We start from the raw sequence: 288358 nt of genomic DNA on the forward strand, positions 1-288358 counted from the left end.
AGCTGTGAAAACAACCTTGTAATAGAACATCAGAAATTGACTATTAGCTGAAGATTTGAACACCCTAAAGTCAACTCAACGCAACAGTGAAAATGAGCATGGTTGTACACAACCTGCAATTCCAGTGCCTGCAAGGCTGATGCAGAAGGTTTGTGATTTCAAAGCTAGCCTGAGCTACATAGTTAGCTCTTGTCTCAGAAAACAACAACCAATAAATACAGTAGTAGTTTATTATCAGACATGTTTGTCATCTACGTTTAATTCACTTTAATATGACTCCTACTGACATTTGGTTATATGCATGGAAATGAGCTGTTATTCAACATAATGTTTCTTCATAAGAATTAGATTCATTTTCCACTTCTGTAGTGTTCTGAAACATAAAAAGAATTCTGTCACTAGCAAATCATCATTATTAATCCAGCTTCATTAAGATTAATACCCCAGAGAAATAGTTTTATAAAGCATTCAGGTGCTAGAGAGATGGCTTAGCAGTTAAAGAGCTTTCCTGCAAAACCTAAGGACCTATGTTCAACTCCCCAGATCCCACATAAGTCAGACACCCAAGGTGACACATATGTACAGTCGTGCATGTGCACAAAGTGGCACAGGCGTCTGAAGTTCAATTGCAGTGGCTGGAGGCCCTGGCATGCCAAGTCTGTTTCTCTCTCTCTCATAAAAAATATATTCATTAGAGAAGTAAAGAGAAGTATTTCATACATATGCAGATTTCCATCCTTTTACACATTTCTATCTTTAAAAAAAATGTAGTTCTAAGATTTTCTTTCTCCAAGTCACAATTACTGCTTAGAGCCTAAGAATGTATAGTGAGTAACCGCTACAACTTTTGAAAATCTATCATATCTCTATAACTTAAAGAGAAATAATTTAAAGTCATCTCACAAGTTATACTTTTAGTATGGATTCTGGTATCCCTCCCCCTCCAAGTAAAATAATTTTTTTTGTCACTTTGATATGAACTGTTGTCTCTGGCACACTATACTGTGTCTCAGTATATGATCATTTTCAGTATTTCTCCTTTCTCCCAATACAGTTCTTTTGGAATTCTTTCCTTGAACTCTTCTCTAATTGTAAAGGTCTATAGTAGTTCATTTTCTTTTATTTTGACAAAATTCTCACCCCCCCCCAAGAAATAAGCTTGTAGGGTCATTTTTTAAAATGACTATTTTCTGAAGATATCATTGTAACACACACAGCATTAACTGTACAATCACAGTGAGGAGGCAAAAGTAGGTTACAATCAGGAACTCGTGGCAGCTGAGGCTTCTTGCACAAATTAAACTTGTCAACATTCCAGCACAGATGGGGGAGGGATTCACAAGATGGTACTCCTCCCAGACTCCCAGAGTAGGTACGCAGATAAATGGTTGTTGGGGGAGGGGCAGCAAGTTCTTTAGTGGTCTAACAGCTGGTAGGTTGCTCATGCACCAGTAAATAACCTCCCACCTATAGTCGCAAACAACCCTAATTAAACAAAGTGACTCATAAAAAAAGACATGAAAGTAGGAAGGGAATGAGTTGGGAAGAAAAGCTTTATTGGGAGAGGGCTATGAAAAGGTAATCAGGGTGACTATGATCAAAATACATTGCATTCATGTATGAAATTGTCAAAAATAAAAGTATTTCCCCAAGCGTGGTGGCCCACACCTTTAATCCCAGCACTTTGGGAGGCAGAGGTAGGAGGATCGCCATGAGTTCAAGACCACCCTGAGTCTATATGTGAATTCCAGGTGAGCTTGGGCTAGAGTAAGACCATACCTCGATAACCAATTTTTTTAATTAAAAAAATAAAAGTAATCATAATGATAATGTAAACCATAAGTTCCTAATGTTGACATTTTGTATTTATACAAAAATAGACTAAATATAATAATATTAAATACTTTACCAATTTTGGTTCAGGTTTTCCCCCATCCAAAGCCATGCAAAGTATTGATAAGAGGAATACTATGAAAAGGCATCCTGGTACTATGAAAATGAACATCAAGTTGGGGGTGTGATAACCTAAGATTAAAAAAATCACAAAAGAGGGAAATGTTAGAAGTTTATAATGAGTTTTGAAACTAAATTATTTTCTAAATAAACTAGTAAATAGTAATAGTTTAGTATTAAGTTAAACTGAAATATTTGCTAATGTATAAATACCAGTTATGTTTTACTTGCTTTTTCTCTTCAAGAAAACTGTGAAGATGATATGTTTTAATTTTCAAAAATTTTATTGTGGGGCTGGAGAGATGGCTTAGCGGTTAAGCGCTTGCCTGTGAAGCCTAAGGACCCCGGTTCGAGGCTCGGTTCCCCAGGTCCCACGTTAGCCAGATGCACAAGGGGGCGCACACGTCTGGAGTTCGTTTGCAGAGGCTGGAAGCTTGAGCGCGCCCATTCTCTCTCTCTCCCTCTATCTGTCTTTCTCGCTGTGTCTGTTGCTCTCAAATAAAAATAAATAAATAAATAAATAAATAAATAAATAAATAAATTTTATTGTGTTATTTTCTATAACTTGAAATATTCAATAAGAAATCTTTTTCTAAAGAACTAAAATTATATGTGACTCAAGAAATTCTTTTTGTTTTCCAAAATTTCTAAATCTAAATCAAGACTGTACTAAGAGCTACCTCTCAGGGAGAAGAAATTTGTCATCAATATTACGATGAAATTTTATGTAACACACATTTAAAAGTTTCATATTGTGAAAATGTGGTTAAAATATACCAAATCACTCAATATAATTCAGAACATAAACTTTCTATGGATTCTACAGATTTCTAATAATCATAACAGAAAGGAAAAATATAGAAGCAATAAGTTTTGTTTGAATATATACTTACATATACTTACATATGTGTGTATATAATTTTGATTAACTGAGACCTACCCTGAACTGTCTATTATTATCCATAATGCTTAGTGATGATATAATACATTTGTCTCATTTATTGCCCAATTCTTCCCAACTTGGGAATAAATAGAGGCTCTTTGAGAGCAATGACTACTGATATGTCTCAAACTTCTGAAAAGAATCTTACACACAGTAGGTGTCTAACAAGTATGCAATGAATAAAAAGGAAAAATGACACCACTGTATTTATAGGGAGCTATTAGCCAGAATTTATTGTAGTAGAATATATGAAAGAGAGATATTTAATAGAAAGTTTAGTATCTGTCTGCAGTTACATCTGAACATTTATTACAACTACACACATATTTATATGCCTGAATTAGAAATGCTAAAGTGATTTTTTTAATATTGAATAATTATTAGTCATTTTCCATAAAGCTAATATATTCTGAATCTATCATACTTTTTACTTCATTCTATAGGTTTTTCAGTTTATGTTGCTATATAACTTTTAATACCTTTGTATGAAAAGTCAGTTTAAGTTAGTGTTGGAAATAAATAGAATATATTTTTCTTAATCATAGCAACTTAATTAGAAAATATTCATGCTGGGTGTGGTGGCACACGCCTTTAATCCCAGCACTCGGGAGGCAGAGGTAGGAGGATCGCTGTAAGTTCAAGGCCAGCCTGAGACTACACAGTGAATTCCAGGTCAGTCTGGACTAGAGTGAGACCCTACCTCAAAAAACAAAATATAGATATAGATATATAGATATTCTTAATACTAGGCACAAGTGTGTAATTATGTGTCCCTTACTTAAAATTTATATTTTCTTAGAAAGTGAAAGTATAAAAATTTGACTAACATGAACTCCTGCTTAACTGACAAAACAAACAAAATACTCCAATTAAAACATAATGGGGGGCTGGAGAGATGGCTTAGAGTTAGGCCCTGGTTCGAGGATTGATTCCCCAGGACCCACGTAAGCCAGATGCACAAGATGTTACAGTCATCTGGAGTTCGTTTGCATAGCTGGAGGCCCTGTGCACCCATTCCCTTTTTATCTATCTGCCTTGTTCTCTCTCTGTCTGTCTCTCACTCTCAAATAAATAAATAAAAATGCACCAAAAATTTTAAAAAAAAAAACAAAACATAATGGGCAGCTGGAGAGATGGTTTAGCAGTTAAGGCTTTTGCCTGCAAAACCAAAGAACCCATGATTGACTCCCCAGTACCCACATAACCCAGATATACAAGGGGCACATGCATCTGGAGTTCATTTGCAGTGGCCAAAGACCTGTCACACCCATTCTCTTTCTCTCTCAATTAAATAAAGAAAAATAAAATAAAATCATGTAAAAACATAATAGGACTTCTAACTCTAAATGAATATTAAATTCTTAATGTCTATCCTTTATGCAGTTATTTACAAACATTTTCTCCATTTAAGGGATATAGCAAGAAGTTTTGAATTCCATACTTACAAAACACACTGACAGAAAAAGAAACTTTGTAGAAAACACCTCATTTCTTAGTTCCTGTCCTTTACACACATACCTGCCCAGCATTCTTCTTCACTCCATTCACTCCAGTATCCATCATCTGCACAATATATATTCACTTTACTTCTTATAAAAAAACACACATCTTTACTTTCATTTAGTGTTTTCTTCTTGAGCAGGTTATTTTTATCTGTACCAAACTGAAAGCCAAGGAAAAACAATGTTTTCTTTCCAACAAAATATATGCACCAAAAGACTAGAGAGGTATACTACTTGTATTGATCATCTCTTTTTATCATTTGATTTAAAATTTTTTTTCTTTCCTTCTTTATCCATATTTAATTTTTTTCTACAGTAGTATATGGACACTTGTAATGAAAAACAGCATATGCGGTGAGGCCAAACACCTATACAGCTTTGGTGTCTATAATGCCGGTATTTGCATTTGTGTCAAATATTCCAGATTCTATAAGTGAGAAGATGTGATATATATTTTGAGTTAACAAAAGAAAGAGTCATCATAGGAATGTTCTTTCTGTAGAAACTATAGCATTCATATCTGTTGGTAGTTTGAATAGATGGTCCCCAATATATTCATTGTTTTATTACTTTGTAATCTGCATCTGCAGCCACATAGCTGTAGGCGGTTTCACTGGGTGGATCTTAAGGTGTGATGGTGGGTTTGATATTTCAATCTAAAGATATGCACAGTGTGCTAGCTGGAGTTCCTGAAGTGTGTCTGCTATGTGGCTTTTGGCTTTTAGGCTTGTGCTTCTCTGAGTGTGTGTTTGTTCCTGTGAAGGCAGGCCAGCTTCTTCTGCCATTATGGAACCTGCCCTGGATCTGTAAGCTTCAATAAATCCCTTCCTCCATAACTGTGCCTGGTCTAGAAGTTCATCTCAGTGAACCTGAAGCTGACTGCTACAATATCCAAAACTGTTTGTGCCCCTTGTTTCTCAATTTCGATTAATCTTTGTGCCCCTTGTTTCTCAACTTTAATTAATCTTCAAAGACCAGTGTCATAGTATTCAGGGATTGCCATGTAATGGCCACGTCAGATGTCAGCATACCACCGCAATAAATAAAATATTCACTAAAGTAATCACTTCAGGTTTGCATTTCAAATAGCTGCTGGGCTTTTCTCATCTACTATGAGAGTTTTTTCATTCATTGTAACTTTTCTTGAAAGCAGTCATAATGTACTATTGATTTAGTGGAGTAGGAGTTGGGTCTTTATTGTAGTTCTAGCTGCGGAATTTGTGCCTTGTAAATCAATTCATCAACTAGGTTTATTTTTGTCTGTATATGAATTGAATTAATTAGAACCAGTGGCTTACATGCTTGTCTCCACCACTGTCATAATGGAAGCTAATGAAACAAATGTGCAGTTTCATGCCTTTCATCACCACATTGTTGATGCCAGGGTGAAATCTGTCTAACAAACATTACCGACTTCTGATTGTAAACCCCTCTTCTCTATGTAAGCCATTCTCTTGTAGTCTTGCTATACACAATTTTTAAACTCATGATCAATCCTCAAGCAAAGATCTTGTGTTCATAGCTTTCATTTGGAATTCACTTGTGGCCACAATCCATTTTAGTCTCCTAACAACTTTAAATTTTAATAAAATTTTGGTAAACAGTAACCAGATCACCTCTAGGGGTGTTATGTAACTTTAAAATTGGGATGATTGGTTTTACTTTCAGACTGAAAATGTTTCTTTTTCCACTAGATTTGACAGAACTTAAACTAAAATATATGTTACATTCAACACCCCATGTGATTAGCAACTGATTTTTGTTCTCAAGTTTCCTATTTTATGTAAAAGGCTATGTATATAATTTGTGCAAATAAATTCAATATTCATACCACCCAGGAAGTATCATCTTCTCTGACCACAATTTCATAAGTAAAACACCTTGATGGAATGGGTCCTTCAGGCGTGTTCCATTTCATCTTAATGTCAACTGAATTCTCCACAGTAATATAAAGGTAGTCAGGTGATTCAGGTTTGACTGAAAAGCAGAAGAAAACGAGTTTAACATGAAAGTTATTTTTATTATTTTCAATGATGTAAATTAAAATCAAAGTTACTTGTCAACAAAAATAGTGTATTGAGAAACTTGGTTATTTTGGAAAGTTGGTGGGGTTTTACTGCTCTTGGTTTTTTTTTTTTGTTTTTTTTTTTTTTTTGTTTTTTTGAGGTAGGGTCTCACTCTAGCCCAGGCTGACCTGGAATTCACTATAGAGTCTCAGGGTGGCCTCGAACTCATGGTGTTCCTCCTACCTCTGCCTCCTGAGTGCTGGGATTAAAGGCATATTCCACCATGCCCGGCTGCTCTTGTTTTTTGGTGGGTTTGTTGGATGTGTTTTTATTTATGCATTGTCATATGTGTGTGGGTTCATGTGCATGTGTAATTACATGCATACGATGGAAGCCAGAGGTTGACATCTATTGCCTTCACCTGATTTATTGAAAGAGGGTCTTTCATTGAACCCAGAGTTCACTTGTTAGGCAAGTCTGACTAACCACGTTTCCTAGGGATCCACCTATCTCCACCCCCTAAACACTGAGATTACAAGCACATGACATCATGCACAGCATTTATGTGGGTGCTAGGGATCCAAACTCAGGTATTCACACTTATGCAGATCAAACCATCAGCCCACCACCCATTTTGTATTATTTTTGATAAGTCACACATTGAAAAATATTTACACCCAAGAAAAAAAGTAGTAAGATCCAAATGACTGCAATTATTTTCTAATTAATTTTGCAGCTTCAGAAACACAACAACTACAATTCTACTATTTTCACTGCCAGCTAACCCTTACATAGCACTTAGGATGCATTTGATAATGTGCTAAGGTGTTTCATCATGATCTCATTCATGTCTTATGATATCCCTATCAGATGGTGCTCTATTATCTTCATTTATAGAACAGGAAAATGAAAATAGAAGTTAAGCACTTAATCTAAATCACACAATTAGAAAGTGTCAGATTGAAGATTCAAACCTAGGTCTGGCTGACTCAAGAATCTGTTATTCTTGTAACTGTTAGAACAGATAACAGAAACTCAGAAAACATCCAACCATTTGTCTACTGAAGCCTGGGAATAAGGGATTCTATAATTAATCCTTCACCAACTCTAAACCAAATGAAGGTACTGTATGTCAGACAAACTCTTTGAAACTGAGAACTACTTTTGTAATTTCTAAAAACAATGGTAATTTATTCTTAATTTTTATCTTCTATACTTCCTCATATACTCTATTGCCTTTCCTTTTTACTTTTTACGTCCATAATTCAAAATCTCTCTTTCTCTCTCATTCCTTACTTCCCTCCCTCCCTACCTCTTCTATCTTTCTCTTGAGAACAGCCTAAAGGATAAGAAATGAATTTAAAATTGAAGTCATATGTTCATATTACCTATATTTTGAAGTTGGAAAATAAAATAGCTGGATCTGATAGTCTCATGTTTTGATGATCCATTAACACAAATAAAGAAGTCTTTATAGTCTGATGACTCCAAATCAGAAACTTTGCATCCAATATTTTTATCTTTATCCTGGAAGTAGTTGCTACACTGTAAAGTATGGTCCATGCCCTCATGCCTGTGAGAAAAAAGTAGTGCAAAAATTGTTTACTGGTATCTTTAGTATACTGGGATTCTGTTTCCAATCGTTGTAAGATATAACGTGGAGAAAAAAGCTGTTCAATAATATCCTATCTTTATCTTTACAAAGCAAAATGCCATGGATTTATTTTATATTGAGTCATCAAAAAGGTTTGTTAATCAAAGATTACTATTAAGACAAGCTTGGGTGATGCTTGCTGTTTTTGTTTCTTTACTGACAAAATTGTTTTGGAAGGAAACAAGTTTAAAAGCCGCCATACAATATTCACATCTTTTTTAAAGAAATGAAAGTCTTCAGAATGCAACACATACTACAGTCTCAGAAAAGCCAACTGGAAGAGAGGACAAAAAGTAAAGGGAAAGTAGTTTGGCAAATAAATGTGTAATTTCCTCATTCTCCTAAACATGTCACTTAATGTTAACATCATTCCTGCAATACAACTAATGGAGAATAGAGGGGTAGTAAATTACTGATTTCTAAAGCCATGATGTCTGATGTATTTTGTCAAAGAATAACTTACAATGCAAACTGTAACTTCAGCTATAAAACAACCAAAATCCCTTTTGAAAGGAGGCCAACACAGCAGCTGACAGGATGCTAGTGAAAGTATCTGGAATGTACGAATTTTATGTCAAATATTTGACTTCAAGGAGATTTATAATGTTGAATTCTCTTGGTTAATTGGGCTGCATACAGTTCAAGAGAATTAAGTTCTAGGCTTCATTTTGTTTGTGAAAGGATTTCCCTATGTAGACCAGGCTAGCCTGGAGCTTGCTATTATAACTCATTCTGGTGTTATTGTTATGCACTGCTGTGTTTTCCAGACAAGGTGGCACACAAGCTTGTTAGAGATTCACCTATCTCTTCCTCCCTTCTCATCCGCCACAGTTTCCAGCTTTTACATGGGTACTGGGCAGTTTTACCTCAGGTACTCATTTTGCCCAGTAAGCATTTTATCCACTAAGCCATATCTCCAACACCACTGGGGATTTTGGAACAACAGAATGACATATGAAAATGGCAAAGTCAGTTGCAGTGGACAAAAAGAATACAAAGGGGAAAGACTAGAAGCAGGGCAACTATCATTGGAGTGAGGGGGAGTGAAGGAAGGTTATGAGAAAAGAGAAGGGAAACAGAAAATATATGCAGCATTGAAAAGCAATGTCAGAACGTGGTGATCCTGATGCTAGGAAGCAATTAAGGAATGAAGAGTCAGCATGGATTCTGTTTAAAAACTTTGATGACAGTTTAAAAAAAGAAATGGAGCCGGGCGTGGTGGTGCACACCTTTAATCCCAGCACTTGGGAGGCAGAGGTAGGATGATCGCCATGAGTTCAAGGCCACACTGAGACTACAGAGTTAATTCCAGGTCAGCCTGGACCTGAGTGAGACCCTACCTTGAAAAACCAAAAAAAAAAAAAATGGAAAAAGGATGGAGTTCAATAGATAACTGACTTCTTTTAAGGCAAGGATCTAACATATATTCAAGCTTTTAATATTATAATTTATCTGGAGGATACAATATTTAATGTAGTACAGAACCACTCATAGGTTGTTTTATAAGTACCTTCAGCCTAAAACCATTTACTCCCATTGAAACCTTCTGCATAATTACAAATAATAATTATAGCAAGCATAACTAATAAAAATAATAGCTTTAGTTTAGTAGAAATGTAGTTACTCATACTATGGGCTAATTATGATATTTTCCTAATATGGAATGCTATGTGTAAAAATACTTATCAGGGCTGGAGAGATGGCTTAGCAGTTAAGTGCTTGCCTGTGAAGCCTAAGGACCCCAGTTGGAGGCTCAATTCCCCGGGACCCACATTAGCCAGATGCACAAGGGGGTGCACACATTTGGAGTTCATTTGCAGTGGCTGGAGGCCCTGGTGCACCCATTCTCTCTCTCGCTCTATCTGCCTTTCTCTCTGTGTCTGTCGCTCTCAAATAAATAAATAAAAATTTTTAGAAAAACACTTACCAGAAATACATAAAATAGTTGATATCAGAATGTATAGTTATGCCAGGCTTCCAATAGCAAACTAAATATTCCCAGTTGTAATATATACAATTCATATCCTCAATTTTAGTTTTTGGGCTTCCTAGGAAATGAATGAACTGTGAATACTTAAAAGAGATGGTGACAAGCCATTTGTGAAATCACTTCTCAATTTCATTTCCTTTGGCCTTACCACTCCATTTAGTAATCAATGTAATGGGAATCATTTCAAAAGGAAGGTTTCAGGAATTGCTTCACTGTAAGTATGACATAGAAAACTAAACCTTTAGAGGGCTCACTTATTTAACTAATACTACTATATGTCAAAATACTAAAGTGACTATTCTAGGATGCTCTGAGCAATTGAACAATCCTTGTGCATGTTTGCTAATACGCCCCCCACAAATGGGAACTATATTAATAAGATGAAGGCTTTACCAAATGTATCTATTGATTTAAAGTTTTCCAAAAGGCCAGTCACTCACTGCTAAGAAGGATTCAATTTTTCCCACATTGTTACAGGATCTATGAAATATGTAAGCACCTGATAAAAGTTAAGTAACTTATTCCTTATGTAGATTTTACTGGAAGTATCAAGTGTAAGAAGGGAATGCTGTTTTAACCTTTCTCTGATATTGCATAAGATGCCTCTGTCCACAAACTTCGAACTTCTGATCCATTTGTACACTGCTTGGACAAAAGTGTACGTAGCTTTCCTTCAACGTGTTTATTGAGGTCAAACCCATCTTTGTAAAGTAGATTCTTAGTAATAATTGTCTATTTAATAGAAAAGATGAAACATTAAAAATGATTAACATAGTCAAGTTTAGAAACAACCATGGTATTGTGAGCCAACTAACAAGAGTAAGAAGCTATTCATATCTAAGTTTTTCCTCATGATTGTATACTCTGGTGTCCCAGATATATTTCTGGAAGATATCATATCATTTAATGAGGTCATTCAATACAGAAACAAAACCAAAAGTGCCTAGAAGTGAAAGTGGTTCTTTAGTAGGAACATGAGCTATGATCAATTTTGAGTTAGTTTTGATAAGTCATATGTTCATTACATGACAAATGACTTATCACTTTTCACATGTAATATGAAACCTTCAAGAACCACACAAAATAAGAGAAAACTAGGCAAATTATAAGTCCCTACAAGTTGAAAATTATCTATTATTTAGTCTTATATTTCTGAAATCTAGCAGTGTCTGGTAGAGAGTTGCTCAATAAATACTCAATTTGAATTGTTCCTAAGAACTACCTAGCTAAATTATAGATGACTTTGGCAACAGTGCTTTAAGTGAATGCAATAGTTGAATATGCAAATAATTGATAATTCAATAAACTTTCACTGAGATATTTTTCCAAAGCACACAAAGGACCATGCTAGGTGCTAGGCAGTGAATGCAAAGAAAAATAAGTCTTGATTCTTACAGATAAAAAGCTCACAGTACAGTAGCACATATAAGAACCAGATCTATGCATGTAAGTGCTATTAAATGAGTCTGACTTGAATGTGCCCATGTGTTTAAACCTTGCTCTTCAGTGTGGTAATACTGAGAGGTGGTATGATTTTAAATGATAAAGCCTAGTGGAAGGTTATATGGTCATAACAGGCACTACCCACATAAATAATTAATAATGTAATCTGCACAAAATATAAATTTGATCTTGTAAGACTGTCTTATTATATAAGAGTAGGATGCTCCCCATTCTCTAAATTTTTGTCTTTCTATTGAATCCCTCTCACAGATGCTTTCGCTGTGATGCCAGCCACCAGGAAGCCATATCCAGAGGTTGAACAAATGTTGCTATTCTACTTTGGAATTTAAGACTCAAAAATAAATCTTTTATTTATGTGTGTGTTAGAAATGGAAGTCAAGGCTTTGCCTGTGCTAGCAGGTACTTTGCCAGTGAGCTATACCTCCAACTCCAAACTCGTCTCCTTATACATCACCTAGCCTCAAGTGTTTGGTTATAACAACAAAAAATATACTAATATAATAAGTGAGTACAAAATATGGCAAAATGCACGAGTGTTTTTCAAGTCTAGATTCCATGGAACCTAGTATTTTTTCCTATACTTCCAATGGTAGTCTAGTACTAGATGGAGCATAAACATATTTGTCAGGAATTAAGGGATGTTGAAGCATAAAGAACTATTAAGAACTATTAAGACATAGGAATTAGAGTGCACATTGACGGCAGGAGTGACAAAAAACACCTAATAATCACTCTACTATTGCAAGTACATATTTTTCTTACCTTCCAACTTTCATTGCCAACACTTCGGTATTTTAACTCATATTCTACTTTACATTTCTTATCCAGAGCTACAGGAGGTTGCCACTGCAAGTACAGATAGCCTAAATATCCAGGATCCACAATACTAAAATTCTGAGGAGGATTAACTGAAAAGAAAGCAATAAAATATATGTATAATTCCTTACTTTATGACAAAGATTGCTAAATGTGGATTATTTTGAAGTGCCGATCACCTGATTACTGGATTAAAAACAAGGATCTCTATATAATGGGATATTACTTAGCCATAAAAAGGAATGAAGTACTGATGACTGACTATAACGTGGAAGAACCTTACAACATGTTAAGTAAAAGAAAAAGTGGCAAAAGACCACATCTGGTGAGTTAATTAACATAAAGTATCTAGAATGGAAAAATCCATAGGCAAAAACAGAAAATCAGTGATGATTAGAGGCTGCAGCAAGGGGGAATATAGTGTGACTGCTTAATATGCACAGGGTTCCTCTGGAAGGTGTGGAAACCGTTCTAGCATTTGATAGCAATGGTGGCTTGACAACTTTGTTACTATACTAAAATGCTCCACATATCACTTTTGAAAGTGGATTTTATCTTAATAAAGCTGTTTAACAGCCTCAACTATTGCTATGTCATTGTCCTATCGTCAAGAAAGCACATATGCAAAATGTGATCTTTGCCTCTCTATGACCTACATTTGCACAGAAATAAATTCAACATGGAGTTTTCTCTTTGGACATATACACTAGAATTTGGCCTAAAATAATACTTTCTTACACAAATAGCAAGAAACAATCTGTGTTAATTCAAAATCTGCTATATTGCTATGTGCAGTTAACATTGTGGCCGATATAAGAAAAAACGTATAGAAAACATATTTATTATGCCTAAGTGCTTTAAAATTTTAAAGAATAGGCAGATCTTGTTGTTCTGTACTAGCTTATAGAATCCTCTCACTAAATGAAGGTCAGATGACTCCCCAAAGTTTGACACACTAAAGCATTCCATGGATGGACTTTAAAAAGAATGGTAGGCGAGACCATGAGTTGCTTGGACAGATATTGGTCATTTTCCCCCAGTCGCCCATGTAGCACCTTCTGGCACTAGACATGCTGACTGTCTGGGAACTGACTCTCTTCCAGCTTCCAGCCATGCCATTCCATTTCACGTGAGAAAAAGTTTCAGATACTTAAGCTATTTTTGAAAAATCCTACACAAGGACATGGTTCAGCAATTAAATGCACTTTCTGCACGAATATGAGTGCCTGAGACTACCCAATTTTTGATGTCTAGAACCCATGTAAACAACTGGGGATGGCCACAGATTTCTATAACGCCAGTCCTGTGGGAAGTGGAGATGAGAGTATTGCTGGGGCTCCTCAAACAGGGCCTCATGAATGGCAAGTTACAGAGTCAGCAAAAGACTCCATCCCAAGGGCAAAACCAGAGGATAAATACAGAGGAACACCCTACATTCTCTTTCATTTTCTAGCTCCCCACAGGTTGAGGACACAGGGTGATACATCAACATATACATATGAATACAGCACACACATACAACACCATATATACACTCAAAAAATCCTACTTAAAAGTTATGGAAATTATTTTTTGATTTGCCTTTTAATCCTGAGAATGTTTGTGATCATCACTTACTTCTACATGAGAATGACTATTAAGAACATATATTTTATGTATCTCTAAAGTAGTACTATTATTATCTGGTAGTTATACATTTCCATAAGGTAAGTTGAAAACAATATCCCTAATCTTAAAAGTGGACAATTCAAATCCATTTAAATTATTCACTTACCTTTGATCTTCCTGGGAGAATGGGCAGTGAAAGTATGGCCAATCAATGCAAAAATAAGCAGGATACACAGGCATCTTGCAACCTCAGACACCAAAGCCATTTCTTCAAGGTTTTATATGTAGAAATCACTCTAAACAGGAAAAATATAATTATAACATTATCTTACTTCAAATAATCAAATGACTAACTGTAATTAATAATATGTTGACAGCTCTTTGTGTACTTTCCACCAAAACAGGAGAACTGTGTCCCTTGAACCATGGAAAAGGACATAGCCAAGTCCTTTTCCACTGTAATGAATCCAATGTTATTGGAATGGGAGGGTTTTGGTCCCATAAGAGTCAAACCTAAGCAAAACAAATGAAGAAACCTGTAAATTCTAAGCCCTGTACATGTTTTTAGACTCTGACAAGAATATGGCCACTTTGAAAAGCCTTGTCCTGATATTTGACCCACCAACATATCCTTCCTGTGCAGAGGAGAAATTGTTACATCACAGATGCCACAGCAACTCTTGCCACTAGCAACAATCAATCTGAAAGTTACTTGACAACTAAAAACTTCAGACACCATACCAAGGCCTCAAAAAACTAAATTTGCTCTATCTCTTCATAAATTATGAATCATCAGATTGTATACTCACAACTACCCTACTTTTGACTGCTTCTTGTATCAGTAAATGCCATCACCACTATCTGTTCCTTAGTCTTATTCACTTTTTCTCTCTCCCATCCAATCTTTCCATGATCACTCTTACATCCTCAGTTGATCTTGTCATAATCTTATCCAGTCTTTCCTCCTCCAATACATTCTCCACATCACTTACAATAAGTGTAACCTATCTAAAGTGTAAATATGAATTTGTCCTCACTTTTTAAAACTATAAAAGTATTTAAATACCACAAGACATGAGGTAATCTATTTTTAAAGAATATGCTGGAGCTGGAGGGATGGCTTAGCAGCTAATGCAAATCCTGAAGATCAAAGTTTGTTTCCCGAGAACTCATGTAAGCCAGGTACACGTGGTGACACATGCATCTAGAGTTCATCTGCAGTGGTTAGAAGCCATGGATCACCCATTCCCTCTCTTTCTCTTTATTTCATAAATTTAAAAATTGAAAAATTAAAACGAATATGCTGGGAAGATGGTCCAGGAATTAAGGGCACTTGTTTTTAAAACCTACCATCCTGGGTTCAGAGCCCATGTAAAGCCACATGGAAAAATGCCACATGTGTCTGGTGTTCATTTGCAATGGCAATTGACCTTGGTGTACCCGTACACACACATTTTTAAAAACTAATATTGCTTTTAGGATCAAAGTTTACAAACACCTACTTAATAAAAAGTTCTCTATTTTATATTTTATCTATTTGGGAGGAGAGAGAGTACACTATGGCTTATTGCCACTGTAAATAAACTCCACATACATGTACCACTTGTAAATCTGACTTTATGTGGGTACTGTAGAATTAAGCCCAGGTCAAAAGGCTTTGCAAGTGCCCTTAACCATTGATCCATCTCTCCATCCCCAAAAGTTCTATATTTTTAATAACCACTTCTGCACCTGACATGATTCATAAGAAACATTCTAAGATTGGTAAGCCTCAATTCTTACATCATAGATTCTTGACATCAAAGAATTGAAGCTATTAGGTATATTTAAATCATTGATAGCCAAATTATCCTTCAGATAATGAGAAGTAAAATCAAAATTTATCCCAGATTACCCAGAAAGTTAGTAACAGAGTTGTACCTACAGCAGCAATCTCATGGTTTTTCATACTTTGCCTCATTGTATGAAGATACCAAATGTTTGTGGGGGCTTTTTTTTTCTGGAAGTCCCAAGACTTAAGTCTTCCTTCAGTTAGCTAACCAAGCTGAATCAACACCATGCTGTTTCTTTTATTATGTGCTTCATACACTTATAATAGGATTCCATTTTTCTTCCTGAGATCCAAAAAGTCTCTCTAAGTACCAAGAGGATTTGAATCCAAGAAGATGACAGATCTCCTATGGAGCTACTCTCAAAGCTTAAGTAACGTTGGTTTCTTTTTGCCCCAGCACATTAGGTCTGATAGAGAAATCCTTTCATTTTACCTACAGAGTAATGAAAACAAACTTCCTTAAGATGTCATCAGAGAAATTGTAACAAAGTTCTCCTCTGTTGATCTTTAAAATTTCCATATCCCTGTATAATGGATAGCATAATGCTAAGTAGAACGTTATAAAAATCACTTCTTTCATTCCTATCTCCAAGCTACTAAAGTTTTTTCTAGCTGATAAATAGCATTTCCTTAATCAATCCAACACATTTAAGTGAGATAGTTTGCCCCTGAATTCATTTGTGGAAACATTGCCATGAATTCCTGAGTTACACTTGGGAGCCAACCTAGATTTTCCCAAATGATCACAAAGACAATGTTATCATTGACTTCCAGGTTACAGGATTGTCACTAATGCAATGAAAGACTTTAGACACTATATTGTTCAAGGATTTTTTCACAAAGTGGGTAGAAAACTGAAGACAAAGAGAAAATCAGGACTGGAGAGATGGATTAGCAGGTAAGATGCTTGTTTGCAAAGCCTGAAATTAAATAAATAAAATATTTTAAAGGGGAAAGTTGAGTACTAAAATCCATACATGCACAGAAAAGCTTCTGACACACACCACAATCCACACTTGAAACAACTCATCTTTGACCTATGTCACTAATTTAAAAAACAAAAGAAGGACTTTGGATATTGCTCAGTGGTTAAAGGCTATTGTTTCAAAGCCTGCAGGCCCAGAATTCAATATCATAATAGCCATGTGAAGCCAGATACATACAGTGGTGCATACATCTACAGTTCACTTGCAGCAGCAAGAGGCCCTGGCATGCCTTTGCTTTTTCATTCTCATTCTCTCTCTCTCTCTCTCTCTCTCTCTCTCTCTCTCTCTCTCTCTCTCTCTCTCTCTCTCTTTCTCTCTCTCTCTCTAAAACAGATAAACAAATCTTCCTGAGTAGACCAGCTGACAGAAAGCTGGAAAAAGCTACACTGCATGCAGCTCCATGGGGCAGACAGAAGTTATCCATGGAGATAAACAAAAGTGGACACTGAAAGCCTTAAGTTTGGCCAGTCAGGCCAAATAAGCCAATAGGTGCAATAGTGGCATGTCTGTTATGGGTGAAACTAGCTACTCTCTCATTGAGCTGGAGGCCTGCTCCACAGAAGCAAATATATGTCTAATGCTTAAAACCTATGATGGGGGAAGTCATGAGCCCTAGTGGTGTAATGACTGCTGGTGTCTGGCTAAATGCATATATTATGCTCATCAAACTGCCTGGTAAGCACTTTCTTAATGTTCATACCCCTATATTAATGCTACTGTCACTTTTTTATTAGAAAACCTTCTCTTTTCAGAAGGCAGTGATCTCTGAGATGACTCTGAAGGCACCATAGTGCTAAGAAGAAGTTATAGAGGAAGGCTTAGCCCTGAAACATCTCTACCACACCTTCCAAGGCTCAGGGTCCATTGCAGAAGAGGTGGTGGGAAGAATGTAAGAGCCAAAGGACGGGTAGGACTCCTTATAATGCACTCTTCTAGACACAAAATATCCTGGATATCCATGGCCTCTCAGTGGCTGACACTAGCTACACAAGACCATCCTAATTGGAGGAAAAGATCATGATATCAAAATAAAAGAGATACTGAGAGGGGAAAGTGATATGATAGAAAGTGGAGTTTCAAAGGGGAAAGTGACAGGGGAAGGACTTATTATGGTTTATTGTCTATACTTGTGGAAGTTGTCAATAATAAAATATATTCAAAAGATAAGACAGGAGAAACAATAGCCAGATAGAAGACAAGTTACCGACATTAACATACTATATTGGTGGCAGAGCTAGGACTAAAAGTCTGGTCTCTTGAACCCTGGTTTCCATTAATTGGCAAAGAATTTCTCTGGTCCTAAGGAATCAGTCATGTACCTATTTTTTCCAAAGCTGCCTCCCACCCAGCCTTCCTCAAGCTACTGTCACCTCCCAAGCTATCAATGACACTATTCAGTTTTACTATAATATATTTGACAGAGGAAAAACAAATCAGCAAATATGCAGTAAGCCTAGAGGTTTATTGTTTGCTTGCTTTGTTTTATCTGATCATAGTCCAGATAATTATTGCATAAGATCCAAGATCAAATAACGATAGTCAGGCAGGCATGGTGGTGCATCCCTTTAATCCCAGTACCTGGGAGGCAGAGGTAGGAGGATCGCCATGAGTTCAAGGCCACCCTGAGACTACATAGTGAGTTCCAGGTCAGCCTGGGCTAGAATGAGACCCTACCTCGAAAAACCAACAAAAAAAAGCAACAGTCATAATATCTGTAATGATAATACTACCTCCTGCCATTTATTTGGCATTCAAAGCATCCAGAGCCCCATTCATTTTATTACACACATTGTTTCACACAATACTTACAAACAAGTTGGCCGGTATACTGTTTAATCACATTTTTAAAACCAAAGACTAAGACACAGAGAAATTATACAACTTCTTTCAAGTCACACAGACCATAAATGGTAAAGCATGCATTGAAATCTAGTATGGGAGCCCTGGATGACAATCACTACCAAGCATTTCCAGGCCCAAGAGTGATGTCAAGTGCAGCTTCTTGTTTCTACCCACAGTAGAAACAAGAGTGTCACGACTTGAACATAACACTATTGTTGATACAGTCTTCCACTGGCAATCTCATATGGAATGGCAAATCTTCAGAAAGTTCCTCTTCCTGGCCTTACTTACCCCTTCTTCAAAGTGTTTAATCCCCTCACCCTAAGATTCTCTGGGCACTGAAGGAGCTTGGAAGTAAAGAATTTCCCTAGCATGTAAGGCTCTAGGCTACATCCCCAGCATCACACACACACAAACACACACACACACACACACACAGAGAGAGAGAGAGAGAGAGAGAGAGAGAGAGAGAGAGAGAGAGAGAGGGAGAGAGAGAATGAGACAGAGAGAGAGAGACAGAGAGACAGAGAGAATGACAGAGAATTGGCTGGATAATCATTGCATTATTGGAGAAACTCCAGGTACTTACCAATAATACAGTTTCTCAAGAACTTTATTATCATAAGTGGTTATCACAGGCCCTCTTCTTTCCTCTCCACTTTAGACATGAACTTGAATCTCTACTGTTTTCCTTCCCTCCAGATAAGCAAGAACACTAAAACACTTAAGACATGTGTTCCTGAAATAGCCAGAGGGCCCAGACAGAGTTTCTACAAATCACAAGGAAGAGGAGGTTATGGGTGGGGCTTAAAAGCCATCTAAAAAAATTATAAGCACAGAAAAGTGTTTTACAAGTTGACAGTTATTCTTTGGATATGTCAACAGAGTTTGAAGAGCTTGTTGTAATAAAATGTGCAATGACATAAGTGTCAATCTGAGGGTGCGTGTGTGTGTATGTGTGTGTCTCTAAACCAGTTAGAGGCAAATGATCTCTCTCATCTCCAAAACAGAGCTTAATTATACAGGACTACATAGGTTGTAATGAAGATGAAATGAAAGGGAAGATCATTGAGAATACTAAATTGTTCTATATACTTAAGAGGCTGTTGCCATTACACAAAACCTGAAAATAATTTATCAATCTATATATTTTCCCTATGAATTCAGATTTGATATTCCACTGTTGATAACTAGGTACTTGTAATTAACTAATATCTAATTTCTACCACAATTTCTGGCCCATTATACATTAGAAAGATATGGACATGTTTATTCTGCTAACTTTGGGTTAAAAAATAAATGTAATATGATTTGATACTTTTTATTCATATTTTAGGGTAACTAAAACTATCAGCAAATCAGTTAGAATAGGGTTCATGGAGAAAGAAAATGGGAATATAAAGTATAGACCTAGGGAAAATTACTATGATTATAAGCTTGATTGTCTTCGGTGGGTGAAATGGACAATTGATTTTCTTTTACATAAGAAAGCATTGGCCAGATATGGACTCTAGCATCAGCTTTCCCAGATGACTTTAAAAGCTTATTTAGCCCTTGCTAGGCACCAATCTCTGCCAGATATTTGATATGTATTATCTCATTTAAGTCTGCCAGGCATTGATGGTCTCTATTGATATTATTTCAACATCACAAATGAGGCATTTGAATCTTTAGAAAAGTAAATTTATTAAGGTCATATAAGTTAAGCAAGAAAAGATAGCACTGATTTTAAGAGCCATGCTCCTTTTAGGGTAGAATACTGTCCTTTACCAATCTCACTCTGAGAAGGCCAATTTTCTCTCATGCAAGTTATCCCTTAAGACTATCTTAAGTCTATTTCATCAGTAAATCTGCCATGTTTCCATGCAAGGTTTCAGGGTGTGACTCAAGAGCACTGCCTTCCGGGATAATTAATCTTATTTCAAAGAGACCATCATATGTGTGTGTGTGTGTGTGTGTGTGTGTGTGTGTGTGTGTGTGCGCTATCCATAGCTTCTGGAGTATGTACATAACTCAGCATCAGAATTAGGATGTCTAGAACCTGCTAGGTCTTGAAATTTCATGCTGAGATTGATACACGTCTCACTAATAGTACAATCAGTCTATGACCTAGTAGTGAATCAAACCTAATTTATTTTTGACTAATAACATGCCCTGAAGTGGAGTAGCTTATAAAGAATACTGGGGCTGGAGGGATGGCTTAGCTGTTAAGGCATTTGCCTGAAAAGCCACAGGACCCAGGTTCGATTCCCCAGGGTCCAAGTTAGCCAGATGTACAAGGGGGCATGTGCGTCTGGAGTTCGTTTGCAGTGGCTAGAGGCCCTGATGGGTCCATTCTCTTTCTCTCTAGCTCTCTTTCTCTGTCAAATAAATAGAGAAAGAAAGAATGCTGTAGATGATTTTATGTACATTCAAATACAAAAAAGCTTAAAACAAAAAAAATTCATCATCGTTGCCACTAGCCAAGTAGTGTAATAATTCTGTAACAACACACACACACACACACACACACACACACACACACACACACACACACACACACGCCATAATGAATTTAGGCATATGCTGTCTGATTCAAGTAATTATATGTAATTGAATGTGGGTATGGTTTCCATTGAACACATCACTTAAACATTCAATTAAATATAAGCATGCCTATCATTGTATCTTTGCTAAGATTACATACAAACATTAATATTGATTTATAATTATAGAATATGTTCAATAAATTTTATAAAGTCATAAGTAGTCATTCAATTCAATGATAATTTAAAAAAACATGGTATCCTGAGTTCATCCAGTTAACAAATTTCCCAAGTACCATCAAAGCTGGAAAATTTGTTTCTGAGCTTCCATGGTAGCATCAAGATTTAAAGCAATTATTCTTGATTCAGTCTACATATTTCAGAGTTGACCCTCTGTTTACACATTCCAGAATTTGTCCCTAATCTGAGCAAATCAGAGTTTTATTATTTTACAAATATCACCCAATAAACCATGAGCAACTTTTTAAAATAAATTAAATAGTGTACTTTTCAGGCCTGGGGAGATTGCATAGTGGTTAAAAGTGCATGCCTAAAGGGCCTGATGGTTCTGGTTTGATTTCACAGTACTTACGTAAAGCCAGATGCTCATCGTGGCTGGTGAATCTGGAGTTGGTTTGCAGTGGGAAAATACATGCTCCCACCCAATGCCTTTCTCATAAGTAAATATAAATATTTAAAGAAATAAAAATACCACTTTTGAAAAGTTCATTAGGTATCATCAGGACATATTTCTTAAAATAAGTCTGTTGTTGTTATATACCTTACAACTTAAGAACAAATCACTGTCTGGCAAGGGGATCACTATGTTGAAAATTATAACAATAAATCTGTTTTCTCCCCTAACACTCCTCTCCACTCTCCAGATGCCCCCAAAGACCGGTTTGAAAATAAAATGTCCTGCTCTCAAAACATTCACATCATGTAACAACAAAGACAAAAACTAAGCTGTCCTCCACCCACCTACTACTCATTAAAAGCAGAATACATAATGTGTGACAGAAGGTTCTTTGAAAGTTGTTGCAGCAATATGTACTTTCATGTCCACAAGGTGCAGATTATAAGAACAAGGAAATAATGTACTTATATGATATTATATAATAAAATATTTTATGTACTACATGTAGGAACTTCAGTAATAGAAATAAATGCTAACAAGAGCAATTAAGTATTTTATCAGGTATTTATTATATAAAAATTACTTTTGGGAGTCTACTACATGACATGTACTGTGATAGGTACTGGAGCCACAGCAATAAATAAGACAAACTCCTTACTTTCCCTTCTGGTTTGAGGGACAGACAATAAGCACATCAGATAATCATGAATTGTGCCAAGGTAAACAAAGCAGGAAAACACGAATAAGAGTGATGAGGTTTCAGTTTTGATAAGATGGTAGGGAATCTCTATAAATGTGCCACTAAGGATCTCAAAAAAATGAAGCATGGAAAAATACAGGGAAAAAATGTTCCAGGGAGAGATAAACGAACACATTCTCAATCTTTACAGCAATAATAAGCTTAGAGCTGGGTGTGGTGGTGCACGCCTATGATCCCAGCACGGGGCAAGCAGCGGTAAGAGGATTGCTGTGAATTTGAGGCTATCCTGAGACTACCTAGTGAATTCCAGTTAGCCTGCACTAGAACGAGACCTTACCTCAAAAGCTAGCAAAAAATAACAATAAAAAGCTTATTAGTTCTAGAAATAAAAAGGCCAGTAAGATAAAGAATAGAAAAGATTGGGTGATAAGTTGTTGGTATTTTGTTGTTGTGAGGTAATAGTGATAGTGATGGTTTATTTTTTGAGACATCATCTCTTTTGAGACCCAGGTGGCCCTCAAAATTGCAATTCATCCAAGCCTGGCACTGAACCCCTTTCTGATCTTCCTGCACCTTCCTTTCAAGTGCTGGGATTACAGGTGTGTATCGCCACACCTGACATGGAATTAGGAAAAGTTGGAAGATAATCTCACTCTTACAGGAGGAAATGGGTCACAGTGATGAATGTGTTATTTATTTTTAGTGAAATGAGACTCACCTGGACAGCCACAAGCAGAGTGACTTGATATAAGTTACAATATAAAAAGTCTTGTATTGAAGGAAAAGAAAGAAACAATGTCTCAGGTTAGAGCAGTCAGCGACTTGAACAGATTGATAGCAATGGAGATGCTGACCGAATTTCCTGGTGGAGTGGGTATGAAGTATCATGAAAAAATGATTATTTTTGAATAGGCAACTTATGTTTATGGCAACAAGAATGATGAATCAGAGTTCAGTTAGTAATTGCTGAATTTAAACTGCCTAAAAAATACCCCAAGTGTGAAAAGGATACTTGACTTTAGAGATTAAGAGGAAGATTGGATCTCTGGGTATACTTTTGAGAGGCATCAGCACAATGACAGTATTAATCTCATTGTATCAACTGAAGTCACCTAAGGAATAATGTAGATGAGATAATGAAAAGAGAAGTCAGGTATAGTGGCATGTACTCACAATTACAGCACTGGGGAGGAAGGGTCAGGAGCATCCCTAGGGCTTTTTGGCCAGCCAGTCTAGCCTAATTGGAGGGCTCCAGACCAATGGGAGATCCTGTCTCAAAAAATATAAGCAGTCTTACTGAGGAGCAACACCTTTTGGCCTTCACACACATATGCACACAAATGCCTACATGCCCCCCAAACACAATGATAAAGAAAAGAGGAGCATCGATTAGGACCTTCAAATATATAGAAGATAAACAGATAAGGAGGACTCACGAAGGAGACTATAGACAAAAAATTCAAACTTTGTGGTGTCCTAATTCTTTCCATCTGGAAAAAAAAATGTTTCAAGGATAAATTGACAGGCAATATCAGAAGTTTCTGACAAATGGGGCCAATGAAGCTTGAGAGTCATCTACTGGACTAATTAAAAAGAAGATAAACCATGATTTCCATAAGGGTATCCATTCAGTGGTACGTAAGGCTGGAAACAAAAGAGTTCAAGATAGAATGCAGGGGAAAAATTTAACAACTATTGGTACATATACATACTAGGAACTGGGAAAATAAAAAGTGTTTTTTTCTCCATTGTCATACAATCAACACCATACATATTGACTCATCTCCAGTAACTACAAAAACATGAGGGGATTAATTCTGAGCAATAACTAACCAATTCTCTAACAGACTGAGGACTGAATCTTTAAGATGTTAATTGCAATCCTCTGATTACAACCTACTCATAACTTGGCCATAAACTAAATTAGGGTGTGAGGAACATCCTCATTGGTTTCAATCCATTTGTCAGGACAGCTCACAAAACTCAGGGAAATGTACCACTTGTGTTTCCTCATATACTATAAAGGATACTACAGAGGAAGTAGATTACAGTTGGAAGAGATGCAGTGAAAAAGGTTTGTGAAAGGGGAACAGGGCTTTCATGCCTTCTTTAGGTACCTTCACATGTTCAGCTATCCAGAAGCTTCCTAAACCCAGTCCTTTGGGGTTGTATGGAGGCTTCAGTGCACAGGCATGATTGACTGATTAGCACTGACTAATTAATTAAATCACTCCACATTAGTGATCAACTCAGCATTTAGATTCCCTCCCTTCCTGGGAAAGGAGGCAAAAGGATATGGAAAAAGAATATATACTTAAAAGATATGAGGAAATTTAGAGCTATTTGTTAAGAAATATGACAAAGACTATATACAGACATACACATGATGCAATGAAACTCATCATTATATGCAATTGACCTATGCTACTAAAATTTTGAAGAACAAAATGATACTGGCCCATTCATAGAACCTCATTCAGGTATTAGTAATGATTTCAACCTATCTTCCATATCATGACCCATGACACAGGCAAGGTCACTCAGATTTGAGGGCTTCTAAGTGACATATTATTTCTTTGGAGAGGTTTTCTATGTGTGAAATAAGGAGCTATAGCTAGAGGGAAATATCTTATTTCCTTCCTCTTTAAAATTATAAGATTCTTGGTTAGAAAGTCACCAAAAATCCAATACCCAATAATTTTTTTAAGTAAAAAATGCAGATAGAGGTGGATGGAGAGATGGCTTAGCAGTTAAGGCGATTTCTTGCAAAGCCAAAGGATTCTGGTTTGATTCTCCAGGACCCATGTAAGCCAGATGCACAAGGGGACACATGCATCTGGAGTTCGTTTACAGTGGCTGGAGGCCCTGGCACTCCCATTTTCTCTCCTTTCCTGCATCTTTCTCTCAAATTAATAAATCAAAAGATATTTAAAAAATAAAATAAAATGCAGATGGAGGGTTGGAGTGATGGCTTAGCGGTTAAGGCACTTACCTGCAAAGCCAAAGGACCCGTTTGATTTCCTAGGACCCATGTAAGCCCATGCTCTGGAGTTTGTTTGCCTCTTTCTTTCTTTCTCTCTCTCTCTCTAAATTAATAAATAAAAAAGTAAAATAAAATACTGAAAAAATTTCAAATTCTTAAAATGAAGAATGGGACATGTGACAGAAAGGCCTTCTCCCTTAGCTTGTTGTCAAGCATATTTGGGAGGAGTCTTATTTGACACATGCAGGGCAGAGTCCTTTATGGTTATTTATCTAACAGCATTTTTCTGAGGGAATTACAAACTACCCAAGTTTACCTTCTCCAGTGAATATTTTAACAAACATTTTCCCCCTGTTCAAATTTTCTTGCAATAAAATGTTATTTTTTAAAATTTACCATTTCTCCAAACTGTGTGCAATTTGAATTTTTCATTTGTTTTCTTCTAAGTTTGCTTTCTGCAGTAAGTTATCAGAAATAACTTTATTTTTACACAAAAAAATTAATTTTGGTTGCTAGTTGAACTATCACTGATGATTTGAATCAAGGGACTACTAGCAATTCTGGTTCTTGTTATATAACAATGTCACTGAACATACTTCCAAAGACTTGTGCTAAGTAAATGCTTACCTCTAGGCGAGATTATTTCTACTCTGGCTTAGGCTGGTGGCCTATTGGGAATGCAGTCTATAAGTATTCATCATTTCAATCTCTTGTTGTCTGCTTCTCCTACCTACCTCTATATCTTTGGGCCTACTCCTTTTCTTCTTTCTGCCTTTCTTTTTCTGCTGTCTATTTTACTCATTTTTACTGATTACATGAAGCAGGATTTATCTCTAGTAAACTCCTATTCACTCCATTTTCTGTGCCTTGCCCAGTTTGGGTACCAATGTCAATGTGGAATGACTTGGCACCTTGTTTTACAAGTTCAAAGTTGGGAATAGCCAGATATACATGAATTTATATAATAGATTGCTGAGGGTGCACAACAAGACATGATACAGTTGGAAAATAATCACCAGATATTGCACAACAAATGCATGGTATTTAACAGTGTGAACAAGTGACACACAGACATTTGCAAGGAGAGGCACATCAGACTGAATCTTAGAACACCAACTCATCACTTTGCCATGGACCACTTAAGTCTTGTAGTCTCTGCCTAGGAAATGGCCAGGAGATGAACTCTCCACTTTCCCTGTACTCAGTTCAGCATGTTCCTGTCTACTGATGCACCCCACTCCCACACTGTCTGGAGCCCTCACCTCCACATCTCTGTGATCTTTTGTTGACCCAATGCCTGGACTCCTGCATTGACTCCTCCGGTCTTTTGATCCCTTTTTCAGCTTTCTGCAATTTATGGATATATGTGAAATGTGATGTGAGTGTAAAATATGTTAGCAATTAAGATTGAGATACAGCAAAGAATTTGCAATTTCTGTGGTAAAAAATGCAAGTGAAAGCAAGACTATTCAGTAAAAGATCTGATAAAACAGTTGTAACTTGAACTTGTGAATCTATGGATATTCCATTAAATTCTGATACTGTGGGAGGACAAGGCACAAACCTCATAGTCTATACTATTAGCATAGTTGCTCATGACCCTGATGTTTCTCTTTTCCACTAAATGGAAATTGACATTTTTTTGGATTACTTCCTATTCTTAATTTTCAAATTCTGAAGCAGTTTCTCTTTTCTTTTTTAATTCTAATAATGTATTACTTCGTAAGCCAGGCTTCATGCCCTTATACTTGCTAGGTAGCCCACACTGACATTGGTATGTAGCCCATATTAGCCTCAAATTCACAACCCTCCTGCCTCTAGTTACAGGGTGCTAAGATTATAGGTGTTCAACTTCATGCCCAGCACAATTGTTATTTTCAGTACATTCTTCATCAGTTGTTTGGCTTCAGGGCAGCATTTTCCATATATCGCTTGAAGATTAGAGTTATCTTACAAGTCTAAGCTTTTTGAAAGTGCTTCTGACTTTCCCTGACAAAGTTACTTTTTATTCATTTATAGGTAAATCTTTATGGTTTTTCAGCACACTGATAATTCTTGATTGAAAGGAATTTTTGGCTTTAAGAGGACTTGTGCTTCCTCCTTATGGGCTCCAAATCATCATCTCAATCTTACATGATAGGTCAATTTACTTAGTGCACTTCTTTTTTTCTATTTGTGATACATAGCTGCTTTTGAGCTTAGATTTGTCGGTTTCCTAAGTGAATTTAGAGCCTTCTCAAAACAAACCTCAGAGTTTCTCTTTCTATAACCTCTGCCTGACTTCACCTTTGCTTACTGCCTTAGTGCTGCCATGGTCATGGGCATCCCTCCATATCATTGGGCATTTCCTAAGGGTCCATGTTGCATTGAATGTTACAGATATGAAAACAGACAAAACACAATATTCCCTGCTCTTCTATTCATAAAAAACATCATTATAAAGTGTGGAGTTCATTAAAGTTACTCATATAGATGGAAATTGGTGCATCACTTTTGGAGATGGTAGGGATATGGAGACAAATAGTCACCAAGTATCCATTTTCCTTCCCTTCAGTTATTGTGGAATCTCCAGGCTTTAACTGATTGCAAGGGCATACAAAATGATCATTGCATTTCAGAGTGTCCTTTCAGCTCCATAAAGCGTGTGATTAAGGTCTGGACTATGACATGCAAATGGAAGTGTTATGTTTAATCTGTGTCTGGCCTTTAAAAAGAATACACCCGTCCTGCCCTTCTCCTACTCTTCTTCATCCTACTAATTACAATGCAATCTTAGTACAGAGCCTCTTTTGATAAAGCAAATGCATGAAGTGCCCCAAGCATAGAACAAGAAGTTCAGAATCGTCCAAGGCCATTGCTGCTCATTTTGTAATAAATCTGTGAACTCTTCATGCTTCTCTGGATTCACTAGACCCAGATAGTCACATAAAACAAATTAAGCTTCTTTCTTGTTTAAGCAAAACCTGTAACTAAAATCTAATGGGGAGCAGTAGGCAATGTATCTCAAAATCTTTCAAGTTCATATCCACTTATTTCCAAATTGCCAAGGAGAATCCACCCCTCACTTTCTACAGACCTTATGAATGAAGCTGGTGTAGCTTTCCTGTTAAGGACCACATTAAATCTATGTAGCACTTCCCTTGGCTAAAGCTTTCTAAAAGTTCCTGAGAAATAAACTATGCCAATTCAAACTACTTTCAAATATTATACTTAAAAAATAAAACGAATAAAATGGCTGTGGTGGTTCTCACCTTTAATCCTAGCATGTAGGAGACAGGAGGCTAAAGTAGGAAGATTACCATGAGTTTAAGGCCAGCCTGGGATACAGAATGAGTCCCATATCTACCTGGCCTAGAGTGAGATTCTGCCTCAAAAAAACCACACACACACACACACACACACATATTCCATTCTTTTCCCTTTGAGGCTTTTATAGCCCATTACTGTTGTAAGTAAGAGACAGATAATACTGTGAAGGACTTTCTGTAACTCTCTTGTGGTTCTGCCATTGTGATGGCACTCACACAGTTTTAAACCCATGCTGCTGCCACAGTTTCCAGTGATTGATACCTCACCCCACATGTTTTTGGTATTAGGAGAACGTACTGGAATTTCTTCATTTCGTATCATGAATCATTGTTCATTCTGTCAAGATTATGTGCTATTTTTCCTTCAAAATGCTAGACAAAGAAATTCCTCATTCAATAACCATAGTTTAATCCTTGCTGGATGAGCAAACGGCAAGGACCATTCCTTGTACTGGAATCATACCTACAGAGAATGGCTTTATTTCCCTTTTTTGTAAGCATCCATGGGATGTTTAGAATGCCTTATCTCCAATCACCCTGCCCAGAAACATTTCACTCCTTAGAAGAAAGTGTGATGATCGTGGAAAATTGCTGATGAAAGAGGACGACCATAGATTACTTCCATGATCAGTAAATTAACATTCAATTTCAGATGAATCCACAGTACTACTCAAAAGCCCAATTAAATGCCTCCACACAAATTCATTTATTTTTTTTAATATTTTATTTATTTATTTGAGGGCGACAGAGACAGGGAGAAAGACAGATAGAGGGAGAGAGAGAGAATGGGCGCGCCAGGGCTTCCAGCCTCTGCAAACGAACTCCAGACGCGTGCGCCCCCTTGTGCATCTGGCTAACGTGGGACCTGGGGAACCGAGCCTCGAACCGGGGTCCTTAGGCTTCACAGGCGAGCGCTTAACGGCTAAACCATCTCTCCAGCCCAACAAATTCATTTATTTTTAATTGCATTTATTTAATTATTTGTGTGTGTGCACACACATGTGCTCACTCATGCCACAGTATACATGTGGAGGTCACATACAACTTCAAGGTGCCTATGTGTTTCTTGCAATGCAAATAAACTGCAAGAGTACAAGTAGGCATAAGTCAGACTAGCTGGCCTGTCAGTTCGGATTCTCCTTGTTCAATCTCCCATTGTCACAGGCACATTGGGATTATTGTCACATGCATCATGTTGCATCTAGCTTTATGTGAATGCAGGAGAAATGAACCCCGGTCAGGCAAGTTTAACAAGCAAGTATCTTTAACACTTGAGGCATTTCCTAGCCCCCATTCTATTTTAGATAAGGTCTATTTCCACACTATGCTGAATGTGCCCAATTTCATGTATTTTTGATAAGTATAAACCTTTTCCTACTTTAATTCTGCCATTCCTTTATGCCCCATTCCCTCTTAAAAAAATTGAAATTATTGGATGGAAATCCCTGCATCTTTCTGATTTGAAGAAAGAACTTTCCCATACCCCCTCTTCCCTTTTGTTGTTATAAAGAAGATAGATTTTCCATCATCTAAGGTAAAAGCCCTCGTGTGTGTCTTTGATTCCAACACTGCTCACGATAGGAATTTGACAATTATTTTTTTCTTCTTGTCTCTAATATATATATTCAAAACACACAGGGTGATAGATGGATATACACATCTCAGCAGAACACATTTCATTAGCACGTAAGCTTATTTATCCCTGCCCCTACCTTAAAAGTAAAAGCAAACTAACTTGTCTAAATATTTGTATTTCACTACTTCCCTAATACTCTCATCTTTGAAGCCAAATTTCTAAAAAGTTATCAATTCTTGCTATTTTTGCCAAACTCTTTCACTCATCATCTCTCCCATCCTTTCTGGTTTCCCCTCATGCCACCACCAATCTATGACTTTCCTGAAACAGGCCTCACCAAAAGAAGTAATAATCTCCATACTACTAAATCTGGTAAAATAAGTTCTGATCTTGCTTATCTCTCAGCAACGTTCACTTGTTCACCTTCATTGTTATTAATTGTTTTTTGTTTGAGGTAGAGTGTCATTCTATCCCAAGTTGATCTATAACTCACTCTGTAGACTTAATTTACCTTCTTTACTTTATTTATTTATTTATGAGAGAGATAGAAAGAGGTATGCAGTGACAGAATGGGTGCACCGGGGCCTCCAGCCACTGCAAATAAACTCTAGATGCATGTGCCACCTCGTACATCTGGCTTACATAGGTCCTGGGGAATTGAACGTAGGTCTTTTGGCTTTGCAGGCAAGTGGCTTAACCACTAAGCAATATCTCCAGCCTTATTTACCTTCTTGTAAAACTCCTACTTCATGACATCAGCTTCCCAGTTTTCTTTTCATCTCTTTCTTTCAGCCCTTTCATTTCATTTTCAGGCTTATCTTTTGCTTATCCTAATAGTAGATTTCAGAGTGCTCTGAAGTTCTGTTCAAGATCATCATGTCTCCTGATTCTATGTTCTCTCTGGATAATTTTATCCACCTTGATCCCTTTCATCTCCATGGGAATGCCAATGGCAATCAAATGTAAATCTCCCACCTGAACTACCATTCCAATTTGCAGATCTGTATATTCAATTACTTTCTTGCCATCTTCATCTGGACATCTCATACATACCTCAAAAATAAAATGCAAATCATAATCTTCCATCTGAAAACAATGAATATGTTTTTCAACCATAGAAACCAGAAACTAGAGTCACCCTAGAAGTCTATATCCCTCGTGTCCAACCCATAATCAAGGGCTATCCATTTCCCAAACAGACCTTGTAAATACTTATATCCAGCTCTCCAGTATGCTTGCCTAATCCTCCACCATAATTTTGTAAGCTGTCTGGACTATTACAATAGTTTCATTTCAGGGTGTTAGTGGGGATTTAACTCCAAACATATAATAATACATCCTCTTGAGTCTACACTGATTAAACTCTATTTACATTGAAAACAGAGTGTTTCTATTTGATTTTCAAAATGTAAATGTGTTTATGTTAATTCCAAGCTAAAAATTGTTCATGGTTCCCTTTTTATCTTAGTGTTAAGGATCAAAATCCTTGGCATGGCCCTCTAGGTTCTGAATATTATACTACCTAGTTCCTCAGCTGCTTCTTCAACTGGATTACTTGTGATCTGCAGTATGGTGACCCCAAGGCCCAGGCATAAGCTACCCTATTTGTTTCAATTATAATGATCTTTCCCTGTCTCCTTTGGACTAGTTGGGTTCTGTTTATATTATTATCCAAGACACAGAGTGTGGTGGTTTGAATAGATGGCCCCCAATATATTCAGTTCTTTATTGTTTGTAGTTTGCATCTGTAGCCACCTGTCTGGAGGCAATGTCACTGGGTGGATCTTAAGGTGTGGTGGTGAGTTTCAGATTTCAATATAAAGATATGCAAAGTGTGCCTAGCAGGAGTTTCTGAAGTATGCTGTGGCTTTTGGCTTTTGGCTTGTACTTCTCTCTCTCTGCTTTGTCCTATGAAGGCAGGCCAGCTTATTCTGCCATTATGGAACTTCCCCTGGGTCTGTAGGCTTCAATAAATATCCCTTCCTCCATAACTGTGCCTGGTCTGGAAGTTCATCTCAGTGAACCTGAAGCTGTCTGCTACACAGCAAAATTAAGTTACAGGCCCAAGAGGACACAGATAGTAAAAGGAAGTCAACAAACTTCAAGCACTTTAGGCCTGATTCTGCAGCCTGTGATTTTTAACTATCATACTGCTGCTGTGAGACTTTTCTTCACTATAAAGCTTTAAATTTTTTCTTTACTATTGAGATTATTTGACTCACATCCATCTCCTCTGACTAACCATAGGCTCCATAAGTGCAGGAACTACTTATAGTTTTGTATTATCTGAATACTTGTTGCATAGTAGGCAACAAGTGCTTGCAAAATGAATGAACATCTGATAGCTTGAAGACTGTGAACTAGTTTTTTTTTGCAAAAATCTTCCAGTTTTAGCAAGCCGGCAGACTTCTAATCTAAAATAAAGCTGCCCATGGTCCATTTTAGTACCTTGATATTTTCACAACATAAGTCACCAAAGGATTTTTCTCAGTAACATTTTGAAGCTATATAAATAACAAGCATGTGAAAGGAAGACATGGAGGGACCAAAAAAAAAAAAAACTACAAGTTCCCTGGAACTAAACAGTTCTTATAGACACTACTTAGAAATATGCACATAATCCTTTAACAATATTCCTAAAATACTTATGGATGACTTCATACTTTTTGCTTCAAAGAACATGACATACACAGGGATTATGAATGCTTGAAACATTATAGGAACTCAACTTCTTCCCCCTGCTTTGTCAAAGGTTGTAGTATAACTTCCAAAGCTGCAAAGCAAGGAACCAGCTTAGATCCCTTTCTCTTATTTATCCCAACCACTACTTCACAAATATATGCAACATGCTAAAAATTCAATGCTTTTTTTGGAGGGGTCACTGAGATAGGGTCTCTCTCTGTCTCTAGTCCAGGCTAACCTAGAATTCACTATTAGAGTCTCAGATTGGCCTTGGACTCACAGTAATCCTCCTACCTCTTCCTCCTGAGCTCTGGGATTAAAGCCATGTGCCACCACCCCTGCAAGCTTCTATTCTTTAAATACCTTCATGTTCCACTGGAATAATTTCATTTTCCTTGCCACTCCTTCAATCCTAGCCTTCAGCGATTCTTGACTGATCAACTACAATATCCTCATGATACAATTCCCAACTTAAAATAAATCAGGTTCTGGCCATTCTCCACACTGAAGTTGGTATGACCATTTCAATATTCAAATATGTCTAAAGCCTTCCTCCGAATTTCCACTGCTCTACAGAAAAATCTATAGTGAGAACTCACAATTGAATGCACTCATGACATTCCAGTGTTTCTCTAAGCATATGGCTATATTGATTCTCTTAATCCATGCCATAGCATTGTAGGACACATTCGGATGGTGTCACATTGGACTAATAATGTCAATCAAGGCATAGACATGTTGCCTTTAGTTAGAAAGGGATGAAGCCAAGTTAGAAAGCCAGGTGGAATCCTTTTGGACTGTGTGCCTTCAACCTCTATGCTATTATGGTGTCCTATGAAAGAATTTACAAAACCATTTGCACAACAATCAATATTTCAAACTCTCTGGAACTTAATAAGACTTTCAGTTTCTTCTCCAACATAGAGGTTTTGAAAAGCTGTATCTTGTTTATCTCTGAATCTTTGTCCACACAGTACCATTAAGACCCATCATGCTAAGCTTTCAATATTACTAGATTACCTCTAGTTACCAAGGTTTAGCTGAGGTAATACTTCTTTCCTTCCACATGATTTCTGTTATAACTTCTCCTAGATGGACTGTGTACATCTCTGATGTACTCTGTACTGAAATATCAGTATAAGAAATTATGCATTTTAATGGCACTCACTAGTATAGAGAACAATCTTTCAAAAGCTAAGTGTGTGAAGAATTTGTTGTACAATAAGTGTTTTTTTATTTTGCTCTAGGTTTCTTACATACTGTCCTATTTCAAGAAGACAACCAGGGTCATTTTATTATTCCTTGCCCTCTTCTACTATTGTGAGAGCCAAAAACAGAAATCCCAAAACAGAAGCTCATGGGGGAGACTATGCTTGGGAATGTCAGTGAGGGTCTCTAGAGAACAAATGAAACTATTTTTAAAACTTATGAAGAAAGGGAAAGTGACATATAGTTAAGACAAAAGGAATTCAGGGGTCTGGTAAGGGTTAGATGTAGCAGGGAAAATAAAGAACAGCTCACATCAGATGGATGAAAGCAGGCTAAGAAGAGAGAAAAACCTTAGTAACATGACCTTGAGTTTGTTAGACCCCAGACATGGAATTCAGTCTCAATAATGAACCAGTCACTCAAGCATAAAATAGGAGTAGCAGCAACAAATATGAAAGGAGAAATCCAGGTTGAGGCAAAATGGTAGATCAAAGTGTGCATCATGAAGTTAATGGAAGATTAATAATCAACCATCAAAAGAGACTTCTGAGCTAGGGAGATAGCTCAACAGGTAAGAACACATGCATGAGGGCCTGATTCACATTGCATTTAATTCTCCAGTACCAATGTAAACAACTGGGCATGGTCACACATGACTGTAACCCCAACCCTGTGAGGAGCAGAGACTAGAGAATCCCTGGGGCTGGCAAAAATAGTCACTCCAGGTTCAGAGAAGAGACTCCACCTCAAGTAAATACTGTGGAAGAGAAATAGAGGAAGACACTTGATATTTTCTTCTGGCCTCTGCATATGAACTCTTAGAGCAAGCATCTGCACATACATGCACATGCACCACACACACACACACACACACACACACACACACAAAGAGATGGATACTACCCTGAATTTGGGGTGTGTCTGAGGTCTCAAATATTTGTATAAACTAGCAGGCAGCTGAAGTATGAACTAAAATTACATATCTCCCTTTCCTGAAAGAATATTGAATATAAGATAATTTACTAGGTATTTTAAAGTAGAAAATTTCTTGCATACCCACATTTGTTTGTAACCTAGTGTAAAGGCTAATTTGGATTGTCAACTTGGCAGGATTGTGAATTACCATGAAAAGAAATCTGTGGTCATATCCATGAGGATTTTGCTTGATTAAGTGAACTGAGATGGGAAGACCCATCCAAACTGTGGGTGACACAATTCCTGAACTTAACAAAAAGGAAGAAACTAGCTGAGCTCCAGCATTTGTCTCTGCTTCACATTACTGATATGATGTGATCAGTTGTTTCATGCTCCTGCCACCAGGACATCCCCAATATGATGGGCTGTATCCCCTCAAGCTGTAAGATGAAATAAACCCTCCCTTCCTTAAGTTGCTTTTGTCTGGTATCTGTCACAGCAATGAGAAAAAAAATTAAAGGACATAGATCCATACACTTATAATTTATAATGACATATGGTGCATTCTAAGAAAGAAGCAAGTATTTAAAAGGACAGGGACAAGTTGGTGCTCAATCTGATCTTAGCAGTGGTGGTCCAATAAGAGTACTTGAAGGAAGTAGAACACAAGCTATTTCATAGATGAAGTATTTGCCAAAAAGATGATGTCAAGTTTAAGGAAGTAATTTGTCCTCAATGTGACCTCAGAGAATCTCTAGAGTAGATAAAGCTTAACACATTCAGAAATCTACGAGTAATTTGTTTTGGCTGTGGTAAAGATGTATATAAGCATGGTTTCTTAGTCATGATAAAAGTCTTTGGACATAATGCTGAGGGTTATATATGTAGTTTATACATGAGGGTTGGGTTTAATAAGACAGCTCTCTCTCTCTCTCTCTCTCTCTCTCTCTCTCTCTCTCTCTCTCTCTCAAAAAGAACTTAAAGCAAGACATAAAATATACAAAAGAGGAAGGGAGTAATTGTGAAAAAGGAATCCTTACAAAAATATGTAATGGATCTAAAGCAGAAATGGAAGAGTGAACTTGAACATATAAAGAGCTAATTTTTCCTTCAAGACAGGACAACAGCATGGGTGAAGATGCAAATCAATGTTTGCCTAAAACACAAGAAGTTTGGGAGATAGGTTTAGGCACATGTGGTGGTTTGATTCAGGTGTCCCCCATAAACTTAGGTGTTCTGAATGCTAGCTCCCCAGCTGATAGATATTTGGGAATTAATGCCTCCTGGAGGGAGTGTATTGTTGGGGGCGGGCTTATGGGCTTTATAGCCAGTTTCCCCATGCCAGTGTTTGGCACACCCTCCTGTTGCTGTAGTCCACCTTATGTTGGCCAGGGGGTGATGTCCACCCTCTGCTCATGCCATCATTTTTCCCTGCCATCGTGGAGCTTCCCCTCAAGCCTGTAAGCCAAAATAAATCTCTTTTTCCCAGAAGCAGCTCTTGGTTGGGTGATCTCTACCAGCAATGCGAACCGGACTGCAACAGCACATGAGATTACTTTTATTCTCTATGTGAAGTAGAAAGCAAGGCTACCTCCTGAAACAAAGTGTGTAGTAGCTGGGTAAGTGCCTTCAAATGAGAGTAAAATGGGCTGAGGATGTGACTCAGTAATACAGCATTTGTCTAGGATGTGCAAACCCTTCAGTTCCATCCCCAACAAAAGTGAGAAGGGAAGGAGGAAGGAAGGGAGGGAAGGAGGGAAAGGGAGGAATGGAAAAAGAGAGAGAGAGATGGAGAGAGAGAATGTTGGCCAGAGTCAACAAAGAGGGTGCAAAAGAGCTGAGGTGAAACGAGATGAATCTGAGGAAGGTCATGTAAAAGGATATCCTGACTTATCTCAATTCATTCTTCTAATCTCTGCTTCCATGTCACCTGATGAAGATGTAGTGAGGTCCTGGCTAATGCTTTCAAAGACTACCTTTCTGTTATAGTTAATTTCTAGTCATTAAATTGACAAGATTTAGAATAACCATGACAAATCTCCTGGCATGTCTCCTAGGGAGTTTTCTAGATTGGGACCCACCATAACTGTGGGTGGTACCATCCCAGGAGCGGGGATCCTAGACTGAATAAAAAGGAGAAAGCTAGCAAAGCAAGAGCATTCATTACCAACTGTTTCCTCACTGTATACTGAATGTGACCAGCTGCCTCAAGCTATGGCCACTATGGCTTTCCTGCAACAATGGACTTCAACCTCAAACTATAAACAAACTCTTGCCTTCATTAAGATGCTGCTGGTCGTGTATTTTGTCCTAGTGATGAGAAAGGAACTGATATACTTTCCTTTAGAGGCATTTCATGGTTTTAGTCTTATGTATTAATTTGTGATGTGATCTGATTAATATCTATGTCATTAGAATATAAACTCAGTGAAGTCTAGAATCATATTTGCTTTGCTCACCACTATGTAATTTGACCCTCATTTTACTATCTCTAAGATGTGAAGAACATGAATCTCTCCCTCATGTCCAGAATGTGGTTGGACCTACACATAACAGATGTCCCATGCATTATGTATGTTGTATTAAGTGCCTATGCATACACATTATTTTTTTATTTATTTATTTGAGAGCAACAGACACAGAGAGAAAGACAGATAGAGGGAGAGAGAGAGAATGGGCGCGCCAGGGCTTCCAGCCTCTGCAAACGAACTCCAGACGCGTGCGCCCCCTTGTGCATCTGGCTAACGTGGGACCTGGGGAACCGAGCCTCGAACCGGGGTCCTTAGGCTTCACAGGCAAGCACTTAACCGCTAAGCCATCTCTCCAGCCCCTGCATACACATTATTATATCTGCTTTACTGAAGAGGAAAGTGGAGCTCTGAGATATTAATCACCATGAGCAAGTTCAAGAACTAATAAATGGTACAAGTAATCAGAATTTAAACCCAGGTCAACTTTAATACAAAATCCAAGTTCCTTTTCCTCTTCTACACTGACAGACAATAAGAGATTTCACATGTGAGTCCACTTAGGGGCATATGCATCTCATTGTTTCCCCCACAGCTTCCACATTAGCAAAGAAACTCAAAATGCCTCACATCCAAACTAATTACTTTAACAAAGGTACTATTCTAGGATGACAAAGATAATATTTGTGAGCAGTCATTTATCACCTGCCTCCCAAATCATACCATGAAAGCCCCTTCCAGTCTACCTCAGGTGACTGTGTACATAATTCATTGCTCTAGTAGAAGTCTTGGTTTGAAAAACAAACTATAATGCTTAATTCTAAATAACTTATCTTTGCAGGATTGTCTAAGGGTGACCATAGCAGCATGGAATATTGGAAAGAGTCCTATAGATTTGGGCAAGACACAGATCCCTCTATATCTCAATTTTCTCATGTACAGATTGAAGACAATAACAGTTGCCACCATGCAGCTTGGGTAATAATTACTGAAACAGTGCATGTAAAATGTTTTTGGCACAATGGGCATAATAATTCAGTTTTCAACTATCTTTTGCTTCTCTTATATCTAGAAGTCACTTCCTATGAATTCATGAAGAGAATGAAAAATATGCTGGAACGAACAAGTAGCCCATGCCAACTCAACTCCTCCAAGTTGTAGCAAAATACAGGTAGCATGTTTCTGATTTTCAGAAGAATACCCTGAAAGCATTTTTGCTTTACTGGCAGGATATTAGCATTGACATAATAAAATAGTGTGACTGTGGACTATGGCTCAGTGGATAAAATGCTTGTTCCTCAAGTATGAGAACCAGACTTTGGATCCCCCAGCACCCATGTAAGTGCCAAGTAGGCATAGCAGTCCTCCTGTAATCCTAACTCTGAGAAGGAAGTACTTGGGGAATCTCCAGGATTTAAAAAAAAAAAAAAAAACTGGCGAGCTGGACTAACTAAATTGGAAAGCTTTGTGTTTAATTGAGAAGCACTGCCTCAGCAAATAAAGTGGAGTGCAATCAAGGACGATTCCTCATGTCAACTTCTGGCCTATAGACACAGATGCATACACATCCACAAACATGCAAACAACATATACACACACCACACACACACACACACACACACACACACACACACACACACAAATACACACACAGAGCAAGACAGAGAGACAGAATGAGAGAATAAAAATAAATCCAGTAGGTGTTCTGCTTGTGTTTTGTGTTATCCCATTGATTAAGTAATCATTTCTAATGATAACATTGCCTCTCATGACATTAGGAAGAGTGAGTCTTATTATCAGATGAAGATTCTAAGACGAGGGTGTCTTTACTTGGGTAGTGAGAAAGCTTTTGAAATGGAAACTTATTCTCTTGGTCCTTAGTTTAGCACTCTCTCCACTTAAAAAAAAATAATAGTAATCTGTACAATAATAGTAAATCCGTACAATTTACTTGAGTCCTAAACTCTTTATAACATTCTATAGTTTAATAAATTTGATCAAAATTAGTAAGACATTGATGTTAGTGTCCTAGCTTTCTGGACCCTTTCACATTTTAAAAAAGAAAGCTAATGTGGAAGAATGCCAAGCCACTGCAGGGTACAAAGTGATTGCTATATGGCAGTGTTAGCCCATGTGTTCATTCAGGGGAAAACAAGCATCAAAGGTATAAGACGGTGGTACATTTCAGAGAAAAGGTGATGAAATTAGAACATTTTTATACATGTAATCTGAATATATGCAGAAATAAAGCCACTAATAAGAGCATATACATGTTCTATGAATTAAATCAAAACAACTGATGATAAATGAAATCAGTTATTTTAGAGGGGCTCTATGGTTACCTCTGGACTTCAGAAAGAAAAGTTGCTGAAAAGCGGGACATTCTCTTTACCAAAAAAACATAGAAAATAATTTCAATGGGTTCTAAAATATAAGAATTTCTAAAAAGTTTGCTTTAAGGGGGTTTGGTTTTTATATGAACTAAGGGCTAATAAGAAAGGGTTAATTAAAATTAAGCAACATTATTAATGCTCTAGCACCTATTAATTCGCTTCATTCAAAACATACAGTATTTCCCAAACCATTTCTATTAAATCAAGCTGGTTACTACAGAAATGATTTGAGAGCCCATTAAACTACTGATGGAGAAAGTAAAACAATTAACCAGAGCAAGTTACCTCTTATCCCCAAATTTCTTCCCCCAAATTAAAGATTCAGACTCACTCTATGTGAATAATGTATCCAGTTGTAATCAAATTCTTCTGAAATGCCACTGAAGTTGGTTTCAACAAACAGCTTCTGAACTTAATGGGTTTTAAATGACCTTAGAACTCAAGCCTTTATTTTAAGTAGGAGGAGCTACAGTTTATCTTGAAAAAGTACCAAGCATTATGAGAAAATTTGCATTGAAAGCAGGTCAGCATTCAAGGTTACATTTGTTAAAAATGTTCAGAGGAAATTCTATCTGAGTGACTTTTCCTTTTAATTAATTCCTGATATGGGCCTCTTAGTACACCAATGTTATTTTGCTATGTGACTCACCACATTGGAAATCAAAAGATAATCCAAAGGTAGGTATATGATGAACAGGTTTATGTCTTCTCTGCATATATCATGGAAAGGCATCATTACTTTAACTACCTTTAAGTAGTAAGATTTTTGTAAGTGGGATCCCAAAGTAACAGTATTCAAAATAGTAGATTCTATTCTAGGCTCTTGCTCCAATGGTCAGCTTGTGACTCTGTGCAATTTTCTTAGTTTCTTTGCAAAGAAAAATATTGCAGGGGCTAGGGATATATCTATGTGATTAGTATTTGTGAAGCCCCGGGTTCAAACTTCAGCACCAAGTAAAAAAGAATAAAGAAAAAACTATTAAACGGAATCTCAGAAATCATTCATTTCAACCTTCTATTCCCACACAAAAATTGCTTCTGTACTTTTCCTAAGAAATGGTCAGTTATTGACTGGGGAATATAGCTCACACATCATATATGCTCAAGGCCTTGGTTTTGAATCCCAGCATTATAAAACAAACAAATAAACAAGCAAAAGGTTAATTTCTTAAATGACCAAAGTTCCTTAGGTTCCTAACATTTTTGCTAGTATAATTAAACATCAGTAAGTGCCATGTAGATATTTGTTTTCATCAAATATTTATCAAATCTTTCTTTTATTTGAGAGCAACAGACATAGTGAGAAAGACAGATGGAGGGAGAGAGAGAGAATGGGCGCGCCAGGGCTTCCAGCCACTGCAAACAAACTCCAGACACATGTGCCCCCTGTGCATCTGGCTAACGTGGGACCTGGGGAACCGAGCCTCAAACCGGGGTCCTTAGGCTTCACAGGCAAGCGCTTAACCACTAAGCCATCTCTCCAGCCCCCAAGATGCCTTTTTTACTCCAGAATGTCTTTTCATTTGTAACCATTCTTTTCATAGTTTACATTTCTTCTTTTAAAAAACAAACTTTTTTTGAGACAAAGTCTCTATATTTAGCCCAGGTTGGCCTCAAACTAACAAACTTCAACCCTTCCTCAGCCTCTGGAATGCTGGTATTACAGGCATATGTTACCATATCCAGCCTAATGTGTCTGCCTACTGTGAAGTTACGGAGGTGAGAAGAGACTGAGAATTATCCTTCTAGCATTGCCTCTGAGTGATTTTTCTGTTTCATATTATTTTTGGCAGAAATTATCAGACCTACATGAGGGACTTTCAGTATCAGAATTTGCTGACATAACAACAGGAAAAAGGAAACCTAGATCCAAACTCTTCTTTCTCTTTGCTGAGATGGCAGTTTTAATTAACTCCAGGAAGTTTTCTTTGTGCTTCTCATTTCCCCAAAATCTTTTGGAAGTTACAGCTATTTTCACTATTCTCTCATTTATCTTTCAATGCCTCATAGCCAGCTTTGTGATACTCTGTTGTTTAGTGCAATGTTAGGCAGGCAAAACTTAAAGAAATACAAGCATGATATCTAGGAACAGGGGGTAGGTGAGAAAGCTCATTCAGTAAAGTGTTTGCCTTGCATGTAGGAGGACCTGAGTTTGATACTCAGTACCCATGTGAAAATGTCAGCTGTGGTGGCATGAACCTGTAATACCAATGCTGCACACAGGCTAGCTGATCTAATTTAATGGTTGAGTTTTAGGCCACAGACCTTGTCTCAAAAAGGAGTGATTGGGGGCTGGAGAGTTGGCTTAGCGGTTAAGCGCTTGCCTGTGAAGCCTAAGGACTCCAGTTCAAGGCTCAATTCCCCAGGACCCACGTTAGCCAGATGCACAAGGGGTCACACGCGTCTAGAGTTCATTTGCAGTGGCTAGAAGCCCTGGCGTGCTCATTCTCTCTCTTGCTGTCTGCCCCTCTCTCTCTCTCTCTCTCTCTCTCTGTTGCTCTCAAATAAATAAATAAAAATAAACAAAAATAATTTTAAAAAGTGAGTGATTGGCTTAGTTAAGAAACAACACCTGAGTCTGACCTCTGGCCTTCTCATGCACCTGCACACATAGGCACACACACACATACATGCAGACATAACACACACACACACATACATGCAGACATAACACACACACACACACACACACACACACACACACACACACACACATGTGCACAAAACACCTTGGAATGATTCAGTGCCTTTAATAATTGATATGCAGGCAATACATTAAATTTAATTAATAAAATAATGCTGCAAACAGTCATGCCCCATGTTTCATCTGTTAAAATCTGCTAGGTGGTCTCTTCTGCCTTTGATTGAATAACTCAGTAAAATCATAGGCTAAGCTTTGCTTTTTAGTGTAAAAAAAAACTACACTAAAAGATAACTTATTTTTTAAAAGTTTATTTACTAAACTTATTTACTAAAAGTTTGTACTTGTTACTTTCTCATTCTGACCCCAAATAACTGACAAGAAGCAATTTATAGAAGCAAGGATTGTATCAAGTTACAGCCCATTGTGGCAGGGAAGCCTATGGCAGCTGGTCACATTCAGTTCACAGAGAAAAATGCTGATGCTCAGCCAGTGATCTCTCCCCCACATTAAGGTGGGTCTTCTAACCTCAATTAGACTAATCAAGATAGTCCTTCACAGGCAAACCCAGAGGCTAACCTAATCTCCATAATCCCTTACAGGTGATTACAGGTTCTGTCAAGTTGACAGTCAATACAAACCATCACAAAGTCCTACTTGAATGTTTTTTAGTGCCAAGGACACTTCTATACTATAATCTTAGTATTCAATACTCTTCTCCAACTGCAAGGGATTTTGCAACTTCTAAGAGAAAGAAGACTGAGGAATAGTTAAGAATGTGTCAGAGAAAGTCAAGTAGGGAAACTAGTTGGAGCAGCCCCTTCCTATCTAGAAGCTGGTAGACACCCAAATCGAGAGAAGGTATAAACAAAAAATTTCCCACAGACCCAAACCACTAGCACCCAAGGAATACAGATTAAAGAAGTCCATCAAAGCTGTGGTATGGGGAAACTGTTCAGGGTACTTGGGATCATGTCATTCTTTTGGGAGAACTGTACAAGATGGTACAAATAATTCTGCAACATTCAGAAACTCTTGGAAAGGGACCAGCAGAAACTAGGCCAAAAAATTGTAGGCTTAAGCCAGATAGAAGAATTGAGCTTCTGATTAGAGTCAACATAGGGGTTGGAGAGATGGCTTAGTGGTTAAGCACTTGTCTGTGAAGCCTAAGGACCCCGGTTGGAGGTTCGATTCCCCAGTACCCACATAATCCAGATGTACAAGGTGGTGCATGCATCCAGAGTTCGTTTGCAGTGGCTGGAGGACCTGGTGGGCCCATTCTCTCTCTCTCTCTCTCTCTCTCTCTCTCTCTCTCTCTCTCTCTCTCTTTCTCTCTCTCTCTCTCTTTCTGTCGGTCTGTCTTCTCAAATAAAAGAAATTTAAAAAATGAAAAAAAGGTATATTGGGCTGGAGAGATGGCTCAGCGGTTAAAGGGCTTGCCTGCAAAGCCTACCAACCTGTGTTGGATTCCCTAGTACCTACTTAAAGCCAGATGCACAAAGCAGTGCATGCACTTGGAGTTTGTTTGCAGTGGCCAGAGGTCCTGGCATTACCATTTTCTCTGTCTCCCTTCTCTTTACCTCTCTCTGCTTTCAAGTAAATAAATACATAAATCATTTCTTAAAAGGTACATGAAGAGGTAAGTGCTAGGTCTTGGTGCTTACAATGGTTCCTAAGGCCCAAATCAACTTTCAAGCATAGCACACACTAAACTACTCCAGATTTCCACCTGCTAATAGATCATGGTCCCCACTATGGGCTGTGTCAGAGCTTCCTGGTCAGATACCATTAAATGCAGCTGGTATACACTCTACGAATTCTGTAGTAGGAACATATGTACTACTTGATTTTATCCATTAACCCCTTAGATAGCCATAACTCAAATGCAATAGGTTAAATCACTGTCCAAAAGTCAAAATTTCAGAAGAAATAAAATGCACATATATTGGAAAAGATAATGAGTTTTCTGGCCTTTCTGTACTCACTTAACTGATAGTGAATTTTCTGACACCTCAGTAGCTAAAATGGTTGTCTGTCAGGAGTCATGCTGGGGTTTTTTTTGTTTGTTTGTTTTTGGTATTAGGTGAAACACTATAGTGCCAACTAATCTGTGTTTCACCAACACAGAAAGCAGCTACTTCGGAACTACTGTTCAAATGAGACGGTCAATTGATACAAACGATAGTAGTCCCTTTGTACCTGTGGTGGTTTGAATATAAAATGTCCCCCATAGCCTCAAGTGTTTGTGATTAAGCTTCTTAGTCCCAAGATGGTGAAGTCTTGGTGGCAGAGCCTTGCTTCAGGAGGTATGTAACTAAGGGCAGACCTTTATTAGCCCAGCTATAGTTAGTATTAAACTAGCTAGCTTACTTTTCCTGTTCTCTCCCTGCTGCTGCTGCTGCTGCTGTGAGCCAGTTCTTCCATGTGAAATTTCCTCTCAAGCTGCAATAAAACCTTTCCTCACACAAACTGCTTCTGGTCATCTGTTTTTCTTCCCAGTAATGAGAAGGTTCCTGCTATAGCATTCATGGAAGATTGGTTTTGAGACTCTTTATTTTTTTAAATAAAATTTCTTCTTAAATATATTAATTTGTTTGTTTGTAAGGAGAGAAAGAAAGGAAGCGGGGGGGGGGAATGAAATGAGTGTACCAGGGCATCCTGCCACTGCAAACGAACTATGGATGCATGCACCACACTGTGCATCTGGCTTTATGTGGGTACTAAGGAATTGAACCTGGGCACACAGGCTTTGCAAGCAGCACCCTTAACCACTCAGCTATCTTCTAGTCCAGGCTTTGATACTCTTCAGAATACCAAAATTCATGGATGCTCAAGCTTTTCATAAAATAATGTAGCATTTGTATATACTCTATCTTCCAAAATACTTCAAGTAATTTCTAGATTAATTCTATTACCTGATATAGTGGAAAATCAATGCCCATAGCTCTTATATCACGTGAGGGATATTGACAGGAAAAACAAGTGTGTACTTAATGAATACAGAATCAATTTCTTTTTAAATACTTTTGATCTGTATTTATTGGATCTACACATATAGAACCTGCAGATATCTAATGTATCTAATGTCTCAAAGTCTTATTTTTTCAAGGTTCCAAAGTACTAGAAAAAAGAATGAAGGAAGGGATTAAGGAAGGAGAGAAGGCAGAAAAGAAAGTTAGTCATTGTTTATGTGTACACATAGGATTTTAAACAAAATTCTAAACTGGTAACAGTGTTTAAGCATTCATGTAGGCATGAAACGTCTTTGATTCCAAAATCTTTAGGGAGTTTTGTTTAATCATAACACCCCCCAGAAAACTAGCCTGAAATGTTTTCATTAGAGTTTCATATTTTATAGAAAGGCATTATCAAGTGTTAGGCAAGGGATATCAAAGCTCTCTGCTTTTTCCAAAACTCCAATTTTTATTTTGTTGGAAACAATCTATGATTTTAAAAGTCTTCTCCCAGGCTGGGGAAATGGATTAGTATTAAGATATTTGCCTGTGAAACCTAAGGACCCCAGTTCAATTCCACAGGACCCACGTAAGCCAGATGCACAAGGGGCACATGCTTCTAGAGTTCGTTTGTAGTGGCTAGAGGCCCTGGTGTGCCCATTCTCTTTCTGTCTATCTGCCTCTTTCTTTCTTTCTGTTTGTCTGTCTCTCTCTCTCTAATAAAATTTTAAAAGGTCTTCTCTCAACTAATAGAATGTTTTAATTTTATTTATTTATTTATTTATTTATTTATTTATTTATTTATTTATGTGTGTGTGTGAGAGAGAAGATGACCATACCAGGGCCTCTAGCTACTTCAATGAATGAACTCCAGATGCATGTGCCACCTTGTGCATCTGGCTTATGTGGGTATTGGGGAATTGAAGCTGGATCCTTAGGCTTCACAGGCAAGCACCTTAACTGCTAAACCATTTCTCCAGGCCCCAACTAATAGAGTTCTGAGCTCAGATTCACAGGAATCTCACCTGATCTGGTAAACAAATTTGGCAATATAGTGTATTAGTCCATAGATGTTTATCAGTACTAAGAATTAGCTCCAAAAAGGCTTAAAGATACACTTCAGATATAATCAGAGCCAGACAATTTCTACTCACCCCATTTATTGCACAGTTATAACTCATTCATGTGCCATGCACAATGGTAGGTGCCAGGGTACAGATGGGTTAGATGTCATCATATGTGTATGAAAGACATAAGCTCAAAACAATTGAATACTAACACTTCAGTGTGAGAATGTTAGGTAGCAAGTTCCATGTTAGCAGGCTCAAAAGACACTGACACTGTATGCCTCCCTCCTAATAGCAGCTTGTAAACCCAAGACTAGAAGTATAGAACTCCAGTTATCAACCAGAGGAATAGGACCTGAGTTATATTTCTTACCCTCTCTCTTTCTGTCTCTTTCTCTCTGTCAATAAATAAATATTTTTTTTAAAAAACCTGTTAGTTGGGAGAAGACTTTTAAGATCATAGAGATGTGACATATTGAACTGCACAAAAGTTCATTAATAGATGACTATCTAAACCTTATAGTATTACTGTCTAGCAGGAGGCTTTCTGGTGAAGAACAAAATCCTACCATTGCTCCCTCCAGTAAGAGTCAGTCAAAGCAGGCCTGTCAATCAGCTAGTCAGGACAAAGTTTCTCAGGGACGCTACTTGATCTAGAGACTTTAGGAATAGTATAAAACCTACCTTAAATGGAGATCAGCATAGGTGCCCTTGGACCCATTGTTCACTCTACTTTATTCTGCACTAAACTGTGTCTATCTTCTACTCTTGGTGATGTGTGTTTCTTAATTCCTTTTGATGGAGGTCACAAGGAATAGGAGGCAGAGGAAGTCCAGACAGCAATCTCAGTGACAAGAATAATAAACTATAATAGAGCCACTAGCAACTAAAGGAGCTCAGAAGAAAGAACAACCAATTCTATCTGTGCTGTGAAAAGGGTTAGAATCTTCAGGTGGAAAGAGTTTGGGGGCCATCCAGCTTTTTTTAAAATCAAGTTGTGAATACTCAGAAATACATTTAGCTTTTGACCCCTGTTCTCTGTATTGGGTACCAAAATCCCCCGGAATTTCCTGAGAGAACACAATTCCTTTTGTTATCCATAATGAATCCTTCAAACATAACCCAGTATATACTAATAAGGTAACTCTGGGTCATGGACGCTGATAGCTAATGAACTAAGTAGTTGGAATTTTCAGCCATATCCCCACCCTGACCTCCAGGGAAGAAAAAGGAGATCAACCAACAATAACTAACCACCAACCATGTTTGCAGCTTGCCTAAATGAGGGAAACACTCCAAGATATTAGTGTTTTCTAGATGTGACTCTAACTGCCTAGGCAACAAAGGGGAAAAAATATCTAGACAAATGAGGCAAGAAATTTCTTCACAGCAAGGGAAAAACATGAAGAGAGTGAAGACCCAATCTGCAGAATGGGAGAAAATATTTGTAAAGTAACCATCCAACAAGTAATCACTATCTAAAACATTTAAGGAACTAAAATAGTTCAACAATAAAAGAACATGCAAGCCAGGCATGGTGGCACATGCACTCAGGAGGCAGAGGTAGGAAGATCACTGTGAGTTCAAGGTCACCCTGAGACTACAAAGTGAATTCAAGGTCAGCCTGGGCTAGAGTGAGACCCTGCCTCGAAAAGCAAACGAAAGGAAGAAAGAAAGAAAGAAAGAAAGAAAGAAAGAAAGAAAGAAAGAAAGAAAGAAAGAAAGAAGGAAAGAAATATGCAATTAGCCCAATCAAAGTGAGTGAATAATTAAAATAGAAATTTCCTTAAAAGAAAAAAGGCATAAGGGAAATGGATCAGCAGATTAAGAGTACTTGCTGCTCTAGCATGAGGGCCTGAGACCACCTGCATTCAATTCTGTAGCACCTACATAAAATATTCGGTGTGGCCACACACATATATAACCCTGGTCCTGTGGAGAGTGAAGACCAGAGAATAGCTGGGACTCGCTGACCAAAGATAGCAGCTCCAGGTTAAGTAGGAGAGTCCATTTTAAGAAATCACATGGCGAAGTGATAGAAAATACACCTGACATTCTCCTCTGGCCTCCACATACACATGACCAAGGCATGCACACTTGTATACAAGAACATATGCCAAATGCATATTACATTGCATACAATACCACACAAACTCTATATACACACACGCATGCATGCACCCCCCAAAAAAACATACAAATGTGCAATATATATATATTTTAAATGCTAGCTATCACTACTCATCAAGAAAATGAAAATCAAATGAATAATGATCCAGACAGGAAGTAGAAATTGCTTTTATGACTTCAAAGTGACTGTCATTCCTTGCATAAGACCAGTATAATATTAGACCCATCAACATATCATCATGAATGATGGAAGAGGGTAAAAAAGCAAATATAAACAGACATTAAAACAGATGAAGAATGAATTTCATGGAAAGGGGATGAGGAATACAGGGAGCCAGACAAAACAGAGTAATTGGAGTGATCACAATTAAAATATATTATGTATATGTATTAAATACATGTCAATTAATAAAAATAAATTTAAAGTACAATAAAATATAATCAGATCCTAGTTATAATAGCTATTTTAAGAAAGAGGAGTCAGTCCCCAGACAGTCTGTGTGTCTAGTGGTAGAAGGTGCTACATGGGCAACTGGGAGAAAATGACCAATATCTGTCCAAGCAACTCATAGTCTAACTTACTTAGCAACAAATAACCTGTTGTAATTCTCACACAAGTGCAATAGTGGCGCACAGCTACGGTGGGGAACCAACTGCTCTTGATTCCGCTAACTGATCCACTCAGTGGTATAGGACCCATAGCTGGAGCTGGGAAACAAGTCAGAACCATATCCAAACATGAGCCCGCTCTCCATTACCAATCTACCACCAATTGTGGGCTACAAGAGGGCCTACACCTATTAAATCCTCTATAAAAAAATAAGGGCTATCCCATTAGTCTGGTGCTAACTTTAATCTCCGTTGGAAAATCTGCTTCTCTTTTTCAGATAGACACAGATCCTAAGGACAGAGCCACCCCATCATACCTCAAAAGGGCCCCAACTCAAACTAAGAATAATTGGCGAAACAAGTAAGGGTGCTGTTTTCTTGGTGGACCTGGTATAAGCACAAGGGTGAAGGAGGTCAACACAGAGAACAATCACCTCCTACCAAATCAGAGATCCAGAGACACAGAGGCTCCCAATACCTCATCACTGAAGCAGAACAAAAATGAACCCAACATGGCTCAGGGAAATTTTACGGAAGAGGGGGTGGAAAGAATGTCAGAGCCACACATTGGGTCATGATATGCAGAGACATTTATCCTACCCATAACTGTGGGCTAACTCCACAATGCATGACCCATATACCTCAACAAGGAGGGGCCAATGGGGAGGGGCTAGGACATGGATGAGCCTACCAATGGTACCCACTTGATTGTATTCACTGAGTACAAAACTAATAATAATAAAAGAAACAAAAAAAAAAGAAAGAGGGATGATAAGTACTGGCAGGGATGTAGAGAAAAGAGTACCCTTGTACACTGTATATATTACTATAAATTTGTATAGCCATTATAGAAAAATAACAAGGAGGTTCTGTAATAAAAGTTAGAAGAAACTGCCATATGTTCCAACAGTTCTAATATTGAGCATATATCCAAAGAAAACTAAATTGATATGCTGAAAAGACATCTATATGCCCAATGTTTATTGAAACACTCTTCACAATCATAATAGTCAATACATGGAATCAGTCTAGGTGCCCAATGGACAAATAGGTGGATAACATGTGGTATACATACAGGAAGAAATATTATTCAGCCATAAAAGCAAAATATCTAGCATTTGTGGCAATGGGGAGTGGAGGTGGGGAAAAGTACTTAAATAAAAGAACCGCGGATTCTCATTCACTTGGGGAAGCTAAAAAGTTCATTTCTTAGAAAATGGTAGATGAGTGGTCACTTAACTAATAAGGGTAGAGGGAGGTAGGATAGAGAGAAGTTAGATAATGAATATCAACATACAATTACATAGAGGAATGAGTTCTATAGCACAGCAGGGTAACTACAATTAACAATTATTTTTGATAAGTATGGGTCCAATATTTCTAAACACATAGAAATGACAACTGTGTGAATGAACTGTATCTTATAAATATGTACAAATATATGTCTAATTATTTAAAAGAAGAAAGAAAAGCTAAATGGGTTTGTTCAGAGGGCTCGAGGTGGTGAGCACTTGGAGATTCAGGGGAACGTACGCATGGGGAAAGCAAAAAAGCTGCACATCAGCCCCCCATTCAGGACTTTCCATTTGGCTATCACTCACTTATTCTCTAGTGACCTATACAATAAGCTGGTAACAGTAAGTAGAATGTGTTCTTGAGTTGTAGGAGTCATTCTATAACCTGGTGGCAGGAACAGGCCAAAGCAGAGCATTGGAGAAGTCCAAAATGACAACCATTAAGCCAGAAGTACTGGGACTTACTACTGGTATCTAAATAGAGTGCAGTCCTGGAGAAATGAGCTCTTAATCTGCTGAGTCTCTAATGATAGGTAGGTAATTAGCAACAGAATGAATTATTGGATACTCAATTTGTATCAGAAAATGTGAAATCTGGGAAATTGTTATCAGAACAGCACAGACAAATTGGCCTTCTTTATTTCTTTGTCCATCATGCATGTGTTTTTTCAGTGGTACATTCAACTTTTGTCTAAAGACCTAGGTTGTCTCAGAGACTGCTACTTGCTTCCCAGTATCCATTCATTGATTTATTCTTTTAATCATAGAAACTCCAAAGTTATAGGTATTTACAGAGCCTCCCAGGTACAACTTGCATTTTACAACTACTTTGCTGGTTGGTATGAAGGCATGACTGAAATTTAGACAATGGCACAGAAGCAGTAATGTGTGCAATATTTGAAGCATATTTTGGCAAGAAAATTGATTATCTTTTTTCCTTATCTTTCCTCAGCCAAACTATAGCTTAGACATAATGGTGGGAATTATACATGACCATAGAGATAAGGTCAATATACTATTAGATGGCCAAGTAACAAAAGAATGTGGACTTCAGGAGACCTGCAACGGTGGTGCTACCTGTTCATCTTTTGGTCATATTTTGAAGTCCCTGAACTAGAGCATCTTATGCTGTACCCTAATATAGATACAGTAATTATAGAACCAACTAATACATTGTGATGTTATCTGAACATAGAATGTCCAAATCAAAGAATGCACAAAATCGAAAAGGGGAAAAATATGGTAATGGTGGTTCAAATCTAGTGATAGACTAAACAAACTTTTATTCTGCTTTTTTTTTTTATTTGACCTCCCTTTAAATCCTAATATAGAAAAAAATGCCTTAAGTTGAATCCTGGCCAAGCTCTCACAAGTCTCTTACTTTAACATTTAGTTTCCTTATGAGCAGAAATGATGTCTCACTTGCCTCTCTTAGTACAATTCCTAAAATAGAGCAAATATTCAACCATATATTCATCCTTTAAAAATTAACTATTATGCATATTGATTTATTCTGATAACACAAATAATTAAGCCAGATATGGTGGCACACTCCTTTAATCTCAGTTCTCAGGAGGCAGAGGTAGAAGGGTTGCCATGAGTTAGAGGCCAGCCTGAGACTCCATAGTGAATTCGAGATCAGCCTGGGCTAGAGTGAGTTCTCAGAATGAACCCATGGCGTAAATACTGTTATACTTCTTCTCTCTTATCAGCAGAATGTGCATCTCAAGAGCCTTAGTAGATGTCTGAAATCATGTATACAAGGTAGAACATGGGTATTATGCTTTTTATTGTGCATACATAACTATGATAAACTTAACTTAGAAATTAGGAACAGAAATAAATTAAAAACACTCATCATAAAATTGAATTATTTGTAATAACAAACTATAATAAAGTTAAAAGAATATGACATTTCTTCATAAAACATGTCTTATTATACTGTAATCCTCTTTCTTTTCACCCATTGTTGGTTGATTGCTGAATACGTGGAAAGCCAAATCTCCGAAAAGGGAACAGAAGGGGAACTGGGTCATTATGCACAGAGACATTGCCTCTTACCCATAACTGATGCCTAACCCCACAATGCACGACACATATTCCCCAACAAGGAGGGTCCCTGAGGAGGGGGGAGGACAGGAAGGAGGCTAACCACGGTATCAACATGGCTGTATACACATTGTGTACATAAGTAGTAAAAAAAATCAAAATAAATAAATAAAATAAATTTAATAATAAAAAATTTTCATTTTAAGAATTAGATATAGGAGAGATTGCTTAGTGGTTAAGGTGCTTGCATGTGAAGCCTAAGGACGCATGTTCTACTCTCTAGATCCCTCCTTAGCCAGATACACAAAGGTGAGAAAAGTGCAAGGTTGCATATGCCCACTAGGTAGCAAAAGCTTTTGGAGCTTAATAGCTGTGACTGAGGCCCTGGCATGCCAATTCTCTCTGCCATTCTCTCTCTAAAATAATAATAATAAGAAGAAAGAAATAGAATAGATATAGGTAATTAATCCAATCTAAATTACATGTTATGAGTTTCCATGTAAAGAAAAATTATTATTTTTCTAATTGGCTGCTTTTTTAAGAGAGAGGGATTAATGTATCCCAGGGATTAATGTATCCCTCAATGTATCTTAAAATGACCTAGAACTTTTGATCCTCTTGCCTCTACCTCTTGAATTCTGGGATTATAGGCCTGTGAAATTTATGCAATGCTCAAAATGAAACCCAGAGCTTCATGAATGCTAAGCCTACTAACAGAGCTACATCCCCAGCACAGTTTTTAGTACTTTCTTGATCAATGAATATATTTTTCACTGCAAGGGACACAGTGAGTAAAGCAAAGAGGAAACCTACAGAATGGGAAAAAATCTTCACCAGCTATACATCTGATAGAGGATTAATATCTAGGATCTACAAAGAACTCAAAAAGTTAAATAATAAGGAACCAAACAAGCCAATCAAAAAATGGGCTATGGAGCTAAATAGAGCATTCTCAAAGGAAGAAATACGAATGACATATAAGCATCTAAAAAATGTTCTACATCACTAGTCATCTGGGAAATGCAGATTAAAACTACATTGAGATTCCATCTCACTCCTGTCAGATTGGCTACCATCATGGAAACAAATGATCATAAATGTTGGTGGGGATGTGGAAAAAGAGGAACCCTTCTACACTGCTGGTGGGAATGCAATCTGGTCCAACCATTGTGGAAATCAGTGTGGAGGTTCCTAAAACAGCTGAAGATTGATCTATCATATGACCCAGCTATAGCACTCCTAGGCATATATCCTAAGGACTCATCTCATTCCCTTAGAAGTACGTGCTCAACCATGTTTATTGCTACTCAATTTATAATAGCTGGGAAATGGAACCAGCCTAGATGTCCATCAACTGATGAGTGGATAATGAAGATGTGGCACATTTATACAATGGAGTTCTACTCAAAGGTAAAGAAAAATGAAGTTATGAAATTTGCAGAAAAATGGATGGATCTGGAAAGGATTATACTAAGTGAGAAAGAAAAAAAAAGCCAAGAGCCACATGTTCTCTCTCATATGTGGATCCTAGCTACAGATGATTGGGCTTCTGCATGAGAAGGAAAATACTTAGTAGCAGAGGCCAGTAAGTTATAAAGGAGACATAAAGGGAAGAGAAATGAAGGGAGGAGGGTACTTAATAGGTTGGTACTGTATACATGTAAGTAGAATGACTGAGATGGGGAGGTAATATGATGGAGAATGGAATTTCAAAGGGGAAAGTGTTGGGGGAGGGTATTACCACAGGATATTTTTTATAATCATGGAAAATGTTAATAAAAATTGTGAAAAGATAAAAAATTAAATTAAATTTTAAAAATCTGAGCATAGGCACTGGGAACTGATTCTGAAAGCCTGTAAACAAACCATAGTTCAGTCCCAAAGAACCCACATAAAGCCAAACACAAATGTGGCAAATGTGCCTTTGATACCAAAATGCCCACACCAATGGGAGGCAGAGACAGGAGAATCCCAGAGCTCATGGGCCAGCTAGTCTGGACTTCCCAGCAGCAAAACAGTAACAAAAGAAACCCTGTCTCAAACAAGGTAGAAGATTAACAACCAGAGATTGTCCTCTAACCACACATGCATGGCATGTGTGTACCCATACACACACACACACACACACACACACACACACACACACACACACGAGATAATTTTTTTAAATTTTTTATTTATTTATTTGAGAGCGACAGACGCAGAGAGAAAGACAGACAGAGGGAGAGAGAGATAGAATGGGCGCACCAGGGCTTCCAGCCTCTGCAAACAAACTCCAGACGCGTGCGCCCCCTTGTGCATCTGGCTAACGTGGGACCTGGGGAACCGAGCCTCGAACAGGGGTCCTTAGGCTTCACAGGCAAGCGCTTAACCGCTAAGCCATCTCTCCAGCCCATGAGATAATTTTTTTAAAAAATGAGCATAGGGAGACTTTTAAAACAGGTCTAAATTTGGCAGTTATCTAAATACTAAAGAAAACTCTTCTAGAAGGATCACAAATAGAGATATTACATTACATACATGACAGTGAAAGAAAATATCATATAACCTTGTACTACACTTCACAAGATCAATTAGTTTAAAGCAAATTATGTATCAAGCAATTTATTATCCATATTTCTAAGTTTTATTGTGCTTATATTTAACCATACATGAAAATAAACTTCTAAAAGGAAATGACATATATAAATTACCCAGATCAAAACATGACGATAACAAAGCAGTATTATATCATAAAATAAGATCTGTTATTCCTACTTTCAAAAATTAAAACATAGCTTATACATAGAATCTTATACTGATCAGACTGAACAAAATCTCAACAGTATTTTAACTCTCACTTCAACAGACAAGGAAACTAAGGTTCAGAAAGCAGAGATCTCTATGTGCTAGTCACTGTTAACCCTTTAAATGAATAAGAATCCACTTCCACCATATAATACTGCCATCTATGAGTAAATATTCTTTAATTTACTTGAATCACATAACAATAATATATGGAACATTATAAACCCCTTTCTCCATAAATTTATTAAAATAGAGTAGGCTACTCTTCAGCATTACCAGAGATGAGTCTATTCTATCTATTTTTTTCCATCGAGTAAGAATTTCAAACAATTTTCCATTCTCCCTTTATGAAATAAAGTTTATTAATCAAAAGAACTTAGAGAAACAATCATATATAATTTTAACATAATATCGTGACCTTTTCTGCTTTCTACTTGATGGTGTGGAGACAGGAACAAACACATAATCAAATAATGAACGTCTTAATGAACCACTGACAGGAAACCACTGTGCACACATATGTGCTATTGATTGAGCCTTAACAAAATTGGAAAGTTAATTCCAAGTTGGAAACTGGACAAGCAACAGAAAGCTTCCAACATCCAGGGAACAGGATAATTTCAAAGAAAAAAAAGATAAAAAGCATATTAATATTCTTCAGTTGTCAGTTTATTACTGGTATGTGGGTTTTAAAAATGATTAAATGGGGGTGGGAAAGATTGCTTAGTGATTAAGGCTTTTTCCAGCAAAGCCAAAGTACCCAGGTTGTTTCCCCAAGACCCACATGAAGCCAGATGCACAGGTGGCACATACGTCTGGAGTTCATTTGCAGTAGCTGGAGGCCCTGGTGCACCCATTCTCTCTCTCTCTCACTCTCTCTCTCTCTCTCTCTCTCTCTCTCTCTCAATCAATTAACTAATTAATTTTAAAATATTCAAATGGGTTACTAAATGCAATTTTGAAACTATTTCTTCTATGAATCTTTTCTTTTCATTTAAATTGTAAAAAAATGCACATTGTAGGGATCATATCCCCTGTATTAACACTGAATTTGAAGTGGTGATATTGCCAGAAAATAGAAAAGCTATACCATATAGTCATTTCTAGTGTGACCTATCATAAAATTATATTTCCTTCACCTTCTTTTTTCATTCATTTTCAAAACATGGTTTTGCTGTGTAGTCCAGACTATCTTGGAGTCACAGTCCTCTTGCCCTGGCTTCCCAACTTTCTGGGATTGCAGGCATGCCCCACCACACCCAGACATATTTTGTCAGTTCATCTTTGAAAACATGTTTTAGTACGTTACTCTGACTAAGACAATCTCCCCAGGCTATTGCCACTTGGTGATTCATTCATTCATTCACTCATTCAGTCAATAAATAGTTCCCTAAATTCTGTACTAAGTAATGGAGATACAGGAAGGAACTAACAATTTCTCACACCCGTCAAGCTTACATTGCAATAAAAAGACTATAAGAAAAGAAGAAGCAAAAGTATATTATATAACAATAATGTCATTTTCAAAATCCAGGTATGGTCTGGGTGTGCAGCTCAATGGTAGAATATCTGCTCTGAGTTCTTCCATCCTCAGCACTGAGATGAGAGAGAGAGAAGAAGAAGGAAGAGGAGAAGGAGGAGGAGGAGAAGAACAAGAACAAGAAATAAAGAAGAAGAAATGAGGAGAATAGGAAGAGAAAGAGTGAGGAAGGAATGAAAGAAATTAGGAAAGAAGGAAGCAGAAAAAGAAAGGGGAAATAAGAAAAAGATAAAAAATGTTTAGAGAAAAACTATAGTTTCCTTGGTTCTAAACTTCTTTCTAGTACATTAGTGTGATGCAAATTCAGAAGACACTGAGTAGCTAATGGAAACACAGATATGCATGACAAATTAATCAACCCTGTTTCATACTGGAGGCTTAAGTACAAGAACTTTATAGCCAAAGTGCCTTGGCTTTGATCTCAGTTCCACCATTTACTAGCTTTGTGACCTTGGATAATGTACTAAACTGCTCTATGTCTTAGTTTCCCCATTTTTTTCCTTTGCTTACATCTTATACAAAAGTTATACAAAATGGGTCCTTACTGTAGTTTCCCCATTTTTAAAATAGGGATAATGTTGGTCCTTGTGTCTTATGCATGCAATCCTAGCTCTTACGAGGTAAAGGTAGGAGGATCAATGATTCAAGTCCAGGCTGGGTATATTGGGAACTTCAGGTCAGTTTGGCCTGCTGCAGAGAAAGGTTTTGCCTAATGAGAGCAAAAATGAAACAATAAGAAAGTCATCAGGCTTACTTAATAGAGGCTTAGTGAAAAATGAATAAACTACTATGTACAAAAAATCTACGATGTCCTTGGAATATAATAAGTCTAGGTATGAAGGGTCTATGTGGAAAATTTTGATTAGGAAATAGGTAGCAGGATGAATAAAATAAAATTTAACTGCCCATTATTTTGCCAAGACCTATCTTTTGACATCACTTCTTGTATATTGAGCTCTCAATGCAGGAATTGCTTGTTCTAAAAAGAATTAATGGACTGTGGAGGTATCTCAGTTGGTAGAGTGCTTACTTAACATGCATGAAGCCATAAGTTCAATTTCTAGCACCATATCAACAAAGGAATGATGGTGCACAGTATTAGTCCCAGCACTCAGGAGGTAGAGATGAAAGGATTTAAAGATGTAGGTCATCCTTGGCTACATACTGAGTTTAAAGGCAGCCCAGGCTACATGAGAAACTGTCCAAAATAAGTCAAAGACATTTATAGTCATACAAGTACTCAAGAAGATTATGTGAAGAAGAAGTAGATGTGTGTTGATCTTCCACATCTGCATAGCATGACAAGTGTTGTGTGTTTGGATGTGTGTATGTATATGTGGTGTTGATGCATATATAAATGTGTGTGCACATGTACGTGGGCTCACATATGTGTGTGGGTGTGCATGTACACAGGCTAGAGAAGAGGTTGACAATGTGTGTCTTCTTTAACCACTGCTCACCTTTATTTTTTGAGACAGCTGTCACTGACACTGGAATCCACTGGTTTGGCTAGACTAGCTAGCCAGCAAACCCCAGGAATCTTCCTGTCTCCATCTCAAGCATGGCAAGCACTTTGCCTGTGGCCCAACTTGATCTTATCCCAAGTATGGAAAAAGACTCAGAAAAAGAGACTGGTAAGTTTTACGGTTGTGTAAAGGGTGCATAAATGCATGAGTGCATGAATCAGTTAAAGAAAAATTCTTCACAAAGTGAAGAAACGAATGATGAAATACCAAATAAGAGTGAGAAGGGAGAGCAGGAATTGTTAAGCCACCACAAACCTTATTGGCACACTTAACAACCATGCTGAAGCCCTTGAATTGTTTTCCTAAGTAAATGAACCATTTTCTGTAAAGGCATAACAGAGGACATTCCTCCAGTTTTATCACTAAAGCACGAGGTTACTCCTTTTGAGAAAAATGAAGCAGGGAGTATCTCAAGGAAAAATAGCCATACTTGATTCAAAGTCCACAAACCTCAAATAACAATAGATGGCTCTCTCTCTGTAACAATTGTATATGCCAGAATGGATTACAGAACCATAGAAATCTGTAAAATAGAATAAAGCAATTTAAGGAAGCCAGGGTAGAAAAGCAACTGTAAAGAGAAAGAAAGAGAGGAGAAAAAAAAAGCAGCTCTCATTTTCACTTCCCAAAGAGCTGATAAACTCAACCAGGGCAACACGGTAATGGAGTAAACCCTATACATTTTTAAACTGCTAACAATTGCTAATCATATTCATACTACTTGTTAAGCTATCCTAAAGAATTAAATACCACTCCCAATCACAAATAAGTATTACGACGCTTTTTCTTTGCCAACCCAATACCATCTCCATTCAGCAACCGCAACATCAAAATGCAAATTACACCAATTGAACTGGGTCACTCTTCCACTAAGAACACATTCTACCATGCGTCAGCTACATATGCTCCTCATGATTTAGCCTCTGCTGAGCTACTTTAATTGGATCTTTTTTTTTTTTTTATTTGAGAGCGACAGACACAGAGAGAAAGACAGATAGAGGGAGAGAGAGAATGGCCGCGCCAGGGCTTCCAGCCTCTGCAAACGAACTCCAGACGCGTGCGCCCCCTTGTGCATCTGGCTAACGTGGGACCTGGGGAACCGAGCCTCGAACCGGGGTCCTTAGGCTTCATAGGCAAGCGCTTAACCGCTAAGCCATCTCTCCAGCCCTAATTGGATCTTTTTGTTCCTCCATACATTCATACTAAACATTTTGCCTTTCCCTATTTCATGACTTTCTTAAGCCTTATTACCTTGAACTAATACCCCTTTAAAATGTAGGAAAGCAAGCGTGTTGATAAGAAGTACAGTTAAAGAGGACTTTCAATTATCCATAGCTTAGTTTTCCATAGACCCATATGGAAAAATGTTACCTTCCATTTAGGAGAATGTATCATCACTGTCTATTTACTTCCTACCTCCTGACCTGGCTTTCAAGACTCATGTTTTTATTCATCTTAGAGACCACACTATGAGTATCTGCTGGAAACAGAAAGGATGGATCATGGGGAGGAGATGTATGAGGGGAGGAAGAAAGGAGAGAAGCCTGGAGTTGTCTAGAAGACAGAATTTGAATTATATCCAGCAAATCTGGTTTTTCTCCAAAACAAAGTAGTTGATGGTGTGGAAGTAGGGCTTATCTGTTTGTTTGTTCACTTGTTTGTTTCAGTTACATATCGGTGATGTTGGCCTTTGATATTACATGAGGCTTTCAGATAGCCGCACAGCTGGACAATTCTCATTTGCTATGCTATGCACATATCTGATGCCACAGACAGATTGTCCAACTTCAAGCTACATACATGCTGCTTAGCATGGTCATTTGAGAAAAGAAATCAATGGTTGGGAATGTTGTTTTAAGTAAGATAAAACAGGATTTTGTTGTGGCTAGTATGCCTATTTAATTTCTTAACAATCTTCTATAATATTTGAGGAAAATTCTTGTGATACCAACCAATTATTTATATTTCCATGAATCAGTATCATCCCCCTTAGCACAACTCCAAAAGGAAAAGGCTATCTTGAAAGTCATAAGAAGTTACTCTTGTATAAGTCTGCCTCTAAAATGGTAGCCTTTTCTATAGTCTTCTTTAAAGAAGTATTCTTCTTAGTCTTATCTCACTCCCACACAGATGTCATAATTCTCTGAACCAATACATTCTTAGGCTTAACAGACATGCACAACCTCATCCTACCTCCCCAGAGAAATAACAACCAAAAGAGAGCAAAACATAGTGAAATGTGTGGTGCATTAGGAGACCTGTGTTTTGGCCCAAATGCCACCATTACTGCAACACTGGATACATCTTTTCACAGGACATTAATTTCCTCAATAGTAAACTAAAACAGATGATCTTGAATGTCAATTTAATTACTATCCAGAAAAAAATTCCTTCAAATAATTTTTTATTTGTAGTTACCTTATACAGTTGTATTCTAAATTTTAAGAAAATTTAACCTACCTTTCCAAATGGGCCTGGGTTCCAGTCACCTCCTGTGAGTTATCTTTACAAACCCTATGTAGTAAAAATAGTAGTATGGGTTAAAAGCAAATCAACTAATAGGAACATAATTTTAATCTGTTAACTTCCTAATTATAGCTGTGGAAATAAAAATAAATACTGAATTTCTTTAACAAAATATTTAAGGTAACAACTTGCATGAACTGGCATGTCTCATATTGTATTCCTTTCTTCACAAACAATGGGGAATGGTAAAACTAAACATTCCTGATGAGATACAAAATATACAAATGGCAAAGGAACACAAAGAAGCATTTTATTTACATAGTCCTGATAGGTTTAAAATTGAGAGAATAAAACTAATGATTGCCATTTTAACAGAAAATATATTTTTAAAGTATATATATATGCATATATATATATGTATATATATATATATATAACTTAACCAATAGATGAATGGCCAATCATGCTACTGCGATACAGCACTATGTAAGGGCAGCATTATTCCAAAGGAGCTAATGCACCCAATATAGCCCAAAGAAGAAACGTAAAGGTCACTATGTCTTGCTGCTGTACTCAAACCTTCAGACAGATAAAACTCTCTCCTTTTATAATCCTCTCTCAAGAAAAGATGCCACAATTTTCCTCAAGAACTATTTCCAATGTTTCACAATAATGATCCCTGTTCAAGCCTAATCCAAATCTCTCAAAGCCTTTCTTAAGTCTATTTCATCATCTGAAGAGTAAAGAGGATATTTATTGACTACTGTCTGCATCTGAGTCATTGGTACGTTTTGAGGCAACTATAAAATTATCCATTAGACTTGTCTTTTTTTCTGGGCTAATGAATAAAGTTCTTCAACAGTCCCCTCAGAAGACCTTTCTTCTCTTATGTGATTGCTTTATGTCTACAATTAAAGTTACTTCAGGATGCTGGTAAGATCTGCCTGGGTTTGAGTTTGCCTTCAGTTGCTATTCATTTACAATGTGGCACTTAGAAATTTGTTGGAATCTACAAAACTACTGCTTCCCTAATAATTCATTTTCAAATACTATTAAGCAATATTTCTCAGCCTATCCAAAAATATAGGTGTATTGTCACATTGCAAAAGATATATATTAAACTATTTAGTTGTGACTCCAGTTTACAGACAAATGTAAAAGCAATGCAATTTTAGTTTTGTGGTATCCTGTCTAGAAGCCAAGACATTATTCAAGTGGTATTTCTCAGGAAACAAATGTTTAGACTCCTGGGAGGAAGCCAGAAAGCTGGAGTGGTGATGTGGTTCTTGGCTCTCCAACTCATATGTCACCATAAAAATATTTTGGCTGCGTGTGAGATCCTAATCCTCATTTCCAGTCCACTTCAGCTTGTAAAATTTGATTCTTTGGAGAATTTCATAGTGCACACCAAGGTGCATTTTCATGGCTTGTCACGATATATATTTGAAATTTGACCTTTTGAAATTTATGGAAGTATTGCCAGCACAAAAGCTGTCTTCTTCCATACTGCTCAATAACATGACAACTGATGTATCTCTAAGGCTTCTGATTCAGCAGCAACAGAAAGGAATGGTGTTTGTTGTATGTGATTCTGACATGGTTTGTAACCTTAAACGCAGGCAAAATAGATATAATCATTGTAATGGAATTCAAAGATGAGTCTTTAATCTGCTTCTTTGGTTTCTCAATGTTTTTTTGATAAAGCCGCACCTTAGTGCCACCCTATTTAGAATTCCAGTCGATACCAACCTGACCCCACCCCCATGAGCACAATTACAATTTCCCTTGTTTTCATTTAATTTTAATTGACAAATAAAAGTTGTGTCTGTTTATTATGCACAATACATCCTTTTGAGCTATAATGGGTAATGTTTACATTTAACTACTTAACATGGTACACCCCAAGGAACATTTTAGTAGTTTAATTATGATAAGTTACATATTTGAAGTTCGAAATAACATATTTTAATTATCTCACATACTTATCAATTTTGTTGTACAAACACTTAAAATGTACTATTAACAATTTTCAAGAACAAATTGTAAACTGTAGTCATCATGTTACATGATAGATCCCGTGAACTCATTCCTCCTATCTAATGAAATTTTGGATCCTTTGACCAATATCTCACTATTCCCTAGGAACCATCATTCTATTTTTTTGTTCCTACTAGTCCAACTTTTTTAGATTTCACATGCAAGAGAGAACTTAAGTATTTGCTTTTTGTTTTTTGTCTGTCTTATTCCACTTAGCGTAATATCCTTTAGTTCTGTCCATGTAATAACAAATGGCAGGAGTTCCTTCTCCTTTGAGACTGAATATTATTTAATGGTGTAAGTGCACCACATTTTCTTTATTAGCTGATGGCTATTTAAATCATGTGCATTTTCTTGACAAACATGAGCATGAAGATGCCACCTCAACATACTGAAATCAATTTCTTTGGAGATATATTCAGTTGAGAGTGGCTGTAGCCTATAATGGTTTTAGTTTTAGTTTGTTTAAAGAGCCTCCATACTGGTTTTTATAATGGCTCTGTAGTTTACATTCCCACCAACACTGTATAAGTCAAGGATGTCCTTTTCCCCATATCCTTGCTAGAAGTTATCTTCTTTACTCTTAAAAGTAGCTAATCTAAACAAAATCTACCATTTCTACTTTTCTCAAAACACACATTCCTTCTAAAGTATTCTAAAGTATTTATTTCTTAATTATTTGCTTATCAATTATTGTGGGTCTCCTGCTTCTATATTCTAAGCTCTATACAGCAAATATCTTGTACCCTGATTGAATTCCAAGTACCAGAAATAATGCTGGACACAAATTAATGGCTCAATAAATATGTTGTAAATAAATGAATTCATTGAAAAATCACTATGAGTGATATCTAGAACAGCAGATTAACACCATCACAAGTTCTATTTTGATAAGCTAGTGAATCCAACCATCATCAGAGAAGTTAATAATTTGAACAATAAATAGTATCATAATCCAGTCAATTAAATTTCTTATTGGAAATCACTTTATTTCAAAACATTTATTCAGTGCTTATAAATCATGCAACAATATCATTTATATAGGTATGGCCATTCATGCACACAACCATATATGTATTAGGTACAAAAAAGTAGGACACACATGCAAGAAGCCAAGTAGAGAAGGGAGGAGTATAATAGTAGTAAAGTGTGAATAAATTGAAGAAGACAGGGTCTGCTTCATGCAGTAGTAAAACAATACATGGTTTTTGGAAATCTAAAGAGAGTAGAAAATTGCTTAGGAAAAGAAATGTGAGGAGACGTCAGAGCAGAATGAGGAATATTTCACCCGAGTCTTATGTACCTTAACCTTGCTGTGGTGGAGTAGCCAGCCTTACTTCACACAGTCCTCGTTCCTGTTCCCGCGACTCCCATACACTAAAACCTGATGTTTCCATACCAGTTACCTTTCTTGAAAGATTCCATATCCCCTTGGCTTTATTCAATTGCTGCAATGCATTTAGTAAGACTAAAAGAAAAAAAAGGTATTCAGTTAATTTTCTTAAAACAGAAATAAAGCATGAGACTTGTGCTCTTCTGCAAGTATAAGTGCTCTTCTTAGGAAATGAGCTCCCGCACAGACAAAAGGCCTGCCCCATTGCTTTCCCTCTAAGTGCTTTCCACAATCTTCTTATTCTGCAACTCCTTTTAAGTAGAATTGACTGAAATAAGAACAAAGAGAATACTGACACCACTTGGACTGTAAGAGGCATTTAGAAATTTCAATGTCTCCTTTCCTCCCCTTTTCCAAAAGCATGTAACACAGCCTGTCCATCGAAGATCATTTTTTTTTTTTTTAACTATTGGAGGAAAGTGTCAGCATTCTAAAGACTAAACCTGCCAACATTCACTTATCTTAACAGACAGAGCAGATTCGCCACGTTTTTCCTCTGTCATTTTTTATTTTTTAAAATAATATTATGCTTCCAAAGTAGTCTATATTTGAAAAATAATATTTCATATTAACATATTAGATGGATACATGAGTTGAAAACTTGTATTTGTTCTTTTTAATGTGAATTTCATAAGAAATCATTGGATTAGCTAAAACAGGAATAATTTACCCCAACTATAAAATGAAGAAAATAAAGTGCATTTTTTTGGGCTGGAGAGATGGCTTAGCGGTTAAGCGCTTGCCTGTGAAGCCTAAGGACCCCGGTTCGAGGCTCAGTTCCCCAGGTCCCACGTTAGCCAGATGCACAAGGGGGCGCACGCATCTGGAGTTCATTTGCAGAGGCTAGAAGCCCTGGCGTGCCCAATCTCTCTCTCCCCCTCTATCTGTCTTTCTCTCTGTGTCTGTCGCTCTCAAATAAATAAATAAATAAATAAATAAATAAATAAATAAAAAAGAAAAGAAAGTGCATTTTTTGAGAAAATCAAGCCAAGCATGGTGGCATAAAATTTATCCCCTAGAGCCAGGCATGGTGGTGCATGTCTTTAATACCAGCACTCGGGAGGCAAAGGTAGGAGGATTGCCGTGAGTTCGAGACCACCTTGAGACTCCACGGTGAATCCCAGGTCAGCCTGGGTTAGAGTGAGTCCCTACCTTGAAAAAACAAATATATATGTACATATATCACCAAATTGTTCACTCAGTAATAAAAATTGGGATATCTTATTCCTTGCCAACTTTTTATGTTAGTAGTGAATTTATATTTCCACTTAACATATACTGATGGAGTAAATACCACTCCAAAACCAAGAGCTACATTCTGTATGAACAAACATAAAACAGTTTTTATCACCTCAAGGAAAAAAATGTCAAGTATGGAAAAGTGATTTGTAAATATATGTTGCAAACTACAAGGTAAGGAATTGCATTTAAACAATGGTTTCCAAACATAATAAATAATATGTCCTACTCTGCTTTACATTTTGAAGAAATTCTTTCAGGAGATTCATGTTAATTTATAAATTGTATAAATGCACTGTCACAATGAGCTCATAGCTTCAGAATAAAATGTTTATGGTGAAACTTGCTAATACTATACAATGAATAAATATCAAGATTTTATTGTTAAGGTTTAAAATTGAAAGACATTTAAGGAGATGTGATTAGATCATTCTGATTTTTGAATTTATTTTGTATTTATTCTAATAATCTGGCTGACCAAGAATACTGTTGGTTGGTTGCTCACTCCTTCTTACATTATTGATAATACTACCAGTATTCTTTGCAGGATACTTTTGGAACAATTATGTGAATGATATTTATTTCATGCTAAATGATTGTCATTGAAAAATCTAACTGGGAGTATGTAAACTGATATGTCTTGTGGTATATTGAAAGTAAATGTGTCTTTCCATTCCCAAACATATTTGTCACATGATAGTCCTCCATACATTTTATGTGATATTCCATGTGGCACCCTGATAGCAACCAGATAAGTGATGGGAATCTTGTCTTTCGATATGAATATAGTTATTTATATATTTAATTTTCTTATGTCTAATAATACTTAGATTCATTTTTCTGTGTGTATGTATATCTACTATGTGTGCTTTGATGTATGTGTGGAGTGATGTGTGTGTGTTGTGTATGTGAAGATCCCCACACTCCATGTACACATATGTGGAGGCTAGAGGAAAATGTCAGGTGTCTTCCTCTATTGCTCATCCACATATTTCCTTCAGCTGGAACTTTTCTCTGAATGTGGAGCTGTCATGTTCAAAAGCATCGGGGATTCTGTGGTCTTGACTGCTCACAGGACTATGGTTAAAGGCATGCATGGCCACACCAATCTATTTGTGTATAAATGATGACTTTTGGGCCCAGGCAGCTGAGGTAGAGGTGACCCATGTCCTGATAAACAATAGGCTTTCTATTTATGTATTGCTGTATCCTTGTTCTCCTCAGTATTCTGGGAAGTGAACTCAGGGCAAATCAGGCCCCCTTGACTTTTTTTTACAGTTCCATACATATGCATAGTATATTTTGATCATCCTCACCTCCCAATTACTCTCTTTAATTCCCTGAAAACCAGTTCCAGGGAAACAACAACAGACACCAGAGTCACTCAACCTCATAAAAACACAGATTGAGAGTAGAGAGAAAGCAACACTAAATCAGATCTTTATCTTGCCCATCAAGGCTAAAGGAGCATCACAGAAGAGGGGGTAGAAAGAGTCTAAGAGCCTCCGGGTGGATGGGAATAGACTGAGACGCCATAGCTCCCCTATCCCTGCAGAAACTGACTGAGATCTCTTGTTCCCCACAATGAATACCAATGACTCCAACAAAGACCTTCAGCAGAATTGTGGCAGAAGAGAGCATGTGTGTAACCTTTTAATAAAAAAATCAATAAATTAAAAATAAAAATGAAAAGACATTGCCTTGAATCTCAGAAGAGACTTTGAATTTTGGACTTTTGTTTGTTTGTTTGTTTTTTGAGGTAGGGTCTCACTCTAGCCCAGGCTGACCTAAAATTCACTATGGAGTCTCAGGGTGGCCTTGAACTCATAGTGATCCTCCTGTTCCTGCCTCCAGAGTGCTGGGATTAAAGGCATGTGCCAACATGCCCGGCTTAAACTTTGGACTTTTTTAAGGCAGGTTCTAACTCTATCCCAGAATGACCTGAAACCCATTCTCTCCCCCCAAGTGGGCCCTGAACTCATGGTGATCTGCCTATTGCAGCTTCCTGAGTGTTGTGGTTGTAAGTGTGAGATACCACTTCCAGCTTGATCTTTTGACTTTAATGTTGGGAATTATTAAAGAGTATGGGGACCTGTGAAGCCAGATTGAATGTGTCTTATAATCCATTTAGTTTAGTTAGTTGCTCGCATGACCATGGGTGGGGGATTATTTACTAGAGCCTGGGCAACCTACCAGTGGCTACACCACTGAAGAACATGACTCCCCCTCCTACGTGCATGCTGGAATGTTGACATGCACATTCTTGTTAGGAAACCACAGCTACTGTGTAGAGTTCATGAATGTAATGCCATGCTATATCCAGAAGACAAGGTTACACACCTCTTCTCCCAATATTGGGGTTCTTACATTCTTTCAGTCCTGTTCTGTGATGATTAGTGCATCATAGGGGGTGATATAGATGTTCTATTTAGGACTAAACACATTTTAGTTATTTATTTTTAGCACTTTGGCCAGATATGCAGCAAAAAGAAACTTCTGTCATCATGATAGAGAACAGCACTAATCTATGGGTATAAACATAAATAGTCAAAGAGAAGTTTGACATAATGTCCATTTAGCATAGTGACAGTAATAGTTTACACTCTAGGTCTTATGACCTCCATAGCCATGGGATTTTGACAATATTGATAGTATCAGGCATGATTTCCTTCCAGGGAAGCAGGACTAAACCCAACATGAAAGTAGTCGGTTACCTCCATAACAGTCATGCCACTCTCGCACCATTGTACACATCATGGTTCACTGGATTGCTGGCTGTAGAACACAGTGTCCACAGCTGGTTAAAACTGTTGAGCACTTCTCCAGCAACCTACACTGCACCTTCCAGTGGTGTTATGAATGCTATCAAGTGGGGAGGGAACTTCTAGCTCAGTTCCAGCATGATTTCTCTATGTTCTGCAACAGAAGCGTTTCCCTATTAAGTCATATCATCTAGTATTGGCAGGCAACCAAGAGTAATCTCAATAGCCAGCATTGTTTTAGGTCCTTATGTGGCCTCTCTAAACAACAACACATAAGGAGGTATCTCGACCTTGGAACTTGGAAGTTTGGTTAATAACGAAGGGCTTAGGGAAGAGCTTTATCTTCTGTTCTATCATCCATGACAATATGCTTGTTGGCCCAATATTATACATGTCTTGCTCAGATAACGACAGCCACTATACGGTCATGAATATAAAAACTCCTTTATACATGGAAGATGGCATTCCAAATCACTCCTCTCCATCTTTTGGCTTTTACATTTTTGTCTACCATCTCTTCCACTACATTCCCTGAGCCATTGGAGGGTATTATAGAGATATATTGTTACATGCTGAAAATTCTTCTCAGCACTTTAATGAGTTGTGAGTCTACCCAGCAGTTAATCTATCTGAAAAGAGAGACTTTTCTAACACAAAGGAAGAGCAGCAGCTCTAATATATATACATACATATATATATATATATATATATATATATATATATATATATATATATATATATTTACAATTATTTAGAGGGAAAGTTGGTGATTTGGTGGTCATAGTAAAGCCATATAGGAAAATAATAGTAGTAACTTCACTGCTAGGATTTAGGGCCCTCTCAGCCATAGACATTTGATTAAGCTTTCAGAATTTCCTCCCTTGAAATGGTCCTCTAATCAAACTAGAGAGCAGTTTGTTGCCCCTATAACATACATATAAATATTACACTCATGGGAGCACCATGCCTGGGTGGCTAGTTTTATGGTTTGTAGAGTCTGCTGCTTTTTTTAAATTTTTATGTTTATTTATTTATTTATTTATTAGGCAAAGAAAGAGGGAGATAGAGAGAATGGGCACACCAGGGCCTCCAGCCACTGCAAACGAACTCCAGGCACATGTGGCCCCTTGTGCATCTCGCTAACATGGGCTCTAGGGAATAGAACCTGGATCCTTTGGCTTTGCAGGCAAATGCCTTAGCCACTAAGCCATCCCTCCAGCCTGAGTCTGCTGCTTTTTGAGACCAGTGGTGACTTTTCTGCTCCGGTGGGCTACATTAACACTTTCCAGCACTATGACTGCTAGTCTGCAGGGAGCAGCCTTCAAGTTCATTTCTAGCTTGATTTCTCAGTATCCTGTAACTGAAGTATGTGATATCTTTAATTCTGGTAGGCAAGCATGAGCCTTAGTAATAATAGTTATTGTTTTGGGGAACTACGTGGTCTCATTGACCAATATCTAACTGTAAGGTATCCCATCCCTGGCAGTAAGTTTTTTTTCTATGACAACCTGGGGTTTCTGGACACATTTATGCCTAAACTCTCTTTTATTAAACTTATACATTTTTAAATCAATCCAACAATTAGGTTTCCATGTGGCTTATTCATAGTGTCTTTAGTTTTGATTAACCCTCTTCCTGTCTGCTTATCTCCTTGATCCACCTCCCTTGACCTCACTTAGGCCAAACCACTCCTGGTATTCCTCCCATCTACTTACCTACCTATCTCTAGTTTTTATAACCACTGAACCAGTATACTATACATGGTCAGAATGTAACTTTCTGAAATTTGCAAATTTTTTCACAAAAAAGTAAGAACTGGGCTAATAGTAAATAAAGCTCTGCATTATTAGTATATGTAGGACCCTGGACTCCATCCCCAACAACAACAAACAACAAAAATATGACATTTATTTCCATTACTTTTTTATCCTTAATCAGAAAATCATCTGGTCAAAAAGTGTTCTAGCCATAGTTTCTCAAACTCAATCCCAATCCTTCTAGCTGACCATTATTCTATTTACTCTATATAGTTTATGTTCATTTATTTTGCATATGTATGTGCATGTGCATGCATGCATGTGTGTGTGTGTGTGTGTAGGCTACAGGTTGAATATCTTACACAATTGTTCTCCACCATTTCTTAAAATTATATATAATAACAGGTTATATACTATTATCCCCTCACTCCAACTCTCATTACCCTGGAGGCTGTTGTAGTCAGGTTCGTATTGCTGACAGAAACCACCCGACCAAGAGCAGCTTGTGGGCTAAAAGATTTATTTTGGCCTACAGACTCGAAGGGAAGGTGCACAAAGCCAGGGACAATGATGGCATGAGCAGAGGGCAGACAACATAAGGTGGACAATAGCAAGAGGAGAATTTGCCAAACACTGGCAAGGCAACACAGGCTATAATACCCATAAGCCCTCACCCAACAATACACTGCCTCCAAGAGGCATTAATTAATTCCCAATTGCCATCAGCTGGGGAACCTAGCATCCAGAGCACCTAAGATTATGGGGGACACCTGAATCAAACCAACATAGAGGCCATCCTCAATGGGGTTATGATAATCACTATAGGATTATGAAGGCCTCAATTAGTCCCTATGGGAAGCAGGAGACCATGCTCAGGGTATACCTACCTGCTCTGTCAATCTTACAATCTTTCTTCCCCCTCTTCCTCAAAACTCCATGAGCTATGGGAATACTATTGGGAGTCCGATTTAGTGTTGAATTATTTGTAGTCTCTGGATTTCTGCTTTCATAGGTTTTGATTATTCTAAGTGTCTGTTACCATCAAACTGGGGCTGGTTGTCAGGTTAGCTGTAAGAACAGTATTATGACCTCAGTTTGTCTGCAATTTTCTCCTGGGCCCTGGCAAATGTGGTAGAGTTGGAAAGTCTCATAGTGGCCAGTTGGCTATCTTCTTGTCTTGTAGATGGAGCTAGGCTCTCCTCCATTTTCTCTGCCATCTGTAAAATAAAACAAATTCTGAAACAAGCATGAGAGCAATTTGGGTGAAAGGGGGTACATAAAGTTGTTTAGGAGATTTTTCATGGGCCAGCCCACTATTACCTGACATTGAGATTCTGACTTGGTTTCCAAGGGCAGACATGAGTCCCCTCACCAGTGATTAGGCTTCATGCCCAATCAGAGAACAGCTGGTGTACTGCAGAGTCCCCTTATTTTTTGAGATGGGGTCTCCCACTAAACTTAGAGCTCACTGATTGGCCAATACAGGTAGCCAGTAAGACCTGTGGATTTCTCTGTCTCTGTCTGCCTAGCAGTAGGATTATAGGTACATACCACCATGCTCAGCTTTTATGTACGTGCTGTAGATATGCATTTAGGTCCTCATGCTTGCATGCCAAGCATTATACCCACTGAATTATCTCCCCAACATATATAAATTTACTTTATACTTTTGAAGATCTCATAGAACAAGTATAAGATTGCCATAAAGAGATGGTGGTTCTGAGTTGACAAAGATGACAAAGCTCATGTGTAACTTTTTTTATTTTATTTTATTTTTTTACTTTTTCAAGGTTGGGTCTCACTCAAGCTCAGTCTGACTTGGAATTCACTATGTACTCTCAGGGTGGTCTTGAACTCACTGTGATTCTCCTACCTCTGCATCTTCAGTGCTGGGATTAAAGGCATGCACCACCATGCCTGGGTCTCATTTATAACTTTATTAAGGGTTTTACTCAGTGCCAAGTGACTGTACTACATTCTTAATTACATTACAACTTCAAGCTTATAAACAACAAATATGACACATTAACACAGCACAGCTATCAGGAGATAATCTATATTAGAAAATGTTGAAGTCAGACAGGCTTGAATTCAAATCCGGACCCAGTTATTTAGAAACAATGGCCAGGAAAAGTAGATTTAACTTTCTATTTCCCTTATATGTTAATTGGAATGAATATAATTTGTCACAGTGGAGGATATTTTGAGAGATAAACATTGCAATTGAGATGTCAGACAACAGCATTGAAATTATTTAAATGAATGAAATTATGGATAATGGAGAAAATTCACAATTTAATGTTGCAGAATGTGGTGGTACATGTCTTTTTCCCAGTACCTGGGCATCAGGATTGACAGAATTCAGTCTGGGAAACTTAGCAAGACTCTGTCAATAAAAAAGAGATAGCTGGAGAGATTGCTCAGAAGTTAAAGGTGCTTGCTTGCAAAGCCTGATGGCCTGGGTTTAGTTCCCCAGTACCCACATAAAGCCAGATGCACAAAGTGCTGCATGTGTCTGGAGTTTGTTTGCATTGGTGAGAGACCCTGGTGTGCCCATACTCACTATCTCTCTGTCTGCCCCTCTCTCTTGCTCCACATAAATAAAAATCCTTTTAAACATTTAAAAGATAGGGCTGGAGAGGTGGCTTAGTGGTTAAGCGCTTTCCTGTGAAGCCTAAGGACCCTGGTTCAAGCCTCCATTCCCCAGGACCCACGTTAGCCAGATGCACCAGGGGGTGCATGCATCTGGAGTTTATTTGCAAGGGCTAGAAGCCCTGGCATGCCCATTCTCTCCCTTTCTCTCTGCCACTTTCTCTTTCTGTCTGTTGCTCTCAAATAAATAAATAAAAATAAATTTTAAAAAATTTAAAAAATAGAGATAGTGAATAGGAGGGAAATGATGAGTTTGTTTCTTTCATGAATTTGATGTGCTCTGTCTCCAGATCTGGTTTTCCTCATGGTTATGTTTTTTCTGCAACTTCCCTGTGCTATTTTTCCTATCTATGCCATCGGTCCTTTGACCCCTAATCCAAATCCAGGTTTGATCCAATAGATTGAAAGATGTAGAATCATTGTTACATTTCTGAAATAGTCTGAAATGGTCCACTATGGGAAGTCAAATGATAACCAAAAGAAATACAAAGTAGATACAAACAGATATTCTATTATTACCTTGTTTCAACTTGTTTTTAGTCATCCTAATGAATATGCAAAATCAAAATTCCATTAGATGGGCTTTAGAATAGGAGAAACCAGGACATAGTCCATTTGAGAAGAAGAAGGAAGAATTAAGAAGAAATAGAGGAGAAGATTCAGAGCATCTGAGAATTTTATGCTATAAACCCTGTCTAAAGTAAACAAACAGGAAACTGATAGTGGAATTTCCATAAGAATGGATTTATTTTGGACTAGTGGAGAAGTTAAAACTCATAAGTACTCTATAACCATTGAAGCTATAAAGTTTCATAAATCTATAGTCTGTTAAAATTTTTTTTTTCAAAATGGTCAACACATGGTAGCTTAAAAGTTTCTTAACCCATTTTCTTAGGAATACACAAGATAGACATCATTGTTTACATGTCATGACAAGAAAAACGTTAATGAAAATAAAGATATTACTGATGTCTTCCCTAGTGTGCTTCAAAGACTACACACATTGCAATATTCTTGGAAGGCACAGATCATGACTATAATTGAGGAGATGTTCTTAAGAACTCAGTTTCCTTGGGTGTTGTTTATTAATGCATCATCAGCTGTACATGCTGGTCCATGTCATTTTCTTGGCTTATTTTTTTCTCTTTGCTCATTATTATCTTGTTCTCCTCTGGAAGATTTATTTTTAGAATCTATTGAAAAATAGAGAGTTCAGTGGAATTGGATACAGTAAATAAAAACAAAGAAATTCAAGGAAAAAAAACAATACTTGATTTATCTTTTGTTGGGAAAACTATTGGCTTCTAAGAAAAGAGAAACATCTAGCTAACCCTTTCAAATCTTTATCCTTTCTGGGTTAATCTCTGGACACATAGCTTTTTTTTTGACTAAGAAATTAAGTTGCTCAATCAGTTTACAAGACCTTCTGCAAAGTTTGAATCCAAGTTTGCTCAGATATTGCAAATGTGGACTACCACAGCATAGCCCTGATTATAATTAGTTTCTGGTAACCCTTAGGTTAAAATGTTTTGGTGGTATGCCCATATGGATCTTGCATGGTGTTCAAATCAGTCCAGGTTACTCTTCTTGATCCAGGAAGAAAAGCATAAGAAAATAGTATTCATGGGGGAGGCAAACTTTATATTACTAAGGATAACACTATCAATATGAATTGAATTTTCCATCAATTGAAATGTCTAGAATATTCTTGACTTCTCATATAATTCCTACATGTAGTCACTCATTAAGGTTCATGGATTTAAACTCTAAAAAAAAATCTTATTCCAATACTTTCTTCTCCTATTACATTACCAAACTTCCTACTCTCAGAATTCCTATTTGCCTTTTCCCTCAACTTATCTACAACACTGCTGTTCATTGATCTCTATGAAAGTCCATTATAATGATTCCTCTACATATAATCCTACATTGGCATTCATTATTTATACAATTATGGTTAAGTTCCTTCAAATGTACTTCAAAAGTTTTCATAACTGAACTAGTTTATCTGCTCAGCCTTATCTCTAGTCACTCATTACCAACTAACTTATAGGGTAGTATCCATGATTTATTTTTCTCAGATGAAACATTGTTTCAAGTCTAAATGTGTTGTCTTTTTTCTTCATGCTAGTTCTCTCTACTTAGATAAACTCATCACTTTCAACTCATGGTTTAAAGATTCAACTCTCAAATTCATCTTTGGCCTTTTATTTCCTCCACAGTTCCCATTCTTCCAAAGGTACCCAGAAATAATTGTTGCTTTATACATGTTCATATGTGTGTGTGTGCCTGTTTTATGTGAGTATATGTATGTTTATGAATGTACATATATGTTTGTATGTGTGGGCATATACATGCCAGACAGCATTGCAGAGCTCAGAGAACAAACTCCATTGTCAGTCCTTGCTTTCTACCTCGATGCAGGTTCTCTCATTGTTCACCATATCATTAATTAGACTAGCTGGCCCATGAGATTCTGGGGGAGTCTCCTGTTACTGCCTCCCACCTCATCACAGGAACACTGATATTACAGACTCTCATGGTATACTATCTGGCTTCACATGGGTTCTGGGGGTGAATATTTATGTACACATGCTTAGATAGCAAATGATTTAGCCATTGAACTGTTTTCTCAGGGCCCCTCTTATGTTCTTATAAAGACATATTTTAGCTCTAATCAATGTATATCACACATAGATTATTTCTGGAGGTAATCCCATTTTATGGCTGTATTTTTATTTTGTTATTATGTCAGTATGTATGACCATAATCTATATATCATATGTTCCTATTAAAGCCCATGCTGTAGTTGAGTGGCCCAAAAGAGAACCAATGCTTCACAACAGACAGATCTTATGGTCATCAAATCAATAAAGGGATTAAAAGTGACATCATTAGCAGTAAAACAGCTTAATATGTTATTCCTCCTGACCTAATGCTATTGCAAGTATAAACACTATCCTTGTGATCTCCTGATTAGATCCATGTCAAGAAAGCTAATCACAGTAAGTGTTCAAATAAATTCTGAACATGAGATACTCAGGAGAGTATCTGATGAGAGCTGTTCAAAATACTCAATAAAATAAAAAATATGATCCCTGGGTCCCCGACTCATGTCTTCCCTGCTCCAGATGGTGTGTGCATGGAGTTATGAGACCAGATCTCCCTATTCCCCCCCCCCCTCAGTTCTGTGGTCTTGGTCAGTTCTCCTGTTACTGGCTTGGGGTTGCCTGGATCCTGTGAGCTGGCTGCAGAAGCAGGCCCTTTACTCCACCTTCCTGATCAAAGGGTCCCTAGGTCCTCAACTCACAGATCCCCTGCCAGTGGGTGAGTGTATGGAGTGAGTAGACCAGATATCCCTGGCCCCAGTTTCCTTGCACCTGCCTTGAGGTTGCCTGGAACCTATGAGCTTGCTGAAAGCAGACCACTTGCTTGGCCTTCCTGATGGAATGGCTTTGAGGGTCAATAACTGGAACCCTTCCTCCAGAGGATAAGTACATGGAGAGAGTTGGTCAGAGTTCCCAGTTCCTTCCATAATACCCACTTCCTTGCTCCCAGTACCCCTGCTGCTGCCTTGGGGTGGTCTAGTCTCTGTGTGTGGGCTGTGGAAGCAGGCCTATGGCTTGGGTTTCCTGATTAACTGTCCCCTGGGTACCCAAATCCTTATTCTTCTCAGCCAGGGGGTGCTGTAGAAGCTGGCCTCTTGGCGCTGGCTCTCCAGTTTACTTGCTCTTGATCCTCATATGCTTAAGAGTACGTGGAAGTGGAGTTAGTAGGCCAGAGCTTCCAGTTTCCCACCTTCTAGCTCCCCAGGTAACTTTGATGTACTTGCAATCTCCCCAATCTGCTCGTCTGTGGTTATAAACACATTGTACACAAATCTGGTTTACATTTTAAAAAGAGAGGTCACAACAGACATCAATGAAATAGGAAGAATCTTTGGGACATACTTTCAAAACCTATACTCCATAAAATTGGATAATCGGGAAGAAATGGATAAATTTCTAGACACATACTACCTATCAAAACTAAACTCAGAATATATTAATCTCTTTAACAAACATATCACATTCATGGAGATTGAAAAGGTAATAAAAAACCTCCCCAAATAGAAAAGTCCAGGACCAGATGCCTTCTCAGCCGAATTCTATCCAACCTTCATTGAAGGACTGAAACCATTTTTTCTCAAACTATTTTACATAAGTGGAGAAAGGAATCCTCCCCAATACCTTTTACAATGGGAGCACCATCCTGATACCAAAACCAGACAGAGAAACAACAAGAAAACTATACTATGAACTTAGATGCAAAGATCCTGAGCAAAATCCTTGCAAAACGAATTCAACAGCACATTGAAAGCATTATCCACCTTGATCAAGTAGGCTTCATCCCAGGATCGGTCAACGTAATACACCACATAAATAAACTTAACCATAAGAACCACATGATCATCTTAATTGATGCAGAGATGGCCTTTGACAAAATTCAGCACCACTTCATGATCAAAACACTGTAAAGAATGGGCATGGAGGGTTTATATCTCAATACAATAAAGGCATATATAATATAAAGCACCTAAAGCTCAAATAATGCTTAATGGGGAAAGACTCAAATCATTCCCATACAGATCATAAAGAAGACAGGGGTACCCATTCTCACCACTGTTCTTCAACATAGTACTAGAAGTTCTATCCCAAGAATAATATGGAGAAAGAAATAAAGGGGACACAAATTGGAAAGGAAGAAGTCATATTAGCCCAATTTGAAGATGATATGATCCTATATAAGTGACTTGAAGGTCGTCTCCATTTCAAAACTTCTAAAGGTGATTAATTCCTTCAGTAAAGTTGCAGGATACAAAAATCAGTAGCCTTTCAATATGCAAAGGACAAATATACAGAGAAAGAAATCAGATAGATTGTCCCATTTTCAATAGCAACACATACAATTAAATACCTTGGATAATAGTAACCAAGGATGTGAAAGATCTATATAATGAAAACATTAAAAAAATAATTTCAAGAAATAAATTAAGGAAGACCTAAGAAGATGGAAAGACTTCCAATGCTCCTTGCTAGGTAAAGTTAATATTGTGAAAGTAGCAATTCTACCAAAGGCAATATATAGATTTAACACAATACCTATAAAATACCAGCATCATACTTCATAGAGATTGAAAAGAATGATCTCAAAATTCATATGATATGACAGCAGGCCTAGGATATGCAAACATATCTGCAGCAAAAAAAACAAAACAAATAAAATTCCACCTCTGGAGGTATCACCAGACCTGATCTAAAGCTATATTACAAAGCCTTAATAGCAAAAACAACATGGTATCAACATGAGAACAGAAACATAGACCAATGGGAAAGAATTGAAGACTCGGTTCTTAGGTCAAGTAACTACAACTACTTGATCTTTGACAAAGGAGCCAGTAATTTAGACTGGATAAGATATAGAATCTTCAACAAATGTTGTTGGACAAATTGGATAACCATATGTAGAAAAATGAAACCCACTGATCTCTCCATTCACAAAAATCAAATCTAAATGGTTTAAAGTCCTCAATATAAGACCTGAAACTCCATGAAATAGGAGTGGGGAAAGACTTCCTGAACAAAACCCCAGTAGCCCAGGAAATTAAACAATCATTCAACCAATGGGATCTCATGAAAGAACAAAGATTTTCCACAGACAAGCATACCATAAGCAGAACCAATATATTACCCACTGAATGGGACAAAACCTTCATCAGTTGTACCACTGACAGGAGCCCAATATCTAGAATGTACATAGAATTAAAAAACTAAAAAATAAAAATTCAAACAACCCACTCCAAAATGAGGCAGAGAATGGAATAGGAAGTTCTCAGGGGAAGAAACACAGATGTCTAACACACTTAAGGAAAGGTTCAACATCCCCAACCATTAGGGAACTTAAAGTTGAAATGACTATGAGATTCCACTTTACTCCCAGAAGATGAAAATCATTAAAAAAATATCTAATAACAAATGTTGTCAAGGATGTGGGGAAAGAGGAACCCTCATCCACTGTTAGTGGAAATGTAAACTTGTACAACCAATATGGAAATCAACATGGAGAGTCCTGAAAAGGATGAACATAGAGCTACCAACAGACCCAGTTATTCTCTTACTGGGCATTTATCCTAAATGCTCCATGCTTCACTACAGAGATATTTGTTCAAACATGTTTATAGCTGCTCAATTCATTATACCTAAGAACTGCAATCAACCCAGGCATCCATCATTGGATCAATGGATAACAAAGTTTTGGTACATATACACAATGGAATTCTACTCAACAGTAAGACAAATGATGCAATGAAATTTGTAGAAAAAGGGAAAGACTTGGAAGAGATCATACTCAGCAAACTCACACAACAGGAAGACAAATGATGCATGTTGTCACTAATCTGAAGTTCCTAACCTGGAGCAGCTAGAGGTGCTAACATACCTGATAGGCAACTCAAGACCCAGACAATAGAAATCGAAGGGTTTGGGGGGAGGGAGGTGGGGAAAATAAACATAAAATTAAATCCAAAATGAGCTGGTACCATAGAAACTTTTATCTTTGGAGATTGCCTAAAATATATAACCCTCAAAAGGACTAAGAGGGGAGCACCTGAAATGCAGGGCCCTGGAGAGTATGGGATAAAGCCTAAGGTTAAAGTTTCCCCTCACCCTGGACTGTAACTACAAGTACTAGAAATTGGTTGCTACCCACAATGAGCTCTTGATCAGAGAGACCTACCAGGTCTCCAAAACAAGACAGGTTTCTGTCAAAGTCATTGATTACCCACCTGAGTCAAAAGGTAAGCCCCTATTGCTTAAGACACCATATGCTGCTGACACAGAGCATGGAGATACCTGGCTGGGATCCAGAAGAGAGCCAGTTCCCAGAAAGTTAGCCTGTCTAGTGCGGGAAAGCTCTGTATGAGCTACTGGGGGAAAGTGACCAACAACAGTCTAAGCAGCCAGAGTCTACACTAATTAGAAGCAAACACCCAGGCACAATGTACAGTCCAGTGAAATACTGGCACCCAGTCTTGGTGGGTAACCAGTAGCTTTCTGATTGGCTAAGAGATCTTCTCAGTGTAAAGGAACCCATATCTGGAATTGGGAACCAGATCAGAATCCTATGGAGACAAAGATTATGCTCTCCAGTGTCAAACTCTCACTAGTCTGGCTAAAAGAGGGGTTACATACATCAAATTCTCCCTAAATTACTAATGATTATCCCTTTTAAACTATAATGACTTCACTCTTTAATGGAGAACCAGTTTTTCTTTATTAGAAGGTAGCTAGACTGGAGGAGTAAACTATTCCTCACACTTCAGCCAAGCCACAGCTGAAAACACAGAGGAATTGGGGAGGTAAGCATGAATGCTGCTTCTACGCTGAACCTGATAATCAGTGCCAAGGTGAAGGAGACCCTGCAGATAACTCCACATTTACCAAAGCAGAGATACAGAGGCTCCAAAGAGCTCAGCACTGAAGTAGACTTAAACCCACAACAGCTCAGGGAATTTTGCAGAAAAGAGAGCAGAAAGATTATAAGAGCTGCAGATCAAGAAATCATGCTCAGAGGCATTCCCTCCCCACCCCCAAAACAACTGACTGTAATGCATAACCCTTAGCCCCATAGGGAATACCTGCAACCCCACTGAGGAGGGTCCTCAGTGGGATGGGAGCAAGAATGAGGGAAAAGTGGGTACCAACACATGATGTATCCATATAAAATATTTTGTTAATAATAAGAAGAAGAAGAAGTGAAAAGAAAAAATAAAGAACAGCTCTGGAGAAGGTAGGATGAAGCCTAAGCTAAAAAAAAAAACAAAAAAAAACAAAAAAACAAAAAAAAAACAAAAAAAAAAAACCAAAACATTTTATCTCTGGTTTGTAATTCCCAGTACCAGAAATCGGTTACAACCTGCAAAAAGCTGTTGATCAGAGAGACCTATGAGGTTCCCCAAAAACAAGTCAGATTTCTGTCAAAGCACTTGATTACCCACCTAAGGCAAAAGGTAAGACCCTACTGCTGAAGACACTATATGCTGCCAACACAGAATGGAGATACCTGGCTGGAATTCAGAACACAGCCAGTTCCTAGAGAGTGATCCTGTCTACTGCTGGGAAAGTGGCCAACAAATATCTGAGCAACCAAAAGTCAGAAGCAAACACACTGAAAGGATGTACACTCTGGTGCAGTTGTGGAGCACAGCTTTGGTGGGTAACTAATAGCTTTCTGATTGGCTATGAGATCTGCCTAGTGTAAAGAAACCCATATCTGGGACTGTGAACCAGATCAGAATATCATAGAGACAAAGATTACGCTTTCAAGTGCCAAGCTCTTACTAGTGTTTGACTAAAAGAGGGGTTACACATATAAAATTCTTCCTAAATTAATAATACTTATCCCATTTAAATTATATGGACTTCACTCTCTGTTGGCAAATCTGGTCTTGTTTTTCAGAAAGCAACGAGTCCAGAGGAGATAAAGCACCCCTTGCACTTCAGCCAAGCCACAGCTGAATCCACAGAGGAATTGGAGAGACGAGCAAGAGAGTTGCTTAAATTCTGTTCCTGATAATCAGGGCCAGGGTGTAGGAGACAGACCCTGAGGATACTCAACATCTACCAAAGTAGAGATACAGAGGCTGCTAAAAGCTCATCATTGAAGTAGACTAAAAACTCACCCACTAAGGCTCAGGGAATTTTGCGGAAAAGGGGGCAGAAAGATTGCAAGAGCTACAGGTTAAGAAATCATACCCAAAGGCATTCCCTCTCCCCCAAAATAACTGACTACTGCTCCCACAATGCATAAACTACAACCCCATAGGGAGTACGTACAACTCCACTGAGGAGTGTCCCCAAAGGAATGAGTACAGGGATGAGGAAAAAAAGGGTACCCACACATGATGTAACCATAGAAAATATGTTGTTAATTATAATAATAATAATAATTTTTAAAGCATGAATAAACCATAGAAACAGAAAAAATTAAAATGTATACTTAAACATTCCAAGATGAGCTGGAGAGATGGTTTAGAGGTTAAGGTGTTTGTCTGCAAAGCCAAAAGAATCCAGCTTCAATTCCCCAGGACCCACATAAACTAGATGCCGTATAAGCAAGGTGTCACATGCTTCTGCAGTTCAGGTGTAATTGCTGAAGGCCCTGGAGTGCCCATTCTCTCTCTGTATGCCCCCCCCCAAAAAAAAAAACTTTTTAAAAATCCAACCCGTGTGTAGTGGCACATGTCTTTTTAAAAAATTATTTATTTATTTGAGAGAATCAGAGAAAAAGAGAGAGAGAGAGAATGGGCTGCCCAGGGCCTCCAGCCACTGCAAACGCACTCCAGATTATGTGCCACCTTGTGCATCTGGCTTACGTAGGTCCTGGGTAAGTGAACAGAGGTCCTTTGGATTTGCAGGCAAATGCCTTAACCACTAAGCCATCTCTCCAGCCCAGTGGCACATGTCTTTAATCCCAGCACTCATAAGAGGATAGCTGGGAGTTGGAAGCCATCCTGGGACTACAGAGTGAGTTTCAGCTCAGTCTGTGCTAGAGTGAGACCCTATATCAGAATAAAACACAAAATCCTAAATATTTTTTTCTGCATTTTAAAAATTCTATTTAAGTTTAAATAAGAAAGCTAATACTTATGGCTTATCAGAATATTGGAAGATAAAAATCTGCTATCCTTAAAGTAATACAAATGAAAATTTATTTATTTATTTATTTATTTATTATTTTATTTTATTTTATATTTTGGCTTTTCGAGGTAGGGTCTCACTCTGGTCCAGGCTGACCTGGAATTAACTCTGTAGTCTCAGGGTGGCCTTGAACTCACGACGATTCTCCTACCTCTGCCTCCCGAGTGCTGGGATTAAAGGCATGCGCCACCACGCCCAGCTGAATATTTATTTTAAATGGAATGAAATCCAACCTATTTCTAAAATGCAGGGGGCAGAGAAATGAAGTTTTATAGCCCAGTCTCACTTTTTGTTCTCTCTGCTTTCTGATTGCAGTGTGATAAACCAGTTTCCAGGCATAAAGTGACCATCCCATTCTGTCGTGGATAATGCAAGGAGAGGAGCAAAAACAATAAATATTAAAAGTCATCAGGGCTGGAGAGATGGCGTAGCGGTTGAGCGCTTGCCTGTGAAGCCTAAGGACCCCGGTTCGAGGCTCGGTTTCCCAGGTCCCACGTTAGCCAGATGCACAAGGGGGCGCACGCGTCTGGAGTTCGTTTGCAGAGGCTGGAAGCCCTGGCGCGCCCATTCTCTCTCTCTCCCTCTATCTGTCTTTCTCTCTGTGTCTGTCGCTCTCAAATAAATAAATTAAAAAAAAATTAAAAGTCATCAAAGTAGAAAAGGGATTAGCTGGCAATAAGAATGGGTTCAGTGAAAGGGGCATGAGGGACATAACATGGGAAAAGATAATGATCAAAATACATTATATATGGGCTAAAGACAATAATTTGCAACATTCTCAGCTCTTGCATATGAACTAGGTTAGAAAGGAAAAAAAATGAAACATACTGCTTTATGAATTCTCAGTGAACCTGAAGCTGTCTGCTACAGAAGTTGGTACTGAAGAGTGTGCTGAGATGAACCTGACCATGTGGATGTTGGTCTTCTGGAACCTTTGTTTTGGAGAAATGGGCCTAGACTTGGTACTTGCAACTGAAGATGCCTTTTGGAGTGATAAGCCAAGTTTTATGGACTATTCTGGTGAGAGTTTGAGAATGCTAAGTGCAGACAGTATTGAACTTAGAGGTTTGGCTTCTGAGCTTTCTGAGGGGAAGGAAAGACTGCAGAGGACTTTGTTGGAACTGGGTTACTGGCATAAGGGTTGGCTGTGTTCTGCTGCCCAGGCCCAGAGAGTTTGATCAGGGGTAAATTTGTTGTGGACTAATGTGCTTTGCTAAAGATAGTGGAGTGAAATAGTTAAGATTTTAAGTTGGAAAACATCAAGCAAGTTAAATTTACAGGCACTGAGACTGGTCTTAGGGTACTGAACCTGCTAATGCATTAGCAATCTGAAGGAAGATGGCCCAACTGCTTAACATTAAAATAATGAAAAAGATCCCTAAAGAAAGACTATCATAGAAATACAAACTGGAGAGGGAACCTGCCTTTCAATGTTATGATTTATTTCGTCCCTGAATTAAGAATATGGCAGTGTCCTGCACACCTGGTATTGTTTTCAGAAGCATGAAAAATGCAAGGAGTGGTCGTGATTTTCACACAGTTCCAGAAGCCACTGCTGAGATGTGACATGAGGCTGGGCCTGATGCCCTAATAGGCTGAAAGAGCCTTTGGAAGATGGACCATGGTTTTCATCGTCTTGGATATACCAGGACTATGCAAGGGCTACCATAGAGCTCACTGTTGGCCTAGGATGGAAGTGTTACCTGGCTAGTCTGCACAGCTGGAGGGATGGAATTAGAAAATCTGGGGACTGCCAGTCTCTGGTTTTATTGGACTTGAACTTCAGAAGTTTGATGTTGTTTGGTGGTTGTTGAGTTGGCATTATTTTAGTCTCTCCTTGCTATGCCTTAAACCAGTTAAAAATGTTTACTCTGTGTATTTATATGTTGAAAATATTTAACCTGTTTGATTTTACAGGACTCACTATCTTAAATTGGTCAAGACTGTGAGAACCGTTGAAATTGAACTGAGTACAATTTACAATGTGTTATGGTTATGAATCTATTGGGGGCCAGGAGAGGAACGTGGTAGTTTGAATAGATGGTTCCCAATATATTCAGTGTTTTATTAGTTTGTAGTTTGCATCTGCAGCCATCTGTCTGGAAGCAGTATCACTGGGCAGATCTTAAGTTGTAGTGGTGGGTTTGAGAATTCAATCTAAAGATAGGCAAAGTATGTCTAGCTGGAGTTCCGGAAGTGTGCTGTGCTATGTGGCTTTTGGCTTGTGTTTTTCTCCCTGTCATTACTTGGATCTGTGAAGGCAGGCCAACTTCTTCTGCCATTATGGAACTTCCCCTGGATCTGTAAGCTTCAATAAATATCTTTTCCTCCAAAACCATGTGTGGTCTGGAAGCTCATCTCAGCGAACCTGAAGTTGTCTGCTACACTCACTATACTTCAATACAGCTGGGACAATGAAATAAGTACAAATAAAAGAGATTATTTTTCAAAGAACTATAATTGTTGAAAACCTTCATAAATAATGAATATTCAGATACAAAATTTACTAAGAAGAAAACAGAATTGGTTTTAAAATATTAGAGTGAAAAATAATAAATTCCAATCACAATGGTTGTTGTAGTTTCAATCACGAAATATTATATTGTAAATAGGAAATGTACATATGCATCTCTATTAATGCAACAGCCCGAAATCACCAACTGAATTACTCTATAAAGTTCTTTTAAGCAGAAAGACCTTGTCTTATTCATCCCCATACCTCCAAGGCTGATAATACCAATACCTGGCATATAGTGTGTGTTCAAAATGCTGTTGTAAATTAGCTAATTTATAATTACTTCACAGACCATCATAATGTCTTTATATTTTGAATAATATAAAGCTCATACATGCAAGGTTTAAACTAAAGGACTTAGACAAAAACAGAGCCAAATATCCATACTAACTTTTTGTACAATAGGTGAACATGCCTGGGAGGGATACAAAGAAGTTATATGCTTATAGATTCATTCAAATTAGAATTTTAAATCTGTTTCCTAGCCTGCAGAATGAAAGACTAGGAATGCACAATCTCTAAAGTTTTCTTATGATTACATTTGAGGCCAGCCATTTTTTGAAACATATTCTCTCTCTGTAGCCCAGGATGGCCTCAAACATGTACTATTAATTCTCCTACTATGTCTCCCAAGTGTTTGGATTACAAGTGTGCACCACCATGATCAGACTTTATTCTTCATCTTATGCACTGAAAAACTGGACATCTTTGTGGCAAAACAAATTATAAAATGCCTTAAAATTTAGTTAAGGATATATTTTATTCACTCATAATCATCATCATGTCTAGGAGAGATACTATCATTTGCATTATAGCATAGCACAAATTTTTATGCTGTTGTTAATATTGCATATTAAAAACTATAAACAAAAGACAAGCATATATACATAAACATGCAAACTGTATTATTTATAACTATAAAGAGGCATAGGTCAATGCTTTGTATCTGTACTTTCCTATTGCATATTTAATTTTAATCTTCCTACTTTTTTTCAAGTAAATTAGTTGTATCTTGCCATAGGAAACATTTGGTTCCTCTTGGTATTTTCAAGCTAGCTTGGATTATAACATGCTTCTTCATCTAATCATCAAGTATCTTTGTAATGCTATTTAAGTAAAATGACTTCAAATACTTTAAATCATTTTTTTCTGTTTTGATAGTACTGGGCATTGACCCTAGGACTTCATGCTTAGTAAGCAAGTGCTCTACTACTAACTATATCCCAGTCACCAATGAAATTTATCTTATTAAAAATTGATTAATCTCTGAACACAGACCATAAATATTTAGAATAAAATATACATGTAAAATTAAATATAGTTAACATAAAATATAGAATTAAAAATAAAGTTAAATATGTGCATATTATCTATATAAAGAATTATTATGCTTTTAACTGAAAATTATGCGATGTGCTACCAAGGAATGGACTGACATTGAGACCATGATAAATTAATGTAGTTTTGTATGCATTTCAAAGGAAGATGATATGATTAAATACTTATTTGTTTTTGTATATGAGTGTAAGTACAGGTATGCCACTGCATGTGTAGATGTCAGAGGACAACTTCAGGTGTCACTCTTCACCTTCTGTCTCATTTGAGGTAGTGTTGGTGTGTCTCAATGTTCACTGCTGACATTGCCAGGCTAACTAGTCTATTAGCTTCTGGGAGTTTCTCCTGTCTCTGCCTCCTTTGTTGTTGTAGGTGTACTGAGATTACAGATGCTAACCATAATGTCCAGTGTTTATGTGGGTTCTGGGAATCTGAACTCATACTGGCACACTAGCACAGCAAGTGTTTTTATCCACTGAGCCATCTCCCCAGAACTAAGTAAGTTTCTTTTTAATTTTTTTCAAGGTAGAATTTCCCTCTAGCCCAGACTGATTTGGAACTCACTTTATAGCTCCAGGCCGGCCTCGAACTCGTGATGATCCTCTAACCTCACCCTGCTGAGTGCCAGGATTAATAATGTATGCCACCACATCTGGCCTCTAAGAACTTTTAAAATAATATTACATTAACTCCGCTATACATGATTATTTTATGACAACACATTATTACCTTGGAAATTCTATACCCATGTGTGTTTAAAGCATTTTAAATGAATGAGGGTGTTACTCAATAGTACATGTTTGCTAACAACTCTCAGTGTCACAAAAAACCCCAACATTATGAAATAGTACTAATTTTATCATATAGTACACCTTCTACAACCATAAAGCACCTAAGAAAAATGGAACACATTTCAGGTGTTTGAAGAATTTTTTTGGCAAATTCAGCTTGCTACTGAAAGCAAACTTGCATTTATTTATTTACACTTAAACAAACTATAGATTTCTCATCTACTTTTGTACATATAAAAATGATGTATATCAATAGTGAAATAAATAATTTTCAAGAGTGAAAATAAATTCCTTTTCCATATCTTTAAATGACAGGATGCTCATGATTTTAGAAAAGAACAAAAGATTATAAAACCACTTAACATTTAAAACAATCATACTTTTCAAATCTTCTATTTTTATTTTAGTAACTTTCAAATGACTCAATTTGGAATTTTCTATCATAAACTACTTATATTTTAATTCTAATAACTTATAAACTATTTCACAGTATTATCATTCTAAACTCTAGATTTTTCAATGTAGCCAAATTTTCTTTTGCAGTTCAAGACTTATATGAAACACACAGGCAAACATACTCCACTGTTGAAATTCCAAGTTGTCTTTTTAATTGACAATTGTTCATACATGAATATAATTTGATTATAATCCCATTACAACATCCTTTTTTGTCATCCACTTCACCCAACCCCCATTCAATAAACTTCTTACCACAAGACCTTCCTCTATTTTGAGTTTATATTTTGTCCGCTTCCATCATCCATGTCAAAATCCTGGTGGAGATAGCAACCTCCCCTATGATGTCATAGTGTAATGATCACTACTGGATTACAGGTGGGCCGCTACATCTGCTTGACTTTTACATGAGTACTGGGGATCTGAACTCCAGTCATAAGCACTGAGCCATCTCCCCAACTCCTACACATCCATCTTCTGTTCAATAATTCACCTGTCTTTGCAGTGTCTAAAGACTGACATAGGTTCTGAGAGTTCATTCTAGGGGCATTCAATGCATAAAAACAAAATCTTAGATTTACTAAAGCAAAAATTAAGCTTAGTACTATCATTTAAAGAAAAATCAAAATTCTATAATAAACTTGGAATAGTTTCTAAATAAATTATGCCAAGCTTGTATTTATTTAGGTATTTATTAAATCTTTTGAGTTTAAGGTAACTAGTAAATAAGCAGCAATGTTATCTAATGCTACATAGATGTTGTTTTAGGATGAACCAAAATTATTATGAAAAAATAGTTGTTTTAGGGCTGGAGAGATTACTTAGCAGTTAAGGCATTTGCCTGCAAAGACAAAGGACCCAGGTTTGATTCTACAGGACCCATATAAGACAGATGCCATGGGGCATATGTGTCTGGAGTTCATTTGCAATGACTAGAGACCATGGCATGCCCATTCTTTCCTCCTCCTCTCTCTCTTTCTCTCTCTCTCCCCCTCTCTCTCATAAATGAAAAAAGTATTTAAAAATAAAGTTATTTTAAATAATTTTCCCCATACTTTTTAATATTTTCATTTATGCATTTAATTGACAGAGAAAGAGAGAGAGAATGGGAGGCCCAGGGCCTCCAGCTACTGCAAAGAACTCCAGATGTGTGCGCCCCCTTATGCATCTGGCTAACATGTGTCCTGGGGAATGGAACCTGGGTCCTGTGGCTTTACAGGCAAACACCTTAACTGCTAAGCCATCCCTCCACCCCAAAATACAGTTATTTTAATAAAACCTGTGCTTTGAGGGTTTATTTGTTTGTCTGCTTAGACAGAGTCTTACAGTATGCAAACCAGGCTTTCTTCTCTTTTTCTTATAATGATAGGAACATAGGAGTAAGTCACCATACCTGGCTAAATATGCACATTTTAAAAAGTAGAACTTAGCTGGGAATGGTGTCGGATGCCTTTAATCCCAGCACTTGGGAGGCAGAGGTAGGAGGATTACCATGAGTTCGAGGCCACCCTGAGACCCCATAGTGAATTCCAGGTCAGCATGGACTAGAGTGAAACCTTACCCCAAAAAACCAAAATAAATAAATAAATAAAAATATAAAGAGCTGATACAAGGATATCATTATTTTGTAAATATGTCTTGAAAATTTACTGCTTTTTAAAGAAAACTTTATCAAAATAATTAGATATAAAGGGTAAATGACTCTTAAAGCAACCTACTTTGTTTTTTGTTGTTTTATCTTTTGAAACAGATTCTTATTGTTTCATAGGCTTGAACTCCTAGGTTCTTGAGATTCTCGTCAAGGTGAGAGAGATCACCTCAGCCTCCCCAAGAAGCTGGAGCACAGAAGCATCTACTTGCTCAACTAAGACAAACTAATGAATATCCTTTCGAGGTATGACCTGTGTCCATGCTTGGGGCCACAAGCATAAGCAATCAAATACTGACAAAATAAAAACCAAATAATGTGATAGTGAGAGAAGTAATAGAGAAGAAGAAAAGAAATTCCACTCTTAATTTTTTCATTCAATTTTATCCACAGTTTGCATCGGTAATATACATTTAGTGTTCCATTTATTTTTAAATGCATCAGAAAATCAATTATCATAGATCTGTGACTAATACAAACATTTCTGAATTGTTCAAAAATTTCAGTTAGAAAAGTCATTAAACTAGCATTCTATAAAGATAAGAATTAAACAAACAATTATGCATTTTTACTCATTTCAATTCTAACATATCCAACATCACTTCTTTCTTGTGCCATAGGGTCATAAAATTTAACAGAAATAGTTATATATTGAATATTTAGGGCCAGTAAAATATTCTAGTTTGATTATTCAATTCTTATCAAATCACAAGCCCATTCAGATAATGATAATCATTCTTAATTCAATAACAGATAAAGTAAATACATAATAACTATAAAGATATTTAGGATAAAATTTACACTTAAAAACTACTGAGAGATATACCAGGGCCTCAGTACAATGTTGCCATTGGGGACTATGCTGTGAAACTGAGTTAGAGGTGGTGTTGCCTTTTGTCAAAAAATAATCGAACTATCGTGGTATGGACCTCAGATGAAGAGTGAAGCACTGGTGGATTTTTTCTTTAATAACAATTAACTGACAAGTGAAATATGGTAAGAAAATGGCTTACAATTTCACAACAATTTTGATGATAATTAACAATAAGAATATATGGGAATAACACGAGATTAACTAATAATAAGAATTCTATAGTGTGAGAACATTAAATAAGTATGAATGGTTGCTATAGGTTTTAAATGATATTTATTTGTAATGTTAACATTCTAAATTAAAAACTCATCACCTAATTGCTAACTAGATATCTCTTGCCTACATTATTTGAATTTTCAGTAGGAAAACTGATTATGTTGTTGAGGGTTATTTTTAAAACCAACTGAAAAATGGTAACTAATTAGCTCAAATACTTAAAGTAATAAATTATTAATAATTTAATCCCTAAGTCTTATAGTCATAAGAAGCCTTAACTCTTTAATAGCTCCAATTTAACCCTACAGGGGAATGTAACGAATGTATCTGCATTCTGAAGCTAAAATTTAATTATATGACTTCATGAAAACCGACCAAAAAAAAAGTAGAGTTGTTTCTAAACCAACCCTTAACATACCATTTGGCACAATACTTTTTACCTTTTATAAATGCCCTTTGAAATACCCAGGTCCACATTTTTAATAAGTTGCATCCATATTAAGAGGTAACAAGTGCAAATGATCACATATTTAAGATATGACACTTGGCTACTACAAAAGTGATTATTAAAGTTTTTCTACAGGAAGCTGAGTTATTAATTACAGTAATGTTTTTGAAAATTCCTGCACCACTATCAACATAAATTTATCCACATCTAACTCAAACAAGGACTTTATGGAACATACTATCTCATGAAAGTATTTATGGAATGGTCTGTATTTAGTTCAACATCAAGGTATTTAAAATCATAAGGTATACATGACTCATAAATGGCCAAGGTTTTTTTTTTAAAAAAGTATTTTTCAAATGCTGCTTGTTTAACATAGCTAAAGGCAGCACTAACAGAATGTTCCTGAAAGTCAAGACAAAATTCAAACTTTGGCAGTTGTATAAAAACATCCTTGATAGTTAGCACTTCACTAGTTCTCAAAAATCTTACTGCTTTGTGTAACATTTTCAATACAGAAATAAAATACTCTTCAAATAATACATTTCAAAAGATGATTAAGTTTTGCAAAATTAAATAGCATAAATTAAGCATATTAACATTTTTGACAACATGAAATAATGAATTTAAGAAAAGCTGCAATGGATTAACTAAAAAACTACGAATGTTTCAATGTGAGGCACATTAAAATCCTCACAAATTACAGACCTTACAAAATCTACTAAAATATTTTAAAATGCCATTGATTCTATTAATACAAAAAAAGAAATTTCAAAAATGCTTAAGACTATATAAGATTCATCAATTACACAGGCACTTCACATGTAAACAATCTACAGTACAAATAAAAAATAGTTTGGCACCAAACTATAATACTAAAAGAAATTAATATAATGCCAGAGCTCTGGTTTTCCTACTCATGTTTTCTAAGAAGAAATGACAAAAGATTGAAGAAATTGAGTATAAACTATAAGTATATGAGATAACTCAAATATAGAATTGTGTTAAAAATGATTGCTTCTGCCTAGATGTTTACTAGAATGCTATGCTATAAAAAATAGGCCTAATGTGATTATTAAATTAAAAAGGATATTTTATTTTCGTATCAATCTGAGTTTCAAAAACCAGTCAAGATTATTAACTCATGTAGTAAACAGGGAACTTAAAATTTTCAAAAACTCATTAAATTGATCCAATTTTCCTCCAAAAGAGGCTTGGGCAATTCAAAGTTTAAGTGTGATATCTTTTGTAGTTTTTAAGTCTGCTTTCTTAATGTAATTTTTTAAAGACCTAAGGCTTGACTGAAGGCAAACTATTTTTGACTGGACATTCTTATTCATGGTTTTGAGAGAACTGAAATCACTTCAAATAAAGTAAACTATATACTTATGATTTAAAAAAAATCTCATATCAAGCCATGGAAAGCTGAGATGCCTTGGTTGTAGGTAATTCAAGGAGTGCTTGAACAGTGACACCAACTTTCACAAGACCTCGTTCTTCCAAAATATGATGGGGCAAACAGAGTCTTTCCTGGAGGGGAAAAAAATAAGAAATTTTAAATGGTCATACTTTTTGAAATATAGTAAAATTTGACTTGGAAAGAGATTTTTAAAATATGATATTAATCTTGAAGTAAACAATACATGAATTCTACATAAAAATTGTTGAGACTCTAGATTCTTAACACTAAGAAAGGGGTTATAGAGGCTGGCTTGTCACTATGGTTTATAAAGGAAATAGGTCACCATTGCTGCATTTCCTATTTACTACTCAATGTCTAAAATCTCACTGCATATTCCAAGGCATTTATGCACTAAAGTTGCTTTTGTGAATTCCCCAACACCTATCAAAAATTTCAAATGTTCCACATAGCTACTTGACAGCTTTGTCATGTCAAGACATTAGTTAATGCTGTCTTTGAAATGCTTCCCCTCCTCTTCCTCACTTTTTCTGACAGCAACTGGGCTTAAGCTTTCATTAGCATTCTGATCCTCTTCTAACATCTCAAAGGGTCCCATAGTTTCTATTTCTACTCTTCTTTTACACTATAAACTCTCTTTAGTAGTCTATTCCATCATTTTAATAATTCTTTCCTTCTTGCAGAATTCTAAATTCCAAATCTCTATTTCAACAAAAGATCACTATCAAGCAAAGGAACATACCCAAGTGGGTGCCCTACAAACAGATCAAAATCACAGTATCCACAATGGATCATCTTTATTAAGTAAATCTGTTTTTCTATACTTTAAACCTTGGACAATACACTACTCTGTCTCCACTAACAATAAAATAGGAAACAAAATGGCCTTTATCATCGTCTGTGATACTATATTCCATTCACCAAATACTACTGAGGATATAACTAAAGAGTTCTCAAAAACGTTCTCAACTCCATTTTCACCACTACAGTTGTACTCTCCTATTACTTTATTCACTTATTCAATGCTTGTACTGTATATCAGAAAAGAACAAATACTCTCCTCTTATTTCATTCACTTACTTAATGACTATAGTATACATTAGGGCAGAAGAATGTTTTAAAGCATGTACTTCATCTCCCTACTTAGAAACTAGAAAAAGTAGAGCAAACTTAAAAAAAAGCCAAATAATATAGAAATAATGAAGATCAGAGGGGAAAATAATAAACAGAAAACAACATAAAAAAACAATGAAACCAAAAATCCACTCATTAAGAATTTAAGTTAATAAGCTTCTAATCAGGTCAGTCAAGGAAAAGAATGAGAATATTTAAATCACTAATATCAGTTATAAATAGAAGTAACATCATAAGATATTCTACAAGTACTGAAATAAGAAGACAATATTACAAACAATACAATGACAATAAGGTTAGCAAATTAGAAGAACTTAGAAAATGCTCTGAGAGAGACAATACCAAAACTTGTGGAAGAAGACATAACCAGAATAACCCTATGATCTGCTATAAAAAATGCAGACTGAGAAGATGGAGCAACAGCTAAAGCCACTTGCTTAAAAAGACTGCCAGCCCAGGTTCAGTTACCCAGTACCCACTTTCAAACAGGTACATAAAGTGGTACAAGCATTTAGTGTTCATTTGCAATGGCATGAGGCCCTGGATCACCAACACTTTCTCTCTCCCTCGCTTTCCCTGTAACTCTCCCCTCACAAATAAATAAATAAAATATTTAAAAACTAAATTGTGATTTAAGACCTTTTGAGAAGGAAATCCCTATCTCAGATGGGTTAGTAATAAATTTGATTAAATATTTAAAACAAAATTATATAAATTCATTCAACTGTTTGAGAAAACCCAAGGGGGAAGGACACATATTCCAGGTGAACTTTTCCTAGCAGACTAAGATATTAAATAAAAACTAATAACCAATGTCTCCATAATATATGTGAAAAATCTGAACAAAATTTTAACAAATGGAGGTCAGTAACATAAAAACAATAACAATGAAATCTATCATGAACCATAGGGGCCTCAGAACCTAGGATTGAGCTAATATCTCAAACTCAATCAATATGATTTACATTATTAACATAACTTTAGCAAATCAACTGATGCAATAAAGAGCATATGAAGAAATCCAACATTCATTCCTGATAAGAATATCAGCAAACTAAAAATAGTGAGAAATTCCTTTAATTTACCACATTGTAATCTATGAAATCTACAACTAACACAGGCTTAATGGTGGATAAATAAATTTTTTCTAAAAAACATACCAGAAATCATACATTGTCTACTCCTGCCACCTCTTAACATTGAACTAAGTATTTAAGGTACAGCAATTAGGAACAAAAAGACATGCAATATACATAATAAAGAAAGAAGAAAAGCTATTTCTAGTCACAGAAAATATGACCATCCCTAAATAAAGTATAAATGAAAATTAAAAAAGCTACTATAACTAATGAGTAAATGTAGCAGGATTATAAAATACAGACCACTACATAAATGCTAATTGTATGTTAGAAACCAAGGATCAGATATTAAATTAAATCCAAATCTCAATGCACAAAACATAATAGGTGAAAATATGAAGTACTGAAGAACAAATTAGAAAAATATATACAGTGAGAACAAGAAACCATTGCTGAAGAAATTAAAGATCCAAGTAAAGGTATACTTTGTTCATAGAAGGGCAGAAGCTGTAAAATTATTAAGACATAATTTTACCTATGCTGTTCTATAAACTCAACACAATTTCTATAATAATCTAATCAGGTTTTCTCCTTTATTTTCCTATAGAAGTTGTCAGACCATTGTAAATTTGTATGGAAATACAAGAAACCAAGAGTACCTCATATTACTTTGTTTCAAAGTCTGTAAAAAGCAACTCAGTGTTCTACCAATGTAAATAGGAAGGAAAAAAGGTCAATGGAATTAAACAAAAATCAAGACTGGTGCCACAGATATGCACATAAAATGTTTTTGATACAGATGAATGAGCATATAAATTAGAAAAAGGACAGGCCTTTATACAAATGTTGTTCAAAAGACTGGATATTCATAAACAAAAGGGAACTTGAGATAATTCATCAAGCTCATAGAAAAATATCAACAAAAAATCACTGTGATAGAATACTAAAAGTTAAATGACTAATGCTTTCCCTGAAATCAAGAAAGACAAGATGTTCAGTGGCATCACCACCATTTGACATTATGTGAGAAAGTCTAGACAGGCAATTAGGTAAGGAGAAATGAAAGGCATCTAGGTTGAAAAGAATATTACACTTAGATAGCAAAGCTATCTTTTATTTGTAGACATGACTTTTTAATTTTGAGATCAGGAGTCTCAGAAATTCTAGAGTCTGGCCTCAAATTTGTCTTGTTGCCAAGCATGACCTTAAGTTCCTGATCCTCCTGCCACCACCTCCTAAGTGCTAAGAATACAGGTGTGTGCCACCATGCTTCTTTTATTTAGTGCTGGCAGTAGAATCCAGTGCCTTTTCCATATTTAGGTAAGCATTCTACCAATTGAGCTATAACATTAGCTTCAGATATGATTTCTTAAAAAGAAAACCCTAAAGCACATGATGACCTATTGGAAATAATAAATGGATTCAACCAGACTGCAGAATAAAAGATTGATTAACAGTATCTCTATATAATGGCAATAAAATTGTGGACATGAGGGGCTGAGAAGATGACTTAGAAGTTATGGGAATTTGCTTTGCAAAGCTAGAAGTCAAGGTTTCAATTACCATGCTACCCACCACCTAAGCTACATACAAAATGTAATGCAAGCATCTGGTATTTGTTTGCAGTGGCAAGAGGCCCTAGTGTGCAACACCCACAATATAAATAAATAAATCAGTAAATAAGTAAGTAAATAAATAAATAAATGAGTAAAGATACCCAATCTCTTTGTGTGTTTCTCTTCTCTATCACTCTCTGCTTGTAAATAAATATTTTAAAATATTGAAAATAATAAAAATTAAAAATAAATAATGATGGACACAGGTGCAGGTTGGTCTTCAGGTAGTCAGCAGCACAAGGTGGCTCAGAAGATGCTGGCCCCATGTTAGCTAGGGATCCATTCCCCACATCCCCTTTACCTAGCTGCAAGTAGGCCTTACAAGAGCTAGTAGCACCAGAAGGCTCAAAACACGCCTCAGCCCCAGAGACATGTATACCATATGGAAGCCAGGAGGGCCATGCCCACATTCTTTACTAGAGCAGTCCTAGCTCCATACAACCTTGCATCCCCCAGTAGCACCACTGTTGTCACATCCTCAGCAAGAGAGAGGGGCTATCTCCAGATGGGCAAACCTCAACAGAAAACAAGTAACATTAAGAAATCAAGGCCAGATATTTCTACCAAGTATGACTAGTCACAACTGAAGCTTCCAATGAAGGCTCAAATTCAAGAAAAAAATATTACAAAACACTATCATGATTAATACAAAAAAATCTTAAAGAAGGCATGAACAAATGCTTTGATGAAATGCAAGAGAATCAACTAAAAGAACTCAATAGATGCATGAATGAATTCAAAGAGGACACAAACAAAAGCCTGAATGAATTAAAAGAGAACACCATCAACCACATAAATCTAACAAGAAAGTCAAACACAGAATGGAAAATTGAAATTAATAAACAATGATGCTTATGAAAATCCTAACAGAAATCATAAATGAAGTAACTCAATTACAATGATTCCAGGAAAGTGAAAACAATAGAGTAGATCATGTGGCAGACAGAATATGAGTTCTTAAGACCAATGCAGATGAAATACATCAGGAGGCCAAAATCAATGAAAAGTTCAAAAAATGTTTGAGTATAACATGAAAGAAATGTGGGAAATCTTAGAAAGTCCAAATGTTTGAATCATCGTTACACAAGAAGGAAAAGTTCAGTGATCTGTAGGTCTTACAAAATGACCGATAAAATTATAGAAACATTCTTCAAAACCTCAAGAAATAGAGGCCCATCCAAGTACAAGAGACATACAGAACACCAAACAGACAGGTCCACAAAAGAAATGCCCCAGACTGCATTATAGTTAAAACACTAAACACAGAAAACAGAAAATACTGAAACATTGCAAGACAGAAGCAGCTAGTCACCTGCTACAAAGATAAGCCTAGGGACTTCTGGTCAAGATGTCCACCTAACTGCACCACACCTCCCCAGGAAGGAAAGGCAAGGCATTAAGGATTCACTGGGTCTTTTAGGAGAAAGCAATCTCTAATAGATCACCAGTGGGAGGGCACAGAGGGGAAAAAAGAAAATTGGCGGATTCCCTCGCTCTCAGGTTGTACACCAGTTCCCCAGACCCCCGCCCCCCGAGCAGCCACCCTAGCCACACTCCCAGCCTCAGGATGATGCCACACTTACTGTAGGAAAGGGGACCCAGGCCAGCATAGTTCCATTTGCCTCACTGAGCAGGGATGATCACCCACCTACCCCACCCACAGGCAACCTTGGGCCAGCTCTGCCTATAGCCCTGTGCCAACCCAGGCCTAAACCTCCAACTGCCTGCCATGCATATGCGCGAGCTCAAGCCATGCTATCCACCCATCTCTGTGTGAGCTCAGGCGCGATCTGCCCATCTGCCCACCATGCAAGAGCTCAGGCTACTCTGCCCACCCACGTGTGAGCTCAGGCCTGTTCTAGCGCCCCATGAGTGAGCTCAAGCCTGCTCTGCCCATCCACCACACAAGATCAGGCCAGCTCCACCCATCCACCAGTGTTAACTCAGGCCCAATCCCCCCATCTAACTGCTGTGCGCCTGAGCTCAGGCTGACCCGCCTACACACACAAGACCTCAGCACTGCTCTGCCTGTCTACTTGCACACATGTGAGCTCAGGCACACTCCCCCAAGAGGCACCAATTCCCCCACCCATAGAGACCACATCCTACTACCCCCGTTCATACACTGTGATGGGCAGACCACAGTGCAAAAGAAATAACATGAAAAATCAAATGTAGGTAAATCCAGTAAGATCACCCATTCCTACAATGGATGTCTCCAATCAAAACACAGAAGAGACATTCAGATCAGAACACCACAATGAAGCTATGAGCAATGCAACACTGACCAAGCTTCTGGTAGAACTTCCAGAAAAGCAACAAAGGACCAAAAGATGATTGGATGCTGCCATCACTAGACTACACATAATAGATAAGAAAATGGAAGGAGTTCAAAGACAGTTAAGAGATATGAAGGAGAGATAAGAAAAGAGGACCTCAAAAATCAGCTGGTTATGCTAAATGAAGACATAAAGAAATGCAGGGATGAATTCCAAGAAGCATCAAGAAAATCAGAAAATGATGTGAAAACGGAACTTGACAGAGGGATGTAAACTATACATAGAAAAGTAGAAGAAAATGCAAACCTAACTGAGCAAGCCCCAAAACTCTTTAGAAGCTCACAAGATTAGAGTCAGCCATGTGGAGAACAGAAACTCAGATCTAGAAGGCAAGACAGAAGAAACAGATTGAGAGTTCAAAAGTTTCAATAAGTTCAAAATTTTCTGTGAACAGAACATGAGAGAATTGTGGGATACCCTTAAAGATCCTAGCATCTGGATCACAGTAACACCAGAAGGGGAAGAAAATCAGACCAAAGGCATGGAGAAATTATTTAACAAAATAATTGAAGAAAACTTTCCCACTATTTCAAAAGAAAGACCCATCAACATACAAGAACCTAACAGAACTCAAAACAGATTGGACAAAAAGAAAAACTCTGCAAGGCATATTTTTATTAAGACTGTAAACATTGACACCAAAGAGAAAATCCTAAAAATAGCTAGGGAAAAACAGCACATCACTTTTAAAAAGTAACACCATCAGAATTACTTCAGACTTCTCAATGGAAACCCTGAAAGCCAGAAGGGCCTGGAATGGAACACGGCAAACTCTAAGAACCTATGGATTCCAACCCAAACTACTCTACCCAGTAAAAGTATTCCTCATAATAGATGGTGAAAGAAAAACTTTCCATGACAAAACTCAGCTTTACAATTGTGTGAACACAAAAGCAAACCTACAGAGAATATTTCAGGAAATTCTCCACACAGAAGAATCAACCTCAAATGCCTATAAGAAGGAGATCACAATAACTAGACACAAAGAAGGCACAAAAAACTTCAAAGTCCATGAAAACACCAAACCACATATACCAACACAATATGGCAGGGTTCAAATCAAACCTCACAGTCATTACGCTAAATATTAATGGCCTTAATTCACCCATCAAGAGACACAAGCTAGCAGGGTGGAAAAGAATATTAGATCACTCAATCTGTTGTTTTCAAGGAACCCACCGCACGCCTAAAGACAGATACCTCCTCACAGGGTGAAAGAGTGGAAAAGGATATTGCAAGCAAATAGGAATTAGAAACAAGCAGGCATAACTATACTAATATATTATAAAATAGACTTCAAAAATAATGAAAAAACACAAATAAGACCACTTCCTACTTATCAAAGGAATGATCCATGAAGAGGATATCATAATCATAAATCTTTATGCACCAAACACAGGGGCACCACAGTTCATAAAACAAAACCTACTTGGCAATAAAACAGAAACAACCACCAACACTACCATAGTTGGGGACTTCAATACACCATTGTCAATAATGGATAGATCATCCAAACAGAAACTCAACAAGGAAGTAAGAAAGCTCAACATAACAGACACCTACAGAACATTCCATCCCAAATCCACAGATTACACATTCTTCTCAGCAGCCCATGTAACCTTCCCTAAAGCAGATCATATAATGTGTCACAAAACCTACCTCCATATATGTTGGAAAGTTGACATAATTCCCTGCATGATATCAGATCACAATGCTATATTGCTAGAAATTAACAATACAAGACCCACCCAGATTCCCATTGGCTCCTGGAAAATGAACAGCACACTTTTAAACAATAAGCATGTAGTGGATGAAATAAAAAATGAAATTGCAAAATTTCTACAAATGAATGACGATGAAAACACATCACACTAAAATTTATGGGACACAATGAAGGCGGTCCTCAGGGGAAAATTCATAGCACTAAATGTCTTCATAACAAACACAGAGCGATCCCAAATCAATTACCTAACCATCCACCTAAAGGCACTGGAAAAGCAAGAAAAATCCAACCCAAAAATCTCCAGATGGAAAGAAATAATTAAGATCAGAGCAGAAAATTATGAATTGGAAACTAAGAAAACAATTTTAAAAATTGATGAAACAAAGAGCTGGTTCTTTGAAAAAATAAACAAGATTGACAAACCCCTGGCCAATTTGATCAAACAAATACAAGGGTGCTTCAAATTAACAAAATTTGACATGAAAAAGGAGAGATCACAACAGACAGAAGTGAAATTGGGAGAATAATCAGGACATACTTCAAAAACCTATACTCTACCTAAATGGGTAATATGGAAGAAATTGCTAAATTCCTAGACGCATACCATCTACCAAAGCTAAACTCAGAGCAGATTAATTTCCTAAACAAACCTATCACACCCATTGAAATTGAAAAGGTAATAAAAAACTGACCCAAAAAGAAGAGTCCAGGAACAGACGGCTTCTCAGCTGAATTCTAAAATCCTTCATGGAAGAACTCAAACCAATTTTTTTTCGAACTGTACCACACAAATGGAGAACCGGGAAAGCTCCCCAACTCCTTTAATGAAGCTAGTATCACCCTAATTCTAAAACTAGGCAGACATGCCCCCCCAAAAGGAAACTACCAGCCTATTTCCCTGATGAACTTAGACACAAAGATCCTGAGCAAAATCCTCAGAAACTAAATCCAACAACACATCAAAAGCATTATCCACCTTGATCAAGTGGGATTCATCCCAGGAAGGCAGGGGTGGTTCAACATTTGCAAATCTGTCAATGTAATATACCATATAAACAAGGTTAAACACAAAAACCCATGTTCATTTCTATAGATGCAGAAAAGGCCTTTGAGAAAATCCAACATCACTTCATGATCAAAAGTTTGGAGGAAATTGGCATGGTCAGTTCATGTCTTAACATAATAAAGGCTATATAAAAAGCTCCTAAAGCCCAAATAATACTTAATGGAAAAAGACTGGAGGAATTCCCATTGAGATCAGGAACAAAACAGGGGTGTTCACTCTCACCTCTGCTCTTCAATATAGTACTGGAAGTCCTAGTTCAAGCAATAAGACAGTAGAAAAAAATAAAAAGGATACAATTTGGAAAAGAAGAAGTTAAGTTAGCTCTATTCACAGACAACATGAATATATACATAAGAGACCTAAAAGACTCCAAGGTACCTGCATAAAAACAGGAGTACAGACCAATGGAATAGAATCAAGGACCCAGACATTGGATCAAGAAACTATACCTACTTGATATTTGACAAAGGCCCTAGTAATATTGGCTGGAAAAAAGATAGCATCTTTAACAAATGGCGCTGAACAAACTGGATAACCATATGCAGGAAATTGAAGCTTGATCCAGACATTTCACTATGCACAACACTCAAGTACAAATGGATCAAAGACCTCAATATAGGGCCAGAATCTCGGCTACTACTGGGAGAAAAGTTAGGAGGAACATTCCATGATATAGGAATGAAAAAGACTTCCTGAAAAAAACCCCAGTAGCACAGGATCTTAAACAATCATTCAACCAATGGGTTCACATGAAGCTGAAGAGTTTCTTCACAGACAAATATACAGTAAGCAAAGCCAATGGATTACCCACAGAATGGCAGAAAATATTTGTTGAATATTTTCTGACAGAGGCCTAATCTCTAGAATCTACAAAGAACTCAAAAACCTGAACAATAAAATGTGTAGGAGGATTGTCGTGCGTCCCCGAGACTCCATAGCGAATTCCAGGTCAGCCTGGGCTAGAGTGAGATCCTACCTTGAAAAACAAAACAAAACAAAACAAAAAACAAACAAACAAATAATAACAAAAAAGTCAAACAACCCTCTCACAAATGGGGGCAAAGAACTGGACAGGCAGTTCACAAAGGAAGAAATACAAATGGCAAATACACACTTAAGAAAATATCCATCATCCCTAATCATCAGGGAAATGAAAATGAAAACAACTATGAGATTCCACATTACCCCAGTAAGGATAGCAAACATTAACAAATCAAATGAAAATGAATGCTGGCGAGGACAGGGAAAAATAGGAACCCTCATCCACTGTTGGTAGGAATGTAAGATAGCACAACCACTTTGGAAAGCAATATGGAAACTCCTGAAAAAGCTGACAGACCCAGTTATTCCCTTAGTGGGCATGTATCCTAAATCCTCCAAGCCTCAGTCCAGAGAGGTTTGCTCAACCATATTCATAGCTGCTCAATTCGTAATAGCTAAGCACTGAAATTAACCCAGATGTCCATCATTAGACAAATGGATAACTAATATGTGTTATATCTACATGACGGAATTCTATGCAGCAGTAAGAAAAAAAATGACACAATGAAATTTGAAGATCGTTGAACCTGGAATAGATCACTCTCAGTGAACCCACCCAACCACAGAAAGATAATCACCACATAGTCTCACTCATCTACAGCACCTAACCTGAATCTACCCAAGATGGCAACACACAGTAAGCATCTCAAGGACCAGGCAATAGGGTGGGTAGGGAGGGAGAGAAGGGCATGCGAGGGGTAAGAGATACAACTTTGGACCCAAGCGACAATGGTACCATAAAACTTTACATCCTAAAGACAGACCAAATATTTAAACCTTCACCAGGTCTTTAGAGGGAACACCTGAATCACAAGTCCCTGGAGAGGGTACAATGAAGACTGATCTTAATCTTCTACTGCTTCTCTCTCTCTCTCTCTCCTTCTCTCTCTTTTATATTACTTATCTTTTTTTAAATTTTTTTGTTCATTTTTTATTTATTTGAGAGCAACAGACATAGAGAGAAAGACAGATAGAGGGAGAGAGAGAGAATGGGCGCGCCAGGGCTTCCAGCCTCTGCAAACGAACTCCAGACGCGTGCGCCCCCTTGTGCATCTGGCTAACGTGGGACGTGGGGAACCGAGCCTCGAACCGGGGTCCTTAGGCTTCACAGGCAAGCGCTTAACCGCTAAGCCATTTCTCCAGCCCTATATTACTTATCTTTTTCTTTTTTGTCTTCATGGGCACTGACATGTAACTTCCAGGACCAGCAGGAGGCTATCATACACAATGAGCTTTTGATCAAAGAAACCTACAAGGTTTCCTAAAAGAATGACATTTCTGTCAGAGTACTTGATGACCCACCAAAGATCAGTGGTAAGTCCATACTGCTGAAGACACCATATGCCGTTGACATGTAACATGGAGTTACATGGCTGGAAGCTGGAAGAGAGTCAGTACCCAGACAGTCAGTGCATCTAGTGCCAGAGGTGCTACATGGACAACTGGGGGGAAATGACCAATATCTGCCCAAGCAACTCATGGTCTAACCTACTTAGCAGCAAGTAACCTGTCATGATGTTCACACAAATGCACAACCATGGTGGGAAACCAACTGCTCTTGATTTGGCCATCTGATCCACTCAATGGAACAGAACCCATAGCTTGAGCTGGAAAACAAGTCAGAACCAGATCTAAAAATGAGCCCATTCTCCATTATCAAGATACCACCAATTGTGGGCTACAAAAGGGCCTACAACTATCAAAATCTCTCTAAAGAAATAATGGTTATCCCATTTCTCTGGTGCTAACTTTACTCTTCGCTGGAGAATCTGCTTCTCTTTTTAAGATAGACACAGATCCTAAGGAGAGAACCACCCCATCATACCTCAAAATGTCTCCAGCTGAAGCAAGGGTGCTGTTTTCTTGGTGAACCAGGTACCAGCACAAGGGTGAAGGAGATCGACACAGAGAACGATCAACTCCTACCAAATCAATATATCCAGAGACACAGAGGCTCCCAAGACCTCATCACTCAAGCAGACGTAAAATAAATCCAAAATGCCTCAGGGAAATTTGCAGAAGAGGGGGCAGAAAGAATGTCAGAGCCACACGTTGGGTCATGATACACAGAGACATTTCCTCCTACCCATAACTGAGGGCTAACCCCACAATGCATGACCCATATATGCCAACAAGGAGGAGCCAGGGGAGGGGCGAGTATAGGGAGGAGGTAACAAAGTTACCAACTTGACTGTATTCACTGAGTATAAAACTAATAAATAAATAAATAAATAAAAATTTAAAAAGATAAGCCTATCAGAATTATATCAGATTTTCCAATGGAAACTCTAAAAGCCAAAAGGGCTCATGCTAGAGTATTTCAAATATAAAAGACCAATACTGGATACACAACTTCACACTAAAGAAAGCAAATATATTCAAGTGGATTCAGGAAGGAAAACAAGTACTCAAATGTAGAACAGTTACTAAAGCAAATGAAGATCAAGAAAAAACCAGGCAACACAAAATCATCGTGACAAGGATTAACACATATCGTTTAATAACAACTGAGTACCAGTGGACTAAACTCCCAAAACAAGATGCAAATTAAGAAATGGAACTGAAAAATAAGATCCATCTGTGTTGTGTCCTCACGAAACCCACCTTACTATGAAATACACAATCAAATTGGAATAGAAAAAAAAAAGCAATGTTGACTGTACTAACATCTGGCAAAATAGACTTCAAACAAAAGTAATCAGAAGAAACAAAGAAGGCCATTTAATACTGATCAAGGAAACAAATCACCAAGAGGTCCTAGTAATCCTAATAATATCTGCACCAAACTGAGATGCACCAAATTTTATAAAGCAAAAAGCAAGTTGACATAGGGTCAGACATTAATCCCAACCAAATTATAGGGGGTACATTCAAATCATCACCAACAGACTGATAATATAAACAGCAATAGAGAAGCAATGGAGTTAAATGACACTATAGATTAAATAGACTTAACAGACACCTACAGAACATTGCATCCAAACTCTATAGAATACTCATTCTTCTCAGCAGCTCATGGAACATTCTTTAAAATTAATCATATATCAAGACAAAAAGCAAGTACCCACAAATTCAGGAAAACTGCCATACCCACATTATTATATTTGACCACCATGCAATACAGCTAGAAATCTACAAGACAAACAACAGAAAATATACACACAAATACACACATGCACACACTTGGAGATTGAATAACACACTCTTGGACAATAAGGAGGCCTGAATTAAAATGAACACACAAAATAGTAAAACCTTTGGGTACAATGAAAGCAGTCCTAAGAGGGAAGTTTATACTCTAAATGCCTATATTACCAAATTAGAGAGAACTCAAATAACTTAATTGGTTTGAAGGCCTGGGAAAACAAGAAAAATCCAAACCCTAAAGTTACAGATGGTAGAAATAATCAAGATCAGGGCAGAAATTAATGAATTAGAAATAAAGAAAAAAATTAAGAGTTGATGAAACAGAGTTGGTTCTTAAAAAACATAAAAATGTAGATAAATCCCTAGTTAACAAATAGAGAGAAAAGACCTAATCCCTAAGATTAGAGATGAGAAAGGAGGTAATACAAAAGATTCCAATCAGTGTGAGAGAGTCATAAGGGGATGTTTCAAAAACCTATGTGCCTTCAAACTAGAAATTTGGGAAGAAATGGAAGAATTTCTTGACACATATGATTCAACAATGTTAAACACAGGAGAGATAAATAATCTGAGTTATGGGCTGGAGAGATGGCTTAGCGGTTAAGCACTCACCTATGAAGCCTATGGACCCCGGTTCGAGGCTCGGTTCCCCAGGTCCCACGTTAGCCAGATGCACAAGGGGGCACATGTGTCTGGAGTTCGTTTGCAGAGGCTGGAAGCCCTGGCGCGCCCATTCTCTCTCTCTCCCTCTATCTGTCTTTCTCTCTGTGTCTATCACTCTCAAATAAATAAATAAAAAAAATTTAAATAATCTGAGTTATAAAATATAATGACATTGATGCAGAAATCAAAGTTCTCCCGAACATTTTTGGTCCAGGTTCAGATTGATTCACTGCTGAATTCTATCTGATCCTTATTGAAGATCTGAAAGCACATTTTCTCAAGTTATTTCATAAAACTGAAAGCAAGGGAATTCTCCCCAACAATTTCTATGAAGCCAGTGTTATTCTAATTAACAAAATGAGAAAAAAGACATAACAAATAAAGAAATTTATAGGCCAATATTCCTGATAAAAGCAGACACAAAATTCTCAATAAAATTCTTACAAATCAGGGGCTGGAGAGATTTGCCCATGGTTAAAGCACTTGCCTATAAAGCCATGTAAAATCAGGTGCACAAGGTGATGCATGTGTCTGGAGTTTATTTGCAGTAGTTAGAGGACATTGTATAACCATTCTATCTTTCTCTCTCAAATTTATGATCAAATTTAAAATATGCCCATTAACCAAGTAGATTTTATTCCAAGAATGCAAGGATTGTTCACATACAGGACTTGATAAACGTAATATATTTTCTAAATAGACTTATGGACTGAAAGTACATGATCATCTCAACAGATGCAGAAAAGTCCTTTGACAAAATTCAACAGCTCTTCATGATAAAAACATTGTAGTGAGGTGGGAGAAATGGTTTAGCAGTTGAGATGCTTGCCTGCAAAGTCTAAGGAGTTAGGTTTGATTACTTAGTACCCATGTAATCAAGAAGCATAAGGTGGCACATACATCTGGTCTTAATTTGCAGTGGCTGGAGGCCCTGGCATGCCCATTCTCTCTCACTATCTGCTCCATTCCCCCTCTCTCAAATAAATAAATAAATAAATAAATAAAAATTTTAAAAATTCATTGTAGGGGCCAAAGTAGGAGAGATAATATTTCAATATAATCAAGGCTATATACCACAAACAACAAGCCAATATAGTAAGTAGGGAAAATCTTCAAGCATTACCATAAAGATCTAAAGTGAAACAAGGTTGTTCATTTTCCCACTGGTATTTAACATAGTACTTGAAGACTTAGTTTGAGCATTAAGAGAAGAGAAAGAAATAAAAGCAATATAAACTGCAAAGTAAAACGTCTAACTAGCTTTATTTGTTGATGATATGATTCTCTACTTAAGAGACACTGAAGACTCCTTAAAAAATCTAGAATTGAAAACAAAAAAACTATAATCAATGTAGCAGGATATACAACTAACACACAAAAATCAACATATACCACTGCCAAGCATACTGAGAAAGAATCAACAATACTGTCCCTTTTATAATTGTCATAAAAAATTGAAATATCTTGGAATATCCCTAACCAGGAAATGAAAGATCTCTACAATGAAAATATTAAAACACTGAAGAAAAAATTTGAAGCCATGAGAAGACTGACAGATATGTCCCATGTTCATGGATTAAAAGAATTAGTATGAAAAAGACTGACCTACAAAAAGCAATGTAGTCACAAACAAAATTCCAGCAACATTCTTCACATATATAGAAAAAGAAACTCATTAAAATACATATGGAAACACAAAAGGCCTTGCCAAAAAGATCCACAGCTGCTGGTGATGCTACCACACCTGATGTGAAGTTATAATATAAAGCCATAATGGAAAAACAGCATGGTCCTGACACAAAAACTGACATACAGATCAACAGAACAGAAGATTCAGGTATAAGTTCAGATTACTACAGCCACTTGATTTTTGACAAAGAGGCTATACACACACTGGAGAAAAACGGTATCTGCAATAAATGGTGCCAAGGAACTGGAAAACTATACATAGAAGGATGAATATAGACTCTTTCCTCTCACCTTACACAAAAGTCAACTATAAATGAACCAAATACTTCAATAAAATACCTGAAACTGAAATGACTAGAGTAAAAAGTATGAAGAATACTCCAAGATATAAGCATAGGAAAAGGTTTTCTAAATAAAATACCACTAGACCATTGAATAAAAAAAACAATAATGGGATCTCATGAAAACAAAAGGTTATTGTAAAGCTAAGCAAAACATCAACAGAGTGAATAGATAACCTACAGAATAGGAGAATATCTCTGCCAGCCATACATCGACAGAGATTTAATATCTAGAATATACAAAGAACTCAAAAACCTAAGCAACAAAAAAAACAATCAACTTCCAGGCATGATAGCACACAACTTTAAACCCGGAACTCAGAAGGCAGAGGTAGGAGGATCGCCATGAGTTCGAAGCCACCCTGAGACTCTATATGAATTCCAGGTTAGCCTGAGCTAGAGTGAGACCCTACCACAAAAAGAAAAAAAAAAAATCAACTAATCACTTACAAATGGTTCAGGGAACTGAGAAAACAGTTTTCAAAGAAAGAAACACAAGTGGTCAATAAACATGTAAAAGGATGTTCAACATCATTACCCATCAGGAAAATGAAAATTAAAACTACTTTGAGATTCCATCTCACTCCAGTCAGAATGGCTAGCATCAAAAAAAAAAAAAAAAATCAAATGACAACACATGTTGGTGAGGGTATAAGGAGAGAGGACCCCTTATTTACTGTTGGAAGGAATGAAAACTGGTATAGCTACTATGGAAATATGTATGGAGGTTCCTCAAAAATCAAAAGTTAGATCTACCATTTGACACAGCTATTGCATTCCTAGACAAATACCCTAAAGACTCTACACTTGAGAGATCCTTTCTTAGTTATGTTTGTTGCTGCACTATTGACAATAGCTAAAAAAAGGAATTAGGGCTGGAGGGATGGCTTACCAGTTCAGGTTTTTGCCTGAAAAGCCAAAGGGTCCTGGTTCGATTCTCCAGGACCCACGTAAGCCAGATGCCCCATTCTCTCTCTCTCTCTCAAAGTAATAAATAAAAATATTAAAAAAGAAAAGGAATAAGCTCATATGCCCATCAGCTGAAGAGCAATGAAGTTGTATTGAACAGTAAGGAAAAAATATGAAATTGGCAGGAAAATGAATAGACCTGGAAAAAATTACATTGAGGTAACTCAGGCTCAGTAAGAAAAATGTCACTTGTTCTCTCATACACAGATTCTAGCTTACATTGCATATGGTAGTAAGCATCAATATTACGGGTTAGGAAGCTCGAATGAGGCTGGGAGAGCAGGGAAGGGGAAAGGGATTAGGGAAGGAATAGTAGGTAGGCAAGTAGAGAGCTTTACTCTGAAGTCATGGGTTGTTGTAGATGGACTGAAGATGATCTCCTACACACACACACACACACACACACACACACACACACACACACACACACAGAGCAAGCTGTTGGTCAGGAAGGCCAATGAAGACCCCAAAATCGTGCAAGCCCACTGCCAAAGCATGTGGCTGCTCATTTAAACAAGGTGGTAAGACTGTATTGCTGAAGACGACATAGACAGCAGGGGGAGAAAAGTCATCTACAGTCAGAACAAACAGTGGGTTCTGCAAACTACAAAATATGAAACCCAACAGGCAAGATGTATCCATTGGTGCAATAGAGGCACAGACATTAAAGGTATTAACAACTGCTCTCTCAATGGATAAGAGACCCTGCTCAGTGAGAAGCAATTCACTCCTGGTACTGTGAGTCAAAAACCTATGGTATGGAAGGTCATAGACCCCACAGAGAAGCTTCAACTGCCCTTTGCCTAAACATAGATTTTATGGTCATCAAACAGCTATCTGTGTGTATATGTTTAAGCCCTTTGATTAATCCTGATCTCATTTTTGGTTAGGAAAACTTCATTTTACAGATGTTAGCAAGTACCATGCAATCCTAAGACTTTTCAAAATGACGAAAGAAGAGAAAGCCCATGGTTTGGTACTGGGCGAGCCATTCATCTCTATCATATCTGCCAGGGCTCAGAGGACATTGCATAGCTAGTTATGAAAATAATATGAGAGCTGCTCTCACTGCTAGCCAGAGAACTATCTATATGGAGATAGTGGCTGACAATGACAAAACTCAAAACTCATCAGAGTATATTATAAGAAGCTGTTGATTGCTTCACACTAAAGGAAACTTCTATCATACCCTCCAAGACTCAAGGTACATTGTGGAAATGAGGGCAGAAAGAATATAAGAGGCACAGAGTACAGAGGTATAATGTGAGTCACTATCTCTTCCACATGAGACAACTGGTACATTCATGACCATGTAATGATTACAAATACTCCAACAAGAGCAGCATAGTTTTGAGCCCACTCACATTGTGAAATGGAGGACAGAAGAGGACAAAAAGTATGAAACAACAGGACAGAGGAAGAAATATCTTGAAAGAGGAGGGTCCTCAGGGGATAAGAGGCAAGAGAAAAGGGACTCAAAAGGTAAAGGGACAGGAGCATGATTAAATTGCTATATGTTCATATATTTAAGTTCTCAACTGAAATAAAAAGTAAAACATGTGGACATGAAAATAAGGACATAATTCTATTTATTTATCAAAGAGAATAAATACTAGGGACCTAATTTAGCAAAAGTTTCATATATTAAAATCTATAATACATTATTTAATTTTAAAATAGGTGTCAATAAATGTAAAGACATATCACGTTCCTTCATCAAAAAAAAATACTGTGAAGATGACAATACTCTTTAAATGACTGTATAGATTCAAAACAATCATTAACAAAATCTCTGCTGGCTATTTTGCACAAGTTAATAACTTAATACTAAAATTGATATGAAAATGCACAAACAACCAAAACTGATATGGAAATTTACAAAGAATAAAGCTGGAGCATCCATACTGTCTGATATAAGAACATGCCACAAATATACAGTAAGCAAGAGAGTGAGCCATAAAGAAATCAATGGGAATGATTAATTTCAGAAACGTAGTCTTGCATTTATGGTCAATTAATTTTGACAACAACACCAAGATAATTGAGTAGGAGAATAACAGTTTTACCAACAAAGGTGTTGGGAAAACCAGATTCTTGACACTGAGGACACTCAACACCTATCAAAGCAGAGATCCAGAGGCTCCTAAGAGCCTATCAGTGAAGTAGACTTAAAACATACCCATTATGGCTCAGGGAATATTGCTGAAGAGGGAGCAGAAAGATTGCTAGAGCCACAAGTTGGGGCATCATGCCCAGAAGCATTGCCTCTCTCCAATAAAAGACTGCTGCCCCCCACAATGCATGACCCACAATCCCCCTGGGGGTAACCTGTGACCCCAATGAGGTGGGCCCCTTTGGAAAGGGGGTAGGGCTGAGGGAAAGGATGGTACCAACATGTGATGTTTCCATACTATGTATGTCCATAATTAATAAAAGTATTTAGATTCTCATAGGAAAAGAGAATATATAATATAATATAATACTAGCTAGAAAAAACCTTGCAATTTAAAATTTTCTCATTAAGGAAGTATGAGGACAAAAATTCTTTTAACATAAACCTTTTCTTTTTTCTTTTTGGTTTTTCAAGGTAGGGTCTCGCTCTAGCTAGGGTGACCTGGAATTCACTATGTAGTCTCAGGATGGCCTTGAATTCACAGCCATCCTCTGACCTGAAGGCGTGTGCCACCATGCCCAGCTTTAACATTTTTTTTTCTTTTTTAGGAATTGGACATTTAATGGTCAGACCCTATGGTTGATGACACCACAGGCTGTGGTCATAGGCAGGACATTAAGAAATCAAGCTGGAACTGAGATGGAAGTCAGCTCACTGCTGGCTAGCTGTCATAGTGCTGGAAAGTGTTATGCGAGTTGCTGGGGGATAAAGGTCACCAACAGTCTGAACAAACAGTGGTTCCTGCAAACTACAAAATAAGCCAGCAAGACAAGATGTACGTACCAGGGCAATAGAGACACATAAGTTATGGAGGCAATTAAATGTACCCTGATTGGTGATGTGGCCCACTCAGTGGAAGAGAATTCTTGCTTGCCTCTTACAATCAAGGCAGAAGCCCATGGCTTGGAAGAACATAGACCCTAGAGGGAAGTTTCACTATTCAAAGCCTTCTAAATGTATATGTTTATCCCCTTTGATAAATGTTCTCATTCTTGGTTAGAGAACCTGTTCTTTAAGGTGGCAGCGATCCAAGGAGACATAAAACACACCAAAATGACAAGAGAAAGACTACTAGCCTAGCACTGGAAGAGCCATCTCTACCACAGACTGTGAGGACCCAGGAAACATTAAGAAGAAGTCGTGGAGTAAACATGAGTGCTGCTCTAACTCTAAGAACCTTCTCTAGGAAGATGGTGGTACAAACTGAGGAGACTCAAAACTCATCAAAGCAGAAAACCAACTGCTGAGAGATCAACACTAAAGGGTTTTCTAACAAGCCCTCCAAGGCTCTAACATTGTGAAGGAAGGCACAGAAAGACTGTAAGAGTCTCAAGGTGAATAGGCATACAGTGAGGCATTGTCCTCTCTATACGAACTGACTAGTGGATTCATAACTCCATTATGATTACCATAACTGAGGAAGAGGGGCGTAAGAGGGTGATGAAAGAGGATAGCCTGATGGGAATATGACTAATCTGCAGTATACTCATATATTAAACTTCCCAATAAAATTATTTAAAATAATAATAGGAACTGTAGCAATAATTTCTTTATTAAAGAAAGCAAGAGTCAAAACAGGAGAAAAAGCTGTCAGCATAGTTGGGAAGGTGTAAAAATGATGGTTTTTATCAGTTTCATGTGCCATATTCCCTTGTTTACATATGCAAACATTAATTGCTTTAATAGAAATTTGCTTTATAAAAATGAATTAAAATTTTAAACTATTATATCAAATACAGGTAAGAGGAAGAGATTAGGGCTGGAGAAATGGCTTAGCAGTTAAGGCGCTTGCCTGTAACGCCTAAGGACCCAGGTTCGACTCTCCTGTCCCATATAAGCCAGATGCACATGGTGGCACATATGTTTGGAGTTCGTTTGTAGTGGACAGAAGCCAAGGTGTGCCCATTCTCTCTGTCCCTATCTCTTACTCTTTCTCTCCTTCCCTCCCTCTCTGTCTCTAATAAAATAAATAAATATAAAAAAGAAGATAGCATCATGTATTTACCAAGTTAACCATTAATTCACTGATTATTAATGCATTAAATTATATTTATTCACTTGAAGAAAGAATCTAAAATCAGACTTAAAGAACAAATTATGATGTCACCATTCAAACGAGAGCTTAATACAAAGGGATTGAGATCTGCTAAGGATGTCACTTCTCTTGACAGTCATGTTGTAGTTAGACTTATGATGTTTTCAAAACTTGTAGCTCTTTATTAGACACTTGCTTTCTATTTGCAAGGTTACCTTAACTTTATTATACTGCAATTATTATGGGAAACAAAAGCCAATGATTATCAATTTCAAAGTTTATCCAATTCAGAAATTATCATAATATACTATGATTTTAATTTGGCATTTTAAAAATTTTAAAGTTTACAATATTTCAAATTAGAGTTTATATGGGTTTTCAAAGGAGTCTAAATGTCCTCCAGTGGAAAAACAAAGTGCCAACAGCAATGGCATCACAACCAAACTATAGTATAGTCACTAGAATTTGTTTACTTAGTGATGTCTATGATTAGCAAACTTTTCCTTACAGACATGTTTTATAAATGACTTTGACATAAACTTAACAGCATCCATTTGATAACTTTTAATTATATACTGGACCATCATAAAAAGGACCAAGAGAAAACATTTATTTGTATAATGAGAAAAATATTACTCATTGCTACTGTGAAGAAAATCCTATTTTACATGTAACAAATTAATAGATGAACATAGTATGAGATAATTACCTGTGAAACACCCAACTTTTTGCAAGCATCAAGAAAATTTTCTACGTTTCTTCGACACTTTGCCATGCTCAGTTTGGGCTGTAAAGAAAAGGGGGCAAAAGACACATTTTCAAGTATTCATATACATAATTTAGTTGACACTGAAAACTGTATTTACTGAGGTACACTATTTAAAGACTATTTTAAAAAGTCATATATTCCCTTAGAGAGCTAACAAGCCACAGAGAAAGCTTACCACTGCTGGTGATGGTACATGGATACTAGCCACAGAGCGTGGTCTTATATGATTGGCTAAATGGCATAGAACAACCCCATCCATCAATGCAGCTCCAATGTCATCAGGCAAAATTACTTTTAATCTGGATTCAAGGTTCTATAAAGAAATGGGTATAAATTTAAGATATTTTAAACATATATTATGCATTTATATTGCCAATTATATGACCAAAAATTTAAGGATCATTGAAAGTAAAATCCAAGTACTTTACTAATAGTCCAAAGTAAACCCATTTTTTTCAAAGCAGATCTGAAAGATTTATGAGACTTACATTGCGAAGTTGTCGTATCTGCTCTCGCTCTTCCCGTAAATGCTCCATCTTTCTTCGCATTGTAAATCCTGGATCTGCTGCCCCATATTCCTGGCGAGATGAGCGGCTGAAAGCTTTATGAAAAGAGAAATTATGTAACTTATTATAAAGCTAATAAAAAGGAACAACCATCAATGGAGAAAGAGGAACAATAAAAAGAAATGGCACAGAATTACATGACATTATTAACAGTACATTCTAAATATTTTTTGAGTATATATGTGTATATACATGTGTACATGAATTCTATCAAGATAACTGAAATCAATAGGGAACACAAGTACAATGTTTTCTGCCACCTGCCCTTGTACTTAAACTTATGTTATTAAGATTATTTTATGAACCATGTTAAAATAATTATTGAATATAGGTCTGCCTTTTATCTTTAAAGAAAACAGGAAATTATTCTTGAAGGTCAATATACCTATTCAGGAATAAAAAAATATAATTCAATACCGTGCCAAGTAATATGGATCCATTTTCTTTTGGGCTTGCCAAATGTGAAAAGCTCCCTTTTATAAAACCACAATATCTCGTTTGTCCTGGTGCTAACTTACTCTCTGATGGAGAATCTGCTTCTCTTTTCTAAGGAGAGGGCCACCCTATCATACCTCAAAAGGGCCCCGGCTGAAACTAAGGAAAATTAGCGAAACAAGCAAGGGTGCTCTTTTCCTGATGAACCAGATACCAGCACAAGGGGGAAGGAGACCAACACAGAGAAAAATCAACTTCTACCAAATCACAGAGCCAGAGCCTCAGAGGCCCCCAACACCTCATCACTGAAGCAGACCAAAAATGAACCCAACATGGCTCAGGGAAATTTTGCGGAAGAGGGGGTGGAAAGAATGTCAGAGCCACATGTTGGGCCATGATATGCAGAGACATTTATCTTACCCATAACTGTGGGCTAACTCCACAATGCACGACCCATATACCTCAACAAGGAGGGGCTAATGGGGAGGCGGTAGGTCACGGTTGAGCCTAATAATGGTACCAAACTGACTGTATTTGCTGAATACAAAACTAATTAATAAAAAAATAAAAAATAAATAAAACCACAATATAATGGAGTGCTATAATTTCAAACATTATTTGGTCTGCTGGCAGAGTGGTCATTCTAACATCAGTCACAGAAGAGTGGAAATACCACTGCAGTATATGTAAGGCAAAAAGCTGAGGTTTCAGGAGCTTGAAGGTAAAGAGGAAGAAAGAAATGGGAATGGGAATTGGAAATACAAGTAAGGCTTTACTTTCAGGAGAAGGGAAAGAATCTATGTGTACTTAAAACTATGTAATCAAACCCATTTAAGCTGCAAAACTCTAGTTTCAACATAGTCTATAAATTTTGTATAATGACCATAGTTACCTGATCTAGGCTTCAAGCCAAAGGGGCCATGTGAAAAACCATCAGTTCTGTCATACTCCTAAAAAGGAAAACAAAGTTCTTTTGTTTCAAAGTAATCACGGTACTATTCATATCAATTTCAAATTTGATAGGAACTTGTTTCTTCCATACTTAGTGGAATAGAGAAAGTCCACATTTCAATTCAAGTTGATATTTTGTTTTTAAAAGGTAAATAACACCTGATAATTTTCTTGACTATCAAACTTCAAATACTTCTCTCTTATAGCATGAGAAACATGATAAGGAAGATCATTACCAAAAGATATTAAATAGATGTTTTTGAAAGAATAGCCATATTAAATTCTCCAAAATAATGAAGCAACTTCAATGAAAAGACAAGTGACTTAGTTCTTTTTATTTGTTTTTTTATTTGCATATGTACATGTCTGGACATGTCGGAGCTTTTGGCCACTGCAAATATACTACAGAAGCATGCAACACTTTTGCATTCGCTCTTAATTGAGTAGCCGGAAATAGAATCCAGGCCAGAAGGCTTTGTAACAAGTGTCTTTTAAGTGCTCAACCACCTCCCCAGCTCTTGATTTGATTCTCGGTAGTCGAGAATTTGAAGCCAAGCCATATATTTATATTAACAGAGGTTGACGAATAATAGATGATTACAAATTATTATCTCTTCCATCTAAATACAAATTGCTTCAAGGTACTTTGCAAACCTGAGGTATGGTGTAGAATGATACATATTATATTATACAAATTTGGACTTGGAGTTAGAAAGCTTGGGTTATATTTTTCACAAGTATTTGGTTTTCTTGTGATTGGTTCTTCACCTTCCAAGTGACATTGTTGTGAGGAAAAAATGGGGTGAGAAAAATGATAAAATAATGTACTCTTGGCAGCATGTTATTCAATCTGTGTAACAACTCTGGGAAGTAGGTAGGTGGGCCAAGATTTTAGTCACTTCTTTGCCATGGCATGATGGGGATACAATTCTCTTTAGCTCTACAATGACGAAGAAGACACGTAATCATGGGCCTATTTTATGTTCTAAGGAAGCCTGCACATTTTGTTCAAGTGGTACTCACTAGATTTAAATTTTTCTTTTCACATGAAACTGAAGCAGTCAGAACTCTGTAGAGTAACCTGAATCTTCTGTAGACTAACATGTGACAGGTACTTCCAGTTGAATGTTAGTCTGGCTATGAAAACACATGCTCATTATACTATCAATTCGCAGCCTTGTGGTTTGATTTCATTATGCTTTTTAAGTTGTTATGAATTCAGAGAAAAAGTTTCACTTATTCAAGTTCAAGAAAAATACATTATAAAAACAATATATCTGAGAAAATTGGCACTAATATTTCCCTGTGTGCAAAAAGTACAAAATCATAGAGCAAGCAAGTGGTAGTTATTTGTAGGTATACATTTGTTGTAAATTCAAACAAAGGATTTACAAAATCACATGCCCAAGACTAATTTTAGGATACTCTAAATTTAAACTGTTTTCTAAAAGCTTCTGTAACATTTTAGCTTAATTTGAAAATGTTTATAGACCTCACCCCTAAGTCCATATATTTTGTAATGCAAATCATCCAAAGTAATAAAGAATCCAGACATTCTAGTAAGTAAATCCACTTACATATAATGAAATATTATACACAAATCAAAGATACACAATGAATTCTCTTTATCCAAACATTTCAAGTCATGAATTCATAAAATCAATACTCAGTCATTTATTTGCTAATGCAAAAACACTTAAAATACCAAATAAGGCAATTTGTAGTAGAAGACATACTATTTCAAATTCTTTCCGTTTCCATTTCATATGGTAAAGCAACAGATTAAACTAAACTAGAAGTTCCAGTCATCCAAACCACAAAAGTATTGCATCAAGATTTTACAGTGACTTTCATATATAGGCTCTCCACATGTCCCTTATGTCTAAGATGCCAGGAAATGTGTAACCTCTTGTCGATAGGAACAACCCACTTCAGGATTGTTTCTCGTGGAAAAAGGAAGTTTCTTTTGCATTGCTTTTAGACCTAATTGGTTACAAGATAAACCAAAGGCCATTGCACAATGCTGAAGTGCCTTTTACATGTGAAAAGTCTAAAGCTATTGTTTAAATCGACCATTTATTTTAAAATGTAGGTGAACTAGAAAGCATATACTTCATAGTTTTATCTTCAATGATCTAGAAACATTTCCCATAGACCACAAGAAAGATTAACTATGAATATTTATGCAAATTCATAGTATTACACATTTTTATAGTCTAGATTAGTACAAACAAATCTACCACAGATTATTAAAATGGAGGTACATCATTTATTTTGTAAAAAAAAAAAAAAAGATGAGGTTTGAGAGAAGAAGCAAAGAAAACCCTTGTGTAAGACATATAAAACACATACCAACATACGAAACATATAAAAACAACTTGTACCTCAGATGAGACTGGAGACTGTGGTGACATATTAGCATTATCACTGTCTTGCTAAAATATAAAAATAACATGAAGAATGAAATTAAGATACAAAATGATGATTTCAACATATAAAATGAAAACCAAAAACAACTTTAAATCACATGTCAAAGGAGGAATAGGAAAGATTCAATCTGGCATCTTGCTAACTTCTAGTTCAGTCTGTGAGCCACCAGAACAAGTGCCCTCTGGGAGTTTGTTAGACATCAACAATCTCAGACCCTGAGTAATAATGAACTGCATTCTATATAGGATGGCCTAGGGATTCTTGAATATTTCAAAGTTGAGAAGTATACTATTTACACACCATAGCTAAGATGCACAAATGAAGGCTTGCAAAAAGTTTATCACCCCAAATAAGCTTTATCTGGAAGATTATGTATAGTGATGTTAGCATATAAAGAGTTACAAAGAATTTTTGCATAAGTTTTACTTTTATTTATTTGAGAAAAAGAGAGAGAGAGAGGGAGATAATGGGCACATCAGGGCCTCCAGCCACTGTAAACAAACTCCAGATGTGCCACCTTGTGCATCCGGCTTACATGGGTCCTGGGAAATCTAACCTGGGACCTTGGGCTTTGCAGGCAAGTGTCTGAACTGTTAAGCTATCTCTCCAGCCAAAAATATATTTTATTTATTTATTTATGAGAGAGAATGTGCATGTGCCAGGGCCTCCAGCCACTGCAAATGAACTCCAGATGCATGCGCCACCTTGTGCATTTGGCTTACATGGGTCCTGGAAAGTTGAAATGGCATCTTTGGCTTCGTGGGCAAATGCCTTAAGTGCTAAGCCATCTCTCCAGCCCTGAGTTACAAAGAATTTGATCAAGGAAAAAAAGTGATTCAATTGAACAAAATTATGTTCCATAATTCTGGAATAACTATTCTGCCAACCAAATATAAATCTTGACATTTATGTATATATATACCATATAGAACACTTATTAAACAAATGATTATTGGGTACCTACTCTAGGTCAGACATTATTCTAAGAGCCAGGTGCAGTAAAATTTGGTACAAAAACATCATCCTTTAAGAATCTCTCACTCTGGAGGGAGAAGAGAGTCCTATGACTGGCAAAGCAATATTCATAGTCTAGGCATAACACTATCATTATGAGGCACAAACAGAGTCTATAGAAGATGTCAGCAGCAGTTAAAAATGCTGAGTCAAGTTTCCTGACAAAGTAAAACCTAGTTAAAGCTAGGTACAGCTGTGGCACACAACTGTAGGCAGGAATATTTCCTGAGCCCAAGAAATCGATGCCACTCTGGGCAACGTAGTGAAGTCTTGTCTCATTAAAAACAAAACAGTCAAACAAACAAACAAAACAAAACAAAAAAATTGATTAAGTGAGTATTAGGAGACACAGAGAGAAGCCAAGCTGAACCTGTAGCTCCACTAATTTTCACTGAAAAAGGAGCATTCTAAGATGAGAAATTGAGAAGACTCAAGAAATAAATGAGGTACAAAAGGAAACCACTAGAGAAGCTCTGCATTCCTAGAAGGCAAGGGAGATGAAAGGAGGGCATGTTTCCAGCTCAGGCTGATGTGACTTTGAGGGCCTTGATAAAAGAAAAGTAATTTATGTTGAAAATGTAACTTTGTTATTAATAATTTTTTATCAATATTTGACCACTGATCATAATCCCTTCCCACAGCTTTTATGGCCAAAAACTGTGCTTTGCTAGTTACAGGAAGAATCTGAAAGGTGCTGAGCAAAGTTACAGCCAGAGTCTTTTGAAACAGTTGTTCCTATCACAGCGAGGAGAACGGACTAGAGAACAAGGGAAAATAAGGAAGATGCTACAGTGATCCAGGCAAGAAATAATGAGGACCTATTCCAGGGCAGTAACAGTGGAAAGGTGTGGGTGTATGCAAAATACTTCCATACCCCAAAATAAAATAAATTATCAAATCAGTATGTATTGGTGATGGGCTAGATACTGACGCAGGCAGGATGAAGATGATTATGGGGGGCAGAGACAGCAGACAAGGTGAACCTCTGGTTTTCTGTAAAAGTAAATATTTTACTGTTTGTGGATCATTTTATATCTGTGGCAACTACTCAACTCTGCAATTTATTGCCAAAGCAGCCATAGGTAAAAGAAATTTAGATGTTTTCAATAAAACTTTACTCACTAACAAAGCAAATAGGCAACATTTGGCTCTGGGGCAATCAATCATCTTCTGTTTTAGCTATATTGGAGATGACAAATCTATTAAATACTTATCAGCCTCAGTTGAACATCAAACTCAAATGGGAAACTTTAAACATCTCATTGTCTAGGCCACACCATGTCATATCACACACCAATTAAATTTCAGTATCTGGAAGTGAAACTCAGACTCAGTTAAAAATTTTTAGAAGGTGATTTCTATGTGAAACTAAGGTTGAAGACCACTACATCAAATGAAAAAAGTATGTTTAAAAGCAAAAATGATTTTAAAAGAGTATGCTAAAGTCCATGGGAGGTGACTGAGATACATCCTGTAGAGATTCTATGCATGTAGTAAGATGTATCCATCTTAAGACTACAAAAAGCTAAGTTCTAGGGTGAAATATGACTAGAGAAATAAAACTGAGGCAACAGCAGCAACACAGGCTTTATTTATCAAAAACAAGAGAACTCATAAAACGACCGTAGAGGCCATGCAGTGAGTCATTACCTAAGGAGCAATGAGATGCAAGGGATAAGCCAACATCTTGCAAATGTAACACAATCAAAGCTAATGACATGTAGACTGGAATTACCTGAGGTAAATATTCCCAAACACACCTACACAAAACATGCCAGTCATACTTAGCCATAGAGAGTAACAGTGAAAAGATGGCATAACTCCATCACTGTAAATACTATAGGAAAGGACATGAAAAGATATCAGTATTTTGTTGAAAAAAGGTAAGTCACCTAGTGCAATTCATTATTTCCATGTTTAATTTTAATTCCCAAATTAAAGGTGTTTATAGAAGCCATGCAAAGTACTAATCATCAACTATCAATTTTCATGACTCAAAAATATACAAAACTCAGGTATTTGTAGTGATGAAAATGTTTCATTTCAACAATGCTAGACCATTGTACAGATTAACCTGGTGTAAAAGAAAAACTTAAAGTCACATGTCTACATCTAATTTAAACATTGTAAATGCTGCACAGCTGCACAGAACTTGTGGAAGGAGTTAAAATCTTAGCTACACAATATAAATATTAATCGACACTTCGACATGGATGGTAGAGGAGGGCAAAATTTAAAAATTGTCACTAAAATAGAAGAGGGACCAGTTGGAAAGAAGGAGTTAAGTGTACGGGAAGAAGAGGAGGGGCACAAAAGGAAGTACTGGTGGTGTTATCATCAAATTATATGATGTTCATGTACTAACATTGCCAATAAGGGCATTTCTAATAACAGGCTGATTTAGGATGATAAAAACAGGAAAAACTAAGAAACTTAAGGTCATGAGTTCTAGATCCAAGACAAATGATAAATTTCTAGACCTATTGGAAACTGAGTTCTAAAGTACATGTAGAAACTGCATGATTAAACTATGTGACAATGATTAGATATTATTACTGGTGAGAAAAGCTTATGCCTTAAATCAATAACAAAGAAAATGAAACATGTACTCTCAATAAACCAACTAACTATTACAAGTAAACATTACAAGTAATAAATATTACCCTCTTTTCTCACCTCATCATTTTCATTGCCGCTTGAACTCTTCCTTGCGGATTTATACTGAAAAATATTTAAAATACATACTTTATTTTTCTTTGAATATGTGAATTCTCTATTCATAAACTGTGTGTGAGGTTTACACAGAGTTTGAAACTGTTATTAAATCACCTGCTGTCAAACTTCAATATATGGCCAGTTTCGTCCCACCAGTCACAAATATAATGATTTTTTATGTGCCAGATACTACTGCAAGTACTTTAAATATTTCAAGTAATATTTCCTTCGTAAGCCAGACATATTTTCTGTTTGTTCAGGTTTGCAACCTGGGGGCTATATCAGAGTCCTCCTTTTTCTTAATTCATTATATCTACCTGGTCATCAAGTCAAGTCTTTCTGGAATCTCTTAAACTTAAGTCTTGTGAGGAATGACTTACAAATTCCACCCTATCCTAGGCCTCGTTTTCTCACCTGGTTTGTAAACCCACTACCTAAGAAAATAGTTGTTTTAATTTTAATCAAATCTTGAGGTTCAGTGTTGGGTTGCAAGAATAACACTGGAAAAGCCCTGGGTTTAATTATCAGCAAAACAAAACAAAAATCTACTGATTTCAGGTTTAAAAGAACACTGCATCAAATGAATTTGATGATTATGCAAGACTGTGTGAGTTAAGGAATTATCAGAACCTGGAGAACTAGAAATGATAAATTTGATCTAAATGATAGCAAAGGATACAGCTGAGACAGGAAATCACAGATGATGGTAGTGCTAGGTTTCCAAAAACACTAGACAAAATATAGTACCATAGAGGTCACTCTATGACCTTTTCCTACCCTCCATTGTTCAACTACCTTTCTCCCCCAAAGTGGGTCCCAGAAACCAAATTACTCTCCCTTATAGGAAGCCATAAGAGCTAGAAAATTCAATTTCCTTCCCTCCCTTCTTCAGATTTTATTTATTTATTTATTCATTCATTCATTTATTTATTTATTGGTTTTTTGAGGTAGGGTCTCACTCTGGTCCAGGCTGACCTGGAATTAACTCTGTAGTCTCTGGGGGGGGCTTGAATTCATGGCGATCCTCCTACCTCTGCCTCCCGAGTGCTGGGATTAAAGGTGTGCGCCACCACGCCTGGCTCCTTCTTCAGATTTTTAGATGGCAGGAAGATGTAAGTCATATAGAAGCACAACAAGGTCTAAACAGACAGACCTTGCTGAGTGCCCTCCAGTATAACCATCAGATCATTGCTCATTTGGTCCAACCATATTTAGGAACAATGATCCACTTCTCTCATCAGGCACTGCATGAAAATATAGTTTCCCCTGGCCTTTAAGTCTTCACTTCCAAAAACTCCTGTGTCACATCAAATTGTGACTCCATTTTCAGCTTTTCTTGGATGAATTTGTTTTGGGTTATAAACGTCTCAACCATAACCCTTGTAATAGGAGAGAAACACTCATTTTTTTTCATATAATGAAAGTCTGAGCAAATTTAGATAGTGAAAACTCAAGGAACAGAAAGGAAATGGAAGAGTGAGTGCTTAATTGAAAGCAAAGACATCCAGTCAAGAACTTAGATGATAGAAATATATGAAAGGTTACTCAATTACAGTTTTAGTTTAAAGTTAGATATAGGTTTACACTCCTGAACATATCAAAAAGTCTAAAAACCTAATTATGTGCATCATTTTGAAAACAATCCATAGGTATTTTTTAAAACTATGTATTTTTTAAAACTTTTTTAAAATTTTTGTTTATTTATTTGAGAGTGACAGACAGACAGAGAAAGAGGCAGAGAGAAAGAGAGAGAGAAAAAAATGGGCATGCCAGAGCCTCCAGCCACTACAAACGAACTCCAGATGCATTGCCACCTTGTGCATCTGGCTAACATGGGTCCTGGGCAATCGAGCCTCGAACCAGGGTCCTTAGGCTTCACAGGCAAGCGCTTAACCACTAAGCCATCTCTCTAGCCCCTATAAGTCTATTTCTTTGCTAATTCAACTCACCTACACTCAATTGCTATTAGGATGAATTACTAAAGTTTTATTACCTCTGAATTCAAATACTGTAATAAAGGTCTGGTTTACAAATAAGAGAAGCAAAAAGGAAAGTTCAAATGTGAAGCTTATAGTAATTCCCTAGGAAGCAATTTACTTGTTAAAAACTTTGTCTGAGAGCAAACCAGGTTATTTTACATACCTTAGTCTAGTATAAAATACGTAATGGTCACAGAAAATACGTAATATATTTTCTTTGGGCTTAACCCTCTGTTACAGTCCAGTTCGCATTGCTGATAGAAATCACCCAACCAAGAGCAGCTTCTGGGAAAAAGAGATTTATTTTGGCTTACAGGCCCAAGGGGAAGCTCCACGATGGCAGGGGAAGATGATGGCATGAGCAGAGGGTGGACATCACCACCTGGCCAACATAAGGTGGGACACAGCAACAGGAGGGTGTGCCAAACACTGGCATGGGGAAACTGGCTATAAAGCCCATTAGCCCGCCCCCAACAATACACTCCATCCAGGAGGCATTAATTCCCAAATATCCATCAGCTGGGGAGCTAGCATTCACAACACCTAAGTTTATGGGGGACTCCTGAATCAAACCACCACATTCCGCCCCTGGCCCCCATAAACTGATATCCATACATGATGTAAAATACAATGCATTCAGTCTGACTTTAAAAGTCCCCATAGTTTTTATCAATCCAAATGATGTTCATACATCTCCATAGTCCAAGATCTTTTAACTGAGCCATAATACCAAAAAATAACCTCAAAAATCCCATAATGGCACAGAATAAATATTCACACTGCAATAGATGGCATTGGGCATAGCAAAGAAACATTCAACCAATACAAGATTTAAACAACCATAGAAAACATCAAACTCTGTAGCTTCAAGTCCAACAACTCTAGCCAGTGACAAATCTTCAAGTCCAATAATTCTAACCAGCAACAAGTCTCTGTCATTCCAATTCCGCCCCTCCAGCTAGGCTACTCACAGTCCTGGAAAACTTCATCGGGCCAGCAGCTCCTCGGCAGCCATCTCATGGTCCCAGCATCTCCACTGGGTCTCCACTGCAAGCCATGATTCATCCTCATGGCCCCATGGGGTCTCTATGCAGGCAACCAGCAAACCCGCTTCACACTGCCCATGGCCATTTCCAAAACACAAGACCATGTTGCAAGCTCAATGACCCTCTTTCCAGCATTTCTTATATTCCATGATACCAGGTAGGGTGCCAATTTGTTAATCCCGGGGGGAATAAAGTAGACTTTAAGAACAGGACACTCCTTGAGCACTCAGGCCCCTTCAAAAGAGTCTACATTCTTACTTTTGACCCAGCACAGGTCAGCTAGCCCAGTCTCAAAGGTTGTAATCTTTTAGTTGCAGCTGAACAGGCAACAGTTCACCCAAAGATTTTTCTTTCTGTGCCATATCCCTCTGCTCACACCAGTTCATTCCTATGCAAAGCAACCCTGCACAACTTCTCAGGACATGGGCACAAGAGCAAGCTTCTCACACAGACTGCTAGCCCAGTCTAAACAAAGCTCTTTCTCACTGTCATAAGCCAAACCTCACAGTCCATAGTTCTTATTGCATTCAGGTCTTGCAGCTCAGACCAGGATAGTCCATCAAGCTGTACTTACAGCACTGCAAGGCATCTCTTAAGCCAAAGTTTCAAATCCTCCCACATTCCTCTTGAAAATCAGCTCCAAAAGGCCAAAGCCACACAGTCGGGTGTCTAGCAGCAATCCCACTCCTCAGTACCACTTTACTGTTACAGTCCAGTTTGCATTGCTGATAGAAATCACCCAACCAAGAGCAGCTTCTGGGAAAAAGAGATTTATTTTGGCTTACAGGCTCAAGGGGAAGCTCCACGATGGCAGGGGAAGACGATGGCATAAGCAGAGGGTGGACATCACCACCTGGCCAACATAAGGTGGGACACAGCAACAGGAGGGTGTGCCAAACACTGGCATGGGGAAACTGGCTATAAAGCCTATTAGCCTGCCCCCAACAATACACTCCATCCAGGAGGCATTAATTCCCAAATATCCATCAGCTGGGGAACTAGCATTCACAACACCTAAGTTTATGGGGGACACCTGAATCAAACCACCACACCCTTAAAAACAAAAATATTAAGCCAGGCATGGGGGTACATGCCTTTAATCCCAGCATTCAGGAGGCAGAGGTAGGAGGTCATCATGAGTTCAAGGCCACATGAGACTACATAGTGAATTCCAGGTCAGCTGGGACTAGAGTGAAACCCTACCTCGAAAAAGCAAACAAAAGGAAAAAAAAAAGCACCGAATTACTGTATATTTTAAGAATCCCAATGTATCTCAAAAGTAATGAGATATATTTGAAAATATATATGGCAGATAAGTAAATCAAATGCTATTTAGTGGTAAATGGGTGTAGTTATTCTACCATCTTTCAAAATTCTTTATTTAGAAATCCAATCAGTAAATGCTTTTAATAATCCATATGTTGTGATTCTTACAAAAATCAATGCTATTAAGTTAACATTTAGCATTAGCAATTAAAACGTTAGATTTTCCAAATTTGCTAGGTATCTTACAAAATGGTATCAACAAATTTCTGTAGAAGATATTTAATAAACAATGCATTTCTGGGGGTACTTTGAAATCAACAATAGAGTAGGGATCTTTCCTAGTATATAAGTTCTGAGGCTATATGGACACTAAGTTATATACTAGAGTAGTAATCTACACAATAGTGGCCTGGAAATGTAATAGATAATATAACTCTGTTCTGATTTACTTCTGTGAATTAACCTGATCCAACTACTACTCCTGCTCAGGTAATCTTGCTCTTATGTTAAAACATCTTTTACTTACTTAATATCAGGAGTTTACTTGAAAAAAATATTTTTCAAAATTGCTCTTGGCAATTAAGGAGGAAAAATGAAATACTGAATTTCATACTAATTTTCTCTCTCCCTCTCTCTTTCTCTCTCTCTTTCTCTCTCACACACACACACATACACACACACTCATTCATTCATGTTAACAGTACATATACAATATAATAGCATTATGAATAATTTACCAGAGGAAACTTTGGTTTGGTGGTTTAAATGCACTTGAATCAATTGCACAAAATGTCTCTGTGTTGTTAAACATAACCAAAGCTAAAGAATCCATGACTGCTCAGTGAAATTTTGAAATAGAACTCCATAGTACCACATGCTGCTATTTAATGAGCTAGAGGTCTATATTAAGTTCCATAATATTCCCTATAAATACCTCTTTTCATTATCAAGAGTCAACTATTTAAGAAAATTTGGGGGCTTTGTCTTTTAAAGAAACCAAAAACTGGTGTTATTCATGAAAATATTAAGGATATGGAATTATAGTTCTGACTTAAGAATATACTTAAGTAGTATCTCAGTACCTCAATTTTGTGTTTTTCTTTCCTTTTTCTATATTTGGATTTTTGATGCTGGCGATTGAGATCAAAGTCTTGAACATGTTAAATATGTTCTGTTATCAACCCCAGCACCATTTAATTTTATATTTTCTTGACATAAAAAAAATTGACATATTCAATTTCTCTGCAACGTCCTAACACTGACATCTTCTGACTACCAAGGAGAACTACACATCCCCTTAAAGCATTTCCCAGTGACTTTAACAAGTACAAAAGAAATTAGCCTTTATTGAGTAATGAGTATGTAATGGGTACTTCAAATGTTATACTTTTTGAGCTTTTAGTAACGTTATAATATAATTGATATTGTAGAAAAATGTGTAAGCCATAAAATCCTCAGAATATTTAATGAGAAAATGATGCTACTAAACCAAAGAATGGTGTATTTGTTAAAGGGTCACTAAGGTCTCTAAATAAGAAGTCCACTTGAACGACTGCATTTTTTTTTTTGATACTAGCTCATGTATTGCAAGATGGTCTTAAACTCACTAGGTAGCCAAGTATGGCCACTTCCACTTCTCTTCCTGACTGCTGGAAAGATAGTTATGTATCACATATCTGGTTTTACGTGGTGCTGAGTATGGAACCCAGAGCTTTGTGCATGCTAGGCAAAACCTCTACGAACAGAACAACATCCCCAATCAAAAATACTTTTTAAAACAATTAAACTCTATTTATTTTAATGTTCACTAATTTGATATCAGACTATCAGTAAACAAAGAAGCGGCATAACACAGGCTCTCGGCTTTCAAATCGTAACTCTGTTGGTTAGGTAAGTAACCAAGAGCACACTACTTAGCCTCTCTGTGCCTTAATTTTTCTATCTGTAACAAAGAAATGACAAATATTGTACTTATGGTAAGAGTTCCTCTGAACATTAAATGGGCTGGTATTGGCAAAGCACTTGGGACAGTGCCTGGCATTTAGTAATTGCTATGCAAGTGCCTTGACAAATGGAAGTATGGCTTTATTACTCTTTCACATCACCAGTCATTCATCATCATGTTTTACTTATAAATAAATTTCATTCAGTACTTTGGTTCCAGGTTGCATAAATTAAAAGAGTAAACTTTTAAAAATATGCCAGAATGTAATCCTAGTGACTTTCATTATTAATGACCAGGGTACTGATTTGAATGTCCTTGCCCTTTTCCAGTGGATAAGGTGCTTTTCACTCAACTGGAATACCTGACTACAAAATCCCAGACCCCACTTAAAAGCCAAAGCCATGATGGGCTTCTATTATCCCAGGGAGATGAGAGGTAGACACACTTTTGTTTCCCATTCTCCTTCATATTGTCCAATTAACAAAAGGCTGGTAGTTAAAAGGTCCAAGTAGCTATTTGTAGAAGCTTAATCTTATCACGGATTTGCCAAAATATGCATTTTTGTTTTGGTAATATGATACTACTTCCAAACATATGTTACATTTCTGTATGTAGAAAGCAATCAATATAGATTGAGAACCTAATTTCTAACAAACAGAAAAAAATTATAAAAATAAATCCGGGGCTGGAGAGATGGTTTAGTGGTTAAGCTCTTGCCTGTGAAGCCTAAGGACCCCAGTTTGAAGCTCGATTCCCCAGGATCCAAGTAAGCCAGATGCATAAGGTGGTGCATATATCTGGAGTTCATTTGCAATGGCTGGAAGGCCTCACATGCCCATTCTCTCTTTATCTACCTGCCTCTTTCTCTCTCTGTCTGTCTGTCATTCTCAAATAAATTTTTTCAAAATCTTAATTAATAGCACTATAAAGTTGAAATTACCAATAACTTACCTAAACTATCTATTTAGATAAAATTATTGTTGTTATTGCATGAGAATTATGTCTTTGGAAACAAGACAACAAGATTTGTCATTAAGGGAGTAGGAGCAAATTTATATTGTTCATTTGAGTGAGATTCCAAGTATGAATTCTGAGTAATATTCAAAATGTTTTCCAAACTCAGATGACTGGGCTCTGCAAATACAGCAGAATTTAAAATGCAAACAGGTAATAATGCATAAAATACAAATAGACGATAATGCAATACTGGATTGGAGAGATGGCTCAGCAGCTAAGGTGCTTGCTATAAAGCCAAATGACCCAGGTTTGATTCCCCAGGACCCATGTAAGCCAGATGCACACAATGGTGCATGTATCTGGAATTCATTTGCAGTGGCTGGAGGCCCTGCTGTGCCCATTCTTTCTCTCTTTTTCAAAGATTAAAAAGAAATAATGCAATAATAATGTCAAGATATATTCAGTAAAATTTTATTAAAACACTAACAAGAGGGCTGGAGAAGTGGCTTAGCGGTTAAGGCACTTGCCTGGGAAGCCTAAGGACCCGGGTTCAATTCCCCAGTACCCACGTAACCCAGATGCACTAGGTGGTGCATGTTTCTGGAGCTTGTTTACAGTGGCTAGAGGGCCTGGTGTGCCCAATTTCTCTCTCTCTCTCTCTCTCTCTCTCTCTCTCTCTCTCTCTCTCTCAAATAAATAACTTTAATTTAATTTAAAAAACACTAACCAGAATTTGAGACAATTCATATATTCAGTGGTTTTACTTTAGCTAAAATAAAAGGACCCTCTTGAGAAATCTGCTAATATTATAGTAGAAAAAAATGGACCAAACTCTTCCCAATTATTTTAGACAGACATAAATAATATTACTTCAGAGTGACACAAGTAACATTAATTCATAGTGAAATAGCTAAATTTTAACTTAAAGTGTTTTTAACTATATATTAAAACAAATGGAAGAAAGTCTTTTTCTGAGCCAGGCCATCCATTGTGGTGCCATCCTATTATCTCAATACTTTGGAGGCTAATACAGTGAAGTCAAGGCAGCTTGGACTACATAGTATATGATAACCCTGTCAAAACTTGTTTTAATAGTTACAGTTAGTAGTGTAACATACAAATATTCATAAATGTTTTAAATTATTTGGTAAATTGTAATACATACTGATCTAGTCTTAATTAATTTGAACTACTGAAATATTGTGCCTACAATTACAGATAGGCTTAGCTATATACCATACATGTAGAAATTCAAAGTGAATACAGTTCATACATTTAACTAGACAGTTATATTTTAACTTAAAACAAAACTGATATAATCAAAATTAATAAGTACAAAAAATCTAAAATGTAAGAAAGTACCTTGAAATATTCTTTTCTTATCTGTTTGCTCCGTCTCCTTTCTTCATTTTGCCAAATTATAGGCTGAGATTCTGGCCACTGTTGCTCAAGTATTTGATCCTTCTGGTTTTCTAAGGGCTATAATGAGATAATTTCTTTTAACTAAGCAAATGTGAATCAAATCATGCATATACTATTAATTTCATTTCCTCTTACCTGCCATGTCAGGGGTGATAATGGTGAATTAACTTCATCTGTTAAAACACTAAAAAATTAAAGATGTTTTAATATGTCTTAAAATATTTAGAAAAATCCTTAAGATATACCTCATGAACATTATAAAGATGTGTTTTGAATCCAGCAATGCAAAGACTTTATCCTTGTCTATACTTCTTGGTCTGTTTTGTTTGGTTTGAGACTGATATTTTCAACGTAGCTCAGGCTGGCCTGGTACTCACTATGTAGCACAGCCTGGCCTCAGGGTCACAGCAATGCTTGTGTTTCAGCCTTCCAAGCAGTGGAATTATAGATAAGAGCCACCACATGCTTTAAACTAATAACACATAACCTAAAGATAACATAAGCATATTTACGTTCCATTAATATGCCTCCACAGGAAACATCCAAATGGGTTTATTTTATAAGAACCTGACATAAATGACTGCCCTAAGGTTTTTGCAGAGATATAAAATCAAAAGACAGGCATGATATTTACTATATGAAAATAATTTCCACAAACTTTTAAAAAATTGACTAACTATTTCTTATATCCAAATTCTAAAGGGCACAGAGAAGTAATTCCTTATTGCCTAGAATTAATGACAGTGAGTTTTAGTTCCTTCACTGTGACTCAACAGTGGCTGTGGAGGAAACTTTTTCCACCTGGTTTTGGGGATGAGATAAAGGAGATTAGGCAAACTGCTGTTCGATGGTAGAACTAAACAAGGGGTTCTACTGGGAAAAATATATAAACAAGTTGCCCCCTAGAGCTATAATTATGTAATACTTTTGTGGAACCGATGTAGAGTAAATAAGAAGAAAAAAAGACAAAGATTAAAGAAACAAATTTTCAAATATTGTAGAACACTTGATTACCAAATAGAAAAAAATAATTATTAGAAAATGTAAGATTACCAATCAAAGAAAAACATACAAAACATACCTTTGCACATAAGTCTCATTCCTAAGAGGACTATAAAGCATAAAATACCTAGGAAGAAGATTCACTTGTGCAACACATACATGATGAAATAAACATCTACATGAGCCCAGGTGTTGGAAACCAGCCTAGGCAGCACAATCAGACCTCATCTTAATTTTTAAATTGAGGGAAGAAAATTAATATAGGAATTAGTTGTGTGTGTGTGTGTGTGTGTGTGTGTGTGTGTGTGTGTGTGTGTGTGACTGTGCATGTGTAGTGTTACTGAATAATTGTGACATTCTTAGAAAGGCTAAATATTATCAGTATACCTTTTTAAACATGAAGTGAAATGGATTCATTTAAAAAAAAAACAATTAAATACTTCTTGGATTATTTTAGAATGTAAGAAGAGTTTCAAAGTCAAAAGATAAAATGACTAAGCAATGAAATAGCTGGGTGTGGTGGCTCACACCTGCAATCCCAGCACTAAGGAGGGTGAGGTAGGAAAATCAGCATGAGTTTGAGGCCAGTTTAGGCTACAGAGTGAATTCCAGGCTAGCATGGGCTACAAGAGTGACACTTTAATTCCTAAAACAAACAAGCAAAAAAGAAAAAAAAAAAAGAATAAGGTTATACAAATAAAGAGAAAACCAAGTCACTACCTAGTAACAAAGTATAGTGAATTAAATTATGAAAATAAAATAGCATTAACATCAGAATCTATAGATTATTCAGTAGAGCTAGAGACACCAAACGCAATAACATATGATAAAATGGAGTTTAAAATTACTATAGAAATGATGGATTTAACTATATATAAACAATTGATTACCTGTTATAAACTACAGAAAGTAAAAGCAATAGCTAAAGTGATAAACAGAAGGAAGGTAGAAAAAGAAGAAAACTGCCTCCATTCCTCATGTCATATCAAGTATCAAAATTTATTAATTAAATAATTTAATTTAAATATGAAAACAGATGAAATTTCTCATGAAAACTATGAGCAGCAGCCAGGCACAGTATCATGCACCTATAGTTTCACCTATCTGAGAGGTTGAGGCAGGAGGATCACTTGAGCCCAAGAGTTAAAATCTAGCCTGGGGGCACAATAATCAGACCCCACCTCAATTATTTTATTTTATTTTTTTGATTTTTCGAGGTAGAGTCTCACTCTAGCCCAGGCTGACCTGGAACTTACTATGTAGTCTCAGGGTGGCCTCAAACTCATGGTGACCCTCCTACCTCTGCTTCCTGAGTGCTGGGATTAAAGGCGTGTGTCACCACGCCCAGCTTTCAATTATTTTAAAAAGGAAGAAAATAAATATTGGCAGGTGTGTGTGTGTGTGTGTGTGTGTGTGTGTGTGTGTGTATGTGTGTGTATATGTGTGACCACATGTGTGCACATTTTGAGTATGGTCACAGGCATGTGAGTATATGTGCAAGTTGAAGCCAAAGGACATTTTCAGATGTCATTCCTTAGGCATTGTCCAACTCTTTTGAGACTGGTCATTCATTGCCTTGGAATTCTATAAGTAGGGTACACTAGCTGGTCAGCAAGCCCCAGGGACCTGCCAGTCTCTACCTCCCCAGAGCTGGAAGTACAAGTATAGATCACTACACTTGACCTATTTACTTGGGACCTTAAGATCAAATTCAGATTTTCATGTTACCAAAGAGCTACCTTACCAGCCCTTGAAAGCAGTTTTTTTTTTTAATGTTGGGATGGAGAGGACATGTGATAGAAATACTCAAAGCCAACTATTGACAGTATAAAAATAAATAAATTATATATAAGGGCCTGGAGAAATAGCTCAGTGGCTACAGGCTCTTGTTGCAAAGCCTGATGGCCTATGTTCAGTCCCTCAGTACTCACATAAATCTATATGCACAAAATGGTGCATGCATCTGGTGTTGGTTTGCAGTAGCAGGAGGCCTGAGTGCATCCGCCTGCTTCCTGCAGGTTTGTTACTTGCTTGCTGCCTGGCTGCACTTTCCTATAGTGCTGGCTGGTAGTGGTTTCTCTCTCTGTTTGAATCCATGAAAGGGGGCCAGCCTCTTTTGCTATTATGGAACTTATCCTGGATCTGTAAGCTTCAAATAAGACCTTTCCTCCTATAAAGTGTGTCTGGCTTGGATGTTCATTACAGCAACGTGAAGCTGACTACAACAAAGAGTTAACTTGCTGGCTAGCTAATCTAGGTTCAGTGTGAGACTATGTCTCAAAAAAAAAATAAGGTAAAGAGCATCTGAGGAAGAAACTCAGTATCGTCACCTGACCTCCCCACAATGTACCCACACAACATGAATATACATGAACACATACACACCACACAAACATTCAAATCAAATAAAAGATTATTAAGGGCATGCAATGCTTCTTACTATCAGAAAAAAAGTACCCACAAAACTCTTTCAGTTTTGAAGGAAAATGATAAAAATTGAAAAATAGAACTTAAAATAGATATGAAGGCAAAATAGGAAATTATTTCTATGCACTAATGTTGCTTTCAGGTATTTACATATATTAACACACTTCATCCTCACAGTGACATGAGATAGATATACTTAGTATTCATATTTTATGGATGAGGTAAACACAGTTCAGAGGAAGCTCAATAACTTTTTCAAAAGACAGGCCTGTAACCCAAACACGTTCTAAGCTCTTAAGCACCAGGCCAACCTACCCTTCACTAGAAAGAAAGTCAAATATAAATAACCTGAGAACTAATATTTGCTAAGCACTTTCCAGTCACCAGAGCAGAATCAAAAATGTATTGAAATGTGGGATTCAAACCCACATATTCCTGATTTCGAGGTCCTTGATTTTTAAACTTCTGTTCTGCCAACCAATTTCTGAATTGTTCATCACAATTCTCTTGTTTTTGTAATGACCTAGGGCTCATTTTGAAAGCTAGAAGTGGCTAGAAATCTTTGATAGCAGCCCATAGAGACCATTACTTATAAAAAGCTGTTGAGATCATTTCAGGGAAACTGATCATCCACTCAAAATCTAAGTGCCGAGAATCTTTCCATGTCTTCCTTACAAGTCTACATATGTTGCCTAATGAACTAATGCATCCAATAAATTCCTATTATTTGTGAGTTCTCACATTTGAAAGTACCATTTTAAGATAGCATACATAAAACCACAATAAATTCTGACTAAAGTAATCATTAACTTCATGAATACTGGGATCAGGTCTTTCTTCATCATGGTTGGATCTCCTGGTATAGAACACAGCATTGACACTGATCATTTCGACCTATTATCCCAATTCAGCCACTTAAAAATGTTTTATTGAACACCTACTATATGTGCCATGCATTATGATAATGAAGTGATATTGCAGAAAACAAAAGAAATTCCCCAATCTTACAAAAATTGTGTTATTGTATGCCCAGGAAGGTTATGGGGTTCTGATGAAAAATGATGAATGAATAAAAACTACATTTAGAATGTCAGGTGGTATGAGGTTATACAGACAAAAGTAGAGCAGGGTATGAGTAATTTGAACAATGGGATGGGAGAAGTATGGTTTTTTATGTCACTCAGGCAACATTTGCTGATGAGGTGACATTGAGCAGAAACAAAAAGACAGATTAAAGAATAGGGTTTGTTATCTAGGGGAAAGTCATTCTTGGCAGAGACGAAATCCGTAGAGACAGGAGCATGACTGATGTATTGCTATCCAACACGGAGACAGCCTAGATACAGCAGAATTAACCAGGAAGAGAGGAAAAAAAGGATTAAAGAAGATTAAATAACATGGGACACTGTTCAACCTTAAAAGCCTGTAGTGGTTTATTCTGAAAATAAACAAAGGAAGTCACTACAGAATTGTTAAGATGAATAACATAATCTTACCTATGTCTAAAAGAACAATCAGAAGTCAATTGTGTGGCACAGGCTTAAAATCCCAGAACTTGGGAGGCAGAGGCAGGAAAATCTGGATTTCAAGGTCATCCTCAGCTACAAAAGAAATGAGAGGCCATCTTGAGCTACAAAAGACCCTGAGTCAATAAATAAATAAAGTTAAAGGAAACATAAATAAAAATATTAATCTGATGCTATGTGAAAAATATATTAAAGAGAAGCCAAGGTAGAACAAAAGACCTACTGGGGGCTGTCGTAATAATATCAGTAAGAGATACGACTACACTTAGGTTGGTAGAAGTGGGGTTGGTAAGATGTGATCAGATTCTGAAAATAGTCTGAAGATAGAATTGTTAAAATATGCTAATAGTTATGGAATTGGGTGTGAGAAAAAGTGACAAATTAAGGATGACTGGGGTTTTTCAGATGCTCTAGTAGAATGGAGCTGACACTCTGAAATGAGGAAAAATTTAGAAGGATCATATTGGGGTTCAACAAGGAAAATGGTTTGTGGAAAGTTTGACATGCCTATTATACAGCAAAATGAGGGGACAGTGTTAAATAAACAATGGAATATACAACTTTGGCATATAGACATGCACACACTTGCACATAAATGTGAATATTCATGTGCACATACAGAAAAGGGGTATGTTATGGTTTGAATATAGTCTATGTCCTCCAAAAGTTTATTAAAAGCTTGTTCTTGGTCTGGAGATATTGCTTAGTGGTTAAGGCCTAGCTTGCAACGCCTACAGACCCAGGTTCGATTCCCCAGTACCTACCTAAGTCAGATGCACAAGGTGGTGCATGCGTCTGGATTTCGTTTGCAGTGGCTAGAGGCCCTGGCAAGTGCCCATTCTCTTTCTCACTCTATTTGCTTCTTTTTCTCTCTTTCAAATAAATAAATAAATAAAACTTTAAAAAAAATCTTGAGGCTTTTGAGATGGCTTAGCGGTTAAGTGCTTGCCTATGAAGCCTAAGGACCCCAGTTTGAGGCTCAATTCCCCAGGACCCACGTTAGCCAGATGCACAAGGGGACGCAGGCATCTGAAATTCATTTGCAATGGCTGGAAGCCCTGGCACGCCCATTCCCTCTCTATCTGTATCTTTCTCTCCCTCTCTCTCTGTCACTTTCAAATAAATAAATAAAAATGAACAAAAAAATATTTAAAAAAACATCTGGGTCTTCAGTGTGGTTGTAGGTGCTGAGATGGAGCTTAGGGCTGGAAAGATAGTTAGCTCAGTCAGAAAAGTGCTTGTCTGGCAAGCATGAGGAACTAAGTTTGGTCCCCAGAATCCACATAAAAAATCCTGAATATAGTGGCTGGGGAGATGGGTCAGCTCTTAAAAGGAACGTGCCTGTGGAGATTTCCTGCCCACTTCAATTTCCAGCTACCCATGTAAAACCTGATACATATCCATCTGTGATTCCAACTTGCCTATAACAATGGGAGACAGAGTCAGGACAATATGAAACTCATAGGCCAGCTAGCCTGGCAAATTGTTTGCAGCAGTAAATAATCCTGTTTCAGGGAAGATGGAGCACAGACATCTTCAAGTTGCCCTCTGGCTTCCACATGCATGCTTTGACACACACACACACACCCACACACATGAGCACACAAACACACACACAAATCAATAAATGAATAAATGATAATTTTTTTAAAAAATCCACCATGGTGGCATGTACCTGCAACCCCAGCACTGGGGAGGGAGAGACCAGTGGATCCCTGGGGCTCACTGGCCAGCCAGTCTAACCTAATTGGTGAGCTCCAGGCCAGTGAGAGACTTTGTCTCTAAAAGAAGTGAATGGTGTACCTGAGGAATGGCACTTGAAGTTATCCTATGACCTCCACATCCAGGTGTAAGCATGTGCACATGCAGCCACAAACACACATGTATTCACATACATCCAAACATGCAAATACACATGAAAAAAGGAGCCTGATTCTAAAATCTCTCTGTCTTCCTGTTTCATTTGTGTGATCTTTTTTACACATTCACCCACCATTGGCCCTCACCAGAGCCAAGCAGAACTGAACTGAATTCTAAAGGATTACTTAAAGAAAGGAAGAAAGAGGGAAAACACCAGCATAGAGACCAGCATATAGATGAGACTCTGATTTGAGGCTAAAGCTAGGCAGGACCCACTTCATAGGCTCACTATTTCACACTTTATCATAAAGGTTACAAAGACCTATTAGAAAATAAGATATGGAAGTAGCATTGTCAGATTTGTTTTAGAACTTCAGTAGTGCAGATGATAGAGACTTAAAATTAGGCAAAACTAAAGAAGGAGCTGTTTGAAAACTGTAACCTTGATGGGAAACAAGAGGATCCAAACAAACACAATTGCAGCAGTAACAGATAGGGCAGAAAAGATGGAAGGAATGTCAGAAGACAATTTTCTGTGGCTCAATTAGAAGCAGAACATGACAGACATTTTGATGGTTTCAATGTACTGACTTGGGTGACTGTATAAGTAGCTGCACATTAAGTAGTGCAGACTAAATAGGAGAAGAGATGGATTTGTAAAATACAAATATAGTTGAGGCTGTAAGGTATCTAGGAACAGATATCCAATGGGATGTGTGGATCTGGAGTAAGCTAAATATTTCTGTTACCATATGTTAAGATTTGGGGGGTCTGGAATCAGACAAATCTGGGTTTCAATCTTGATTGTCCCACTTACTGTCTGTCTGATCTTGAGCATGTTTTGATAATCTTTGAGTCTCCATTTGTGTGTGTGTAGGATGGGACTATCAACAATAACAACATCGTAATGTGACTGTGAGATTGCATGAGACAACACGTCTGAAGCACTAGGAACAACATACATATAAGAAACATCTAATAAATATTAATTCTGTGTACTTCCATATCCTCTAGCCTTGGGACATCATGCTCACATATGGGTAAACCAGGAGATGAATGCAATTCAAGTTTTCAAACTACCAAAAGCATAAGCTGGGCATAGTGGCACACGCCTTTAATCCCAGCACTTGGGAGGCAGAGGTAGGAGGATCACTGTGAGTTTGAGGCCACCCTGAGATTACATAGTAAATTCCAGGTCAGCCTGAGCTAGAGTGAAACCCTATCTCGAATCCCCAAAAGACAAAAAAATAGAAAATTTTAAGATCTTTGAAATTCATATATGTGGCTTGAATCATGTGTCCACATAGAATTAAGAAAAGCGGGCTGGAGAGATGGCTTAGCGGTTAAACGCTTGCCTGTGAAGCCTAAGGACCCCGGTTCGAGGCTCGGTTCCCCAGGTCCCATGTTAGCCAGATGCACAAGGGGGCGCACGCATCTGGAGTTCGTTTGCAGAGGCTGGAAGCCCTGGCACACCCATTCTCTCTCTCTTCCTCTATCTGCCTTTCTCTCTGTGTCTGTCGCTCTCAAATAAATAAAAAAAAATTTTTTAAAAATATTTTAAAAAAAGAATTAAGAAAAGCCCAACTGGGAGAAAATGAAATGTAAAATTAAAAAAAATAAAAACAGAGAATGAAGACAATGATGATAATACATTTTTCACGGAGGTAATAGCAATATGATAAATACTGGCAGAATGAATGATTCTGTTGTCAAGACCAACTATACACATATAAATAAAAATGATCAGCATATTTTAGTTTGTTTTCTTTTTAAACTAACATTAGGGCCTGAAGTAATAGCTTGGTCAGTAAAGGGCTTGCCTTGCAAACATAAGGACCTGAGTCCAACCCCAGAATCCACATAAAAATGTCAGGCATGGTGGCATGCATTTGTAATTCTCACACTAGGGTGGCAGAGAAAGGAGGTTCATTCGTGATCACTGGCCAGCCACTCTGGACGAACACACAAGATCCCAGTCAATAAGAGAACTTGTCTTAAAGGAAAAGAAGGCGATTTTCCTGAAGCACAATACCTGTAGTTGTCTCTTGACCTCTCTATAAGCACACACATACATGTGCACCCACATGAACATACAAACACACACATAAAAAATTAAAACTTAGCCGGAGGTGGTGGCACATGCCTTTAAACCCAGCACTCAGGAGGCAGAGGTAGGAGGATTGCTGTGAGTTTGAGGCCACCCTGAGACTACATAGTTAATTCCAGGTCAGCCTGGACCAGAGTGAGACCCTACCTTGAAAAAAAATTAAAACTTAACTCATGTATATTTGCTCTCTACATTCTATACTTCTATTACATCTACATCATTTATTCAATTAACACCTACATATGGAAGCATCACCATCAGAAGATCAAGTCTCATTATTATTTTGAAAATATGGGGCTAGGAGTCTAACAGTCAGTAAAGTGTTTGCAGCACAAGTATGAAGATGCAAATTTGACTCTGCAGCATCCAAATGAAACTGGATGTAATAGCTCATGTTTGTAATCTCAGCCTATCTCAAACAAAGTGGAAGATGAGGATCAACACTGCACATTGTCCTCAGACCTTCACACATATACCATGGCATCCACATACTAGTGCACGCACACATACACACGCACGCATGCACGCACATCAAAAATTGATAAATTCATAAATATAAGAACTAAGCTATTTTTATACCTCTTTTCACATTCCACAGTTTGTTTCAGCTTATTTCTCATGACAGATGTTGAATGGTTGAGAATCCTGGAAGTAAAATAAAAACATTCATTACAAAATGTATTGAAGAAAATATTCAATACATATGCTAAAAATATCTCCAAAATAAACTGCATCTAGTCCATGAAGATCTTTGCTAGAAAATAATATTTGAATGCTATTTAGATCAGATGCCCATAAGTACACTATTTATAAAATAATGATATTCACCATATTTTATGTATCTTCTTTGACACTTTCTTAAAGTTGAGATACATTATGACCATGCTATGATTATTCTGTGTATATCTAACTTCTGATTGAGACAGAAGATAAGGAGATACAGACTTTATAGCCACCATTATTAGTCATTTAGTTTCTCCCAACACAGCCAATGATATGAGCTATATTGCTATGCACATAATCATTCTATCAAAAGCCAAATACAAAACTTTATAATTCTAAATGCAAATTCAGTGTTAAAGTTCAAGCCATTAAAAAATCACAAATTTATGAAACTTTTAATAAGCAAAAGAAACTGTTTTCAAATAAAAACAAAACAAAGAAAAAAATGATGTACCTCTGTATGCAAGAACTATTTGTTTATGACTATATCTAATTATTAATCTTAAGTCAAAGGTAATGGATTATTAACTATCTTTCAGTAACCAGCATTTGTAAATATTCAAGAATTTTATTAGTATAAATACATGGAAGTTTTAATTTTGCTATTTGCTTTTACAAGGAACAAAATGATTTTTTCCCAAATAAAATCTTCAAATACCAACTATCTAAAGAATATGAAAAAGAATTTTAAATTACCTAATGCATAACGAATAAAACATAAGCTGATAACTACAACTGAAAAATCAGCTTCCATCATGGTAGCTTACTCTCTAGAATTGATGCAGTAGCATAGGAGGAAGACAGTGTTACACTATCATTGTAGTTTTGGGCCAGATAGCTACAGTATTAAGGGCATCCTTATTTGTTGTTCTACATGCATATGCTAGGCACAAGTCACTGTAGGTTTGGACCAAACAGTCACAGTTGTTCTACATGCATATGCTAGGCACAAGTCACTGTAGGTTTGGACCAAACAGTCACAGAATTAAGGACATTCTTATTTGTTGTTCTACATGTATACGCTAAAAATTCCCTAAATTCCCAAAGGCAAACTTAAGGCAATGAATTTGTTTAGGAAAAACATAAAAGAGCTTTCTTTAATTTTTTTTTAAATACAGGATCTCATGTATTCCAGACTCCCAAGTGAAGGAATAACAGGCATGTACCACCATGCTCAGTTTACACAAAGCTGGAGATAGAGTCCAGAGCTTTATGCATGTTAGATAAGCACTCTACCAACTGATCTAAATCTCCAGACCCTTCAAAGACAGATTTTTATTTAAAGAACAAATGGCAGTATGTGCCACCCTGGGAGAGACATAGGAATTATTGTTTAGGGAAATTGTTGAAATGACAGTGCTCTTCACTATAATGTACTTGGATTCTTTTCCACACCATATTTGCAAGGGTTTTAATGACTGATTTGTATAATTCATACTGGGTTAGTAAAAGTTCAGATCCATTAATCTACATGTATATAAAGTATATATTATGAACTTGAGAATTCACCTATGTCAAATTTTATAACATACATTGATATATTATGTTTTACCCTGTGCTAAAGTTAAAAATAAACATCTATTTTATGTAACTATCAATTCTATATTATGAACACAGTTGCCAGTACTAATTTTAAGTAAAATACAGTTCAGCTGCATGAACCTGGCCCCTTAATACTTATGGCTTCGGCCAACTCTAGATACCTTGATTTCCGTCCTGCTGCTCTGGTCCTCTGGAAGAGTTTGTCACTGAATGATGCTCTATAACTTAAAGGCCTCCATCTATATTCACATTTCACATATATCAACCAAACCAAAAGATGGGAGGAGGAAGATGTTTTTGGAGAAGACAAGGAAGTCATTAGTAAGAAAGCAGAAAAGAAAGAATGGCTAGGTTTCAAGGGTTAAGAGAATTATCCAAGTACTTATAACAAACTAGATGTTAGCATGATGGTCCTCAAATTGAAATGGTGATATAATCCAAAAAAGTAACAAGAAATAAGTAATCATTTTTACAATTCTTAGCCAAAACTCATTTCCTCAAAACTTAATTTTATTTTCTGTGATCCTTAGTGATATTTTTAATTCTTTAACATTTCACAGTATTTTATTTTGTTATCTAGCTATATCACACAGTACTAGTACATCCTTCTACAACTAAAAAAAAAAGCTCTCAGAACCCACCTAAAAGCAATACTATAATGAATAAAGGGAAAGAGATAACAGAAAAACACTATATTTAGCAGCAATAAACATATGATGGGAATCCACTAAAAGTGACTATTGCAGAAGTTCACATGTATGTTAAACCTTCCTTTAAGATGTTAACCAAACAAAGTTTAAGAAGCTGGCTAAATATCTGTTTATTAAATCATGTAAGAAAATTAGAATAAGATAAGCAGTAGTAGACAATGGCTATGTACATAACTAGGCCTGATGGAAATTTGGAAAATGGGCTCAGTAATTTACAAGGCATTATTTTATTTTTCAAGAGAATGTTTTTATTTATTCTCAAGTCAGTACTAAGAATATTCTTTGGGGGGCTGGAGAGATGGCTTAGCAGTTAAGGCACTAGCCTGCAAAGCCGAAGGACCTCGGTTTGATTCCCCAGGACCCACGTAAGCCAGATGCACAAGTTGGCACACACATCTGCAGTGGCTGGAGGCCCTGGTGTGCCCATTCTCTCTCTCTCTCTAATAAATAAATAAAATATAAAAAGAATATTATTTTTGATCACCAATACCTTAGAAAAGAATATTCTAATTTAAATAAATGTCATATGAATTTGAAGCTTCTCAAAATGCAGATATTTACTGCTTTTGAACAAGTGAAAAAATACTTACTATTCATCCATGTTAAATGTACCCCAAATCCCTCAGATCTTTATTATTTCAAACTATATTTTTAAGACTCTAGGTAAATGAAGGTAATAATTATTGGTGATCCTGGGCAGCATGTGGACCTTTTGCCTGCATTAAAAATGGACTTATCTTGGTTCTACAATCAGTCACAGTGTCTTCCTCATTGGCAACAACATGCATTTGGAGAATGCCTAGCCAAAGAGCCAAATGGATGTTAACCCAGAAAATGATAACTGTGAACTTGGGATCATTAAACTACCTCATTGATTAAATCAGAATTATATAACTCACAACAATTTTAAGGAAATTATACATATCTCAAGGAATTAAGAATCTTATAAAGATAGAAATATATATTTTGTAAATGCAATACATATAAACAAATTCTTACTACTGTGAGCTAAGATGAATATCAACAAATAAGTCAATCATGATTCAGTGCACAGAAATAAAACCTACCTAAATGATATTGAGTGTAGTAATTGCTACTGAGGTGTAATTCAATGAAGAGGACTTTACTAGAATGCATGAGGCCCTGGGTTTGATCACCAACACCACAAAACTAAATAAAATAGTGCCAATTTGAGTATATTCCATTAACTGTCTACACATTTTCATATTTCTCTACTATTTCTTATTGATTTTAGTAGCCATTCTCTTGAAAATACATCTCTATTATTTACCTGAAACTTCATGCTTCATTTGCTCATCTTTTAGTGATTATAAAATTGGCCTGTTCAAATGTTACTACTGGAAATACCTGTTCTTCTGTTCTTGCTTCAATAACTGAGCAGCTATTTTCCTCAAATCAGTTACTTCCTTCAAGTTATCATCGTCTTCTTCTGGAAGTAATGGTTCTTTCTCAAGTCTGAAAAGGTGATATAAATACTGTTATTCAAAAAGTAAGGTCAACAGTGCTTGGTCAACATCTACAAATATGAATTTTTAAATTTAAATACACTGTGGAAGCTCTTGAATTTAAAATATAAAATTAGAAAGAAAAAGTAGTTAAGGAAAACATATCTACATTCTCTATTCAATAAAAAGATGGCATACAATATATTTTAACTAGTGACTAACAAATATTGTAGTATGTGCCAACTGCAAAGCTCCATACGATTTGCTTTTATAAATAAATAAAAACCTATTGTAAGAATGTCTCATTTTAATTGCCTAATGCTTCTATAAGTTTATTCATTTTGATTTTCAAAATATCTATGCAAATAGTTTAAATAAAAGAATTGAAAAAAGTTTCAAATAAGATTTTCAAAAAATGGTCAGAAAGGAAATTTGCTAAAAACTGCTAATCATCTTACCATTTAAAGAAAGCAAATAAAATAAAATTATTATTCACACTCTAATTCGTTCCAAGCATTTCAATGAATAAACTGAAAAAACCATGAATCCTTCTGTCTGTACCTAACCTTATCCTTCTCATTAAATCATATGTGGAAAAAAAAGTAGAAGAAATCAAAAGGGTACATGACAATTGTGGCAAAGGTCTACAGTCCCAGCGACTCTGGAGCCTGGGCAAGAGTATTACAATTTCAAGGCCAGCCTAGGCTCCATAGTGAGCTCAGGATTAGCCTTGGTAACTCTAACTCAAAATATGAAGTAAAAACAGGGCTGTGCTAAGAGCTCAATGATGGACTGCTTATTTAGCATGTACAGGCTCTAACTTTGATGTTCACTGCTGAAAAAGTACAAAACAAAGTAATGTGACTTCTTACTGTGTATCAGAGATGAATGAATAATAACTGCTACGAAAGTTAATGATGAGACCTGGGTGAGAAGGTAAGTGGAGAGTGTGTGCTTATCAAGCATGATGCCTTAGGTTCAATTCCTGGCACTAAAAACCGTGACCGATAAGATCACTTGAAAGAAATACAATGAATAGAAAAAGTATGGAGACTAGAGAAATCTCACTTCATTCCCTAGAAAATAACAGATAGCAGCTACGTGTTTCACCTTCCTCATCTTTAAAAATGAAGTTACTACCTATCCTACAGGATTTTGGTGAAGATTAAATGAGAAAGATGCAAGACTACACAGTGCAGGTCCTAGTATTATTAGGCATTATTATATCCTAGTACTTGGTAGGCAGAAGCAAATATTCCTTTCTTCTCACAGCCATAAAGCAACCTGAAGGGATGTCTGAATAAAATGTGATGGCTCATATTTCGTCATTTCATAAGATGAAGGATAAAGAAAAGATATACATCACTGTTACCTTTGTGGAATATAGATGAAAAAAAACCCTTAAAATTGCTAGAACCAACCTATCAAAATGGAAGATACATAAAATCAAGAGCTTGCTGGGAGTGGTGACGCACAACTTTAACCCCAGCATTTGGGAGGCAGAGGTAGGAAGATCCAGGTGAGCTAGAAGATCTGAGTTCCAGAAATTTGGAACCCTTTGTCTCATCTTCCTTATTGGTAAATGATGTCAATGTCAAATTTTTTAAAAAAAATTATTTTTATTTATTTATTTAGGAGAGAGAAAGAGGCACATAGAGGAAGAACAATGGGGGGAGAGAGAGAAAATGGGTGCATCAAGGCATCTAGCCATTGCAAACTCCAGACACATGTGCCACCCTGAGCATCTGGATTACATGGTCCTGGGGAATTGAACCTAGGTCCTTTGGCTTTGTAGGCAAGCATCTTGACTGCTAAGCCATTTCTCCAGCCCAATGTGATCTTTTGAAAACATATTTTTATTTATTTATTTTCAAGGGGAGAGAGGGAAAGAGGGAGTAGAGAGAAAAAGTATGAGAATGGGAATGCCAGGGCCTTTGGCCACTGCAAACCAACTCCAGATGCATGCACTCCTTTGTGGATTTATGTGAACACCAGGGAATTGAACCCTGGTGCTTGGTTAGGCTTTGCAGACATGTGCCTTATCTGCTTAGCCATCTCTCCAGCCCAATATCATCTTTTGTAAAGGATAGATAAGGAGCTCAAATTAAGCAATATATGTCAATGTACACTCTTGTTAGGTAATTAAAGTATGAGACAACATTATTGTTATACTTTGGGGGAAAAATAGTATGTATCTGACACTAAATTAAATGATTATTATAAAATTGAGTTTATTTAAGGAATTGGGAAGTATAAGGTACTTTCAATTAACTATTTAAAAATAACAGAAAAATGAGCAAAAATTCAACTATTAAGTAAGGAAATATAATAAATAGTTCAGGTATTCAAATGTAGCACTTCATTTGTTGAATTTGTATGTGCTTACCTTTTTTCATTTCCTGATTCTTCGTTTTTCTGAGATTTCTCAGAACATTTTTCTTTTCCCTTATACAAGAGAAAATTGTCATTTTAAATTGTATGGCCAACTTTCATGAGATCAAGAAGAACATGCTACTAATATTTGTTCACAGTTTGATTTACCTTAAGGAAGGAGACAAATGATCCAACATGTGTATCTCCTTGCTCAGGAACTGCTACATCTTCTGTGTTGGGATCAATAAAATCATATACTTCCTGGTCTAAGTATAGATTAATATTTATTTTAAAATATAATAGCAAATGTTCTGAAACTGCAGTGCTTAAGATAAAAGTTGATTTACTCAATATAAAAACTACTTCAGAACAGTATGATTTTTTTTTTTCTTCTGTGTAACCCACTTCAGTGCCTGCGGCTATAGGGAAAAGGCAGAGAATGGTTCAGGGCTATAGTTTGCTTTGACGTGGGACACTATGAAAGGCCCAGGAGGACGGGCCTGCCATAAATCCAAACCCACGCCTCAAAACAGTATAATTTTAGAGCCCATTTTTATTATGAGCCATGTACATGAAATAAAAATAGCCAGACACCACTTAAATTACCTTTCTGAGAATCAGGCTTGTTTCCTATTGTGTGGCTATCATTTCTTGACATTTGCTCTCTGTTTGATTCTGAGACTTGAGAGTGAAGGCTGATTGTGTCATCATCTGATGGCTAAAAGGAACAAACAACAAACACACCAGACACTTGGAACATGTAATAAAGATTACTGTGAAAAAATATGTATCTACATCAGACATTCCACAATGATTGATTGGCTAATGTGAACTTCAGTAATTGTGAAGAGTTGCAGATTGCAGGTCCATAGCCAAATTACCTTGGCCTAGCTTAAGCCCCTTACATAGCTATTTGTTGCATACCTCTGTGTGTAACCTAATATCCTTGTGACTTTTAAGTAAAAACTTTTAGAATGTGCAAATATACCTCCCAGCTTCTGCAAACTCAAAAGCTAAGAATGTCATCAGATAGTATCTGAGGCCTAAATCAGAGATTTGCGGTGACCAACCCACCTGATGTGTTCACCAATATATTTTAAAAGTATTTTGATTTATGACTTTCTTTGTTCTGTTACTATAAAAACTTCATGACATGTTACCATGTTGGAACATAGAAATTGGGGTAACTTAAGTCTGTGCTCCCACAGCATGGTCCAATTATAGTTGTTTGGCTCCAGAATAAACTCTTGTTTTCTTTGAGGCAAGAGCTGGGTCTTTAATTAAAATACTATAATGATAACTCAAACATAAAATTATAAAAAATTAAAATTTAAAAACATGAATTATTAATCTTCTGTTTTGTTTCTCAGTTTTCAAACAAAAAAATGTTAAGGATGAATGCTCTGCTTATAAAACTCAGTAGGTACATATTTTTTGGAGTCAGAAAAAATTATTTTTAAAAAATGGTCATAGTTGCATACAAAGTAAAAATTCCAATGTGTGCAAGTATATCTATTTCAAAGCCCTATTAATCTGTAAAATAAAATAGATCAGCAAAAGAAAAGACTCACTTCTGTTGTAGATAACCGTTTCTCTCCATTATCACTTCCAATCCCAGAGTCAGGGCCATGATTTTTATTTGGATAAAAATCTTCCATACTATGGATAAAAAACTAAAGGCTGTTAGAATTTTGTTCTTAAATTTATAATGTGTACTTGACCTAAGATTTACCTAGAAATACAAAATATATATTTTTAATGTCTAACATTCTTAAGGAGGAAAATATGAGAAATCTTCTGATAAATTCAAACATTTTATTTGAGTCATTCTTTTGCTCTGTAGCATAATGTCAACTGGTACCAATATTGCTACTTTTGAGAGATTCAGAAAAACAGACTGCTCTGCTAGAAAATCATTGTGATAAAAGACCTATTTTTTAACTTTTTATTGACAGCTTCCATAATTATAGACAATAAACCATGATAATTCCCTTCCCAACCTCACTTTCCCCCTCTCAAATCCACCCTCCATCATATTCCCCCCTCTCAATTAGTCTCTCTTTTCTGTTGATGTCATCATCTTGTCCTCCTATTATGAAGGTCTTGTGTAGGTAGTGTCAGGCACTGTGAGGTCATGGATATCCAGGCCATTTTATGTCTGGAAGATTCAGAGATTGAAGGCTTATTTCTTTTTTCTCATTCATTTTTAACAAATATTTTAAACATTATTCAGTTTTGTCTTTATTGGCTCTAAAAGGGTGCTTTATTTAAATAAATAATGCCTGTCTAATAATTTGAAAAGTGAGAACACACACATAGTCTGCAAAGCACTAAATACAGGCTTGTTACGGTGTGAGACTAGAGCTGCCCTTGCAAATTTCTGATTACAAAACATGCCACCCAGGTAGCAAAGAATTTACCACACCCTCTAAAATGACTACTTGCTAAGTACTAAAGTGCTTTAAAGATAATGTCTTATATTTTCCTATGAAAACTCCTCTCAACAGATGGATGGTGTTTTCACATTTTATAAGTAAAAAAACTGAAGTTGGCAAAAAATAGGTTTAATTTACTCAAGGCTATACAGTTTTCAAACAGCACCCTAAATATGGTCCTCAGATTACCTAGCACTAGTTTCTCTTTAGTCTCACTATGCTGCAATTCCTCCACTAAGCAGTCATGCCTAAAATATATATAAAAGACATGGGACTGGAGAGATGGCTTAGTGGTGAAGGCGCTTGCCTGAAAAGCTGAAGGACCACGGTTCAATTCTCCAGTACCCATGTAAGCCAGATGCACAAGGTGGCACGTGCATCTGGAGTTCATTTACAGTGGCTGGAGGCCCTAGTGTGCCCATTCTCTCTCTCTCTCCTATATCCCTGTAAAATATATAAAAATAAATTACTTTTTAAAATATATATAAGACAGGGCTGCAGAGATGGCTTAATGGTTAAGGTGCTTGCTTGCAAAGCCAAAGAACCTAAATTCGATTCCCCAGGACCCCTGTAAGTCAGATGCACAAGGTGGTGTATGCACCTGAAGTTCATTTGCAGTGGCTGTAGGCCCTGGCATGACCATTCTCTATCTGCCCCTCTCTCTATTTCTCTTCCTCTCAACTTAATAAATAAAATATTTTTTAAAAAAATAGACAAACTAAGTTCCTTCCTATCTAATGCTATTTGAGGAGAGAGGTATCAGGATGTCACCATGTTATGCTAGCTACCTGTAACTTCCTGTGATGTACCCCAATCTGGCCTCAAACTTTCCATTCTCCCGCTTCAGCCTCCTGAATGCCAGAGGTACATGCATGCACCACCACACTGACTTGAACTCAGGCATTTTTTTGCTTATTCTTTCTACATAAGATCACACACACACACACACACACACACACACACACACACTCACTCACTCACTCACTCACTCACACTCCACACAGTTGGATTTGTGTAGTTTGGGTCTTAACATAAAACTTCACTTTCACTCCAGGTGTGGGCATGTTGGCAAAAGCCTGAAAAAACAATATTTGGGAGACACAAGCAAGATGATATTCACAAGTTTAAGGCCAGCCTGATCTACCCTGAGAGTTCCAGTACAGACAGAGTTACATAGAAAAACCCTATCTGAAAAACCCAAACGGGAAAATAAAATACTTCACCTTTCCAAAGAAACACTCCCTGACCACACTAGAAACATGATCCTTTGTTTTACAGCATGTGACAGTATTTAAAATTTGCATGTATATAAAAAGGTTCTCACATAAAGCCAGTATAATGAAAAAAAAATCCTTAACCAACAATGCATTTATCACACCTAACATACTGAACATCATACCACAGTGACACAGTCCAGTGTAAAGAATTGATTGTCTAAACGTGTGGCCCAGACACTGTCACCACCCAACAGCATGAGACTCTAACATACTGCAACTCATCATGCCAGGAAAAGATCAAAAGCCAAAGCATTACATTCTGCCCAGTGTTGTCGCTTAAAGATAAGAAGTTGAACTATCACACATCAGGAACCCACTCTCCCACCCCGTGTGTGTGTGTGTGTGTGTGTGTGTGTGTGTGTGTGTGTGTGTGTTTGTATATTCTATGAATTCTATGTGGGGTCTAACAAGTAGGTATTTAGGTAATAAGAGTTCTGCTTTCATAAAGATTAACATCATACTGCAAGAGTGGGTTCATTATCCTGGGAAAAATTTGTTGCAAGAACAAATTTGGCTCCCACATTCTATCACTCACTTTCTCCTACTCATGTAATAGTTTCTATCATACTCTAACACAGCAGTATGTCCCTTACAAAATGTGAATCTCCTGTGGTGGACTACCCATCCTCTACAACTAGGAGCCAAGTAAAGTTTGATTGTTTACAATTGCATAGTTTCGGGCATTCTCTTATAGTACTACAGAATGGATTGAATCCCCATCTCATATATTGTTTTGCTTTGTTTATTTGCTGAGTCCCACATGTAGACTGAGATCTATGAACTCAAGGGCTAATATGTATGGCAGTCAACAATAACCAGCATTTGTCAGTAGGCATCCAACAGATATTTGTATTATAAGTGACTAAAACAGTAAACACCATCACTCAAGTAAGTTCACTTTAAAATGAATACAAAGCAGATGAATCAAAATTAGAATAGATATTAATTTTAATTTCCTTGACATTATTTAATGTAGCTCTACTATTCATATGAAATAAAATACTCTTTAGGAACTAAATTTAGTATTTAGATATTAATTCTACTCAAGTAACAGAAAAAGTCATACACTGTTGTATTTATTATGTTGCCATTACAAGCAATCTGCAAACTTTACTGTACAGTCAGTAACAAAACTTTAAATGTTTTAGACGGAATATAATCATTCTTTCTGTAGTCTCACTCCATTCCAAGATATTTCTCAGAGGGGAGAGAAGAGGAGAAAGAAAGGAGGATGGGTTAGGAGAGGAGGGGAAAGGAAGAGGAGAGGAAATTAAACCGTTGAGGTTGTGGATGTAGCACAGTAGTGAGAAAATCTGCCTAGGTTTGGTACCCGAAACTTAAAAAAGAAAATAAAATAAAAGGTAGAGAGCTACTTCCAAAATGCCTTCCTCTTCTACCAACTTCAGTTCAAATTCAAATTCTACTTGCTATTACAAATGGAGAATACAGTGATCACAAAAGTATATTAACATTTGTTACAGATAAGGAATGAGTCTTTTTCACTCTGTCAAACATTTAAATTGTTAATATTAAAATAATAATTTGAGAAAAAAATCAAAATTTGGCCTAATAGTCCAGAAGATTTTGTTTGCTAATTTGTTTTGTATTTGACACAGGTTCCATGTATCCCAGGCTGGCCTTGAACTCTGGCAAAGAAATTTCTAATCCTTCTATCTCCATCTATATAGTTTTGGGATTATAGGTATGTACCACTTTGCTAGGTGTTCAGAAGTTCATTTTATCATGGTAATATTTAGGTCAGTCAACTACCCACTTTGACTCTGGGTCAATCAGACAAAACACATTCAGTGTGCCCAAGATGATTAAATATATTTTATAATGAGAGACAACAATTGTCATCTAGAGAGACTGTAAGAACATTACCTGTCTGTGAGAGGCTGAGAAGGCATTCTTTTACTCAATGATGGTAGATCCAGGGAATCTGGTTTCTTATCCATTCTACAACATGCTTGGATATTTAAGTACTTAAATATGTGTACTTTACCTTTTAAGCATATCTGTTAAAATAATGAAATAGATTTAGTAATATAATTCCAAATATAAATGACCATAATCAAGTTAATTAAAAATGTTAACAATTTCAAAATATGTTGAGCTCTCAATCTTCATACTTAATTGAATTATTTTTTTTTACTCCAGATGGAAAAACCTGCTAACTCCAAAACAAAGAAAATTCTATTGACATCTCTGTTTTTACCAGGAAAAGTTAATTTTTTACTTCTTTTTTTTTTGTTAAATCTTGAATGTGCAATGAATTTAAAAATATTAAATCGATAGCATGAAAGAAGCTTTTGATAGAAAACAGAAAAGTAAATATGCCATTCACTGAACAGGTGAAAACAGAACAAATTATATATATATAATTCTATACAATAATCTTATCTGGGGCACAATAAAATTTGGTGCAAGTGATGAATGAAGGTTACTGTAAAAGTGTAAAGAGAATGGATTGGTAGAAAGGTTTAACAATAGTATGCTAGCAAAAATAAAATAACTAAAGAAAATGGTTAATTCAACTAAGCCAATGCCCTAAACAATTACTTTCATTGATCATAAAGAAAATGAAAAATAAGGGATGAAAAATTACATGAGAGAAGAGATTGATTAAAACAGATGGAAAATAAAAAGTGAGGAAGCTACGTCAGCTTCATAAAGGTTAGTTATAGGCAAAGCAAATAAATATTTATGCTAAATAAATATTTATAGTGATATTAAACACTTTTCAAATTTTCCAATAAAAACACCTTTTCAGGAATTATCTTACCTCAGATACAAAAACAAAAAAGAAAACATCAAGTATGTACACTAAAAAGTATTTATAAGGCCAGGTATGGTTGCACACACCTTGAATCCCAACACTTGAGAGGCAGAGGTAGGAGGACCGCCCTGACTTCAAGGCCAGCCTGGGACCACATTGTGCATTCCAGGTCAGCCTTGGCTAGAGTAAGACCCTACCTCAAAAAAAGTATTTATAAAAACACATGAAAGGGAAGAATGTTCCTTGGAGAAGTCTAAGATAGTAGGTCTGACTTGACCAATGAAAATTTTCAGTTAAAAGGAAAATGAAAATATTTGAGGTATTGGAATAATTATACTGATTACAAATTAAAACGTGTTATCTAGGGGCTGTGGAGATGACTCAGAGGGTGAAGTGTTTGCCACAGAAGCATGAGGATCTAGTATAGCCAAACTCGTGCTGAGTTCAAGGAGACACCTTGTTCCTAAGAAAATTAAGTGGAGAGTGATGAAGGATGACACCCATCTTTGGCCTCTGGCCTCCACACACATGTACACATACCAAAATAAGTGATAAATAGTATCCTGCTGCCTGTTCAAATAAATATATCTATCAACACAAAATTAGGTGCTTAGAGCTGGGTGTGGTGGCGCACATCTTTGATCCCAGCACTCAGGAAGCAGAGGTAGGAGGATTGCCAGAGCGAGACCCTACCTCGAAAAAACAACAACAACAACAACAAAAAGTAGGTTCTTAGTACTGGAAATGAACTATACGAACAAACTGAGGGAATGAACTATAAGAAAGAAATATGGGGGGGGGGGATGTGAGAATATTTTTATGGACCTTACAAACAACTTTCTGAGATTATTGCTGTGAGAAGTTTTTCTGCTAAGTTCCTGACATGTAGCTATTTCTGAAGTTAATTTTACAACCATAGAATCCACCTGCTTAAAGGAATTCTGCCTTGGTGTATCTTTGGCCTGAACAGCATGAATGACCAATATTAACAAATGTTTAAAGATGCTGACTGATATTAACCGGAAAATAGCAGTACTTGTATTACATGGCAGATTTAAGAATTAAATGATGTAATATATATAAATTATTTCAACAATGTCTGGCCTGTGTTAAGTGCTATATAAATCTTTGCTCTTGGAATTCGTTTGCCATGTAACTCCATAGTATAGTTCTTGCCTAGCGTGAGCAAGGCCCTAGGTTAGAACTCTAGCACAGGTAAAAGAAACTATTACTGCTATGTAACAATTTTTCATTGAATCAAAATCCAGAACTTTCAGTATTATGATAAAGAATATATCTGCAGGCACATAGCCCCACAGAATACTTGAATTGCATTTCTTTGCCCACATAATTTTTCACAAAGTTAATAATAGGCTTGTTTTCTCCCTTGCATAATTTTTATATCCTTATCAGTAATTTGCTCTGTCTTCCTCACAGAACTGTTAAACGTCTCTCCATGTGAACTAACATACCAAGTCAACTATCATTTGCTTACCATTTTTTTTTCAAGGGACAACTCCTGTACTCTAAACTGGATGACTATTCCTTAGTATTATGCATACCAATTAAGCTTCAACATGAGTAATTCTTTACTCCTCCATTTTTATACAGCACACCCCACTAGCTTTCTAAGATACAGTGCTAGGGAGTCAAATTTTCTTACAATTTGCATGTTTGTAACTTTTTTCTGCCTCACACTTGACTGATAGTTTGAACAGAGGTTAGAACTTAGAAGGTTAGAGGGCACCATTCTCACAACTTATTTACAGGGCTGCTGCTAAGAAGTCATTCTGATTCCCACTCCTGTGAATGGTTTTTCACCTTTATAGCTCCAACATCACCTTCCCCCTCCCACTTTCCTAAAACATGCATGACAAATAAAAACTACAAATGTCTAGAATGTCAGGGATGGCTTAAAGTAAAATGTCCCACATAGCATCAAATGTTTGTAATTAAGCTGCATATTTAGTCCTTAGGTGGTGGAGTCTTTGAGAAGTGAGTCATTGGACACTGGGTGTTCAAAGGGAATTAGTATTGTTGCTTCTTCCCTGCCATTGACCCAAGATGTGGCTCTTCAGCTATACACTCAGCCATGCTTTCCCTGCTATGTTGAAACTTCCCCATGAAACTGTATGCTAAAATAAACACTTTCAGGCTGAAGAGATGGCTTAGTGAATAAGGCGCTTGCCTGCAAAGCCTAAGGACCAATATTCGACTCTCCAGGTGCCACAGAAGCCAGATGCACAGTGACACAAGCTCACAATGTCACACATGTGCACAAGGGGATGGACACACACATCTAGAGTTTGTTTGCAGTGGCTGAAGGCCCTATTGTGCTCATTCTTGCTCTTTCTCTTTCTCTCTCTCTCTCCCCCTCTCTTTCTCTCTCTCCCTTTCTCTCTCTCCCTCTGTTTCTCTCTCTCTCTCTCTCTTTCTCTCTCTTTCTCTTTCACTTTCTCTTTCTGTCTCTCTCTCTCTTTCTCTCCCTCTCTCTCTCTCAAATAAATAATTAAATAAATACTTTCCCTCCATCAGCTGCTTTTGTTTGGATTTGTCCCAGCAACAAGATGGGAACTGCTATGATGCATAATATAACATTTACATAAATGTATACATTGTGAAATGATTACAGCAACCAATCTAATTATTATACCTATCACCTCATATAACTAGCTGTGAAAAAATTGGAAGTGGCTTTCTCGGCAAACTTCAAGTAGTTAAGATGCAGTATTTTAAAAAGCACACTTTATTTAGGCTTCTTATCATGCTTAGTCATCCTTCTTTCCTTTTCAACAGGATCTCACTACATAGGTAGACTCAAATTCATGATCCTCCTACCTTACCCTCCTATGTGCTATGATTACAGGACTCCACTACTGCAACCCAAACCTGACCCAATTCATTATTTATATGTTCTATCACAGCTTCTACTTCCTTTGTGCCTGGGATCAATTTGTGCTGTAGTTATACAGATGAACCACCACAACTAACTTCTTATTTTTATAGTAATTACTGAAGAATGGGACTTCAAAAGGGTCCCCTGAATTAGGATCTCTACAGGAAATATCATGCTGGGAATAAAAATGATCTACTACAAGAGCCCTGGCATCAGGAAAAAATATTTCTCCTCAGAATATCTCCAGTTCTGACAACCTACAGACGCACATTTCCTGCTTTGTTTCCATCTTTGCTACATGTTGTAACTCTGCTTTGAGTAATATGATGATAAAAGAATTTCCCAAGGTTGTGCAAAAACTGTAAATAACTTTATGTTTCTAATACACACACACACACACACACACACACACACACACACACCTGCTTTCTCAATGTTGATGAGGATTCAGAACAAAATCTAAGCTTTATGGCCAGGAGTTTAGTACCATATGACCAATATCTCTCCCTATCCTGACCTCCAAGTCCTTAGTAACCATTTTATTCCATTGCTATGAGTACAACTCCAGTTTTTTATCTTTTGTTTTTTTCAACACCACAGATTTAATATTTGTCATTCTGTGTCTTGTATATCTTAAACTTACAATGATATTTTGAATATTCATTTGTTAGGATTTATATGTTTGTGTGTGTGTGTGTATGTATGTATTTGAGAGAAAGAAAGAGGCAGAGAGAGAGAGGGAGAGAGAGAGAATGAGCGTGCCAGGGACTCCAGCCACTGCAAATGAACTCCAGATGCATGCGCTCCTTTGTGCATCTGGCTTACATGGGTCCTGAAGAGTCAAACAGGGATCCTTTGACTTTGCAGGCAAATGCTTTAACTGCTAAACTATCTCTCCAGGCCAGGACTTCTTTTTGATAGGACAGAATAAAACTCCATTCCATCCACACACAGTACAGCACATCTTTATCCATTTATCCTTTGATAGTGATGCTATTGCCATAACTTGGTTATTGTGAATAATGTTGAAGTAAATACAGGCATGTACTTAGCTGCTTAAGATAATTCACTTTCTTGGGATATTGTAATTTATAAGAAATAGTTTATTAGGAAGTTAGGAAGATAGCTCAGTGTGTAAAGGCACTTGTTGCACAAGTATAATGAGCTGTTTGAGTCCCAAGAACTCACATAGAACAGGACACAGTCATATGTACCTATAATCCTACAGTTACTAAGGAGAGAAGGGAGGCAAAGACAGGAATATCTGTCAAAGGTCAAGAAAAAGAGAACTGCCTCAAACAAGTTAAAAGATGGGAACCAACCCCTGAGGTTGTCCTCTGACCTCCACATGCATGCTATAGCTGGATATCACTTCTTGTCAGCAGCTGCTGCCAGAAATGAGCAAATGTAAGCTAAACTCTGGCAAGGGGAAACTGGCTATAACATCTTTTTTTCATTTTTAATATTTTATTTATTTGAAAGAGAGAGAGATTATTTGAAAGAGAGAGAGAGAGAAGCAGATAGAGAAAGAATGGCTATTTTTCAAAATTAATAATGAGTAAGAAATGAAATGGGGGGAGCAGAAAAATTGCTTGGTGGTTAAGGTTCTTACCAGCAAAGCCAAAGCACTAGTTTTGGTTGCCTAGTACCTATGTAAAGCCAGATGCATGAGGTGGGGCAACCATCTGGAGTTAGTTCCAATGGCTAGAAGCCCTGGCTATAACATCTTTAAGCCCACTACCAGAAACACATCTCCTCCAGTTAGGGTCCAACTCCTCAAGAGCCACCAGATGGGCACCAAACATTCCAAACACATGAGTCAACAAGAAAAATCTCATTCAATCCACCACAGACAGTTCTGTAGAACTTTGTGAAAAAGATCACTACTGTCTTCTGTAATAGCTGTGTTGCTTTATATTTACAGTAATGCTGATAAAGAAAAGGAGATTAAAATTGGCTATGCAGGCTGGAGAGATGGCTTAGTGGTTAAGTGCTTGCCTGTGAAGCCTAAGGACCCCAGTTCGAGTCTTGATTCCCCAGGACCCACGTTAGTCAGATGCACAAGGGGGCGCATGCGTCTGGAGTTCATTTGTAGTGGCTGGAGGCCCTGGCATGCCCATTCTCTCTCTCTCTCTCTCTCTCTCTCTGTCTGTCGCTCTCAAATAAATAAATAAATAAATAAATAAATTTTTAAAAATTGGCTATGCAGTATAAGGTAAAAAGGTAATGGAGTTTTGTCCTTGAATCTGTAAGGGAGGGAATCCTGTTTTTCCTTATCCCTTTTTTCCTAAAGGAGTCTTCCTTCCTTAGAAAACTAACATAAAGGTGTGAATAAGATTACAAGGCACCTAAATATACAGTAAGGGATCTGGCTTTTACTAATGCCTTCTTCCTTAAAGGAATCCCCCTTCTCTAGAGACCTAGTTGTTGCAGTCCAGTTCACATTGCTGGTAGAAATCACTCAACCAAGAGCAGCTTCTGGGGAAAAGATATCTATTTTGGCTTACAGGCTTGAAGGGAAGCTCCACGATGGCAGGGGAAAACCATGGCATGAGCAGAGGGTGGACATCACCCCCTGGCCAACATAAGGTGGACAACAGCAACAGGAGAGTGTTCCAAGCACTGGCAAGGGGACACTGGCTATAACACCCATAAGCCCACCCCCAACAAATACAATCCCTCCAGGAGGCATTAATTCTCAATTATCCATCAGCTGGGAGCCTAGCATTCAGAACACCTAAGTTTAGGGGGGACACCTGAATCAAACCACCACACCTAGCATAAAGATATGAACAAAATTACAAGACAACTAAATACTTATTATGGGATTGCCTCCCTGGTTTTCCAAGATCTCTTCTTTCCAAAAGAAAAAAACCTGGCATAGGGCCTGGACTGACCAGATCAATCCCCATCTAGTAAATGCCTATATAAACAAAGTCACCAGACAGACTACCTGCTCAGGACCACTTCTGCTGTAGCGAAGCTCTGTCTTTTCATTTCTTAAGCTGTATAATAAAATCTTTCTAAACTTCACCTCCATGGTCTGTGGATGTCATTACTCAAATTCACAGGACAAGAACCTATTGATTCAGTAGAAGTTTTGTGTAGCCATGAGCTTCAACTCAACTCCGATGTTAAAAGCCCAACTAAGAGCCAAGACAACCCAAATTCCTGTATTATTTCTGTATAAAGGTATCATTCTATATCTTAACCAACATTTATTTTTTGAAATTTAGTAATATCCATAATAAAAGATATGAGTTGATATCTCATTGTGGTTTTATTTCAATTTTTATTAGTGATACTGAACATTTTACCCACAGCTGTTGACCCTTTGTATATTGTTTTAAAGTACCTAGTCAATTCCTTTGCCTATTTTCAAATTAGGGCACTGTTTTCCTATTGAGTTATATCAGTTCCCTTAAACATTTTAAACATTACCCCGTAACAAGTATATAATTTCCAAAAGTTTCTAGATACCTACATGTAAAGGAAACCTTTCAATATGTGATATCTGTCTTTTATGTTAGATATTATTCCTGTAATGTTTAGTAATCCTTGACTATCTGTTCATTTTCAAGAGTGAGGCAATAAAAACACAATTAGAAGCCTTTTTTACATGTGAAGAAATTTAAAGATAGTGTGCTTTTGTTTATTGGGTGATCAAATGTGGACTGGATATCTCAACAAATGATCCTGATAGTATATACATAAGTCTTTTCTCCTGATTCATTCACATTAGCATAGAGATCAGTCAATCTTGGCCAAAACATATAACACAAGCTACAAGCCTACTGGGACCAAAGCAGAGTTATATTGGAGGATCCCAGTATTTAGTATACAAGCATGCACAATGTGATGGTTTAAATCAGATGTCCCCCATAAACTCATGTGTTTTGAATGTCTGCTCTCCAGGTGGTGGCAACTTTGGAGGCAGAGCATTGTTGGCAGAGATGTGTTCTTGGAGCAGGCTTAGGGGTATTATAGCAAGATCTCCCCTGAAATAGTTTAGCTCACTCTCCTGCTGCTGTTTCGCACCTTCTGTTGCCAAAAAGGTGGTTTATAGCCTGGGCTCTACTATCTTTTCCCTACCATCATGTAGTGTTCCCTCAAGACTATAAACCAAAATAAATTCTTTCCTTCTATCAGATGCTTTAATTTGGATGCTTTGTCCCAGCAATGGGAAGGTAGCTACAGCACCCTCCTGCCCATAACGTTTACAGTTCAAGAGCTATCCCCTTTTCTTCTCCCAAGTGCAAGCTGTGATATGCTACAACACCAAAGGGCCCATATGTGTGATTTAGGAATCCCTCCTGCTGTGGTAATGGACTGAGCCCCAGGGCTTGGAGGAGGAATGAGCCCTTCCTCCAGCCACCACCTGTGGCCCTGGGTGGTGAAAGGATTCCATGTCTGACCAAATCATGTAGATTTGCATCACCGGGGTTTAATTCCCCCTCATATCAGGTCCCATAAGTCCTATGCCAAAACCCTCTCATGTAGTATAAGATCCCCTTCCCCTCCCTGACAAGCCCCAAATCCTCTACCCTCCCTTTACTTTGAGCTCCAAAGCCTCTTTCTTTTTACTTTGGATCCCACCATTCTCTGTTCTAACCTAAAATTATAATCTTGAGTGCTCAAAACATTTTGTCTCTGGTCTGCTATTCTCAAACACAACCCTGAAAAACTGCCTCTGCATAACCAATTAAACACAATCAATATTTTTAAAGTTCTTGAACTATTCTTGCTACTTAGTTCAATTTAAAACACCAGAATATAAAAAAAAAAAAACAGCATATTCTTCTTTCTACTGGTCAAATTGATGGAGTCCTTGCTCCCATTGCTGTAGCTGTATTCATTGTTAATCATGTTATTTCTGTTACAAAAGAATGATTTAGCCAGATGACATGGTGCGTACCTGAAATCCCAGCACTCCATAGGTAGAGGCTGAACAACTGCTATAAGTTTAAGGCCAGCCTGGTCTACATAGGGGGTTTCAGGTGAACCAGGACAACATAGTTTAAACAAGAATCCAAAGGCTGATATACTAGATATACTAGACTGATGATTCAAATTCAGATCCCCAGAATCCACATAAAACCAAATGAAGAGCCAAATGTCTCTAGTCCCAGCCTGCTTATGGCCAGAAAGGAGGTGGAGATAGGAGAAATCTGAAGGTTGTAAGCAAGCTAACCTGGAGAATGCAGCAGCGAACAAGAGAAACTGCCTTAAAACAAGGTGGAAAGTGAAGACCAATATCTGAGGTTGTTCTTTGACTTCCAACATGTGCACCATGGGGCACACATGCTCACATTCACACAACAAACATGCACGTACATCACACATCACATTCACACAACAAACATGCACATATTAACAATATAATATTGGTATTAAAGGTAAGCAGAAGGATGGGGCAGAGTGAGGTTCTGCAAAGAGTTTGAGGGACAGAACTTCTTCTAGCCTTACCACATGCATATACATGCCAATGTATTATTCCAACTAGAAGTGACTGGAGCCACAGGTCTGGGATCAGAGGTACTGCAGAGTGACCTGTGGCTCACTGCAGTACTAAAATACACAAGCCCAGGTAGAAATTTAAGATGTTAGTGAGATAGGCAACACATGAAGTTGCATGTAGAGCTATACATACCAGACAGAGCATGTATAAGAAAGTCTGTGCTATGTAAATGACCCCAAAAATCCTGGATATGTGACATAAGAGCCCCTCTTTTTTAGTGTTACTGTTGGACTTCTCAACATTTTCTCTCCTCTAGCCCACTTCCTTTTCCTAATAAGCTGCCCCTGCTTCTGTTACTATCAAAATGCCTCTGTCCAATTCTTGTTATAGGATATAAGAACTTGGAACCCCGTCTGAGGTGTCCATCTAACCCCAAAATCTGTCCATATCAATGGGACGATTTACATGCTTAATTTCCCAAAATGAAGATGGCTCAAAGTTTCATTAGATATCTACTAGCATGACAAAGCCTAAAAACTGATTGTACAAAAAATGTGAATCTATCAAGCTCCCCATGAAATCCAAATTATATACCATCCCATCTGTTAATCAGGGTAAGGATCTCAATTCCCACCCCTGATGATCAGGTTCTTCATCCACCGAAGTTCATAAAACGGACCATAAAAATAACTCAGCTCTTGGGTAACATGTTTGCTTGAGCAACCTCCTGCCCTTTCTAGTAATAAGGCCAAAAACTTTAGATGCTATCAATATTGACAAAGCCAGAAAGCTTATGGACACAATATATGTTTTCCTAAAGATCTTTTATCCACAACAAAAAAAACCCTGTGCTTATTTAGGACAAAGTGATCTGTAATATTAATTCCTTACACTTTCCTTGCTTAGACTAAAAACAATACCCCTCATAAGTCCACCTTACAACTTGGCTCATTAAGAGAAATTATTTAATTCTTAACCTTGTTACAAATTATATTCTTTAAATGTTAGAGAAAAAAATGAGTTAGTTTTATAGCAACTTTTAGGAATATAAGGAAAACCACCAAGTCTCTCTCCCTTACAAGGAGAATGAAGCATGACCCTCCTCTGATGAAACCACACCCACTTGTGTTTGTCTTTCTTTCCCTCTGTGATTCTACTCTGGACAAACCCATCCCTGTTGGATCAGGGGTGATCTCCCTTTTTCTTTCCAGGAGAACCTACAATAGTACTTATCATAAAGTCTCCAACTTTGCTTCAACAGTCAGCTCTTCCTAGAATTCATCCTCACATTATTGCCACAACACTTCAGGTTTTGGCTAGGCACAGGTCTCAGTACCTGAATAACATGTCACAGGACACCTAGGGAACCTCTAGCAACATCATCACAGAAAGAATGCATGGCAATACTTCCCAAAATAGTGAACTTTTGACATGTCAAAATTGCATTTAAATGACAAGAATATGCTGCAATTGATATGTGGCAAAATTTCCAACTAGGATGTGTCTTGTTTCAAGCTGAGACTCCTGATCCTGAGAGCAGTCCAACTTTAAGAGCAGCATTGATTTTCCTAGGGGAATTCTAATCCCAGCCCATACCCCATACCCATTAAAAATCAGTTCTACTATGAATCCCAAGTAGATGCATACCTAAGAGACTTCAGAATCTATCATCTGTAAAATAACATTTGCAATTACAATAATCAATTCACAAGCATAAAAGGTGGCACTAGGTGTGGTGGTTTGATTCAGTTGTTCCCCCATACACTTAGATTTTCTGACTGATTGGTTCCCAGCTGATGGAGATTTGGGAATTAATGCCTCTTGGAGGCAGTGTACTGTTGGGGGCGGGCTTATGGGTATCATAGCCAGTGCTTGACACAATCTCCTGTTACTGTTGTCCACCTGATGTTGGCCAAGAGGTGATGTCCACTCTCTGCTCCTGTCATTGTTTTCCCAGCCATCATGGAGCTTCCCCTTGAGTCTGTAAGCCAAAACAAACCTTTACCCCACAAGCTGCTCTTAGTCAGGTGTTTTCTGCCAGCAGTGCGAACCTGGTTGCAACACTGGGCTTGCTAAATGCTAATCTATAACCTACAGTAAAAGTTTAACAAAGTCACAAAGTCACATTTAACTGGACATGTTGACACACATCTGTAATGTTAGCACTTAACAAATGAAGGCAGGAGTGAGGCAGCATAAAAAGACCCAGAAATTTTGGAGACATGATAAGGGAAAGAATCCTTTCATCCTAGAATCTAGTTGAAGTTTCTCACCAGCAGAGAAGCAAAAATTCCACCACAATTAACCATGGCTTAAGGCCGTCCTCCCTTCCCAGCTAGAAACCTATAATTTTCTAGGAATCTCACCAGAAACTGCATTTAGAGTACAAGACACATTCTAAATTCCTTGTGCAACCTCGTGGCTTCTGGTTTTACATAATCAGATTATAAACCCATGCAAGACACGTCCAAAGCTACCCTGTAATCTCACTTATCAAGAGGAGAGAGAAGAGTGAAAAAGAGGTTTCTTAACCTTTTGAGATGCAACATGAAAGCCACCAAAATAGTTTACATGGCTAAGGCTAAAACGCTTAATTGCTACTCTCCCTTGAAAAGGCCACACCCACACTGGGGCATATCTTACATTCCCTCAGTGACTGTCTTAGAGAAGCCCACATCCTTGCTCTTGGGCGTGTTTTCATTCTCTTTGTGAGTCCCTTTCTTTTTTTATTTATGTGCACATGTGTGTGTGTGTGTCTGTGTGTGTGTGTGTGTGTGTGTGTGTGTGTGCATGCATGTGCGCCTGCACATAGATGGGTCTCTTGTAGCTGGAAGTGAACTCCAGGTGCATGCTTTACGTGGGTGCCAGGGTACTAAACCTGGGCAGCTTGCTTTGTAAGCAAGCAACTATAATTGTTGAACCATCTTCTCAGCCTTCTTAGTATCATTAACAAAGTCTCCAGCTGTGCTTTACAGTGGCTTTTCCTGAAATTACTTTTTCGCACTGAAGCCACAAATACTGGGTTTACCTAAATTGAGGTCCTTAAAAGATTAGAGGACCTCCTTAGACTGCTGAAGGTGACTGTGTGAAACTGTGTCTATGCCCTCTCACCACTGACATTGAGGATCCATCTGAAGCATTGTTACTAAGTTTCCCTAAGTGCTGCACCTGCTCAGCTATTTTCTTGGCTTACACTTCACTTTGGTTTCTCTGTTTTTCCTGACCAGAAATCCAGTGTTTCATGAGTGCCACTGGCACTGAGATAACAGTTCCCCAGATTCATCAAACCCCATTCCTGGGTCAGATGGATCAGTACACAGCTATTCCGGGAACATCAGCATAAGGGCTGATACTTCACCAATGGCAGGAGAATCAGGAGTTCAGGGCCATCTTCATCCATGGTGCCAGCCTGTCTCAAGGAAAAATAAATAAATAAAAACACCAAGCAAACAAAAAGGAGTCACTTCTTAGAAAACCTCCTCTAGATAATAGTACCACAATAGAAAATTTAACTCACTTGATGCTTTTGTTAAAATTTAATAAAGAGATAAAAAGTAAAAATTATGAAAAAGAGAAGTAACAAGTATTTTGTTTATTACAAACCTGTGCTGGTGGTACTTGCAATGGATTGTTATCCAAAATTATAACTTGTAAATGATGCAGCTTTCTATAACAAACTGGAATTTCAGTCACTTTATTACAGGAGAAGTCCAATTTGACTAAGGGAAGATCTCCTAATTCTGTTCAAAGATGAAAAATAATTAAGTTAAATTTTGATTACTCTATTACTCACAAGAGTATAAATGGTGAACATCTTACCATCAGGCAAAACATGAAGATTATTTCTTCTTATATTTAGCTCTCTAAGTGAATGTAATTTTCCTATTTGTTGGGGAAGGACCTGAATCTCATTGCAGCTAATATCCTAAGGGAAATAAAAATAATAAAATTATAACAAACTGGTTAACACAAATATATCCCAATTTAAAAAATAAAATATAGGGTAGAACAGCTAGTGAAAATGACTTCTACTGTTTTGTTTTTTTTTTCCACAAACAGATTATCTGGCAAATTTCTATTGACAATACTTCATGAAGTCAACCTGCTACAACCAACAAAAATTTTCCTATGCAAAAATGTAAGGTTACAACTCAGTGACTACATAAGCCAACCTCTCAAAACTGTCAACTAAAAGAACAACCTTTATCCACTCAAACCACAAAATGATCCAAGTGCTTTTCCAGAGGAGAAAAAATAAAAGACAAAATATAACAAATATCATTCACTGAAATAACCTGTCATTCTACTGCATTTCAGATTATTTGGGAGGGTAAAAGCTTAAAACATCAAAGACTTAGAGTTGTAGAACCAAAGAATGTAACTACACTGGCAGGAATAAATATTCTAGACAATTATGCCCCTCCCTTTAGCTATCAGATTATTGAAATAATAGACCCTAAGGAATTGAAATTTCCCCAGGAATCTCATCCTGAGAGAAACAAAAGATTGAGGCTTAGTGCCAAGCAAAGGAGGAACTTATCTCCCAGGAATAGATTTCTCACAGTTCCGACAACTTGTCAGACCACCATGCAGGACACGCTGGAGCAGCAAAAATGAGTATGGTGAAGACCACACACCTTGACCAGGACTGCTTAGTTATTCCCACCTCTGGCTCTCGATTCAATCCTAAACATCATGTTAGGACTTATAGAGTCACTGGTCCTTTGTTCTTCACAGTTTTATCATATTAAATAAATTTCATTTTAATGGTTTTCCTTATTACTTTGTTTCTTTAATGGAACTACTAAGGACTGATGGCTGAACCTGGATTGTCAGACCAGAGTCCAGGCTTGGACCTAACAAATCTAATAGCAAGACTATGGTCAAGAACAATTTAACTAAATTGCTTTCTCCAAGCTACAGACAATGTGAACAGTTTTGCAAGTGTACACATGCATATGTATATGTGTGTTTTACATCAAAACTCAAAAGCAATTTAAGAAATCAAAATCTGGAACCTCCTAGTAGCAACTGAAAATACATAACTGAGCTAAAGTTAAAGGATGCTGTTTAAATAGCTTTGTTAAAGCACATTTAACTGTGTTCTTTTTCATACATCCACATAAAAAAGAGAAATCTACAACATGATCTAAGATACTAGTTGCTTCAGGTATACTGCACTTGAAATTCATGTAGTCCCTATTCTCCAGTATTCACTGAAAATGATATTAATTTGGAGAGAAAGAAGTGGTATATGTATTCATTTTTTCAGTAGTGAAAAAGCCAGGAATGTCAATTCAAGGATACCAGCACAAGGGGGAAGGAGACCAACACAGAGAAAAATCAACGCCTACCAAACCAGAGAGCCAGAGCCCCAGAGGCCCCCAACACCTCAGCACTGAAGCAGACCAAAAATGAACCCAACATGGCTCAGGGAAATTTTGCGGAAGAGGGGGCAGAAAGAATATCAGAGCCACATGTTGGGTCATGATTTTCAGAGACATTTATCATACCAATAACTGAGGACTAACTCCACAATGCACAACCCATATACCTCAACAAGGAGGGGCCAATGGGAAGGAGGTAGGTCACAGATGAGCCTAATAATGGTACCAAACTGCCTGTACTTGCAGAATAGAAAACTAATTTTAAAAAGTATTAAGACTATGTACATTAGAATCTGATAAAACTATAGATGCCTATAAAATGTGACCTAAATATTTCCCTTGAAAAATATTTATGGTAATTTCATTCATTAACAAATATTTATCAAAGGCTGCTATAGTTACAACATAAAATGTTCCTTATTGCCTCAGGAATGCTAAAAAACCTGCTAATCATTTGAGAAGAAATCGAATCCTAAGAGCTCAGACCTAATAAATGGTCCCTTCATGGATTCATCATACTATGGCAGTACTGAAAGACAATGAAGAGTAGAAAGTGGGGCCTAGATGAGGAAGTAGAGTAGTATGAGTGTGCCCTTGGGGTTAGTTCTTGTGCAGGCACCTTTCTATAATTATCCATTGCTCTCAGTTTCTTGGTGATCATAAGGTAAAGTGATCAGGTCCATCCATGGCCTCACTACAATGATGGACTGGTACCTCTGAAATAGTAGGTTAAAATAAATGCTTCCTTCTGAAAGTTGCTTGTGTCAGGTATTTTGGGTTGACTATGCTAGTAATAGCTGGAAGGGACGGTAAAGATAACATGTGAGCAGTGTTGACAAAGCTGAAAGAGTGGGCCATATCCATATGTAAAACAGGACTATTACAGGCAGCAGGAGCTACAAATGTAAAAGTCCTGAGGGAGAACACGTTACATGTACAAAAGAATAATAAGCAATCTAGGATAAATAGGGAAAAGTGAGCAAGAGGCAAAGTAGGATGGTGGAGGGGAAATGACTGTCACTCAGAGATGTAGTCTAAACCAGAAGCATTTAAATATAGCAATGACACCACCTATATGTGTGCTTTCACAGGATTGTCTTAGATGCTGTGTTCAGAATAGACTATTATTCAAATGATGGACAATAAAAGTTTTAGGGAAATGACTATTAAAACAAATACTACATCTTCATTTTCATCTGATCTCATCAAAGTCATCTTAATTTGAAGGTTTCAATATGGAAAAATGTATAGAGTATTGAGACACAGATCCACTTTATATGAAGAAATAAATACAGGCACAGAAAACCAACAGGTCCTCTACAAAATATTCTTCTTGGGATTAGAGACTACCCATGTTTCCTAGATTTCTAATAACCAAATTCCATAATCTTTTGTTAGCATATACTTGTGGTACAAAAATCACGGAAAAATAATCCAAAGACAGAAAATACCACAAATTCATTATATGACCTATAATTGTCAATTACTTAACATAATGATACATACCTATCTATTATAATTAACTTTCAAGAGTTTAAAGCACCATATTTTTATAATTCTGAGTAAAATAAGTTTAATATTTTAATATTACACTTAAATAAAAATTTTTAAATAAGTATAAAAGTACTAAGAAATTAATTTGTATATAAAGCATTACATGTAATACAATTTAAAATGTAATATCAAAACCTGAATATATAAATAGAAATGAAAATGAAATTGCAAAGGTATAAAATCTTAAGTAATGACATTTATAAAATCTTCTCAATTATTAACTGAGTACAGGTTAAAAAAATAACAATACATTTTAATTAAATTGCTTAGATAACATCCACAATCTCTATTTATTTTAGTATAGTATTATGAGATCCTTATGAAAGTAAATAATTTTCAGGATTGCAAGAGTAAAAAATAACAATATAAAAATATCAGTCTAATAAACATATTTCAGCCAAAGCAAAACCTTGTACACATATGTGAACTTGCATGCTTGCATCAATTTTTGTGTCTGGCTTACATTGGATCTGGAGAGTCAAACTTGGGTCCTTAGTCTTCACAGGCAAGCGCCTTAACCACTAAGCAATTTCTCCAGCCCCATTATATCAATAAATTCTCATTACAAAGTTGTTGATAATTTCCTCAAGAAAACTCTGAACCATTAGAGATAATAAAGTTTGAAGAATACTTCTAAAATACCAAATTTATTTGGAAAACATTACTCAACATAAAGCAGAAAATAAAAGTAAGCAGCATGGTCTATTGTGTAAAATGGATATAAAAAAAAGGAATCCAATTATGATTTTCTCAGGAAGATTAATGCCCTTTATGATCAAAAATGTTAAATTCAAGATCATTGCATCAAATCATTTTATATTTCTGTAATTAGTTGCACATAATTACCTCTTTACAGTAATCTTGCTTACAAAGCATTATAAAATGATATGGCCATATTAGTAAAAGAAAATGTTATTTTATTGGTTCTACTGTTTGAAGGCATTATACTTTTTAGATTTTGCTTGGTTTTTTGTTTGTTTGTTTTTGAAACAGGGTCTAACTATGTAGCTCACCATAGTCTCAAAACACTTAGGGCTGGAGAGGTGGCTTAGCAGTTAAGCACTTGCCTGTGAAGTCTGAGGACCCTGGTTCGAGGCTCATTTCCCCAGGACCCATGTTAGCCAGATGCACAAGAGGGCACACACATCTGGAGTTCATTTACAGTGGCTGGAGGCCCTGGCGCACCCATTCTCTCCCTCCCTCCCTCTCTCTCTTTCTCTCTCTCTCTCTCTCTCCCCACCTCTTTCTCTCTGTCACTCTCAAATAAATAAATAAATAAAGATAAAAATTTAAAAAAAAAAAACTCTTAGGCTTGGTGATCTTACTGGCTTACCTCCAAAGTAGCAGGGACAATAGGCATGCACTACTCCTACACACAGCTGTATTCTGTTTTTAAAAATCTCACTTCTGGGCTGGAGAGATGGCTTAGCGGTTAAGTGCTTGCCTGTGAAGCCTAAGGACCCCGGTTCAAGGCTCAGTTCCCCAGGTCCCACGTTAGCCAGATGCACAAGGGGGCGCACGCGTCTGAAGTTCGTTTGCAGAGGCTGGAAGCCCTGGGGCGCCCATTCTTTCTCTCTCCCTCTATCTGACTTTCTCTCTATGTCTGTCGCTCTCAAATAAATAAATAAATAAATAGTTTTAAAAAAATCTCACTTCTTTAAGGATCTACAGTAGCCTTGTAAAACTTTAAAACTTTAGCTTTTTCCTAAGAATTTCCCTGCCTACAAAATGAATAAGTGAATGCATATTCACCTCAAAAATATTTTTGAAACTTTGCAAAAAGTCGTCTAATTTCTCTAGGACTAAGGAATAATCAAGCTTTTTGTTTCAGTGCAGGGAGCTAAAATCAGACAAAAGTAGTTGTAGTGAATTCATACATTTACCAAGTTAACAGTGAAATTCCACAAAAGAATGAGTAATCTTCCAAAATGTAAAGGCATATATTATACATATTATGTAGAATTAATACAGCTATTTTACTTACCAACTCCATCAAATCTTTTAATTTTCCAATTTCTTCTGGAATGGATACCAGTTTGTTATTACTGACAACCAAAACTTTAAGAGGAAGATCAAATAGGTATTTTGGCAATGTTGATAAAAGATTTCGGCTGAAAAGAATAAGATCTTATGAGGAACATGCCTAAAACTCAATGTTATTTTGAAAAAATACAAATGACTTTGAAAGTAAGTTTTCACTGATAAGTACCATTTAACGAGTGCTTACTTTGTAACATGTATATTCCTTACATCCACTGTCTTATTTATTCTTCACATCGAATCAACAAGATAGCTAGCATTATTTCATTCTTCTGAGTTGGAGAATACAAGAACCTTAACCTCTGGCTATTCAATAGCTCCATGCCTCTAACCACAGATGAGCTCCAAGAATGAATTTAATATCTTTTGTTCAAATTTATGAAAGAATTATATGTTTAAAAGTATTAGTAGGTTTTGGAGGACTGGAGAGAATTCACAGTGGTAAAGCCTAACAACCTGAGTGCAATCCCTAAGTACCCAGTAAAGCCAGATGCACAGAGTGGGACATGCATATGGAGTTCATTTTCAGTAGCTAGAGACCCTGGAACACTCATTGTCTCTCTCTCTCTCTCTCTCTCTCTCTCTCTCTCTCTCTCTCTCTCTCTCTCTTTCTCTCTCTCTCTCTTTCCTATCTCTGTCTCTCCCTGCTTGAAAATAAATGAATAAATATCTTTAAAGTTTTAAAGTATTAGTAGTTTTGTAACAGTTTGCAGTAGAACAGCCAACGAGTGCCTTTAACTCAGCTTAATGCTAATGCTGAGTTTGTATCATGGCTCTTCTGCTTATTGGCCTTGCAATTTTTAATGTTTTACTTAATGGCTCTTTGAAATGTTTTAGACACTATTATGATCCCCATTTTAAGATGAGACTATAATCACAGCAGTTAAGGAGACTAGTCAGTTACATGGCTGGAAAGCAGGAGGGCCAGGATTCAAACCCCATCAATCTGGCCTTTATATCCTTACTCTCAAAGTCCTAAAGTCAAATTTAAGTACTACAAACTGACTGACATAAATGATCACGCTATCAAAATATAGAGAGGCAGTCTGGAGTGGGGCTGGAGAGAAGCCTCAGCTCTCTTGCAAAGCCTGCCAACCTGGATCCAACTCTCCACATCCCACATAAAGCCAGACAGGCAAAGTGGTGCATGTGTCTAGATTTCATACGCAATGGCAGGAGGCCCTGGTATGCATACAAGCAGGCATGTACACACACACAATCATGCATTTTCTTTCTAATAAATAAACACATAAACAAAAATATTCTTTAAAAATAGAGAGGATCTTAATTCATTTACATGATAACAGACACTGACAGAAGTGATTATTCTTGCTATTATTTATTTACTTATTTATTTATTTTGCTTTTTGATTTTTCAAGGTAGGGTTTCATTCCAGCCCAGGCTGACCTGGAATTCACTATGGAGTTTCAGGGTAGCCTTGAACTTGCAGTGATTCTCCTTCTTCTGCCTCCCTGTGCTGGGATTAAAGGTGTGCGCCCCCACGCCCAGCTCATTCTTGCTATCTATCAAAGTGGCATTTACAGATTGGCCCCTAGAATTGTGTGCAAGGTACACAGGAACAAGAACTCAATATTGTTCAAGCAATGGGTTGGAGATACTTAAGACCCTTTACTCCATTTGGACCTCGTGAAGGACATCCTGAAATTTTGGCTTTAATTACATGGCCCAAATAGACTTAGAGAAGAAGAAACAACAATGCCCCATAACTAGAAATCCTGACCAGGCTGCTAGAATGTCAAATATACTGCAGTCCTATCACAATCCTTGTACACTGTCAGAATTAAACAGGTTACATGGGAAAATGCTGTCTGGGTCCCTTGACACTAGAACACACAAGGATCTTTTTGCAACATTTGGCAGAAAATAGGAGTAGCATAAAAGAAAAGAGTTGAAATACCATCTTAAACATTTACCAAGACATTTTTTCAACAAAGTAGAATGATAAATTGGAAAATAAGAGCAAATTCATTATAATTATAACTTAAGCCAAAAAAATCTTTTTTCAAAATTGACTTATTTTCTTCCTTTAACATGCATGATTCTCCAGAATCTAGTCTCTTTAGACTAAATGATTAAGTCATTCATCATTGCTTTTTTACTACATAGTTATGATTAATTAGCTTTATCTATGTATCTATCTATGTTTCTATCTATGTATGTATCTATATATCTATCTCTGTATCTATCTATCTACCTACCTACCTACACACCTATCTATTTATTTATGTTGCTGGGGATTGAACCCAGAGGCACTCTGATGAACCCTAACCCAAACCCTATCAACATGTTTAAAAAGGAAACAAGAAACGTTAGTGGAAAGACACACACACACACACACACACACACACACACACACACACACACAGACAGAGTGCATGCATGTGTTTGTATGTGAGTTACTTGGGATAGAAATCTAAAACTTTTTATTAAGCAACTGCTATACCGCTAAGCTACATCTCCAGCCCAAGTCAACTTTTCAAATTTTCAACTTTTACAAATGAAGACAGGAAAGAATAGAAGTAAATTTCAATAAAACTATTATAAGATACACTATAAATGATGATACAGAAATGTAACTCAGTTGTCAAAAGATTTTTGTCTATAAAAAACAAATGAAACAAAAATAAAGACAAAATTTTTTAAATGTTTCTTTCTTTAAATGCCTCCTAAGTGTGGCAAAGAGTAATACATTATTATTTGTGATCATTAATTGTATTTACTACTTCCTTATAAGGAAACATAGACATGTAGCTTGGCAAAGGATGAGGAGGAAATTATTCCTTCCAACTCAAAAGTAAAAAGGAAAGGAAAGAAAATAATTCTAAAGTTAAGACACAATATATAAATTTCCCTTTAATGTCACTCTGTTGGCAGGACAATGTTCTTATACACATTGAGTGTTCAATCTTTTAGAAGTATAGGGTAAGAGCTGAGAGTGCTATTATTAAAATTACATGTTATACATACAGTGGCCCCTCATCTCTGTGTTCCACTTCAGTGGATTCAACCAATCACAAATGGATAATACTCAGAAAAGTAACACATCTATATTAAAGATGTACAGACATTTTTCTTGTCATTATTAGCTAAACACTGTAGTATAACAGCTATTTACATTGCACTTGCATTGTATTAGGTATGATAAGTAACTTAGAGATAATATGAAACAGGGGAGAATGAATACTGGTTATTTGCAAATACTGCCATTTTACATAAGGTAATTTAACTATGGTGGATTTTAGTATCTGTGAGAAGCACCAATCTCCCCCACACAATAAGGGACAACTCTATGTATGACTTTGTTTAAAAAGCTAAACCCAGTTTCCTCATCTGTAATGCATAGATAATAATGGCACCTATTTTGATTGATCTTGAAAGATTAAATAAGATAATATAGGTAAAACACTTGTAAGCACTGCGTCATACATAGCAAGTGCTCATTAAGTATACAGGGGTGGGGCTAGGGAAATGTTTCAGGGTTGAAAGATACTTCTTTACACATCCCACCCTCCTGGATTCATTTCCCAAGCCACCCATGTAAAGCCTGACAGACATGTATTTGCAATGGAAAGAGACTGGTATGCTACACACACACACACACACACACACACACACACACACACACACACTGCTAAAAAGGATTTTACCATTAAAAAACAAAACAACAAAATTTAGCAGGGCATGGCGGCACACACCTTTAATCCCAGTACTTGGGCGGCAGAGGTAGGAGGATCCCTGTGAGTTCGAGGCCACCCCGAGACTACATAGTGAATTTCAGGTCAGCCTGGGCTAAAGTGAGGCCCTACCTCAAAAGACCAAAAGATAAAAACAAAAAAAAAAATTATTTTAAAGAATATTTTCTTACCTAATGTTAAGGTATGTTAACATCTGTAGGTTTTTAATGGCTTCAGGGATGGTTTTGATGCAATTATGGTATAAGTTTAATGTTTCAAGTGGTGCAAATAGCCAAACATCAGAAGGAATTTCTGTAAAGCGATTTCTGGAAAGATCTGAAAAATAAAAATAGTGTTTATCAAAAATGCAACTATATCTATAGTAATCAGAACTATTTTCACTCCGAATTTAAGCAATGATTGAAAATATTATAAAATATTTTCCACCAATATCTTGAAGGCAAAATAATTTAGCAATATATTCACAGGAAGTATGTTCATTAAGAAAATGCATTCCAAAATCATATTACAAAATATAATTCAAAATCTCTTAAAATCCAAATATGGCATTTATCTTTAAAAATACCAGTTTGAGTGATGTGGACTAGTGGTAGTGTTTGGTTAGCATGCACAAAGCCATGGGTTCCATCTCCTGCATGTTTAAAAAGAAAAACACTGAGCAATCATGATTGATCTTGAAAAGCAAAATTCCAAATGCTGATCCCACGTCCATTTCCATTTCTCCTTCCTTCCTCGCCAAGTTAACACAAAACCACAACACAACTAAATTTCTTACCATGAACCTTTCAACCTACAACTAAGTTTCTATTCTTTCTATCACCCACCAAAGCTATCACCAGTCACCATAAAAATACCATTTCATTCATCTTAAAACAACTTCATCCCTTGGCCTGGAAAATTTTTTTAATTTCATTACCTTCCTTCATTACTTCTTAGTTTCCTTGGCTAGACTTTCCTTTACCTGAATCATGAATGTTGATATTGACAAGAAGTATCACATAAGGTAGCTATTCTTTCCCTCTTAAAACACATACCTTTCTAGATATTTCATCCATTTCCAGGATTAAATTATATTCATATATTGACAAATGACAGCTTAAAATATGTCTAATAGCTTTTTTATTTATCTTCTTTTATTTTATATATTTGAGACAGGGTCTTTCTACATAGTTCAGGCTGCTCTGAATCTCACTATATAGCCAAGGTTAGTTGACCTTCAACTTGGAATCCTTCTTGCCTTCAAACATACACCTCCATGCTTGGCTGAGATAACTATGTTTTATCTTCAGAATTTCCTCTTACTATCTTTAAGAAATCTCAAATTGTACATGTGTAAATCTACATCGAAAATATTTTTATACATAGCTACTTCTTTCATCTTAGACAATGTCATCAATATTTTCTTAGTGAGTTGTTCAAGCCAGAAAGTTGCCATCTATCCTTTATTCCTTCCTATACTAAAATATTGTAAGCTTCCACAAATATACTCAGGAGGCAGAAGTAGGAGGATCGCCATGAGTTTGAGGCAATCCTTAGACTACATAGTGAATTCCAGGTTACTCTGGGCTGGAGTGAAACCTTACCTTGAACAAATAAAAAAGGGTTATTTGATTAATAATTTTTAAAAAGTTATAACATCACATGGTGTGTTAAAAAATACATGGACTTTTTCAACTTTAGCACTATCCATCTTTTAGAGTAACTATTGTGGGTGGTTTGACCCTGGAAGCTGAATGATGGAGCCAATGGATTCTAAGATGCGATTCCCCTAACCCTTGTTGAGAACCAATACATAAATACTTATTAAATTATTTATCTTATTATAGAACTACTCTTTACTTATGCTATCTTGTTATCCTTAATTGGCTTAAAATTTATGAAGAGCATACACCTGTAACACAGAGAACATCAATGGTCTAGCCTTATCATGTGTTGCTGTCCTCACAAAGAAACCAACCTCCTATCAGTAAGGTTCAACTTCCCCTCTGCAAGGAATAAAACCTACTTATTTATCAATATAATAGCTTTGCTATTCAGAATACTAATACATTGTATTAATATAGGTATTGATAAACATGGATTGAGAAAGAAGAGAGGAACAAGAGGAAAATGAAACTGCTTGATTGTTATTATTAGTTAATAAAAATAGTTATTAGCAAAACAAAATATTAAAAACAATTATATAATATGAAAAGTTACATTCTTCCTCCCACCAAAGGATTCTGAATAAGTTAATAAAATGATAGAATTACTAGTAACCAAAACCTGAACTAGAAATAAAATTTTCTTAATATTCTGGCTTACCTCCTGTGTACACCCAACGGGTGAACTGAACAAGTACAAATGAAGGCACTCTTCTTAGTATAAAATATATTTTTGTTCCTTTTACACTTAGGATTTTACTTCTTGTTATTTTAACTTCAATGCCCTGGGAGTTTAAAGTTGCTGCATACAATTACAAAAACCCTAAACACAGTACTATGCTTACTTAATTATTCTGATCACATATAATATTATGCACTCAAAGATAATGCACTTGTTCCAGAGATAAATTATTGCACTGTGAATTAAAGCTATGAAAATAGGGAAGAGAAAATGGGTAAAATTTGAAATATCTTGAAAATCAATAATGACATTGTTTAAGAAATGAGTAGGAGTTGAAATATACTTTTGTTGTTGTGGCTACTGATAAGATATTTGTTTTACTTTTAGAAGGAGTGCAATAATTAAAAGGTTCAACTTTATCTGAAAAAAAGACTCATGGGAGATTGTCAAACACCTTAGAAGTGAGGTATGAGTTGGACAAACAAAATTTGAAGTTGTGGGAATATGGTTAGTACTATAAACTCATATTAGTGGAAAATATTGTCTAACATCAGAGAATTGGCATAGAAAGATCAAGAATGGTATTCATTAATATTTAGCTTTCAGCAGCCTCTGGCTTTCTACTTTGATGAGTTTTGAGTCTCTTCAGTGTCTACCTCCATCTCCCTGGAGGAGGTTCTCAAGGTAACAGTGAGAGCAGCATTCATATTTAATCTATCCCTTCCTCTACAATGTTTCCTTGGTGCTAGCAGTTGTAGTACAGATGACTTATCTTGTGCTATGCAAACAGATTTCTTTTCTTGTCGCACTTATGGGTCTGGATCTCCCAAGTATTTTCTGATCAGGGAAGATTGCAAAAGAGGAGATAGAAAGAGTATGAGAGCCAAAGACTGGGAATGTATACTCTAAGGCATTTCCCCCTACCAAGAGATTGACTGCTGGATGTATGATTTCACAGTGATTATAGATAACCCCACTGAGGAGGGCCCTTAGTGGAATGAGGCCATGGGAGAGGGAACATAAAAGTATAACCTGATGGGAAGATGACCTATATGAAATATGTTAAAGAAATTTTTAAAAAGAATCTTGTGATAAGGACATATCTTGGATCATCTAGGTAGTCCCTAAGTACCATCAAAGGTATTATTTTAAGAAAAAGGCAGAAATCAGTGGCAATTGCCTGTAAACCCTTCATGACAAAGGCTGAGACAGGTGGATCCGAAATTTAAAACATCCAGGACTACATTATAAGACCATGTCTCTACAGATAGAATAAAGAAAAAGGCAGAGAGGAATTACAAAGACACAAAGAGAGAGGCATATACTGCAGTGATTTGGGTATGAGTGTTAGCAGCCACCAGAAACTAGAAAAAGCAAGAAATTGTCCTCCAGAGCTTTTCCGAAACTCTGCTTGTCATCTCATAATAATCACTTCAGACATCTGATCTCTAGAACTATGAAAGACTAAGTTTCTATTTTTAAAACCATTTCATTTATAGTGATTTGTTATATCAAAAAGTAATAAAACAGGAAAAACAATACATTCCAGAACAGTTATTTATCAGAGTCAATGAGAGAATGCCTAAAAAAAACCTTAAACTGAAGCTGAGGAGATGGCTCACCTTGCAAGATGAATAAACCCAGGTTTAAAAAGTCCAAGCATGGTAGATGAGATAAGCAGACCACTACGGAACATAGGCCAGCAAGTCTAGCCCAGTTGTGCATCTGCACATATATCAATATGCATATACAAGCATATACACACATGCATGCAAAAATTATTGAAATTGTTGTGTCTTTTTTTTCTTGTGCAGGAAGAATGATCTTTCTTAGGGACAAGCACTTATATAGCTACTCAACTAATTTTTTATTTTGTTTCATTTATAAGCACAATTCACATCAAGCATTATCGGCAGTAAATCATTAGTAGACAGATTGCTGTGTGCTGTTTCCTGACTTCCTTCAAGACATGACGTATAAAACTGCTGAGATTCTGCAAGAGATGTTACTATGTAATCTGAAATAAACTTATCTAAATTATGTTTCGTATCACTATTGCACCAATTTCTGTATGCACTATTGCAATGACCAAGGTGCCTGGGAGAGGGAGGAGGTGAGTAAGATACAATAGAAATCAGTTTACTGTCTCCCAAGCTGCAGCCTCAGCACTACTGATGGGTTCCAACTGCTGCCCAGGGTGATGCCTGGCCCATTAGCTAGCATTTCTGCTAAAGTATAGAGAATGACTTTCAGAAATTATACTAATGCTACACTAATTATACTAATTACACTTTGAACAAATTCAGAATACAAAAGAGTATTAAGCTTTTATTGGGAGGGTTATACAAATTACCAAACCTTAAACTAAGATAAATGAGTCTTCTTTAGTCTTTTATAATTTAATGATACAGATTACCACAATCTCTCTTAAAAACAAATCCTATTAATACTCTGATAACATTTTTATCTCTGGTTATATTTCTAATAAGGAAATATGTTGTTGGAACATATCACTGTCATTAATAGAGATATAACAGCAGGATTTTTCTGCTTCTCTCTAGTTTTAGACTAGCCTAAGCAATACAGTGAGAAAGCAATAAAGGAATGGACAGTATAGATAAAGAGAGAAGGAGGAAGCAGGGAGTGTGGGAGGGAAGGACAGAGTGAAGCAGGGAGGAAATTTCTGCCTAAAGAGTATAATTTAATGGAAAAAATCAGGTGAAATCAGAACTCAAAATTCCTAACTCTAGCAATCAAAATAGGACTGGTGCAACACTATACTAGATCAGAATTCCATTCATTTTCCATAGATTATCTCTAAATGAAGGTAGCTACTGTTTGTCATGAAACAAGGACAGACTGAATGGCATGCCAAAGATTTTTTTAAAAAATATAGCAATAACTGATAACACCAGGATCCTCAACTCAGATGTGACTTCAAAGCACTTAGTTGTGTGATTTTTCTTCTTTTCCACCATTATAACCCCTGTACCACATTCCAAATATTTTGTCCTGTTCAAACCACAAACCAAGGTCAGAAAAATTACAAATTTTCCAATAGTATACATACCCAAGATTGTTTAATGCAACAGGAAAGAGAACAAAAACATTACTTAAGTCCCAATTTTGGGAACAATAATTAATTGAAGGGCATTATAAAGCCCTCAGCTGTTCCTCATTCACCAATTCAGAGTTGTTTCATCTGAGATAACACACAGCTTTCTTGACCCCTTAAAGAGATTAGCCCTTATTAATGTTTCAGTGTTTTAATCAATATATTAAACAAAAATTGATAAAAAGTAATTAAACCAGTTTCTTCAAAAGTAAGATATTAAGTCTTCGTAAGCACGAAGAACATTGTGGAAGAGGAGGCAGAAAGAACTGTAAGAGCCAATGGGTAGGAAGGGGCGTCCAGAGGAATTGTCCCACCCCAGAGACTGACTGGTACATTCATGATCCCACAGTAATTACTCATACCCCCACTTGAGAAGGACCCGAAATGGGCCTGGGTTGTAAGACAGGGATCTTAAAAGAATAACCTGAGAGTGATGTAACCAATATGCAATGTATTTATGCAGTAAAGTTCTCAATTCATTAAAAAAAAATAAAAACACTGAGACAGGTTGTTTGTAAGATATCCCTTGAAAGAATAGCAGTCTTTTTTTTTTTTTTCAGATTCTTACTTTTACAGAAAAGTTCAACAATTTCTACCTACTAGATATATAGGTTACATATGGAGTCACATTTCACAAAATTTCACTTTTTTAAGTTTTTGTTTTATTTTTATTTATTTATTTGAGAGCGACACACACACACACACACACACAGAGAGAGAGAGAGAGAGAGAGAGAGAGAGAGAGAGAGAGAGAATGGGCACACCAGGGCCTCCAGCCACTGCAAACGAACTCCAGATGGAAGTGCTCCCCTGTGCTTCTGGCTAACATGGGTCCTGGGGAATTGAGCTTCAAACCGGGGTCCTCAGGCTTCACAGGTAAGCGCATAACCACTAAAACATTTCTCCAGCCCCAAAATTTCATTTTTAATAAACATTTGTTTGCTGGATAAAGTAGTATATTATCTTATAGACAAAACCACTGTGTTGAGTTCCTGTCAAGGACTCAGGAGTCTGAGATTTTACTTTCCCTGAAAGACAACATGTTAGCTTAAGACTGTTAAATGACTACTAGCATACGGTACGAGACTCCTGTGTGGAAGACAAAAGAATCTATTACTCACAGCACTGACAGTGGCAGGAATAGGAGGGTATTTGTGACAGTTCCCCTTGCCCATCAAAGCCTACCTGGACAATGTAAATAGGCCCAGAGACTGTAAGCATGAAGGTACATCATATTACTGGAAAGGCGCCTAAGAGGAGGGAACCCACATCTTTAAAAACAATAAACATGCCTGCTCTGTGTGTGAAAGGAAGAATCATTATTTTACTACACAATATGCAGGACTGTACATTTCTGTAGAACTCTGCTCTACAGACACTAGCACTCTTTTCCAAGGATGCAAGCCAATATGACCTTTCCCGTGGAAGGAGTCATTATGTCTATCTTTCAAGGCTCCTCACTGTACAAACATCCATGGAATGATAGTTCACAACACATAGCACTTAATGCCTCACTTGGAAAATGAACAGAAACGTAACACCCATGAAAAACTGTCTCCCAGTAATATCAGCCATGTTCCAGTAACACTTAAAAGTTGCTGCCTATGGGCTGAGTATGTACCTCAATGACAGCGGGCTTGCTTAGAATGTGGGAAGCTATTGGTTCAATCCCCACTACCAGAATATGGGGAATGTGGCCTAACCACAAAAAATATATGAGATAAAACTTAAACATTGTTAAGTGGTTGGTAAGATGGCTGCATGGGTAAAGTGCTTTCTGTGTAAACATGAGAACATGAGTTCAGATCTACAGACGCCATAAAAACTCGGACACCATAGTGTGCAGACCTATAATGCCAGCACTCCTATGATGAGATGGGCATCAGAGATAGGAGAATCCCCTGAAGCTCTTCGGCCAGCTAGGCTGATGTATGTAGCAGTAAACACCAAGGGATCCTGTCTCAAGCAAAGCGGAAGGCAAGCACTGATGCCTGAGGTTGTCCTCCAACCTACACATGCATGCACACACATGCATTCACACACATGAACACACACACAAGATACAAATAAAATCCACAAATAGATAAAAGTAAGTAAGTAAATAAATAAATAATGTAAGTGTCATATCGTCTGTGGTCCTGTAGTCAAATTCTCATCTTCAGTTTTGAAGTATTAGTCTCTTTTGCAGGCAGTATCTTGACGTAATTCTTTATCATTCATTTAACACAATTCCACTAAACAATGGGTGAAGAAGGAGGTGATAAGAAAAATGTTCACATACCAACTATAGGCAATTAATACTAATTCTTGTCCCACTCCAGTACCAAATAATATGTGTTTAGATAGCAATACTTAAGTCTGAGGAACGTCAGAAGAATCACCTCCACTTACAGCCTACTAAAGTTGCAACATATACACAAAGGTCTTGTGATGGAATCATATGTTATGGTGTCATTCTTAGTGTGTACTGTAAAGTTTAGAGAAGTCTTAGAGAATAAAATTGAAGGGTAAATTATCTAACAGATGAACTTAGTTGTTGCCAGAGTGGGAAAGGGTATTTTGGATCTGCCTTTTGATTTTTAAAGTGCAAAGCCTCTCTTTTAGAATATCCCTTTTCATGGATTTTCACATCACCCCGTAGACCATGTGGACAGAATAAATGTATGATTTACAAAAATCATCCTTCTTGGAAGAAATACGAATGGCATATAAGCACCTAAAAAAATGTTCTACGGCACTAGTCATCAGGGAAATGCAGATTAAAACTACATTGAGATTCCATCTCACTCCTGTCAGATTGGCCACCATCATGAAAACAAATGATCATAAATGTTGGCGGGGATGTGGAAAAAAAGGAACCCTTCTGCACTGCTGGTGGGAATGCAATCTGGTCCAGCCATTGTGGAAAACAGTGTGGAGGTTCCTAAAGCAGCTAGAGATTGATCTACCATATGACCCAGCTATAGCACTCCTAGGCATATATCCAAAGGACTCATCTCATTTCCTTAGAAGTACATGCTCAACCATGTTTATTGCTGCTCAATTTATAATAGCTGGGAAATGGAACCAGCCTAGATGTCCCTCAACAGATGAGTGGATAATGAAGATGTGGTACATTTATACAATGGAGTTCTACTCAGCGGTAAAGAAAAATGAAGTTATGAAATTTGCAGAAAAATGGATGGACCTGGAAAGTATTATACTAAGTCAGGTAACCCAGGCCCAGAAAGCCAAGCGCCACATGTTCTCTCTCATATGTGGATCCTAGCTACAGATGACTGGGCTTTTGCGTGAGAATGAAAATACTTAGTAGCAGAGGCCAGTAAGTTGAAAAGGAGACATAAAGGGTGGAGAAAGGAAGGGAGGAGGATACTTAATAGGTTGATATTGTATATATGTAATTACAATGATTGCAATGGGGAGGTAATATGATGGAGAATGGAATTTCAAACGGGAAAGTGTGGGGGTGGGGAGGGAGGGAATTACCATGGGATATATTTTATAATCATGGAAAATGTTAATAAAAAAAAATAAAATAATTAAAAAAAAAACAAAAAACTGTTAGGACTATAACAAAGAAGAAGAAAAGAGGAGGCACCATAGCTGTCTGCCAATGCAAGAATGGAAAGTGTGTTTGAAGTATGAGAGACTCTGATGTTGATACCTGATGGAAAATGGCAGCCCCTTGGCTTTAGCATCCACTTTCAACACATGTGCTCTACAAACACAGGTGAATTCTTGACTCAGTATTCTCTAGAAGAGTGTTGGGCTTTCATTCAGGACAAGATCATAAACAATTTCTAACACTGAAAACTCACTGAAAAAAAAAGATGTCTGAGCCAAAGAATTTCTCAGTTACCTTATGATGAAATAAAATATTGACCACAGTACAGTGGAAAGAAAAGAGTAACACACATATGTACACACATGGAAAAAAAGGAAAACAATGATTTAAAGCTGACAGAAATAACATCAGGTATCTAGATCTCACTGGCACAACAACCAATAAAAGAAGAGTCATTTTCAGCACAGGTACTAAAAGAAGCGAGGGTGCAAACCAAAGCAGATGCTGGAAGCAAGGACAGCTGCAAAGCACAGAGAGGAATGCACTTGGAGTTATGCAACAGTTAAGAGACATGGAAGGACAAGATTTTATAAGAAAGGAGGAGACTAGGTCTAGAGAGATGGTTTAGCAATTAAGATGCTTGCCTGTGAAGCCTAAGAATACATGTTCAAATCTCTAGGTCCCACATAGCCAGACACACAGTAATGCAAGCAAGCAATGTCTCACGAGCACAAGGGGGAGCACACATCTGGAGATCATTTACAATGGCTGAAAGGCCCTGGTGCACCCATTGTCTTTCTCTCCCCAACTTTTTCTCTTTCTCTCTCTTTCAACAAAAAAAGACTATATGTTGAGTTGTCTATAACAAATTCTGCAAACTTTTTCAGGTTTACCAAGAAATAACTGAGTCATAGTAATGGCATCAAACATCAAACTGAGGTTTAACGACAGCACTATAATTCAACCCATATAAAGTTTATACATTATAAATTTTGCATTTAAAATGGCTGAACCTTCACCAGGCCCTTACAGGAAACACCTAAACCACAAGACACTGGAGAGGGTAGGATCAAGTCTAACCTAAATCTTCTACATCTTCCCTCCCTCCCTCTCCCTCTCACTCTCTCTCCTCTCTAACTCTTATATATTAGTTATCTTTTTCCTCATTTTCTTAGTGGTCACTGACCTCTAACTTCAGTACCAGCATGTGGCTGTCATCCACAATGAGCCTATGATCAGAGAAACCTACAAGGTTTCCTGAAAGAATGACAGATTTCTGTCAGAGTACCTGATGACCCACCAAAGGTTAGTGGTAAGACCCTATTGCTGAAGACACCATATGCAGCTGACATGTAAAATGGAACGGCATGGCTGGAAGCCAGGAGAAAGTCCCCAGACAGTCAGCGTGTCTAGTTCCAGAAGGTGCTACATGGGCGAATGGGGGACATAACCAATATCTCTCCAAGCAACTCATGGTCTAACCTACTTAGCAACAAATAACCTGTTGTGATGCCCACACAAGTGCAATAGTGGCACACAGCCATGGTGAGGAACCAACTGCTCTTGATTTGGCTAAATGATCCCCTCAGTGGTACGGGACCCATAGCTGGAGCTGGGAAACAAGTCAGAACCATATCCAAACATGAGCCCACTCTCCAATATCAAGCTACCATCAATCACGGGGCACATGAGGACCTACACCTATTAAACTCTCCATTAAAAAAGTAAGGGTTATCTCATTTGTCCTGGTGCTAACTTACTCTCCGTTGGAGAATCTGCTTCTCTTTTTCAGATAGATGCAGATCCTAAGGAGAGAGCACCCCATCATACCTCAAAAGGGCCCCAGCTGAAACTAAGGAAAATTGGCGAAACAAGCAAGAGTGCTGTTTTCCTGATGAACCGGATACCAGCACAAGGGGGAAGGAGACCAACACAGAGAAAAATCAACTCCTACCAAATCAGAGAGCCAGAGCCTCAGAGGCCCCCAACACCTCATCACTGAAGCAGACCAAAAATGAACCCAACATGGCTCAGGGAAATTTTACAGAAGAGGAGGGCAGAAAGAATGTCAGAGCCACATGTTGGGTCATGATATGCAGAAACATTTATCGTATCAATAACTGTGGGCTAACTCCACAATGCACGACCCATATACCTCAATAAGGAGGGGCCAATGGGGAGGGGATAGGTCACAGATGAGCCTAATAATGGTACCAAACTGCCTGCATTTGCTGAATAGAAAACTAATTAAAAAAAAATAAAAAATAAAATAAATAAAATAGATGCAATGATATTTATTAAGTGGCAGTTAAATTTTTATTTAAAAAAATGATGAAACCTCATCATTTAGCTTCTAAAATAAAATCCAGATAGAAGGAAAAGATTTCCATGAGAAATATTTTAGTGAATAGAAACCTAGTATTAAACTGGGCAAGGATTTTAAAGTTTCAAATAAAGATAGAAATCACCAATGATGGATTTCTAGGTTTAGCTACATGCAGAGAAAAAAAAATCAGTTGTCAAAAAACAATGACTCCAATATGCTAACTAAAATGACACCAAAAAGTAATTGATTAAATCCTAGGTCAATGGCAAAAAAAAAGATACAAAAACAAAAGTTAGGCCAAGTGTGGTGGTGCATTCTTTTAGTCCCAACACCCAGCCGGCTGAGGTAGAAGGATTACCCAAATTCAAGGTCAGCCTTATGCCACCTCTGAGTTACCAGTAATCTGGTGCTAAACTGAGACCCTGACTCAAAAAAGGTGGGTCTGGAGAGATGGCTCAGTGATTAAAGGTATGTGCTTATAAAGCCTGATGACCTGGGTTCAATTCCCCAGCATGCAAGTAAATACATGTACAAAAAGTAGCATATGTGACTGGAGTTCATTTGCAGAGGCAGGAGACCCTGGCACACCCATTCATATTCCCTTTCTCTCTCTCTGTTTCTCTCTTGCACCAAGTAGATATCAATGCCAACACTCATATGAAAATATGTTCAACCTCATGGTACTTAAAATTAATGTCAAGTTTAATATACGATAATTTATCCTTCAGGTTTAGGTATGTTTCCTGTTTTTTTTTCTTTTAGGATTATTATTTTTTTAGTGCTAGGATGGAACACATGGCTTTGTGTATTATAGCCAGCCTGGTCTAATGTAGTTAGTTTAGGACAGCCTGATATACAAAGTAAGACCATGTCTCAAAAGAAAACGAAAGATATTCAGGAGTCTGAAGATTACTTTGAATCAAGTACTTCATCCAACATTTGCAGGTATGCAAACTAAGGTAAATTTTCTGGAAAACAATTTGACAGTATCAATTATCAATCAATATGCTTAAAACTGTCCATGTCCACTGTTTGAAGAATTCAATCTCTACTAATTTCTGAAACCAAACAGAGATAGAATGTGTATGTCATGCACACACACATGCATTTATTTCAGGAATATTTAAAATAATAAAAGGCTGGGTATGTAACTCAGTGAATGACAGAAAGACTGTCTAGCATGTGCAATGTGCTGGGTTAAATCCTCAGCCCTAGAGAAAAAGCAATAAAAATATTAGAAAAAAACTAAATTATCAACAAAAGAGAAAAGGCTGAATAAAATATGGTATACATTACATTGGTGTGTATCATAGCCTTAAAAATCACAATACAGGACTTCCATGTAAGATTGCTACACAGGAGTCACACCAATCCAACCTAGCAAGAGATTTAAGCAAAACCACAGAAAAACACACTGTTCTTCCCAAAAGTGAAGATGTATAGGTTTTTATCGGCCACAGTGGAGAAGCAGGAGAAACTAAGATCTATGAGCTAGGAGGAAACCGGCCAGATTCCCACCAAGGTGCTTGTGGACTCATACCTGATCCACACATATCCATGGCTGGCCAGGTTCACAGCTGCAGGAGCAGAGACCAAACAAGGGGCTTTTCCAAACTGATCAGCCTACTTTCAAAGTCAAGAAACCTGAAGGGCAGACAGCAGAGATTAGCTGAGGAGCTGCTGAAGGGGACACAGGCGGAACCAGCTGAGTAGTTCCAGTACAACTCCAGGCTTCCTGCATTCTGCCATCCACCAACCAACAGAACCGTGACCCTTCAAAGAACACATTCAGCTACCTGCAGCAGGGCATCCAGAACAGATGATCAAAATACCAGATTCACAGCACAACACGGAGGGATCGAGGTGGGCACTCAGTATTGGTGAGATTTGAAGCCACCCCAAAAGGTAATGAGGCAGAGTGACAAAAAAAAATAGGTACATAGGCCTACACTGGAAGTTCTGATCTCTCTCTTTCCATGTCAGGACAGGTTATGGGTTACATAATCTTGGATGGTTTTATCATTCTCAATTAAGCTATATTTGGGGGTTGACTATTCTTGCCTTTGATGTATTCAGATTCATAGGGCCTTTGTCATTTTCTTCTGTTGTTATTGGGGGCAGGGTCTGATTCAGACCCAAGCTGAGCTGAACAGAACAGAAATCTCAACCTCCCCAGCTGACAGGAATAAGGGGGTAGACCAACACACACCCTTAGAGATGTTAGCTTTATAAGGTTATCTGTTTGTTTCAATCCTCACACTTGCATAGTCTGTGCTGGTTTTTATTGAATGTGTATATTTCTCAGTTAAATTTTAGAATTTTCCAGTAAATCACTCTACCCAGCCCACTAGAATTTTTGAATAGCAGGCAAACACAACACCTAGGATTACTTCTGAGGTTGGACTGGAATACAAGAGCTACACTTGGCACTTTAAACTCCTACCTTGAAGGTACATAAAGTTGGATTTCCAATCAAAATGCACTGCAGATAATTAGAAAACCCAAGCATCAAATGAACTCAGGATGCAAAAATCACTACATTATAATACAAGACACACAAAGAATCAAGACAATACAATCCTGCCAAAATTATAAATCCATCAGAATTGGCCCCTAGTAAGATTGTTTTAGATGAAATGCCTGGTAAAGATTTCAAAAATATGATATTTTCTCTATACTCAAAAAATCAAAGAAGAAATGAATGGTATCAAAGAAGAAAACAAAGGAATCAAAGAAAAAAAAGGAATTAAAGAAGAAAACAAACTCCTGAAGGAATTCAATGAGAATACAAGAAACCAGATTAATGAAACAAGGAGGCCATTATAAGATATGAGTTAGGAAATTGAAATTCTGAAGAAAAACCAGGCAGAAATTATAGCTCTGAAAAATACAGTCAGTCAAATAATAAACTCTGTGGAAAGTCTCACCAGTAGAATGGATGAAGAAGAGAACACAGTATCTAAACTATAAGACCAGGTAGCAGATCAAATACAGTCCAACAAAGAGAAAGACAAGCTAACAGGAAAGTATGAATGAGAATTTCAAGATATCCAGGACACTATGAAAAGATCAAACATGAGAATTCAGGGTATAGTAGAAGGAGAATAATTTCAATCCAGAGGCATAGTAGGCATTTTCAACAAAATCATAGAAGAAAAATTTCCCCAAATAGAGAAGAAATGCCAATGCAGATACAGGAAGTTTTCAGAATACCAAACAGACAAAACCTGTAAAGAACCTCTCCTCACCATGTTATTATTAAACTACTAAACATGCAAACCAAAGAAAATATATTGAAAGCAATTAGAGAGAAAAATCAAGTCACCTATAAAGGCAAGCCCATCAGGATAACAGCAGATTACACAACATAAACTTTAAAAGCCAGAAGGGCTTGGAATGATGTATTCCAAGTTCTGAAAGATAAGAGCTGTCAACCAAGATTACTTTATCCCTCAAAGCTATCTACCCGCATTGAAGGAGAAATGAGGACATTCCACAACAAAAACAGGCTAAAGTAATTTAGGACAACTAAGCCAGCTCTACCGAAAATACTCAAAGGAATCCTTCACGCTGAAGAAAAAGCAAAGCACACACATGAGGAAACAGGAAAAAATAAACCATACTCAAATAACAGTTAAAACAAGAGGGTAAAGGGAAACAGGAAGCACTACAAAACAAGAAGAATGGTCAGAATAAACACATAACTTTCAATAATAACACTCAATATCAATGGCCTCAATCCCCCACCCAAAAGGAACAGGCTTGCAGACAGAATTAAAAGGCAGGATCCTGACATTTGTTGTCTCCAGGAAACTCATCTCTCAATAAAAGATAGACACTGCCTTAGGATGAATGGATAGAAAATGGTATTTCAAACAAATGGGCCTAAGAAACAAGCTGGGGCTGCTATGCTAATATTTGATGGGCTAGACTTCAAGCCAACATTAGGGAGGAAATATAAAGAAAGTAACTTTTAAAAAACATTATTTATTTATTCATTCATTCATTCATTTGAGAGAGAGGAAGAGGTGGGGGGTGGAGAGAATGAGTATGCCAGGGCCTCTAGCCAATACAAACAAACTCCACATTCATGCACCCTTTTATGCATCTGGCTTACATAGGTCCTGGAAAATTGAACCAGGATACTTCAGCTTTGCAGGCAAATGCCTTAACTGCTAAGCTATCTCTCTAGCCCAAGACGGTCACCTTATACTGATTAAAGGCACACTCCAACAGGAGGACATTACAATCCTAAAAGTATATGCACCTAACAAGGGAGCTCCCGATTTCTTCAAACACTTTTTTTTTTTTACATTTTATTTATTTATTTATTTGAGAGCGACAGACACAGAGAGAAAGACAGATAGAGGGAGAGAGAGAGAATGGGCGCGCCAGGGCTTCCAGCCTCTGCAAACAGACTCCAGACGCGTGCGCCCCCTTGTGCATCTGGCTAACGTGGGACCTGGGGAACCGAGCCTCAAACCGGGGTCCTTAGGCTTCACAGGCAAGCGCTTAATCGCTAAGCCATCTCTCCAGCCCCAAACACTTTTAGACTTAAGATCACAGATAACACCAAACACAATTTAGTGGGTGACTTCAATACCCCACTGTCATCAATTGACAGGTCATCTTGGCAAAAGATAAACAGAGATACATCTGGATTAAATTATGTTATGGAACAAATGGACCTAACAGATATCTACAAAATATTGCATCCAAATGCTGCAGAATATACATTTATTCAGCAACGCATGGAACATTCTCTAAAATGGACCATATATTAGGACACAAGCAAATCTTACCAAATACAGGAAAACTGAAATAATCCCTTGTACTCTATCTGACTAAATGTGATTAAACTACAAATAAGCAGCAAGAAAAACTCAAAGCATACAGAAAGTCATGGAGACTAAACAGTACACTATTGAATGATGAATGGGTTATTGAATAAATCAAAAAGGAAATCAATCAATTCATAGACTCAAAGGATGATGACAATACAACATACCAAAACCTTTGGGACACAATGAAAGCAGTCCTAAGAGGGAAATTTATGGCTCTAAGTGCCTATATTAAGAAAATAGAGGTGGTGCTGTAATTGTTTGGAGTTTTCTGTGACTGGGTCGCTGTGGACAGAGTCAGGGATGTGCTGCTAGAGAGCAAACAGTTCCTGACAGAGCTGACCAGATTGTTCCTGAAGTGCCAGACGATGGGTAGCATGTTCATCACCCTGAAGAAGTACTATGGCTGCACCAAACCAACCCAAGGAAGGGCTCTCTGGAGGACTTTGAATCTTCAGAGAACAAGTGCCTGGTGAGAAGTAGTGATGGGAAAAAGAAGATCAGTACGGTGGTGAGCTCCAGAGAAGTGAATTAGTTTCAGATGGCACACTCCAATCTTCTAAGAGCCAATATGGATGGGCTGAAGAAGAGGGACAAAAAGAACAAGAACAAGAATACCAAACCATCACAGTGAGTGGCACTGCATTTCCTGCTTTCACAGAACCACAGAATGGCTATTTTCCTTTTAGCCACAAAACTGGGTTTTTGGCCTACCCCCAACCCCCATAACTGTTTTCATATAAGACTGGAGAGAAGTGTTGTGGTATTCATAGGTTGGTTGTGGTAAGAGCCTGCTAATTTTAGATGAGTGTTGCATGGTTGTGTATTCCTGGATTACAACTTAAAGTCCCTACTCATTTTTGTGAAGAGCAGTATATCATTAAACTTGTCTTTCAGGAAAAAAAAAAAGAAAGAAAAATAAGAAATTAGAGTTCCCAAGTAAACAATTTAGTGCTTCCACCTTAAAGCCTTGGAAAAAGAAGAAGACAAACCAAAAATCAGTACACAGGAAAAAGTAATAAAGATTAAGGCAGAAATTAATGAAATAGACATCAAACAAAAAACAATCGAAAGCATCAATGAAACAAACAGTTGGTTCTTTGAAAGGATAAACAAGATTGAAAAACTCTTACCAAATATGACCAGAAGGAAGAGTGAAGAGACAAAAATTAAAATTATGGATGAAACAGGCACCATTACAACAGACACCAAAGAAATGCAGAAAAGTCATAAGGACAAACTTTAATAATATAAATGCCACTAAGTTTAAAAATCTGAAAGAACTGGATGATTTCCTTGATTCATATCACCTACAAAAACTAAATCAAAATGAGATAAACCATTTAAATAGACTTATAATGAGTACAGAGATCCAAGAGTTATAAAAAGTCAACTAACTAAAAAAGTACAGGTCCAGGGCTGGAGAGATGGTTTACCAGTTAAGTGCTTGCTTGTAAAGCCAGATGCACACAGGGGCACATGCGTCTTGAGTTCGTTTGCAATGGCTGGAGGCCCTGGCACTCCCATTCTCTCTCTTTCTTTCTCTATCAGCCTCTTTCTCTCTCTGTCTGTCGCTCTCAAAATAAATAAATAAACAAAAATTTTTTAAAGTCCAGGCCCAGATGGATCCACTGGTGAATTTTACCAGACCTGCACAAAACTAACACCACTGCTTCTCAAACTTTTCCATAAAATAGAAAAGGAAGGAATTCTACCCAACTTCTTCCACGAAGCCAGCAACACCCTGATACCAAAACCAGACAAAGACAGAACCAAAAAAGATAAAAGAAAATTACAGACCAATCTCCCTCAGGAACATAGATGCAAGAACACTCAACAAAACATTGGCAAACAACATACAAGAATATATCAGAAAGATTATTCACCCCGACCAAGTTGGCTTTATCCCAGGGATGCAGGGATGGTTTAACACATGCAAACTGATAAATGTAATAAATTGTATAAATGGACTGAAGGACAAAAATCACATGATCATCTCAATAGAAGCAGAAAAGTCATTCAACAAAATCCAACATCCTTTCATGGTAAAAGTCCTACTGAAACTGGGAATAGAAGAAATATATCTCAACATGATAAAAAACCATTTTTGACAAACCTACAGCCAACATAATAATAAATGGGGAAAAACTTGAAACTTTTCCATTAAATTCAGGAGCAACACAAGAGTATCCACAGTCCCCACTTTTATTTAATATAGTACTTGAAGTCTTAGCTATAGCAATAAGGCAAAAGACACTCATAAAAGTGTTACAACTTAAAAAGTAAGAAATCAAATTATCAATATTTGCAGATGATATGATTTTATACATAAAGGACACTAAAGATTCTACCAGCAAACTGATAGAGGTGATAGACACTTGTAGCAATGTAGCATGATACAAAGTAAACACATAAGAATCATTAGCTTTCCTATATACTAACAAGAAACATGCAGAGGATGAAATCAGTGTATTTCTCCTATTCACAATTGCCTCAAAAAATAAATAAATAAAATACCTTGGAGTAAACATAACCATAGAAGTAAAGGATCTTTACAATGAGAATTTTAAAACACTCAAGACAGAAATTGCAGAAGACACTAGGAAATGGAAAGACATCCCACATTCTTGGATTGGAAGAATCAATAATGATGAAAATGTCAATCTTACCAAAAGCAATCTACACATATAATGCAATCCCCATTAAAGTTCCAATGGCATTCTTCAGAGAAATAGAAAAAAAAATCCTAAAATTCATTTGGAAGCACAAAAATCTCTAGTAACCAAAACAACTCAAGCAACAAAAATAAGACTTGTGGTATCACCATGCCTGATTTTAAGATATATTAAAAAGCCATAGTAACAAGAACAGCATGGTACTGGCACAAAGACAGACACATAGATCAGTGGAACAGATTAAAGTACCCAGATGTTAATCTAGGTAGCTACAACCATCTGATTATGGGCAAAAATGCCAAAAAATATTCACTGGAGAAAAGACAGCCTCTTCAACAAGTGGTGCTGGAAAAACTGGATATTTATACATAGAAGGATGAAAATATATCCTGGTCTTTCTTCATGTACAAGAATTAAGTCCAAATGGATCAGACACCTTAATATCAGACCTGAAACTCTGAAACTACTATAGGAAAAGGTAGGGGAAATGATTCAACATATTGGCATAGGGAAAGATTTTCTGAGTATAACCCAAATTGCTCAGGAAATAAAATCACTAATCAGCCACTGGGGTCTCATTAAATTGCAAAGCTTTTGCACAGCAAAGGACACTATGGATAAAGAAAAGAGACAACCTAGAGAATGAGATAAAGTCTTTGCCAGCTATACATCTGACAGAGGATTAATAGCCAGACTGTACAAAGAACTCAAAAAACAAAACAATAAGAAATAAAAAAAAAACAATTAAAAATGGGATATGGCTGGGTGTGGTGTTGCACACCTTTAATCCCAGCACTTGGAAGGCAAAGGTAAGAGGATCACGGTGAGTTTGGGGCCAACCTGAGACTAAATAGTGAATTCCAGGGCAGCGTGGGCTACAGCATGGCCCTACCTAGAAATAACCAAAAGAAGAAGAAGAAGAAGTAGCAGCAGCAGCAGCTAAATAGTGAGTTCTGAAAGGAAGAAATACAAATGGCATATAAACATCTTAAAAAAGTGTAGACTTGTATGTGAGCTGGAACCAAAAATTAGTAGCAGAGGCCAGTAAGCTAGAAAAGGCTATAAGAGAGTGAGGAGAGGGAAGAACTTTAGAGGATGGTATTGCATATATGTAAGTAGAACAGATTACAGGGAGTGGAATGGCCTAAGTGAAGCCAGGGGAAGAGACTGAGTAAAAGAAGGGTGGGGGGAGTGTTAGTCAAAATTCATGATATTCTGGATAAGACCTATGAAATCCCTTGTTTTCCCACGAGTAACAAATTGTAAGAGTCTATTGCTTAAGACTTCACATGCCTGGGCAGAAAGGTCACTGAGAAATCAAGCTGGAAAAAGCTGCACTGCAGGCAGCTCAATGGAAGACAGAAGTCATCATCAGTGAAAACAGTGGAAACTGAAAGCCTCAAGTTTCATCAGACAGGCTAAATGACCGAATAGGTGCAATAGTGGCACATCTGCTAAGGAGACAACCAACTGCACTCTGATTGGACTGGAGGCCCGCTCTATGGGAGGGAATACATGCCTGGTACTGAAAACCTAATCAACAGCCTATGGCATGAGGAGGTCATGAGCCTTAGAGGTATTAAGTGTGCTCTTGTCTACTAAATTCACATATTATTCTCACCAAACTGCCCCAAAAGCACTACAGTTACTGTTCACATTCATATATTAATGCTACTCTCACTTTTGGCTAGAGAAGTGTCTCTTTTCAGTTGGCAGTGACCACTGGGATGATGCAAAAGACAACATAGTGCTGAGAAGAAGTGAGAGAGGAGTGTCTAGCACTGAAACATCTATATCACACCCTCCAAGGCTCAGGTTCCATTGTGGAAGAGGTTGTGGAAAGAATGTAGGAGCCAAAGGAAGGGTACCACTCTTTACAGTGCAACTGTCCAGACCGAAACTGACCTTGATATCCACGACCTCACAGTGCCTAATAATACCTTCAGAAGACCTTCATAGTAGAAAAAGCCAATGACATCAAAATAAAAAAGTGAATAATGGAGAGAGGGAGGGGATATGATGGAGAGTGGAGTTGTGAAGGGGAGATTGGGGGAGGGGAGGGACTTATCATGGTTTATTGTATAGAAGTCATTAATAAAAATTCACAATATGGTACTGGGGAGACAGTCCTGTGGTTCAAGCACTTATATAAAAGCAAATGCCAGTGCTGGAGAGGCAGAACAAGAGAATCTCCAGGGCTTGATACTAGATACTGTAGCTCAGTTAGTGAGCACTGGGTTTAGTGACATATCCTGTCTTTAAAAAGCAAGTGAGAAACAACTGAAAAGACACCAAATGTCTATCTATGGTTTTCATATACATGTGTACACATATGCACATGTACCCACATTCACATTTATACTCACCTACAAATGCTTGCATATATACCACACAGATATGCACCCATATTTTTTAAAAAGTACACACATACACATATCTCTCTCTGTCTCTCTCACACACAAGTGCATGAGTGCTTTTAAATGATATTGAAGTGTTTTGTGCTATTTTAAATAGTGCTCTTGATAATTTTACATGCTTTACATGAAAGTAGAAATCATGGGCTGGAAAGATGGCTTAGCACTTAAGGCATTTGCCTGCAATGCAAAGGATACTGGTTCAATTCTCCAGGATCCACGTAAGCCACATGCACAAGGGGGCATATGCATCTGGAGTTCGTTTGCAGTGGCTGGAGGCCATGGTGTGCCCATTCTCTCTCTCTCTCTCTCTCTCTCTCTCTCTCTCTCTCTCTCTCTCTCTCTCTTTGCCTCTTTCTCTCTCTCTCAACTAACTAAATAAATAAAACATATATTTTAAAGTAGAAATCATGATGATTACTACCTGGATTGCAATTTTCTCGGGGGAAGTCTATTTCATTGAAATGTGACCATCCTTTGAATTAGAGATCATGTTTTTTTTGTTGTTGTTGTTGTTCTGTTCAGAAAAAAGTTACTGAATAAATTTTGATCATAGAATAATGTTGACTCACAAAGAAAGATTTTATTTTTTGAGAAAACAAATAGTATTAAACATCAAAACACCAGATCGGGAGTTCATTGGATTTATAAAACAGAGAACTGCACCAGGTATAAATTAAAAACTGGTACCTTTGGAAAAGAAAATCAATCACCACTTATGGTGTCATGAATGAATGTACTGGTCTAAGAAGTAGTTCTGTGTTTGTATCATTGTGGAAACACATGGCCATAGTAAATCAGTACAAGGTATAATGGCAGATAGTCCAATTTGAAGACCCACCTCTCACTCTAATGTACTCTCATTCTGCTTTCCAGAATTGAAGTAATCAGCAGACCATTTTTAAAAACGTTTTATTGACAACTTCCATAAGTATAGACAATCAATGATAATTCCTTCCCATCAACTCTATTTTCCCCAGCCCAAATCCACCCTTCACCATTGAACCACTGAACTTCTTCAACTTTCCAATCAGTTTCTCTTTTATTTTGATGTCATTATCTTTTTCCTCCTCTTATGCAGATCTTGTGTAGGTACTGTCAGACACTCTTCAGTCATAAATATCAAGACCATTTTGTATCTGGAAGACAGCATTATTCTTTTGGCCACCTCTTCAACAATGGACCTTGAGCTGTATATGGAATGACAAAGGTGTCTCAGTGCTAAACACTCCTTTGTCACTTCTTCTCAGAACTATGTTACTTTGACCATTTTACAAAGAACATTAATATCAAAGTCTGTAATAGCACAGTGTGTTGGTGCATGGTTTTAATTTCAGACAAGGAATGGTGAAGTAGGAGGATTTTTATGGGTGCAAGGCCAGCCTGGAACTAGAGTGAGTTCCAGATCAGCCTGAGATAAAGTAAAACCCTGCCTCAATTTTTCCCACTCAAGTGGCAATTCCTGCAGGATATTGTAAAATCATTATTGACCTAAAAGATTGCTTTTTCACAATTTTCTTGCACCCTGAGGGTCATCAGCATTTTGTATTTAGTTTGCCTGTGGTAAATTTTAGAGGCCCTATGCCTAGATTCCAATGGAAAGTCTTGCCCCAATGGATGGCCAATAGCCCTATGCTGTATCAAAAATTTGTGGCCCAAGTTATAGATACATTTAGACATAGATGGCCTTCCTTGTATATCATTCATTCTATGGATGACATTCTCCTGGCCTGACCTGATCCCACTGAACTCTTTATTTGCTCTCAAGAGCTTTCTAGGGCCCTTACCGGAGCTGGTCTTCAGATAGCTCCTGATAAAATTCAATTAAAACCCCTTACTTATTCTTAGGCTTTGAACTTTTTCACAACAAAATTCTTTCACAAAAAATTCAACTTAGAACTGATCATCTAAAAACTTTAAATGATTTTCAAAACCTCATAGGACATATCAATCTTAAACTAACTACTGGAGAGATTACACCCTTGTTTGACATCCTCAAAGGAGACCCAGACCCTGCCTCAGGCTACTCATTAATGCCCCCCCCCCACCGCCCTAGAGGCCCTGAAGATAGTAGAGGCCACAATTCTAAGCCAAAGGGTCACTTTTATCTCTTATGAGAAGCCTCTTCTTCTGGTCATCTGTGCCACTGACTTTACACCCACCAGGGTGTTCTGGCAGAAAGGGCCCCTCTTCTGGGTCCATTTACCCACCTCACCACCCAAAGTCCTTACCCCTTACACTTCGTGGGTGGCAGAATTAATAAAAATTGGGCATGAGCAAAGCAGAAAAAATATTTGGTAAAGACCCTGATAAAATCGTTCTACCCTATTCCACTACCCAAATCCAGTGGTTAATACAAAATGATGACAACTGAGCAATATCTTGCACTTCTTTTCAGGGATCCCTTTATAACCACTACCCTGCTGACAAGCTTCTCCAATTTCTGAGAATTCAACCACTTGTTTTTCCTACATTGACCTCTCCCCAACCCCTTCCCCACATCCTCCTAGTGTTCACTGATGGCTCCTCTAATGGAGTGGCAGCCTTCAATGTAGACAATCAAACCACTTCCCTACAATCCCCATTCCACTCTGCTCAACTGCTGGAACTTTTCGCTGTTTTACAGGTTTTTCAACAACTTCCAAATACTTCCTTTAATCTGTATACTGATAGTGCTTATATTGCTCAATCCATCCCCCTGTTAGAAGCTGTGCCATACATAAAACCCACCACAAACGCTACCCCTCTGTTTTTCTCCATCCAGCAATGCATACATTCTAGGCAATACCATTTTTATATAGGCCATATTCATGCTCATTCTGGAGCTCTAGCCACAGGCAATGCCATAACTGACAAAGCCACCCAGTTGGCCTTCCTTGTTAAGCTTGATCCTGTGGCCTAGGCCAAAGCAGCTCACTCTGTACATCACTTCAACACACAAACCTTGTGTCTTCTTTTTAAAATCACTAGGGAACAAGCTTGACAGATAGTCAAGCAATGCACAAACTGTGTCACCCTCCTACCCGTCCCCCACTTGGGCATAAACACTAGAGGTTTAATTCCCAATGAGGTCTGGCAAATGGATGTAACACATGTTCCCTCATTTGGTAATCTTAAGTACCTCCATGTTACTGTGGATACCTTTAGTGGATTCATCTTTGCCAGTCTCCATGCTGGAGAAGCTTCAAAGAATGTCATTGCTCATGTGCTCAGTTGCCTTGGTGTCATGGGAAAGCCCCAGATTATTAAAACTGATAATGCGGCTGGAGAGATGGCTTAGCGGTTAAACGCTTGCCTGTGAAGCCTAAGGACCCTGGTTCGAGGCTCGGTTCCCCAGGTCCCACGTTAGCCAGATGCACAAGGGGGCGCACGCATCTGGAGTTCATTTGCACAGGCTGGAAGCCCTGGCGCGCCCATTCTCTCTCTCTCCCTCAATCTGTCCTTCTCTCTGTGTCTGTCACTCTCAAATAAATAAATAAATAAAAATTAAAAAAAAAACTGATAATGGTCCTGGATATACTGGAAAAAAAATCCAAAATTTCTGTCATCAATTACAAATTAAACATATTACAGGCATACCATACAATCCCCAGGGTCAAGGAATTGTTGAACGAGACCATCAAACTATTAAACATACCCTACAAAAATTAAAAACAGGGGATTTATATCCCATAAAAGGCTCCCCAAGAAACATCCTTCATCATGTCTTGTTTGTCCTAAACTTTTTAACCCTTGATACTCAGGGAAATTCAGCTGCTGATTGCTTTTGGCACACAAACACAAAAAATACCTTCACCAAAGCTATGTGGAAAGATCCTTTGACTCTAAAATGGAAAGGCCCAGACCAGTCCTTATTTGGGGTCACGGATCAGTTTGTATGTTTGATACTCAAAATGATGCTGCAAGATGGCTACCAGAATGTTTAGTCACACAAATCAACAAGCCTATAAGTTCTCAGTTCCTGAGGCAACTCCCTCTTTTCTCTTCTAGGTTTCCAATGCCCAAGATTCAAGATGAAAACAACTGACCCCTGACAACTTCTACTCCTCTGCTCCTTGTTGCCCTTCGTTCCCCTAACTACTGCTCTCATTCTTCAATGGGAATTTCAAGTAAAGGAGGGCGCCATCAAACAGGATTCCACCACCCTTATCAGATCAAGGTGTTGCCACTGAAAACCTACCACCTGCAGTGTCCACTCTCCCTTGATCATACATTCTGTATTCGTTTACTATGCTACTGTCCTCTACACCTCTGCTATCGCTGAGGTCTACCTGTGTTATGGCCAAATAGCTACCCCTCCTTTAGGAACTGCATAGGATCCAGACCTATGCATATCGGCTCACAATGAAGTGAGTGCGATATGGGCACCAACGTGGGTGCGAGGCAAAGCACTGCAGGGGAAGGTCCCTTTTTGACAGCTTCTGGATTCCCTGAGAGAAAAACCTGACTTGCATGGAGGTTGGTACCATAACTGTTATCAGTAAGGCCCTGCCTCCCCTCCCCAAAAGGTACCAAGGGCCAAGATTGTGGGAAAAAGACATCCCACAGGAAGAGTCAGGTCACTACTCCCCCAGTTGGTTAATGCCCACAGCTGCATAGCAGGCCTCCCTCTCTTTTCGTATAAAAGAAGGGAGGAGATTTTGGGAGCTAGAAGCCTAACCTCGGCCATGTTGACAGAACCGCCATATACCAAGTTAACTTTCTATCTCCTCATCTAAATGCTCAGTTACCAGAAATGAAGAAACCGTATGCTTGGGTGATAACTCCCCTCACCCCATGCTGGTCAGTAACTGATAAAGAAACAGAGAGATTAGCCAGTAACTCTGTGATCTTTGGCCTGATTAGGTCCCCTTCCCCCTATAACCTTATATAAACCTACATGTAAGAATAAACTCTCGAGGCCTTGACCAGAAACTTGGCTTGGTCTCCTTCCTTGTGTCTGTTTGCCTCTTACCATTTAGGTTAACTTCCCCTCGGGTCCTTGTTCAACTCCCCACTGGCCGTGTCAGCTGCTCCCACAACAAATAAATAACAATCCCATAGGGAATACTTGAAACCCCACTGAGGAGCATTCCCAATGGAATGAGGGAAGGAACAAAGGAAAAGTGGGTATAAACACAAGAAATATGTTGATAATCATGAAGAAAAAGAAAATAATAATAATGAAAAGGGAAATGTCAACAAAAATAGAGACCCCCCCCCCAATTAAATATTTTTTCTTCAACCTGAAGAAGTCAGATTTGAACCCAGTGTCCATCTCCTAAAAGGAACTTTGGGTTCTCTCTCTCCACATTTCAAAAGAGTAATGACAGATGTATAGACAGACATTAGATTTGGAGGGCATCAAAATGCAGACCATATTTCCTTTGTCAATAGTAGCATTGAAAGGGCAAAAGCCACTGCCTTCCAACCAAGAGGTCTGGTCCTAAACACAGATATAAAATGTATACGTATCAATAAATTAAAAGGGTTATATAAATGTTATTAACATTCTGATTGAGATATATTTGGAAGTTAAACAAATATATAACATGAGTATATTATTAGATAATGTTAAAGTTCTAAGGTCATAATTTAAGTTTTCTTAAATACAATTCTACTCTTAAAATGTTAACAAAGTTCCTGATTCTGCTACAAAAATAGATCTCATAGAGATTACTCTTAATAATGTCCACAGAATGGTTTACAAACAAGTATTTGTAATAACTAAGAGCTGGAGAAATGGCTCAGCAGTTAAGGCACTTGCTTGCAAAACCTAATGACCTGAGTTTCATTCTGCAGTATCCACATAAATCCAGATACACAAAGAGGCACATGCATCTAGAGTTAGTTTGCAGTGCCTAGAAACCCTGGCATTCTCACTCTCTTCCTTTCACTCACTCTCTCTCTCTCTCTCCACACACACATACAAATTAATGCTCCCTGCTTGCAAATAAATCAAAATATTTTTTTTAAAAAATCTAAAAACAACAAGTTTTGTCAAGGATGTGGGGAAAGAGGAACCCTCATCCACTGTTGGTGGGAATGTACACTTGTACAACCACTATGGAATTCAATATGGAGAGTCCTGTAAAGGATGAACATAGAGCTACCAACAGACCCAGTAATTCCCTTACTGGGCATTTCTCCTATATGCTCCATGCATCACTACAGAGATATTTGCTCAACCATGTTCAGAGCTGCTCAGTTCATTACAACCAAGAACTGGAATCAACCCATGTACACATCATTGGATGAATGGATAATAATGTTGTGGCACATTTATACAATGGAATTCTACTTCTACTCAGCAGTAAGAAAAAATGATACAATGAAATCTATAGAGAAGTGTACATACTTGGAACAGATGATACTCAGCAAACTCACACAATCACAAAAAGACAAATGCCACATGGTGTCACTTATCTGTGGTTCCTAACCTGGACCAGCTCAAGTTTCTGGCATAACTGATAGGCAACTCAAAGCCAAGACAATAGGGATGGAAGGGTTTGGAATGAGGCAAAAAAAAGGGAGGGTGGGGAAAACCAAACACAAAACTAAATCCAAAATGAACTGGTTCCATAGAAACCTTTATCCATGAAGATAGACTAAAAGATATAACTCTCAACTGGAGTAAGGGTAGGGCAACTGAAAAGAAGGGCCCTGGAGAGGGTGGGATGAAGCTAAGTTTAATAAAATATTTTTGTCTCTAGCCTCTAATTCTCAGTATCAGAAATGAGTTGCTACTCACAATGAGCTGTTGATCAGAGAGACCTACAAGGTCCCCAGAACAACCTGCCTGAGGCAAAACGTAAAGCCTATTACTGAAGACACCATATGCTGCCAACACAGGACATGGAGAGATCTGGCTGGAATCCAGAAGTCCCCAGACAGCCTGTGTAGTGCTGGAGTGTGCCACATGAGCTACCAGGGAATGTGGCCAAAAATGGTCTGAGCAACCAGAGGTCTAAGCTACTCAGAAGCAAACACGCTAGCAGGATTTACGCCAGTCCAATAGTGACACATAGCCTGGGTGGGTAACCAATAGCTTTCTCATTGGCCAAGAGATACGAAGTGTAAAGGAACCCATATCTGGAATTGGGAACCAGATAGGATCCTATGGAGGCAAAGATTATGCTCTCCAGTGTCAAACTCTCACTAGTCCTTGGCTAAAGAAGGGGTTACACAAACCAAATTCTCCCTAAATTAATAATGCTTATCCTATATGCTGACTTCACTCTTCATTGGAGAATCTGTTCTTTTTCAGAAGATAGCAAGACCAGAGGAAATAAACTACCCCTTGCACTTCAGCCAAGCCACAGCTGAAACCATAGGAATTGGGAGATCAGCAAGAGTGCTGCTTCCATGCTGAACCTGATCATCAGTGCCAAGGTATAGGAGACAGACCCTGGGGATACTCAACACCTACTAAAGCAGAGATCCAGAGGCTCATAAGAGCTCATCACTGAGGTAGATTTAAAATTCAAACACCATGGCTCAGGAATACGGAAGAGGTGGCAGTAAGAGTCATAAATTGAGACATCATGCCCAGAGGCATTCCCTCCCCCCATAAAACAACTAACTCCTGCTCCCAGAACACATAACCCACAACTCCATAGGGAATACCTGCAACCCTACAGAGGAGGGTCCCCAGCAGAATGGGGGCAGAAACAAGGGAAAGAGGATAACAACACATATGTACCCATACAAAATATGTTGCTAATAATAATAATAAATGATGTAGAAATTAATTTGTAAAACAAATTGAAAGAGAAAAATCTTCATTAGATTACAGTGAAGACAACTTTTAATTGTTAATTTCAGTATTTTTATAATTTTTATAGTTAGCATGCAAAGTAATGTGCTTCACTATAGCATTATCATATATGTATTCATTGTACTTTGCTCTTTGCCAAATAAGAAGACTTTTAAGGAACCAATGAGACAGATGAGAGGAACCCAATTCTCCTGTGGTATTTGGGTAGGGATTAAGCATTGTTAAATAAAAATAAGAATTTTGCTAGGTCTTTAATCACCTTTTGATAATTCAAATGGGAAAAAGCTAACAGTAGGCCTTTCAGAGATGTAGGACAGCTGACAAATCTTTCCTTTGTGCTTGTCTGCCCTGAGCAGGTAAATGTGTCAATCAAGGAGCCTCTTTGGGCATCATGGGATGACTTCTCTGAACCTTTCACAGACAACTTGAGAAAATTAAACAACAATTCAGGGAACACTCTGAAGTCACAACTCTTGCTTTAGGAGACCTTGCTCCACTCAAACACACCAGGTAACTTCAGCAGCTGAAAGATTCCACTCACTCTATACAGGGTGAGCCTGAATGTACTTTAAATGATGCTGGCTCACCCTCTAGCTAGTCTCACTTAGAATCTACCAGGAGCACATCCTCAGTGATGCAACAAAATGTTTCTGATTGTTTCCTATATGAAGCTTCTACTGATTTGTCTTTATATGAGGCATATGATTGGTGGAATTGGAAGCCATGCTGTGGTTGGTGGAACTATCAGACCACAAAGCATGCTATATCTATTTCCTAGCTATAAAAGAAGTCTGTTAGCTGGTCGTGGTGCCACACTCCTTTAATCCCAGCACTTGGGAGGCAGAGGTAGGAGGATTGCCATGAGTTCAAGGCCACCCTCAGACTACATAGTGAATTCCAGGTCAGCCTGGGCTAGAGCGAGACCCTACCTTGAAAAAACAAAACAAGACAAAAAAAAAGCCTGTTTTTAGTCATGTTGGGTTGGGTCAAGGTTTCTCCTGCATATATCCCTCCAGCAGACCTCAATTAGGCCCTAACATATACTTTTAAAAATATCACTTTGGGGCTGGAGAGATGGCTTAACAGTTAAGGCGCTTACCTGCAAAGCCAAAGGATCCTGGTTTGATTTCCCAGGACCTACATAAGCCAGATATACAAAGTGGTTACATACATCTGGAGTTCATTGACAGTGTCTTGAAGTGAGGCTCTGGCATACCCGTTCTCTCTCTCTCTCTCTCTCTCTCTCTCTCTCTCTCTCTCTCTCTCTCATAAAAGTAAAATATTTAAATACACACACACACCCTTTGAGGTGATGGAGAGATGAATTAGTGGTTAAGGCACTTGCCTGCAAGCCAAAGGATCCTGGTTTGATTTTCCAGGACCCATATAAGCCAGATGCACATGCATCTGGGGTTCATCTGCAATGGTTGGAGGCCCTGGTACCCATTCTCTCTCTCTCTCTCCCTCTCTCTCTCTCCCCCCTCCATCCCAAGTAAATAAATAATAAAATATTTAAGAAATTATTAAAATATTTTCAAAATACATACTTGGGCTGCAAGGCCATTGATAAATCCTGCTGGAACTGAGCTGATAACTTCCTCCATGTAGACCAGTTGACAGAAAGCTGGAAGAAGCAATTCTGCATGCAGTTCAATGGGAGAGAGAGAAATCACCAGTGAAGATAATCAACAGTTGAAACCGCAAGCCTTATATTTGGCCAGCCAGGCCAAATGAGCCAAGGGGTGCAACAGTGACACATCTGTCATGGTGGAAACCAACTGTCCTCTAATTGGACTGTAGGCCTGCTCCATGGGAGGGAATACATCCCTGATACTGAAAACTCAAAACAAGGGTAGTCATGAGCCCTAGGTGTGTAATGTCTGTTGCTATCTAGCTAAATGTATACACTATGATTATCAAACTGCCCAGTAAGCACTTAATGTTCATACCCTTTTATTAATGCTACTCTCACTTTTGGTAGAGAATCTTCTCTTTTCAGATGGCAGTGACCTTGGGATGACTCAGAAGTCATCATGGTGCTGGAAAGAAGTGACCATCCATCTCTATCACACCTTCCAAGGCTCAGGGTCTAATGCGGAAGAGGTGGTGGAAAGAATGTAAGAGCCAAAGGAAGGGTAGGACTCCTTACAATGTGCTCCCCTCCAGACACAAAACAGCCTGGATATTCATGACTTCACAGTGCCTGACAGTACCTACGCAAGACCCTCATAAGAGGAGAAAAAGATCATGACATCAAAATAAGAGACTGATTGAGATGGGGAGGGGGATATGAGATGGAGAATGGAGTTTCAAAGGGGAAAGTGGAGGGAGGGAGGGCATTACCAAGGTATATTTTTTATAATCATGGAAGTTGTTAATAAAATTTTGAAATACACACACACACACACACACACACACACACACACACACACACACACATATCCCTTTGCCTACATCATAAGCAAAGCAAGTTAAGCTAGTTGCTTCAAGTCTCAGAACTGTAGTACTAGAAGTCACCTGATGAGTACCCCAGAGAAGACCAAGGGAAACAAAATGGAAGAATTCCAAAAGTGAGAGAGAGAGCCACTAGGTTGAGGCAGAGAAGCTGAGACTGGGGAAGACAAACGGCTGTGAAGAAACAAAGACAGTAGCAGAGGCTATAACAACTGTAAGCCATTATCTCTAAAATAAATTCAGAGAGCTGTCAAGGGTTAAGGACCCAAGCTCAAAACCAGTAACTCTGGATACTCGTATTGGTTCTTGCAGTTACCTTCTCATTACTGGGATAAAACACCTGATCAAAAGCTTGAGCTCTGCCTAGGGTTCGCTGCTATTGACTTGGTGGTAGCGGTGGTTTCTTCTCTACTTGGATCTCTGAAAGGGGGCCATCCTCTTTCATCATTATAGAACTTTCTTTGGATCTGTAAGCCTGAAATAAATCCCTTCTTTCCCATAAGTGGTGACTGGTTTAGAGGTCCATCCCAGCAGTGTGGAGCTATGACACAGGACATCATGTCTTATCACATTAGCTGAGAGGTAGCAGCAAGAGTGAGCCACCAGTGAAGCTGGAGTAATAAACTTCAAGGCTCATCTCCAATGACACATCCCCTACAGCAAGGCTCTATCTCCCAAAGGCTCCTCTAACTGGGACTGAGTACAAGGCTTAGTGACAAGCACAAGAGACTATGGGGGACACTCTACACTCAAAATACAACAGTTATATAAGCTTTGGGCAATAAACCTCTATCTTGTACACCCATAGCAATAAGCTTCAGCTTTGAGAACTTGGAGCCATGGAGCTAGAAGCCTCTGCGTTGAAAACCCTACCTGTAAACCTATGCAAATCTGGGCTGTCAACACTAAAAAAGTTTCTTCTTTGCTTTTCCCCTGATTTCTATCTGGATAAAGCAAATAAACCCTGAGCCAGTCATTTATGACAGCACAATTACATAGGTAAATGTGAGAAACTGTTATTAACTGATAAGGCTGGAGAAGGAGAAGCAATAAACATGAAGAGCTGTTGTTTGTGACCATCTATAAGCTCTGATCTAAGGATGATAAAATGTTGCAACAGAGATGGTAGATCAATGAACTTGATTGTGCTCATGGCAAATGAAGGACAGCAGTCTGTAATGAAAACAGAAAATTAGACCAAGACACATAAAACCACAAATAGAAAAATCCTAAAACTAATCTCAAAATATGTATTTCTCTCATAATCTTTCCTGAACTTCCTCTACAATGTGACTTGCAAGATTTGTAAACCAGCCAGGCTTAATGTCTGCCATCTGTAAATCTAGCCCTCAGAAAGGTGAGACAGGAACCTGAAGTAAGGCTGCAATATAGAGTGAAAGCCTCAAAAAACAGAATTTAATTTGATAAAGTAACATATTAATCGCCAAAATACTATCATCACTATGATTTTCAATAGTATTTTACTATTTTTTGGCCACATTTACTAATTAATTTCATGAGCATTTATAAATTTCAGATTTTTATTTATTGATTGATTTGCATGTGTGTATGGGTGTGCCAGAGTCTCTTGTCACTGCAAGTGAATGCCAACCACTTGTGTCACTTTTTTGTTTCGCTTTATGTATCTGGATGGGGAATTGAACCGTGGCCTCAGGTTTTGCAAGCGTCTTTAACCACTGAGCCATCTCCCCAGCCCCTAATCTATAAAGTATCCAAGTACTTTAAACAAACATATCCAATGGTACAATATAAGAATATATAAAACTATAGCTTATTTCCAGATTGTTAAATTTTAATACCTCTGCTTATGAAATAATGAGTTATTTTTAATTTCTAATACATTTTTCATTTTTTTAAAATGATGTAATAAAGCTAGATGTGTTGGCCCATGCCTGTCACACTCAGAATGCAGAGACAGGAGGATCACCACAACTTTGAGGACAATCTGGGCCACACAGTAAGTACTAGGGTAGTCCAAGCTACATACATAACAAACTTTAACCCAAATTAGTAACAATAATAATAATAATAATAATAATACAGCAAACAATGAAAAAAAAAACTTGGGAAGCCAGTCAATTAATGGGCATAATCTTATTAGAGAGCAGGGAACATATACAAAAATATTGTACAACATAAAAGAAATGCAGAGACAAATTATACAGAAATTCATAAGGGAGAGAAGCAGGCTTAATTGAACAAAATGAGTTGAACAATTATTGTGTGCCACACACCATACAAGGTGTCATTATAAAAATTATAACCGACTCAAACAAATAAAAACAAAGTGTGGGCTAGAGAGATGGCTTATTTGTTTAGCGCTTGCTTGTGAAGTCTGAGGACCCTGGTTCGAGACTCAATTCCCCAGGACCCACGTAAGCCAGACACACAAGGTGGCACATGCATCTGGACTGCGTTTGCAGTGGCTGGAGGCCCTGGCATGCCCATTCTCTCTCTCTTTATCTAGCTGCCTCTTTCTCTGTCTATCTGTCACTCTCAAATAAATAAATAAATAAATAAATAAAAGCTTTAAAAAAAAAATGTATCTTCTATTTCAAAGTTAGCATTTCTAAAATATATGCATGAATTTATTGTGGTAGTGGTTTTTTTATTGAGAGGCTGCTTTTGTGTGGAAGGTCTCACTATGTAGCCCAAACTAGCCAGAAACTCATTATATAACACAGGCTGACATTGATGTCACAGTTTCTCTGTCTCCAAATCCTGGGTGCTGGCATTAAAGACATGCACCATGATAGATGTGTTTCTTTTTAGTGAAGTTCTTAAACAGAACAATGGAAGAATGCTATTAAATGCAAAAAAAAAAATCCACAGCTGTTCTAACAGGGGTATTAAGTAATCAATGTATGGATGAATGTATGAAGTGAAAGGGAAATGACACCAAAGGCCTGATTGGGATACAAGGATTAATAAGCATCCATAAAGTGGAAAGCCGGGCAAAGGAAATTAACAGCAGGAAACAAGAAATATTAAGACAGGAAACAGTATACACATACTTTGAAAAAAATCAGAACATAGTTTACAAGGCAGGAAGAGAGTATGAAGACAATATGAAACCAAATTGAAACAGGAGAGACCAGGAATACAAGGTGGGTTATTTTAAAAAATCAGTGTGATATACCATATTAATGATATGGTATAATCAATGAAGAACAAAAACAAGATGATGACCTCAACAGACATAAAACATTTGACAAGATCCAATATCTCTCAATGCTAAAACATTCCAAAGCTATGTATGGAAGGGAAGTTTTCAATGTTTTAAAGGCTATCTAATAAAATATAGAGTTAAGATCATATTTATGGTGAACTGCTGAAAGAATTCCCCCTAAATATAGGAACAAAATAAAAATGACTCTTTCTCCCTACATCTACTCACCACTGTGCCAGAATTTCTAACCAGGATAATTGGGCACAAAACAAATGAAAGAAATCCAAATTCAAATGAAACAAAACTATCTTTATTTGCAGATGAAGTAATCTTTTATACAGAAAATCCTAATTTACCCATTAAAAATCTATTCAAAGTGGCTGAAAATCTAGCAAATGTAGAGCATTTGCCTAGCATATACAGATCCCTAGCACTATAAACAACACATACTAGCATAAAAAAAGAGTTCAGAGAGGGTGAAGGATATGGATCACTATATAAATATCAGATGAATTTTTTCAACTCACTATTAACAATCCAAAAATGAAAGTTTCAAAAGGTCCAGTCAAAACAACATAAGAAAATAAAATTCCTTTTGAAAACTATAAACTATTATTTCAAGGAAATAATATAGAAATCAAAGGCATCCCCTATCAATGGACTACTGACTTAATATTGTTAAGATAGTAAAATTCTCCCAAGTTAGTATACAGATCAACACACAATCCCAATTTGATCCCAATTTGAATTTTCTGAGGTTGTAACAAGTTGATCCTAAAGTTCAGTAAAAATCAGCGGTCCCAGAATAACCAAACTAATCTTGACAAAAGAAGGTACTGTAAAACATCTTCAATTATAAATAATTACATAATTCAACATACCTACAAAAATCAAGATAGTGTGGTACTTGTTAAGAAAAGGCATGAAAATAGACGAACCAGGATGAAGCGCCCAGAAATCAACTTTTACATTCACCACATACATATTTTCAACAAGAGTAATAAGACAATTGGATGAAGAAAGATCTTTATAAGAACTGGTGGTGGAGGAGTTAGACATAGTGGTGCATACCTGTTACCACAGTAATAGAAAAGCACAGGCAAGAAGATACTACCTTAAGGCCAGCGTGGACACTATGGGGAGACAATACCTCAATAAATAAATAAATACTGAACAGCAAAAATCAACTCACTATTTGCAAGCAAAGAAAGAATTTGGACTCTGATCTCATGCCATGCAAAAAAAAAAAAAAATTCAAAAAATAAAATGCTAGGGCTAGAGAGATGACTCAGCAGTTAAGGTGCTTCCGTGCAAAGCCTAACAACCTGCGTTTGATTCCCCAGTACCCACATAAAGCCCGATGCACAAAGTGGCACATACATCTGAGTTTGTTTGCAATAGGTAGAGACCCTAGTGCGCACATTCATGTTCTCTCTCCCCTACTCTCTCCTGTCTCTCTCTACTTGAAAATGCACAGAGACATTGCCTCACCCCCATAACTGATGGCCACCCACATAATGCAACACCCACAATCTGTGGGGGGGACAGGGAGAAGGCTAACGATGGTACTATCATGGCTGTATACACACTATATATATGACTAATAAAAAATTAACAACAAAAATTTAATTAATTAAAAATTTAAGAGCACTACAACATTAAACTCAGAAGAAACCATAAATCCCTTTGGCAATGGATTCTTAGGCATGACACCAAAAGAACAAGCAACGTAAGATTAAAAAATGAAATTGGCTATGTAATTTTATGTTTCAAAGTAGATAATCCAAAGAAAAGGAAAGAAATATTTGTAAATGATATGTTTATATTTGATAAGGAAGGAACTTTTAAACCTAATTTTTAAGCCTCTTATAGGTCTGAAGTGAAAAGAGAACCCAACTACAAAATGAACAAGGAGTCTGAGTAGACATTGCACTTACAAAGAAATGCAAAGGATCAACAAGAACAGGAAATGAAACTCACCAGCACAGTCTTTAGGGAATTACAAACCAAAACTCTCATGAGACATCACTCCACACCCACTAGAATGCCCATCAACAAAAGTAACAAGTGTTGTTGAGAACATGGAGAAACAGGAATCCTTATACACTATTGATGGGACTGTAAAATAATGCAGTCATTTGGAAAACCATCTGACAGTTCCTCAAAATCATAATCATGTAACCAACATAAAACTCAGTAATCCCACACCACACATATGCCCAAGATAAATGAAGATATTTATCTACATCAAAACATGCACATGAACGTTTATAGAAGTATTGATTTAAAAACTCTAAAATGGGATTGTTGTAGTTACTCTCTCTTGCTGGGACAGAGAGGCAGCTCAAGGAGGGAAAGGGGTTATTTTGATCTACAGTCTAAAGGAGATGCTTGATGATGGCAGGGAAAAAATTGTATGAGCAGAGGCTACATATCACCTCTGCCAGAGCAGGTGGAAAACAGCAACACGAGAGTGTGCCAAACTAATACTGGCAAGCTCGAGCTAATTTAGGAGGCTCCACCTCCCAAATGGGCACCAGCTGTTAAGCAAGCATTCAGAATACATGAATTTATGGGGGACACCTAATTTAAGCCACCACAGGACATAAACCAATTGTCTATCAAGTGATGAATAAATAAACAAGACACACCAAGACATAGAATATAACTTAGAAATAAGAAGTAGCAAAGTACTAATACCTAGCATGACATAAATGAACTTTGAAACATAGTAATTGAAGGAAGCAAAGTACATAAAAGGCTTCATATGAATCCACTTATGTAAAAATGTCCAGAGTAGGACATGTACAAAAATAGAGAGTGAACTAGTGCTTGCTTAGGACTACATAGGGTGGCACAGAGAATAAGGAGGGACCAATGGGTGTGGATTTCTTTTGGGGGTGATATTTAACACTTAGACTTCAGTGATGGGTACAAATAACCAACAAACACATTTTAAACTATTGAATTTTTGGTCTGTGAACTGTGCTTTAAAGTCAGTGGGGGGGGGGGGGGCCTATGTTGGTGTACTTGTTTGTGTGTGATGTATATGAAGTCGAATTTGCACATGTGTATGAGGTTGAACTTGCATTTGTGAAGGCCAGAGATCAACATCCAGTGTCTTCCTCAATTTCTCTCTCAACCTTATTCTTTGAGACAGGGCCTCACACTGAGCTCAGAGATCACCAATTCTGCTAGAGTAGCTGGCCAACAAGCCCTAGGAAGTCCCTGTCTCCACCTCCCCAGTACTAGAATTATAGGCACACACTGCCAGGACTTGTTTTACATGGGTGTTAGGGATCTGAACCCAAGTCTTCCCAGGCCTCTGAAGTTTTTTGTTTATTTGTTTGTTTTAAAAAAGCAAAGACTGAAGCTGGATGTGGTGGTGCACACCTTTACCTCCAGCACTCGGGAGGCAGAGGTAGGAGGATCGCTGTTAGTTCGAGGCCACTCTGAGACTACATAGTGAATTCCAGGTCAGCCTGAGCTACAGTGAGACCCTACAGTGAAAAAAAAAAAAAAAAAAAGCAAAGCCTGGGAAGATGGCTCAGTGGTTAAAGGTGCTTTCCACAAATGTATGATAGCCTGAAAGGACCTAAGCTTGGTCCCAAGAACCCACATAACAAGTTAGGCATGGCCATGCATGTCTGCAAATCTAGTCCACTGGAAGAAAAGAGAATTGTTAGGGTTCGCTGCGCAGTCTGGAGGAAAGTGTGACAACTCCAGGTTCAATGATCCTATCTCAAGGAAACAACACAGAAGAATGTAGAAAGTAACCCAATATTCTCCTCTGTCCTCCACACACATGCAGCATGAGGCAGAAACATTTGTACACATGTGCATAAACTATACACACACACAACAACAACACACACACACACAGCAAGCAAGGATGGAATTGAATGTCCACTTCATATTAAGCATGAAAATAAACTCTACATTGGCTTGGAACCTAAAAACCAAGTATAAAACTTTAAAATTCTTCCTTAACTTTTAGATGAATATATTTACATAGCTTAAACAAGATATAAAAATCATTGACTATAAAATTAAAGTGATAAATTTTACTATACTAAAATTTCAAAGAATTATTCATCAGAATGACCATAAGAAGCAGAAAAAAAGTGAGGCCAGGGAAATTGCTCAGTGGTTAAAGGCACTTAGTTGCAAAATCTACCAGCCTGGGTTATATTCCCCAGCACCCAGCCCCAGCCAGATGCAAAGTAACACATGCACCTGTGATCCCCACTGGCCTAGGACATTGGGAAGCAGAGCCAGGAGAATCCAAAATTCATGGGACAGCTAGTTTGAGGTACATTTGCAGTAGGACAATCATTTGCATTGACAAGAGACCCTATTTCAAAGAACACTGAGTACATACAACTCAAGGTTGTTCCTCTGACTGCCAACACACCCGCGTCATACACAGAAACAAATCTTTTTTTTTTTTTTTGGTTAATACAGAATAGGAGCTAGGGAGATAGCTCAGCAGTTAAAGGTACATGCTTGCATAGCATGTTGGTGCAGGTTCAATTTCCCAGCCACCCAAATAAATCCAGACAGATTCAATTCCCCAGCTACCCACAGCAAGCCAGATATGCATTCATTTGCAGGGGTAAAAGACCCTGGTGGTATGAGTACATGGATGCACGTAAACAAGCAAGCACACATACACACAAATGAATTTTTTTTAAAAAAATTAAAACTAGCAAAAAACTAGTTATATACTAGGAGTTGATATTTGCAACATATAAAACAGTATTACATAAATATACCATATTATAAATATATATTATAGAATTCTTTAAAGAAAAAAGCAGCCAATAGAAAACAGGAAAATAAAGTTCATTTATTGTATAGGGTGTGTGTGTGTGTGTGTGTGTGTGTGTGTGTGTGTGTGCTCGCACGCACGCGCACATAATTTGAATAACTGTTAACATCACTGGGAATAAGAAATATAAATCAAAAAGGACTTCACTGATATATTGCTATAAATTCATTTGTCCAAAACTTTACATGAAAAAAAAATCTATGTATTAGGGAGATATGATTCATAGGATCTCTTAGAAACTTCCATGAAAATGTAAACTATGCCCTCCATGAGACTTGCCACCTCTACCACATTGGCCAGGGCCCAGAAGAAATTGTAGAAGAAGCAACGGCATCAATACTGCTTTTACTGCTAGACTGACAACAAGCCCCAGTGTAATTGTGACAGACATTATGATTAGCCAAAATCTATCAAAGCAAAAATCCATAGGCTAAAATGAACTCAACACTAAATCAGACTGCCAGCAGACCTGCCATGGCTCAGGGAGCATAGCAGAATTGGCGGGGGGGCAAAAATATTATAAGATCCACAGAGTAGGGTAGGAATTCCCTGAAGCTTAGTCCGCCCTACTCCATAGGGACTGACTGAGGCCTTTATAACTCCACAGTGAATGCTATAACCCCACTGAGGAGGGCCTCCAAGATAGTATGAGTCTGGATGAGAGGATAAAATACTATAACCTGTGTGTGTGCGTAATTTTAATATATATTACATATATATTTATTATATATATTTTATATATATATAAAGATTTCCTAAATAAATAAGAAAATATAAAGTGTAAACCAGTGTGAATACTGGCATGCATATAACCTAACAATTCCACAGAAAAGTATATGAAATATTTTTACATATATTCAAGAGACATGTATAAGACTTATAGCAGCACTGTTTCATAAGAAAAATATGGGGGGATAGCATGCAGTAGTCATCAGAGAGAAAAAAAAATGAACTATGGCACATTCCCACAATGAAAGTGGAGCCATGCAAAAGAATAAACTACACTTTCACACCAAAATTTGGATGAATCTTATTAACTTAATACTGGTAATAAAATACAAAAATACTTCAGTTAAATAAAGCATAGTGTGTATATTGGCTTTTTAACGTTTTTATTTATTAGAGACAGAGAGAGGGAGATAGAGAGCGAGAATGGGTGCACCAGAGCCTCTAGCCACTGCAAGCGAACTCCAGACACCATGTGCATCGGGCTTACGTGGGCCTTAGAGAATCAAACCAGGGTCCTTAGGCTTCATAGGCATGCATCTTAACCGCTTAAGCCATCTCTCCAGCCCTATACTGGCTTTTATTTTTGCTTTGCAACAAGGAATAAGGAAAGTGGCCTTAGAAATGTTTTGTTAAGGAACTGTCTAATGACTTGAATGTGTTTTAGCAACAACTGACAATCAGAATTGTACATTGGAAAGAATGGTTTGGCCATTGTAGAGGACTAACTGGAGTTGAAGGGAACTTGAGGCAGGGAAATCAAACAAAACTGTTGATATGTCCAGTACAAGGAGAGGAATAGAGGAGACCTGAATAACAGCAATGGTAGTAAGTACAGACAGGAAGGAAACACATGTGAAAGTGATTCAAAAAACTATGACCCGCAGGGTGTGGTGGTGCACGCCTTTAATCCCAGGGCTCAGGAGGCAGAGGTAGGAGGATCACTGTGAGTTCGAGGCCACCCTGAGACTACAGAGTGAATTCCAGGTCAGCCTGAGACACAGTGAGACCCTACTTTGGAAATGCCAAAAAAAAAAAAAAAAAAGCTATGACCCACCTGAGTCAATTCTTAACTATTCTTAACTAGACACCAAAGAGTGAGAGAATAGGAAGGGACACAATTAAGTAGCAAATTTCTAATCTAAATAATGAGGGGCTCTAGACTCAATAAATACAGTTGATTATCTGATATACTGTTTGAGAAAATTCTTGAGATCAGATAATATTCAAGTAAATTTCCTCCCTCTGCATAACTACGAACTCTCCTTTCAAAGCCGATCTTCCATCTTATTCATAAAGTCCCCTTTGACATCCCACCAGTCCAATCTAATATTGTCTCTCCTTCATCAGATGTAATGCACCTTGTTTTCAACTATGACATTTATCTTGTTTGGACCAAGGGTTTATTGAACCATAGCACTACTGATGTTTTGGGACTAGAAAAGTATTTGTTGTAGAGACTGTTCTCTTCTTTTTTCTCTTCTCTTCTCTTCTCTTCTCTTCTCTTCTCTTCTCTTCTCTTTTCTCTATCTGTGTGTGTGTGTGCGCGCGCGCGCGGGTGCGTGCATGCATGTGTGTGTGTGTGTCCCTGCGAGCACATGTGCTATGGAGTACATGTGGCAGTCATAGGGAAACTTCTGGGTTGGCTCTTACCCTCCTCCCTGTTTGAGGGAGAGTCTTCTCTGTTGTTCACTGCTGCACTCCCTTCAAGCTTCTGCCCTTCTATGAAATTCTCTTGTCTCCACCTCCCATCTCCCTGTCATTGTGCTAAGATTACAGTTGGCCTCCAAGGCTTGCAGCATTTTGTGCTCATCCAACTGGGGTACTCAGGCTTGAGTGACAAGTGCTTTATCTTCTGAGCCATCTCCACAGCCCAGGGCTGTTTCTTTCACTACAGGATGCTTAGCAGCATTCTCGCCTTAACCCAATAAATGTCAGTAGCACTCTCAAATTGTGATAATCCAAACTGTTTCCAGATACATCCAAGTACCCCCTGAAGGCAAATTATCACCTTCAGTTGAGAATGCCTCTCCAGTCTATATAATGAGTATGTAAGTTCTTATTTCATACAACTATGAAATCAAATTCACTAAAAGCCACAACTCTACAACCTTTACAAATACATTCTTACTCATTAATGTAGAGTATAAGCAGTTATATGTATATAATTTACTATTTCTGCATGTATTTATGTGTGTGAACATGTGTTCAGGTATGCCAGAACATGCCAAACATACATGTGGAGGCGATAAGGCAATCTCATGTGTCATCCTTAGGAACACCATCCACCTTTTTGGAGAAAAAGTCTCTCACTGGCCTGGATAGGACCAATTAGACTAGATTGTCTCACAGGTGAGCCACAGAGGTCCTCTTATCTCTGCTCCCCAGCACTTGGATTACAGGCACTTGCCACCACACCCAGCATTAGTATGTGACCTACAGGTATCGAACTGAGGTCCCCATTCTTCTATACAAGCACTTTACCAACTGAGCTATCACCCCCAGCCCTAACCTGACTATGTTTTAATACACAAATACCTTTATTTGTAGTTGATTATCTATGGACACGAACATCTCTCTCCAACCACTTAGTTTTAAGGATTTAAATATCACAATAAGAGATATATATTTAAGAATATACACAGTTTAAGAATAGAAAACTAGGGCTGGAGAGATGGCTTAGCGGTTAAGTGCTTGCCTGTGAAGCCTAAGGACCCCAGTTCGAGGCTCGGTTCCCCAGGTCCCACGTTAGCCAGATGCACAAGGGGGCGCACGCGTCTGGAGTTCGTTTGCAGAGGCTGGAAGCCCTGGCGCGCCCATTCTCTCTCTCTCCCTCTATCTGTCTTTCATTCTGTGTCTGTCGCTCTCAAATAAATAAATTAAAAATTAAAAAGAATAGAAAAATACTAGGCTTGACATGACAGAGTCTATAAGGCACATAATCATTAACCCAGCCACTTTTGAGTGAAATCAAAAGTCACATATATTCTAGTATTATGTAGTCTCCATACAGTTCAAATAAAATTTTGTCCGGTATTTATAGCTCTTGTCAATTTAGGTAATTAAAATTGTATTGAAAAATATTGAAGTAATTAATGTAAAAATAAATTATAAGAGAATGTACATAGAATCATCAATGTCCACAAATAATAAAGGACTTAATTTCTTATTTGGAAAATAATTTCTTTCAGAAACTATCAAATTTTGACATATGATATCAAAATAAATGTAGAGTTCACTGTTTAATTATCCATTTCAGTCCATTCATTGGGATTATATAAAAAGAATGCTATAAAATGTAAAGACTAAAAATTAAGAGTTCAAGAATTACAGCTCAGTGGTAAAAGTCCTAGGTTCAATCACCAGTATCAAAATAGCAATTACAATAATAAGAAGAAAGAAGATTGACCTTAAGTAGATTGAGTGCACCAGCTGAAACTACAACATAAACTGTTTATTTTTTTTTTTAAATGCTTCATACCACTGTCTTTTTAGTGGTTCTCTGAGTGTAAGGTATTGTTTTTCTTATAAAAGAGATGTGGACAACTCAACCTTTTCAGAGAACTGATCTCATAAAAGAATCACAATGCTTTAACAAGTACTGGAACACACAAAAGTACAGAGTAAATGAGAAAACTGTATAGCTAGACTGCATGTAATGAAGGTTAGGCGTCACATAGCACAAGCTTCATTCAGACTGGGCTGCTGGGCTGGGCTGGGCTAGGCTGGATTATGAGATTGATAACACTTTTTCAAAGATATATTGTGTATCAAATCGGGCATGGTAGTGCATGCCTTTAGTCCCAGCACTTGGGAGGCAGAGGTAGGAGGATTTTGCTGTGAGTTTGAAGCTACCCTGAGATTACATAGTGAATTTCAGGTCAGCATTGGCTAGAGTGAGATTCTACCTTGAAAAACTACCAACAAAAAGGATATACTGTGTATCTTGGAACTTAAATAAGTTTTATCCCCCAATAAGTCAATTACTATAAATTGTGAAGAGAGTCCTAGCATTATTCTGATGTTTTTAATGAGGTTGTGGCTCTTGTCCACCTGTTTTTCAGGTTCAAGAAATCATTCAGTTTATCTAAATTGAAATATAAAATCTTCAACCTCGGGACTGGGAAGATGGCTCCCCAGTGGGAAAAGCATTTGCTAAGCAAGCATGTGCATCTGATTTGATCCTTAGCACCCACATGAAAAGCTGGGCATGGTCATGCACACCTGTAACCCCAGTGCAGAGGGAAGCAGGGACAGAAGAATAAACCAGGCTTGCTGGTCAGCCAACCTGACAAAAAAAAACCAAAAAACCAGTAACAACAACAAAAAAAACTGCTGCTCCACGTTCAGTGAGAGATTCCATCTCAAGGAAACAAAACCAAAGAGCAATAGCCAAGGACACCCAGTGATCTCCTCTGGCCTCTGCACATGTGCACATGTAGCACAAACAAAATAAAGATTTGAAACCTTAGGAAAAGCATTCTACATGTCTGTAAAATATCCAAATCAAACACTTCTGTTTCTGCTCATGCTGTGCTGCAAATTCCAAACCCAACTTTGTTTTGTGATACTGGGAATCAAACTCAGGGTTCATGCATGCTCTGTGAGAGATCTAACCCTGAGCAACGTCCTTAGCCCATAACTTTTATGGGTCTGTGAGACACTGTCTTGCTATGTAGCCCAGTCTAACCCCAAATCCAAGAAACTTCTATCTCCACTTTCAGAAGGCTGTGCTTACAGGTATGCCTCATCATGCAAGGCTTCTCTTTCTTTTCTGTTGGCCATAATTTTGTTTCCAAAGTTAGACTTTAAGGAATACTTGCCTCATCACAGTATTTTCAAATCATCAAAGAGAAAGGAATGAAAGGCTATGAAAGTAAACAAAATACAGCATTACACAAACAATGACTATATAACCTATGAAGGTAAATAAGCTTTCCTTTTCAGAATAAGTAGCTTATTAATTGCTTAACAGTTTTGTTGTAAGTAGAGAACTTTCACAGTGGAAAGAACCCTGGGATAGTGCTAGAGGTGGAAATTTGAGGTTTCTCTGCCATACACTCAATATCAAATCATTTAACTTCTCTCAACCACAAGGAGTAATTGCTATGTTCTCTGCCAAGATCACAGTACTATTTATTAAGATTCAATAGAATAATATACATATATGAAAGTACATAGACATTTATAAAAAGCTACAGAACTGGTGTTATATTAACATGAATTCACCCTCCAATTTAAGCTAGAATTTTATTTTAAAATGCAAACTTGAGGGTGTTGGTGAAATGGCTCAGCAGTTAACAGGCACTTGAAAGCCTGCTAATCTGGGTTTAATTCCCCAGCCACATAAAGCCAGGCACAAGCATCTAGCATTCTATTTGCAGTGGCAAGATACCCTGGTGTACACATGCACACATGCATGCATGCACACACATGTACGTGCACACATAAATAATTTTAAAAGTGAAATGCAAACTTGCAAAACAAAAAAATAGTTAAGGAACAACTACTTATGCTGCAGAATTTATCCTTCGACAAATCATTACAAGATTCAGCAACCCAAATTTAATCTACAGAATTTAAAATGAGTCAACTTTAAAAAATGCGCCTTGCGTTCAATTTTTCCAGAAGACACTTGTTACATAAAACAAAACAGATACTTGAGTCAGGTCACAAAATTAAATCACAAACTCATTCCAGTAAATGTACTAACAAGACCTTCAACTTTGTGACCAACTCAGATGTTGTGCTTATCTGGCTGTATTTTACAATCTGATACAATGCACCATACCCCACAGTTGAAGAGGTGAGCCAGCACATGTAGGAAATGCTACAGTTGATTCCTGGTTTACAGGAAAACATGTGATTATCCAGGACACAGCACAATGTGGAAAAGAAATTCCTAAATCTGTTTCACAGACCTACTGCTCATGGACATAAAAAGATACTGCATAAAGCAGCACAGGGAAGCAGCTGCAAGTAGGCTGGAACACATCTACTCCCTTATAGCACGGGTGACAGTCACCCATGAAATATTTCAAGATTTACTTAGATAGCCATGAAATTCATTTAAAGTGAACAAACTCTCATAATATTCAAAAACTTCTCGCCCTTCAGCCCATCGAGTCTAGCTACAGACCATCTCAGAGAAGGCATTTCAGCTCGACTGAATAATTTCCCTAAAACTGATTACCAACTTTCTGATCCCTGTTTTTAATGTCCATTTGCGGGTCAAAATGTGAACCAAGGAGAATATGGAGATTGGATAATACTCAAAAAGGTCATGAACACAAAACACCAATTGGTTTCGAGGAAAGTAGCAAACTCCCACTTTAAAATGTTAATCTCGGGCTGGAGAGATGGCTTAGCGGTTAAGCGCTTGCCTGTGAAGCCTAAGAACCCCGGTTCGAGGCTCGGTTCCCCAGGTCCCACGTTAGCCAGATGCACAAGGGGGCGCACGCGTCTGGAGTTCGTTTGCAGAGGCTGGAAGCCCTGGCGCGCCCATTCTCTCTCTCTCCCTCTATCTGTCTTTCTCTCTGTGTCTGTCACTCTCAAATAAATAAATAAATAAATATTTTAAAAAAAATGTTAATCTCTTAAAGAAGCTGTCAGAATTATTTAACTTTTGAGTCCCAACTCTGTAAAGGAAAGAGAATGAAGTTGAACTAAAGAACAGAAATAAGGACACCATGATGGGGACAAAAGGGAGGGGCAAATGCAGAATGAACACCTTAAATGCAGAGAGGGACAAAAAGATACCAAAGATAAACTTTGCCAACAGCTGCCTAATAACCTTTTCCCCTCTAGCAAGCCTGTTAAAGAAGACAAGATTTTGTGGCTACCCATTTTGAGAGCCACTATTTTCTTTTATTTTTGACAATTTCATACATATATACTGTATTTTTAAATATTTTTATGTATTCATTTGCAAGCAGAGAGCGATAGAAGAGAGAGAAACAGAATAGGTGTGCCAGGGCCTCCAGCCACTGTAAACCAACTCCAGATGCAGGTGCCACTTTGTGCATCTGGCTGTGGGTACCGGGCAATTGAACTGGATCTTTAGGTTTTACAGGGAGGTGCCTTAACCACTGAGCCATCCCCCACCCCGAACCCTCTATAATGTATTTTGATGGTATTTGTTCCCATTGCCTTCTCTTACCTCATTCCCACTAATGGCTTCTTCCCAATTAAGCCACTTCCTAAGTTTATGTCCCTCTCTCTTTCTCTCTCTCTCTGCCTGTGTGTGTGTGTGTGTGTGTGTGTGTGTGTGTGTGTGTGTGTGTTCACACACACATAAGCACAAGTGATTAAGAAACCTATTTACTGGAATAATGGCAACTTACCAATGACCACACCACTGAAGGACATGACTCCTCCTCCTCCATAGCTCACTATATTTTTTGTTTTATTTTTATTCATTTATTTATGTGAAAGTGACAGACAAAGATGCAGATAGAGAGAATGGGCGTGCCAGGGCCTCCAGCCACTGCAAACGAACTCCAGACACGTGTGACCACTTGTGTAACGAGTGTTGAACCCGGGTCCTTGGGCTTCACAGGCAAGCATTTAACCACTAAGCCATCTCCAGCCCAGCACTATTTTCTTAATGCAGAGTAAAAAAATAAACTGTATGAAATATAGTTATTCACAAAAACTTTTATAAAAACTATAAATTACTAATAAGTTTTAATTTTTTTTTAATTTATTCATCCGCAAGCAAAAAGAAATAGAGAAAAGAGAGACAGACAAAGAGAATGGGTATGCAAGGGCCTCCAGCCACTGCAAATGTATGCACAACCTTGTGTATCTGGTTCTATGTGGGTACCAGGTAAGTGAACATGGGTCACTAGGCTTTGCAGGGCAGTGCCCTAATCAGTGAGCCATCTCTCCAGCCCCCTTATAACTTTTTATTGACAACTTGGTGTGATGCACACAATACAATGAAAGAATGAAGAGCACTATACTAGAATTTGAGCACTCTTCCTAGTTTGGGAATTGAACCTCTGGAGAAGTAACGTTAGGTTAATTGCTAAACTTTTGTCAATATTCTCATTCACTCTAACAGCAAATATTTCTTTTAAAAATAAGTATTTAGGGGCTGGAGAAATGGCATAGAGGTTAAGGCATTTGCCTGTGAATCCTAAAGACCCAGGTTTGAGTCCCCATAACCCATGTAAGCCAGATGCACAAGGTAATGATGCATCTGGAGTTCATTTGCAGTGGCTAGAGGCCCTGGCATGCCCATTCACTCTCTCTCATAAGTAAATAAGTAAATTTTAAAACTACGTATTTATGAACCAGGCATGGTGGCACATGCCTTTAATTCCAGCACTTGGGAGGCAGAGGTAGTAGGATCGCCATGAGATCAAGGCCACCCTGAGACTACATAGTGAATTCCAGGTCAGACTGGGCTAGAGCAAGACCCTACCTTGAAAAAAACAAAAAAAATTGATTTATTAATTTAATTGTGTGTGTAAGAGAGAGTATGTATGTATGTACCAGGGATCCCTGCAGTTGCAAATGAACTCCAGATTTATGTGCCATTTGGTGTGCCTGGCTTTACGTGGGTACTTGGAAATCAAACCCAGGCGTCAAGCTTTGCAAGCAAGTGCCTTTAGCTGCTAAGCCATCTCTACAGCCTGCAAATATCTATTAAATGCTCTTTAAAGTGAACTATTTTAGGGTTTTGTAACACTGAACATTGAAATCACTTGGAAGAGTTTTTTTTTTTTTTTAAGTCTCTTGGCTGCTAAGATTCTGATTTAGTTGATTTGTGGTAAGGCCTGGGCCTCCCCTCTTGAAATCTATCAGTTTCTCCTAATTCAATATTGTCTTGGTCCATTTCCTCATCACTGTTTACCTAGATTAATTAGGAGAATAGCTTCTCAGCTATTCTCCCTTCCTCTAGTCTTTCTCAATTCAATAAACCACCCAATGCTTGTCTAACTAATCAGTTTGGTTCTGAAACATTAACCCACTGAGAGTCATTTTAAGTATGGCCTAACAATGTAATCAGAGCTGTTTTCACCAAATAACTATATTGATACTGTACGTGGACACTATACTCTCAAATATGCTCCATTTGCCTTCATTTATACAAGATGAATGTTAATCTCTGCATTCAAAATTATTGCCCCTCAATATTTCATAGCTAAATTGTGTCAACACAAATGGTAAATAAGTCACCCACTCATCAAAATGACAAAAGGAACAGCACAAGATCTATTTTTTGCTATATCTGATATTATTGGGTTCCCACAAGAAACATGCATTCAAATGAAAAAAATATATTAGATTCAGTGAAATTATTTCAAGAAGTCCTTTCAGTGTGACATCTCATGCCTAGAACCCTAGGACTTGGGGGCACAGTGGCAAGAAGATTGCCAGGACTATATAGTGAGACCCTATCAAAAATAAAGAAGGGAGGAAGAAAAATAAAAAGAAGAAACAAAAAGGGAGGGAGGGAATTAAAAGAGAGGGAAGAGAGGAAGGGAAAAATGGAAGGAGGAGTGGAGAGCCGGAGGAAGGGAGGAAAAAAGGCAGGAAGGGGAAGAAAGAGCAGGAGAAAGAATGAGAAAGAGACAGAGAAACAAAAGATCTATCTAGACATGGGTAATGAATATAATGGGAACTGAGGTTGTAGCTTACTGGTAGAGTACCTGACTAGCATTGGATCTTCAGCACCAAAAATAAAGGTTATGATGCATGAATGTTTACCAAGAACAAATATGGTCTTCAGTTGTATTGAAGGTTACCTCAGAAAATCAAACGAAGACTTAAAAGGTAAAGGTTTTTACTATATCAAATGATATTCATATTCAGGAGAAATATTATATATAATATGAGGGTTATAAAAAAAGTACATGGCTTATTCCCTGCCTTTGAAAGGTGGGTCTCTGTCTTCTCTAGTACAGCAAGACAGGAATAAAAGGGAAATAGTGCTAGTATTGTCAAGTGGCAAAGACAGACAGTAAGCACTTAGGGAAGTCAAAGAAACACAAGACTGCTGTGGACTAAGGGAGTTGGAAATCGCTTCTTGGAAAAGCTAAGACTTGAACAAAATTAAACAGATGGTGTAAAGAAGGAAACACCATGCATGCAGATAACCTTGTAAAGATGAGGCAGAATTACACAAAATGTATCTGTGGGCCAAGAAGCTGACCTAATGGAGAATGAGGTTCTATGTAGGAGCATCTGTGGAGATAAGGTCTTAAAAATATAGACTGGAACCCGGCAGTGAAAGTCCTCAATGCTAAGTAGGATGCTTAGACTTTGTCCTACATATAGAAGGAACCTTTTACAGGTTATAGAAAAACAATAAGAAGAAAGTCCTTTAATGATGCACTCTAAAGCCATTTTTTTAAAAGCGCTCCAAATAGTATATACCTTGCCAATATAGCCATGAGAATGTGAACATATCATCTGGAAAAACTGTTCCAAGTAAATAAAGGACTAAATATTTAAACATGCTTCCCAAAATACAAAAGCAGGTATTGATAACCCATTCACACTCCTCAGGGTAATGCTTAAGAAAATCACTGGGTGGAAAGCTTCAATTTTAGTGTTTTCCTCTTGTTTCCAGTCTTCTCTAATATGTATATCTTGACTTTACATCTCGAAACTGAATCCACTAAAATTGTCCTGTTTGTAAATAAAGTCGTTGACTACTCACTATGCATGTACTTCCTTACTATATTGTTTCAAAATCACTTCTGTTCAAATAATTCCATCCAAAGTTTACTTCATTAAGGTATAAGCAATAGCCATATAAATAAAAATGTAAACATTAAGGAAAAAAAAAGCCTTTCATCAAACCAAAGCATGGCTAAAAATAGACAGCACCGGTTTAAAAGGCAGAGAGGAAAGAGAGAGTGTGTTCATGGCAAAAAATGCCAGCCACAACAAAGACTAACACAGAGTATAGGAGGAACATTACAATAGCAATTTTCTCACCAAAAATTGTGTAATTAATTCTCAACCCTATAAGAAATGCAGTTAATTTATTTCTCAAAAAATGCCCTGAATTTTTTTTTCTTTGCTCTTTTTGCTACAAAATTAAAACTAACATAACTCAAAACAAGGACATCTTTGCCTCAATAACCACACACTTAAGTGACTGGTGATTTAATTTGCTAGGGCAGCAAATAATTTAACCGCCACTACCTTCATAGCACCAGGAAAATGGGAGAAAAATCTCACTCTTCAAAGACGTATGTGACAAGAAAGAAACCAAGAATATCCCATGATTAAACCCAATCCAAAATAAGAACACAGACAACCACGGCTACAGTGCTGCTAGACTCTGAAAAGGACTATGCCATTCTTGCAGGCAAGGATGCTTTTGAGGATCTGGGTACAGAGGCTTTTTTGCATTGTCTGTTCCCAACCCCCCAGGAAAGATGGGACCATCCAGGAGAGTAGAAAGAAGTGCTTTCAGGAAGGTGTCAATACCTCCCTTCCGCCTGGACCGGAGGAACTCTCTTGAACAATAAATGCTCCCTCACTCCTAACCTCCCGCCCAGCTTTGTACATCCTTCACTCTCAACAGCACCCAGCTTCCCTGCAGCCAGCTTGCAACTCACACTTTGTGCGTCTGGCGGCCCCCGCGCCCCCGCCCAGACCAGCAGAGCCCAACAAGGCAAGCCACGCAGCCACCCACTCCCGCCACCTCCTCCTTCGCAACCCAGCTTCCCCTCCCCCGCCCCAGCCTGTCACCTGCTTGGGTGGTGTCGGTCAGGTCGTAGCCGCTGCCCGGGAAGTCTCGGAGTTTCCTACCACTGAGGCTCAGGATGCCAGAACTGCCCGCCTCCTCCAGGGCCCGGTCCAGGCTCCGCACGGTGGGTTGAGGCTGCAGGCTGCCGGGATTCCACTGAGGCCCATTGGGGAACGGCTGACCGAAGAGATTCGGTACCGGGATGGGCACCACCAGGGACCCGCCACCTCCACCGCCGCTGCAGCCTCCTCCTCCTCCGGCGCTACCACCTCCTCCTCCTCCGGCCGTGCCACCGCCACCGCTACTTCCACCTCCACCACAGCCGCCGCCCCCACTGTTCCCACCACCTCCCTGACTCGCCGCCATGTTCCTGGGAGAGAGAATAGCCCCCGACAATACTCTCAGCCTGTGCCGCGAGTGTAGGGGGTTCTTAGGACGCATGCGCAGGCTGGGGGCGGGAGGGGAGGCGAGGTAGATGGTGGGAAGGAAGCAAGGGGGCCGGCGGCTAGGTGGTGTGGGACGGAGAGGATACTCGAAAGTGCACAATGTTTCTTTTGGAAACCGACGATCAGAAGAAGGATGCTTAAATCCAGGGCCCACTGCTTTGGGTACCAAAATCTTGCCAAGCGATACCAAGCTAAACTGTAGGTGGTTTGGGCGATTATGCACCCTCAGATCTCCTTTAAGTTGCTTCGTTCTGCAAAACAAAAACAGTATCAGGTAGGGATAAAAGAGGTTCGTTTCGCAATGTATAGAAGCAGCTTTTTGAAGGATTATGAGGGAGCTTGCTGAGAAACTACAAATGACTGACTCAAGAATCATTTATCAGAAACAGAAAGATTAAGGAGTCCCTTGGGGAGGAAGAGGACTGGAGTATTGAGTGTTAGGCGAACGTGATTTCGTTATCATTTAGAATTCCAAAGTAGGAAAAGACTAGATGTTTTCAAGGAAGCCTCTCATACAGTCTGTTTCGTCCAAACTGCTGTCTTCCAAACTTGGAAGAGTTCTACATATTCTGTTTTATCAGTCTTTGAAGTTGTGCCAGGATCTCCAAAATATCTCCAGTTTCTTCTCAGCACGTCACTGTTGGATGGTGAAAAACGCTTTGATCATCAAACAACCTTAGAGATTAGTTTTGAACTAAAAGTTTTGGTTTAGATGGAATTCTTCAAATTTAATATTAGAAATATAAAGCCAATCAATCTTGGATTTTAGGTGTTCCTTCTCAGAACCCAAAGATATTTCTAATGTAAAAGACAAAGAGAAAAATGTTGGAAATCCTTTATCAGGCAACCAATGCTTTCATAATCTGACCCACTCCAAGCCCAGTTAGAGTTATTCGAGTCTTTTTCACTCATACTCAGTTAAGTTACTGGAGAAGTGCCAGAATTCTTGGGCTTATACAGTCATGATTAATTTGAGTATCTTATGTTTTGCATTCACATTTTTTTTTTTAATTTGAACAATGTATCAGTCCTAAAGAAATTTCTGCTAAAAGAAAGTTGATGTGCCGTAGGCTATTCTTTGTAAAAAAAAAATACAGGGAAAATTATAAATTAAAAAAAAAAAGTGTTTTGTTGTTTTTTTTTTTTTTTTTTTTTTTTACTTATTTGAGAGCTACAGATAGAGAGAAAGAGGCAGAGAGAGAGAGAGAGAATGGGTGCGCCAGGGCCTCCAACCACTACAGACAAACTCCAGACCCATATACCCCATTGTGCATCTGGGCTAACATGGGTCATGGGGAATTGAGCCTCGAACTGGGGTCCTTAGGCTTCACAGGCAAGTGATTAACAGCTAAGCCATCTCTCCAGCCCGGAAAATTATAATTTGTCTCAATTGCTTTGTTGCTATACTGAGTTAATTAAAATGATTATGTTATGAGAAATTACATTCACTATATACATATATACATAAAACTACAGAAGAGATAGCACTTGAAATAGTCTCACAATGAATTAGCAATGAAAAACAAACTGTTATAACAATAGGTAGGCAGTAGGGATTGAGCTCAGTGGTAAAGCACTTGTCTAGCAAGCACAAGACCCAGTATCCAGTTCCATAAATCTAGAAACTTTTCCCTTAAAAAAAATACTTACATAGGGCTGAAGAGATTTCTCAGTGGTTAAGGCTCTTGCCTGAAAAGCCTAAGGACCCAAGTTTAATAACCAATACCTACATAAGGCCAGATGCACAAGGTAGCCCATGTGCCTAGAGTTTGTTGGCAGTGGCTAGAGGCCCTGGAGTAAGCATATTCATTCATTCTCTCCCTCTTACTCTATCTCACTCTGAAATAAATAAATAAAATAGTTTTAAAAATTATTCCTATGATTTCATGTGTGCATGCATGTTCAAAAATGGGGGTGCACTTGTGTGCAGGTGTGCATGCATGAATGTGATCATGCATGTGGAAGCAGAAAGACAACCTAAGGTCTCATCTTCAGGAGTGCCATTCACGTCTTTTAGAATAAGGCTTTCTCATTGACTTAGAGCTCACTAATTAGGATAGGCTACCTGGTCAGAAAGCTCTAGGGATATGTCTGTCTCTGCCTCCCCGGCAGTGGAATAAAGGCACACAACACCACAGCATGCATTTTTATGTGAGGTCTGGGAATCGAACTGGGGTCCTAATGCTTGAGATGCAAGAACTTTACCAACTCAGTCATCTCCCTAGCCCTACATATGTTTTGGGTTTTTTGAGAGGGATTAGGGTTTTATTTTTCTGAGGTAGTGTCTCCATCTAGCCCAGGCTGACCTGGAATTCACTACATAGTTTCAGGCCAGACTTGAGCTCATAACAATCCTCCTACTTCTGCCTCCCAAGTGCTTGGAGAATTTTTGACTGCAGGCCATACTCTTCTCAGCTACCAGTCCAGGGCCCCTTGATATAGATTTTTTTCGATAAACCTGTATAACTTCCATAAATAAATAGCTCTGTTGTCACAAACAAACGTTGTACCATATACTGCCCGTCAGATATATTTCAAATCAATACAAATCATACCACCCCCACCCCAATAACTGGCTTCTACTTGCACAAGGCAGAACCCACAACCCCATGGGAAAGACCAGCAACCCCACTGAGGTTGGCCCTCACAGATTGGGGGCGGGGAGGAGGGAAATGATGGTACCAGCAAGTGATGTGTCCATATAAATCATATTCTCTTTTCAAAATTTTGTTTGTTTGTTTATTTTTATTTATTTATTTGAGAGTGACATACAGAGAGAAGGAAGGAGAGAGAGAGAGAGAGAGAGAGAGAGAGAGCCACTGCAAAAGAACTCCAGATGCATGTGACCCCTTGTGCATCTGGCTAACGTGGATCCTGGGGAATCAAGCCTGTGACCTGGGTCCTTAGGCTACACAGCCAAGCGCTTAACCGCTAAGCCATTTCTCCAGCCCCAAATCATATTCTTAGTAAAAAAAAAAAAAAACAAACATAATTGAGAACTTCTGGAATTAAGAACAATGAAAAACTAAATTTATTAGTCAGAATATGAGAGTGGGAAATGTTTTAATAATTACCAGGGGCTAGAGGTATATCACAGTGATAGTGCTTGCCTAGCATATGCATGGCACCAGGTTCCATCCTCAGCACATCAAAAAAAATCAATAAATGATAATAAGGCAATTCAAATTTTTTAAGTTAGTGAAAACAATGAATTTCACTCCAAGATAAAGATTTCTTGAGAATCAGGATGTTAGTTGAAAAAGGCCATGTATAACCAGGTTTAAGAAGGAAAGTAATCTTTGGATACATTAAAAGGTAGTCTAACGTAAGAAATATCAGAAACCTACAAAATTACTTAAATATACATGAAAATCAAGCAAAATGACATTCATTCCAGCTCTCTGACAATAACACCAAAGCCAAAAGGAAGTGAAAACTTCAGAAGAAAGGACATGAAGAGATTTGTTCTATCACTTAGCTTCCTGGGCAGTAGTTGGAAAATGACTTAAGAAAAATATCTGTATTTCAGTGTCTATGCATAAAACCCAAAATAATAACAATCAATAATATTAGTAGTAGAGTTTAATAATCAGGGTTTAGCAGTGCCAGAAATAAGAAAAATTATTATTTGATCTTTCTACAAATTATTTTATATAGGTACCATTATATTTTACAGAGAAGGGCTGGAGAGATGGCCCACCAGTCAAGGTGCTTTCCTGCAAAGCCTGGATTAGATGCCCCAGTACCCAAGTAAAGCCATATGCACAAGTTGGTACATGCATATGGAATTTGTTTCAGTGACTAAGTGGCTAGAGGCCCTGGCATGCCCATTTCTCTCTCTCTCTCTCTCTCCTTCTCCATGTCATTAATAAATGCATAAATAAACAAAATATTTGCAGAGGAGAAAAATTGGTGTGTACTTTATATAGGTTTAAATAAAAATAAATGTCACATGTGTAAACTGACAAGTAAAATACCTGACAATCACTCATTCATTCAATAAGTAGTTATCTGGGCTGGAGAGATGGCTTAGCGGTTAAGCGCTTGCCTGTGAAGCCTAAGGACTCCGGTTCGAGGCTCAGTTCCCCAGTTCCCACGTTAGCCAGATGCTCAAGGGGGCGCACGTGTCTGGAGTTCGTTTGCAGAGGCTGGAAGCCCTGGCGCGCCCATTCTCTCTCTCTCCCTCTATCTGTCTTTCTCTCTGTGTCTGTGGCTCTCAAATAAATAAATAAATAAATAAAAAGAAATAAGTAGTTATCTGTGCAAGAACTAGTCTCCTTGCATTTGATTCATAAAAATGTTAATATCTCTACTATACCCCCACACCACCAAAAATAAAATAACCAAGAATATACGAAATGTAGGAAACCAAGGAAAATCATTGAATTAATTGATAATTGTGGATAAGGATAGATCTAAAACACTACATATTTTTTGTTTGCTTTAATTCTATACCAGAGTATATTTTATTGTGTTTTTTACTTTGTTGTTATCCCTGAAATGACACACTGGCAATTAGTAAAATTAGGGCCAATACTCAGAATTATTACAAACCCAAACTTAAAAAATGAATGTTGATAAATCACCAAGGCTAAATAACATATATGAGTGATTATAAAGGAAAATAAGGGAAAATTTCAACAAAATCTGTACTCTCTATTAAAACAATAATTGGTTACAAATGAAATTTCTGTTCAAAAGAGTTCTGAAATTCCAGGCTACTTTCTAGTCACCACTATCTAAAAAAAACTGGTAGTGGGCTAGAGAGATGGCTTAGCTGTTAAGCACTTGCCTGTGAAGCCTAAGAACCCCGGTTGAAGGCTCGGTTCCCCAGGACCCACGTTAGCCAGATGCACAAGAGGGCCCATGCATCTGGAGTTCCTTTGCAGTGGCTGGAGGCCCTGGCGCGCATATACTCTCTCTCTCTCTCTCTTCTTCTTCTTCTTCTTCTTCTTCTTCTTCTTCTTCTTCTTCTTCTTCTTCTTTCTCTCTCTGTCTGTTGCTCTCAAATAAATAAATAAAAATAAACAAAAAAATTTTTTAAAAAAAACTGGTAGTTACTCAACATCCACGATTAATTTAGAGGAAGGGAGGAACAATCCTTTCTCCACAGCTACAAATTCTGCTATTAAAGATCAAGATTAATGAGCCAGAATACATGGTATTCTTTCCAATGTGTAAATAAAACATGTATAAGGTATATTTTGATTAAAGTTAACTGTAGTTTAACTTATGATCTAGAAGAAAGCAATGGATTAATAGCTTAAGGTAAAAAGTGAATCCCCTTGAAATCCTAATCAGTATCTAGAAAAGAATCCTGGGAATCTCTATTCTGGTTCCCAAAAATATCAATCAGCTCAATCATATTCCAAATTCAAGGACAAGGGTTAGGAATGTGGGTCAGTGGTAGAGTACTTGCCTAGCATGCATGAGACCCTGGGTTTGATCCTCAGCACCTGAAAAAATTAAATTAAAAAGTTAAATTCAGGAAATATGGAACAACGAAATGGTAAATGTCATTAAGACATACCAGAAACCCTAGGAACATATGAGTTTATGCCATACAGTACTATTCTGAAATTGCACTTAAAAAGCAAACAGATACATGTATGTGTACATGTCTAGAATCTTAATGCACCTACAGCCATGGGGGAAAGAATCAAGGAAATCTCAAAGGTATAGGTCAGTTATTCAGAGACCTTGACTGAAGCAAGTTGCCAAGACACCAAGGATGTCCTCTAACATCCACATGCATGCTATGACACACATACATACATACATCCAAATAAGAATTTAATTAGTTAATTAATCTTGGGATGGGGAGCTAGCTGATTTCCTTTTCACACAGGATTCATTTTTTTACAATAACATGTAAAAATGTCATGTGTCTTATCTTATTTTGTATGAACAACATGAGTCTGTTATAAATTCTTTTCTTACTACAGTAATACATAAAAGTTGCACATTGAATCCATCACAGGGCCTAGCATATACTGGGCAAGCACTCCACCACTGAGCTATACCTCCAAGGCCCTATTGCTGAATCTGAATTTTGACCAATTTAACTTTTTTTTTCTTTTGAAACTAGGTAAATCATCCATAAAACCAATTTAAACCATTAGGTCCAGTTAGAAAACATAAACTTAATGAACATTTTACACTTCCTTAGTATTACATTAGAATGCTTCCCCTTTATATAATGCTTTTCTTGGACAAGTTAATCTTGTATACAATCTGTTTTCATAATGTGGGAGATAGAACAATGATTTAGTATATTTTTTATTAAAATCCAAACTTCTAATAGTAAAATCTATAAAACCACTATGCTACCTCTAAGCAGGTTATAACAGTAAACAGATAAAGATCTGAGTGACATTTTAGCTAAGCACAATATGGGCACATTAAAACCCTAGAAGAAAATGTAAGTTCCAGAATGGTTGAAAGTCTATATTTTCTTGCCCCAAATGAGAAACATTTGGACAAAAATTAATGTACAAAATGAAGGTTGAAATGAAATAACATAGAATCTAACTGGCTGTCCACCAAAGTCTTTCTAATTTAAAATTGATTTGAAATTATTGCAGTTCCAAATAGCACTTATTTCATGTAAAGTGCTCATCCTCCTCAAACAAGCTGAGACATGAATCTCTATAGAACTGTGACTGAGATATCCCTGGTCATAGTGGAACAAAGTTAGAAAAATTTCTTTTTTCCTTTTCCTTTGGTTGATTTTTATAAATGATGATATCTTTTGTGTGGTATTACAGAGCAAACATATGGACCCAGGCATGCTAACTCCTGCACTCTACTACTACATTACATGCTAAGCTCCATGTGTGGGGTGTATATATATGTATTGCATTTATGTATGTATGAGTGCACATGTGTGTACAGGTGCATGTGTGCATGCACATTTGAAGGCTAGAGGACAACCTCAATTGTCATTTATCTATCACGTATACTGTCCATCTCTTGAGACAGTCTTTTAGTAGTCTGGAGCTGATTAATTAGGCTAGACTACCTAGACAGTGAGATGCAGGGATCCTCATGTCTCTGCCTCTCCATCAGTGGAATTATAGACACATGCTACAGTGCTTGGCATTTTTACATGGGTACTGGAAAATGAACTCAGATCCTCATGCTTGCAAAGCAAGCACTTTATCAACTGTGCTATGTCCCCAGCAACTTTCCTCCAGACTTCTTTTTCATTTTTTATTTTGAAACAAGGTTTATGTTGCCCAGTCTGGCCTTGATTTAATGATTGTGCTGCCTCAGCCTCCCAAATAGCTGAAATAACAAGCCTAAGCTACCAGAACCTAATGAATTTTCTTTTAAAGACGAGTCTGTAAACCTAATGCTCTGAAATTAACAGAGTCACATGGGACCTTAAAATCTAATTTTGCTATTTAGCACCAAGTCTTGTTTCTTCTTGACTCTGGACTATATCATGTCTCTAGCAAGCACAATAATAGATTACTAGCAGGAAGGGTCAAAGCTCTGTCTGTTAAGCAAGAGTATTTGGAGGCAAATATTACAGAACATTCTACATGTGCTTTGTTTTGCTGAGGCAGTTAGAAATCTCAACCATCACCTGCACTATGAGGTTAGCTTGGCAAGGATAACCCTCAAGAGGACATTTATTTCTGCCTGAAGTATTTTGTCTCCAATTATGGTATGAATCCACAAAGTAAGGGAAAATACACTGGTTTTGATGACCTCATGTTTCACACCACAAGGCTCTAACAGGTATAATTAATGTAGAAAATAGCAGACTTCCCTCTTTGTTGTGGTTTTAGAAGACTTTTTACCCTAGTTATTAAATAATGAAATACATAACTCTGAAGTAGTAAATATACAGGAAGGTCCTTAACCCCCACAACCTCCATGCTGAGACTTGAACCCAGTGTTTCACACACACTCGCACACTCCCAAGACAACTAAGTTCTCAATCAACTCATCCATTTATGTTTTCTGTATCTTAAGCATTCCTTAATAAAACCTCCACCTTAAATGCTGCTACTTGAATTTTAATATTTTCCTCTAGGACATATATAAAGTTATAGAGAAATAAAGTTTTTCTTTTTCTTAGTGGCTTATGACTTCTTCTGGTCATAATTAATAGTCATTTGATTGTTTGACAAAACTAAATATGTAAATATACTAATATGTCCATTACCATAACCTTAATTCAAGTTGTTATCTCAGTAGCTTCTTAATTTAGGATCTTCAAATTTTGTTCCTTTGCCACTTAATAATTAAATGGACTTGTGTCAGGTTCTTATCATTTCTGTGCCTCTATTTTCTCATTTTTTAATCTATGGACAATAATGTTACTTTGCAGGAATACTGTAAAGGTTAGAATTAGTTAATAGAGGAAACCTAGAAGGATACCTTATGTTATTGACATAGTCTACTTGTTAAAAATAGTCAACACTGAAAGGTAAATTGTCTCTCCTAACCATAAGAGGCTATGAGGAAGGCATTATTATGCCCACTTTTTAAGTGAGAAAACTGTAATTCAGAGAAATTAAGTAACTTTTGTAAAGTCTTCACTGAGAAGTGGATAAACAGGAATTCGAAGAGAAGCATGCCTGACTCTAAACCTGGTCTCTCAACCACTACAACTCTGGGCAAGAATTTATATGTATTAGCGTTTTTCTTTTTCCATCCAAAATTAATCAGTTGTTCAACTAACTCCTTCCAAGCTAACCCTATATAATTGAGCACTGTTTATTAGATACTGCCAAGTTTACTAAAATAAAATTCTGTTTACTCATTAACAATTTCCATCCAGCTCCAAATAAACCCATTTTTCTTTATCTTCATTCTCTTTCTTGTTCATTTTGTGTGGGGGAGTGTGTTTAAAGCAGGGTCTCATGTAAGCCAGGCCAGCTTCGAACTCACTAGGTAGATAAAGATGACCCTGAACTTCTGATTCCTCCTTCTGGAGGAATCTCTCTAGTGTTGGGATTATAGGCATACAACAGCAGGCCCTGTTTAAATCAATCTATCTTCTTATATGGATTTATATAAACTGAATTGTTTGTTTTATTTTTAAAGATTAGGGTGTCACTGTCTTAGACTGTCACTGAACCTCTGGATTCAAGTGATCCTCCCTTCTCTAGGGCTATAGACATTTGAGACTCTACAGCAAACTTTTTAAAGGTTCTTTCCTCATTCTGAAAATCTATGCCTAATCTGTGTTCAACTATAACCAAAGGTATGTGTATAGTGATAATATCTTTATATATTTGTTTTCAGATTATCCTATTAGCACAATTTTTATTCTATTTATAAATATTCATATGCATTTTGTAATTACTGACTAAAAGAACTTGTCTTTATTGTTTGTATAATATACACATATATATAAACAAAATACTAAGACTGGAGATATATTTTAGTTAATAGAGTATTCATGTACCACACACAAAGCCCTGGGTTCAATCTACAGGCTGGAAGTGAACTTGTATAGTAATACAAGTCTGCAATTGCAGCACTCAGGAGGTGGTAAAGGCAGGAAGATAAGAAGTTCAAGATCATCCTCAGCTACATAGTGAATTTGTGGCCAGCTTGGGCTACATGAGACCCTGTCTCAAAAAAGAAATGAAAACCCTATACAGTTCATATTACAAAATATATATTTGGCAAAGGCCAATAAGCTAGAAAGGATATATAAAGGGAATAGAAAGGAAGGGAGGATGTATTAATAGGATGTTATTTTATACATGTAAGTAGAAGAACAGATTAATGGGGTGAAAAAGCCTAAGTGAGGTCAGGGGAAAAGATGGAGTAAAAGAAAGGTGGAGGAAGGGCTAATCAAACTTAAGAGTATGTAAGTCATAGGGAAACCTACTTTTCTGGACAATGGAACACACAGGAGCCATAGATTGTTACTAGAAAATTTTCGGTGCCAGGGATGGGATACATCCCAGTGAGTTGTTGGCCAGTGAGGTCCCTGATGCACCCAAAACATTACAGGCCATTGCTGAAGCCCTTGGTTTCCCACCAAGAATAGATAGAAAGTCCCTATTGCTGAAGACTCCACATATTTGGTCTACAAGGTCATTGAGAAATCCTTCTGGAGCTGAGCTGAAAACTTCCTCTATGTAGACCAGCTGACAAAAAGCTGGAAAAAGCCATACTTCATGCAGTTCAGTGGGAGAGAGAAAAATCACCAGTGAAAATACTCAACAGTGGATACTGCAAGCATTATATTTGCCAGGCCAAATGAGCCAAAGGGTGCAATAGTGGCATATCTCTTATGGAGGAAACCAACCACCCTCTAGTTTGACTGGAGACCGGCTCCATGGGGTAGAATACATCCCTGATACTGAAAACCTACAACAGGGGTAGTCATGAGCCCTAGGGGTTACCATTTGCTTCTGTCTGGCTAAATGTATATACTATGCTCACCAAACTGCCTAGTAAGCACTTCTCTTAATGTTCATGCCCTTATATTAATGCTACTTTCACTTTTGGTTAGAGAACCTTCTCTTTTTAGAATGCAGTGACCTTATGTCTCAGAAGCCAACATGGAACTGAGAAGAAGGGACAGAGGAGTGCTCAGCACTGAAATATTTCTATCACACCTTCTCAGATTCAGGGTCCATAGCGGAAGAGGTGGAGGAAAGAATGTAAGGGCCAAAGGAAGGATAGGACTCCTTACAACATGCTCCCTAAGACAAAAAATGGCCTGGATATCCATGATGTCACAGTGCCTGACACTACTTACAAAAGACCATCATAACAGGAAGAAAAGATCATGACATCAAAATAAAAGACAGGCCAATTGAGGGGGAGAGAGGATATGATAGAGAGTAGTTTCCAAGAGGAAATTGGGGGGGGGATTACCATGGGATATTGTTTACAATTACGTATGTTGTCTATTATATATATATATATATATATATATATATATATATATATATGCACACACATTAAACCTGTGTGTCTTCACATATTTATTTTCTTATCATAACCTTACTGCTAAGCTTATTGTAAATGACACTGCCCTTTTGTTTGTTTCTTGTGGGGGGCATTGTTAGAGATCAAACAAAAACTATATTCATGCTAAGCAAGTGCTCTAACACTGAACTATACCTCAAATCTCTAAAGCATTTTTCTAATTTATTATTTCCAAAGGCTAGATTCTAAGAAGTTCAGGTGCTCAGTCATGGGATAGTTAAATATCTTAATTAATATCACCAAGTTATTTCCAAAATGGATTGATTATACCAGTATACATTGTCAAGATATATTTGCCAGCACTGCTTATGTTAATATCCTCTTTTGTTCATGTTTTGGTTTTCGTTTCATTGGCTGGTTTTGAAAATGGTCATGCTCCCTCTCCCACATTGGCCTTAAACTGGTAATCTTCCTGTTTCAGTCTCCAGAATGCTAGCATCACCTGAATGTGCCACTATACCTGGATTGATTTTAAATACAAAGTATGATGATTATTAGTTCATCTGCTGCAAAACAATATAGAGTATCAGAGATGGCATTTACTTGAAACAAACAAAATTTGCACAACATGGGCTGGAGAGATGGCTTAGCGGTTAAGCGCTTGCCTGTGAAGCCTAAGGACCCCAGTTCGAGGCTCAGTTCCCCAGGTCCCACGTTAGCCAGATGCACAAGGGGGTGCATGTCTGGAGTTTGTTTGCAGAGGCTGGAAGCCCTGGTGTGCCCATTCTATCTCTCCCTCTATCTGTCTTTCTTTCTGTGTCTGTCGCTCTCAAATAAATAAATAAATAAATTTTAAAAAATAAATAAATAAAAATTAAAAAAAATTGCACAACATATGTAAAACAATGTTTTTTTTTTATCAGAGCCACATGTTGGGTCATGATACACAGAGACATTGCCTCCTACCCATAACTGATGAGTACCCCACAATGCACGACCTGTACTCCCCAACAAGGAGGGTCCCTGTGGAGAGGGCAGGACAGGGAGGAGCCTAAGCATGGTACCAACTTGACTGTATACACTGAGTACAAAACTAATAAAAAAAATACTGAATATCAGTCAACAAAAGCATAGCACATGAATTATGGAGTGTACATGAAGTGAGACTTGAAAGCACCAAGTCTTATTACTTTGAGTTTCCAGGCCAGGAAAACAAAAAATAAAACTGCAAGTAGAAGCTATAGAACAACCTGATTTGAGGAGAGAAACCTAAGATTTCATGGGTACCCAGAGAGCTATAATTTGCAGAGGAAGTCATGGGATTACAGAGAGAGAGACAGACAGAGAGAGAGCTCAAACCATGCACAGAGTCTCACTTGCATATTTCAGAATGTGAGAAAAGTACCCAAGGCCCACAAAACAACCACCCTAAAAGATTAAAGGTATCAGTTCCTGGAACTCACAGAGCCCAGATTAGTGCTCATTCCTACAAGTACGACTAAAAGCTTGACAATTCATGGGTGTTGCATAGACAATCAAGAAGGATTCAGATTTAATAGTGGGGAACAAACTAAAAACTACTCATCTAATAAACCTTAAGAATCCCCAAACTAAGCCTGTGCCTGGGGATATAGCTCAGCAGTAGAACACTTTGCCTGGCATGGAAGATGCCCTGGGCTCCATCCCTAGCACCACAAAACAATTAAAACAAATCAAAATTGAAACAAAAGGAAAATTTTCTAAATACCTTAACTATATGGGAAAAAACACAGCTCCAATTCTATTATAATAAAAATATCCATCAAGAAAAAAGATTAAATTCACAATTTCTGGCATTTCATTTAAAAAAACCATATATGTACAGAAATAGAAAAATATGACCTGTGATTCATGAACATTGAGAAATAATATACAGCTGATGTAGATATTTAAATTATTGAATATAAACATCAAGACGGCAATTGTGACTGTGTTCTACATATCTTAACTGATAGTAAAACCATATTTAGGGCTATAGAAATGGCTTAACAGCTAAGGCATCTGCCTGTGAAGCCAAAGGACCCAGGTTTGATTCCCCAAGACCCATATAAGCCAGATACACAAGAGCACATGCATCTGGAGTTTGTTTGCAGTGTCTAGAGGCCCTGGTGTGCCCATTCTCTGTCTGACTCTCTTTCCCCCCTCTATCCCCCCTTGAAAATAAATAAATAAAATTTAAAAATAAAACATGTTTAACAATATCTCCCAAGATCAGGGGTGCATGGTTCAGCAAGTAAGAACACTTACTGCATAACCATTGAGGATGTGAATTCAGTTACCAGCACCCATGTTGGTCGTGGCTGCACATGCTTATAACCCCCAGTGCTAAGGGAGGCAGAGACTGGAGGACAGCTGGGGCTGGTCAACTAGCCCAACCAAAAATGGGAATCTCCAACATCAGTGACAGATCCTCTTTCAAGGAAATAAGGATGAAATGCAGTCACAAAGAACACCCAACATCTGCCTCCACAGCATGTGCATGAGGTGCATGTATCTGCACACACAGTGCATACATCACAAACACACACACACACACACACACACACAGAGACCACCTACCGCTTACACTAATTTTTTTAAATAACATGCAATTAGAATTTCTAGACATGAAAATTACAATGCCCAAGATGAAAACCAGAAAAGAAATAATACAGATAGAAGTAGAAATCAATGAGACAAAAAACGATAGAGAAAAATGATAGAGAAAAGTCAATCAAGTTGATAAACATCTAAATAGCCTAAATATGATCAAGATAAAATGCAAATTACCAATACCATGAATGAAAAAGACCATTACAATGGAATCTTCAGGCATTAAACTGATAAGGGGTAATAATAAATAACTATGGCAATAAATCTGGCAACAAAAAATGGACAAATTCCTCGGAAGCCACAAAGCTCACTTAAGAAAGAGTACATAAACTGAATTGCTTTATGTCCACTAAAGGAATTCCATTTGTATGTGAAAAATCTCATAAAGGAAATTCCAGATTCAGCTGGTTTCACTGGAGGAGTCTGCAAAAGACTTCAGGAAAACATATCACCAGTTTTACACAGAGAATTCTAAAATATTTAACAAGAAAGAAATTATCATATCAACCAGTTAAACCAGGGCAATACTGACATTTAGGAGGGAGAGGAGAAAAGGAAGGAACAGTGAAGAAGAAAAAAGAGGAGAAGGAAATTGTGAGAAAGCCAAGGATGTAGCTCAGGGGTAGAGCATATGTCAAACATTCAGGAGGCTCTGTGTTTGAAGTGAGCACTAAAAACCAAAACAATAAAGAGCAACAAGAAAAAAAAAATCCAAACCAATATCCTTCATGAATTTAGATATGAAAAATCTAAATCTGAAATTAAATCAAAGTTTAGTAAATTGAGCCAATAATATATTTAAAGGATAATGCAGTAAAACCCAGTAGAGCTTACCATTAAGACATAAAAAATGTAACCTGCCATATAATTAAGCTAAGAAGAAAAGCCACACTGGCAGTACAATTAATACAGAGAAAGGTTTTGAAAAAAAATCATAGGGCTGCATAGATGGCTTAGCTATTGTTTGCTACAGTGTAGCTCAACAGTTAAGGCTTGTACATACTAAACAGTTTATCTATAGAATATGTAATCCCATCTAAAATTGTACTCAGACATGGTAGTGCAGACCTATAATCCCAGCACTTGAGAGACAAAAGTAGGAGGTTTTATCACTGTGAGTTTGAGGCCGGCCCGGAACTACAGAGCAAAATCCAGGTCAGCCTGGGTTACACTGGCACGCTACCTCCACAATATAAGAAAAAAGGAAGATCAGACCTTCTTTAGGCTGGAGAGATGGCTCAGTGGTTAAGGTGCTTGTCTGCAAAGTCTAAGGACTTAGCTTCAATTCCCCAGTACCCACATAAAGCCAGATGCACTAGGTGGTGCATGTGTCTAGAGTTTGTTTGAAGTGGCCAGAGGCCATAGCATGCCCATTCTCTCCTCTTTCTCTCTCTCCCTCTCTCTCTCCCCCCTTCTCTCTCCCTCTCTTTCATAAATAAATAAATACAAAATTGTATTGATAGGCTGGGGATGTTGCTCAGTGGTACAGCACTTGCCTAGCATGCACATGATCCTTGGATACCAACCCCAACACCACACACAAAAAAAGTGTGCTGAAAAATCAGAGAAGAGGATTAAGGAAATCTATATGGAGGGATTGGAATTTGATATGACTTTAAGGAATGATGAGTGAAAATCAGTGCTGGTTTTTCCTGCCCTCCTTCCCTTTTTGCTTGTAGGTGCATCTACATTGTTGCTACCATCTTTTGCTGACATTGGAACCCAGCTTCTTTAGCCTTCAACATTGACTGAAGAACTGCCTCACCAGGAATCCTCCATACCTTCAGCACTAAACTGGGATTGCTGAGGCCTCTTCATGGACGAAGCAGATACTGGGTTCTCAGAACTTCCAGTCTATAGACATACATTTTTTGGCCTACCTATACCATATCACATAAGTCAATCTAATCAATCTCCTTGCATGATATATATTCATTCCTTTGGCTCTGTTCCTCTAGGGAACCCTGACTTATACAATCACCTGACCAGAATAAAAGTTGCATGTTGAGAAGAATCACAAATAAGATTTCATGGATACAATGAATTGGTAATCAAGTCAGAAGATGAGATATGATGATTCATTTAAGCAAACTTCTCAAGAAGGATATAGCACAATTATGGTCAGTTGACTTAACTACAGGGGAAGTGACTGTTGTGATATATCAAGGGAGTGATGTTACAGATCAAGGGAGTAGTGTTACAAATGTTAAGAAAAAGTTAAAAGAATTTTTATACAGTGGACTCAGTAGGACTTGGAGAGACATGAGACACTTAATTTCATTCACATTGTTAATTCTATTACTTGTTTCCTTAATAAAGATCCATAGTGTTAACATATATTTTCACATATATATTTGTGAATAATTGCATAATCATATTCCTAAATTTTAAGTCTATACAACATTGTGTATTTTAAGCATAATCTAATATTGAATTCTTCCTGATTAATTTGTTCAATATTAAGAATTTTAGAAAATTATCAATGAAAACGTATTTTTAAAAAGAATTCTGAGTTCAAGTCTGATATGGCACGTCATGCCTTTAATTCTAGCAATCAGGAGGCTGAGGTAGGAGGATCACACTAAGCTCAAGGCCAGCCTAGGCTACCTAGTGAGTTCTAGGCTTCTGTCTCAAAAAGGGCGGGGGGTGGCATTGCAGTGCATGCCTTTAGTTTCAGCACTTGAGAGGCAGAGGTAGAAGGATCACTGTGAGGTAGAGGCCACTCTGAGACTACATAGTGAATTATTCCAGGTCAGCCTGAACTAGAAGGAGACACCACCTTGAAAATACCCCCCCCAAACAAAAGAAAGAAAAAGAGAATTCTGAGTTCAGTTTCATTAATCATACTTTATGTTAAACAATTATATAATTTTATACACTATTCTGATTTCCTTTTCACAGATGTTTCATTTTTTCACTTGCATAGTATATCAAGTTCATTTTTATTAATTATGAACTTTACTCCATGAACATATTACATGTTGGTCGTATTTCCATCAGATTATATTCTTATAGCCCTATCCCACCGAGAACCCACCTCAGTGGGGTAATTTATATTCACTGTAGGGTCATGAATGCATGTCAGTCTCTGTTTGGGAGAGAAAGTGCCTCAAAGTACTCCTCACCCTGTGGCTCTAAAAATCTTTCCACCTCCTTTTCTGCAATTTTCCATGAACTTTGGCTAGTGTGTCCTTGTACATTCTAAAGTGAATATTGTTGTCAACTGTATTCCATATGGTCCTTGTAAGATAGATTTCTGGCACAGAAAGTCTCTTTTTTGTAGAATTACATGAAGTATATTTATGTTCTCGAAGCAAGGGAAAAACAACAGCTGGCAATGCCTTTCTCCCTTGCTCAGACCCTAATTTGCTTCATTCCTACCATGCAATTTCCTCCAGTAGGCTAAAATACATGACTTATTAACTATCAACAGTCTAAGCAACAGCAAATAGTTACTTTTGCAAGAGCAGTGAAAAGTGAACTTTAAAGAAAAACATTTCTCTACGTAAATTTCAAAAATTTCTGAAATAAGATTTCATCATATTACATCACATCATCCTCCTTTTTGATTTTATTTTTATTTATTTAGTTATTTGAGAGATACAGAAATAGGCAAGGAGAGAGAGAGAGAGAGAGAGAGAGAGAGAGAGAGAGAGAGAGAGAGAGAGAGAGAGAGAGAGAGAGGGAGGGAGAGAATGGGTGTGCCAGGGCCCCCAGGCACTGCAAATGAACTCCAGTGCATGTGGCTTATATGGGTCTGGGAGTCAAACCTTAATTGCTAAGCCATCTCTCCAGCCCCTATCCTCTTTTTTTTTTTTAAACAGTCTCACCATGCAGACCAGGCTTGCCCCAAACTCACTATGTACCCCAGACTAGTCTCAAACTCAAGTGCTCGCTTTATAAGTGTGCACCACCATGCCCAGTGTTTGCCATCACCCTTTTTCTGATGCTACCACATCAGCCATTTGAACCTCCAGGTCAACATAAACTTTGAGTTCAAACAATGAAAAGAGAAGGCTAGAGCAAGGTTTCCCCAGTATTTTCAAATCTATCTCCTCTCTGAGATCCTTCATCTACTACTTCTGTTCAGACTTTCTAAATCTCTTCAGTAATATCAAAACAGCTCTTAACTACTGTCCATTCTTTTGGGGTTGCATCTTTCCATTCTCCAAGCTGCTGCCAAAGTGATTTACTAAAAATGGTCACTTAACATCCCCCCAAGTGCTTAGAGAACAAAGTCCTGCTGCCTTAGAAAAGCAAAAGGGGCCTTTCATTATTTCACTGAGGCTTATTTCTCCACTTTCATTTTTCTCCACTTACTTGCTTTGTACTTTTTATTGTTTGTGCCATAGTCCATTATGTACATGTCCTACCACAGTTCCCGCTATTCGTTTTATTTTCCTTCTAAAAAAATATTAATTTATTTGCAAACAAAGAGAGAAGACAGAGAGAGAAAGAGTGGGCATGTCAGTTCCTCAGGCCCCTGCAAACGAACTCCAAATGCATGTACCCCTTTGTGCATCTGGCTTTATGTGAGTGCTGGGGAATTGAACCCTGGTCATCAGGCTTTGAAGCAAGCACCTTAAATGCTGAGCCATCCCTACAGCCCAGTTCATGCTATTATTTACCCAAATGAGCTCCTCACAGACTTTCCTTTAGGGAATTCCTAGTCAGCATCCTTCAAGGATCTTTTAGGATCCAGGTCAGGAATCAATTATCCAAAATGCTTTTCTTCAACTTCTGACTACCCTGAAGTTCAATATGTTTTTAAAATGTCTTAAAATAACCAGTGCTGGGCTGGAGAGATGGCTTAGTGGTTAAGCTCTTGCCTTTGAAGCTTAAGGACCCCCATTCGAGGCTCAATTCCCCAGGATCCACATTAGCCAGATGCACAAGGGAGCACATGCATCTGGAGTTCATTTGCAGTGGCTGGAAGCTCTGGCACACCCATTCTCTCTCTCTCTCTCTCTCTCTCTCTCTCTCTCTCTCTCTCTCTGTATCTGCCTCTTTCTCTCTCTATCTGTCGCTCTCAAATAAATAAAAAAATAAACAAAATTTTTTTTAAATCCAGTGTTTAGCTATCATACTCATTGTTACAATGTGTCACCATTTGTTTTGTGTTCTTTATTTGAGACATGGCCTCCCCATGTAGACTAGGCTGGCTTTGAACTTCTTTTTCATTACTTTTTGTTTGTGTGTGTGTGTGTGTGTGTGCAGGTGCGTGCATGTGTGCGCATGCACATGTATACCTGGGTATGCCAGGAATTCTTGCTAATACAAATGAACTCCAGACATTTGCGTCACTGTTTACTTCTGGCTTATGCAGGTGGCTAAAGAATTGAACCCCAGGTCATCAGGTACATTTATTTATTTATTTATTATTTTATTTATATGAGATAGAGAAAAAGGCAAAGAGACAGAGATACCGAGAGTATGGGCATGCCAGGGCCTCCATTCAGCAGGCAACTTTAACTGCTGAGCCATCGTCCAGTCTCTGACCCTTGAACTTCTGATCCTGTTTAGGCATCACCAATAAGTTAATTACCAATGTGTGCCTACATACACTGTTATTACCACCTTATTCATTTTGTTCACTCTCAATTGTATGTAAACTCCTAAAAGGTAGAGAAAGTATCTAATTCATTTTGAGGACATAGTATATAAAAGATATATAAAGATATCTTTCACTTAATATAGCAATGAGGCAATTGCTACCATATAAACCCAAGAAGCGCCTCCTTATATATTTGGCTCCTAGAGGTCACGTAAAAGGGCTTAATGCCAATTGCCTTTGATGATTAGAGTTAGGATCTCACTGTAGCCCAGGCTGACCTGGCACTCATTCAGTCCCAGGATGGCTTAGAACTCGCAGTGATTCTCCTACCTCTGCCACTCAAGTGCTGGGATTAAAGGTATGAGCGACTGTACCTGGCTCAAATTGCCTTTTGTTGCATATATGTAAGCATTAGGAATTCAACTAATTTAATCTTACATAGCAGTAGTATGACTCTTCTCTTTGTCTCCATACCAAATTCTTTATTCAATTTATTTATTTAAGAGAGAGAGAGAGAGAGAGAGAGAGAGATTGAGAATAGGCACACCAGGGCCTCCAGCCACTGCAAATGAACCCCAGATGCACACACCTCCTTGTGCATCTGGATTATGTGGATAGTAGGGAACTGAACCTGGGTCCTTAGTTTTTTCAAGCAAAGGCCTAAACTGCTGAGCCATCTTTTTAGCCCTCAGTAACAAATTCTTAACTGCCCTCTCTGTGTATCATAATAGGGGCCATCTCTCTATCCTTGAATTTGACATAAAGCTTGTATGTTTCATAGTTTTGTTATTTGCACCCTGATTCCCTTCTCAAGATGACAGTTCCATTTGGAGACACTAATAACTAATTTCACTCCCTGTATTTCACTCAGTGTACTTGCCCCACCCCTCCCTGATTTCTGGGAGCCTCAGACATCAGCTCTATGAACAAGTAAATTCCACTCCTTCCTTCCCTAAGGCCAAATCAAAAAAAGGTTTTGTGGCTCATAAATGTTTCCTGCTGTTTAGAATATAAGGCACAGAGCCTGGGTGTCATAACAAAAAGTGCTAATCTGTACACTGGGTTCACTGAGGCATGTAAAGCTAATTCATAACATTAAGTGATACTTTTATGAATTTAAGTGCATTTTGCCAGACCTGCTCAAATTGTAGGCATGTGGAAGAATTGCACTCAAAGCTATTTTTAGAGTTGAGATCATCCTCCACAGATATGCCAAGGTACCCTCAGTAATCTGTTAGAGATCAAAACCATGTTCAAAGGAGGGTGCCAAGGTTCCAATTCATAATGGGAGTTAGAGTGAGGACAGCTGATCCCAGAATGCTAAATCTTGATTAAGAAGAGAGAGAACGGGACTGCTAATTTCCTAACAGGAGGTAAAGCAGATCATTTTTTCTGCTAACTACAGAGACAGGATCACTGGGTAACTATGAGCAGTTCTTGTCACAGATAACTCTTAGATGGAAAATCTCCTCAGCTGTAGAAAAGAAGAACTGAACTAGTGAAAAGTCTGCATGATGAGAATACCACACATTGCTACCCCTTTTCAGCATATGCCTTCTTGTATATTGTTGTCCTATTTGCTCTTGCTTGCTTGCTTACCTATGAGATTGGAGTCAGGCATTCCCTCTAATTCATTCTTGCTCTAACAGGTTTTATTTAACACAATCACAGGGCTGGTCAAGTATCTTTGTGAGGCCCAGAGTTCAAAGTTCAATCCCCAACATCAAACACACACACACACACACACACACACACACACACACACACAAACACTAACCCTACATTCACAGAGTTAATAATGTGTTATGTCCCCTAAAAATTGGTGAAATGATTGTGAACAGTGTCAATGGAACATACAAAAGATAAAACCACATAAGTCTGTAACTCAACTGTGTGTTGATCAAAATATGTATGAAACTATGCATATGAGAAATGGTAAGACTTTCATCCATAGGACGTGGTAATAAATTGAATGTAAAAGTCAAAGAGAGACAGGAATCAAAAATGGCTTCCAGGGTTATGGCTTGAGTAAGGTCTTGCTATGTGACAAAGGCTGGTCTAGAATTCACTATGAAGCCCAGGCTCTCCTCAAACATGGGATCCTCCCATGTCTACTTAGAGTGCTGAGATTACTGATGTGTGCCACCGTGCTTAGTGCAGTGCAGAAGTTCAAATCTTTAAGTAAAGAAGATGGACAGGATGAACTAGTTTTGGAACACAGAGAATTGATCAACTTCTTGGGCATCCAGTTATTTCTTTTTTTTTTAATTTTTTATTTATTTATTTGAGAGCGAGAGACACAGAGAGAAAGACAGATAAAGGAAGAGAGAGAGAATGGGCGCACCAGGGCTTCCAGCCTCTGCAAACGAACTCCAGACGCGTGCGCCCCCTTGTGCATCTGGCTAACGTGGGACCTGGGGAACCGAGCCTCGAACCGGGGTCCTTAGGCTTCACAGGCAAGCGCTTAACCGCTAAGCCATCTCTCCAGCCCCAGTTATTTCTTAAGCAACACAGAATTGAGTGTGTGAAGCAGGGGAGGAATTTGAGGCACGTCACTAGCTTTTGAAACGATGTAAGTAGGTAGATTAAGTCAGGGTAAATATATTAAGTGAGAAAAAGGATATATGAGAAATCTCTGGAAATTAACAATTCAGCTACCTAACTTTGCAAAAAAAAAAAAACAGGCTGTAGAGATTTAGGGATTTTGATCATTGCTCTTGTCTCTTTATTGAGTCACCGAACTCTAATGATGATAGAGGATATGCTATAACATATTTATGGCCTCATTTGAATGCTACAGTTTCTGTGAATTTACTGCAAGTCATGGTGGCACAAACCTATAATCCCAGTACTCATGGAATTAATGAATGATCAAGAGTTCAAGTTTGGTCTGGGCTACGTAGGGAGGCTCCATATCAAGGGAAATTTTTTTTTCTGATAATTTTCTTAGTGTGCACTAGCGTCTCTCGCTCATCAGCAGTTTCATGGAATCCTTTCTGCTTAATGTCTGAACACAGGACTCTCCCCCCAGTGAGGACTCAAAATCATAACTGTGTTGATCATGATGAAACCTTGCCGTTCTCAGTCATAGACTATTACCTTATCTACCTATTGGAGTGTAATTCACAGTCCTAAATAGGCACTGCTGACATTGGCTCCTCCTTTGCAATATGAAACTGCCACTTGTCTTAATGCTTAGATTTTATGCCAATGCTCCTTCTACTTCTATAACTCTGACTGCAAATTCATCCAAACCACAAAGAATAATAGAAATTCCATTTTTTTAAATTTTTCATTTTGTGTGTGAAATACCATTCTTAAAATTCTAGAAATATAAGAAAATTAAATGCTAAACATAGATAATTCAAAATAGCAACTATGTATTTATAACCTCCATAATAAGTCTTTGAAATTGATGCTGTAAAATGTAATAAAAATTAAAAATTACCCATCAAAAAACACATTTTGTGATTTTTCTACCACAAAATTATTGTGAATATAAGATAATAGTTATGATAATTACCTTGGTTTAAGTATTCCAAAATATGTACATATATCAAAACATCATTAAATAATGCACCAAAAATATGTGATTTTTAAAAAAAGTTCAATTCAAAAATTTAACAATAACACATGCTACAGAATTTAGTAAAAGAAAACTATCCACTAATATCTAAGACAATGAACAAGAAGTTTGATTTCACTTTATTTCATACCCTAGATATACTTAAACACTTAAGAAGTAAAAGCTCATTTGGAAATTATGATGATGTGAAATTGAACTAGGGAACGATGAATTTGGTGAAATGTTTATAAGCCCTGAGGCAGAGCAGGAGTCTGTTTAGCAGATGTCTGCCTATTTTCCTAATTCATCTGTTGGGCACTTTCTGTGGAGCTGAAAATAAATAATAGTCTTGCCAGTATAGGTGAAATTCTGAACAAGTGGCCTGAATAGGAGTAGCTAACATAGTAAGATAATGAATAATGTCATACAACACAATGGTGAATTATGTATATTTAATAATTTAATCTCTACAAAGACATAAAGATGAATGTGGAATGGGAAGTTAACTTTGTATTGGCCTAATACTGATGAAATATTAAATTTGCTCAAAGATGAGAATAACTATGACTAGAGTGAGAAAAAAGACCATATTTTTACAATACCTTGGTTAGTACATATCATAGATCAACTGAAGGTTGTAGTACATAACGCAAAATTGTAATGCATGAATATGAATCTATTTAAATACTTGAAAGCATATGGATATATCAAATACTGTATCACTGTAAAATGCTAACCCTAATTATCCCCCCTACTAAAACCTTGTCAGTAACCTTTTATTAGAAGATATTAGAAGGCAAAATTATATTGTGCTCAACATAATAGCATAACTATGTCCACCCAACATATCAAACTTCTTCACTGCAGAATCACTCTAAAAACTATATCAACAGGAAGGCATAAGTCCCTAGGATAAAAGATCTTTCCATGAACACAAATTGATTTTGACTTCATTATTTTACATTATTTGTAACAACAGCCACAAAATAAAAGAAGAACACATGCAAGATAACACTTACCAAATGAAAGGATGTGTGCAGAAATAAATCTTTCTCCCCAAGAATTAATGGGTCTTGCTGAGGGGCAGATGATCTAAGCAAAGCCCTCCTTATCTGTTAGTTTAATCAACCCAATACAGGCTTTATTGTCAGAGCTAACTAACATTTAGGAAATTATCATGTGTCTGCACTGTAAGGTCTTTCACAAAGATGAAATGCGGACTGAAGCTCAACGCAGAAGAGAATGGAACAAAAATGAATAGCTGAAATGCTGTTAGAAAATCTCTAATAAATTAAAGCTAAAGCCCATTTATTTGTGACTGAACTAGTTGTGGAAGTCTGCGGAAACCTGAAATATATGAAAAGAACCATGTTTTCCAATCCACCTGATTAGAAAGTGGAGTGCCTCTTAGTGTCCATGGTAACTCCCATAGAGTGGTTTGGACATTCATCATTGAAAGGTTTGTACGTTAAAATATAATAGTGGGCTAGCCACAACAGTACTTAGGTCATGTTAGGTTTCTGAACTGGAATGGAAAACAAGTATAAACGGTTCTACATATTAGTGATATATTGTCAAAGATATATATATATATATATATATATATATATATATATATATATATATATATATATATTATGTGAGTGTATATGAGCCCAAAATTTTAATCTACAGCAATATAATTGTTCAGGTATTAGAAAGTGTAGCTAATCATTATAACATAGGAAAGGCAGAATATGGAAGTATTTGGAAATACAAAATGGTCTAGAAATGTCAATGTATATTTAATGTTATAGAATATAATCACAAAAATATGAACAATGGAAAGAGGAAAAGAACTTCTGGTCATGTCTTTCATTGGCTGTGTGGCTGTATTTTTACATCAAAATTTCTTTCAATTTTTGATTATCCTTTCAGCATTAAAAAATAAATTCTAGTGACACAAAATTTAATTTAGTGGGTTGAAAACAAAGAAATTGTCTTGGTTCCTGCTTCACATCCTTCTTTGGCAGATTTTATATTACAATTTGAAAAATTGACTGAATGTATGGAAATGCCTCATTGGTTGCCGGAAAGCAAATAACCTTTCTTGTCTGTTGAGCAGTGAGTATAGTCAGTGAGGCAAGAGTAATCCCACAGGAACAGCCTTAGAATATTCCTTAGTGTGGAGGAGTTGGCAGAAACTCAAGATGAATTTAGTTCAAATTGAGATATGAAAGTCTTACTCCTTTAGTGGCTTAAAATGAATTTTATATACATTTTGAAAGAAAATATGTCTCTGTGTGAATTATACTTAGTCAACAGAACCGCAGCCTCAAAATACAATACCTCCTTAAAATGTTTAGATGAGGTCAGGAAATGTTACAGTCTGAACTGGAAAACTAAAAGAATTAAAACCAAATGGAGGCCTGGGGTTGTAGCTCAGTTGGATAGAATGCTTTGTTAGCACACATGAAGCCTTGAGCTTGATCCCTAGCACTATGTTAACCTGGCTTGCTGGTGCCTTTAATCCCAGAACTCAGGAGGAGAGGTGGAAACAAAAGGATCAGAAGTTCCAAGTCATCCTCAGGTCCATATTGAGTGCAAGGCATGGACTACATGTGACCCTGACTCAAAAAGAAAAAAAATTAGCCCATATAATATGTGATTTCTGAGCATGTTGGCAACTGGAGTAGGGGTACCGTAATTCAGAAACACTGCCTGTAAAAGAAGGTGACAATTTGAAATACAGCAATGACATATAATCTGTATATTATGGTTAAGTATGAAAATTAAAAATTCGTTTTTATGCCTGACAAATAAATACATTAATGTAAGAGAGTCAGCATAGCAAGTTGTCCATTTTTACAGTGTTCCGCAAGTGAGAACATGCCATTCATGCAGCTCTATACTTACAAAGGCAAGGATATATCTGACTAACGTAGGATTATAGGAGCCCATTAAGAGAATTCAGTTGCTTGTGCTGTCTCAATACTGAAGAAAATTTTAATCTGGCAGAAACGGTTTTCATTGTGAACATTGACCCCTGCGTCTGTTAAGTACTCTTTTGCATTGTGATTTCAGGCCTACAAGGTACAGTCTAAGCATCCAGCTAGGCTCTAATGCAGCATCTAATGACCACATATGAACTGCTGCTGCTTTGTCATTAAACAGAGACTTCTGTTACTCCATTTCCCAAAATGTAGTAGTACACACTACAGTCCTAGTGACTGAGAGCCTGAAAGGATCACAAATTCAAAGCCATCCTAGAACAAATGACCACAGTAAAACCAGCCCATTCTCTCAATCTCAAGGGCTTTGCATATGGTTATATATTTTCTCTGTGACACCCTTCCACCAGATTCTCTATATTTGGCACCCTCATCTTTAGGCATTTGGAAAATGTCACTTCTCATCAAAGTTTTCTTGACCTGCCTGTTTAACATAACAATCTCTTTCCTAACCACAATGTTTTTTTTCAATTCCTGTCATGTGTGTAAGTATGTGTAGTGTGGTATGTGTGTGTGCATGTGGTGTATGCACATGTATGTGTGGACGTGTGACCCACTGAGCACCTGTGTAATCCAAAGGTGTTTACCTGTTTTTTTCATTGAGACGGAGCCTCTTATAGATTCCAGAATTTGGGGAAGGCCCAGAGAATCTCCAGTCTCTGCTCCTTATCAGACTGGGGTTTCAGCTATGCTTGGCCACACCCAGCTGTTTACATGGATGTTGAGTGAATCAAACTCGGGTGATTTCAGACTACCATGCTTGCAGTGGAACACAATCACTAAGACATCTCTCCGGCTTTCATACCATGTCTTATCAACCTTTATTGTTACTTATAGACTAGGACATATCATTAATATATGAGATATTTTCTTTACTTATTTTGTTTACAATCCATCTCCCCTGTGTGGAATGTATGGACCATCAGGCCAGGGACATTTATGTTTTTTAGTCAGTTCTGTATCCACATGACCTGGAACAGCTATCTAGCTCAAATGATAGTTTTTTTTTTCTGTTTTTTTTTTAATTATTTATTTATGTATTTGAGAGCGACAGACACAGAGAGAAAGACAGATAGAGGGAGAGAGAGAGAATGGGCGCGCCAGGGCTTCCAGCCTCTGCAAACGAACTCCAGACGCGTGCGCCCCCTTGTGCATCTGGCTAACGTGGGACCTGGGGAACCGAGCCTCGAACCGGGGTCCTTAGGCTTCACAGGCAAGTGCTTAACCACTAAGCCATCTCTCCAGCCCTCAAATGATAGTTTTTTTTAATGAATAAATGAATAAATAAATGAAGAACATGAGATGATGTTTCTGGTCAAGAGCATTACATACCTCCCCCCAACACACACACACTGATAGTTAAAAAAAAAAAAACTCACTATATGTTTATATGGAGCCAACTATCTGTTGGTTATTTTTTTCCCCTTTACCACTTAGACATTATTACGCTTTCTGCCCTTAATGGTAGAGATTGAATGCAGAGCCTCACACATACACATTCTGACACAGTATTTGGATTGCTATTAAACACTGAGTGCAGTATACTCTGTTCACTCATTTTTTTTGTGGAGGGGGGATACAAACTCTAACATGCTAACTCTTATCTATGTAGAGCTATGTGGTCGTGCATTGTACTTTCCTAATGAAATAACAGGTTAGATAAAGCATGGACTTGCTTTGCAACTGCACCTTCAAGAGAATATGGCTCAGTGCTTCTTCTCATGCCCAGTGTTTATAAACAGAGAGGCTCCCTCGGTTGTCTCTGGAAAGAGAATAAATGGTGATGGCTGGGAGCCCCTTGATGTTTAATGTTAACTGGATTAAGAGGTACCTAGGAGATTAGTAAAGCACACCTCTTATATGCATATGAGGGTGTTTCCAGGGAGGGCTAGCGAAAGGGGAAAGAGTTACTATGAATGTGGTTGACAACATTTCATATGCTAGGGAACCAGACAGAAAAAAAGGTGCAAAAGGGTAACGCTGCAGAACACAGACAACTGTGATGGCTGTTTCCTGACCACCATGACATGAAGAAAGCCCTCCATCACATGCTTCTGCCACCATTATAGTCTATCCTACCCATGGATCTAAGTGACTCCCTCCTAAACGTCAACCAAAATAAATCTTTCCTCAGTTATGTTTTTTTCTGTCAGGTTCTTTGACACATTGATAAAAAGTCTGACTAACAGAGAGCCCAGTTCCTGCTCATGAGGTAAAGTTCTACCACTGACTAATCTTTTTAATTTTTAAATTATTTTTATCAGAAAAAGAGAGAGACAGAGAGAGCAAAAAAGAGAAAGAAAGAGAGAGATTTGGCACACCATGGCCTCCAACCAGTGTAATCAAACTCCAGACGTGTACACCATCTTGTGTGCATGTGCAACCTTGCACACTTGCGTCACACTGTGTCTCTGGCTTATGTGGGACCTGGAAAGTCAAATGTGAGTCCTTAGGCTTCACAGGCAAGGGCCTTAAACACTAAACTATCTCTCTAGCCTTCATTTTAAATTTTTTACTGAAAAAGTTGTATTCATACTGACAATGCATGGGTATACAATGTACAGACTATTTATTTGGACACAAAAGGCTTTAAGATGAATGTGTAATGCCTAAACAGGCCATATTCACATGGGGGTAAATATACTCCACCTCTCCTTCACAAACTCAACTAAGGAAGCTATAAAAAATTTACCTGTGTTTGGATGGAAAAGGAAGCCTGCAGGTAAACTTCCCAAGTGAAGGAAAATCAGCACAGTTTGTTATGTTCCAAATGACAAAATGCTCATTTACCAGCCAGACAGTATCATTACTAAAGCACTTACCAGATAGTAATCAATACATAGGCTGTTGAAGAGTTATTCCCTCACAAAACAAAAGACGGTGTATGGTAAACAAGCATTAGCTCCTTCAAAATCAAAGAAAAATGCAAGGGAACTTTAAATACAAAAGCTAAAAGTGCAGACATTTATTTGCTATCTGATAAAGGTAGTTTACTTAATTTATTCTGTCTTTTGTGGTTTGAAATGTGAAAATCAGCTGATCCTGCATCTATTTTAAGGCTATAGTTATGACAAAAAACCCTTTTTGTATTAAAATCTGAACAAATAGTGCATGCTACTTAAAAGCACATAAGCATGAATAGATTTTCAGTGTGAGGCTTAATGAAAGAAAAAAAGATAATTGTTATCATTATTATGCAGTACTTTGTATAATAGCAGAGAAATCAAAAAGTATTCCCTCTTACTCTTTCACAAAGGATTCTTTTGTTCAATCTCAAGCTGTTTTATAATCAGGACTGACCCAATCATTAGAATCCTCATGGCCCAGTCACCTTTGTTTAGACCCCAGCCTCCCAACACGGTTACATTGGTGATGGAGTTTCCAAAATGAGCTTTTGGGGGACACGTGAAAACCATAGCACCATCCTATGTCCATATCTCATCTCTTACCATCAGCTAGCTCATCCAGGTCTTGTTTTCACCCTGACTGGTCAAGCAGCTAGAAACAGGGGATAATCCCACCTCTGTTTATGTTTCTCTAGTTATGAAATGGGAATGCACTTCCTGATGGCCATGGAAGGTATTCTAAAACACAGTCAGAGCCGGGCGTGGTGGTGCACGCCTTTAATTCCAGCACTCGGGAGGCAGAGGTAGGAGGATTGCCATGAGTTCAAGGCCACCCTGAGATGACAGAGTTAATTCCAGGTCAGCCTGGACCAGAGTGAGACCCTACCTCGAAAAACCAAAAAAAAAAAAAATAAATAAATAAATAAATAAATAAATAATAAATAAAACACAGTCAGGCGGATTGCTTAACAGTGTAACTAGAAGGAACATAATATCTCATGGTGCAGCTCTGTGGAGCTTGTCCATTGATCATCTGTAAATATGATAGTAAGGTCTGTCTAGCCTAACCCAGAAGTGTGCTGATCCCATGAACTGAAGAAAGTTAAGATACTCTGAGGAAGTGAGCAAAAATATATCAGAATACTGAATTACAGGTGATTGAGGGTCATAGTGATTGCTTTTCTGAAAGCTTTATGCCTCACCCACTCTCCAAGAGGACTATACCAGGAGGTGCTCAGAGATAATGATGATACTTTTCCAACTTGTCTAGTCAAGGTTGGGCATACGGAGACTGATGTGAGTAGGGCCCAAGGAGGCTCCATTTTGAGGGACCCCGTGGAACATATGGAGGATCTTTAGGCAAAGCTCTGCAGTTGGTATCTCCTCAGCAACATTCAACTCAGGATGTACAATGTGCATTGTCACCAACTATTTGAATGACAGTGCTAAGAAAGGCAGCCTGGCCCAGGGGATCTGTAAGCTGAGCCCAATTGAATTCTTGATTGAGTCATGTCAGATTGGAATGGTTAGGTCTAATCCTCATATCCATAAGTTTACTGAACACTATGAAAGCCATTTGCAATAATGTGTGTAGACAATTTTGTGGAGTTTGAAAATAATGACCTAGAGATATTGTAACTAGACAAAAAATGAGATTAGATTGGGGTACACTTGGGGACTGATAGGAAAGTTCTCTAAGTCTATTTCCTCATAAATCAGAACTTCTCTGAAAGGGTTTTTATCCATTGTTCAGACTACAGAATTCCACCAGAGGTGGGCATGTGGTCCCTCTGTGTCTGTTACAGGACAGTGATCAAAAAGGGTATCATAAAAAAGCTGTTAGACCAGGTGGCTAAGTTATCTTGGAAAGAAATGGGCACCCAGGGAGCCTGACAAAAACACAAGTCTGGTAAGGGTTACCCCACCAAAGAGTGATCAGGAATAGGTTACATATTCCATAGCCTCCTTATCCAGGCACCTTGTGCGTCTCAGTCCTGACCCTGTCCATGTTATCAGAGTTGCTGAATATTGTTAAATACATAGCTCGTAGTTCTACACTGAGGAAACGTAATTCATTTTTCTAAGTATCTGAATGCAAGAGAGCAATGGACAAATGTTATCCCAGAAAATGAAGTGATTACAGCAAGGGAGAACATAGAATATACTTTTTGTTTTACCAAATAAGCATAGGATAACGGATATCAAAATATAAAATGTGATGGAACTAAAAAAAAATCTTTCCTATCTAAAAAGGGATCTTTAAATTTAATAAGAATGAAATTGTTTAGATAACATGCTAATGGGACTTTGGGAATAGAGAATGCATTACAAAACTTGAATTAAATACTCAGGGAACAACATGTCTTGGCCAAATAAATAGATTTCCTGATTAAATTAATATTGAGCTAAAATTGCTTTTGATCTAATTTTTACTAAATAATTTTTTACTAAATAAGAATATTGCTAGGCTGGATAGATTGCTTAGTGGTTAAAGCATTTTCCCATAAAGCCTAACTCCACGAGTTTGATTCCCTTAGTACCCATGTGAACCCAAATATACAAAGTGGCACATGCATCTGGAGTTCGTTTGCAGTGGCTAGAGGCCCTAGTGTGCCCATTTTTTCTCTCTCTCTCAAGTATGGTGGCTCATGCCTTTAATCTAAGCACTTGGGAGACAGAGATAGGATAATTGCTGTGAGTTCAAGGGCAGCCTGAGAAAACACAATGAATTCCAGGTCAGCCTGGGCTACAGCAAGATCCTACCACAAAATAAACAAAGAAAATATATCGCTGTTTTAACTTAAGCATTTTTTGTTGTTGTTGTTTGAAGGCATGATACATCTTTGGGTTGTCCTACTAAACAATATTACCCTTCAGTCCTGTACATCAGGAAGGTAAAAGAGTATGTGATTATTTACTTATGCTGTCAACAAATAGAAAAGCATGTCTGAAAACATGTCCATTGTGACATTTTACTTTCTTCCAGGTAGAAGACAGCAAATACCATGGGTAACTAAACAAAAGTTGTAGCTAAGTGGATATTAGAATTTAACATTTCCCACGTAGGAAGAAAGTGTGCTAGGAAGGTGTGGTAGTTTAAACGTATGCCCCCCGTAGACTCAGGTGTTTTATTAAGCCTTATAACGTGGATTTCCAGCCTTCTGTCTGGAGGAGGCATCACTGGGGACAGATCCTGGAGCCCAGCCTTAAGGTGTGTTTAGGGGTGTATCTGATTGCCAGCCCAAAGTCGGAGATCTGGCAGGATCCCTGCTGTTTGCTGTCTGTTTTGTGTTTGTTGCTTTTGGCGTTTGCTGGCTGGCATTGATTTCTCTCTGCTTGAATGTATGGAAGCACCTTTTTCCACCACTGATAAAACTCTGCCTCTGGATCTGTAAACTTGAAATAAATACCTCCCTGCCCTAAACTGTGCCTGGTTTAGATGTTCATCCCAGCAACATGCAGCAGACTACAGCAGAGGGGATTCCTTAGAAACGCATTAGTATATTTCATAGCCAAGCATCTGTAGCCCATTTTTCACTCTCCACATTGAGCGGTGGGAGGCTTCTGTTCACAGCTGTACCAGAAACTTGGTGGCACGGCACTGCTCTGCGTGTTTATACAGGTCAGGCTACATGCCGAGGGCTAAACAATTCACCAGCTGTGTATCAGAGGGTGTGAGAGCAAGGGATCTGCCTCAAACCGTTCTTATTCATCACATGAAAAAAGATGAGTGACCAGGAATAAAAAGAGAAATAAAGAAGAAATGCATCTTTTCCTGAGCTCCACTCTTTAGGAAGGGCCTCAATTACATCTCTTTCTAAACTTATATAATGGAACCCATAAAGCTAGCAACCCTAATGAGGAAAGAAAAAGAAATGGGCTTAGGTGGAGAAGGAACAGAGGCCTGTGTCCAATGTGGTGGAAACAAACAGACAAAAAAAAAATCAAAGACAATAGCTGTGAACAGATGAGGACATGTGAAACATGCTGCTCATGAAAGCCTTCCAAAGACGAAAGATTATTGAACTGACTTGATGAATATAGAAATGAATGTCCAGAATAAACTCAGTGCCTAAGAAAAGGAACAGGCAATAAACATCAGTGATTAGTTGCCCTGTTTTATGTTTCTGATGCATGTATTTTCACCTCTCATTTATGCAGGTGATACAGTTCAAAATGATAGCAAAATTCTCACCTCAAATTGAAACTTCTTAGCTAAGACGTACAAATTTTAAGATGTTTTAAATATGGTGTGACAATTAAAACATTAAAATAGCACTAAGGATATGGCTCAGTGGCTAAAAGTGTTTGCTTGAAAAGCATGATGGCCAGGAGTACAATCCCCCAGGACCCATGGAAAGCCAGATGCACGAAGTAGCACATGAATCTGGAGTTCATTTGGAGCAGCAGAAGGCTCTGATGCTCCCATACTACTTTTGTGTGCTCTCCCCCCCCACTCTCTCTCACACACACACACTTTTTATGTGTTTCTAATAAATAAATAGAAATAATTTCAAAAAACATGAAAATACCCCATTACCACCTTTCTGTCACAATATTTCTCTGGGTGATATGATGTAACTCAGGAAATCAGTTCTCTAGTCCCACAAGGCTAAGATGTGGGTTCCCGAGTTATGATACTTAAGTATTGTTATAATATCCATTTTTCAGTATCTCAGTATAAAAACCATTATGACATCTAAAGACAAGTTGATGAAATTTTGTTATGTGATTTTACTTAGCTATTTGTCTGTTTATGTTTTTTTTGTTTGTTTTAGATAGGCTAATATAGAACTAACATACACAGGCTACCTTCAAAGTATTGAACCTCCTCCTTCAGGCTCTTGAGTGCCAGTATTAAAAGCAATTGTTCATCCAGACCTGGGTGGCACATGCCTATAACCTCAGAACTGAGGAGCCTGAAGCAAGAGGATTGCAAACTGCAAGCTAGCTTGGGCTACATAGCCAGTCTATGTTTCTGAATGAATGAATGAATGAGTGTTCCTTTACCAACATAAAAATGGATAATGATGGCTGGAGAGATGATTCAGTGGTTTAGGCATTTGCCTGAAAAGACTAACAACCCAGGTTCAATTCCCCAGTACCCATGTAAAGCTAGATGCACAAGATGGCACATGTGTCTAGAGTTCATTTGCACTGGCTAAAGAATCTGGTGTGCACATTCTCTCTCTCTCTCTCTTCCTTTCTTTTTATCTATCTTCTCTCTCTCTCTCTCTCTCTCAAATTAATAAATATTTAAAAATAGATAATGCCAAAAGGAATGATTTGAATATTTTTGCCATAAAACTTAAAATAATGAAAGTAGCACATCTGCTAGATATCAGAGTACCTGTCACTTCACAGGTAGAGGCAAGAGGATCAGTAGCTCAGAAGACCAGTAGTCCAGCCTGGGTTACATAAAGCTGTTTCAAGGGCTGGAGAGATGGCTTAGTGGTTAAGCGCTTGCTGTGAAGCCTAAGGACCCCGGTTCGAGGCTCGGTTCCCCAGGTCCCACGTTAGCCAGATGCACAAGGGGGCGCACGCGTCTGGAGTTCGTTTGCAGTGGCTGGAAGCCCTGGCGTGCCCATTCTCTCTCTCTCTCTCTCTCTCTCTCTCTCTCTCTCTCTCTCTCTCTGCCTCTTTCTCTGGCTGTCACTTTCAAATAAATAAACATAAAACAAAAAAAATTAAAAAAAAGCTGTCTCAAAAGAAAAAAGAAAGTTGTACATCAAATTAAAACAGCATTATACATGTTTTTTGAAGAGTAATGTTTTTTTAATATTTTATTTTCACTTATTTGTTTAATAGAGAGAGAAAGAATGGGCACACCAGGGCCTCTAGCCACTACAAATGAACAACAAATGCATGTGGCACCTTGTGCATCTGGCTTATGTGGGTACTGGGAATTGAACTCAGGTCCTTTGGTTTTGTAGTCAAGCATGTCAACTGCTGAGCCATCTCTCCAGCCCCAGTGATTTTTTTGACAAATACAGAAAAAATGACTTATAGGAATCTCCTTGAGGATTTTGTTATCTAAATATTAACCTTTAATCTCTATGGTTTTCAATTGAAATTCGATTAAGTAAAGTGAAAGGAATGATAATCTCTCAAATCTTAGTTTGTTATCTGCTGTCAATTTAAAACATTATTCTAGGGCTGAGACAATTGCTCAGTGGTTAAAGCTACTTGCTGGCAAATGTTTTTCCCATTGCCTACATAAAGCCAAAAGCACAAAGTTGCACATGCACCTGGAATATTTTTTTCAGTGACAGGAGTCCCTGGCATGCCTATACATATTCTCTCTCTCTTTCTCTCTCTAATTCTGCACTAAATCAGCTTGATGGGCCCTTTATAGTGATGGCATCAATGTGTGGAGAGCTGCGATGTGCCGTGCCCTAAAGATGGCGGCGGCTTCCACCTTCCCCTAGCCCGATAGCGAGCGCTCTCTGGGATAAACAAGTCCTTATATGGCTGAGGCTGCTTAACTAATTTTGCATCCTTAATCGTGGACCTCTCTGCATGGGCCACGTGGCTCACTAGGGTTGGCTAGGGCAGGACTACTTAGCTTGTGTGTCGGCTCTCCCCGGGGTCAGAAGACTGTTCAAGGTTCCTGAATAAACTGCTTAAAGAAGAGCTCTGGGGTCACGTCATTCTTGCTGGTTGAGGTGGTCGCAACATCAATGGTTCATAGTTGCAAGACCACTGGGTAGGATGACTTTAATAGGAAAAAAAAGAATCTGGGTAAAATTCTTTCCCCCAAAATGTCACATGCTAGGGTAGTGGTGATAATCATGAAATTCATGATGGATCACTTAGATTAGGGATTAACAATATTAGGAAGGTTGTTAAAACAGTTTATTAAAGTGTTTTATTTATAGAACAAAATACTTATAAGTACTAGAAAAGAAAGTGCATTGTACATGTGCATAAAATATATTATTATTCATAATATATATAGCTCTTCATATCATGGAAGTTTAAACTATATAAAAATTTTATATGCCTCATGTTTACAGTGATCACTGTTCGATCATTTTTTCTCTTCTTTTCTGTGTTTATCAGTATTTCCAGATTGCCTGCAAAATATGAATGAAATTAAGGATCTAAAATGAGAGTTTAAAAGAAAGTTATTTTTAAGTAGAAATAAGGTTACACTAATTATTGATACAGCATGTATTTAGTTACTAGGGAATCAATAAATTGCCAATCAAACAATAAATTTCTTTTATCTAAAATAAGTGGTTGAGTGCTTACTTAGTACATGCAAGGCCCTATAATCTATGCCTAGCACCATAAATAAATAAGTATTATAACAATAGCTATTATTTTATTCCTAAAAGTTTGGCTTTGTAGTGATTTGATTCAGGTGTCCCCCATAAACTTACGTGTTCTGAATGCTGGGCTCCCAACTGATGGAGATTTGGGAATTAACGCCTCCTGGAGGTAATGTATTGTTGGGGGGAAGGCTTATGGGTATTATAGCCAGTATCCAATGTCAGTATTTGACACGCCCCTGTTACTGTTGTTCACTTGATGTTGGCCAGGAGGTGATGTCCACCCTTTGCTCATTTCCTCTGCCATCATGGAGCTTCCCCTCGAGTTTGTAGGCCACAATAAACCTGTTTTTCCAAAGCTGCTCTTGGTTATATGTTTTCTACCAGCAATGAGAACCTGACTGCAAGAGTAAAGTTGGTTCCAAGGAGAGGTCTCATTACTGCTAGACACCTGACTATGTGGCTTTTGGCCTTTTGGAATTTCTTTGCAAGACAAACATGGAACAATTTAAGACTTGGGTCTAAGAGATGCCTTGCCAAGCTGTAAGTACAGCTTGATGGACTGTTATGGTCAGAGTTCAAAGACCTGAATGCAGTAAGAACTAAGGACTGTGAGGTTTGGTTTATGAGTGTGAGAAAGAACTTTGCTTGGATTGGGCTAGAAGCAGTTTGTGTGAGAGGCTTTCTGTTATGGCCATATCAAGAGAACTTGTGCAGGGTTGTACTGCATAGAAACAGACTGGTATATGCAGAGGGATATGGCACAGAAAGAAATCTTGGGCTGAAACTTGTGCCTGTTCAGTTGCAATTGAGAGATTACAACCAATGACACTGGGCAAGCTGGCCTGCATTGGGACAACAGAAAGAATATAGAGTCTTTTGAAGGGGCTTGAATGCTGAAGGAGTGCCCTGTTCTTCAAAGTCTGCTTTATTCCCCACTGGATTAACAAATTGGTATCCCAACTGGTATTGTGGAGTATAATAAATGCAGGAAAGAGAAGGTTATTGAATTTGCAACACAGTCTTGAGTTTTGGAAACAGCCATGGGCAGTGTGAAGCAGGTTTGCTGGATACCTGCATGGAGACCTGATAAAACCATGGGGATGGACCAAGGGTTGCAGTGGAGACCCAGGGGAGATTTCAGGACCACAAGATGGCTGCTAAGGAGAGCTGCTGGCCCCAATGAAGTATTCCAGGACTGTGAGTAGCCTAGCTGGAGAGGTAGAGTTGTAACTCCAAACACTTGTTGCTGGTTAGAATTACCAGTCTTGGAGATTTGTCACTCAGTAGAGTTTCTGGACTTGGAGATACAGAGTTTGATGTTCACTCTGTTTAAATCTTGTATTGGTTGGCTATTTATTTGCTATGCCCAATGCCATCTTTTGTAGTCTGAGTGTTTATTCTGTGCCATTATGGGTTTGGGGGGATTTCTTGGTATTATAGCTCAGTTAAAAGATCTCAGACTATGGAAATATTTGAACATCATTATGATTGCTAAAAACTATGGGGACTTTTAAGTTTGTTTGAATGCATTGCATTTTACATCATGGATTGTTATCAGTTTATGGGGCCAGGTGTAGAATGTGGTGGTTTGATTCAGGTGGCCCCCATAAACTTAGGTGTTCTGAATGCTAGGTTCACACCTGATGGAGATTTGGCAATTAATGTCTCCTGAAGGCAGTGTATTGTTGGGGATGGGCTTATGGGTGTTATATCCAGATTTCCCTTGCCAGTGTTTGACACACTCCCCTGTTACTGCTGTTCACTTGATGTTGGCAAAGAGGTGATGTCCACCCTCTGCTCATATTAGCGTTGTTCCCTGCCAACATGGAGCTTCCCCTTGAGTCTATAAGTGTCTTAGACAGCTTCAGGTTCCCTGAGATGAACTTCCAGACCAGGCACAGGTATGGAGGAAGGGATATTTATTGAAGCCTACAGATCCAGAGGAAGTTCCATAAATGGCAGAAGAAGCTGGCCTGCCTTCACAAGACCAAGCAGAGACAGAGAAGAACACCTAAAGCCAAAAGCCACAGCACACTTCAGGAACTCCTGCTAGGCACACTTTGAGTATCTTTTTTTTTTAATTTTTATTTATTTATTTGAGAGCAACAGACACAGAGAGAAAGACAGATAGAGGGGAGAGAGAGAATGGGCGCGCCAGGGCTTCCAGCCTCTGCAAACGAACTCCAGACGCGTGCGCCCGCTTGTGCATCTGGCTAACGTGGGACCTGGGGAAGCGAGCCTCGAACTGGGGTCCTTAGGCTTCACAGGCAAGCGCTTAACTGCTAAGCCATCTCTCCAGCCCCACTTTGAGTATCTTTAGATTGAAATCTGAAACCCACCACCACACCTTAACATCCACCCAGTGATACTGCCTCCAGCCAGGTGGCTGCAGATGCAAACTACAAACAAATAAACAACTGAGTATATTGGGGGCCATCTATTCTATTCAAACAACCACAATAAGCCAAAAAAAAAAAAAAACACCTTTTCCCCTCAAGCTGCTCTTGGTCAAGTGTTTCCTGCCAGCAATGCAAACTTGACTGCAACAGTTTCCATACAGTGCAGAAATCTCTTTCATCCACTTGAGTTAGTGCTGCCCTCTCCTGCTAGACTGGATGATCAAATTCGTCCCTCCCTCTTTCAGAGGATTACTTGAAGATTTTGTTTGTTTCTGCTCCCCCTTTTCTCTTCTTCTTCTTCCTTTTTTTTGAAAAATGGGTTTTATGTAGCCTAGACTGACCTAAAAACTTACTATGTATGCAAGGATGACCTTGAACTCCTGTCCATCTATCTCCACTTTCCGAGTGCTGGGATTATAGGCTTGTACCACCACACCTGGCTTGCAGACACTTATTTCTATCCCTTGAAATTTCTGTTTTCTATAATTTATCAATCAATTCAATCTCCTCACCAAGCTGAAGTTTTCTTGTTTCAACATAGTTCATCATCCAACACATTACCCACAGTTGAGACAAAAAAAAAAAAGCATGAAAATAAGTCAGTGATTAATGAGGAGTAAAAATGGGGGTTAGTGGGAGGGGAGGGAGAAGAGGGGATGATTTGGGAGAATAAAATCAAAATACATTATATACATGTAAGAAAATGGAAAATATTTTAAAAATTGGTACATTATTTTTTCTAGTACATATTTATATTGATTTCAATAATAATTAGATACATAGTTCTATGTGACAAACTAGTAATTTTAATGAATTGAAATGCTGTTAAGTAACTGGAGGAGTATCCAGGATATCTAGAAAACAAGGATCAGGAAAAAAAAAAAACATGGAAAACAAGAGAGAGTAAAAGAAGGCTAAGGTGAAGAGAGGGCACAAGGGGAGGAGGGAGAGAGGGCAGAGAAACAAAGAAAATGTTTGAAAAACAGAATAATGAGGCCTAATTCTTGGTGTGCTAATAAAGAATAAATTTTAAAAAGTCTAATATGAGGACTAGAGAGAGATGGCTTAGCAGGTAATTCACTTGCCTGTGAAATCTAAAGTTGGTGCATCCATCTGGAATTTGTTTACTGTGGCCATAGGTCCTGGTATGCTCATTCTCTTGCTCTGTATTTGCCTTTCTAACTCTCTAATAAATAAATAAATAACACAATATTTTAAAAAAATCTACTCTGATGCAAAAATGACCATTCTAAAATTTTTTTAAATGATCATTATCTAATTTATACTCTCACTTCATGCAAATGTTTTTTCTTTGCCCAGTATCCTCCCTAAGGATGTTCCAATTTGTAATCTACACTGTCCTGTACACTATACTCTTTGTCTTTCTTCTCAATTATTTCCAGAAGTACACAGGGATCTTGGAGTACAGAGGAAACCATATTGAGAACTCTTAGTGATCCAGAAGAGGGATGAGCTTCGTATCTCAGCAGACAGAATTGAATGGCATCTAGGCTACTAGAATGCAAGTGGAAGGTCTGGCTGGGCGGGGGGCAATGGCACCACAGGAGCATGTCTGAAAGCAGAGGATAACACTGCATATGCTGACACTCAATTCCCATGCAACTGCTGGATGATGCCAGAACTTGGACCGTTCTTTGATCCCACTCTGTATCATCTACCTCAGACACAAAGGCCTGAGGGGCATAGACCTGGTGGGTGATCTCTGTACCTACTCCAATTCTCCTTTCCAGGTTTCTCTAGTCAAATATAACTAGCTATTTTCCATGAAACTATCTTATGAAATAGTAAAGTCTTTTGAAGTTATAATATGTTTAAAAGTTCTTGACTCATAATTTTCAGAAATGCACAATTATATTTTGTCTCAAACACATTGCCCATAACTGAACAGGATCATGTCAAATTTAAGAATTAAGGTCTAAGGAGATGGCTCAGTGGTTAAAGGTGCTTGCTTGCAAACTACTGCCAGCCCAAACTTAATTCCCCTGCCCCTAGAAAAGCCAGATGTAAAGTGATACATGTATCTATAATTCTGATACACCTGTGATAATCAGAGGCCAATCCAGAAGAAACTGAAAGATCACAGGCCTGGTAGATATTCCTTTGCAGTCCAACAGTTCACTTACAGTAGCAAGTTATCCTGTCTCAAAAAAAAAAAAAATAAAAAATAAAAAGTGGAAAACCGACACCTCAAGGTTGTGCTTTGATATCCATATTGTTCCATGGCAGGTGTACCCATATATACACACATAAATAAATAGATAAATAAATAAGATTTGACTTATAAAATATTGTGTTTTTATTACTTTTGTGTTCAAAGTAAAAGTGGAAAAAATGGAATAGAGAGATAGCTCAGTCAATAAATTGCTTATTTTATGAGCATGAGGGTGTCAGTTCAATCCTCGGTATCCACATAAAAATGTCTGAAATGATGCTGCAATATCTATAATCCCAGCATGAAGGAGGCAGAGACATAAGGATCCTTGGGACTCACTAGCTAGCCAGCCTAATTGTGGACCTCCACGTCAATGAAAAACACTGTCTCAGAGAAGGTGGATGGTATTCTTGAAAATGGCACCCAACATGCACATATGCACAGACACACAGACACACACGCAGCTATGCACACACACACACACACACACACACACACACACACACAAACACATGCACATATGCAAAAAATAGTGGAACAAGTTGAGAACAGACAAAGGGTGCAATTTAGGCCAGAAGTTCCACAGGTTCCATAGAGAAGATCCCACCAAATTATACCCAATGATTGTAAGATACCGCAGGATACCATGAGCTTGAAAGTACATAGAAATAATCAAAAATAGGATTTCAGGACATTTTTTGTAATCTGTTCCATATTGATCTTGCTAGCCCCAAGGGAACTAACACAGTCCATTTTTTCAACCCTGCCTAAAAGGTCTGTCAACCTAGATAGAGCTGACATTGTGTATTATACAATATTCTATGTTAGGAACAACCTGTGCCCTGTCAAATTCCAGCAGCCCCCTGGGCTTTTCTTCTATGTCAACCTCCATTGATGTGTGTCATCAAACTGCATGACAAATTCCCAAAGGACAAGACCACCCTAATCTGAGGGCCACCATTGCAGGCTGGGAGCACTAGAATGAGGAGCTAACAGTGACAAAGCAGGATGGCACTGTTTATTCCTTAGCTTTCACTAGTCCTTAATTATTCCTTAGTTTCAAAAATTGAATGAATGCTTTACAGCTGAGTCCAGTTTTTCAACTGGTCTATAAGCAAATGGTCAAGATCTATACAGGACTCTTCCTAAGGTTTCCAGAAAGACTTCAAGCATTCTAAAGATGATGTCAAGTTCAACAAACATCCTGGTGACTTAGATCAGTGCTGGGTTTAAGTGATTCCCCCAATATTGTGGGCATAAAATATAAGAACTATTTTTAAAACCATGAGGCAGTGGGTAGGTGACATTTGGGCCACTGACAGCTCAAATCTGGAAGCAAATGAGGCAAAAAGAGGGGAAAAAATCCGTAAGATCAAAAACAATGATTGTCGTTCTTCTTTTCTTTGTCCTTTTCTCTCCCTTTTCTTCTTGCGAGTTCTTCAGGACAGTCATTACATTCAGATCACATTTAGTCTTGCATAATCCACATAATCATGATGGCCATGACATTGAAAAACGAAAGCACTGAGAATATGGCAGAAAGAAACAGCCCCCTATCTCAAGCAGCTTCATGGTATTGGGATACACCTCCAAACCAGACACAGTTTAGGGGAGAAACAGGATTTACTGATGCTTACAGATCCAGGGGAAGTTCCATAATGAAGACAAAGAGAAAACTTACTCCAAAAGTGAGAGCAAAATCCAGCAGAAAAAAAAAAAAAAAGCAGGGAATCCAGGAAGAATCCCTCTGCTCTCTACGGTATACCTTAGTCTGGAATTCCAGATCTATCCCAAATACACCTTGGGGCTGGACCCAAAGATCCACCCACAATGACACCTCTTAGGCACCTGAAAACCCAAGAAACTTTAATAAAACTAAATCTATTGGGGGATATCCATGAAAACTACTATATCCCTTGAAGTCTGAATACTAGTATTTGCAAAACAATGTCCAATAAATCACAGCCACTAAATTGACATCATATATCAGTCATCTAACATTGCTAGGCAAAGAAAGTATAAAATTGCAGTTAAGATGAGAAGCATGTGAGGTATACACAGAACACATAGAACACAGTGAGCCTAGGAGTTATGACACACCCCAGCCTGTGTGCATAACCAATATAGGGATGCTTCTATGGAAGCTTGGAGAGAAAATCCATCTTCATGTGGTCCCAAAGGCCTATCATCACAACTGTCGGGAACAGTCAATGACTCCATCCCTGTCCTAGTCTTCTCAATCCAGATGTAAAATACACAATTATGAAAAGTCCCTGTGATTTGAGGTCTTATCTGGCCATCTATAGCAAGAAAATTTATAAAGTAACATTCTATAAAAATTAGGAAATATTTTGAAATGTGTCAGCTGAATGTATTATGAACTCTTAATATTGTATAACTTGGTGGAACGTGTTTTACTTGGTATCAAAACATGCTATTGGTGGAAAAAAATTATTCACTGGGTAAAGAAAAAAATTGAAGAAGCTACCACTGTTAACCACAGGGTGCTGCAGTTTGGACCACTGCCAGTACTGCCTTTACAAACTGGTTCTTCTCCCTTATTAACTGCTGCCACCAGAATGAGCTCTCACCATCCCTGTGTCCTAATTTTCTAAACCAGATTTATGTAGTGTGACTATGTTTGATTGACAAGTCTACGTCCTTTGGGTTGTTTACAGGTTCCTGAGACGTTTGTATGTCTCTGTGTTAATTTTCTGTCACGGTAACAAAATACCTCAGAAAACTGAGGGATGAAAGATGTACTTTGGCTCATTATTTCAGACACTTCATTTCAAGATCAGCTTAGTCTGTTGCTCTGGTACTGAGGTGAGGCAAACTAGCATTGCGCTAGGAGGCAGAACGAGAAAGAGAAAGGACAAAATATGGTCCCAAAGACTTCCAGGGTAAGATACCAGATTAGAAACTGCCTCTGTGTGATGCAGACAATGAGAAGAGTCAAGTTTACAAAAGAATAGACTCTAGCCCAAAGAGTGAAGGACTGGAAAAGCATCAGAAATCACAAAGATGGGCTGTGAGGACTATTACAAAGATAATCATAGCAGAGGTGAAAAGTATGGAGCAAGAGAACACTGACTTGTAGCTTGATGTAATAGAAAACCTACAAATAAGCTGAGGGATACTTTGCAACATAAGTTCCAAGGGAGAGGATGGACAAAATGTTTCCAGGAAGAAGTATGGCTAGTTGTGTAAAATGTTTCTGACAGGTCAAATGAGAACAGCAATTAAGAAAAAAATGATCAGACCCGGGCATGGTGGCCCACCCCTTTAATCCCAGCACTCAGGAGGCAGGAGGAGGATCAGTGTGAGTTTGAGGCCACCCTGAGACTATGTAGTGAATTCCAGGTCAGCCTGGACTAGAGTGAAACTCTACCTCAAAACAACAACAACAAAAGAAAAAACTGATCAGGGCCTGGGAGATGGCTCAGCAGTTAAAGTCACTTGTTTGCAAAACCTGATGGCCCAGGTTTCATTCCCCAGTGTTCATGTAAGCCACAGACACAAAATAGCATGTGTCTGGAATTCATGTGCAGCAGCAGGAGGCCCTGATGTGCCCATTCTCCTCCTCTTCTATCTCATAAATAAATTTAATTTTAAAAGGATGGGATGGAGGGATGGCTTAGAGGTTAAGGTGTTTGCCTGCAAAGCCAAAGGACCCAGGTTCGATTCCCCACGGGTAATATAAGGACCATAGCATCTGAGCTAAATGGGATGTGGAGGTATGCCAGTACCCCAGCAAACCCCCAAAAGCCTGTGATTGCTTCACAGTTTCCACCTTGAGTATGCCTGTACTTTTTCTATATCAGCCTCAGACAATGTCTTTTTTTTTTAACCCAACCAGATGCCAAGAGTTTGACAGGCTATGCAGAAGCCTCTGGATTTTGTTGGCATTCACCACCTACCTTGATTCACGTAGTGTGTTACATAAGCTGGTTATGTTGGTCTCCAAATTTCCAAGAAAATCAGAAGTGCTATGTCATCAATATAATGATACGCATTACCAGATGGCAGGTGTTCCCACCCAGCCAAGTCCTGGGACATCAGGCCTTGGCATATTGTGGGTCTATGTAAGTAGCCTTGGGGAAGGATGGCAAAAACCCATTGCTGGCCTTCCAATATAAAAGCAAATTGATCTTGACTCTCAGGCACAATGTCAATGGAAAAGAAAGCATTAGCTAAATCAAGGACACAGTAAATTCCAAGTTCATGGGTTAAGTGGTCTACTATGCTTCTGTGACATTTGGTACTGCAGCGTGCAGTAACAGTTTAACTTTATTTAGGTCTCTTTTCTTTTTTTTTTTTTTTCTTTTTGGAGGTAGGGTCTCACTCTAGCCCAGGCTGACCTATAATTCACTATGTAGTTTTAGGGTGGTCTCAAACTCATGGTGATCCCTACTTCTACTTCACAAGTGCTGGAATTAAAGGAGTGTGCCACCACCTGCAGCAACTTTATTTAGTTCTCAATAGTCCAGTCATTCAACAGAAACTCTCAGGCTTATGGACAGTCCATACTAGACCAGCCTAAAGCTACCTGCTTCTTCCAATTTCAAAATAGTAGCCCTGATCTCTGCATATCCTGCTGGTGATTGATGTTGCTTCATAGTCACTATTAAGGGAAGCCTGCAATAGTTACACCTGGGCATATTGTGGATGCCCCTGCACCGCCCTTTTCACAGTCAGTATATGGAGTTGAAAGTTCGCTTCCCAGCATAACTTGTAAGCCTTGCAGGACATCCACTCCCAGGATGAGTTCAGCTCTGGGACACACACACAGTGTAGCAAGGAGGTGGAGATGGCCCAAAGTCAAAGAGACTTCCCTGGCCACTGTCTGCCGTTTCTTCAGGGATCAGCTATATACTAATGTTAGCCCCATCATCCCATAAAGGCAACAGCCAGGCAGAGCTCATTGGGAGTTGCTCCATCTACTCCCATTTCAGTCCTTTAACCATAGCCATCATTCAAGCCCCAAAAGTGTAGTTCTTAGACCACCAACTACAGCATCAACTTAAAACATGGTAGAAATGTGGGTGGGAAAAAATGACGTAAAGGGCTGGAAAGATGGCTTAGAGGTTAAAGTGCTTGCCTGTGAAGCCTAAAAATTCAAGTTCGACTCTCCAGGTCCCACATAAGCCAGTGCTGCAAGTGCACAAGGTCACACATGTGCACAAGAGGCGTGTCTGGAGTTTGATTGCAGTGACTGGAGACTCTGAAGCCCCAATTCACCCACCCTCCTCCCCACTCTTTCACATTAAAAAAGCCAGTCTGTTGGGTTTGCTTCACTAAACAAATATAAAAATAAATAGCATCAGAAATTACAGCCAGAAGGGATTAAAATGTAAATTATGTACTTGGCACATTTAAGTGAATGTAACAATTAAAATATAAAGATTAATAAAATTTTTCTTTGGCTTTAAATGGTATATAAAGCTACCCAAAAATAGTAAGTACATGCAAAGCTTTATTTAGACACTGTAATTCATTCTGTCAATAATTACTAAGCATCTTTTCTTAAGTAATAATAGGTATCAATATATTTAGAACTCCAAGGAGGAAATCTATCTTGAAAATCTTAAAAAACATAACGATTGAGGGAAGGTGAGAGTATTTCTTGTCAGGAAGAGCAACATTAACAATACACTCTGGAATGTTCTAGCAATTCCATGTGGTGGCATGATTAAAGATGTTCCTGAAGAAATCACAAATTACATTATGGATTTGATTTCTTATGCATTAGAATCACCTGGGGGACATTTTACACACAGTTTTGCCAAATGTAATAGAGCCTTGAATCCCAAACAGGAGTATCAGGAGATCAAGGCTCCCTGGGCTATAAAATGAGATCTTATTTCAACAAGCCAAACAAACAACTTCCCAGGCTCCACCCTCAGAGTTTCTGATCCATTGGATCAGGAATAGGTCCAGAAACTTTACATGCCCTATTTCTTACCTTTTTTTTTTTTTTTCCTTTTAGGTAGGATCTCACTCTTGCCCAGACTGACTTGGAATTCACTATGCCATCTCAAGCTTGCCTCACTCACTGTGATCCTCACTGTGATCCTGCTACCTTTGCCTCCCGAATGCTGGAATTAAAGGCAAGCACCACCATACTTGGCTATTTTCCTTTTTTATTATGAACTTTAAATGATTCCTCTTTTAAATTTTTATTGTCAACTCAAGAGATTCTCCTAACCATTTTGCCATGGCTCAAGGCACACACCTGTAATCCCAGTACTTAGGAGGTTTGCTGCCAGACCCAGGGCAGGCTAGTCTCCAGAGATCTTCTCTCACAGAGAGAAAAACAGAGAGAGATCCTCCTCTTCAGCCTAAATTTCTGGAGTAGCTTGTACATCAGGCACCACACCGGTAGCCCCACCCCCCTACTTCACCACAGCTCATGCCCCACCCTCATTCCACCCATGCTGGGTCCTTGAGCCAGCCCCTGCCCCTTCCCCAACACCTCATTCCCACTCCTTGCTCTGCTTCTGGCTGAACTCTCGCCCAACCCCCTCAGTTTATCCCCACCCCTTTCCTGGCTTCACCCATGCCTTATTCCAGACTCCATCCACATCTCATCCTCTGAACCCACCCCGTCACTTAGCTCCTCTGCCCCACACGCGGCCCCACCCCTTCACCCATCACATGAGCTTCCCACTTTCCTCCACTGCTCCAGACATTGTGTTATTTGTTTTGCTTTGGTTTATTTTTTATTTTTAATTATTTATTTATTTGACAGAGAAAGAGGGAGAAAGAGAGAGACAGAGAGAGGGAGAGAGAGAGAATGAGCGCGCCAGGGCTTCCAGCCACTGCAAACAAACTCCAGACACGTGCACCCCCTTGTGTATCTGGCTAACGTGCATCCTGGGGAATCAATCCTGGATCCTTTGGCTTTGCAGGCAAATGCCTTAACCGCTAAGCCATCCCTCCAGCCTTGTTTTATTTTTTTGAGACAAGCTCTCACTCTGGAACCCAGACTTGTCTCAAAACCATAGGATCCTCTCTCCTCAACCTGCATTGTGGTTCTCACAGAATTTTTGTTGGGATTTATGTAAGAGCGTGAACACATTTTCAGCCTTCAAAATTCATTAATTTTTATTTCATCTGAAGATCCAGTGACATAAAATTCTCTCAACATTTTAAATGTGTTCAGTAGAATTTAGAGAATACTAGTAACCACATTTTGTCCAATTAATAGCAATTAATACACATTTAAGGGGCTTATTGAAAATCATATGGCATTATAAGTCTATGGACACATCCTAGCTGCTAGAATTTGTGATAAGTCTTCAGATGTGAGAGTAACAGAGAACCAGTTTGTGACTGGATAATAATACATGAACTTGAGGAGAGAGCACTTTCAGAAGGGAGATGGGCTGTACTGACTCCTCCCATAAATGAAATTTCTGATTGGAGTTCAGGTGAGGAGCAAACACGTTGAGCCTTGCCAACAGCAAACAGAAAGACTGATTGGAGGACTTGGTTAATAAGTCTTTTAACCATTATTAGGAGGTACCACAGCTATGTACAGCAAGCAGTGAGCTTGCTAAGGAGATGTCTTCAATCTAAGTGCTCACAGGAAGGAAGAAACAACCCATCATGGAAAAATACAGATGCTCTCTAGCTATGTCTCTAGGTATGTAAAACCTGAATCCCAACCCCACAGTCTGGGGTCCTCTGCTAGTCAGGATTACTGGTCTTGACAAGTAGACTTCAGCATTGGACAAGCTTCTGAAGATGGTGCTAAACACCTGCTCCTCCTTAAGGAGAGGCTTCGTGCCTCAAAATCTGGTGTCTACTCTACCCTAGATCAACACTTCACCCACCCGTTTTCCCTTCCTACTGAAAAGGAAACTAACAGGATCACGAGTGGAGTAAGGATTGCCAAAAGACAGACATAGAAATAAAAAGGCATTAAGGCCACTTGAAGGGCATACTTCAAACCTGCAGGTATCAATGCAAGATTGCTAAGAATTGTGGAGTGAAAGTTCCAGAAACACAGGAGAATGTGTGTGGGTGGCATGGGAAGATTTGCTTGGTTTCATATAATTTTTTTGTTGTTTGGTTGGTTTGAGTGCTGGAAATTAAATTCGGGTGGAGGGAATCTTGTGTACCTTAGAAGGAGGGTTTCAGCTGGAAGAGTAGACTTCATAAATGATGGGGGAAGGGAGCAGAAAGAAATGGGGCTTTGACTCAGGCCAAAATGGCTGTCAAGTTGGCTGTTTCAGCATCAGGTTGGTGGCTGTATGGTATTTGGAAATAGTACTACAATGCTGCAGAATTCAAAAAACTAGGATTAGTATGAGATAATACAATATATGAGGATGAGAAGGTAAAAGAAACCATAAGAAGGCCTCCTGAGAATGTGTATAATTGGCACTGGACCTGTCCTTGAGGCATCATATTTTGTCTGGGAAGCAGTGGACAAAGTATGAGCAGGATAGATTCTACCTTGAACCATATATGAAAGAAGTCATTCAGGAAAGAAAAGAGAAAGGAATGGGCAAAGAAGTAATTTTATAGTTGAGATTTGCAGTTGCATCTGTGTTTTTATGAAGTTGGTTAAACCTGAACCACAATAAATGTCTATTGTAATCATTGAAAAAGTAAGTGGGCCTTTGATAACAGTTGGGGCATAACAAAGCAGAGAAGAAGTTACAGAAACAGGAATGGAGTGAACTAGCCTGATCCACTTTAAATATGAGGGGGGAGGAACAGAGCCTGGCTAAGGATAGGAGAGGAAAATGAGGAGGGTGAGAGGACCATGTGAATGGAGGAGTCAAAGCAGGAGCACAGAACCGGGCAAGGGGGCAGGGCTAAGCAGGAAGAAGGAATCATAGAAATGAGGAGAGGGATAGAAAGTGCAGATCATGAATAGAAAGGATGGAACATTATAAGGATGGCCAAAGGTGGACATGGATGATGCAAAGCAAACAGGTAGTAGCTGGGAATTTAGAAAGCAAAAATATACATTAGGCCTCACTTGTAATCTCAACTACTGGGGAGATGGGGTCAGGAGGATAGCGTGTGTCTAGAGGTTTGAAGCCAACCTGGACAAGGTGCAAGTCTCTGTTTTGGTGGGGCGTAGGAGGTGAGAAGGGAAAATGGAATGTGGGAGGTGCAACCCTTAGGAAGGGGGAGGAGCAAGAGAAGAAAGCCTTAGAGATGCAATGGAAAATGAAACAGCCAAAACTAAAAAGAGATGGAGGACTTTAGAAACAGGGAAAGAGGACTTTTGGTTAGCTCAATGGGTACAGTGAAGGCCTAGAATATTGGGTGCCAACCACTGCAAAAATAATAATAATAATAGACTAGGGTACATAGGAGTGTTGGCTTTATATATGCAGAGGGGCTGGAAGAGAAAAAAATAAAGATGAATTTTGAAGTTAGGAGGAAGGAGCATGGTTTCTAAAATATGGTGTGGAGAGTGGCAGGGTTGGCAATCCTTAGAAGTGGGAAAGCAGGGTGAGGGCACTTTCAAAATAAGAGTGAGCCAAAAGGGAAATTTCTAGACACAGAGCATAGTGAAAGGACCTAATATTAGAAAGTGGTGAAAAGCAAACAGAATAGTTTTAGAATGAGGGTGGAAGAGAAGGAGGGACAAACTTTTGAAAAGAAAAGAAATTGTCTATTGTTTGGTTGCAAGAGTTCCTTATATATTGCGGATTCTAGAAAATCTGATAATCAATTTACAAGTATTTTCTCCAGTGGTTTTCTGTTTTCTGTTATTTACAGTACCCTTTAAAGCCTAGAAATTCTATGGTTTGATAGTTTATAATTTACCTGCTTTTTCTTTTGCTGTTAATGTTTTGCTGTCATACCTAAGAGATCAAAAAGATTTACCAGCTGTTTCCTTCTAACAATTTTCTAATTTTGCCTTTGATACATTTTACATTTAATTTATTTATTTGAGAGAGAAAGACAGAGAAAGAGGCAGAGAGAGTGAGAATGGGCTCTCCAGAGCCTCCAGCCACTGCAAACAAACTCCAGATACATGTGCCACCTGTGCAGCTGACTTATGTGGGTACTTGGGTATCAAACCCAGGTCCTTACGTTTTGCAGGCAAGGGCCTTAGCCACTAAGCCATCTCTCCAGCCCCACATTTTGAGTTAATATTATCTCCCTCTTCCCCTACTCACTTTCTTTTTGCTTGTTTGTTTGGTTGGTTTGATTTGTTTTGTTTCTTACACTGTTGCTAAGATTAGACTGGAATTACTTATATAGTCCAGGCTGGCTTCGAACTTGAGACAATCATCCTGTTTCAGCTTCCCAGTCTTAGAAGTACAAGAATGAACCAAGATGCCCAACTTTGAGGTGTTTTGTGTGTGTGTGAATTTGCACATGTGTGTGTGTGTGAGAGAGAGAGAGATAGAGAGACATCATGTGTGTGGGCATGTGGAGGCCAGAGATTACATCAGGTGTCTTCCTCGATTACTCTCCTCTATATTTTATTGAGTCAGGATCACTCAAACCCATAGCTCTCCAGTTCAGATGGCCTGGGTAGCCATATTTCCCTGAGGGTTGCCTGTGTCTGCCTTCTGCACACTGGAATCACAAGCAGCTGCCATATCCATCTGGCATGTATATGGGTCCTGGGGAGCCTCAGGTGCATGGCAGTCACTTTATCTAGTGGGCCAGCTTTCCAGCCCTGAGCTAATTCTTGTATATGGTGAGATGTTTAGTATGTGGATGTCTTGTTATCCCAATACCCTTTGTTAAAAGGCTATTCTTACCCCAATAAGTGATCTTGATTGGAAATTATTTACTTAATTTTATTTTTTCTTCATGCATTGTTAGTACAGATTAAGTATCCCTTATCTAGAATTGGGCCCAGAAAAGTTTGAGAGGTTAAAGTTTTTTAGATTTTTTGAATACTTGTATAGATCTTCCCATTGAGATTCTTTAACACAAAAACCTACAATTCCTTAGAATCTGAAACTTCAGAAGATTCAAAAAGTTGTGAGGTCTGGAGAAATGGCTCATCAGTGAAGGTACTTGCTTGCAAAGCCAAAAGACCCAGGTTCTATTTCCCAATACCCATGTAAAGCCAGATGCACAAGGTATCACATGTGTCTGGAATTTGTTTACAGTGGCTAGAGGCCCTGGTGCACCCATTCTATCTCTCTCTTTGGCTCTCTCTCTTAAAAAAAAATCAATCAAAGAAATAAAATATCGGGCTGGAGAGATGGCTTAGCGGTTAAGCGCTTGCCTGTGAAGCCTAAGGACCCCGGTTCGAGGCTCGGTTCCCCAGGTGCCACGTTAGCCAGATGCACAAGGGGGTGCACGCGTCTGGAGTTCGTTTGCAGAGGCTGGAAGCCCTGGCGCGCCCATTCTCTCTCTCTCCCTCTATCTGTCTTTCTCTCTGTGTCTGTCGCTCTCAAATAAATTAAAAAAAAAAATTTTTAAATGCATTAAAAAAAAATAAAATATCTTGCCAGGCGTGGTGGCACATGCCTTTAGTCCCAGCACTGGGAGGCAGAAGTAGGAGGATTGCAGGGAGTTCGAGGCCACCAAGGCTCCATAGCGAATTTCAGGTCAGTCTGGGCTAGAGTGAGACCCTACCTCAAAAACCCAAAAATAAAATATCTTTTAAAATTTGTGAATTTCAAACCATTCAGATTTTTAGGTTAGAAATACTCAACCTGTATGTAGAAATATAATTTTATTTCTGTGTATAGGTCTTCTATTCTGCAATATTGCTGAACTTCATTAGATTGTGTGTGTGTGTGTGTGTGTACAGCATCATGCTATCTAAGAATAGAGAGAGATTTGTTTCTTTGAATAAGCCTGGTTTCTTTTAATTGTTTTCATTCTTTTTTCTTTTTTGTAACTAAATATTCTAGATAGGTAGAATTTCCCAGGGTGAGGTGCTGCTCATTGGTTACAATATTTGCCTCACATGTATAAGGCTCTGGTTTTGGTCCCTAGCACTACAAAGAAAAAAAAACATCGAGAGAGAAGTCTAGTTAAAATGTTAATTTGATGTGAAATTAGACTTTCTTAAATTGCTTCTGGTCTTAGGGTGAAGAGCTTTCAGACTTTCATTTTAGCTGTGGGTTTTCCTGGATGCCATGATGAAGCTGAGAGTTATTTAACTCCTTTACATTTGAGAAGGAGATCCCCATACCTAGTACCTAAATCTTTTTTTTTTTTTTAATGTTGCTGTGCTTTAGTTTTTGTTGTTTTTTTTTTGTTGTTGTTGTTGTTTTTTTTTTTGGTGGTGAGGTTGTTGAGACAGGGTCTCATGGGTAGCCCAGGTTAACTTCAAACTTTTCATATGTCTAAAGATGGCCTTGAGATTTTGATTCTCCTGCCTCTGCCTCCCCACTGCTAAAGTTACAGTCCTGAGCTGCCACTCTGGCATGTTGTTAGGTGTGTGGGGAATTGTTTTGATTTGTATTTGCAGATTTTTTGGTCATTAGAGTATTTTGACAATTTATATCATGAGTAGTATCAGTAGGGACTCTTCTAAATTTAATCTGTGAAGGTTAGTCTCTGGATGTCAATTTGACAGGATTTAGAATTGCATCGAAACAACTCTCTAGATATATATATATATATTCATTTTAGAGAGGGAGGAAAGGGAGGGAGAGAAAGAGAATTGACACCTGAGATCCTCAGTGACTGCAATTGAACTCCAGACTCTTGAGCCACCTAGTGGGAATGTGCAACCTTGTGCTTGCCTCACCTGTGTGAGTCTGGCTTATGAGGGATCTGGAGAGTCAAATATGGGTTCTTAGGCTTCTCAAGCAAGTACTTTAACCACTAAGCCATCTCTCTAGTCCGTCGGTGGTTATCTTGATTAAGTTAATTGAAGACCAAATCTAAATGTGTGGTGCCATTCCATGGAATGGGGTTCATGGTCTGCATAAAAAGGAGAAATAAAGCTTAGAGAAGCTTTCATCTCTCTCTACTTCTTCACTGTGGACTAAACATTACCAGCTGCTTCAGGCTCCCACCACATTTCCCATGCCATGATGGACTGTATCCTTGAACTATAATCTGAAATAAGCCATCCTTTACTTGCTTCTGATCAAGCATTTGGTCACAGCAACAGTAAAAGTAATAACTAATGCAGCCAAAGATATAGCTCAGTTGGTAGAGTACCTAGCATGCGGGAGGCCCTGAATTTTCATAAACTGAGTGAGACCCAGCATTTGGGAGGTAGAATCGGGAAGAGCAGAGGTTCAAGGTCATCTTCTACTACATAGGTATTTCAAAGCCAGCTTAGGCTATGGAAGACCCTGTCTCAAAGGGTAAAAAGAAATCCCTATTTTTCTGAGAAATTTCCCCCTTGTTTTTCTTAAAGTAAAAATACTTGTTTTTAACAATATATATTTGTCTTTGAGTAACTAAACATGAGCATTGGACAATAATTTGGGTAGGGGGGATGGGCTTTATGATTTATGATTTATGATTCAGTGGATAAAGCACTTGCCAAATCAAGCTGGAGTATGAGAGTTTCATTTCCACATTCCACTTAAAATGTTAAAAAGTGGGAAGCCATGGCTGGTTTCTATAATCCCAGCCATTAGAATTTCTTGGAAGCTGTTGGCAAGCACAGCAAAGAAAAGCAGAGAGAGTCCATTGGAAAAAGGACTAGGATTAGAATACTGGAATTGGTAACAGAAACTTAATACTGTACTTTTCTGTTTATTGCTTCTGCCTAACAGAGAATAATGCAAGAGTATATGGTTAAAAGTATTTTTTAATATTGCCTTTTTGCCTACTAGATGTACTACAATATATTATACATCCACAGATATTTATATGGTGTCCACTCTGTGTTAAGGACTAGTATACTAGTAAATAAGCAATTGTCTTTTCACAAATACCTCATCAGCTAGTCAAAGAGGCCACTACATAAATCTGTAAAGTCATATTGTTTTTCATGACATCAAAATAAAGAGAGACTGATTGAGATGGGGAGGGGATATGATGGAGAATGGAGTTTCAAAGTGGAAAGTGGGGGGAGGGAGGGTATTACCATGGGATTTTTTTTGTAATCATGGAAGTTGTTAATAAAATTTTTTTTTAAATTCTAGAAGTATGTATAGTCCAAATCTCTCAGAAAGTCGGAATAACCTGTTACTCCACCCCCACCCTTGCTGAGAATGACATCCAGGATCTCTCACTTGTAGGAGAACTCCTCTCCCCATTGTCACTTCTTTTTGAGGTGCTAGTATTTCAAGTATCTTTAATGTGATGAACCAGTGCTTAGAAAACTGATGTTTTAGATATTTATAAAATACTTTTCTCAAACCATTTAAAATATAATGCTATACAAAAGATCAATTCCCAAAACCTATGTAAATGGCTGGATATGTCTATGCATGTATGTAACTCTAATCCTACAGGGAGCAGAGATCAGAGAATCTTTGGGATTTGTGAAACTGCCAAAGCTCCAGGATGAGTTAAGAGACTCCATTGCAAAGCAATAAGTACGTGAGCAATAAGGAGGGACACCTGAACATTCTCCTTTGGCCCCCACACATGCACAAGGCACTGCATTCATAAACATGCATGCATAACACCTCCCCCCGCCACACACACAACGTTTTGAAATGAACATGTCTTCAAAATTAAGATCATAGATTCTTGTCGGATTTTTGATCATTTATGATTTTTAGACAGGATCTTGTTATGTAGTATAGGCTGGCTTTGAACCCTTCATACCTTTGTCTCCCAAATACTGGATTACAAGAGCAAACTAGCAAAACTGGCAGGATTTTGCTTTTGTTTTGGTTTTGGTTTTCTGTGTGAAACAAGTTATCTGTTATTCCTGAGTCCCAAATAGAAGATACTAAGCTTTTTTACAGGGTACATGGGTATGCTTCAGAAACCTTTTAAGTGTGCTGATAAGTAAATGCCAATTCACTTTAACTAAGGTATTTATTATGTACCTAACAGAAATGCTTTTGGTTTCTGTTCCTAACAGAATTTCTAAGAAACTAAAATATTGTCCCTTCAATTTTCTGTCTGGTTGATAGAGTTTTAGAGCTGGTACTGCAGTAACTGAAGAAAGCATTTTTTCAGGAAGAAATCAATGAATGTCAGTACTAAACTCAATGATGTTTCCAGGCAATACAGTGAAGTCTTTCTTTAAGTCTCTTACAACATATTTCTAATTTGAGGGCATATATTTTTTTTTAACTTTTTTTTATTTGAGAGTGACAGACATATAAAGAAAGACAGATAGAGGGAGAGAGAGAGGGAATGGGCGCACCAGGGCTTCCAGCCTCTGCAAACGAACTCCAGACGCGTGCGCCCCCTTGTGCATCTGGCTAACGTGGGACCTGGGGAACCAAGCCTCGAACCGGGGTCCTTAGGCTTCACAGGCAAGCGCTTAACCGCTAAGCCATCTCTCCAGCCCTATATTTTTTTTCCAAATTCTTTTTTTTTTTTTGGTTTTTCAAGGTAGGGCCTCACTCTGGTCCAGGCTGACCTGGAATTAACTCTGTCATCTCAGGGTGGCCTTGAACTCATGGCAATCCTACCTCTGCCTCCCGAGTGCTGGGATTAAAGGCGTGCACCACCACGCCCAGTCCAAATTCTTTTTCTTATATTTTATCTTAAGCATTTAAGAATCTATTCATTTTTCTCTTTCTAGAAATAGGGCTTCATTACGCAGCTGAAGTTGACCTAGAACTCACTATGTAGCGCAGGCTGTCCTCAAATTCATAGCACACTTCTGAACTCAGCCTTGTATGTGCTACAACTACAGATATGAGCTGCCACGCCCAGCTCCTTATTGAATTTAATTTTTTGTTCATTTTTCAGAAAAGATTTCATATAGCCCATGCTGACCCAAGCACCCAGTGCAGCTGAGGTTGACGTAAATATAGCCTAAAATGGGTGTGAATAGAACTTTGTTCTGTGGCATGACCCTGTGCTCAACACTGTATGTGATTGTCCCTCCTGCACCTTATCAGTAATCCTCACTATTTGAGCCTTAATTTCTATCTCTTACTGCCATGCCAACTTTTAAGAATCATTTACATCTTCCTTATTTGTCCAAATCCCACAGCCTTCTACCTTGCCAACTCTCTGGTATGGATCATTCATTCTAGCCAAGCTGATCTTCCTGAATATGCTAGGATTGTTTGTCTTTCCTAGAGTATCCACTTCTGTTTTTAATTTTTTTTTTAATTTTGAGAGTGACAGAGAGAGAAAGAGACAGATAGAAAAAGAATGGGCACACCAGGGCCTCCAGCCACTACAAACGAACTCCAGATGCATACGCCACCTTGTGCATCTGACTAACGTGGGTTCTGGGGAATCGAGCCTTGAACCAGGGTCCTTCGGCTTCATAGGCAAGCACTTAACTGCTAAGCCATCTCTCCAGCCCTTTTTTAAAAAGAAATTTTATTGATTTTGGACATACTTAGTATGATGTTGGTACCATCCTTTCCCTCATCCTAGCCTCCTTTCTAAAGGTGGCCATCCTCATTGGAAGTCTCAGGTCAACCCCCTGGTGATTGTCTGTTGTGTGTTGTGGGAGCAGCAGTCAGTTATTGAGGAGAAGCAGTGCCTCTGGGCCTGGTGTCCCAATTTTTGGCTCTTGCAATCGTTCCGCTCCCTCTTCCACAAAATTTCCTGAGCTGTGGTGGGTGTGTTTTAAGTCTACTTCAGTGATGAGCTCTTAGGAGCCTGTGGATCTGCTTTGGTAGGTGTTGAGTATCCTCAGCATCTTGTCTTCTTCACCCTGGCACTGATTATGTATCCACTTCTTTCCCCTCACTTGAATTCTATGCATCCCATTCACCTCTGCCACCAGAATTTTGCAGCTGCGGTGGTACACGGTTGTCTAGCTTTACATGCAGTCCAGGAGCATGCATTTTCTGTGGCATTCACTTGCTACTTAATCATTTGCAGGCAATTTACAGATGGCAAATAATGTTGTTATGTTCTACAACCTCATTTATATGGCAGCTGTTGGATGCATAAAGCATTCTACAATAGAAATAAAATTAGAAAGATGAATAGGCTTAGAAAGGAGGGCAAGACACACAAGTCTATTTGAAGCACTTCACAGTAAAGATACAATAGTGACATGCAGATTGCAACCTTTTACAGTAATGCTTTATGTAATCATGCAGTTTCAGGGCCAAACAATTCTGGGAAAGGCATTTTCTTGCCATAATTCTAAGGCTACCTTTCTCTGGGTTTCTCCTGTTTCCCAAATTTGTAGTATATCCTTGTTGAGTTAGTAGGCCAGTGAGGATACTGTGTATTATGAGGGAAGAGCTTCCTGCTTGCAAAGGGTTGGACAGAAGAGGGACAGACTGAGGGTTCTGCAGTCAGTGTTCCTTTGCATCTAAGGTAAATAGGGAGAAGATGGCTTGTTCTTTTACTTTCTTCTTGACACCACCCTAGTATGAGCTTTTAACTCTATTGAACTATTGTGATTCATCTCAAAAAGAGTAGCTTTAATTTTTACAGCTGCACTTGGTTCTGTAGTCTGCCAATCATAAATTGATATTGTCCCCCTCCTTTTTTTCTGATTTAGTTTTTCTTTTTTCTTTTTCTTTTTTTAAAGACAGGGCCTTAAGGTTGGATTTGAGCATACTACCTACCTAAGGCTGTCCTTGGACTCCTTATCCTTTGCATCCCAAGTGCTAGGAATACAAACATGTGCCACCATGCCCAGTTTCTAAGCCATCTTTTCCACACTCTCCCTCCTTTACACTTTTAAAAAATATTTGTTTGTTTAAGAGAGAGAGAGAGAGAGAGAGAGAGAGAGAGAGAGGGAGGGAGGGAGGGAGGGAGATTGCTTTCTTCTTTCCTCTAGTACAAGGAAGTACAGATAGTTAATTGTCTAGCACTTACATTTTTCTGAGATGGCACTATGGCTCTATAGTTCCCCGAAACTGATACAATATTTGGTAAAATCACTTATTTTGAAATGATCTCTCTCCTAAATCTGTTAGGCAAAATTTTTTCCTTATTTAAAGAAACTTGCTAAGTATGGTGGTACATGCCTATAATCCCAGCATGTGTCACCTCTTTTTACCCTTTCTTGGGCATCTTTCTAGCTTTTAAGGGCTAACCCGCATTCCCCCTATACGTATGTACTTACAAGTTAGTTTCTGCATATGAGAGAGACTGTGTAGTTTTGGACTTTCTGAATTTGAGCCACCTTGCTTTAATGCAATTCTTTCCAGATCTATCCATTTTTCTGAAAATTTCCTAATCTCGCTTTGCTTTACAACTGAGTAAATTCCACTGTGTATATGTACCTCATGTTCATTCATCTGTTGATGGGCAGCGGGGTAGGTTCCATGTCTTAGCTATTGTAAATCAAGCAGCAATAAAAATGGATGTGTAAGTATTTCTGTGGTCAGCCGTGCTACTTTGCACTGTGTTCCTCTTGCTCCACCCTCTCACCAGCTTTTGTTGTCTGTCTTCTTGATGATAGCTGTGGTGGTTTTTAATGTAAATGTCTCCATAGTCAAAGATATTATTTAATTTAGTTTCATAACCAATGGCAGGTAGAGCCCTGCTAGAGGAGGTATAGTACTTGGAGAAAATATTGAGTTTTGCCCTCTGCATTCAGATCCAGCTCTTCTTGTTGTCTCTCTGTTGTGGATTTTTGACTAAGTGAACCAGTTTCCTCTGCCATGATGAAGCTTCCCCTCAAAACTGTAAGGCAGAAATAAGCCCTTTCCTCCTATAAACTGCTTCTGTTGTGTCCCAGCAATGAGAAGGGAACTACAATGATAGACATTTTGATTGGGATGAGAAAATATTTCAAAGTGTTTTATTTATTTTTAAATATTTTATTTTTATGTACTTATTTATTTATGGGAGAGATAGAATGGGCATGACAGGGACTCTAGCCACTGCAAACAAACTCCAGATGCATGAAACACCATGTTCATCTGCCTTATGTGGGTTCTATAGAATCGAACCTGAGTCCTTAGGCTTCACAGGCAAGTGCCTTAATGACTAATGCACCTCTCCAGCTCTCAAAGTGCTTTTAGTTTGAGTGTTCCCTGGTGTCTAGGGATGTTCAATAATATATTCAAAATATTTACTAGCCATTTGTATGAACTCTCTGTTCATTTCATTATTCTGGTTGGTCATTGACTATTTATGATTTTTCATGCTTAATTTTTGCAATTATTCATACATTCTAGCTATTAGCCCCCTACATAAAATATAAGTGGCAAAATTTTTTTGCTCTTGCTCTGTATGCTTGATGTTTCTTTTGTTATGTAGAAACATTTTAATTTCATGTAGTCTCACTTTTTTACTCTTGGAGCTATGCCCTATGCTATTGGACTCCTATTCAGAAAGTCCTTGCCTATGCCTATATCTTGAAATGTTTTCCTCATGTCAACTTCCAGCAGTCTCAGTATTCCAGGTTGTATATTAAGGTCTTCATCCACTTTTGACTGATATATATACAGGGTGAAAGATATTGATCTAATTGTTCTGGAAGGATGGCTTAGAAATTAAGGTGCCTGCTTGGGAAGCCTAAAAACACATGCTCCAATCTCCAGGTCCCACAGAGCCAGATGCACACTGACACAAGCATGCAATGCCACACATGAGCCACAAGGAGGCGAACATGTCTGGAGTTTGTTCACAGTGGCTGAAAGGCCCTGGTGCACCCATTCTCTCTCTCTCCTCTCTCTCTCTCTCTCTCTCTCTCTCCTTATGCCTCTTTCTCTCTCACTCTTTCTCTCTCTGTCTCTCATTTAAAGATAAAATGATAAAAAATAATAATTTTATTTTTCTGCATGTGGATATCTAGTTTTTCTGGCACAATTTGTTAAATAGCTTATATATATATTTTTTTCCACTGAATGATTTTGGCTCATTCATTTAAAAAATTATGTAGGACCACTAATTGTTTAAATGTTCTGAAATATGGAGCTGGAGAGATGGCTTAGTGGTCAATGCACCTGCCTGCCAAAGGATCCAGAATCAGTTCTTCAGTACCCAAGTGAAGCCAGATGAACAATGATGCATGTGTCTGGAGTTTGTTTGCAGCAGTTAGAGGCTCTGGTGCACCCACTCTCTCTCTCTCTCTCTTTCTCTCTCTCTCAAGTAAATAAAGATATTGTTTAAAGTTTAATATATGTTCTGAAATATGATGAGGTAAGATATACATTAGTCACTTATGACATATTATTGTTATTTGGTGTTTGCCAATTTATTCTTTTTCTGCATTTTTTTGGGTACAGATAAAAATATATCTATGATAAACATAAAAATCCCTAACACAGCTGGGCGTGGTGGCGCATGCCTTTAATCCCAGCACTTGGGAGGCAGAGGTAGGAGGATCGCTATGAGTTCAAGGCCACCCTGAGACTTCATAGTGAATTCCAGGTCAGCCTGGGCTAGAGTGAGACCCTACCTCGAAAAACCAAAAAAAAAAAATAAATAAAAAATAAAATAAATAAATAAATAAAATCCCTAACACTGAATAAGAAAAGAGAAAGAATGAACATAACAGAAAAAGTTTAAGTTCCAGGAATCAAACACTTCTAGGCATGGACTGAACAGAGGTAATGTATACTAAAAAATCATATGGTATAAAGTTTGAAATATTTATAACAAGAAAATTCAAGAGTTGGCAATGCTCTAAAATTATATTATGTTGCTTGCTTAATTTTTCTTGAATCAAGACAGGGCTGGAGAGGTGGCTTAGCGGTTAAGCACTTGCCTGTGAAGCCTAAGGACCCTGGTTCGAGGCTCGGTTCCCCAGGTCCCACGTTAGCCAGATGCACAAGGGGGCGCACGCGTCTGGAGTTCGTTTGCAGAGGCTGGAAGCCCTGGCGCGCCCATTCTCTCTCTCTCCCTCTATCTGCCTCTTTCTCTCTGTGTCTGACGCTCTCAAATAAATAAATAAATAAAAATTAAAAAAAAAGGCTTACAGGATCAGTAAGAATTTATGTCATAACAAAGAAAACATCAATTTATTGGAGATATTACTCTAAGGGAGTGATGAATGAGAAAAGAAACCATATGAGATAAGAAATGTTTTATATCGGTCTAGTTAGTCTAATTCCACTTTTGGAGACAATAGGAGAGAGCTAAGAGCATGGTTAATAATCTGGGCATCATTACATCCACATATTGTATAAAAGAATTTCACTGGGCAGAGAGTGAGCTGGAATATGAAGACGGTCTTCTGTAGCCTTAGCTACATAGGTTAGAGCACTGAAAACATTTTAATATTATTGTAGTTACCATTACATTTTTGGGACAAAACACTCAACCAAAAGCAGCTGATGAGAGGAAAAGGTATATTTTGTCTTACAGTCTAGAGGAGAAGCTTCATTATGGCAGGGAAAGGATGGTAAAGCAGAAGATGGACATCACATCTTGACCCAGAAGCTAGTAAAAAGCAGCATGAATGGGCTGAACTCTGGCAAAAGTGAAACTGAGCTGTAACAACCCAAAGCCTGCCCCCAAACCACACCTCTTCTAGCAAGGCTCCACCTCCAAAATTGCTACCAGCTGAAACCTCAATCACTTAAAAACACATGAG

At 37.8% G+C, this 288358-nt stretch overlaps 2 protein-coding genes, 2 non-coding genes and 2 pseudogenes across 8 annotated transcripts; 2 read left to right on the forward strand and 4 right to left on the reverse strand.

The window, feature by feature from the left end:
* Positions 1 to 212: 212 nt before the first annotated feature.
* Il13ra2 (interleukin 13 receptor subunit alpha 2) lies at positions 213 to 64859 on the reverse strand. The gene is made up of 12 exons (XM_004658953.2): positions 64782 to 64859; positions 64396 to 64560; positions 61050 to 61103; positions 14103 to 14232; positions 12275 to 12420; positions 10627 to 10780; positions 9986 to 10106; positions 7793 to 7977; positions 6230 to 6375; positions 4415 to 4559; positions 1910 to 2025; positions 213 to 373 (listed from the first exon to the last, which is right to left on the reverse strand). Exons 4-12 carry the CDS (start codon positions 14200 to 14202, stop codon positions 320 to 322), a joined length of 1167 nt encoding a protein of 388 aa, XP_004659010.2. The 5' UTR covers positions 14203 to 14232; positions 61050 to 61103; positions 64396 to 64560; positions 64782 to 64859; the 3' UTR covers positions 213 to 319.
* A 24882-nt stretch (positions 64860 to 89741) lies between these two features.
* Positions 89742 to 226443, reverse strand: Lrch2 (leucine rich repeats and calponin homology domain containing 2). Of its 5 annotated transcripts, none has more exons than XM_045140632.1 (22): positions 226058 to 226443; positions 174295 to 174439; positions 170352 to 170478; positions 165246 to 165351; positions 165030 to 165166; positions 152178 to 152311; positions 148153 to 148240; positions 147188 to 147299; positions 146750 to 146811; positions 146595 to 146653; positions 144111 to 144218; positions 142194 to 142271; positions 140347 to 140412; positions 130981 to 131029; positions 130786 to 130902; positions 122192 to 122236; positions 118456 to 118506; positions 116013 to 116070; positions 114608 to 114720; positions 114295 to 114432; positions 114060 to 114137; positions 89742 to 92445 (listed from the first exon to the last, which is right to left on the reverse strand). In XM_045140632.1, exons 1-22 carry the CDS (start codon positions 226419 to 226421, stop codon positions 92326 to 92328), a joined length of 2355 nt encoding a protein of 784 aa, XP_044996567.1. In that variant the 5' UTR covers positions 226422 to 226443; the 3' UTR covers positions 89742 to 92325. The 5 variants fall into 5 exon arrangements, with proteins under 5 accessions (XP_044996567.1, XP_044996565.1, XP_004659170.1 ...); XM_045140630.1 differs by having other exon boundaries at positions 146750 to 146847; positions 226058 to 226437; XM_004659113.2 differs by lacking the exon at positions 142194 to 142271 and having other exon boundaries at positions 146750 to 146847; positions 226058 to 226436.
* LOC123456982 lies at positions 117969 to 118097 on the reverse strand. The gene has a single exon (XR_006634836.1). It is a non-coding gene; the product is annotated as a small nucleolar RNA SNORA35 (small nucleolar RNA).
* LOC123456958 lies at positions 146972 to 147104 on the reverse strand. The gene has a single exon (XR_006634816.1). It is a non-coding gene; the product is annotated as a small nucleolar RNA SNORA42/SNORA80 family (small nucleolar RNA).
* Positions 186324 to 190930, forward strand: LOC105944038 (annotated as a pseudogene).
* Positions 226444 to 275059: 48616 nt separating the features above from the next.
* Positions 275060 to 275371, forward strand: LOC101604657 (annotated as a pseudogene).
* Positions 275372 to 288358: the final 12987 nt, after the last annotated feature.

This window comes from Jaculus jaculus, chromosome X (genome assembly GCF_020740685.1).
Source record: "Jaculus jaculus isolate mJacJac1 chromosome X, mJacJac1.mat.Y.cur, whole genome shotgun sequence".
Classification (NCBI taxonomy): domain Eukaryota; kingdom Metazoa; phylum Chordata; class Mammalia; order Rodentia; family Dipodidae; genus Jaculus; species Jaculus jaculus.

What these genes read in the sequence shown, in the direction of transcription:
- Il13ra2 (XM_004658953.2), bottom strand. Translation starts at nt 14,202, where the DNA reads ATGGCTTTGGTGTCTGAGGTTGCAAGATGCCTGTGTATCCTGCTTATT. An exon ending in TTATGCAATATCAGAGAAAG is followed by an intron (nt 10,107 to 10,626) that starts GTTAAAACAGCA and finishes TTCATTTCCTAG; the next exon opens with GAAGCCCAAAAACTAAAATT. An exon ending in TGAAGAAGAATGCTGGGCAG is followed by an intron (nt 2,026 to 4,414) that starts GTATGTGTGTAA and finishes TTTTAATCTTAG; the next exon opens with GTTATCACACCCCCAACTTG.
- Lrch2 (XM_045140630.1), bottom strand. Translation starts at nt 226,421, where the DNA reads ATGGCGGCGAGTCAGGGAGGTGGTGGGAACAGTGGGGGCGGCGGCTGT. An exon ending in TAAAAGATTTGATGGAGTTG is followed by an intron (nt 165,352 to 170,351) that starts GTAAGTAAAATA and finishes TATTTCCCTTAG; the next exon opens with GATATTAGCTGCAATGAGAT. An exon ending in AGTCTCCAGTCTCATCTGAG is followed by an intron (nt 116,071 to 118,455) that starts GTACAAGTTGTT and finishes TTTCCTTTTTAG; the next exon opens with GAGTATGACAGAACTGATGG.